This window comes from Dasypus novemcinctus, chromosome 9, assembly GCF_030445035.2.
Source record: "Dasypus novemcinctus isolate mDasNov1 chromosome 9, mDasNov1.1.hap2, whole genome shotgun sequence".
In the NCBI taxonomy this organism is placed as follows: Eukaryota; Metazoa; Chordata; class Mammalia; order Cingulata; family Dasypodidae; genus Dasypus; species Dasypus novemcinctus.
The window spans coordinates 113,169,110-113,454,486 of NC_080681.1; the positions used below are offsets into that span (position 1 = coordinate 113,169,110).

Genomic DNA, 285,377 nt, shown 5'->3' on the forward strand with positions numbered 1-285,377 from the left:
AGGCACTGGGAACCAAACCCAGGACCTCCCATGTGGGAGGGAGGTGCCCAATAGCTTGAGCCACCTCCACTCCCTGCTTGTTGTGTCTCTCATTGTGTCATCTCGTTACATCATCTCACTGCAACATCTTGTTGCATTAGCTCATCATGCCAACCCTTCACATCAGCTCACTGTCTTGCTGTCTTCTTTAGGAGGCACTGGGAACCAAACCTGGGGCCTCCCATATGGGAGGCAGACACCCAACTGCTTGAGACATATCTGCTCCCCTGGAGCCAGGATTTAAACTCAGGGTCTATCTGATTTCCAGATCCAATGTTAAGCAAGTTTTCCCAAAATTGAGTAATGAAGCGAGAGTTTTTCTTTCTTCATCATCCATATCAGCAAGGGTATACCTGCAAAATACAAAATTTGAGGATGAAGTCATGACATCACAGTCATTATTACTGAATTAGAAAAATGGGGAATAATCAGGCAGACCCAGCTCCTTGCAAATCAATGAGTGAAAAGGCCAGTGAAAAGGCAAAGTAAAATGGAGATTGACAACAGATAACAGAAATTGAAATACAAGCGTACAATAAAATATAGGGAGCTCTTATCTGATTTGTTAGAAATCACAATATCCAAGAAAACGTGTGTCTACCCTAGAATCTAGGAATGTGTTTTTTTTTAAATACCAATATATCCAGATCACTAAGCTCAATTTGAATTTACTTGGCAAGGAAAACAATGTATATTTCAGAAACTTCTCTGGAGACATATAAATTGCCCAATATTTGTAGGGATTTGAGAATGTTAAATTCCCCTGCACATTATTACATAGATGATATCATAATTAGAGGAACAGACAGAGAGCATACAATAACTTGGATGATCATAAAATTATAAAGGGAATGTATTAGTCTGCCAAATGGGTTCCAATGCAAAGTGCCAGAAATCTACTGATTTTTATAAAGGGTATTTATTTGGGGTAAAAGTTCACAGATACAAGGCAGTAAAGAGTACAACTCAAGGTTGCTTTCTCACCAAAGTCATTTGCCACATGTTAAAGCAAGATGGTTGCTGATCTCTGCCTGCTCTCTTTCCTGGGCTTCGTTTTCCTCTTGAGGCTCCGTGGGTCCAGCTGCTTCCCCATTATAGGTGTAGGCTGGCGTAGGGCTTGTCTCTCAGAGTTCCTTTCTCTCAGGTCATAGGGCTTGTGTCTTTCCAGGCTTTCTATATCAACTATCAGGTGAATGGTTCATTTCTTTCCAGGGCCCCAGGATAAAAAAATGACAGTACTTTCTCCCGTCTTGTGTGTCTCCTTAAGTGAGTGTCCATTTTTTTCTAAAGATTTATTTATTTATTTATTCACCTCACCCCACCCCTTGTTTTTGCACTCGCTGTCTGCTCTTTGTGTCCATTCGCTGTGGGTTCTTCTGTGTCTGCTTGTCTTTTCTTTAGGTGGCACTGGAGACTAATCCTGGGGCCTTCTGGAGTGAGAGAAGAGGTGCTCAGTCTCTTGCATCACCTCAGCTCCCTGGACTGCCGTGCCTCTTATTGTCTTTCCTCTGTGTCTCTATTTGTTGCGTCATCTTGCTGCACCAGCTCTCTGCTCGGGCCAGCTTGTCGCATGGCCAGCTTGCCTTCACCAGGAGGCCCTGGGAATCGAACCCTGGACCTCCAATATAGTAGATGGGAGCCCAATCACTTGAGCCACTTCTGCTCCCCTGAGTGTCCATTTTATCAGTCCACCTAGGGGTGGGGTCTCAACCTGAGTCACATCCTACTGACATCGTCAGATCAAAGCCCTAATCTTAACATGCAATTTAATCAAGGACATCTCAGCTGAATCAAATATAATCAAAGGGTATCACACACCAGGAATAAAAGATTGGTTTACAGACATAATCTTTCTCTTTTTGAGATTCATAAATAACCTCAAACTGCCACAGGGAAGAACCTCACTGAAAATTTTAGGTGATCAGAGGGATTATAATACCAGAACCAATAAAGAAAAAAATAAAGTACATAGCCTAAAATTAAATAAAATAGATATTCTCAAAATTGATAGGATATTTGGCTATGGGAGAAAAATATATTCCAAGTAAATATTCTTTTTTTCACCTCATTCTTTTTTTAATTTAATTTAATTTTTTAATTATCTTTTTTTTTAAAGTTAATAGAGCACACAAAATGTTACATTAAAAAACATAAGAGGGAAGCAGATGTGGCACAACTGATAGAGCATCCGCTTACCATACAGGAGCTCCAGGGTTCGATACCCAGGGCCTCCTGGCCCATTTGGTGAGCTGACCCATGAACAGTGCTGCCACATGTAGTGAGTGCTTTGCCACACTGGGGTCTCCCCTGCATAGGGGTTCCCCAAGTGCAAGGAGTGCGCCCTGCAAGGAGAGCTGCCCTGCGCAAAAAGTGCAGCATGCCCAGGAGTGGCGCCACACACATGGAGAGCTGACGCAGCAAGATAATGCAACAAAAAGAGACACAGATTCCTGGTGTCGCCTAACAAGAATGCAAACAGACACAGAAGAACGCACAGTGAATAGACACAGAGAGCAGACAATGGGGCAGGGAAGGGGAAAGAAATAAATAAAAATAAATCTTTAAAATAATAAAATAAAAATAAAAAGCATAAAAGGTTCCCACATACCTCACTCCCCACCCCCCACCCCCATCAATTTTTAATTGTATTTTTTTTTGAAGATACATAGATCACAAAAAATGTTACATTAAAAATATATGGAATGGGACCTCACATATATATTTTTAATGTAATATTATTACAAATTCAATAAAAAATAAAAAAATTAAAAAAAAAAATATATGAGGTTCCTGTATACCCCCACCCCCCTCAATATTCTCTTATAATATATCAAATTGCTAGAAAAAAATAGATTTTACATGTGGATCGGAAAACAGAGATCCTTAGATGAACTAAAAAGAGTAGTAACATATTATTACACTGAGCACCTATTCTAAAGGAAACAGACTAATTGGAGAGTTCAGTGACTTATGGACATCCCAATTAGTCACTCTGAGTTAGACTTCAAAGATGAAGCACAACGCCATTTTAGCCTCCTGTACAAGGAAATTTTCTGATACAGAAAGCTAGCCCAATAGAAAAAGAGCACCAGCTACATTTCTTGCATTACAAGGTTCAAAGAGACTGTTGGTAGGCCAAAAATAAGGGCCAAGTTACCCCTGCTAGCATGAGCTAGGATAAAGGGAGGGGCACATAGTATTATATACCTAAAATGCAAATGGTATAAAATGGAAAGAACAAAGCTGGGTCCCACAAGTACATTAAGGCTGTAGAGAAGGTAGTATCTCAGATTTTGCTAGGCTTGCCCCGTAAGTGGAGAGCGCGGGGAATACTTTGACCATCATCCCTGGAGATAGTAGTTTCTTCCTGGTCTGAGTTGACACTGAGGCATGGTTCATTGATGGGAGTACCTCAGTCTTACCATAAAGGACCAAGTAGAAAGCAGCAACCCTAAATCAAATTACAGAGTTAGGTTTGATTTAGCAACCCTAAATCAAACCTAACTCTGCCAGGTGGAGGACAGGCCAGTCAACCTAATATGATAAGTTAAAATCAGTACAATTGTCAGTAAGTCATTACTTATTGAAAGGACATTCTGAAGTTATCTTGAATTCTCATCCACTTGGCAGTAGCCAGGGGCTTGCCAATTTAATCTTTGAAGTGGAAACAAATACTTGGTTAATAAACAGAGAGCCAGTATGGAGAAAACCAATATGGAAGATGTGGCAGTTTCATAGTATTTATGAATTCCAAAAAGAAATGTTGATTATGTTTATAAACTGGTCTGTTTCTCTGAGCATGATACCCTTTGATTGTGTTAAATTCAAAGGCTTTACATTTACTTGATTACATCAAGATTAGGGCTTTGATTTGACAATATCATTAGGGCATGCAGGGATGAGTCCTCGCCCTCTTAATGGGCTATATAAACGGATGCTAAATCAAGAACACAGAAGTAGAAACACAGAGAAAGAGAAATGAGTCATTTGTCTTGTGAAGAGAACAGAGAAGCTGACCCCAAAAGGAAACAAGACCTGGGAAGAGAGATGAACCTTATGCCAGCCTACAGCTGAGACAGGAAGGATCTGGACCCATGGAGCTTTAAGAGGAAGAGGAGATCCTTTTGTGGTTCATAAGCATGATGAACGGGTGTTCATGCGCTTGTGTGAGGTGTGCCTCCCTCAAACCTTTTTACAACGTCAGCACATTACCCATCTGACATGAAGAAAGAAAGAAAAAAGAGGAAGAGGAAAGCTGAACCCTCACAGATGTCGTCTGCCATCTTGTTTCAACACGTGGCAACAGATTTTGGTAAGGAAGTAACCTGGAGTTGGACTCTTTAGATTCTTGTAACTGTAAGCTTTTACCCCAAATAAATACCCTTTATAAAAACCAGCAGATTCCTGGTACTTTGCATCAGCACCGCTTTGGCTGACTAATACACAAGAATGTAAATAAAAATTTTAAATCTCATGTATCAGGAAGACATGTCCCAGTACACAGAAAGGTAAAACCAAGAAGTAAAATATAATGAGGAAGTAGATACATTAACTAGAAGCATAACATTAAAAATGATTAGTTGCCAGAAATACTAGCTAGATGGGTTCCCCAAGCAAATGGACGTTTGGGCACAAACTCATCTCTCAAGGGAGAAAGGTATTCCTAAAAAATCACAATAATGAAAGCAGGCATCTTTGCCTTGTTCCTGGTTTTAGGGGGAACATTTTCAGTCTTTCACCATTGAGTATGATGTTTGCTGTGGGTTTTTCATACTCACATATTATTATGTTGAGAAATCCTCCCTCTACTCCTAGTTTTCTGAATGATTTTATCATGATGTTGGATTTTGTCAAACGTCTTTTTGGCATCAATTGAGATGATCATGAGGTTTTTTTCCCCTTCATTCTTTTGTTGTGGAATTAGAGAGAAGTTCAATTATTTGAGTATAGAGAGGCCAGGACTCAGGAATGATTTTGAGAAGGAAAAATGGTTTATTGACGGCCGGCCGGACTCGGGAGCTTTCTGTTTGAATCCCGAGCCCTGAACAAGATTTTCAAATGTCTTTTATACCACGAGGAAAGGCCAAATGGTCGCTTTGTTTCAGTTCTCAATAGGCTTCAATTAGCATATATATCTTCCACATCTTAGGTAAGCTTTTAGCATGGACTCCAGACATTCTAGATAAGCTTTTAGCATATTTACTTTTTGCATTTCCCCTAAATACTTAAAAAGTTTATAGCCCTTGCATTGTTAAACTGTTTCCTGGGACTGGAGCCTGTAGCCATTGTCCCTAAGGGCAGGACTGCAGCCTCTTACCGTTCCACACCCACAGCCTTCAAGTTATCTCTGAAGAGACAAAGAGCCTTCCACCCATAGCCCACATCACTTTAATATGGCATATTACAATGATTGATTTTCTTATGTTGAACCATGCTTATATTCCTAGAATAAATCTCATTTTGTCGTGGTGTATAATCCTTTCAATACACTTGGATTTGGTTTGCCAGTATTTTGTTGAGGATTTTTTTGCATCTATTTTTGTAAGGAATATTGGTCTGTAATTTTCTTTTCTTGTACTTTCTTTATCTGGCTTTGATATCAGCATAATGCTGGCATCATAGGATGAGTTAGGAAATATTTCCTCTTCTATTTTTTGGAAGAGTTTGAGAAGGATTAGTGTCAATTTTTCTTTAACTGCTTGGTAGAATCCACCAGTAAAGCCATGTGGTCCTAGATTTTTGTTGGTTGGATGTTTTTTTATTACTGATTCAATCTCTTAACTTGTTAAAGGTCTGCTGAGATCCTCTGTTTCTTCTTGAGTCAGTTTAGGTAATTTTTATGTTTCCATGAATTTTTCATTTCATCCAGGTTATCTAATTTGTTGGCACACAATTGTTCATAGCATTCCTGTTTTAGTTGGCTAAGGGCTGCCAATGCAAAATACCAGAAATGGGTTGCTGTGTTAGTCAGCCAAAGGGGTGCTGATGCAAAGTATCAGAAATTGGTTGGTTTTTATAAAGGATATTTATTTGGTGTAGGAACTTATAGATACGAGACCCTCACCAAAGTCTATTTTCACATGTTGGAGCAAGATGACTGTAGACATCTGCAAGGGTTCAGGCTTCCTGGGTTTCTCCCTTCCAGGGTCTTGCTTTTCTCTGGGTTCAGGGTTCCTGTCTTCCTGGGGCTTGCTTCTCTTTCCTCTGTGACCTTTCTTCCTGAGGCTCCAGCTTAAGGCTTCAGCATCAAACTCCAACATCAAAACTCCGACATCAAAAACCCTCAACTTGGGAAGTGGATTTAGCTCGATTGATAAGAGTGTTTGCCTACCACATAAGATGTCCAGGGTTCCAACCCAGGGCCTCCTGACCTGTGTGGTGAGCTGGCCCAAGCACAGTGCTGATGTGTGCAAGAAGTGCTGTGCCATGCAGGGATGTCCTGGCATAGGGAACCCCCACGCACAAGGAGTGGGAGAGCTGCCCCATGCGAAAAAAGTGCAACCTGCCCAGGAGTGGCACTGCTCACACAGAGAGCTGATGCAGCAAGATGAAGCAACAAAAAGAGACACAGATTCCCTGTGCCACTGATGAGAATGCAAGCGGACAAAGAAGAACACACAGTGAAAGGACAGAGAGCAGACAATGGGGGAGGAGGGTAGGGGAGATAAATAAATAAAAAATAAATCTTTAAAAAAAAACCCTCAACTCTGTCCTTTGCCATACCTTTTATCTGTGAGTCCCCATGACCAAAGGGTGGGGACTCAATTCCCTACCGGCACAAGAGGTTTATATAATTATTTAATCAAGTAAACCTATGAATCCAATATAATCTAATATGCCCAGAGGAGATCAGTTTACAAACATAATCCAATATTTCTTTTTGGAATTCATCAATAATATCAAACTGTTATACTCTGCCCTCTGAATTCCAAGAAGACATTACAATATTCAAAAAAAAAAGAGACTTAAATCAGTTACAATGCAAGTACTAAATCATATCACAATCTATTTAAAGAAATACAGTTGGTCTTGGGGCAAAGTCCATCTGCTATAGACCTCTGAAATTACAAAACAATTTATCTGCTTCCAATACACAAATTGATAGAAAAAGGATAAACATTTTCATTACAATAGGAGAAATTGGGAGGGAAACACTAGCAGAGTTTCTCTGCAGTTCAGTAGACCTGCAGGGCATCCTCTATTCAATTTCAAAGTCTTAGAGTCATTCTTAAGATGATGGTTTATTCTCCTTGGTGCGGTGTGGGAACCCACCCTTTCCACAGGCCTGCCCAATGGCCATTTTCTTGGTTCCACCCTCATCAAGCATCTGCGAGTTGACCAAATTCCAGACCTTTCTCTCCAGGAGTGTTGGGGTGAATGCCACACCTTACCCAATCTCTGAGTTAGAGTCTTAACCCCCTAGTACAGTCATGTGAAGATAACATCCCCCTAACCTTTGGCATACAGGCTCACCGTCTCAGAGCAATGGGTTGACCACCTAGCTTTCCCTAACCTTTGGGGAACAGACCCACCCTTCTCAGACCTGTGGGGTACTGAACTTAACCACCCTAATCCTTGAGGAATGTGCTCCACCCTCTCTGTACCCTGGGGCAGCAAAATTCACTCAGAACATCGGACAGGACCATCCACCCCCTTTAACTGCTGGGGCAAACTCACCCTCTCTGAACACATGGGAGGGGTTCCTCTCTTGGCCCAAGGTGATGTCCTAATTGCAGATCTCAGCTTCCATGGTTTTCCTCTTGAAGTCATTTCCCCTTTAATCTTTCCTTTCCATGTTCCTTTTATTCCAGGCTGACAGTGGCTTTGTTTATACAGCTCTCTCAAAAAGTCTGTTTGTTTAGCATTCAGGAAGCAGGGGTCCAAGCCATCAGACAGTAAGACTTTCCATGAGTCTTTCTGACATAACTGCATCTTCAACCCTGATTTACAAGTTCCAAGTTTAGTTAAGTCCTTAAATGGGGCACTTTCATCTCGGAGCTTGATTTCCAGAGGCCTGGAATTTCCAGAACCAGTTTCTGTTTTCTTTGTGCCCCAGAGTTCAGTCCTCAGCATCTCTCTCTCATCTAGCATTTTGCCATAAGCTGCAAGCAGAAACCAAGCCACATTCTCTGGGTTTACTTTGGAAATTTCTTCAGCTAAATGCCCAGGCTCGCCATTTTCAAATTCTGCCTTCCATAAAACACCAGAAGTTAATCTTGCTAAGTTCTCTGCAACTCTAAAACAGATTGCCTTTCCTCCAGTTTCCAATAATAGTTTTATCATTTACTTCTGAGGCATCATAAAAAGTCTCTTCAGCATCCATCTCACAATTATTTGCTTCTAAGGTCTTATAACAAATAACTTAGGCTCAATATTGCTACCAACAGTCTCTGCAAAGCAATTTAGGCCTTTTCCATCAAGCATCTCACAATTTCTCCAAAAAGTACCCCTTACCCATTTATAAAACCCTTCAAGCATTTTGGTGACTGCAAAAGCACTTCCCTACTCCTTGGTACCAAATTCTGTATTAGTCAGCAAAAGGGGTGGTGATGCAAAATACCAGAAATTAGTTGGTTTTTATAAACGGTATTTATTTGGGGCAGCAGCTTACAGATACCAGGCCATAAAGCATAAGTTACTTCCCTCACCAAAGTCTATTTTCACATGTTGGAGCAAGATGGCTGTAGACATCTGCAAGGGTTCAGGCTTCCTGGGTTCCTCCCTTCCAGGGTCCTGTTTTTCTCTGGGTTCAGGGTTCCTGTCTTCCTGGGGCTTGCTTCTCTTTCCTCTGTGAGCTTTCTTCCCAGTGCTCCAGCTTAATGCTTCAGCATCAAACTCCAACATCAAAACTCCAACATCAAATACCCTCAACTCTGTCCTTTGCCATGCCTTTTCTCTGTGAGTCCTCATCCACCAAAGGGTGGGGACTCAACGCCCTACTGGCACAAGAGGTTACATAATTACTTAATCAAGTAAACCTATGAATCCAATATAATCTAATATTCCCAGAGGAGATCAGTTTACAAACATAATCCAATATTTCTTTTTAGAATTCATCAATAATATCAAACTGTTACAGTTGGCTTTTACAATAGGAATTTATTGGGACAGAAGCTTCCAGTACCAAGGCTGTGAAAATGTCCAAATCAGGACATCCTCAAGAGATGCTGTCTCACCATATTGCAGCTGTGGGCGATCAGATATATGGCTGCATCATCTAAACATGCTTTCTCTTGGAGCTTAGCTGTAAGCAGTCAAGCATATGGCTCATCTCTCCCCTCTCCTGGTTGCTTCCGCTTCAGTTGCTCCACTGCTTCCAGCCTCTGACCTCTCTCTGAGCCTCTGGTGTTTCTGTCTTCCTGCACTTGCAGGTGATCCTGGAATCCTCACATGGCAGGATAAAATGGCAGGTCTCTTTTTCTGTGTGTCTCTGCACACTTTTCCTGTTTATATAGGACTCTGATCAAAGGGTCCCACACCCATAGCAATGAATTAGCTCCAAGAACATGGTCTTTTCTAGGGTTCAGAAAAGGCTTTAAACTGTCACAATTCCTTATAATCTTTTTTTTTTTTTTCCTAAAAGTTTGATTTTAATTATTTGTGTCCTCTCATTTTTTCTTTGTCAGTTTGGCTAAAGGTTTGTTGATTTTATTGATCTTTTCAAAGAACCAACTTTAGGGAGCAGCTGTAGCTCAGTGATTGAGCTTCTGCTTCCCATGTATGTGTTCCAGGGTCAATCCATGGTACCTCCTCAAAAACAAAACAAAATAAAAAACAACACTTCAGGTTTCATTGATTCTCTTTATTGTTTTTCTAGTCTCTATATCATTTATCTCTGCTCTATTGTTTACTAATTCCTTCCTTTTGCCCCCTTTCAGTTTAGTTTGATCTTCTTTAGGTTATTGATTTTTTTAATCTTTCTTCTTTTTAATGTAAGCATTTATAGCTATTAATTTCCCTCTCAGCATTGCCTTTGCTGCATCCCCAAAATTTTGGTATTCTGTATTTTCATTTTCCTCCAGATATTTTCTAATTTCCCTTATGATTTCTTTTTTGACCCATTGGTTATTTAAGTGTGTGCTATTTAATTTCCACATATTTATTATTAATTTCTAGTTTCATACCACTTTGAGCAGACAAGATATTATATGGTTTCAATCTTTTCAAAAAATTTTTGAAAGATTTTAAAAAATTTATCTCACCCCCACCCCCCGTTGTCTGCTCTGTGTCCATTCACTGTGTGTTCTTCTATGACTGCTTCTATCCTTATCAGTGGCACTAGGAATCTGTGTTTCTTTTTATTGCGTCATCTTGTGTCAGCTCTCCGTGTGTGCTGCACCATTCTTGGGCAGGCTGCACTTTCTTTCGCACTGGGCGGCTCTCCTTACAGGGTGCACTCCTTGTGCGTGGGGCTCCCCCACGCAGGGGACACCCCTGCGTGGCACGGCACTCCTTGCGCGCATCAGCACTGCTCACAGGCCTGCTCCACACGGGTCAAGGAAGCCCAGGGTTTGAACCACAGACCTCCCATGTGGTAGGCGGACGCCCTATCCATTGGGCCAAGTCTGCTTCCCCATCTTTTTAAATTTGAGTTTGGCTTTCTGACCTAACATTTGGTCTATCCTGGAGATAATTCATATGCACTTGAGAAGAATGTGTATTCTGCTATTGTTGAGTAGAGCATTCTTAATTGCCCATTAGTTATAACTGGTTTATAGTGTTGTTCAAGTCCTCTATTTCCTCATTGCTCTTCCACCTAGATGGTCTAAACTGATGAGCGCATCAGCACTACTCAGCTATTAATCTTATTGAGGGGAAGCAGACTTGGCCCGGTGGTTAGGGCATCCGTCTACCACATGGGAGGTCCGTGGTTCAAACCCTGGGTCTCCTTAAACCGTGTGGAGCTGGCCCATGCGCAGTGCTGATGTGTGAAAGGAGTGCCGTGCCACTCAGGGGTGTCCCCCGCGTAGGGGAGCCCCACGCACAAGGAGTGCGCCCTGTAAGGAGAGCCACCCAGCGTGAAAGAAACCGCAGCCTGCCCAGGAATGGCGCCACACACACGGAGAGCTGACACAACAAGATGATGCAACAAAAAGAAACACAGATTCACGTGCCTCTGACAACAACACTGACAACAACAGAAGCGGACTAAGAAAGAACATGCAGCAAATAGACACAGAACAGACAACTGGGGCGGGGGGGAAGGGGAGAGAAATAAATAAATCAATCTTTTAAAAAGTCTTATTGAGGATCACATAGGTGACAAATTCTCTTTTCTGCTTTTAAAATTCTCTCTGCCTTTGGATTGTGACAATTTCACTATAATGTTTCTTGGTGGAGATCTCTTTGAGTTTACCTTGTTTGGAGTGTGTTGAACTTCTTGGATGTTTATATTCATATTATTTATCAGATTTGGGAACTTTTCAACTAGTATTTATTCAAATACCTTTTTTTGCCCCCTGTTCTTTCTCTCATCTTTTTGGGACTCCTATGACACATATGTTGGTATGCTTGGTGGTGTCCCACAGCTCTCTCAGGCTTTGTTCATTTTCCTTCATTCCCTTTTCCTTCTGCTTCTCACATTGGATAATTTCAATTGTCTTCTCTCCAAGATTGTTTATTCTTCATTCTGCCTGCTGAAATCTGCTGCTGAAACCCTTATTGGGTTTTTTCATTCTTTTTTTTTTTTAAAGATTTATTTATTTATTTAAATCCCCCCTCCCCCGGTTGTCTGTTCTCTGTGTCTGTTTGCTGTATCTAGTTTCTTTGTCGGCTTCTGTTGTCCTCAGCGGCACGGGAAGTGCGGGCGGCGCCATTCCTGGGCAGGCTACACTTTCCTTCGCGCTGGGTGGCTCTCCTTACGGGCGCACTCCTTGCGCGTGGGGCTCCCTATGCGGGGGACACCCACGCGTGGCACGGCACTCCTTGTGCGCATCAGCACTGCACATGGGCCAGCTCCACACGGGTCAAAGAGGCCCGAGGTTTGAACCGTGGACCTCCCATGTGGTAGACGGACGCCCTAACCACTGGGCCAAGTCCGTTTCCCTTGGGTTTTTTCATTTCAATTATTGTACTTTCCAGCTTGAGAATATCTGTTTGATTCCTTTCTATAATTTCTATCTCTTTATTTTGTTCAATGTTTTATTTCCTTTAGCTCACTGAACATATTTGTCGGCTGATTTTAAGTCTTTGACTAAGAAGTCCAATGTTTGAGCTTCCCAAGGGATGGTTTTGTCAAATATATTTTTCCTGAGAATGGGCCATATTTTCCTATTTCTTTGTATATTTTGTACTTTCTTATTGGTAACTGGACATTCTAAATATTAAGTTGTTGAAACTCTGGAAATCTGATTCTTCCTCTCCTCTGGAATTGCTGGTTGTTTTCTTATTGAGGGCTGAAGTTGGCAGTTTGTGACTTCTCCAAACTATTTTTGCTTCCAAATTGGGAAAGGAAGGAAAGGGAAAAAAATCAGCACTCTCTTTAGGACTTCTCTGCCATTCTGCTTGTGGGGTTGAAACAATGGCTGCTCTCCTCGTGGTTAAAAGGAGAAATCAAAAGCAATACGATCACACACACCCAGTTTTTTGGAGGATCTTGTCCTTATTGTCTACCCTGCCACCAGCAAGTGATGCCAAGATCAGGGGCTACTGTACACACCATTGCTTGCCATGTAGTTGGAGATAGTAGCCACTATACAGAAGGTGAAATATACTAATATTTACTGCAATTTACCGACCTCTTCATTCAGCTCTTCCCTAGATGCTGCAAGCACTCCACTGGTCTCCTGAGTTCCCAAATGGTTGATTCTAACAGTTCCTGCCAGTTCAATAGCTGTTTAGGTGAAAGGACTGATTTCTGGAGCTTCCTACTATACCATCTTCCCACAATCTTCCCGTCCTTCCAAATTCCTGTAGGTTTTTTCCCCCCACTTTTTAAATTAAAGTTAATAGGTCACAAAGAAAGCTACATTAAAAAACATAAGACGTTCCCATATAACCCACTCCCCACCCCATCATTTTTGTAAACTGTATTTTTTGAAGAGATATACATCACAAAAAAAATGTTATACTAAAAAACATAAGAGGTTCCCATATACCCCCCACCCCTCACCTCACTCCTCCCACACCAACGACCTCCCCCATCATTGTGGCACACTCATCACACTCGGTGAACACATTCTGGAACACTGCTGCACCACATGGATAATAGTTTACCTTGTAGTTCACACTCTCCTCCAGTACATTCAGTGGGTTATAGCAGGATATATAAAGTCCAGGATCTGACCCTCTAATATCATTTACGACAACTCAGAGTACCAAAAATGCCCCCACATCATATCTCTTCTTCCCTCTCCCTACCTTCAGCAACTACTGTGGCCATTTTCTCCACCTCAATGCTACAATTTCTTCTATTACTAGTCACAATAATTTTGTAGTAGAAATCATTAGGTCTACTCTAATCTATATTTTATTCCTCCATTCTGTGGACCCTGGGATGGTGATGTCCACTCCACCTCTACATCAAGAGGTGGCTTAAATTCCACATGGATGATGGATGCAGTTCTCCTGCTTGCAGTTGTAGGCACTCTTGATTTCCTAGTGTGGTGGTTGACTATCTACACTTCCCTATTAGCTGACCTGGGTAAGTCCAATGAAAGAGAGAGTAGGAGTTGCAACTCTGCTGGGGCTCAGGGCCCAGCTGGCACACAGGCAGTCCAGAGATTCAAGTCCCCTGAATAGACACCATCCTTAGCACCAACCACAAGTTCAGTAAAAGTGACAGAAGAGGAATGTGTAGAAAGGTCACATCTGAGTCCAGCTCCATCACACTCAGGAGCACAAATTCCAGAGTAGAGCCCTCTGACATGGCACAGATTTCCAAATTCATTTGCCATGACTATATACCCTGTGGATCTCTGTAGCCTTCAGGAGAACTAATACCTAGAGTTGTATCTACCTTGGCTTTTTCTGGGGTTCTGCTGAGGTGTGCGTAAGCGTGACCCCTCTGATGACCTCCCAACTCTTTTTGAAGACTCTTAGCCATATAAACTCATTTGTCTTTGCCATTTCCCACTTTTATTTAAGGTCAAAAAGCAGTTTTTAACATACGATCCTACATGTAGACTGAGATATTCTGCTCGTCTGAGTTGACCCTTTTATTCAAGGTCTCTTTCTAGTTGCATCACCAATTAGTGATTGGTAGTAATCCATCGGCGCCAGGGAGGCTCATCCCTGGGAGTCATGTCCCATGCTGGGGGGAAGGTAATGCATTTACATGCTGAGTTTGGTTTAGTGAGTGGCCACAATTGAGCAACATGGAGGCTCTCAGGAGGTAACTCTTAGGCACCCTGCAGCTCTAGGCCTCGTTGAAATTTCAAGCACACAGGCTCATAAACATAGTCATCAATATCAAGGGACCATCATTGGACCATCCTTCTTTGCCCTTGCATTTGGGGGATTGTTGTTCCACTGGGGAATGCAAGAGAACTCCCCAGGATGGGAACTCAGCACTCCCTCAGCTGTCTTGTGTAACTCTCCCACTACAACAATAGAAAGGATAAGATGAGGGCATAGGAATACTATTGGGTGGGGCTTTGCAGACCTGAGTGGGGCTAGGGTTGGGAGGATGGGTCAGATGGTCCATGGAACTGGGGGGAGGGTTGGGAAGGAGCAGATGAACACAGGAGATCATCAGATATGTGGTACAAACTATAATGTTGAGATAACTCTTTAGAAAATACATTAAGGGTTGCTGGTTTAAGGTGTTTGATGGGGGCATCTGGTATAGGGTGCACCTGGGGCAGGTTTCTAGGGAGTATGTGAGTGTTCATCTTGTCATAGCATGTTATATCAGTGGGCGGAGACCCATACAATGAGTGGGAAGGTGGTGTACCCCCATCCTGGGGAGGCCTGATGTTCTCAGACAGAAAGAGGATGTCTCGAGAGCATGGCGGAGGACAGACTAGTGTGTCAAGCCCTTAGCATTGTTGCAATTACCTATGAATCTTGTTCTTTAAGCAGTGAAGCTTGGTTGTCACCCGTGGGCCCCAAGGGGAGGGGGAGAGAGGAACAGAAGAGGGGATACCTGGGGGGCAATGGAAGTGTTCTGCAAGATCATGCAGTGATGGATACAGACCATGTTAAATTTCACCAAAAATTTATATGTGTGTAATCTAAAATGCAAACCGTAATGTAAGCCACAATGAACCATGGTTAGTAGCTATGTTTCAATATCTGTACATCATTTGCAGCAAATGTAACATCCACATGTAAAAAGATCATTGCTGGGGAAAGGGGAAAAGGGTTTGAGGTTGGGTATACGGGAATCCCTTATATTCTTTGTGACTTTACTGTGACCTAAAACTTTTTCGAAGACGTAATAAAAAATTTTTTTAAAAAAGCATGTAGACACTGAGGAAGAAATGGAGGAGAATGCCTTGCCACTTACATACAGGGCAACACCTATTACAGCGATGAAAGGCAAAATGTCAAAAAAAAAGTTTTATGCTATTTTTCATTTTTAATACCCCAATTTATTTTTTACTTTTATTTTTTTGAAATTATTACATATTCTATTTCTAACCTTTAAACCTATCATTGCTATTTCATTTTCCTACTAATTAAATTCGACAATATATTAGGCTTAATTTTTGAAGAAGTTTTGGATCACACAGGGATTCAACTATGGCAGGGGAAGAGCACTGGTGTCATTGATGGGGGATGCATGGATGGGAAGGAGTTCTCCAGGGCATGCAGATAGGGTATAGAGATATTTTATTTATTTTTAAAAGATACTTAGATTACATAAAATGTTGCAAGTCTTTTATTAGAGGTTTCTTTGCCTTGAGGCAGCTATGCAAAATGCAAATCTCCATTATATCACTTACCAGCTTTAAACCTTTCAATGAGTCCCTTGAATAAAGACAAGGTCTTGGCTTGTCTCTAAGCTTTTAACTGCTCCAATAAGTCATCTCTTGGAGTTGTCCCCACATACCAAAAGTGTGCCTTTGTCTGGAATGGCGTCTTTTATCCCGGCTAAGTTGTAATTAATTTTTAAGGGTGGGCTTAGGGTTTACCCTTCTGGGACGCCTTTTCCCCAGTTCTCTGTACCTACCCCCAAGGTCAAGAAGGAGGCCTTTGTATTTTTACCATATCCCCCAACCCCGCAAGGGGTTAATGCTTGTTTAAGGTCAGGGATCCAGTTCAAGGTTCCGCAGCAGGTTATCAGCCGAGTCAGAAATTCATGCGAAGACCCGCCTTCTTCCCCGCCCCGCCCCGTCATCGCCCCGTCCTCGCCCCATAGGGCACATACTGCAATTTAAGGCCCTCAAAATTCTCACCCTTTATAATTTGCAGAACATTCTGATATGGCTATTTATGTCCATAAGCAGGAGTTGCAGAAAGGCAATATTGTTTAGTCCGGCTAGAATGGAACCTTAGGAAATGGCTACGAAATCATTATATACAGTCAACCTTCGTGGGGAGAGCTAGCTAGCTTCAAAACTGAACCGGTGCACCAGAAAAATTCGGCCGCTGCCCCCGTACCGGTAAGACCACAAATCCCAGCATGCCCAGAAAGTAGCGAGGTGCAGGACGCAGTGTATGCTGGGATATGTAGTCCCGTACTAGTCCAAGAAAAGCCCAGAACATCCCGTGACGTCAAGAGAGCGCAGGAAAAGAGTCAGAACCGGTCCAGATTCAAGTTAAATCTTTCTCTAGGAAGCCGACACAAGTTTCTCTGGTGATCCGGTGTCAACTCAAAACAGGCCCCACCCCGCAGTCCGGGCGGACCTATGGCGCGCGTCAAGTAGCCTCTCGCGTGAATCGGAGAGCAAGAGTAGGAAGCCTTCAGCCCTCAAGGCGCAAGCTAGCTAGAGAGAGTAGTGGCACGCAGGACGCTCCCCGGGGCAAAGGCTGAGAAGCTTCTTCTGCAGCACCGCTGGTGAGGACGTGGCAAAGTTGCTTTGGACCGCAGCTTCGCCTTCCCCCAGCGGCGCGGGAGGCGCAAAGGCTCCTGGGAGCACGCATGCGCCCACCGCTGCGGGGAGTACTCCTCCAACGTCCGCGGGCGCGGGAGGTGTCGGCTGTCGACAGCGGCGCTTTGCGGCTGGTCGTACGGTAGGGCGCGGGCGGGCGCGGCGGCAGTGGCGCGCACAGGTGATTGACTGGCCGCCCGGTTGGCTGGCTGAGGAAGCGCCTGGTCCTCATCGCTGGCAGGTGGCAGAGCCCATTTGGGCAGTTGGGGCGGTGGAGGCAGAGGCGGCGACGGCGGCCGGGCTCGGGAGGTGCTCCGCGGACCAAGGCCATGGCCCCGCGGCTGCAGCTGGAGAAGGCGGCCTGGCGCTGGGCAGAGACGGTGCGGCCCGAGGAGGTGTCGCAGGAGCACATCGAGACCGCCTACCGCATCTGGCTGGAGCCCTGCATCCGCGGCGTGTGCAGGTGAGGCTCGTGCACCGGGCCTCGCGGCCGCTTCAGCCGGGCCTTGGAAAGCCCGGCCGGGGCAGGGTGGGAGGAAGGAAGACCGAGGCCCCCTGCGTGCACCGAGCGGCGCGGAGAGGGGCGAGATGGAGGTTTACTCTTTTCCGCGGTCTGGGCGGTCTCGGAAGCGCAGCCTTCCCGGGCTGTCTGCGCGGAGGTGATGCTGCTGAACCCTTTAGAAAGAGTTCTGGGTTCTCATCTGGAAGATGGCGGTGGAGATGGTTGAAGGCAGGAGCCGAGAGTTTAGCAAACATTGGTGGTTGTCATGTCTTCGCCAGGGCTTGGCTTTTTCGTTTGTAAAAAGGGAACTTTTTCGAAGTGAGCTTCATCTCAGTATAACTTGCATTAGTGTTGACACCGAAGGCCCGATCAACTTAGTATTATTTTTGGAGAGGGCAGCTTTAGAAAGGTATGATTAACTTACGTCATCACTACACTTCATCCCTAGGTGACCTCGCCTCACTCATTAGTATTTCAGTTTTTGTTTTCTCTTTTTTTTCATTCTGATTCTACTCCACTTGCTGCGTAAGTACTATCCTTCCTGTCTGGTTAGACTTTGACCCTTACCTTTCCTTAAACCCCTCTTTTAGATTTTATCCTTGGGCCTTGAGCCTGTTTCTTCCTTTCCCACCTTTTCACGCGGTAACTATAGTTTTTGTTCCGGAATGTTGTTGAATTGGCTTGGCCAAATTGGGCATGCTCAGTAGCTTTTCAGCAGGCACTTGGTAAATGCTTTCTGGAGTTTTTACTTCCCGCAGGATGTGTATGGGTTGGGGGAGAGGGGTGGGCGGGGAAGTGGATCCAGATGAAATGGAAGGCATGGTCTCTGGCTTTGAGCTTAAAATTAAAGTCCAGTTTTGGAGCTGAACAAGTTGGGGAGCTTCCATAAAGTAATCGAATAATTCCAAGCTCTGGATGTCTGAGTCACAGAACGGCAAATTTGACACAGTTAAGTACTGGAATGACAGAAGGCCGTGTATAAGAGTTTACCAAGGGGAGCCAGTGTAGCACAGTGGTTGAGGGCCTGCTTCCTGTATACCAGGTCCCGAGTTCAATCTCCGGTAAATCCAGGAGAAGAAAAAAAGAAACTGACGACGTCAAAGACAGTAAATAAATAAATAAGCAAAAGAAATTAAATAATAAAAATTTAAAAAAGAGTTTACTGAGCCTCAGTAACTATCTTAGCACGGGTAGGTTTCAGGATAACTGAAAATTTTAAATTGTTAAAAGTTCTTATTTTAACGGAAGTAGAGACTAGAAATTGGCCGAGATTACTGTAAGAAGAGCGTCATAGAAAAGATAAGTTTCAAGTTGCATTTGCAAGATTTATATCTTTATTGAGATGTAATTCACACACCATAGATTACCCATTTAAGTGTATAATTGTTTTTTAGTATATTGAAGTGGTTGTGCAACCATTACCACAATCTAATTTTTGAACATTGTCATTTCTTCTAAAAGAAACTCTTTGCCCGTTAATTAGTAGTCTCCTACCCTGTCAGCCTGCTCCTCAGCCCTAAATAACACTAATCTACTTTTTGTTTCTAAATTTACCTGATTTGGATTTCATGTAAATGGAATCATACAGTTTGTGGACTTTCGTGAGTGGCTTCTTTCATTGAGTATAATATTTTCAAGGTTCATGTGGTACCATTTATCAGTACTTCATTCCTTTTTTGTGGCCAAGTAAAAGTCCATCGCTTGGATCTATCACATTTTATATGTCCATTACTCAGTTGATGGACATTTGGGTTGTTTCCCCATTTTGGCTATTAAGAAAAATGCTGCCGTGAAAATTCGTGCGCAAATTTTTGTGTGGATGCCTGTTTTCTCATATCCCTTGTCTATATACCTGGAACATTTTGAGGAACTGTGAAACAGTTTTCCAAAGTGGCTGCACCATTTTACATATTCAGAAGCAGTGTATCAAGGTTCCATTTTTCAACATCTTCAAATTTGTTACGTCTGTCTTTTTGATGCAGCCATAGTGGTGTGAACTGGCATCTCATTGTGGTTTTGATTTGCATTTTCTTGCTGAATAATGATGAGCATCTTTTCACTTGCATTTAAAAAATTTTTTTTTGAGAAATGTCTATTCATATCTTTTGCCCATTTTAAAATTGGGTTGTCTTTTTTTTTTGAGTTTTAAGAATTCTTTATATTTTTGGATACTAATGCCTTAACAGATATATGATTTGCAAGTATTTTCACCCATTTTACAGATTGTTCGTCTTCTTGAAGGAATTGTTTGCAACACATTTTAATTTTTATTTAGTATAATTTATCTACTTTTTCTTTTGTTTCATGTACTTTTGGTTATTGTAAGAAACTAAGATTCAAGCAGTTTTATTTAAATATCAAAAAAGTTTTTTTCCTACTCATTTTTACTCTTTTTTTTTTTTTTAGGAGGTATGGGTATTGAACCTGGAACCTCTTACATGCGAAGCAGGCACTCAACCACTGACCTACACCTGCTCCCTTTTTCTTCTTTTTAAACATCTCTTCTGACTCCTTTGCAAGGAGAGATTAGAATACTAATAGTATTGTCGGTCTTATTTTATACTTACCACAACAATTTGTTAAGAGATACCAGAGAAGGAATTAGTTTTTTAGCCATATTCAAAGACTAGGTGAGTCAGGACTTTTATTTACATTTCTGAAGCTGGTTAGGACAATTACTGGATGATGAAAGCAATCATACTACACTCTAATGTGTGCTACACCCCATATCCACACAATTCTGAAAATATTGTGTCTTAATTCTTAAGACCGGACTTGTTCGCTGACAATGAGGATGGTAGTCAAGTAAGATTTTTGAAGTAAAATGTAGAAGGAATGTATGCATTTTGATCTGTATTGCTAAATTGCCCTTCAGAATGATGGTTACACTTTACACTCATTGTGTAAGAATGTCTTATTCCCTCATACCCACACCAATACAATGTGTTAATCGTATTTTTTTTTTCCTCTCCCTTCCACCCCCCCCAACCCCGGTTGTCTGTTGTCTGTTCTCTGTGTCTATTTGCTGCGACTTCTTTGTCCGCTTCTGTTGTCTTCAGCGGCACTGGAGTCTATGTCTCTTTTTGTTACGTCATCTTGCTGTGTCAGCTCTCCGTGTGTGCGGCGCCATTCCTGGGCAGGCTGCACTTTCTTTCGCGCTGGGCGGCTCTCCTTAGGGGGCGCACTCCTTGCACGTGGGGCTCCCTTATGCGGGGGACACCCCTGTGTGGCACGGCACTCCTTGCGTGCATCAGCACTGCGCATGGGCCAGCTGCACACGGGTCAAGGAGGCCCGGGGTTTGAACCGCGGACCTCCCATGTGGTAGACAGACGCCCTAACCGCTGGGCCAAGTCCGCTGCCTAATCATATTTTTTGATCTTATAGGTGGAAAATGGTATCAGGTGTTTAATTTGTTTCTTTTTGTGTGAGTTAAAATTTCAAAGGCTGTACCTATTCTTATGGAGTACAATGTCTATTGAATTTTCAAAGGCTGTACTTAAACTTATAGAGTACAATGTCTATTTTATTCTAAGGGAAATAGTACTTATCAAATTAAAACATTACAGAAATGCATTCTAGAAAGCCATGTCATGCCAATTTATAACACTAGTGACGTCTCATAGCTCTGGTCCAAAATCCTTATTAGGACTTTGAGGCCATTTATGCTTCTTTTGTTGAGCTTTTTCTCACTGGCGATGTTCCATTGCCACCTTCCTTCTCTCAGTTAGTTTAAATTTTCTCTCGCCTTAGGCCTTAACACTTTTCCTGACCCTCAGACCAGATCATTTCACCCTTTTTTTTTTAAAGTAGGTTTACAGAAAAATGCATAAAATATGGAGTTCCTGTATACCAGTATATCACCTTGCATTAGTGTGGTAGATTTGTTACAATTCATGAAGGAACATGTTTATAGCCCACCGCTTACAATAGGATTCACTTTTTATGTTGTATAGTCCTACTTTTTAAAAATTTATTTTTTTAAGATTTATTTTTTATTTATTTCTCTCCCCTCCCCTTTCCTTCCCCCCCCCAGTTGTCAGCTCTCTGTGTCCATTCACTGTGTGTTCTTCTGTGACCACTTCTATCCTTACCAGCGGCACTGGGAATCTGTGTTCCTTTTTGTTGTGTCATCTTGCTGTGTCAGTTCTTCGTGTGTGCGGCACCATTCTTGGGCAGGCTGCACTTTCTTTCGTGCTGGGTGGCTCTCCTTACAGGGCGCACTCCTTGTGTGTGGGGTGTCCCTACGCGGGGACACCCCTGCGTGTCACAGCACTCCTTGCACGCATCAGCACTGTGCCTGGGCCAGCTCCACACGGGTCAAGGAGGACTGGGGTTTGAACCGCGGACCTCCCATATGGTAGACGGATGCTCTAACCACTGGGCCAAGTCCGCTTCCCCCTAATGGTTCTTACTTAGTTTAAAAAAATTACATACGGAAAAGTATACAACTCATAAGAATAACACTTGATGAATTATCACATGTATCTTTCACCAATATCAAAACATGACTAGCACTTCACCACACCCCTACCCCATATTCTGCTTCCTGCTACCCACAGATTATTTTGTCTGTTTGAACTTCATATACAGTTAAACATTATGTTTCCATTTGTGTGTAGCTTCTTTTGCTCAGCATTGGTGAGATGTTGTAGGTAGCAGCAGTATGTTTGTTTGTTTTTAGTGCTGTATAGTATTCCATTGTGTGACTGTGTACTTTTATCTTTTCTTCTAGTGATGGTCATTTGGATGGTCCCAGTATGTGACTATTATGTATAAGGTTGTTAATGAACATTCATAACAATACACACATATACATACTTAAAAAAATAAGTTTTATTGATATATGTTAATAAAGCATGCAGTTCATCCATGTATAATTACATAGTTGTGCATTCATCAATTCAGTCATTGTTAGAGCATTTTCATAATTTCAATAATAATAATAAATAACAAAATTCTCCATCTTTCAATCTTTCTATGCTTATACCCTGCTATACATAGCTCCTATTACTGGCCTTTCTTCCTTCCTTTCCTTTCCTTTCCCTTCCTTTCCTTTCCTTTCCCTTCCTTTCCTTTCCCTTCCTTTCCTTTCCTTTCCCTTCCTTTCCTTTCCTTTCCTTCCCCTTCCCCTTCCCCTTCCCCTTCCCCTTCCCCTTCCCCTTCCCCTTCCCCTTCCCCTTCCTTCCTTCCATCCTTCCTTCCTTCCTTCCTCCCTCCCTCTCTTTCCACCTACCATATGACCTGTCCAAAGTGTATATAATTAGTGGCTTTGTTGTGCATTCATCACCACAAAAAATTTTAGAACAATTTTATTACTCCAAAAAGAAAAACTCCTTAGATGCGTACATACATAAGCAGTCACCTCTCAATCCCTTTGTCCTTTCCTAGCCTTACATAACCGACTAATCTAAATTCATCTTTATATGTTGATTTTGTATTTACATTTTATATAAATGGAATTATTCATTATGTGGTACTTTGTGTCTGGTTTCTTTCACTTAGCATAATTATTTTTTTTCTCTGATATTAACATCTGGTAGTATTAACATATTAGTTCAGTTTCAAAGAGAAATGGTCTTAAATATGTAATTTTACACATATATCACTTTTTTTTTTAAGATTTATTTTATTTATTTATCCGCCCCTCCCTGTTAATCCTGTTGTCTGTTCTCTGTGTCCACTCTCTGCGTGTTCTTCTGTGTCTGCTTGTATTCTCATTAGCTGGCTCTGGAACTGATCCTGGGACCTTCCTGAGTGGGAGAGAAGCAATTACTCTCTTGCACCACCTCAGCTCCCCTGTTCTGTTATGTCTTCTTATTTTCTCTCCTCTGTGTCTCCTGTTGCGTCATCTTGCTGTGCCAGCTCTCAGTGCAGGGCAGTTTTTCCCACACGAGGTGGCATTCCCGTGCAGGGCGGCTCTCCTGTGCCACATTTCCACATGGACCAGCATGGACTACATGGACAAGCTGTGTGGGCCAGCTTGCCCACTCCAGGAGGCCCTGGGCATCGAACCCTGGACCTCCTATATGGTAGATGGGAGCCCAACTGGGTGAGCCACATCCATTTCTGTTTCCCTCACATGTGGTTTCATTCTGCTATACAGTCCCTTGTTACCTTTTTTAGCTTTCCTTTTAGTAATATATATGGTCTTAGTTTCTTTTCAACCACTGCCATACCCATATAATAGTAGTACTAGTTACAAACATTATGTTGTGCTTTCACATTTCTATTAATTTCCCAGGATTAACACATATCCTTTTTACTAATTCTGCACAAATTAACCGTCAGCTTTCCATTCTCTATTTTCTGGTGACCCATATTCAAGTTATTAACTTCATGAGATTACACAGTATATTTACTTGATAGTAGTACAATCATACAGTATTTGTCCTTTTGTGTCTGGCTTGTTTTACTCAACATAATGTTCTCCAGGTTCATCCATGTTGTCATATCCTTCACAACTATTTCTTCTCTCTCTTTTTTTTTTTAAGATTTATTTACTTCTCTCTCCCCTTCCCCCCCATCCCAGTTGTCTGTTCTCTGTGTCCATTTTGTTGCCTGTTCTTGTCTGCTTCTGTTGTTTTCAGCGACATGGGAATCTTTCTCTTTGTTGTTGCATCATCTTGTTTAGTCAGCTGTCTGTGTGTGCAGTGCCATTCTTGGGCAGGCTGCACTTTCTTTCGCGCTGGGCAGCTCTCCTTATGGGGCGCATTCCTTGCGCATGGGGCTCCCCTATGCGGTGGACACCCCTGTGTGGCAGGGCACTCTTTGTGTGCATCAGCACTGTGCGTGGGCCAGCTCCACACGGGTCAAGGAGGCCCCGGGTTTGAACCGCGGACCTCCCATGTGGTAGACGACGCCCTATCCACTGGGCCAAGTCCGCTTCCCTTATTTCTTCTCATAACTGCGTAATATTCCATTGTGTGTGTTTTTTTTTTTAAGATTTTAAAAAATTTATTTCTCTCCCCTTCTGCCCCAACCCCCCCGTTGTCTGTTCTCTGTGTCCATTTGCTGCATGTTCTGCTTTGTCCACTTCTGTTGTCAGCGGCACGGGAATATGTGTTTCTTTTTGTTGTATTGTCTTGCTGTGTCAGCTCTCCGTGTGTGCGGTGCCATTCCTGGGCAGGCTGCACTTTCTTTCGCGCTGGGCGGCTCTCCTTAGGGTGTGCACTCCTTGCACGTGGGGCTCCCCTATGCGGGGGACACCCCTGTGTGGCACGGCACTCCTTGCACGCATCAGCGCTGCACGCAGGCCAGCTCCACACAGGTCAAGGAGGCCCGGGGTTTGAACCACGGACCTCCCATGTGGTAGACGGACGCCCTATCCATTGGGCCAAGTCGGCTTCCCTCCATGTGTGTTTATACCACAGTTTATCTTTTCATTGTTTGATGGGCATCTTGATTGTTCCCATATTTTGGCAATCGTGAATAATGCAACTATGAACATTGGTGTGCAGATGTCTGCTCTCAGTACTTCTCGGTATATACCTAGTAATGGTTTTGCTGGATCATGTGGCAAATCTATAGTAAGCTTCTTTAGGACTCCCAAACAGTCCTTCTCAGCAGCTGTACTATTCGTATTCCCACCAACAATGAATAAATGTTTCTATCTGTCCACATCCTGTCCAACACGTGTAGTTCTCTTTTTATTTTATTTTTTTGCACTTATATTGACTTTTTTTAAATTTAACACTTTTAAAAATTAAAGTTAATAGATCACAAGGAATGTTACATTAAAAAACATCAGAGGTTCCCATATAACCCACTCTCCATAGTTCTCTTTTATTAGTGGCCATTCTAATGGTCGTGAAGTGATACCTCATTGTAGTTTTGATTTGCATTTCCTTAATCACTAGGGATGTTGAACATTTTTTCATGTGTGTTTTTTTGCCATTTGTATTTCTTCTTTGGAGAAATGTCTATTCAAGTCTTTTGCCGATTTTTTAATTGGGTTCTTTGTCTTTTTATTGTTGAGTTGTAACATCTCTTTATAGATTCTGGATAATAACCCTTATCTGACATGTGATTTCTAACTATTTTCACTCATTGAATCAGCTGCCTTTCACCCTTTTGACAAAGTCCGTTAAGATGCAAAAGTGTTTAATTTTGAGGAGGTTTGATTTTTCTTTTTTTTCTTTTATTGCGCATACTTTGAGTGTAAGGTCCAAGAAATCACCACCTACCACAAGGTCTTTAAGATGTTTCCCTACATTTTCTTGTAGTAGTTTTATGGTCCTTGCTTTTATATTTAGGTCTTTAATCCATTTTGAGTTGTTTCTTGTATAGGGAATGAGGGAGGTGGCCTTTTTCATTCTTTTTGTTAAAGATATTCAGTTCTCCCTGCATGCATTGTTGAAGAGACTATTTTGTCCTGTTAACGTGGACTTGGTAGGTTTGTTAAAAACCAGTTGGGGGAAGCGGACTTAGCTCAACGGATAGAACATCTGCCTACCACATGGGAGTTACGTGTTTCAAACCCAGGGCCTCCTTGACCTGTGTGGAGCTGGCCCATGTGCAGTACTGATGCGCACAGTGAATGCTGTGCCATGCAGGGGTGTCCCCCGCGTAGGGGAGCCCCACGTGCAAGGAATACACCCCGTAAGTAGAGCTGTCCAGTGCGAAAGAAAGGTCAGCCTGCCCAGGAGTGGCAGCCGCACACACGGAGAGATGATGCCACAAGATGATGCAACAAAAAGTGACACAGATTCCCGGTGCCACTGACAAGAATAGAAGCGGACACAGAAGAACAGACATTGAATGGACACACAGAAGAGACAACTGGGGTTGGGGAGGGGGGAAGGGGAGAGAAATAAAACAAAACAAAAAAAAACAACCAGTTGCCGTAGAAGCTTGGCATTTATTTCTGGACTCTCAATTCTGTTCCGCTGATCAACGTGTCTGTCTTTATTCTAATACCATGCTGTTTTGACTACTTTAGCTTTGTAATATGTTTCAAGGTCAGACAGTGAAATTCCTCCTGTAGTGCTCTTCCTTTAAAATGCTTTTGGCTATTTGGGTGTACTTTTCCTTCCAAAAGAATTTGGTAATTGCCTTTTCTATTCTGTAAAGCCAGACTTTTGGAATTTTGACTGGTATTGCATTGAATCTATGAATCAGTTTGGGTAGGATTGACGTCTTCACAATAGTCTTCCAATCCATGAACATGGAATGTCTTCCCATTTGTTTAGGTCTTTGATTTCTTTTATCAGTGTACTTTTTTCGTTAAATTGATTCCTAGGTATTTGAGATTTTTTTTTTTCCTGTCTGGTTGTGTATTTTTGTTGTGTTGCTTTGCTTTTCAGTGGGGGGCGTGCACCCCTCTGCACTGTGCAGGTCTTGGACGCTTTTTTTTTTCTTTGTTTGCCAGGAGGTCCTGGGAATTAAACCCCGGTCCTCCATATGATAAATGGGAGCTCAATTGCTTGAGTCTCAGCCACTTCCCAGGTATTTTGAGTCTTTTTGTTGCTATCGTAAGTGGAATTTCCCTGATTTCCTCCTCAGGTTGTTCAATACTAGTGTACAGAAACATTACTGATAGTTGTTTTGATCTTGTATCCTGTCACTTTTCTGAACTGTTAAATATTTCAAGTAGCTTTGTTGTAGACATTTCCAAATTTTCTAAATTTTGGATTATTTCATCTGTGAATAGAGTTGTACTTCCTTTCTTCCTATTTGGATGCCTTTTTTTTTTTTTTAAAGATTTATTTATTTATTTAATTCCCCCCCCCTCCCCTGGTTGTCTGTTCTTGGTGTCTATTTGTTGCGTCTTGTTTCTTTGTCTGCTTTTGTTTCTTTGTCCGCTTTTGTTTCTTTGTCCGCTTCTGTTGTCGTCAGCGGCACAGGAAGTGTGGGCGGCGCCATTCCTGGGCAGGCTGCACTTTCTTTTCACGCTGGGCGGCTTTCCTCATGGGCGCACTCCTTGCGCGTGGGGCCTCCCCCACGCGGGGGACACCCTTGCGTGGCACGACACTCCTTGCGCACATCAGCACTGTGCATGGCCAGCTCCACACGGGTCAAGGAGGCCCGGGGTTTGAACCGCGGACCTCCCATATGGTAGACGGACGCCCTAACCGCTGGGCCAAAGTCCGTTTCCCTGTATGCCTTTTATTATTATTGTTATTATTGTCTAATTGCTCAAGGTAGAACTTCCAGCACAATGTTGAATAACAATAGTGACAGTGGGTATCTTTGTCTTGTTCCCAATCTTAGAGGGAAAACTTTCAACCCTTCCTCACTGATACGATTTTGGTTGTGGGTTTTTCATGTCCTTATATTGAGGAATTTCCATCTATTCCTATCTTTCAAAGTGTTTTTTTTTTTTTTCAAGAAAGGATGCTGGATTTCATTGAATGCCTTTTCTGCCTCAATTGAGATGATCATGTGGTTTTATTCCTTCAGTTTGTTAATGTGTGGTGTATTATGTTAATTGATTATTTTATGTTGAACCACCCTTTCATACTAGGAAATCCCACTTGGTCATGGTATATAAGTCTTTTGATATTCTTTTGGATTCTCTTTGCAAGTATTTTGTTGAGAATTTTTGCATCCATGTTCATTAAAGAGATTGGTCTGTAATTTTCTTGTAGTGTCTTTGTCTGGATTTGGTATTAAGATGATGTTGGCTTTATAAAACATGTTGGGCAATTTTCCCTCCAATTTTTTAGAAGAGTTTAAATAGGATTGGTATTAATGCTTCTCATAATGCTTAGTAGAATTCACCTGTGAAGCCATCTGGTCCTGGCTTTTTATTTTGGGGAGATTTTTGATAACTAATTCAATCTCTTTAAATGTGATTGGTTTGTTAAGTTCTTATTTTTCTTGTAGTGTCAATGTAGGTTGTTTGTACATTTCTAGGAATTTGTCCAATTCATCTAAGTTGTCTAGTTTGTTGATACAGTTTCTCATAATACCCTCTTATGACCCTTTTTATTTCTGTGAGGTCAATCGTAACTTCCCCCCTTTCTTTTTTTAAAGAGTTACCAGGGATTAAATCCTGGACCTTGGACATGGTTAGCAGACACCCAACCACTTGAACTATATCTGCTCTCCCCTTTTCATTTCTGGTTTTAATGTTTGCACCTTCTCTTTCTCTCTCTTTTTTTTTTTGTTAGTATAGCTAATGATTTGTCAATTTTATTGATTGTCTCAAAGAACCAGGTTTTGATTTTGTTGATTTTTCTCTTTTCTTATTTTGTTCTCAATTTCATTTATTTCTACTCTAGTCTTTGTTATTTCTTTCCTTCTGCTTGCTTTGGTTTGGGAATGGTTTGCTGTTCTTTTTCTAGTTTCTCCAGTTCAGTTAGATAGTTGATTTTAACTCTTCTTTTTTAATATAGGTGTTTAGGACTGTGAATTTCCTTCCCAGCATTGCCTTTGCTGTATCCCATAAGTTTCGATAAGCTGTGTTCTCGTTTTCATTTGTCTCTATGTATTTACTAATTTCACTTAGAGTTTCTTCTTTGACCTACTGGTATTTTAGGAGTGTGTTTTTCAGCCTCCACAAGTGCAATTTTACCTCTTTCCCATATATTATTGATTTATAGTTTCATTCCAATATGATATGAGGTGGTGCTTTGTATAGTTTCAGTCTTTTTGTATTTATTGTGACCTACCTTTTGACCAAATGTGGTCTATCCTGGAGAAAGAGCCACGAGCACATAAGAATATATAATCCATTGAGTTTGGGTACAACGTTCTGTATATGTCTGTTAGGTCTATCTCTTCTATTCTGTTATTCACGTTCTGTTTCCTTGTTGATTTTCTGTCTAGTTCTATCTAATGATGTGAGTGGTGTGTTGAAATCTCCAACGATTATTGATGTCTATTTCTTGTCTCTTCTGTTACTTTTACTGTACCTGTTACTTTTACTGTACCTGTAGTTGGTGCTGGGGTTGGTGTATGCTCAGGAGACTTGAATCTCTGGACTGTCTATATACCAACTGGGCCCTGAGCCTCAGTAGAATTGCCACACCTACTCTCTGGTTCATTGGACTTACCCTGGTCAGCTAACATGGAGATGAGGATGGTCAACCACCACACCAGGGAACCAAGGGAATCTACAGCTGCAAGCAGGAGAATCCCATCCATTATCCGTGTAGGCTCTAAGCCCCCTCTGGATTTAGAGGTGGAGTGGACATCACCATCTCAGGGTCCTCAGGATGGAGGAATAAAATATGGATTAAAGTGGACTTACTGGTATTTTACTACTGAAATAATTGTGACTCTAGCAATGGAAGAAACTGTATCATTGATGTAGAGACAGTGGCCGTGGGAGTTGCTGAAGGCAGGGAGAGGGAAAAAGAGGTGTGATATTGGGGTATTTTGGGCACTTGGAGTTGTCATGAATGGTATTGCATTGACAGATGCAGGACATTATATATCCTGTCATAACCCACTGAATGGACTGGGGGAGAGTGTAAAGTACAACATAGACTATAATCTGTGCTATGTAGCAGTGCTCCAAAATGTACTCATCAAATGCAATGAATATACCACACTAAAAAAAAGAAAAAAGAAAAGAAAAGATGTCTATTTCTCCCTTCAGTTTTGCCAGAGTTTGCCTCGTGTAATTTGGGACACACTGGCTAGGTACATAAGATATTTATGACTGTTATTTCTTCCTGGTGGAGTGTCCCTTTTATTAATATATAATAGCCTTCTGTATTTCTTACAACTTTTTTGCATTTAAAGTCTGTTTTGTCTGATCAGTATAGCTACCCCTGCTCTCTTTTGCTTACTGTTTGCATGGAGTATCATTTTCCAACCTTTCTCTTTCAGTTTGTATCCATGGGTCTAAGGTGAGTCTCTTGTAAGCAGCATATGAATGGCTCCTGTTTTTTAATCCATTCTGTCAGACTATACTTTTGACTGGGGAATTTAATCCATTCACATTTAGTAATATTACTGTAAATGCATTATTTACCTCCATCATTTTATTCTTTAGTTTTCATTCTTTTTTTTAAAAAAAGATTTATTTATTTATTTACTCCCCCCCCCCCCCCCCCCCCCGGTTGTCTGTTCTCTGTGTATTTGCTGCGTCTTGTTTCTTTGTCCGCTTCTGTTGTCGTCAGCGGCATGGGAAGTGTGGGCGGTGCCATTCCTGGGCAGGCTGTACTTTCTTATGCGCTGGGCAGCTCTCCTTACGGGGCACACTCCTTGCGCGTGGGGCTCCCCTACGTGGGGGACACTCCTGCGTGACACGGCACTCCTTGCGTGCATCAGCACTGTGCATGGGCCAGCTCCACACGGGTCAAGGAGGCCCAGGGTTTGAACCGCGGATCTCCCATGTGGGAGACAGACGCCCTAACCACTGGGCCAAGTCTGTTTCCCTATTTCTTATTTTTATCTGTCTTTTTACTCTTCTGGTTATCCTTTCTGCTATTTTTTTTTAATATACTTAAATTTTTTTAAAAAAAGATACTTAGATTACGTAATGTTGCATAAGAATTGTAGGTGATTCCCATATGCCCCACTCACTACCTCTCCCACACTTTCCCACATTAACAACATCCTTCATTAGTGTGGTATATTTGTTACGATTGATGAATTAATATTGGAGCATTGCCACTGTGTATTATAGTTTACATTCTACTTAATCTCTCCTGCACAGTTTTGTAAATTATAACAAGATATATAATGGCCTGTATCTGTTATTGAAGTATCATTCAGGACAATTCCAGTGTTCAGAAAATGCACCTATATTACACCTCTTTTCCCCTCTGTCTCCTCTCCCTGTTGGCCACTGCCTCCACATCAATGATAAAAGTTCTTTAATCAGGAAGTGGACTTGGCCCAATGGATAGGGTGTCTGCCTACCACATGGGCACTTCAAATCCTGGGCCTCCTTGACCCGTATGGAGCTGGCCCATGTGCAGTGCTGATGCGCACAAAGAGTGCCATGCCACGCAAGGTTGTCCCCTGCGTAGGGGAGCCCCATGCGCAAGGAGTGCGCCCCTTAAGGAGAGCTGCCCAGTGCAAAAGAAAGTGCATCCTGCCCAAGAATGGTGCCATACACACGGAGAGCTGACACAACAAGATGACACAACAAAAAGAAGCACAGATTCCTGGTGACTCTGATAAGGATAGAAGCGGTCACAGAAGAACACACAACAAATGGACACAGAGAGCAGACAACTGGGGTGGGGGGTGGAAGGGGAGAGAAATAAATAAGAAATCTTTTAAAAAAAAGTTCTTTCATTACTGGAATAACAGTAGTCTGTAGTAGAATAGCAGTAAGTCTGCTCCAGTGCACCGTTCATTCCCCCATCCTGAGGATTCTGGGATAGTGATGCCCACTCTGCCTCTAATTGAGACGGTGCTTAGATTCCTTGCAGCAGGTGGATGGGACTATCTTGCTTGCAGTTGTAGATTCTCTGTTCCTTGGGCTGATTGTTATGCACCATCATTTCCTTGTTCATTGTCCTGGGTGAGTCCAAGGAACTGGAGAGTAGGTATTGCAACTCTGTTGATATTCAGGTCTCACCTGGCACATGGAAAGCCCAAAGATTTAAGTCTCTTGGACATAAACCTGTCCACTCTAGTACTAACTATAGGTTCAAGTCTTTCTGCTAGTCTTGTTTTCTATATTCTCCTCCCAGTCTCTCTCTCCTGTCTTTTACATTCAGGTTGTAAACTTCCCTTTAATATTTCCAAAAAGGTTGATTATTTTTTACAAACTCTCTCAGTTTCTGTTTGTGAATATTTTAAACTCACCTTCATATCTGAAGAAAAATTTTGCTGGATAAAGAATTCTTGGCTGGCATTTTTTCTCTTTCAGTATTCTTTATTTTTTTTTTTTTAAAGATTTATTTTTATTTATTTAATTCCCCTCCCCTCCCCCGGTTGTCTGTTTTCTGTGTCTTTTTGCTGCGTCTTGTTTCTTTGTCCGCTTCTGTTGTCCTCAGCGGCACGGGAAGTGTGGGTGGCGCCATTCCTTGGCAGGCTGCTCCCTCCTTCACGCTGGGCGGCTCTCCTTATGGGTGCACTCCTTGCGCGGGGGGTGTGGCGCGGCACTCCTTGCACGCATCAGCACTGCGCATGGGCCAGCTCCACACGGGTCAAGGAGGCCCGGGGCTTGAACCGCGGGCCTCCCATGTGGTAGACGGACGCCCTAACCACTGGGCCAAAGTCCGTTTCCCTCTCTTTCAGTATTCTAATTGAATCATACCATTGCTTTTCACCTCCATGGTTTCTGATGAAAAATCTACACTAAGTCTTACTGGGTGTCCCTTGTATGTGAAGGTTTGCTTCTCCTTTGCTGCTCTCAGAATTTTCTATTTTATTTTTAGGCATTTGAAATTCTGAGTAGTATGTGTCTTGAAGTAGGTCTATTCACATTTATTCTGATTGGGATATACTGTACTTCTTGGACATGTAAATTCATTTCTTTCATGAAAGTTAGGAAATTTTCAACCATTATTTCCTCAAATGCTCTTTCTGCCCCTTTTCCCTTCTCTTCTCCTTCTGGAACTCCCATGACACATATAAGTTGTGTTTTGTGTTGTTATTCAGCCTCTTGAACCCCTGTTGAATTTTTTCCATTCTCTCTCTCTGGTCTTTTCTCTCAACAATTCCAGATGTTTTGTCTTCTGTATCACTTATTCTTTCTTCTATCATTTTGAGTCTACTGTTGTATGTCTCTAATGTATTTTATTATTTATTCATTTATTAATTATTATTTTTAATGGAGGTACCAGGGAATGAACCCAGGACTTCATACGTGGGAAGCAGGCACTCAACCACTGAGCTACATCCACTCCCCAGTGAAAGTTGTTTTTTTTGTTTTTTCAGATTTATTTAGTTCTCCCCGTGTTCCACCCATTGTCTCTTCTCTGTGTCCATTTGCTGTGTGTTCTTCTATTTCTGCTTGTATTCTCATTAGGCAGCTCTGGGAATCAATCCTGGGACCTTCTGGAGTGGGAGAGAGGTGATTGCTCTCTAGTGCCATCTCAGCCCCCTGTTCTGCTATGTCTTCTTATTTTCTCTCCTCTGTGTCTCTTACTGTGTCATCTTGCTACACCAGCTCTCAGCGTTGGCTGGCACTCTTGTGCAGGGCAGCTTTCCTGTGCTTGGTGACGTTCCCACACAAGGAGGGCACTCCTGTGTGGGGCAGCATTCCAGTGTAGGCCCTGGACCTCCTATATGGTAGACGGGAGTCCATTTGGTTGAGCCATATCCATTTCCTGATTTTTTCATTTTTTTGTTTTTAGGAGGTACCAGGGATTGAACCTGGAACCTCGTACATTGGCAGCAGGTGCTCAACCACTTGACCTACATCTCCCCATATACATACTTTTGATAAGCAGGGAATTACTAGGTTGTAAGTGTTTAGTTATCTTTAGTACATAATATCAGTTTTCCAAAATGATTTTACCACACTGTATTCTCAACAGTATATGAAAGTGTTCCAGTTGCTCTACTTCCTTATTGACACTTGATATAGCCTTTCTTTTTAATTTTAGCCATTTTGATAGATATTTAATGTCCTGTGATTTTAATTTTAATTTTTCCAATGACCAATGAAGTTAACCTGTTTTTACATTTGACTATTGCATCGCATCTTGTGAAGTTCTCATTCAAGTCTCTTGAATAATTTTTGAGGTATTTTTTTTGGTGATTTGTAGTTCTGTATATATTCTGGATGTAAACACTTGGTTCGAATATATATATTGCAAATATCGTCTACTCAGGCTTGCCTTTTCACTCTCTTAATAGTATCTTTTGATGAATAGAACTTCTAATTTCTATCAATATTTAAAAGAAATTTTAATACTTCTTTCTTATATTTAATAATATTTTCCCTTATGGTTGGTGCTTTTTGTTTGTGTCCCATTTAAGAAAATGTTTCCTTCCCCATGGTCCTAAGAGATATTCTCCTATATAATATTCTACAAGGTACATTGTTTTATTTTTCATAAGTAGACCACAGTCCACCTGGAATTGCTTCCTTTTTTATTTTTGTCATTTGGGAAGTTAGGACATGGAAGAATTAAAACCATAGAGACAGTTTGTGGCGAAACCTGAGGGTTATCTGGATTCTGTGAATTTAGCAAAGTAGAAGAGCATTGAATGCTGCTAATGGTAAACTTGTCTGATCATAGAAAAAGTAAGTGAAAGGAAGGACATAAGTAAGAAACAGGCCAAATGATGAGACTTTTTTATATTTGCAAATTCTCAACACTTCTTTCACTTGCATTCTGAGGAAATGATCTATCATCATTAAGAAAAAGTCTCATATTTGGGACACTCTTACAAATGATGATATAGAAGATTAGCCTTATTTGATCTAAAAATTTTTTGTGTTTTCTGCATAATATTTTAAAAATATTCCTTTAATTTTTTTTTTTTTTAAGATTTATTTTGTTTATTCCCACCTCATTGTTTGCAGTTGCTGTCTGCTCTCTGTGTCCATTTGCTGTAAGTTTCCGTGTCTGCTCGTCTTCTCTTTAGACGATACCGGAAGTGAAACTGGGACCTCACCTGTGGGAGAGAGGTGCTCAGTCGCATGAGCCATCTCTGTTCCCTGGTTTGCTATGTCCCTCATTATGTTTCCTCTTTGTGTCTCTTTGTTGTGTCATCTTGTTGTGTCAGTTCGCTGCCCCTGTCTGTTGCGCCTGCTCATTTTCTCCAGGAGGCATCGGTAACCATACCTGGGACCTCCCATGTGGTAGGTGAAAGCCCAATTGCTTGAGCCACATCCACTTCCTGAAGCCACATCCACTTCCCCCTTTAACTCTTTTGAGTAAAGCTAGTTGAAAAATAGTTCCAGGCTGGCACAGTATGTTTTTCTTGTGGTTTTATTTATCTAATATATTCATCAGTGTGCATGCTAATTGGAGAAGCATGGATAGGTTAAAATGAACTATAGACACATGATGTTTCTTTTTTTGTTTGTTTGTTTGTTTTAGCAATCCTACTCTCATATTTATATTTTTTAAGCAAAGTTGTGGGTTTACAAAACAATCATTCATAAAATACAGCATTTTCATACACCACCCTATTATTAACACTTGGCATCGGTATAGTGTATTTTTTTAAAATGTAATTTAATTTTTTAATTTTTTTTTTAAAGTTAATAGATCACATAAAACATTACATTAAAAAAGATGAGTTTCCCGTATACTCCAACCCCAGCCCCCCACCCCATCATTTTTTTATTGTATTTTTTTGAAGATATCAAAAAAATAAAAAATGTTACATTAAAAAATATAAGAGGAAAAAAAAAAAGAAAAAAAAAAAAAGAAAAAAAAAATATAAGAGGTTCCCATATACCCCACACCCCGCTACACACACTCCTCCCACATCAACAACCTCTTTCATCATTGTGGCTCATTCACTGCATTTGGTTAATACATTTTGGAGCACTGCTGCATCACGTGAATAATAGTTGACATTGTAGTTTATACTCTTCCCCAGTCCATTCAGTGGATTATGGCAGGGTATATAATGTCCAGCATCTGTCCCTACAGTATCATATAGGCCAACTCCAAGTCCTGAAAATGCCCTCACATCACATCTCTTCTTCCCTTTTCCTGCCCTCAACAGCTACTGTGGCCACTTTCTCCACATCGGTGCTACACTTTCTTCCATTATTAGTCCAATAGTTCTATAGTAGAATATCAGTAAGTCCACTCTAATCCATATTTTATTCCTCCATCCTGTGGACCCTGGGTTGGTGATGTCCACTCCATCTCTATATCGAGAGGGGGCTTAGATCCCACATGGATGATGGATACAATTCTCTTGCTTGCAGTTGTAGGCACTCTCAGTTCCCTGGTGTGGTGGCTGACCATCTTCACCTCCTTGTTAGCTGACCTGAGTAAGTCCAATGAACTGAGAGTAGGAGTTACAACTCTGCTAAGGCTCAGGGTCCAGTTGGCACATGGACAGTCCAGAGAGTCCAGTTTCCTGAGTATACACCAAACCCAGTGCCAACCACAGGTTCAGTAAAAATGACAGAAGAGACGTGTAGAAAGGTCACATCTGAGTCCAACTCTATCACACCCAGGACCACAAATTCCTGAGTAGGGCCCACTGCAAGGCACTGAACTCCAGAGCCATCTGACATGACCATAGAACCTGTGTGTCTCCATAGTCCTCAAAAGCACCAGTACCTGGGGTTGTATCTACTTTGGCTGTCTCTGGGATCCTGCTGAGTCATGCGTAAGCACATTCCCTCTGATGACCTCCCGACTCTTTTTTGAAGACTCTTAGCCATATAAACTCATTTGTCTTTGCCATTTCCCACTTTTATTCAAGGTCAAAAATCAGTTTTTAACACATGATCCTACATGTAGACTGAGATATTCTGCTGGTCTGAGTTGACCCTTTTATTCAAGGTCTCTTTCTAAATAACCAAATAGTGATTGATAGTAATTCCTCAGTACCAGGGAGGCTCATCCCCAGGAGTCATGTCCCATGCTGGAGGGAAGGTAATGCATTTACTGAGTTTGGCATAGAGAGTGGCCACATTTGAGCAACATGAAGGCTCTCAGGAGGTAACTTTTAGGCACCCTGCAGCTCTAGGCCTATTCATTTTTCAGGCACATAGGCTCATAAACATAGTCATCAGTATCAAGGGCTCATCATTGGACCATCCTTCTTCGTTGGTCTTTCCTGTTGCACTTGGGAGGTTGTTGCTGTTCCATTGGGGAATGTGACTTTGCTCCCCTGGGTAGGAACTAAGCACTCACTCAGTTGTCATCTGTAACTGTAACTACTATGAAAATGACCAATATATCTGAACATTTTAATGTACCCTATATACACGCCCTGGAGAACTCCCTCCCAACCACTGTTCCTCCCCTGCCGAGGTTCAACCTCTCTGTGGTCCAAAACCTCTTAAAAAATGAGGCCTAATATATTACCAAATTCAGTCAATAGGAGAATGAAATAGTAGTGATAGATTTAAAGATTAGAAATAGAATACATACTAATTTAGAAAAACTCAAAGTAAAAATAAATTGGGGTATTAAAAAATGAAAAATATTATAAAACTTTGTTTTTGATCTTTTGCCTTTACATGAGGTTTCTTTGGAGCCAGAGCGAACTGGTGACTTAATGAAAAGTCAGAAACTGCCACCCAGAGAACACAGATTATAATAATTCCTTTTGACTTCTCTGTATGTACACGAAAACAGAATGTTACGTATATATTTTGTATAGTTTTAAAAAACTTTTAACTCGTAATTTTTTTTAGCTTTTGTATAATATTTTTCTTTTTCTTTTTGTAACTAATATTAAGACTTTTGGGAAGCAGATGTGACTTAAGTGATTGGGCTCCCTTCTGCCATTTGAGAGGTCCAGGGTTTGATTCCCGGTGAAGGCAAGTTGGCCCATGTGGAGAGCTGGCCCATGCGGAGTGCTGAGCTGTACAGGAATGCTGGCCTATGCAGGGGTCCTGGCCCAAGTGGCGAGCTGGTGCAGCAAGATGCAACAAAAGGAGACACAGAGGAGAGACAATAAGAAATGCAGCAGACCAGGGAGCTGAGGGGATGCAAGAGATTGCGCACCTCTCTCCCACTCTGGAAGGTCCCAGGATCGGTTCCCAGTGTCGCCTAAAGAGAAGACAGGCAGACAGAAGAATGCACAGCAAATGGACACAGAGAGCCAACAATGGGGCAGGGGGTAAATAAATAAATAAAACTTAAAAAAAAAAAAGGACACTTTCCCAAGGACATTAAGTCCCTTACAAAAGTAATTTCTAGGGAGTGGATGTAGCTCAAGTGGTTGAGCGCCTGCTTCACACACACAAGGTCCTAGGTTCAATCCCCGGTACTTCCTTTAAAAAAAATTAATTTTTTATCATTGTATAATCCATTTTACCGATCCCATAGTATGGAACCAGTTTTGTTGTTGTTGGGTATTTGTCTTCCCGCCTGTCTCCCTCCCTTTCCTTCTTCTCTTTTGTTACGTTCACTCTTGCTCTTTTTAAAAAATTATTATTGCTATAACCTTGTTAAGCTCTTTTAGTTGTTAGGAGCATTCTTGTAAATAAATATTATCTGCTTCTCTAATTTTTTCAGAAAAACGTTAGGGAAGTGGCACAAATATTTTTAGGAGTTTTAGGACACTGCTATTGCAAGATTTGCACCCATCAGCAAAGCACAGTATATGAACATTCTGTCTTTGCCATCATTGAATATTAATTTTTAAAAATCTTTTGTCAGTGCCCTGGATGAATAATGATATCTTTTGATTACCAGTGAAGTTTGAAGTTAGTTTTTCAAATCTATATCAGTGTTTTCCAAATTGTGTAAAACATAGTAAATATTTAAAATTATCTTCCTTGGAGAACTAAGAAGTCTCTAACTGAGGAAAAAAATTGTTTTTTTAAGTTTTAGTGGTTAAAGATGCCTATTCAGAAAGACTCTTTTAAACTTGCCAGTTAGCACCCGTCCCACCCATCATTTTTCCTTTAATTCCAGTTTGAGAGGTATCCTTTTAGAGAGCAGATTTATAGTACTACCAGATAAACTCACTTCTTTCCTCTTTTTTACTTTGTTAGTTCCCCTTTCCCTAATAGAAGACTGAATTTCAGACCAACTGATTTAACATACTAATTATAAGAGTATTAGGTATACTGATAATTTTTATAAGCAGCAGTTTTTGAATTCCAATTTAGTGGTGCCTAACTTAAGGTTTGGTAAAATGAAGTGCTAAAGGTATTTCACTCTTGCAGGTGGCAGAATCTCAAAGATGATTGGATTTATAAGCTTAAAATTTTTTTTTTCTCTTTGAATAGCCAATAGACTATTTAAAGGATTGCCAGCACTTTAGGAAGACTTCCATCCCTGATTTTTTTTCTTTTTTTAATTAATTTATTAAAGTATATCACTCATAAATAATAGGTGTATAATAATAGTTGTGAACTTGCAAAACATATATAACATCATATAGGGCTCTCATAACTCACTCTACCACCAATAACTTGCATTGTTGTTAAACCTTTTTAACTAATGATTAAAGAGCATTATCAAAATATTACTACTAACCGAAGTATTTTCCCCTGTTATTATTATCTTTATATCATTTATATATGAACATACATAAACAATTAAGTGTATAGTAAAAGCTTTTAACTTACAGAGCAAACATGCGTAACATCATTTAGGGGTCCCATACATCAACCTTCCACCAACACCTTGTATTGTCATGAGATCTTTGTTACAAATTATGAAAGAATATTGTCAAAATCTTACTACTAATCATATTCCTTATCTTACATTTTGTGTGTTTTTCCCCAAACCCACCCTATCTTATTTTTGAAATATATTTTTTAAGACAGAAGTTGTAAACTTACAAAACAATCATGCATATTTTTATTTTATTTAATGCTGATGGAATTTTTGTCAGGATTGCTTTGAATCTGCATATCAATTTGAGTAGAATTGGCATCTTAACGATATTTAGTCTTCTAATCCATGAATATGGAATATTCTTCCAGTTATTTAGGCCTTGTTTGATTTTTTCTAACAATGAGTTGCAGTTTTCTGAATACAAGTACTTTACATCGTTGGTTAAGTTTATTCCTGACTATTTGAGTTTTATCTGTCATATTTTATTTTCACCACTCTTTCAACACTTTTAGTTACTTTTATTGATATAATCTTCATTTCTAGACTCTGTTCCAGGCCTCTCTCCTGTCTTTTCTTTTCAGGCTCTACCATACCCTTTAGTATTTTCTGAAAATCTGGTCTCTTGCTTAGAAATTCTCTCAGTTTCTGTTTATCTGTGAATATTCTAATGTCACCCTCATTTTTGAAAGACAGTCTTGCTGATATAAGATTCTTGGCTAGAAGTTTTTCTCTTGTAGTATCTTAAATGTATCAGACCCCTGCCTTCTTGCCTCCATGGTTTCCGGTGAGAAATCCAGCACTTAATCTTATTGGGTATCCCTTATATGTTATGCATTGATTTTCTCTTGCTGCTCTCAGAATTCTCTCTTTATCTTTGGCATTTGACATTCTGAATAGTATGTGTTGCAGAATTGGTCTATTTGAATTTATTTGGATGGGAGTACATCATGCTTCTTGGACATGGATATCTATGTCCCTCAATAGGGTTGGGAAATTTCCTACCATTAGTTCTTCAAATATTCCTTCTGTCCCTTTTCCCTTCTCTTCTCCTCCTGGGACACCCATGACACATATGTTTGCACATCTTTTGTTATCATTTAGTTCCCTCAGACCTTGTTCAATTTTTTCCACTTTTTTTCTCCATCTCTTTTTTGTATGTTTGCTTTCAGAGGCCATTTCTTTACGCTTACTGATCCTTCTGCCTCAAGCTGCTATTTTATGGTTCTAGTGTATTTTTAATTTCATTTATTGCACCTTTCCTCCCCATAATATCTGCTATTTTTCTATGTATGCTTTCAAATTTTTCTTTGTGCTCATCCAGTGTCGTCTTTTTTTTTTTTAAAGAATTATTTATTTATTTCTCTCCCGTTCCCCGCCCCCCACCCCAGTTGTCTGTTCTCTGTGTCTATTTTACTGCGTTTTTGTCCACTTTATAGTTGTCAGCGGCACAGCAATCTGTGTTTACTTTTGTTGCGTCATCTTGTTGTGTCAGCTCTCCATGTGTGCGACGCCATTCCTGGGCAGGCTCTACTTTCTTTTGCGCAGGGCGGCTGTCCTTACGGGGTGCACACCTTGCGCGTGGGGCTCCCCTACACGGGGATACCCCTGCGTGGCACGACACTCCTTGTGCACATCAGCACTGTGCATGGGCCAGCTCCACACGGGTCAAGGAAGCCCGGGGTTTGAACCGCGGACCTCCCATGTGGTAGGCGGACGCCCTAACCACTGGGCCAAGTTCGCCGTCTCCAGTGTCTTTTAAATATCCTTAATCTCATTAGCCATCTCATTGCATTTATAAGGAGATTTGTGTGAACATCTATGATTAGTTGTCTCAACTCCTTTATGACATCTGGAGGCTTTCCTTGTTCCTTTAACTGGGCCATAGTGGTGTGGATTGTAATTTTTTGCTGGTGTCTTGCCATCTGGATTACTATATGTATTTATTCTGGGTGCAGTTTCTCTCTGTAGGGTTTCTTGCCTTTGTCTTCCTTACTGGTTGTGTAGTAGGAGCCAAGGATGTAGTTGGTGCTTAAGCTGTGGAGGCTCTAGCTGTCCTCATTTCCCCAGGGACTAATAAAGCTTCTCCCAACTTTCTGCTTTGCCAGGGTTAGGGACAGATCCACAGCTGTATGAAATAATCAAAGTCATGCAGGCCTAGACTGTAGTTGCCCAGAGAAACTGATGAAGCATCAAGCCCCTTTCTCCCCTGCCTGGGGCGGGGATGGAGCTGCAGGCGTGGGCAGCAGTTTGTGCTGTGAGGGTCCAAAATGACCACAGTTGCCCCGGTAGACTTAAAACTATTCAGTCTACCCGCTGAATGTACCTGCAGTTACCTGGAGAGGATGGCACAGGGCCCACCAGCTTCTTTCCTGCTAGAGGTAGGGTTGGGGCTTATGCTGGATTTGCAGTATGATCTGAATGGAAAAAATCTGGTCCTTACCAGGCTGATTTTCAGTCAGCCTTGCTTACCCTTATGCCAGGGGCAGAGTTAAAATGGTGGCCAGTGGCGTCTTTCTGAATTGGACAGGTTCATACTTTACCTGTTCTTAGGATAATACTTTAGTCAGCCGAATTTACTAAAGGTAAAAGTTGGTGCCCAACTGCCTCTTCCTCCCCTGTTTTTGGGAAATGGACTTCCAATTTCAGCTATGGAATATTTCCTGAGGTGGTTTATGTCTCCAGTGGAGAATGGATACCCGCCTCTGGATATGGAATGCTCAATTTAGGGGCAATCTCCTCCTTCCATTCTTTCAAAGATGTTGCACAATGTTCTTCTGGTGTCCTGGAGCACCCAAACAGGTGTCTTAGATAGTTCTGGGTGATTGTTAACTGCCTTGTAGCATTAGTTGACACTAGGATCTCCTTACTCTGCCGCTGTCTTGCTGATTGTTGGGAAATTTTTGATGGTGGATTCAATCTCTTTAACTGTGTGTGATTGTTTTGTTAAGTTCTTGTATTTCTTGGAGCATCAGTATAAGTTGTTTGTGCTTTTCCAGGAATTTGTTCATTTCATCTAGGTTGTCTGTTTTGTTGGCATACAATTTCTTATAATATCCTCTTGTGATCCTTTTTATTTCTGTGGGGTCAGTCGTGACCTCCCCATTTCATTTCTGATTGTATTTATTTGCATCTTTTCTCTTTTTTTTTTTCATTCTTAGTTAGGGGTTTGTCAATTTACTGGTCATCTCAAAGAACCAGGTTTTGGTTTTGTTGATTTTCTCTATTGTTATTTTGTTCTCATTTTCATTTATTTCTGCTCTAATCTTTATTATTTCTTTCTGCTTACTTTGGAATCAGTTTGCTTTTCTTTTTCTAGTTTCTCTAGTTCAGTTAAATCTTTGAGTTTAACTCTTCCTTTTTTAATATAGGCATTTAGGGCTATAAATTTCCCTCTCTAGACTACCTTCACTGTATTCCATAAGTTTTGATAAGTTGTGTTCTTATTTTCATTTGTCTCAATATATTTACTGATTTACTTGCAATTTTTTCTTTGACCCAATGATTAGTTAGGAGTGTGTTGTTTAGCACCCACACATTTGAGAATTTACCTCTTTCCTATCTATTATTGATTTCCAGTTTCATTCCATTATGATCTGAGAAGGTGCTTTGTATAATTTCAATAGTTTTATATTTATTGAGAGCTGCATTTGTGACCTAACATGTAGTCTATCCTAGAGAAAGATTTATGGGCACTTGAGAGAATGTATAATCTGCTGAATTTGGATGCAACCTTCTGTATATGTCTGTTAGGTCTGACTCGTTTATCATATTGTTCATGTTCTCTGTTTCCTTGTTGATCTTCTAACGTTATTATCTAATGATGTGAATGATGTGTTGAAGTCGCCAATGATTATTGTACAGATGTCTTTTTCTCCCTTCAGTTTTGTCAGAGTTTGCCTCATGTAATTTGGGGCACACTGGTTAGGTACATACATATTTATGACTGTTATTTCTTCCTGGTGGGTTGTCCCTTTTATTAATATATAATGCCTTCTGTATCTCTCATAATTTTCTTGCATTTAAAGTCTGTTTTGTCTGATATTAGTATAGCTACCCCTGCTCTCTTTTGTTTATTATTTGCATGGAGTATCTTTTTCCAGCCTATCATTTTCATCTGGTTTGTATCCTTGGGTATATCCCTGGGTGATTTGTTTGTAAGCAGCATATGGATGGCTCCTCTTTTTTTTATCCATTCTTTCAACCTGTATCTTTTGATTGTGGAGTTTTATTCTTTCACATTCAATGATATTACTGTAAATGCATAATTTACTTCCACCATTTTATTGTTTGGTTTTCATGTGTCATATCACATTTTCGTGTCTTTTTACTCTTTTGGTTATCCTTTCTGCTCTTTTTTTTTATACACTTTTCCAAGCCTCTCTTTCCTACCTTTTTCTTTCAGGCTATAAGACTTCCTTTATTTTTTTTTGCAAAGGTGGATTTTTTTTTCCACAAACTTTCTTAGTTCCTGTTTGTGCATATTTTATACTCACCTTCATATTTGAAGGACAATTTTGCTGGATAAAGAATTCTCAGCTGACAGTTTTTCTCTTTCAGTATCGTAATTGTATCATATCACTCTCTTCTCTCCTCCATGGTTTCTGATGAGAAATCCATGCTAAGTTTTACTGGATGACCCTTGTACACAATAGTTTGCGTTTCCCTTGCTGCTCTAAGAATTTTTTCTTTATCTTTGATGTTTTACATTCTTAGCAGTATGTATCTTGAAGTAGGTCTATTTGGGTTTATTCCAATTGGGATATGCAGTGCTTCTTGGATATTTAAGTTTATTTCTTACATGAGAGTTGGGAAATTTTCAGCTATTATATTCTCAGATACTCTTTCTGCCCCCTTTCCCTTTCTTTCTCTTTCTGGAACTCCAGTGACACATGTGTTGTGTTTTGTGTTGTCATTCAGCTCCCTGAGCCCTTGCTCAATATTTTCCATTCTTTTCTCTCTCCAGTTTTTTTAAAATTTTTTTAAGGATTGTGGATATTTTTATTTATATTTTGCTTACCTATTTTTGTCTAATCTCTCTCCAGTTTTAGCTGTTCTGTCTTCGGTATCACTTGTTCTTCTGTCATTTCGAGCCTGTCGCATGCCTCTAATTTTTCTTTTTCTTTTTCTTTTTTTAATGTACCAGTGCTGGGGATTGAACCTGGGAGCTCATATGGGGGAAGCTGGTGCTCAACCACTGAGCCTCATGGGTTCTCCTGAGTTGGTTTTTTCGCCTGTTTGCTTGTTGTTTCTTTTTGTTTTTAGGAGGCACTAGGAACCAAAGCCTGAACCTCCCATGTGGGAAGCAGGTGCTCAACTGCTTGAGCCACATCTGCTTCCCTCTAATTTTTTTTTTTAAGATTTATTTTTTATTTCTCTCCCCTCCCCCACCCCCTTGTCTGTTCTTTGTTTCCATTTGCTGTGTTCTTCTGTGTCTGCTTGTATTCTTGTCAGTGGCACCAGGAACCCGTGTCTCTTTTTATTGCATCATCTTGCTGGGTCAGGTCTCTTTGTGTGTGCGGCCACTTCTGGGCAGGCTGCACTTTTTTCACATGGGGTGGCTCTCCTTACAGGGCGCACTCCTTGCACATGGGGCTCCCCTATGCGGGGGACACCCCCGCGTGGCACGACACTCCTTGTGCGCATCAGCACTGTGCGTGGGCCACCTCACCACATGGGTCAGGAGGCCCTGGGTTTGAACCCTGGACCTACCATTTGGTAGGTGGCCACTGTATCAGTTGAGCCAAATCCGCTTCCCTAATTTGTTTTTCATCTTAACTATTGTGTTTTTCATTCCCAGAACTCTATTACTTTTCAATTCAGGACTTCAAATTCTTTTTTTTTTTTTCTCTTTTTGCTCACTTTTTTTGTTTGTTTGTTTAGATTTATTTATTTTTTTATTTCTCTCCCCTTCCCCCCCATTGTCTGCTTTCTGTGTCCATTTGCTGGGTGTTCTTCTGCGTCCGCTTGCATTATCTGGCGGCATTGGGAAACTGTGTCTCTTTTTTGTTGTGTCATCTTGCTGTGTCAGCTCTATGTGTGTGTGACGCCACTTCTGGGTGGGCTGCACTTTTTTCATGCAGGGAGGCTCTCCTTGTGGGGTGCACACCTTGTGTGTGGGGTACCCCCTACGCGGGGGTGCCCCTGTGTGACATGACACTCCTTGTGCACAGCAGCACTGCGTGTGGGCCAGCTTACACACAGATCAGAAGGCCCTGGGGATCGAACTCTGGACCCTCCATATGGTAGACAGATGCTCTATCAGTTGAGCCACGTTCACTTCCCACTCAGTGTCTTCTTGATGTCATTTATCTCTTTAACCATATTTACTTTCAACTCATTAATTTGATTTTGGAAATTTTATGTGCATCTTGTTAATTTGTCTCAAATCCTGCATCTCTTCTGGGGCTTTGATAATTCTTTTTCTTGGGCCATATCTTCTGTTTTCTTAGTATGGCTCATAATTTTTTGCTTATCTCAGGGCATCTGATTAGGATGGTAGTTTATTCTGGTGCTCAATTCCTCTCATGTTCATAGGGATTTAGTGGCAGGAGGCTGTTTCTTACTGCTGTTCTTTGATTCTTCATTCAGCCCAGGTCTTTAGGATTGTCCCTGTTAGTTCCTGAAATCTGGACTCTGGTTGCAGACACACTTCCTAGGGCCTTGAGGAGGGAGGCTATAAAGTCCGAAAAAAACCTCCCTTATTTACTTTTAATTTTCTCATGTGCACTTCCTTCATCTACCAGAACATGGCTTTATTTGGCAGCCCTCTCAGTTCAGTGCCTGGTTGGAGTGTGTTTACTGCAACAGGACCAAATCAAGGTGATACAGGTTCCTTCCTGGAGGCGATCAGCCTTGTAATTTAAGCTTTCTCCAAGGCAGTTCTTCAGCCTTGCCTGGCAGCCTCCCCTTTTCTGGGTCGGAAATACTTCCACTCCCTTCTGTATCTTCAATAGTCAGTCCAGGTTAATAGAGGGAGATTGAGAAGATGGGAATCGGGTTTCTTTAGTCCTGGAATTTTCAGTCCTGAACTGGCTCCCAAGGCAAACAATGGTACAGCTCCACCCAGCCCGGAAGGGCTTGTGGGTCACAGCCCCCTGAAGTTGTTAGTCAGAGGCTGAGTCTGCCCCGGGCTGTGTCCTCTCTCTGCCCTTTCCTGGGAAGCTGTGTCCTCAGCAATCAGTCCCAGTTAGTAGTTAGTAGAGAGGGATGTCAAGAGGGCCTGATCTTGGGAAGCAGATGTGGCTTAGCTGATGCAGCGTCCGTCTACCATATGAAGGGTCCAGGGTTCGATCCCCAGGGCCTCCTGACCCTTGTGGTGAGCTGGCCCACGTGCAGTGCTGCCATGCACAAGGAGTGCCATGCCACGCAAGGGCACCCCCACATAGAGGTGACCCACACACAAGGAGTACGCCCCACAAGGAGAGCCTCCCCGTGTGAAAAAAGCACAGCCCGCCCAGGAGTGGCGTTGCACACACAGAGAGCTGACGCAGCAAGATGACAACAAAAAAGAGACGCAGTTTCCAGTGCCACCAGGTAATGTAAGAGGACACAGAAGAACACACAGCACGTGGACACAGAGAGCAGACAACGTGGGGGAAGGGGAGAGAAATAAATTAAAAAAATAAATCTTACAAAAAAAAAAAAAGGAGGGTCAGATCTCTCTAGTCCAGATCTCCCCAGTCCGGAGCTGGCACCAAAGACAAACAATGACATGCCACTCCCCCTCTCCCACCCAGACCTGGAAGGTCTCATGGGACACAGCTGACAAAATTTTTGAGTCAAAAGCTGAGTCAGGATTAGGCAGTGTCCCCCTCTTTTCTCTTTCCTGGGGCAGTGTATCCATGGAGCACCCTTTGTCTTTACCTGGCCCAGAGGCTTGAGAATTCAGAATTATCTTAGTGTGGGAAAGGGTATCAGCAGTAGCTGCTGTTGGTTTTTTCCTAGGCCATTTTAGCCTGTCTTCTAGCCATTTTTCTGGAAGAGAAGAGAGTTCTATGTCTTTCTAGTCCGCCATCTTCTGGGAAGTTGTCCTTGTTTTTCAGTCTGCCGAACTCTCTTTAGCTTTTGTTTATCTGGAATGTCTTAAAACTCTTCCTCAGTTTTGAAGGTTTTGGCAAGATGAAGAATTCTTGGTTGGCAGATTTTTGCATTCAGCACTTTGTCGTCTCACTGCTGTCTTGCTTCCATGGATTTTTATATGATACATTGGCACCTAATTTTATTGAGTCTCCCTTATGCATGATACATTACTTCTCTCGTGCAGCTTTCAGAATTCTATCCTTGACATCTGACAGTGATTATAATATGTCATGGTATGGGTCTATTTAGGTTTTTGTTTTGAGTTTGATATGTGACTTGGATATGTATATTCATGTTTTTTATTAAATTAGGAAAATTTTCAGCCATTAATTCTTGCAGTTTTCACTCTACCCCTTTCTCTTTCTTCTCCTTTTGGGACTCCCACAAGTGTCTATTGGTATGCTTTGTGATATCCCACAAGTTCTTAAGACTCTTAACTTCTTTTCTTCATTCTTTCTTCTTTTCACTCCTCAGACTGTATCTTCAGGTTCTCTGATTCGTTGTTCTGCCAGCTCCAATCTACTATTGAACTCCTCTCAGGTATATTTCTGTTACTGTGCTCTTCAGCTCTGTTTGGCTCCTTTTAATAATTTCTATATCTATTTATACTCTGTTTGCGTTCTTCTGTTGTTTTCCTGATTTCCTTTAGTTCTTTGACCATGTTTTCCTTTAGCTATGTGAACATATTTAGGACCTTTTTAAAATATCTTTGTTTGATATGCCCAGGTCTAGTTATCCTCACTGATGGTTTGTAGTGCTTTAGTCTTCTTCTTTGCCTGGGCTGTTTCCTGTTTCTTTGTATGTTTTGTAGTCTTTTGTTGAAACCTGGTCATTTTGATATTTTAGTATTATCACTGGACTTCAGACTTTGGGGTGTCTGTTCCTTAATCTTGTATCCATCCTTGATTGTCAGGAACTAACTTAAGAAAAAAAAGCCAAAGAAAAAGAAAGGAAAAAAGAAAACATCTTTTCTTCTTTGCAGATTGACCTGTGAGTATTCTCCTTCAGTGCATATCCATACAGTGAGTTTGGAGAATAGCTCCAGGCTAAAGCTAGAGGCCTCCCTGATCCTTTCTTCACGTGTGGGTGGCCCTAAGAATTCCCCTATTTACACAGATACAGATGCCCCCTCTTCCCTAGGAAACAATTTCCTCACAGTCCTGAACACTGTACTGTATGTCCTATAGTCAGGAATCCCTTGTCCCATGTAGCATGACTTGACTGTTCTTTCACCTGGTTCTTAGGAGAGTTCGATGAACTGCCTTCTACGTATAGACAGAGCAGGTGCTCGGATGGTGAGTCCTTCAGGCCATATCCAGAGAGACTGAGCCAGACATGCATGCTCCCAATATTTGCACAAGGGTTACTTGACTCCCTCTGTAATCAGGACCAGGGATCCGCACTGCGAACCCAGTCTGGCTCTGTGCTGAGTCAGTGAGTGGTGGGGGAAGGGCTCAGCCAGGCTACCATGTGATCCTCCATCTTTTAAGAAGCTTTTTTCTTGTTTGGTGCCTGTCCTATTACTACAGTCCTTTAACTCTTTCCTGAAGTTACAAAAAAGATGTTTCTGCCAGTTCTTGCTGGTTTTTCAAAGCTTCTATGGAGCCATGCAGCATCTCACTTTACTATCTCGATGGGGGTGGCGGCTTGTTATACCTTTTTGCCCAAGATTTCTCTGTATGGCAGAGGAATCCTAGGAGAATGGGGCCATAAGTGCTAAGTGACCTGTTGTGGTTGTTTCGTTTTCCTTTTTGCTTGTAATGTGCATGTCTCATCTCTAGGACCTTGATAGAGTAATGATAATGAGGAAAACTTAACTCTAAATTATTCAGCGGAAAGAACCTAGAGTTTAGATTTTCTTGTTCTTTTGTTTTCATTGTTTCAGGAAACTATATGTTTTAATAATTAAACACATTTTCTTTTTCAATAAAAATTTAGAAAGTAATTTTATTTGATAAATAGATGATACATTCATATCATGTAAATATGAAAATGATTTTTTAAAGGTATACCTTGAGAAGTCTCATCCTCATACCTGTCCATGTCATCCCATTTTTTCACATCCTCCGTAAGAAACAGGTGTTGTTATTTCTATTTATTTTAGTGTTTCTTTATGAAAATATAAACAAACACAAATATATTTTCTTAACCTCCCCCCTTACAAATATAGCATACTATATGCTACTCTTTTTTGTACCTGGAGACATTTGCGTATCAGTACCTAAGAGCTGCTTTTTAAAATAACAACGAGAACCAAAAAATCCCACAGTCAAAGCTTTAATCAATTGAGGTAAAATTACATACAATGAAATGTCCAGTTCATTAAGTTTTGGTGCACAGTTACTCCTATGTAACCATTACAATAGTCAAGATGAAGAACAGGGAAACGGACTTTGGCCCAGTGGTTAGGGCGTCCGTCTACCATATGGGAGGTCCGCGGTTCAAACCCCGGGCCTCCTTGACCCGTGTGGAGCTGGCCATGCGCAGCGCTGATGCGCACAAGGAGTGCCGTGCCACGCAAGGGTGTCCCCAGCGTGGGGGAGCCCCACGCGCAAGGAGTACGCCCGTGAGGAAAGCCGCCCAGCGGGAAAAGAACGAGCAGCCTGCCCAGGAATGGCGCCGCCCACACTTCCCGTGCCGCTGACGACAACAGAAGCGGACAAAGAAACAAGACGCAGCAAATAGACACCAAGAACAGACAACCAGGGGAGGGGGGGAAATTAAATAAATAAATAAATCTTAAAAAAAAAAAAAAGGTGAAGAACATATCCCTTAGAAAGTTCCTTCATACTCCTTCCAGTTGGTCCCTGTCCACCTATAGGCAACCACTATTCTCATTTCTTTCCACATAAATTATTTTTGCTTGTTCTTCAATTTCATATAAATGGACTCTGGACTCTTAGAGATGTTTCTTTTTGTGTCTAGATTCTTTGTTTAATATGTATTTCAGATTTATCCAAATTATATCAGATTTCATATCAAATTATGATATATGACTAAAAGATCATATGATTTGTTCTCCTGTTGATGGATGTTTACATTGCTTACAGCTTTTAACTATTGTCAGTAAACACTGCTCTAAGCCTCCACATGTAAGCATTTTTTGGATATTTGCATTTATTTCCCTTGGATCCTCCTTATGTCCAGCTACATTGTATACTGTTGTGTGACTTTTCCATAGTTTACTTAACCAGTCCTCTATAAGTGGACATTTGGCTTGTTTTCAGTCTTTTGCTCTTACTGTATTTCAACAAATAACTTTCATTTTAAGTTGTTTTGCTTGTATACAGGTATATTTGTAGTATAGACTCACTGTAAGGTTGCTGGATCCAAAGATAAATGCACTAGTAATTTTTTGTCAGTTTATTTATATATATATATTTATTTATTTCTGTTATCTTTTTTAAAAAGATACATAGATCACACAAAATGTTACATTAAAAAATATAAGAGGTTCCCATATACCCCACCCTCCCACCCCCACTTGTCCCACATCGATAACCTCTTTCATCAGTGTGGCACATTCATTGCATTTGATGAGTACATTTTAGAGCACTGCTACATAGCAGGGATTATAGTTTACATTGTAGTTTACACTCTATCCCAGTCCATTCCGTGGGTTATGGCAGGATATATAATGTCCTGCATCTCTCCTTGCAGTATCATTCAGGACAAATCCAAGTCCCGAAAATGCCTTCTTCTTCCCTCTCCCTGCCCTCAGTAACTCCTGTGACCACTGTCTCCACACCAATGATACAGTTTCTTCCATTGCTAGAGTCACAATAATTATACCGTAGAATACCAGTAAGTCCACGCTAATCCAGATTTTATTCCTCCATCCTGAGGACCCTGTGATGGCAATGTCCACTCCACCTCTAAATTGAGAGGGGACTTAGATCCCACATGGCTGATGGGTGGGATTCTCTTGCTTGCATTTGTGGACTCTCTTGGTTGCTGGTGTTGCATGTAGAAAAAGACCTTGAATAAAAGGGGGAAATGGTAAAGACAAATGAGTTTATATGGCAAGAGACTTCAGAATAAGTTGGAAGGTCATCAGAGGGGTCGTCCTTAGACACATCTCAGCAGGATCTCAGAGGCAGACAAAGTAGATGCAGTCCCAGGTAGTGATACTCCTGAGGGCTACAGAGACTCCCAGGTCCTACAATCACGGCAGATGGCTCTGGAGTTCAGTGCCTTGCAGTGGGCCCTACTTTGGAATTTGTGCTCCTGAGTGTGATGGAGTTGGTCAGATGTGACCCCTCTACACGTGCCTCTTCTGTCACTTTTATTGAACCTGTGGTTGATGCTGGGATTGCTGTATGCTCAGGAGACTTGAATCTCTGGACTGTCCTTGTGCCAGCTGGGCCCTGAGCCTTAGCAGAGTTGCAATACCTACTATCTGGTTCACTAAATCCTTACCTAGGTTAGCTAACAGGGAGGTGAGGATGGTCAATACATATGTTTTTAATAGAGAAGTTGTGAGCTTATGAAACAATCATGTATAATGTGCAAAATTGCCATACAACACCCCTCCACCAACACCTTGCATTATTGTGGAACATTTATTACATTTTATGAAAGAACATCATCAATGTATTATTAACTAACTGTGGTCTATGACTTGAATTTAGTATATTTTTTCCATACACCCCTGTAACTGTTTGATATAGTTATGAATTCTAAAAGTATAGATATTGGATTATGTTTGTAAACTGGTCTGTGTCTGGGCATGATTAAATTATATTAGGGCTTTGATTGGGCCACGTCAGTAGGGCGGGTGGGGACTCACAGATACAAGACATGGCAAAGGACAGAGTTGGAGGGGTTTTTTTTTGTTTATTGTTTTTTTTTTTTTTTTTAAGATTTATTTATTTTATTTCTCTCCCCTTCCCCTGCACCCCTGCCCCAGTTGTCTGTTCTCTGTTTCTATTTGCTGCGGCTTCTTTATCCATTTGTTGTCAGTGGCATAGGAATCTGTGTTTCTTTTTGTTGCATCATCTTTGTTGATGTCAGCTCTCCGTGTGTGCTGTGCCATTCCTGGGCAGGCTGCACTTTCTTTTGCGCTGGGCGGCTCTCTTTACGGGGCGCACTCCTTGCGTGTGGGGCTCCCCTACGCGGGGGTCACCTCTGCGTGCCACAGCACTCCTTGCGTGCATCAGCACTGCACATGGGCCAGCTGCACACAGGTCAAGGAGGCCCGGGATTTGAACGGCCGACCTCCCATGTGGTAGACGGACGCCTTAACCACTGGGCCAAGTCCGCTTCCCTGCTTATTGTTTTTAATCCTCCCCCTTTGCGGTTTTTTTTGCTTGTTGTCTGCTTTCTGTGTCTATTCAGTGTGCGTTCTTCTGTGTCTGTATTTATTTATTTTATTTTTATTTATCTGCTCCCCCCACCCCTGCAGCTTGCTTGCTGTCTGCTCTCTCTGTCCATTGGATGCGCGTTCTTCTACGTTTTTGCTTGTTTCCCTTTTTGTTGCGTCACCTTGCTGAGTTGGCTTTCTGTAGTGCTTGCGAGCCCGTGACACTCCACGGCACCCGTGATAGTGGAAGGAGCAGGGACCTTCAGGGGTCTGGAATGGGGTGTTCTTTGGCAGGCTTTGAAACTACTTGGGCATTATATTCTGTCCTACTTAGACAACTTACTACAATTAACAATTTTAATAGTTAATTTGCTTTTGAGAATTTTTCTTTTTAATCTGCCCTGTGAAATTGAAAATCTTGCATGAAAATGTAAATTTTTAATACTACCGATGTTTTATGGCAGCTTGACTCAGGCAGATGAAAGAGTTGAAAAGATGGCCTATATAATACAAAGACTTTTTTTTGCTGCAAGACGGGTTACTCAATATATTTTCCAACATTAGAGCTCTTCTCAAAGAAAAAGCAACTATAAGGCCAGTAAACCTGCCTCAGGCTGATAATTGCTTATTATGAAAGATGCTTAGCCAAGATCCTTATGCCTTGCCTGTTGTGTTACGTGCATGCTTCCTTTCAAATCTATTTGGTCAGGATTCAGCATTTCAAATTAAATCAGGGTCTTGGGCAAACATTTTATGAATTTCTAGATGTGCATATTCTCTAAGCATTTGTTACTAGTGAGTCCCATCCTTTTAAAAAAATGAATAAATCTTCAGGAGACACTGGGAGTTGAACCTGGAATCTCCTATGCGGTAGGCAGGAGCTCAGTTGTTGAGCCACATCTGCTTCTCTGCCACTGGCTTTTTTTAAAAGATTTTTATTTATTTCTCTCCCCTTCCTCCCCCCCCCCCCAGTTGTTTGCTCTGTGTCCATTTGCTGTGTGTTCTTCTATGTTTGCTTATATATTTTTTTCTTTTTTTTAAAAAGATTTATTTATTTATTTAATCCCCCCCTCCCCTGGTTGTCTGTTCTTTGTGTCTATTTGCTGCGTCTTGTTTCTTTGTCCGCTTCTGTTGTCGTCAGCGGCACGGGAAGTGTGGGTGGCGCCATTCCTGGGCAGGCTGCACTTTTCTTTTGCGCTGGGCGGCTCTCCTTACGGGGCGCACTCCTTGGGCGTGGGGCTCCCCTACACGGGGAACACCCCTGCGTGGCGCGGCACTCCTTGCGCACATCAGTGCTGCACATGGGCCAGCTCCACATGGGTCAAGGAGGCCCGGGGTTTGAACCGCAGACCTCCCATGTGGTAGATGGACGCCCTAACCACTGGGCCAAGTCCGTTTCCCTGCTTATATTCTTGTTAGTGGCACCTGAAATCTGTCTTTCTTTGTTGCGTCATCTTGCTGCGTCAGCTCTCCGTACGTGCAGCGCCACTCCTGGACAGGCTGCACTTTTTTCGCACAGGGCGGCTCTCCTTATGGGGCGCACTCCTTGCGCGTGGGGCTCCCCTACGTGGGGGACACCCCTGTGTAGCACGACACTCCTTGCGTGCATCAGCACTGCACATGGGCCAGCTCCACACGGGTCAAGGAGGCCTGGGGTTTGAACTGCGGACCTCCCATGTGGTAGGCAGACATTCTACCCGTTGAGTCAAATCCACTTCCCCCATTGGCTTTTTGATTGTCATCCGAAGTGTGAACAGAGGTCCCTGGAAACCTAGGTTTGCGTAGGGTTGGTGCTGACCAGGTCTTTGTCACAGTTGCTTCCCATGACAGTGTTCTAGGTGATAGAACCCTGGTTCACTAATACCTATTCAGCAGCTATTGTCTCCAGCCTCTCACATTAGCTTTTGAAAGTCTCTTCAGAGTTCTATGTTAAATAAACTTTTTGTATTTTTAGCCAAAGACTGTGTATTGCTTTTTGGAGCCAGCATTGGAACAAGTTGAGAATGTCCATGGTTTATTTTTGTGGGGAGGATGGGAGGAGTGGAGACAAGGATGGTCTACCTTTTGTTCATTTTCTCTCTTATTTTGCTGTCAGGAACAGGAGACTTAAATCTGAACGGTTCCTCTGGAGCTGTTTTCTGAGGGAATGATGTATGTGTTTTATCCATAGGAGTATCTGTCTCCCCCAGGCAAATCATGTGAAAAAGTGTTAGCACCCTTCCTTGTTCAAGGTAAGAAAGTGAACAAATGAGACTTGCATTACACTTTTGAAAGGCAGATTTGAAAAAAATTAACAAAATAAGTAGGTAGCATTTGGTACATTTTTACTCTAGCTATTGATACAATCTTTTTCTGTTTCCCAAACACTTTGTAGTGCTATTGCTGCTAGCCGTAATTTTCTTTTAAAAGAATCTTCCTAGTAAATCTTTGCCACTATTTCATGCAAATATTTTAGGTCACTTCCCCCAGCCTCTGAATCAGTTTTTGTTTGTTTGTTTTTAGGAGGTACTGGGGATTGAACCTAGGACTGCGAATATGGGAAGCAGGCCCTCAACCACTTGAGCTATATCCGCTCCCTTATTTGTTTCATATATCCTCTCTTGGTAAAAGAGAAAGACTATTTTTTGTAAAAAAATTTTTTTACTGTCAGCATGGTAACTCCTTTGGTGGTCCTTTTCCCTTTAGAGATGAGGTATAGGCATAAAAAATAAAACAGAAACAAAAAGAAACTCCTTTTTAGATCCTTTCTCCACAAACTGGATTAATACTAATTTTATTTATTAAGTGCTTCAGTTATTAATATTCTTCAACCTACCTTTGGCAATGGCTGTTCTTAAATTGGCCAAATTTGTTTTCCTTTTTAAAATCCAGGAAGACAGTATGTTTACACAGAACATTTAAATCAATTAATTCCTTATTTTTGGAATATGTACTACAAGTCCATAGTTGAAAGTCTGAAAGAAAGGTATAAAAGGTGATGGGAGAGTACTAGAACCCTTTTTTTTACCCCTGACCTGTAACTGCCAAGTACAGAGGTAAATTCCACAGGAGTGGTTGTTCGTAGTTGGAGCATATCTTTTGTTGTTCCTAGTTAGAGTATATCTTTCTAGTGCTATTTTATACATCTGTAAACCTTTTTTTTTTTTTAAAGATATATTTTTTATTTATTTCTCTCCCCTCCCCCCTTCCCCTTATCTGCATTCTGTGTCCATTCACTGTGTGTGTTCTTCTGTGTCCGCTTGGATTCTTTTTTTTTTTTTTAAAGATTTATTTATTTATTTAATTTCCCCCCCTCCCCTGGTTGTCTGTTCTTGGTGTCTATTTGCTGTGTCTTGTTTCTTTGTCCGCTTCTGTTGTCGTCAGCGGCACGGGAAGTGTGGGCGGCGCCATTCCTGGGCAGGCTGCTCTTTCTTTTCACGCTGGGCGGCTTTCCTCACGGGCGCACTCTGCGCGTGGGGCTCCCCCACATGGGGGACACCCTTGCGTGGCACGGCACTCCTTGCGCGCATCAGCACTGCGCATGGCCAGCTCCACACGGGTCAAGGAGGCCCAGGGTTTGAACCGTGGACCTCCCATATGGTAGACGGACGCCCTAACCACTGGGCCAAAGTCCGTTTCCCTGTAAACCTTTTTATTACCCCAATTTTAAAACAAAATTGTCATGTGGTACACACTTTTTTTTAGGCAAGTTGTAGGTTTCCAGAAAAATCATGCAGAAAATACAGAGTTCCCATATATCCCCCTATTTTTTAAAATTTTCTTTTATCCCCCTAGTATTAACACCTTGAATTAGTGTGGTACATTTATTACAGTCTATGAAAGACCATTTATTGTAATTGTACTGGTACACACTCTTTTGAATCTTGCTTTTTTTGGCTAATGATATTGTTACATACCATAACATTTTTTAAAAAGCTCATTTTTTAAAGTGACTGCAGTGGTTTCCATTATTTGGTTGTATTACAATTATATTCCATCAATCCTTTATTGATGAACACTTATGATATTTTCAGTCTTTCATTGCTGTTAATAAAGCAGTAGTAGGTTATCGTTAGAAATATGCAGAACATATTGTCCTATTAATACCCCTTTTAGCAGGGATTCTTTTTTTTTTTTTTCCCTTTCAGTTGTTTATTTTTGCAACCCAGCTACATATATTAAAATTAACCCTGAATTCTGGGAAATCAATCCCAAAGAAATAAAAACATCATATTACAAGAATGTTTATTGTAGCATTGTTCACAGTGGCAAACTATTGAATACCCATCAAAGGAGGGATAATTGGATAAATTTTAGTACAATCACACCGTGAAATATCCTGCCCCAATTACCAAGAGCCCTGACACATGACTCAGATGCCATCCCAAGAGATAACGGTTGTGTAACAAAAGCAACATGTACAATATGAACCTGTTTTCATAGACAAGAAAACCCTCCTGTGTTTACATTATATGGTCATGCATGTCCATAAATGATTAAATGAACATGGATAAAAATATGGAAGGATACATAATGAGTTGTTAAGATAGGGTATGGGAATAAGGGGAGGAGGTGAATGGGGAAAACAGCAAATAAAAGGGGGGGTGGGGAAGAAAAAAGAAAATAGTGTTAATTCTTGGTGTATGTATGATAATGTTTATTCAGATAAAATTACATATACACACATATATCCATATAGAAATAAATCTTCTAAAATTTCAGTAATATATGAAAAACATAACAGATGCCATTTTAGCCATTTTTAAGTAAACAATTCAGTGGTATTACATTTGCCATGCTGTGCTACCCTCAACACCATTTAGTACCTAAACTTTTTATTTTTTTTCCTCATTTTTTGGTTTATCCTTTTTACCTAAACTTTTTTTAAAAAGATTTATTTCTTTCTCTCCCCTTCCTCCCCCCCCCCCCCCAGTTGAGTTGTCTGCTCTCTGTGTCCATTTGCTGTGTGTTCTTCTGTGTCTGCTTGTATTCTTGTCAGCGGCACCCGGAATCTGTGTCTCGTTTTGTTGTGTCATCTTGCTGTGTGTGGTGCCATTCCTGGGCACGCTGCACTTTTTTCGCACTGGGCGGCTTTCCTTACAGGGCGCGCTCCTTACGCATGGGGCTCTCCTTCACGGGGGACACCCCTGCATGGCACGGCACTCCTTGCACACATCAGCGCGTGGGCCAGCTCATTACACAGGTCAGGAGGCCCTGGGTTTGAACCTTGGACCTCCCATGTGGTAGGCAGATGCCCTATCCGTTGGGCCAGATCTGCTTCCCTACTTAAACTTTTTATCAACCCAAAACAGAAAGTGTGTACCCACAGAAAGTAAGTACTAACTCCCCATTTCCCCTCTCCAAGCCTCTGATAAACTCTAATCTACTTTGTCTCTATCAATTTGCTTATTCTATGTATTTCATATTATGCTTATTTCACTTAGCACAATGTTTTCAAGGCTCATCTACTTTGTAGCAGTATCAGACCTTCATTCCCCTTCATGGCTGAACAGTTTTCTGCTGTATGGACACACCACGCCTGCCTATTCATTCATCTGATAATGTGCACTTGGGTTGTTTCCATCCCTTGGCTATTGTGGATAATGCTGCTATGAATACTGGTGTACAAGTACCTGTTTGAGTTGCTCCCGGAATTGCAGGGTCATATAGTAGTTCTATGTCCAACTTGTTGAGGACTGCCAAACCATGTTACATCCCCATCAGCAATGTGTGAGGGCTCAAATTTCTCCACATCCTCGAAGACACTTACTATTTTTCATGTTTTAATTATAGCCATTCTAGTGGGTGTGAGGAGAGATCTCATAGTGGTTTTTAAATTTGCATTTCCCTAACAGCTAATAATGTTGAACATCTTTTCATATATAAAAGGGGTTCTTAACCTTTTTTGTTCCATGGACACCTTTGCCATTCAGGTGAAAACCATGGATCCCTTACTAAGTCCACACTATACTCAGTATTATTAAATAAATGTATCACAGTCATACCTTCAGCAACACGTCCCCACAAGAATAATGTTTTTTTGAATTTCAGTGCAAGTTCACAGACTCCTTGTTAAGAATCCCTGCTTTATAGCAAAAGAAAATCCATACTTATATGCTGCATTTGGTTATAGTGTTTTTGTTGTTTTTTCCCCCACCAAATAACTTATATTAGAATTCTTTTCTTATTACAAATCAGTTTCATTGATACATGTTAATAAAGCATACAGTCCACCCAAAGTGTGCAATCAGTGGTATTTGGTATAATCACATAGTTGTGTATTCATCACTGCAATCATTATTAGAGCATTTTCATTATTCCAATAATAAAAATAAAAAACAAAGGAAAAAAAAACATCATCACACTCAGTCTCTCTATGCTTCCTGTTATACATAACTGTTATTGTTTCTGTCTCTCTAGTTTATTTATATTCATATTTTATAAAAACAATCTTATATATGCAATATTACCCATATTTGTATTTCATGTGACGTTTCACTATGTTATTCAGTCCCATGTTAAATTTTTTAGCTTTCCTTCTAGCAGTGTACATGTCCTTAGACTTTTCCTTTCAGTCACTGTCATACCCATAAAATAGCTCTGCTGGTTACAAACACTATGATGTGCTTTTACCATTTCAATTCATTTCCAAAGATTTACAACGTTTTTTTTTACCAGTTCTGCACAGATTAATCCTAGGCATTCCATTCTCTAACTTCATTCTATTTTCTGGTGACCTATATTCTAATTTTTAACTCCATGAGTTTACACAATGTATTTAATTTAGTTCATAATGGCACAGTCATACAGTATTTGTCCTTTTGTATCTGGTTTGTGTCACTCAACAGTGTCCTCCAGGTTCATCTATGTTATATGCTTCATGTTTTCATTTCTTCTTATAGCTACATAATATTCCATTGTGTGTATATATACCACAATTTGTCTATTCATCTGTTGATGGAAAACCTAGGTTGTTTCTATCTTTTAGCAATCATGTATAATGCCACTATGAACATCGGTTTGCAGATGTCTGTTTGTGGCGCTGCTCTCAGGTTTTTTTATAAATAGATTTTAAAAAAGTTTTAAAAGATACATAGATCATACAAAATGTTATATTAAAAAATATAAGAGGATCACATATACCCCCACTTCCCCCCACCACTCCTTCCATATCACCAAACTCTTTCATCAGTGTGGCACATTCATTGCATTTGATGAGTACATTTTGGAGCACTGGTGCACAGCATGGATTATAGTTTATGTTGTAGTTTACACTTTCTCTCATCCATTCAGTGGCTGTTGTGAATAATGCTGCTGTGAACATTGGTGTACAAATATCCGTTTGAGTTCCTGCTCTCAGTTATTTTGGGTATATACTAGAAGTAGAATTTCTAGGTCATATGGTAATTCTATGTTTAACTTTTTTTGAGGAACAGCCAAATTGTTCTTCTGTGGCTGCACCATTTTATATTCCCACTAGCAATGTACAAGAGTTCTAATTTTCTCCACATCCTTGACAACACTTATTTGCCTTTTTTTAAAATTTTATAATAGCCGTCTTGGTGGATGTGAAATGGTATCTCATTGTGATTTGCCTTTCCATAACAGCTAATGATGTAGACCATCTTTTCATGTCCTTATTGGCCATTTGTAAACTTTCTTTGGAAAAATATCTATTTAAGACCTTTTCCCATTTTCTAATTGGGTTGTTTGTTTAGGTTGTTGAGTTGTAAGAGATCTTTATATATTCTGAATATTAAAATCCTTACCAGTTATACGATTTCCAAATATTTTCTCCAGTTCTATATGTTGTTTTTTCACTTTCTAGATAATGTCCTTTGTACAAATGGTTTTAATTTTGATGGAATCTAGTTTATCTGCTTTTTCTTTTGCTCATACTTCGGTGTAAAATCTAAGAATCCATTGCCCAATACAAGGTTCTGAATGTATTTCCTTGTATTCTTCTAAGAGTTTTTAAATTTTAGCTCTTACATTTAGGAGCTCTTACATATCTCATATACCTCTTATATGAGGTCGACCTCATATATTTAGATCGTTAAAACATTTTGAATTAGATTTTGTAGATAGTGAGAGGCAGGGATCCAACTTCATTCTTTTGCATGTGAATTTCCAGGTATCCTAGCATCGTTTGTTGAAGAGACTGTTCTTTCCTCATTTAATGGACTTGGCACCCTTGTTGAAAATCACCTGGCTGTAGATATGAGAGTTTATTTCTGAACTCTCATATCTGTTCCATTGGTCTATATGTTTATCCTTATGCCAGTATCACAGTGTTTTATTTAGTCACATTGTAGTACATTTTAAAATCAGGCATTGTGAGTACTCCAACTTTGTTCTTTTGCAGTATTATTTTGGCTATTTGGGGCTCCTTATAATTGCATGTATTTTGATGTTTGGCTTTTCTATTTCCGCAAAAAAGGCTGCTGGGATTTCAATGAATTCGTAGATTGCTTTAGGTACTATTGACATCTTAACAATATTCAGTCTTCCTGGCCATGACCATGAGTGGTCTTTCTGTTTATTTAGGTCATCTTTTTTTCTTTTCTTTTTTTAAAGATTTATTTATTTATTTAATCCCCCCCCCCCCGGTTGTCTGTTCTTGGTGTCTATTTGCTGCGTCTTGTTTCTTTGTCCGCTTCTGTTGTCATCAGCGGCACAGGAAGTGTGGGCGGCGCCATTCCTGGGCAGGCTGCTTTTTCTTTTCACGCTGGGCGGCTTTCATCATGGGCGCACTCCTTGTGCGTGGGGCTCCCCCACGCGGGGGACACCCTTGCGTGGCACGGCACTCCTTGCGCGCATCAGCACTGCGCATGGCCAGCTCCACACGGGTCAAGGAGGCCCGGGGTTTGAACCGCGGACCTCCCATATGGTAGACGGACGCCCTAACCACTGGGCCAAAGTCCGTTTCCCTATTTAGGTCATCTTTAATTTCTTACAGCAATGTTTGTAGTTTCAGTGTATAAGTCTTATATTTCCTTGGTTAAATTTATTCCTAGGTATGTTATTCTTTTAGATGGTGTTGGAAATGAAATTGTTTCCCTAATTTTCTTTTCAGCTTATTTATCGCTGGTGTATAGAACCACCACTAGTTTTCGCTTACTCATTTTGTCCCCTGCAACTTTGCTGAATTCATTTATTAGTTCTAGTAACTTTCTTATGGGTTCTTTGGAATTTTCTATATATAGGATCATGTTGTTTGCAAATAAGGAAAATTTAGCTTCTTCCTTCCCAGTCTGGATGTCTTTTATTTCTTGTTTAATTTTTCTGGCTAGATCTTCTGGAACAATGTTGAATAGTAGTGGTGAAAGTGGGCATCTTTGTCTCGTTCTTGATATTAGGGGGAAAGCTTTCAGGTTCTCCCTGTTGAGTTTGTTTGCTGTGGATTTTTCATAAATGCCCTTTATTAAAAATTTTTGCCACAATTGTTGTATTCCTCCCTCCCTCCTTCTTGCTCTAGCTGTCTCTCACTCTCACTCTAGCTCTAGCTCTAACTCTTGTTCCCATCCATCCATCCGTCTATCACCTATCTTTCTTCCTAACTCTTTTCATCTGTCTTTCCATCATCTATCTGTCTTACTTGTCTGTTTTCTAAACATTTGAGAGTAGGTTAAATATCATGATCCTTGAACACATAATGCATCATGTGCATTTCCTAAGAACAAAGATATTCACTTATGTAACCACCATAAGTACATTTATCAAGTTCAAAAACTTTAACATTGACAGAAAACTTATAGTCTATATTCCGGTGTTTTCATATGTCTCAATAATGTCCCTATGAGCCATTTTCCTCCATTATTAGATCTGTTCCAGGATCATGTATTACATTTAATGGCCATTGTCTCTTGAGTTGTTTTTTAAAAATGTGAAACATACACATCATAAACTTTCCCATCTCAACTACTCCTAAGGCATTCCACTCAGTGGAATTAACCACATTGACAATATTGTGGTACCCTCACCACCATCCATTACCCTCACTTTCTCATCACCCCCAAAAGAAACCTTATACCCATTATGCATTAACTCATCATTCTCTTTCCCTCCTACCTCTAGTAACCTGTACTATACTTTCTTTTTCTATATATTTACATATTCTAGCGATTTCATATAAGTGGAATCATATAATATCTGTCACTTTGTGTCTTACTTACTTCACTTGCCATGATGTCTTCAAGGTTCATCATGTTATCACATTTATCAGAACTTCATTCTTCTTTACAGCTGAATAGTATTCTATTGTATGTACATAACACATTTTGTTTATTCATCTGCTGATGAAAATTTGGGTTGCTTTCACCTTTTGGCTATTGTGAATAACGTTGTTATGAACAATGGTGTATAAATATCTGTCCTAGTCCCTGTTTTTGGTTCTTCTGGATATGTTTTTGAGGAACTGCCAAACTATTTTCCACAGCAGCTGCACCAGCTATATGTGAGGGTTCCTCTTTCTCCCCTCACCAGCTCTTGTATTTTCCTTTTTAAAAAAATAGTAGACACTCTAGTGCATGTGATGTGATAACTTATTGTGGTTTTGACTTGCATTTCCCTAATGGCTAATGATATTGAGCATCTTTTTATGTGCTTATTAGGCATTTACATATCTGCTGTGGAGAAATGTCTTCAAATCCTTTGCCCATTTTTAAATTGGGTTATTTGTCTTTTTATTGAGTTGTAAGAGTTCTTAATACATTCTGGAAACTAGTCCCTTATCAGATATATGATCTGCAAATATTTTCACCCATTTTAGATTGTCTTTTTACTTTCTTGATAACATCCTTAAGATGCACAAAAAATTTTAATTTTGATTAAATCCAGTTTTTCTACTTTTGTTACTCATACTTTCTGCTATTCTTTGTCCTTCTCACATGTTTTCTTCATTCTTTGAGTATATTCTTACATTTTGGGGCCAAGATGTTTCAGGCTTATCTCATATTGTCCCTGCATCAGCCCTAGAGTCAGCCATTTCTCCAAGGAACCCTGGATTCTAATAGTGGAGAATATTTAGAAATGAAGATCTGGGTGCTGGATGTGCTCATGCTAATGCTTTTAGGCTCTCAGCTGACAAAAATCTAGCTTAATATTGCCAGAATTGCAAATAAAAATGTTGAAGCATGTTATTTATCTGAAATTTAGATACCTACACTCCTGCCAATCCTCATCTACCTATCTTTATATATTAAAACCTATAAGTACCTGCAATTCCTAATCAGTACTGTAGGGTTTATTTTATTTTTCCTCATTTCCTTATTTATAATTTTCTAAAACCTGATTCTATTTATCCTCAGTGTATTTACTAATTTGTTCAATTGTAGAATATAGAGAAAGCAGTCTCAGAATTGCTAACCATGCCTGTGTGGAAAAGAATCCTAGTAGAGCTCAATATTTGTTCCTTAAAAGAGCTTGCTAACAACTGCTTTAGTTACTTGGGTTAGTTCCCTGGTCCCCTTCTGTTTGGATATCTTATTCAGTTGGAATATCTTGTTATTTCTGTTTGTAATGTGTTGTGGAGTGCTCCCATCCATGTTGATTTTATTTATTTGTGTTTGTGAATGTGTGTGTGTGTGTGGGGGTGATTAACATGACTCCTCAAATTAGCAATAAGCAGATAGATGTTTTTAGAAAAATGTCACTCCCTCTTTTTTACCCTATTTCCACTTATGCACTGTGGGTAATTAATTTCATTAATCCCTGGTATATTAGTCAGCCAAAGGGATACTGATGCAAAATACCAGAAATTGGTTGGTTTTTATAAAGGGTATTAATTTGGGGTAGGAGCTTACAGATAACATGCCATAAAGCATAAGTTATTTCTCTCACCAAAGTCTGTTTTCACGTGGTGGAGCAAGATGGCTGCCAAGAGCTGTGAGGGTTCAGGCTTCCTGGGTTCCTCCCTTCCGGGGTCTTGCTTCTCTTTCCTCTGTGAACTTACTTCCTGGGGTTCCAGCTGAAGGCTTCAACATCAAACTCCAACATCAAAACTCCTCACATCAAAAGTTCCAACTCTGTTCTTTGCCATGCCTTTTTTTTTTTTTTCCCCAGATTGGTGTCATTTATTTGTTAAATTATTAAATGTTTCTTTCAGGTTTTGAACTTGGGAACATTTCTTGATAGCCATGGTATCATTTTTTTGTTGTTGTTATGGCATCTGTTTTATTTATTTTGTATTTTTTTGCATTTTTAAAATTAAAGTTAATAGATCACAAAGAATGTTGTATTAAAAAACATAAGAGGTTCCCATATAACCCACTCACCACCCCCCCATCATTTTTATAAATTGTATTCTTTTGAAAAATATACATCTCAAAAAATGTTAACATTAAAAAACATGAGGTTCCCTTATACTCCCCACTTCTCCACCCCACTCCCCCCACACCAGCAAGCTCTCCCATCATTGTGGCACACTCATTGCATTTGGTGAACACATTTTGGAGCACTGCTGCACCACATAGATAATAGTTTACCCTGTAGGTCACTCTCTCCCCCAGTACTTTCAGTGGGTTATGGCAGGGTATATAAAGTCCACCAGGGAAGCGGATGTGGCTCAACTGATACAGCATCCACCTACCATATAGGAGGTCCAGGGTTCAAACCCAGGGCCTCCTGGCCCGTGTGGTTAGCTTGCCCACGTGCAAGGAGTGCGCCCCTCAAGGAGAGCCACCCCACACAAAAAGTGCAGCCTGCCCAGGAGTGGCGCCGCACACACGGAGAGCTGATACAGCAAGATGTTGCAGCAAAAAGAGACACAGATTACCAGAGCCACCGAGAATGCAAGCGGACACAGAAGTACACACAGCAAATGGACACAAGAGAGCAGGCAACGGGGGGTGGGGGTGTGGAGAAATAAATTAAATAAATCTTTAAAAATAAATAAATAAATAAAATCTACCATCTGACCCTGCATTATTATTTAGGAGAACTCAAAGTCCCAAAAATGCCCCCACATCACATTTCTTCTTCCCTCTCCCTACCCTCAGCAACTACTGTGCCCACTTTCTCCACCTCAGTGCTACAATTTCTTCTCTTACTAGTCACAATAGTTTTATAGTAGAATATCAATAAGTCCTCTCTAATCCATATTTTATTCCTCCATTCTGTGGACCCTGGGATGGTGATGTTCACTCCACCTCTATATCAAGAGGGGCCTTAAATTCCACGTGGATGATGGAGGTAATTCCTCTGCTTGCAGTTGTAGGCACTCTTGATTCCCTAGTATGGTGGCTGACCATCTTCACCTCCCTGTTAACTGACTTGGGTAAGTCCAACGAACCAGAGAGTCAGAGTTGCAACTCTGCTGAGGCTCAGGGCCCAGCTGGCACATGGCCAGTCCAGAGATTCAAGTCCCCTGAGTATAAACCATCCCTAGTGCCAACCACAGTTCAGTGAAAGTGCCTTCGCCATGCCTTTTGTCGTGAGTCCCCACCCACCAAGGGGTAGGGACTCAACGCCCTAATGACGTGGCCCAATCAAAGCCCTAATAATAACTCAATCATGCCCTGTAATAGACCAGATTACAAACATAAATTCAATATCTATTTTTGGAATTCATAACTATATCAAACTGCTACATCTGGTTTATTCTTTCTGAGTTTCTTTTTGCTCAAATGAGCAAATACATGTATATTTTCTTATTTCCTTATCCTTGCACAAAAAATAGCATGTCATAGATATTCCTTTGCATGTTGCTTTTTGTACTTAATATATGCTGGAAATTACTCTATCAGTTCATAGAGATCTTAATCCTTTTTTTTTTAAGTTAGAGAAGTTGTAGGTTTACCAAAAAATCATGCAGGAAATATATAGAGTTCCTATTTACCCCCAACCCCTCCTACAGTTTTCCCTATTAACACTTTGCATTAGTGTGATATGTGTTACCATTGATGAAACCGTGTTATTATAGTTATGCTATTAACTATAGTCCATAGTTTACAATAGTATTCACTGTATTGTATAGTCCTATGGTTTTTAAAATTTTTGTTTTAGTAATGTATATACAAACTAAAATTTCCCGTTTGAAATTACACTCAAATATATAATTCAGTGGTATTAATTATATTCACAATGTTATTCACCAGCACCACCTTTCTTTTTGTTTTATTTGTTTCATAGTTGTGTTGTGCTCTTATTATGTGGATGTGCCATATACTCTATGGGTATTAGGTTTGTTTCCAGCATTTTGCAATTACAAACAATGCTGCAATGAATAACCTAGTGTATATGTGGTTTTGTATTGTTGGACATGTATCTCTGGGGCAAATTCTTTGAAATGAGGTTGCTAGGTCAAGAGGTAACTGCATATATAGTTTTGTTAGATGTTGCCTAATTCCCTTCCATATAAGACCAATCAGTTTGCATTCCTATAAGCAGTTTCAGACTGCCTGTTTCCCCACAGCTTCACAAACTGAGTGTATTGTTATACTTTCTTAGTTTTGCTAATGTTATACATGAAGGGTGCTATCTCAGTTTTGTTTTAGTTTGCATGTCTCTTATCATGGAACTACAGTATTTTAAAATTTCATAATAATCCTTTTTTTCATTCATAGACGAAACTGCAAAGGAAATCCGAATTGTTTGGTTGGGATTGGCGAGCATATTTGGTTAGGTGAAATAGATGAAAATAGTTTTCATAACATCGATGATCCCAACTGTGAGAGGAGAAAAAAGGTAAGCTGTAAGTTTCTAAGTGAGTGCTATATGGTATTGCTTAGGGGTTTTTTGGTTTGTTTGTTTTTGCCTATGATCAGAAATCATCACTGGTTTCAGGTAACCAACTTTAAGATAAGCAGTGGAACTTAACACTCTAAACCGTTTAAATTGAAACAGTCCTTAATGGTATTCTTTAAAACAGGTAGCCATGTAATTCAGTAAGCCTTTAATAGGTTTAGGTTTAAATACTGATTCTATGTTTGCTCTAACATTACATGTTTTGTTTTGAACTCTTCTAGAGTCTCTTGAAAGGAGATGGTATTTCAAAGAAACTAGCTTCTGTAAAGATCTATTACTTTGCTTTCTTGGGTTTATATTTTATATATTATAATGTGCATGCAACAGTTAGTTTTACTTTTTAAAAAAACCCATTACTATTTCTTACATTAAAACTTGGCATTCATAAAATAGCCAGCTATGTTGCTGTATATGTATAATGTCTCTTAACAGGAGTAACTCTCTGTAGGTTCAGAAATTCTTATATCTTTGGAAAAATTTCAAACTTTTCCCCAGGTCTCTCAAATCTGTAGGATGAGGAGGAACTTTTCTGAAATTTTACTTCATTATTCTACTGAATACTAGTGGATTAGGAATATAGCAAATGAAAAATCTATATATACATGTTCAAAACTGACTATAGAGTTCACTGTTCTAATTTTAGATTTAATGGCTGGAGAAGAAGCCACATTAGAGCTGAACAGTGGTGCTGTCCTGAGTCTCTTTTGCCTCTGTGCTCAATCTGAAGTGGGGCTGTCATGAAAATTATATCCTAACCCTGGCTGAAAGAGGCTAAGGTGTTTGTACCATGTTGGTTGGGATAGCTTTAAAAAATTTTTAATCTGAAAATTAAAAAATGGTGGTTCTTATTTTTGTTTAAAGGGAAATTGATTTTATTGCAAATTTTGTAATTCTGTAGAACTCATTTGTGGGCCTGACTAACCTTGGAGCCACTTGTTATGTTAACACGTTTCTTCAAGTATGGTTTCTCAACTTGGAGCTTCGGCAGGCGTTATACTTATGTCCAAGTACCTGTGGTGACCACATGATGGGAGATGATATCCAAGAAGAGAAAGGTTAGTGGGGATGGTGGAGCGAGGGCTTTTCTGAGTATATTGCCAGCCAAATCACTTCTGAATCAAGCAAATAGGAGGCTACTGAGTATTCACTATGTGCCAAACATGGTGCTAGGTTCTTTACAAATATTGTTGTGATTCAAGTATACTTATTATTTATGCACCAAAATGTTATTCAAATGAGGAAAGCACATTTGAATATTCTTTATGTAGTTTACAGCTATATTTTTCTTATTCAGTAAACTGTGATTGTAATTATAGTCCATTAATTTTTAGCACAGTTTTGCTGAAGTATAGATTTATTCAGAAGGCAGCAAAATAACAAGCAAAACCTAAATTCCTATTGTATAAAATTAGGTACCGTAGACGCCTTTGGGAGCTGTAGCTTTAATGTATATCCAAGCAATTTTTTTTTTTTCATGTTTCTAAACAAGCAGACTTTTATATTTCATCAAAGTCTTTCACCATTATTCTTTGACCAGGGCACATGCTTCTGATGTTAATCTTAATAGGCACAGTGCAGTGTAGTGAAAAGGGGTTTATGTTAGAAATTATGGTATGTGAGTCCTAGTCCTAGCTGAGCCACTCCCTTATTTTACAGATAGGAAAACCAGCAGAGTATGTTATTTAAGATCTTATTATAGAGGAAGCGGATGTGGCTCAAGTGAATGAGCTCCCGCCTACCACACGGGAGGTCCCGGTTTTGGTTCCTGGTGCCTCCTGGTGAAGCTGAGCAAGACAGCAAGCTGGCATGATGGGCAGGTGCGGCAAGTTGACACAACATGATGGCACAATAGACACACAAAGAAGAAAGACAGTGAGAGACACAACAAAGCAGGGAGCTGAGGTGGTGCAAGTGATTGAGCCCCTCTCTCCCACGGAGGTTCCCGGCTCCATTCCCGGTGTCTCCTAAAGAGAAGACAAGCAGACACAGAGAGCACGCAGACAGCAAGCACAAACAATGAGGGGGATGGGGAATAAGTAAATAAAATAAATCTTAAAAAAAAATATATATATATATATATATATCATACAGTATTCCAAACTATAAACTGAGCATAGGAGTAGATTAAAAACTTACTCCAATACCTTTAAACAACCTGCCTTTGTACCCCAGGAATTAAGATTTTATCTTTATTTTACAAATGAAATATTGCCTTGCTGAAAGTCACAATTGATAGTAAGAAGCTATACTATTCGGTCCAATAAGGAGACAGGCCCTACACAGTAATTCCAACAGAGATAATTTAATATAGAGAATTATTAACTGGAAAAGAGTAATGGGAAATAAGTTAGTAAGAGTTAAAGAGGACTCTAAAAATCAGGAAAAGCAGAGAGAGGGAGCAGCTACTACCCCTAGGGCTGAGAGTGAGCACCTAAGAAAGGACTCCTCACTCCTACTGCTAAGGCCTGAGATCCAGGCCTCTCTGGGGAGAATACTTCCATAGCTCTCTGGATGCCTGAGAAGGCGCTGAAGTGCCTCACTGGTGGGACTTCCTGGAAACTGTCCACAGTGGGGCGATGTGGGGAGGTGTGTACTTCACTGGAGGCTCTGCAGTAGAAAGCTGCCAGAGGAAGGGCTGGGGAAAGCTCTGGGTCCCTGTTTGCTCCAGAAAGCTGGAGCGCTGAATCCTGAAGGATGGCAAGGGAAGCACAATTGAACCTGCAAGAGTAAACGCCTCCTTCTTCCATTGTCCCTCCAGTGCCCTCTGCTGTCTCGGGCCAGCTGACTAAGAAATATTTACAGAGCTCGTCTTTTATTATCACAGTGCAGGCAAAGAGGGGTGGATTTGGAGCTGAGAGATAGTAACTCGCACAGAAGATAAGACTGTAAATCAGGACTTTTAAAGCTCTTGAGATTCATGCTTCCTTTTTGCATACCTCTCCCTGTTCATTAAAACTTGTAGCTCTAAAATTCTAGGACTTTTTATTTTTTTATTTTTACTTTATTTTTTTTTTAATATACTAGGGCCAGGGATTGAACCCAGGACCTTGTATGTGGAAAACTAGTGCTCAATCACTGAGCTACATCAGCTCCCCCAAGTGGAATTTGTTTGTTTGTGTTTTAGGATGTGTCAGGGATTGAACCTAGGACCTCATACGCGGGAAGTACTGCTCAATCACTTGAGCTACATCCACTCCCCTAGGATTTTTAATAGTATATCATTATATTTTTAAGTGTGAATTGCTGTGAATAGATTCCTGTCATTTACTCTATTTTGGGGGACTATGCATTAAAGAGATTAAAGTATTTGGCAATCTTGTGCTCATGGTAAATATAGTACGATATGGTTTTTATCTCTGGGATGGGTGTTTCAGTGTGATAATACCCTCTAGAAAATGTGCCCGTGATTGCCATTGTTTCTGTGATGAATGCACATCCTCTTGCCTTTAAGGGATGTAGCTGTAGACAGCTATGACAGCCTTGTTACTCCAGAAGACATGTGATAGCTAATTTATTCCTTTCAAAATTTAAGACTAATAAAATACAATATAGTTTGGATGTAAAGCTGTTTATGTTCTCATATGAAGAGATAGTGGCATTTTGCAACTTTTTAAAAACAACCTATTTCCCTCTTTTAATAGATTATGAGCCTCAGACAATTTGTGAGCACCTCCAGTACTTGTTTGCCTTGTTGCAAAACAGTAATAGGCGATACATTGACCCATCAGGATTTGTCAAAGCCCTGGGCTTAGACACAGGGCAACAACAGGTAAGAGGCTGCTTTTTTAAAATATTAAAACATACCCAAGTATTCTTTATAATATTTATAAAGGGAAATGAAGCAAAATGGTTTTTAAAACTTTTCTTACTATTCTGAATTGGAGCATTTATTTTCTGTCTAGTATATACATTATACTTGGTTCGGTTTCTGAAAATTCATATGTGGGCACACACTGGTTCAACATAGCTTTAGTCTTTATCCTCAAATGCTAAGATTGGTGCTATAAGTAGTTATGGATTAATTAATTATTTACTGTTTGTAGTAGAAGTTGAAAAGCAAGGTATGATTTTTCTTCTTATTAATCCATGCTTTTTTTGGTAGGATGCCCAAGAATTTTCAAAGCTCTTTATGTCTCTGTTGGAAGATACTTTGTCTAAACAAAAGAATCCAGATGTGCGGAACATTGTTCAACAGCAGTTCTGTGGGGAATATGCTTATGTAACAGTGTAAGTATATTTCAGCTTTTCCATGGTACATTTTATTCCAAGACAACTGCTCATATGTTATCTAATTTTTATTTCAGTTAGACTTTTAGTGACTTATCATGGGACCTGAAATATTTATAGTCGTATGTTTCCAAGGGAACATGTAAACAACTGACTCAATAATTGCAGTTGAACCCTTGTAGGTGTTGGGAACTGTGTCTGGTTGAGCACTTGCCATTTTCTTTGTGACTGTGTGATGTGAGCTGAAAGAGTAAAATTGCCAGCTAGGATCTTTATACAATACTAAGAATAAATGAAAAATACCTTTTAAAATTGGGGAATGTTATTTCCTAATCATAAACTACATAGGGGGAGCAGATGTAGCTCAAGTGGTTGTTGCCTGCTTCCCATGTACAAGGTCCCAGGTTCTATCCCTGGAACCTCCTGAAAAAGCAAAACAAACAAAAAAACTAGCTCTCTTCGGGGAGCAGATACAGCTCAGGGGTTGAGTACCTGCTTCTCATGTACGAGGTCCTGGGTTCAATCTCTAGTACCTCCTAAAAAATAGAAAATATATATAGCCTTACCAATCACTGTGTTTTTATTTATTTATTTATTTTAAAATATACTTAGTATAAATAATTTCTGTGAAAAAGAACTAGTTAAGGTCATAAATACATATTTATATATTTCCATGTTTCTGGGATATAATACAGTAGCACTTTATTGCTTTTCCCTCTGTGATCTTAATTTTATCACTTTATTTTATTATAGTTGCAATCAATGTGGCAGAGAGTCTAAGCTTTTATCAAAGTTTTATGAACTGGAGTTAAATATCCAAGGCCACAAACAGTTAACAGATTGTATCTCGGAATTTTTGAAGGTATTCAAATTTTGGTGTATCTGTTATTTCTGCTCATTAACAGTTAAATATTATTCTGAATGGTATTTTGATTTTATGGATAGATTCATTACTATAGCCTTTTCTACTTAAGAAATGTCTTTTTGTAATGATCTAGAAACTTTATGAATTACAAGGTATGGAACACAAGTTGTGTGTTAAAATAATTTTGTAGTATTTAAAATAATTTTATATGTAAAGTTATGTATGTATGAACATACCTACATTACTGTATCATTAGAGTAGTGGAGTATTTAAGGAAATCCTAAGCTCTGTTATCATAACACTAATTTACCTTTTTGTTTAATAAGAACTAGGTATTTTGTATATCAGTATAGTCATTCTTCAACCGCTCCACTCCATATATTTCTACTTTCTGTACGTTGAGATTTATAGTAACTTGGAAGTGGGTCCTTTTATTGTGAGAAGAAAAGCTGCTAAAAGGAAGCCAAGCATCAGCTGACACATAATATAACATAAGATATTAACTTATTTTAGAGCTTCCTTTCTTAAATTCTTAAAATTCTTTTTGTACTTTCCCTACTCCTCCAGCACATCCACGAGCATGCCCAAAGTAATCATTTATTGAATTCATTCAACTAGATATTTATCTCATGCTTATTAAGTGTCAGGCACTATTTCAGCTGTTGGAGAGAACAATTGTAAATGAAAATGTTTTAAAGGTTTAAGCTACATGAAGTTTATAGTGTAATGTTGTGAGGGTCAGGGAGGACAGTAAAATAAATATAAATATGTACTATGTCAAATATAAGTACTGTAGAGAAAAATAAAGCAGGGATGGGATCTGTTGTAGGGATGAGGATACTCTTGGTTGCAATTTGAAATAAAATAACTGAGGGACTCAGCCATTCAAAAATCAGGGAGAAGAGTGTTCTGGGCAGATGAAATAGAAAGTACAAAGCCTGAGAATGTGCCCAGTGGTTTGAGGAAAATAGCAAGGAGGTCAGTATGGCTGTAGTGAATAAGCCAGGGGAGAATGGTAGAAGACAATGTCCTAGAGGTAACCAAGAGCCATATCACATAGGGTCTTCTCAACCAGTGGTAGGACTTTGCCTTTTATTCTGAGTAGTGAGATGACATGCCATTGGAGGGTTGTTCATTGTTCCCCATAGATAAGATAATGAAAGGCTTATTAACTGAAACTCCTGCTTTGGGGATGAAAGCATTACAGTGGTATGATTTTTTTTTTTACAGGGTAACACTGGGTTCTGTCTTGAGAATAGGCCTTAGGTGGGACAAGAACAGATAGAGGGAAGCCAGCTTGATTTGATGCTGGTTTGGACAAAGGGTTAGCTGAAGATGTGATAAGTAGTTTATGGATTCTAGATTTAGTGTCAAAGTAGAGTAAATTCCTGACAGAATGTGGTGTGCGAGAGAAAGGGGAGCCAAGGATGACTGAGGTTTTGACCTGAGCAACTGGAAGGATAGAGTTGCCAAAACTGAGATGGGTAGGACCATGGATGGCATTACCAAGTTTTGGAAAGAAGTTTGGCTTTTGGTTTTGGTCATGTTACATTTGAGAGATTAGTTCAGGGAAGAAGATGGGACTGGGTGAAATCACTGAGGAGAGAGTTGAGGACCAAGGATTGAGCCCTAGGTCATTCAGACTTTAAGAGCTCAGAGAGAGGTGCAGCAGGCAAAGGATGCTGAGGAGAAATGGCCAGTGAGTTAAGAGGACAACAGGACAGTGTGGTATCTTGGCAATCAAGTGAAGAAAGTGACGGTACCAAAATTGTATTATTTACAATCGTCTGTATCAAAAGGCTGTTAAAGAATTATAAAGGGAAGTTTTTAAAAAGAATGAAACCACCATCAGCTTTAACATTTGATTTTCCTGCACTCCTGTTTTAGTTTTTTCTTATGCATATAGGTCATTAATTTGAACCAAGTATATATATAATTTTGTATTCTGATGCCCATGTGTAATTTCCACCCATTTTCCAATGTTTTTAAATTGATATTGCATCAACATACATATGCTATATCTTTTTAAAAACTACTTCCTTAAAATTTCCAGAAGTGGACTTGAAACAAGTATTTTTAAGATCATACATTTTGAGAAGAGGCATATCAGTTTTACATATCATTGTATACAAACCAATAATGTCACTGTTAAGTAGTGCCTGTTAATCCTGTGCATCCTTCATTATTTATAACAGCTTGATCTTAAACAGTTTGAATGGAACCTAGTAATTAAATTTTACTTCAGAGGTTTTTAGTACTTATTTTAAATCTTTCCATCTTCTAGTTTTTCAAATTTACTAACATATCTTATTCCTGATCAGGAAGAAAAATTAGAAGGAGACAATAGATATTTTTGTGAAAACTGTCAAAGCAAACAGAATGCAACAAGGAAGATTCGACTACTTAGCCTACCTTGCACTCTGAACCTGCAGCTAATGCGTTTTGTCTTTGACAGGTAATATGTGCAAGCAGTAGTGTTCGTTGTTTACGGTGGACTAGGATGTACAGGTTTCACCATAGATAAGATAATAAAAGGCTTATAGATGGAAACTCTAGATGAAAGTTCTAAGTGGAGTCTATCATTTTGAGATGCCAGTATTTCATGATTTTATTGGAGAATTCTTAAACAAGCCAGCCATAGATAATTGAGATCTAGAAAAGCAAGGAATTCTTTATTTTTCATTTTAAGAACTTACTGAAAACAGCAAAGGAAAATTAACTATTTAGGGAGGAACTGAATTACCTTCAAACATTCTGTATTAGTGTATATATTAAGTAGATTTTCTACTCATTACAATGTGTCCCACCCCATCCCCATGGGAATAGATCTCTCATTTTATAAAGTCAAGGCAGTGCTTATACATGTGCATATTTCCTTCTATGCTTTTCTTTTGTGATTAAATTAAAACTTTTCTGGTAATAAGTTATATTTGGAGTCAGCACTTTTAATTCATGCCCTTTAATTTTTATTTGCCCAGTTATAAAACTATTTTACAGTTACTTCTAATCTTATGGGTTTTTGAGCAAGATTGCCAAATGAATCTACCTAGCTACTGTTCAGATTATTAAAATAATTGCTAGAGTTTATACATTGTTTTGAGATTGTTTTAAATATAAATAAAATCATTTCTCCTCTTGGTTAGGCAAACTGGACATAAGAAGAAGCTGAATACCTACATTGGCTTCTCAGAAATTTTGGATATGGAGCCTTATGTGGAACATAAAGGTAATTATTTTACTGAGCAGTAGTGGTTATATGCTCAGTGACTGTAACTTGTGATCTCTTTGTGATGAATACAAAGATATTGAAATATAGTTACCAAAATACTAAAACGAATGATGTACTTATTTTACTTTTGATATTGGGTAAGGCCTTTTTTGGGAAAAACCACATACATAATACATAGGCTGTGATTTATTAGTTTTGTTTATTTAAAATAGAATAGGAACTTAAAATACTTTTGAAGAAATCTATGTGCAGAATCATTCTAGATTTTTAATGTTTTCTCCCCCATCTTTTTCAGTTGCCTTGCCCACAACTACTTTGAAAGCAATTTTTCTTAATGACTTGCCTCCAACTTTTTCTAAAATAGTTCTCTTCTTTTTAATAGAAACAATAGCTTTTTAGTTATGCATTCATAGCTCCTTGGTTTATGTAAGTTTTTTAATATTTAATTTTGGTAACATTTTGTAGAATATGCACAGGTGGTTTTTGGAAGGCTGTGGCTAAGCTGGTTTTCACAGAAGGGCGCAGTATACTGGGGAGTATCAGCTCTGAGTACCCAGAATGCAGTAGGTATCCATCAGTATATTTTGCAGAGGGAATATGGTGAATTGAATAAGAGAATATCTCCTACATTACTTTTATAAAACTAAGTTGTTGTTTAATCTTAGGTGACATGATTTCTGCCAGTTGCATAAAGATAGCACTAATGTTACAAGTCAGTCAGGCTCAGGATATAAACTCTTATTCAAAGTTTCTTTTACTTTCCCCTTTCTCCCTCCCTAGGTGGGAACTATGTGTATGAACTCAGCGCAGTCCTCATACACAGAGGAGTGAGTGCTTATTCTGGCCACTACATCGCTCATGTGAAAGATCCACAATCTGGTGAATGGTATAAATTTAATGACGAAGATATAGAAAAGATGGAGGGGAAGAAGTTACAACTGGGGATTGAGGAAGATCTAGGTAAAACCTTTAAGTTGTGAGTGCCTTTTAAAATATAACTTTTTTTAAACTGGAAATATTTGTGATAAATCATTATGGCCCAAAATTGTAATAAACTGTCAAGGATATTTGCATTTCTTAAGTACCCATAAAATCTTTGGGCATTTTATGTTAAAAATGCCTGATTTTTTCTAATACTGATTTTGCTCCAGAGATGGTTTCCATAATGTCATAATCAGTAAAGTTTGAAGGGAAATTTTCAGTTTTCAGTTACCAGGTTAATTGGGGAGGTGGGGAGTAGGAGAGGTATGGGGCTAAAAAATGATGAATAGTGCATTTAATATAATAGGATTTGTAGTCCTTTTCTCTGGGTAGGAAGTTTAGTTGGAGGTAATAATTATAGCAGTGGGGCTTTGCTCTGAGGTATTTTCTGCTCCTCCCTATTAAATATCTAATCTCATCCCTGGATTGTGAAGCAAGTGAGCTGCTTGCTGTTTTGTAGCAATGAGGTCTGCCATAGAAAGTTCTTCTACTAGTTTGTAGTTCTTATTACTTTGGTAAATAGGCCAAAATTTCTATTTATTCCCCCAAAGAGACAAATCTTCCAGTAGGATCTATCTTAGTTGAGTTTTTCAGCGCTTTCTTTTCACATGTCATTTTGGGATAAGGTTGGTACTGTGGGAACTAAATAGAAGAAAAGGAATGGGAGTAGGTATGTGTCTTCTACGCTGTTCTTTCTTAATGGATTAGAGTCACTTTTCTAAGGTTGACTTTCAAAGTATTTGAATATACTCTATATATCTTCGGGGAATGGTTGTAGCTCAGGTTGAGCACCTCATACCCATATATGAGGTCCTGAGTATAGAAAATACCCAGTATATATCTGTGTAGGTATTCATGTGGTTTAGGGGATTTTCAACTTTTAAATCACATTTATATGTCTTTAGACTTTCAGCAGTATTGCTGCCATTTTACCTAAGTAATACTCAAGTTCTTAACATTTGCTTTCAGATTTTTGTTATTGTGGTAGTCTTAGTAAAGCAAAATTGAAATTAGTTTTAAATTATAAATAATTTTATCTTGGTTTTATTTAACTTTTTTTTACTGCAGCTTATTTACTCTAGCTTAATCTTAGAGAATTGTAGGATTAAAAGCATTGTTACAGCAGTCCTTTTGCTCTTCTACAATTGGGTAGTTCTTAGTTTTAAAACAGTTCAGGAGAAAGAGACCTCACATCTATCAGTATTTCAGTCCATTGTTTTAATACCTCTCATTTTTTTTTTTTAAAGATTTATTTTTATTTATTTAATTCCCCTCCCCTCCCCCGGTTGTCTGTTCTCTGTGTCTTTTTGCTGCGTCTTGTTTCTTTGTCCGCTTCTGTTATTGTCAGCGGCAGGAGAAGTGTGGGCGGAGCCATTCCTCAGCAGGCTCCTCGGCAGGCTGCTTCCTCCTTCGCGCTGGGTGGCTCTCCCTATGGGTGCACTCCTTGCGTGTGGGGCTCCCCCACGCGGGGGACACCCCCGCGCGGCACGGCACTCCCTGCACACATCAGCACTGCGCATGGGCCAGCCCCACATGGGTCAAGGAGGCCCAGGGCCCGAACCGCGGACCTCCCATGTGAATACCTCTCATTGTTAACTTCTGTTGCAGCTTTTATCTGTTTTCTTTTTACCGAAAATGGAAAATACTTATTCATTAAATTCCATTTGTCTTCCATTACTGTATTCTTTTGCAGACTTTTATAAATCATTTATAGTCTAGTCTTTATAGAGTAATGAACATCTTAAATCTTAGTAATTTTCAGTTAGAAATGACTAACCTCCTCTTCCCTATACATGCCCCTGGTTTATTATTATCATTTTTATATCATTTATATATGAATATACATAAACACTACATGTGTAGTCAAAGTTTTGAACTTAAAAAGCAAACATGCATAATATCATACAGGAGTCCCAGACATCAACCCACCACCCACACCTTGCATTATTGTGAGATGTTTGTTACAAATTTATGAAAGAATATCATCAAAATCTTAGTACTAACTATAGTCCATAGCTTACATTTGGTGAATTTTTTCCCCAACCCACCCCTTTTTTTTTAAAAAAGATTTATTTTATTTATTTCTCTCCCCTTCCCCCCTGCTGTCTGCTCTCTTTGTCCATTTGCTGTGTGTTCTGCGTCCATTTGCTTTATCAGGAGGCACTGGAAATCTGTATCTCTTTTTGTTGCATCATCTTGCTCCGTCAGCTCTCCATGTGTGCGGCACCACTCCTAGGCGGACTGTGCTTTCTTCACGCAGGGCACCTCTCCTTGCAGGGTGCACTCATTGCACGTGGGGCACCCCTACACGGGAGCACCCTGCGTGGCATGGCACTCTGCACGTGGCAGCACTGCACATGGGCCAACTTACCACACAGGTCAGGAGGCCCTGGGGATCGAATCCTGGACCCTCCATATGGTAGGTGGACGCTCTGTCAATTGAGCTATGTCCATTTCCCCTATTTTTTTAAAATATACTTTTATTACAGAACTCGTGAACTTACAAAACAATCATGCTCACATACAGCACCCGTCCATTAACACACCATACTGTAGTGGAATATTTGTTACGGATTATGAGATAGTATCCTCAGACTGCTACCACTAGCCATGGTCCGTAGTGTACATCTGACACACTTTTTCCACACTCCCCCATTATCAACACTACATCTTTGGCATAGATGCATGAATATTACAGTATTGCTGTTAACCACAGGCCATAGGTCACTCCAGTTGTATTTTTCCCATGCTTCTCCACATTCCTACCACCCTGCAATAGTGATGTATATCTGCTCTCGCTCACAAAAGGCACTCTTATATCTGTACCATCAACCACAATTCTCATCCACTTCTGGGTTTGCCATGTTATTCAGTCCCTAGATTATTCTCTTGCTTTTTTTCAATTGACATTTAAATCTCTAGGCTACCCTTTCAGCCACATTCCCATTTATAAACCACCGTTACTCACTATAATGTTTTACCATCAACTCTATATATTTCCACACTTTCACAGTAAAGTTAATTAAAACTTCTAATACACTAAGCATCAGTAGTCCTTCTCAGTCTTCCTCTTATCTCCTTTAAGAATCTACCACCATTTAAAAAAAAAAAAAAGGCCCGCGGTTCAGGCCCCAGGCCTCCTTGACCCGTGTGGAGCTGGCTCATGCGCAGTGCTGATGCGTGCAAGGAGTGCCATGCCACGCAGGGGTGTCCCTCGCCTAGGGGAGCCCCACGTGCAAGGAGTGCGCCCATGGGGAGAGCCGCCCAGCGCGAAGGAGGGAGCAACCTGCCGAGGAATGGCGCCGCCCACACTTCCCGTGCTGCTGACGACAACAGAAGCAGACAAAGAAACAAGACGCAGCAAAAAGACACAGAAAACAGACAACCGGGGGAGGGGAGGGGAATTAAATAAATAAAAAATAAATCTTTAAAAAAAAAAAAAAAGAATCTACCACCTACCACCAGGTCTTGAAGATGTTTTACTTCTTCTAGAAATGTTATGATTCTTGCTTTCATATTTAGGTTTTTGATCAATTTTGAGTTAATTTTTGTATAAGGTATGAGATAGGGGTCCTTGTTTCTTTTGGCTATGGATATCCCATTCTCCCAGCACCATTTGTTGAATAATGGACTATTCTGCCCGAGCTGGGTGGGTTTGACAGGCTTGTCAAAAATCATTTGACTATAGATGTGATGATCTGTTACTGAACCATAAGTTCAGTTCCATTGGTCTATGTGTCTGTGTTTATGCCAGTACAATGTGGTTTTTACCACTATAACTAGGTAATATGATTTAAAAGTCTGGATGTGAAAATCATCCAATTTTGTCTTTCCTTTTTAAGATGTTTCTGGCTATTTGGGACCCCCTATCCTTCCATATAATTTTTATTTATTTATTTCTCCCCCCCCACCCCCAGTTGTCTGCTCTCTGTGTCCATTCGCTTTGTGTTCTTCTGTGACCACTTCTATCCATAAGCAGCACTGGGAATCTTTGTTTCTTTTTGTTGCATCATCTTGTTGTGTCATTCTTGGGCAGGCTGCACTTTCTTTCGCGCTGGGCGGCTCTCCTTCCGGGGTGCATTCCTTGTGTGTGGGGCTCCCCTACGCAGGGGACACCCCTGCGTGGCATGGCACTCCTTGCGCACATCAGCACTGCACGTGGGCCAGCTCCACACGAGTCAAGGAGGCCTGGGGTTTGAACCGTGGACCTCCCATGTGGTAGGTGGACGCCCTATCCATTGGGTCAAGCCCGCTTTCCTTTCCATATAAATTTGATAATTTTATTTTCCATTTATTTAAAAAATGCTGATGGAATTTTTATTGGGATTTTATTGACTGTGTTCTATCAGTTTGGATATAATTGATATCTTAGCGATATTTAGTCTTTTAATCCATGAGCTTGGAATGTTCTTACAATTATTAGGTCTTTTTTTTTTTCTTTTAACAATGCGTTGTAGTTTTCTGAATGCAAGTGCTTTACATCCTTGGTTAGGTTTATTCCTAAATATTTGATTCTTTTAGTTGTTATTGTAAATGGAAATTTTTTCCTGACTTCCTCCTCAGATTGTGTATTACTAGATTGTGTATTAATAGTGTCTTTTAAAGTCTGTTTCATCTGATAATAGGTATAGATACTCCATCTGTTTTTTTTTTTTTGTTTGTTTGTTTGTTTTTGATTACTGCATGCGGGGAATCTTTTTCCAGCCTTTCAATTTAAATCTATTGGTATCCTTGGGTTTAAGAAGAGTCTCTTTTAGACAGCATATAGATGGCTTATATTTTCTTAACCATTCCATCAGTCTTTGTCTTTTGATTGGGGCTTTTAATCCATTAACATTCAGTGTTATTACTGTAACACCCATTTTGACTTTTGGGTTTTATATGTCATGTTTTATTTTTACTACTCTTTTAAGACTCTTAGTTACTTTTATTGATATAATCTGCATTTCTAGCCTCTCTTCTAGGCCTCTCTCTCCTGTCTTGTCTTTTCAGGCTCTAGCACACCCTGTAGTATTTCCTACAAGGCTGGTCTCTGTTATAAACTCTCAGTTTCTGTCTGTCTATGAATATTCTGAACTTGCCCTCATTTTTGAAAAACAGTTTTGCTGGATATAAGATTCTTGGCTGGAAGTTTTTCTCTTGCAGTATCTTAAATATATCATACCACTATCTTCTTGCTTCCATGGTTTCTGATGAGAAATCAGCACTTGAGAAATCTTATTGGGTATCCCATATATATTATGCATTGCTTTTCTCTTGCTGCTCTCAGAATTTTCTCTTTGTCTTTCACATTTGACATTCTGATTAGTATGTGTCTCAGAGTCTATCTATTCAGATTTATTCGGATGGGAGTATGTTGTGCTTCTTGGACCAGGAATCTCTATGTCCTTCAATAGGGTTGGGAAATTTTCTACTGTCATTTATTCAGATATTCCTTCTGCCCCCTTTCCCTTCTCTTCTCCTCCTGGGACACCCAGGACACGTAAGTTTGCACGTCTCTTGCTGTTGTTTAGTTCCCTGAGACCTTGTTCAATTTTTTCCATTCTTTTCTTCATCTATTCTTTTGTATGTTTGCTTTCAGAGGACATGTCTTTCGAGCTCACCAGTTCCTTCTTCTGCATCCTCAAGTATGCTATTATTTAGTTCCAGTGTGTTTTTAATTTCATTTATTATGTCTTGCATTCCTGTAAGATCTGCAATTTTCTGTGAATGCTTTCAAATTCTTCTTTTGCTCATCCAGTGTCTTCTAAATATCCTTAATCTCTTTAGCCATTTCATTGAATTTATTAAGCAGATTTATGTGAACATCTATGATCAGTTGTCCCAACTCCTTTATGTCATCTGGAGGCTTATCTTGTTTCTTTAACTGGGCCATATCTTCCTGTTTCTTGGTGTGGAGTGTAATTTTTTGTTGGTGTCTGGGCATCTGGCTTACTAGATGTATTTATTCTGGGTGCAGTTTTTCTCTCTTAGTTTAGGGCTTTCTTGCCCTTTCTCCCTTGCTGGTTGTGTAGTAGGAGCCAAAGATGTAGTTAGTGCTGTAAGCTGTGGAGGCTCAAGCTGCCCACATTGCCCCAGGGACTGATGAAGCGTCTCCCACCTTTCTCCTTTGTCAGGAGTAGGGATGGAGCCACAGCTGTGTATAGTAATCCAAGTCATGCAATGCCCCTGATGTTTTAATTCCCTGTGACAATGATTGCCAGACTTTCTTGCTCATATATTCTTTATGAGAATATTGAGCAGCTTTGTATCCTCTTGCTATATTATAAATACTGAAACTGAAGCAGCAACATCACTCTTTTAAAAGTGTCCTAGTGAAACTAAATAGCATAAGGAAATTAAATACCCACCATTATACTGTTAAAAGATACATGAATAGCTCTTCTTTTATAGTAGAACATTTTTCATACTTCCCTTTTCTCCTATACTAGTATTTCCATTATACTTAACCTACAGAATTTTATTCTAATGGCAATTCTAAATTTTCTGTGACCGTAAAACTCTAGTTTTTTAAGTTCTTCTACATTGAATGTTTTTTTATTATGACTATTACTACACGATTGATCAAGCCAATACAATAAATACATAATAAATTTTACTAACTTGAACACAGTAACATTTTACTGTAAATATTTATCTTTTAATGAGACACATTAGACTTTTTTTTAAGATTTTCTTTTTAAATTTATTTCCCCTTCCCTCCCCGCCCTCCCCCCCCAGTTGTCTGCTCTCTGTGTGCATTCCCTGTGTGTTCTTCTGTGTCTGCTTGCATTCTTGTCAGTGGCACTGGAAATCTGTGTCTCTTTTTGTTGCTTCATCTTGCTGCATCAGCTCTCCATGTGTGCGGCACCACTCCTCGGCAGGCTGTGTTTTTTTCACGCAGGGCGGCTCTCCATGTGGGGCACACTCCTTGCGCGTGAGGCTCCCCTACATGGGAACACCCCTATGTGGCATGGCACTCCTTGCACGCATCAGCACTGGGTGTGGGCCAGCTCACCATATGGGCAAGGAGGCCCTGGGTTTGAACCCTGGACCTTGCATGTGGTAGCGGATGCTCTATCCATTGAGCCAAATCTGCTTCCCAGCCTTTTCTTAATAAAGGTATAAGCACTGAGGAAACTTGTTCCCATATGTAGATGGGAAAGATTGAATTATTCTAGCCATGTCATTCAGTTCTTCCTTCTTAGTTAATGCTAAAATACATTGTGATCTATAAGAAGAGCATTATGTCTGATGATCTATCAGTTTTAGTTTGATTTTAATTTTTGAAAACAAGGGATTGAAATGATCTGACTTGCAATCAGGTCCTCTACCTTGATACAAATATTTTTAATTGTTATTTTTACACAGTGGCGTGTGCACCATTATCAAATGAATGAGAGGTTATGTTTTTCTTTTAAAGTGGCAGACAAGTGATTGTGAAAGGGAGGTTGAAAATCATTGTGAAACCTCAACGTTAAGGCAGATCAATTTTAGAAAAGTATGTAGTGAATTGAGAATCTGGTAATGGATTTTCTCAGAATTATCCATGACTTCAGACTCCTGGGAAAGTTACCTGGGATACGTAAACCCAATTTGAAGATCATTTGTCTTCTAAAACACTTAATAACATTTTCCTCTTGCTACTGAATTCATAGAGATTAGTGGCTAATCATTTTTGCTCATTAGCATTCTATTCCATTTTTATGAACATGTGTTTATATTTCTTTGGTCAAGTAAATTACCTCAAAATTAATTCTGTAATTTAAAACTAACTTTAAAATTAACTCAAGGTACTTTCTTTTTTCCGTTTTTTTCTCATGAAAAGAAGTACTTTTCCTCTTTTAAAAATAGAATGTGAGTGGTAAGGGTAACAGTAAACTTGTTTAAATATTAAAAATCTAAAGAGCCTGTTAAATATACTTGTATGGCTTTTTCCTGTTTTACTTTCATGTTCAAGTATGTATTTTAGAAATTGTTTTCTCTGGGTCCCCTCCTTCCCCTCCCTTATGAGAAAGAATGAACAAACTGTAGGCATGATAGTTAATCAATCTTTTGATTTCTCTACCTCAGCAGAACCTTCTAAGTCCCAGACACGTAAACCCAAGTGTGGCAAAGGAACTCACTGCTCTCGAAATGCGTACATGTTGGTTTATAGACTGCAAACTCAAGAAAAGCCCAACACAACTGTTCAAGTGCCAGGTAGGCAGTTTTCTGAAATTATATAAGGCAAATGTTTTACATCACCATGCTCAGAGGTCAACAGCAAGCAACAGATTGCTTTATAGATTATATATGTTGAGTCCATATGGTAATTGTTGGTGAAGGTGCATATTAATCATAAATTTGTTTTAAAGTAGCAAGTTTTTAAAATAAAGTAGCTATTGACGGAACTATTGCACTGCCCCTCCTTCCCCCAAGAAAAGCAGAAGCGTTTAAAAGAAGATACTCCCCAAAGTTGTCAAGGCATGTATTTGAAAAACAAGGTGATTTTTTTTTGGTTATTCAGTTTGCAGAGACTTGTGAATTTTAGCTAGTTATATACTGTTCCATGCCCTGTGGCATCATTTGTTTTGAAGTGGTGTTTCTGAGCCATTTGATGATTCTGGGTGGCTGATGATGTCCTGGAGAACCAGGTTGGGGGAATCACCTAGTATTATTCCAGTGGTTGTCTTCAGTTTTACTTCTACCTTCAGATTGAAGGGCTCTAGCATATGGGGGAGGCCACAATGAGAAGTTGCCACAAATTTCTTGTTCATTATTTGGTAGTTTAGAAATCACCATGGTTTTGTGTCTTTGAAAACCAGAATAAAGTTGTTTCTTATCTTTCTGATTTGAATAGCCTTTCTTCAAGAGCTGGTAGATCGGGACAATTCCAAATTTGAGGAGTGGTGTATTGAAATGGCTGAGATGCGTAAGCAAAGTGTGGATAAAGGAAAAGCAAAACACGAAGAGGTTAAGGAGCTGTACCAAAGGTTACCTGCTGGAGCTGGTCTGTAAGATATTCTGGGACAGCACTGTTGCCATTAAGTGCCTTGTTTTTTTTGTGTTCGCAACTGTGTATGAACAACTTTTTCTTACCTTTTTTCTATTAAAGTCTCCTTATGCACTGCAAAATTACTATGTAAACCATTGATAATGTGTAGCATTTCATATAGTTTTCATTTTCATGTACTTTTAAAAATGGGAAGCTGTTAATAAATTACAAGGTGTAGGTCAGCTCTCTGCATACACATCTCTTGTAGATATTTTTATTGTGTGAGAGATTAAAATCTGATTTGGTTAATATGAAAGCAAAGTGCCTATTCTCCTTCCTTGCATATGTTGTGCCCTAACCATATTAGCAGGCATTCCTTCAATGCAGACTATTTTTTATGATGCCATTAGATTAATTTGAAACTGAATAGAGATTATTATGCTAGAGTAAAAAAGCTTTCTGCTGATCCCTAATTTCTTAAGAATTATCCAACCTAATCCAGCTCATCTCTTCACTGTGTTTACTCAGGTTAATTTAGTACCTCAAAAAAAGAAATCTTAAAAATCTTTTAAGCTGATAGTGCCATTTGTAAAAATTCTTGTTCTTAGTCATTTCATAGACATGAATTTACCCAAGCCCAACTTCTACTTAAAGAGAGGCAATAGAGTCCTAACTTTAGAAAATAAATACTCAAGCATAATTATAATTGTGTTTTGTTTTTTTGATATCTTAATTTTTCTATTACTAATATAACTAACAAAAGATGAATATAAATACTATATCTGTAAGAATAGCTTTTAGAAGAATTGGGCTGACCTTAATTTTACTAGAAATGATTTGAAAATGAACCCATGATTCAAATTTTCTATAGGCCTTTGTTCAAAGGAGATGGGACCTAGAAATCAATTTTCTGAACTTTATTCAGTTTCTTGTACAAATAAACTAGAGAAATGAATTTACTGTGTCTAAAAGAAAATGCAGTTTTAGACCACTCTAAAACTACATGGTCCAAAGATGTTATATGTCAGGTTAACATTGCCCTTCTTTTGGCTCTTTTTACTCAGTCTAAAAGAGTCTGTGCTTATTCTTTAAGAATATGCCTGTATGTCATCTATACTCACGCTAATTTTCTGTATACAGTAAACTTACATAATGGGAAGTCCATGCTGTCCTAAAATTTTGTAAGGTCTTAAAGTTAAAGTCGGTGTTTTATGCTGCCTGTCTTTTGTTATGCATTTTCTAAATCTTCCCTGTTTAAAAAGGCTCACTTATCCTAAAATCTCAGCTTCACTGGTAACATGACCCTGTTGGCCCTTTTTATTTAAATTGAAATATGCTTAAATTGTCTCTAGATAAAGCATTTCAAATATTTTTGATGCAGTGATTGTTTTAGACTTGATCACTTTCTAAAAGAAAATTTCCTGTGTTCTAAATTTAGTCATTGTTTTAAAACTAGAACTAACTTTGAACCAAAATGTACATTTTTCCTTTGGCAGATATCTTAATTTCTTACATGGTTCATCAAATGCTGAGATTTTTATACGGTCTATTACCAGCTGAATAGTTAGATGGAATTCTCCTTTTTGGTAGTTGATTTTCTGTGTCTTTAGAAGACAATACTCAGGTAGTTTACTGAATTACAATTCATAGGGAGTATCTTTGAGAGCCTGTCAGGAGCCTTTCTCTAATGCAGAAACAGCTCTTTGTATGCTATAGTATAAAAAATTTTGCCACAAACAGAATCTGCCTTAACCACAACCTCTTGGCAGAGGTTGATGATGCTACTCTTTTATAGTGATAGAGATCAAAAATGGAAAGATAAAAGGACCTCTGTGACCACAGTCATTCTTATTTCTGTGGATTCCCGTAGCACACTAACACAAAATCTGGAAAATTCTGGTAGAATTTATAAGTATGGTGTGAGATCTGAATGATGGACCCAGTCTCTGCTCAGCTCCTTCTTATTTTAAAATCATATGTGATTTTTCTAATATTTGTAGTTTACATTGAATTCATAGTAGACTATTCAAAACCAGAATAGTAAACTGTACTTGAACATTTTCTGTGGGCTTCTAGTAGGGATTGAAAAGTTTTGTCTTGAACTAATGGTCCTTGAGTCACATTGCTCTGTGGCTCAGGGTTACACTCACTCTGGGCTTTGGAATTCCAGCAGACACCCCCTGGCCAGGAGCGCTTTGAGCTCTTTTAGTTTTCCTAGATTCCTTTCCTTGTAAGGGTCAGGATTCTAATAGCTTATTCTTTCAGTTAGTAATAGCAGGTATTGTCCTCTAGTCAGCCCTTCCCGGCTGCTTGGGAGACGAGAACACCTAGCAAATTATTTTTGAATATTGATCTGTACTAAAACTTGTCTTTCCTCCTTTGAGAGCCTTCAGATTATTAAACTTTTAATCTGTATGACTATACTTGTGAAAAGATTAGGTTTGCTAAGACTTTAATTTTATTCTCTTGGATAGAACGCATTATCTTTGTGTTCTTAAGATAACCTACTCTATTCCTGGCAGATTAAACTGGATAAATGATGCAAAATCAGGAGATATTTTGAATATATTTAACCATACTGTTATATGTTATAAAATGCCACAGTGTGTTACCTGTACTACATCTTAAGGTCTCCTCTTTTATATATTGTGTGAACGTGTAATTAACTTTTCTATATCTCTTTTCTTCCAAAAAGCTCAAAATGCTTCACATATCTTATCTTTTACACTCAACAACATCCCTGTGAGGTAGGTAGAAGGCAGGTATTATTACCTTCATTTTACAAATAAAAGACCTGAAAACATAGAGAGTTTAAGTGACTTGCTCAAGTTCAGTTTTTTCTTGGTAGCAGAACTTGGATTAGACCTTGGTCTCAACTTTTAATGGAGCTGACTAAAAAGAAAGTTCTCTCAGTTGATGTATAATTTTAGTATACATAAGGGATCTGACAATTCCAATTTTTTTTTGTACAAATTAAAATATTTTACACTAAAATGAAAATGAGAGTTAGTTTTCTAGTCCTGTTAACTCTGTAAAATTGGTCAAAATGGGCTTTGAGTTGAAGTGTCTATCCCTCAGATCTCATCAGAAGTAGTGCGTAATACAAATCTATAAATTCAACCTCTGTATGTTTTCTTCTATGTTTTATGCTGGGACTCACTGGAAATCTTTGTAAGTAATCAAAGCTGGCCCTTTATCTTTAATTTTGGCTTTCAGGGAACTCTGGGATTCCCTTTCTCCAAATTAAAGCTCATTTGGAGGTGTTTCGTTCTGTCTTTTAAGTTTTGTGACTTCAAAATGTGTAATAATTTAGTTTTAGTGTACTTCAATCTGGAATTTGTTTAAATAGTTTTATGTTCTTGAAATAAATACATAATTTAAAGAATAGATCATGGCATGGATTTGAGTAGGGGTCAGATACTTTTTCTTAATTCCCATCAGTTTCTTTGATGAAGAAAAGCACAGCTGTTGAATTGGCTTGTGAAATGCAGTAATAGCTAATGAGGATAATTTCTAACTTAAAATGAGAAGCCAGAATGCATTCTAGTTTTCAGATGTATACCACTTATTTATGAAAATAATTCCTGTGAACCTAATTTATAAAATAGGAGATGAGGTGATGTGATTTGTGACCCAGTATGGAGCATGAATTGTAGTCAGCAAACATGGGTGTCCTGATCAAAGCTCTGCTGTGCTGTCAAGCAAGACACTTCTCTCTATGGATACCTCTTTTGTAGAATGTGGTTAATAATACCAGCCAATCTCATAGGGCACTGTGCAGACTTGCCGTAATCATGTACAGCTCCTCAAACTCAGAAGAGTAATAGTTAAGCGGAACTTTGTATTCATCAGTCATCTTCCCAGCACAATGATTCTTTCAACTTTGGACAGGGTTTGCCTTGTCTTTTGAGGGGAATAAATATATCAGTCAAAAAGCTGTAAAAATACATAGGCTTTCTCTGTTGCTTTCTTCCTCAGAGCCCTATGAATTTGTCTCTCTGGAGTGGCTACAGAAGTGGTTGGATGAATCAACACCTACCAAGCCTATTGATAATCATGCATGCCTGTGCTCCCATGATAAGCTTCATCCGGATAAAATATCAATTATGAAGAGAATATCTGAATATGCGGCTGACATTTTCTACAGTAGATATGGAGGGGGTCCAAGATTAACTGGTAATTCAAATAAGGATGTCTTCTTTGCTTAAAAAGAATCATGCATGAACTCCTCCTCATAAGGTCTTTAATGAGCAGAGCTTTATGATGATTTGACCCAAACTGTCTTAGACCAAGTGTTCCTTAGACTTGGCACAAAAGATTTGCTAACTAAAGCTAAATTTAAGCAACATTTTATATAAAGTATAATGTTGGAAAAGAAATTGATGCTGATCACTGAGGGTTCTCTTCCTCCCCTCAGTAAAGGAGGCAAAATAGGATAGTTTTGAGAGAACAGTGTAGTGGTATCTTGTTACTTTATTCAAAACTTTTCAACATAAGAATTTCTGACTTCTCCGACTTAGAGTGAGGATTGCAACTTGAACCCTTATCTCATTGTTTACAAGTCTTGTGCCATGCCATGGTAACTTCTGACAATGTGACATTTATAGATTTTTCTAGCTTATGAGTAGAAGATGCTTGATTCTACTTGAATGTGTTTATATATATCCATGTAGTATCCATAGTCTAATTCTGTATACTTCTTTTCCTTAAAACATTTTTCTTTTTTTTTTTTAATATTTATTTATTATTATTATTTTTTAATTACATTAAAAAATATATGAGGAAAACATTTTTCTTTTTAATGAGCAATTGGCAAAACAGGTCCCACTCTGATCTATAGATGAGGCTAAACAAAATTACATTATCATCAATACCCTCTCCCCACACACACACCTTTTTTTCTGAATTTGTGCCTCTGGTTTAAAATTCTTCTGTTTTGTGAATTGCTGAAAACATTTTACTAATAGGAAATCTTTGTGTGAATAAACTATATTTCTTTTCATTCTCTCTTGCCTCTAGTGAAAGCCCTGTGTAAGGAATGTGTGGTAGAACGTTGTCGTGTATTGCGTCTGAAGAATCAACTAAATGAAGATTACAAAGCTGTTAATAATCTACTAAAAGCAACAGTAAAGGGGTATGTTACACAGTGCATATTGCTTATGAATAACAAAATTTTTCAAGAGGTAATAAGCAAGCAGCTTATTATTTACAAAATACAGGAAACTGGGATTTTTAGAAGCAAGAGAGTGATAAAGTGAACTGCAGAGCCAGATCAAAGTCAGTTTTGTAATGATTATCATTGTGGTAGATATGAATCTGTGGCCTGCCTAGAGGATGTTAGCCTGTGCTCTGCCATGGAATTATAGAACGCTTATGGTGGAGAAACAGTCTGGCGGTTCTGGGGGTGTCCCTCTTAATGAGGCCTTAAGTAAGTGTGTTAACAATGGTACCCAATGGGGCATTTTGGTCAGAAACATCCAGGGTGCTTGGAGTTTATTGAGCCCCACTCCATAGAATACTTGTACATTTAGGAGCCTTTCAGGTAGCTAACGAATAGCATTTTATTATATCTAGGTTTAATTTAAATTAAGAGAACATTTACCTTCCAGTTTCCCAAACTCAAGCAGCCTACACAGTGCCCTAAATGTGTGTTTGTGTGTATATGTGTCTACTTAAAGGCACAGCTGTCTGTTTTGTGAACAGTAGTCAAGTGAAAGAAAGTGGGCAATTGATTGGTTTGATCAGTGTGAATGTAAATAAGGGCTAGGAGAAGCAGGATAAAACTGAAGTTAGAAACAGAATATTAAATGCCTGCAATTCAAGTAAAAAACCTTTGTTAGAGAGGAGTGAAAATGGCCAAAATGAGGTTGTGGGTTAAAATAGAATTGTATGCACAATAGCTGATTTTGACTGTTTGTAACTCATTTGCAAGGAAATAAGGCAGGGATGACATTAGGAAACCTTATTTATATAACTTAACGTTCTTCCTGTTCTACAGTAATGACGGATTTTGGGTGGGGAAATCCTCCCTGCGGAGTTGGCGCCAACTAGCTCTTGAACAGCTAGATGATCAAGATGGTGATGCAGACCAAAGCAATGGAAAAATGAATGGCAACACCTTGAATAAAGGTAACATTTTAAAGACAATTAAAAAAAAAAGTCTCAGAACAAATAAAAGATTTTTAAACTGTTAAAATAAGGAAGGACACAGCAATTCATATGTGAAATTCTCCTGTCTAACCTAGCATGCTTTGGACTCAGGTTCTCTCTAGTTAAACACATGCAAAGTTAATTTTAATAGCACTCCAAGCTAAAATTTTAAAGAAATCTTTATATTAAGTAGTTCATTAACTTAATTTCTTTATCTCCAAATGTTATAAACTTACATACACATACATATTTATTATTTTTTAAATTCTTAACCTTTAACTGAAAGGTATCTGTATTTATTTTCTGCATTCAAGCATAATTTTATGTGTTTATGATGTGGATCTTTGAGAAAATAAAACACTAAAGCCACCCTGAATTTTAAGCTGATACAGTTGTGATGTTTAGCATTTTGAAAATTTAAAGAACCTTTTCCCTTGTGGCTGACATATTTTGTTGTGCTGCGTAATCCACAAACTTAAATTAGTTTTCATTTTATTGCCTTGTCATTTAAAAACCATACCTTAAATTAAGTGGTCTTTTGTGATCCAGTGTTTCATTTGCTGCTCTTCCTAGCTTCCTTATATATCAGCAATTATTTATTGTAAGCAAAACTGGATGCTGTGATAGAAGGTGCCTGGATATCAGCCTAGCTTAGAAATATTTTTCTTGTTGTTTTTAGAGTAATATGGTTCTCTTTTCTCTCCTCCCCATTCAGAATTTTAAATGCTTGAAACAATAGAGAAGTATACAAAGTAGAACTTGAAAGCTCTCCTACCAGATAAGATCACTATAAATGGTGACTTTTATAATGGGAGTCTATAGGCACCGTTGTGCTTCTGTCAAAATATAGTTTTTAATTTACTGGCTGCATTTCCTTGTGTTGATTTATTATAATTTATTTAACCAATTCTGTTTTAATTTTTTACAGTTACTATATAAGCACAGATGCGACAAAACACTTGTGTGTCCTTATTCCTATATCTTTGCATAATTTTCAGGATATTTCTGAAAGATAAATTCTTAGAATATACTGGGTCAGATAATTATGCCCGTCTGTAATAGCCACATTCTGTACATACTGATATATATTGGTAAATTTCCTCCAGAAAGTATTATTAGGGTGCTCATTTATGCATGCTTTTGTCAACATAAAGAATCACATCAATCATCCTGAGTCTGATAGATGAAAATTGACTTAGCAGTGTTGAGGTACATTATTCAAAATTACCATTGAGGTTGGTCACCTTCACATACTTGAAAAATTTTGTATTTGTGGGTGGGGGAGAGAGGGTAGGCAGAGTTATCTGGTCATGTGCTTTCTTTCTGTGTTTCTCTTCTTGAGTTTTTTTTTTTAATTAGTAAATATTCTTTATATAAAATGTATTAAAAATGTCTTATGTTGTGTACATGGTTAACCTGGAAAATTCATTAGACTGTTCTAATTTCCTGATACTTAAGACTTCAAAAATGTGATCATTTTCTTGGTATACATATGTGCAAATTGACAGTAACAATGCCAACATGTAGGAAAAGCAGATCTTGGAAGACATATGTCAACAGGAAAAGCACCATTGTTATATATGTTTGATATTAAAGGTTAAGTCCTTATTTAAAGCCGCTAAAAGAGTAGGTAGGTGAAATGATATGACATGACATAGCTTATTAACTGGGCTTATGACAGAATTCAGAGCACCTGACTAGAATTAATAGAAGGATATGTAAGTTATTTTTTGGATTGAAAAAAGGCACATTTTCTTGCATAACCAGAATCTTTAAAAAGTAAAACTGTCATTGAATTTTTTTTTCCCTTTTAAGAAACTGTGGGAATCACTTGGGTCTAATTTTCAGAATGTTGTTCAAGTTTTCTTTGTTCAAAATTGTGCAGAGTAGTATCTCTGCTAATCTGAACTTAATATACCACAGCCAGAGCAGTATTGTCTGTATTTCTTTTAATCAGACGAATCAAAGGAAGAAAGAAAAGAAGAAGAGGAGGAATTAAATTTTAATGAAGACATTCTGTGTCCTCATGGTAAGCAGAAACATAAATCTTATGTTGTTAGTCTGACTTTAGCATGTCACAAATACTTTGTTAAACATTTTGAACTTTCACTTGGGGGCTAGGCCTTAATGGGACAGCCATGGTGGACTAAAATTCGATACAAAATCAAATTGAGAAGAAACTCATCACTTGTTATATTGAGGAGCATTCTAGGTTTGAAGGGAAGAATTTTAATTATTCCCCATGACTGATGTGTCTTTATCCAATTTGAACATTTTGGGAATAGGGTTTGTATATTTCTTGGTATTATTAGGGCTACTTATGGTTTAGTTTCTTGGGCACTTATTGAATACTTTATTATGTACTAGGTACCCTTAATAAATTTCAAATCCATATTTAATTCTAACTGATTTATGTGTTTCTTACTTTGTCTCAGTGAGTGCTCACTTCTAATAGGTAACTTTTGCAAAGTTATCATATCAGGGACTCATTATATGAGATATGATTTTTTATTCTAATAACATTCTGAGTCAGGCCAATATCTACTTCTCATGGTTTTCTAACTGTGCGAAGCCCTCCCTTCCTTTTTCAGTCTCTTGTGAGAAAAATTGGACCCAGAGAGGCTGGGATGCCAAAGGCTACTGCTATTAACCCACATCTGTATATGTCTTGTCATGTACTAATGTATTGCTAATGCTTACAATTCTTATTGGTTCTAATAAACACCTAATTTTAGTTCTCATTTCATTGGTTTCTTATGAACCAATAGATGATGTCTCATATCTACCATGCCCAATAGCACGTTTATATCCAGGGGCCTTCATGGCACTGGTGGTAATAGTCGTCACTTGAGTAGTACTTGTATTCTGATCTTTTTGGTTATTTTCTCACTGTACCTTAGTCCTTTATGTTAGTGGTGTTCTCATTTTACAGACCACACAACTAAAAGGGGGTCTCTTTGGATCCCAAGCCCATCCCTTCTTCCCTTTGCACCGTCCCGCTGCCCAGTTTGTGTCCCCTTACACAAGTGAGCACAATGTGAAAGAAGACATGACCTCTTGAGTAGTGGCCAGCATGTGTAAGTTAATAGAGAAAAGGTAGAATGAGTAGCCAAAGGTAGGTTAATTTCTCTAATGATGCTTTCATCAACTCTTTTATTTTACCTTCAGAACATAGATGTGCACATATAAGTGCCTCCATTTTGAGGATTGAGAATCCACAGCAAGGTTGAAACAGTGCCAGGACTCAGATTGTCATCTTATTCCTTAACTCACTGATGCTTGCTCTGCCTGCCCACCTCTTGTCTTATCTTGTCATTTCAGTGTTGACAGGTTTGATGGCAAAGTATGGCAGAGCAGAAAGTGATTTCAAAATTCAGACAGTACTCTTCAGTCAAACAGAAATCATACACAAGAGCTATTTATTAGACTTTTAGTTTGATCTGCAACTTGGTGGCATTTTGATGGTGTCCTTTGAATTCTAGTATTTAAAAAGTGGTAGTTCTTTATTTTTGTTTTTTTGTACACCCTGTCAGTCTACCATGCTATCAGTGTCAGACTTTCCAGATGCAGAATTTCTGACCTTACTTAGAAACCCATCTCACTCATGAAGTTTAATATTAAAATCTGTTTCTGATTTTAGTGTTGTAGTGGTAATATAGTGTATAAAAATACTAGTAATACACTGTTAGTGCTATAGTACTAATAGTGGTAATGATAATGACAGGAGGCATTTGTTGAATACTTAACCATCTACCTGTAGTTGTCTTAAGTGTACAGGTATTGACTTACTTCATCAGTACAACAGTGCTGTGAGAGTAGGATTATTGTCACCTCCATTTTACTAATAAGTAAATAAATGGAGGCACAAGGAGGTGAAAGTCATTTGCCCAAGGTTGTCTGTCATATTTAATTGATAGTTTTGCCTGATATTTCTGTTAGAAATAACTTTTCTTCCAAAACTTGAAGGATTTACTCCAGCTTTCAGTATACTATTCAGAAATCCAGAGGCATCTTATGTAGATAATTGTTTTTTCTTTTTCTGGAAGGTTGTAGGAATTTTGTCTTCAGTGTTGTGAAATTTCACAGTGATCTGCCTTGGCGTAGACCAGGGGTTCTTAACGTTTTTTGTTCCATGGACTAGGTGAAAACCACAGACCCCTTACTAAGTCTACACTATACTGTGTTTTTATTACATCACACCCACACCAACAGGTCCCCACAAGAATAAATTTTTTTTGAGTTTCAATTCAAGCTCATGGACCCCTTGTTAAAAACCTCTGGTGTAGACCCTATTTCATTTCTTGTGCTAGGCACTCTGTGAAAGGTGTGTGCGTGTTGGTGGGACTCGTTGACCATGAGCTTCACTATCAGGTTGCTCTGATTGCACTGGGGAATTCCCAATGTCAGTATCTTTGCTCTTTGGCTGTTCAGATTTTTCCATATGCGTCTTCCAGTTTCCTGTCTGGAAAATGCAGATCTGGCTGTTAAGATTCTGGGGTTATAGAGAGAAGAGGGCTTGGGAGTCTCTGCATTCAGTGTAGAAATACTTATCCTCATCTCAGCTTGTTACCTCTCTGTTTCTATTTTGGTGTCACCAAGAACAGAGGCTTTATTTTTTTATTGTCATCAGAAAATAAATCTTTAGTTGTTTGTGGATAGACAGTGCTTATCTGTAAGGTGTAGAAGAGGGGACTGAGAATTTATGTCTTAAATAGATTTATACACACTTGCATACATGTATATGTTTATTAGAGCAGTTACAGGTTTGTAGAAAAATGGTGCAGAAAAGTACACAGTTCCATGTGTCATCATTCTCCTGCCCGCCCCCCCCGACTTAAAAAAAAAGATTTATCTATCCATCTATCCCCTCCTTGTGGTTTGCTTGCTGTCTGCTCTCTGCGTCCATTCACTGCACGTTCCTCTGTGTCTGCTTGTCTCCCTTTGTTGTGTCATCTTGCCTGCAGCTCTCCGTGGGCTCAGGCACCCTCAAAAGGAGGCCCTAGGATGCGAACCCAGGGCCTCCCGTATGGTAGACAGGAGCCCAGTTGATTAAGCCACAGCTACTTCCCCTCCCTCCCCCCGAATTTTAATGCATTCTGTTTTTTTAACCCCACCTCCATGGACACTGCAAGTTTTATGTGCCACCAGTTCTTGGATATACTAGTAATTATGGTTACTTCTTGACTTTTGCCAGCTTGCAATTTGTTTTTCTTGTATCTCATCCATCTGCTTTCAGACCTAAAATTCTGTTGCTCTTGTTCCTGCACTGTTTTTTCTTTTTTTTTTTTTAAGATTTATTTTATTTATTTCTCTCCCCTTCCCCTTTCCCCCTGTCTGCTCTCTGTGTCAATTTGCTGTGTTCTTCTATGTCCACTTGCATTCTTGTCAGGCGGCACCTGGAGTCTTTGTCTCTCTGTTGCATCATTTTGCTGCATCAGCTCTCCATGTTTGCGGCACCACCCCTGGGCGGGCTGCACTTTTCACGCTGGGTGGCTCTCCTTGTGGGGCACCCCTACACAGGGGTTCCCTCTGCATGGCATGGCACTGCTTGTGCGATAGCGCTGTGTGTGGGCCAGCTCAGCACACGGGCCAGGAGGCCCTCAGTATTGAACCCTGGACCTCCTATATCATAGGTGGATGCTCTATCAGTTGAGTCACATCCACTTCCCTGCACTGTTCTTTTTAACCATCCTTAGGACCTTATGTCTTAAATAAATCCCTTTAATGAGGTTTAATGTTTTTTGGGAAGGCACTGAAAGTAAATGTAGGTGTAAAACACCATTTTTATCTGGAAATTTTTGTTTTGAATTTTCATATTTTTGTAACAAAACTGCTATATGTTTTAGGTATATTTGTTACATCACAGATAAAATGCGAATTCATCACTGGGCTATGCTACATTAGAGGATTTCCTATTACAACAGATATCACAGAGTTCAGCATTTATTTACAGATAATATATAGCCACTAAATTTCCTTATCCAGTTCATTTTATATTCCTTAAGTATACTTATACTTGTTTATCATACCTAGTCTGCTTAGTGGGACAGTTTATTTTACAAGTTCTTTAACTATTTGGGGGTCCAAATTATTATAGTTTGAAAAAGGTTTGGGGAGTATTTATCCAGAATCTAAACTCATTGTTAACTAGGTTTCTCTTTTCCCAGACGAATCTTTGGGTATTAGATTATCCAATTATCTTTGGTGAAGTAAATCTCCCATGACATATCTTATATTAGGAGCTGTTACTCACCGGGTAAATTTAGTTAATTGGCTTCCTCTTTTCAAATTTAAAAAACAATGTTATTTGTTGCAGTGTCAAGTCTTTTCTGAAAATTCATGTGTCAACAAGGTGAAACTTAATTATCGTGAGATCCATAGACAATATGCAAATATATTAAATGATGGTAGTTATTAAAATGATATGGAACTATATTTAGAAACATGGCTAATAAGTAGGATAAAAACTTTGTATTTATTATCAATTAGACTGATTTTCTATCAGTATTAAAATACTTTTCTGATTTCAGAAATAAATTAGGGTTGTTCTTTTCCAGTTATATGAATAATACACACCCAACATAAACTCCAGTCAATAAAATAAAAGAATCCCCTACATCAGAACAAAAGTTACATCTAGTCTCTATGGAGTCCTGCAAATTTCCATATTAAAATATGCATGCATTTGCATGCATTTTTTTTTAAGATTTATTCATTTTATTTCTCTCCCTTTCCTCCTCCCCCTCCCCCCCGCAGTTGTCTGTTCTCTGTGTCTGTTTGCTGCGTGTTCTTCTTTGTCCACTTCTGTTGTTGTCAGCGGCACAGGAATCTGTGTCTCATTTTGTTGGGTCGTCTTGTTGTGTCAGCTCTCCGTGTGTGTGGCACCATTCCTGGGCAGGCTGCACTTTCTTTTGTGCTGGGCGGCTCTCCTTACGGGGCACACTCCTTGTGCGTGGGGCTCCCCTACGTGGGGGATACCCCTGCATGGCACGGCACTCCTTGCGTGCATCAGCACTGTACATGGGCCAGCTCCACACGGGTCAAGGAGGCCTGGGGTTTGAACCACGGACCTCCCATGTGGTAGATGGACGCCCTAACCACTGGGCCAAGTCCGCTTCCCCATATGTTTGTATTAATCTCACTTCTCTTTTTCTGAACCAGATGGAGGCATACTACATACACATAGTCAAGGAGAAATCTTTTTTTTTTTTAAGGAAACTGCTTTAAAATTAGAATTGCCTTGGAATTCTTTCTAAATCAGGTCATGGAGAGCTGCCTTAATCTTTTTTGTGACTGCATTGTATTTCACCTCAAGGATGTACAAAATTAGGATTAGATCATCCAATTAACCTTTATTTTTAAATAAATTCCCTAATTATATCTGGGAATAGATATGTTAGAGTAAGTTTTTATAGCCCCACTGGAAATTTAAGTTAACAGCCTACTCAGAAAGTAGAATTTTACATTGTGACTTAGTTTCTCTGGCAATATTTATTAATACAAAATAATCTTTTGGGCATTCAAAAGTCAAAAGAGGCTGAAGGCTAGAAAGTAAGAAGGTGATTTTGCTGTATTAGAAATTGTAGGTTTTGAATAAGACCTGGTTTTGTATTGCAGCTTTGTTATTCATGAGCTGAGATGGCCCTGGGCATGTTATTTTTAATTGCTTTGATTTTTGGTTTATTTACCATATAAAACACCAAAAGCAAGGAATGATGACACTGTATTTAGAAAGCACCTGGCTTTCTTACTTTCAATAAATACGTAGATACCTTGCCAGGAACAAATGTATAGCCTTGGAAACTTAAGTTGGTTTTTTAGGTAATAACCCATATATAGGTGAGTATGTTCACTGATTGATAAATTAGGAGTGGATGAAGCAATAGAAGGTAGAACCACAAATGGAGCAAGGGGTTGTGTGGAGAGAAAGGCCCTCCAAACCTAGATGCAGATTTGTAAACAGAGTAAACTGAGGCAGGACTGCTGGGATTGCATGTTCTGATGATCTGAGTGTTATGGTAATCTGAGAAGACAGAAGGGTGTGTTGACTAGTATCCTTCATGTTCCCTTCTGGGATTTTTGAAGAGACAAAGGGATTGGAGTGGTGGCAGTAGTAATAGTAAACAAATTGGGACTTGGCTGGGGAGGGTTTTCACATAGAACACTTGATTGCTTTATTACTTAACTTTGAATTGATAACTTAATAGAATGATCCTATGAGGGTCGGACACAGACTTAAAAATACCATTTCAATTCGGAATGATTTCAGGAAAGACACACAATCAAATGGGTGAAAATAAAGTATCCAGGAAATTGTGACATTGGGACATGGGAGAAGATGAAATCCTATTAGACTATAGCCCTTACTAGGCATAGGATTGAGGATCCCTGAAGCCCTTTTTACTGGTTCCTTCACTGACAGGGAGAAAGACAGAAAAGGCATGGTTATAGATTCTTATCATTGGTTTTATCTCCTGGTTTCTCAACCACACGCCTAGATTAAGGGCACAAAATTTTGTTTAGTGGTTAGCTCTTTTAGAATCATGAAATGAAAAATTTTGAGATTTTTGGAAGTAAGGAAAAAGATAGAGATATAAAACTTAAGAAAAGAAAGAAGAGTACCTATTGACTTTAACTTTCTTAAGAAACAAAATAGAAATTTGGGCTGTATACAGACTTCTTAGCTTTTATTAGTCCAAATATAATTTTTTCTTTTTTAAACTCAGGTGAGTTATGCATATCTGAAAATGAAAGAAGGCTTGTTTCTAAGGAGGCTTGGAGCAAGCTGCAACTGTACTTTCCAAAGGCTCCTGAGTTTCCAAGTTACAAAGAATGCTGTTCACAGTGCAAGGTACTGAATGCTCTGCTGACGTGTGGAAATTGCATGCTGCCTCCCTGGTTTGACTTCCCAGGAGTATTAACATTGTGCTTTTAATGGAGGTGTGGGGAGGAGGCGAGTCATGTACTGTCAGCAGGAGACAGTTGATTTGCTTCATTCTCTTTCAGATTTTAGAAAGAGAAGGGGAAGAAAATGAAGCCTTACATAAGATGATTGCAAATGAGCAAAAGACTTCTCTCCCGAATTTGTTCCAGGACAAAAACAGACCATGTCTCAGTAACTGGCCAGAGGTATAATGGTTCCCTCAAAGGAAAGAATCCTTCTTACCTTTTTAAGGCCCTTGCCAAATTACTGATGAGCTGTTTTCAGAACAATCCAGAGCTCTTCTTACACTCATTTATTTAGTTATCTAATCAGGGGGATTTGCTCCCCCTTGCTATTTCTTAGTAAAGAGCTATATTTTTGCTTTATTTATAAAACTCGAGAAAGGAAAACCACAGCATGTGAAAAGCATTTACCATAAGGAATTTAGGTCAAGAATGCAGTAAATTAATGGATACTTTTATGTGATTTTTATGTTCTAGGACACTGATGTCCTCTACATTGTATCACAGTTCTTCGTAGAAGAATGGCGAAAGTTTGTTAGGTAGAAACCAAAAATTTCTCTTTCCTTTTTTGTTGTTGTTGGCTCTAATTTTTTTTTTTTTTAATTCATGGATTCTCTTAGTGGTATCCTTCATGGTTACTTTTACTAGCATACACTGAAAACTGTCTTTTCTTTTAAGTTAGATTAATTATCCTAAGAAACACATTTAATTACTAATATTCTTTTAAATACATCTCTAATTTTAAAATAATAAATTAAAAATACTCTTTTTAGTTGTATTGTAGTAAGGTATATTTATCTTCCTTGTTTTATTTGAATAGAAAGCCTACAAGATGTAGTCCTGTGTCATCGGTTGGAAACAGCGCTCTTCTCTGTCCCCATGGGGGACTCATGTTTACATTTGCTTCCATGACCAAAGAAGATTCTAAACTGTGAGTTTCTTTTCTTCATATAATTTTCTGTTTCAAATGATTAATGAAGTGTGTTCAGGAAACTTCTCATCTGACCTAAACAGTCTATTTTAAGAATCCAGTCCTTTGCTGAATTGTGATATTTTTTTCTTCCTTTTTTATGTTGTACTGGAGCGAGCACTTGTCTTTTAAAAAAAGAAAGACTGCCCGAAGGTATCTTGCTCTTTGTGCTTCTTCCTTCTCCCTCCAGGAAACACAACTCTGCTTTCTCTTTCCCACTGGTATCTCCAGACCTCTTTATTAGCATCACAATCAATATGGTTTTTAGCATGGTGCCAGAGCAAAACCACTGAGCTAATCATCTGGAATGCTAGGATCTTAAAAATCAAAATTTTCTTCCACTCCTCAAGTGCTTCCAGAAGGACTCATTTATGACATTCACCCCAATGTTAACATTTTATCTTAAAATTTCCCATTCCCTACCCCCATCCCACCCTTGGTAAAACCTGTATTCTAGTCTCTGACTCTACGAATTTGTATATTCTAATTATTTTGTGTAAGTGAGATACATAATACTTGTCCTTTGTGTCTGGCTTATTTCACTCAACATGATGCCTTCCAGGTTTATCCATATTGTTGCATATATCAAAACTATTCCTTTTTATAGCTAAATAATGTTTATACACACAAACCACACTTTGTTTATTCATCCTTTTTTTAAAAAAAGATTTATTTCTCTCCCCTCCCCCCTACCCCCCAAGTTGTCTGCTCTCTGTGTCCATTCGCTGTGTGTTCTTCCGTGACCACTGCTATCCTTATGAGCGGCACTGGGAGTCGTGTTCTTTTTGTTGTGTCATCTTGTGTCAGCTCTCTGTGTGCACGGCACCATTCCTGGGCAGGCTGCACTTTCTTTTGCTCTGGGCCGCTCTCCTTACGGGGCACACTCCTTGCACGTGGGGCTTCCCTAAGTAGGGGACACTCCTACGCAGGGGATACCCCTGCGTGTCAGCGCACTGCGCATGGGCCAGCTCCACATGGGTCAAGAAGGCCCGGGGTTTGAACTGTGGACCTCCCATGTGGTAGGCGGACACCCTATCCATTGGGCCAAGTCTGCTTCCCTATTTATTCATCTTTGATGGACGCTTGAGTTGCTTCCATCTTTTGGCAGTTGTGAAAAATGCTGCTGTGTACATCATTGTGCAAATATCTGTTTGAGTTCCCCCTTTCAATTCTTTGAGTGTATACCTAGAATTGCTAGGTCATGGTAATTCTATATTTAACTTCCTGAGAAACCTTCAAACTGTTTTGGCTGGACCATTTTGTATTGCCATCAGCATTGTTGATTTCTGTTTCTTTTAATAGCCATCCAAGTGGGGATGAAATGGTATCTCATTGTGGTTTTATTTGCATTTCCCTGATGACTAATGATGTTGAGCAAAGGTCCTGGAGATGTTTACCTATCCTACCTTCTAGGAGCATTAGAGTTTTGTTACTTACATTTAGATCTTTGAGACATTTAGAGTAAATTTTTGAATATGGTATGTGGTAGGCATCCACCTTCATTCTTTTGCATATAGAAATCCAGTTTTCCCAGCACTGTTTGTTGAAGAAACTATTCTTTCCTTATTGAGTAAACTTAGTACCTTTGTCAAAAATCAATTGCAGGGAAGCAAATGTGGCTCCAATAATTGGGTTCCCATCTACCCTATAAGAGAGAGGTCCAGGGTTTGATTCCTGGTGCCTCCTGGTGAAGGCAGACTGGCCCACATGGCAAGCTGGCCCGAGCGCTGAGCTGGCCTGCATGAAGTGCTTGGCCCATGCAGAGTGCTGACCCATGTGGCGTACTGGCCTGTGCAGGAGTGCTGCCTTGCACAGAGTGCTGGCCTATATGGAGAGCTGGCACAGCAAGTTAATGCAACAAAAAAAAACAAGAGGAGAGACAGTAAGAGACACAGCAGACCAGGGAGCTGAGGTGGCACAAGAGATTGAGTGCCTCTCTCCATTCTAGAAGGTCCCAGGATCGGTTCCCGGTGCTGCCTTAAGAGAAGACAAGCAGACACAGAAGAACACACAGCAAATGGACACAGAAAGCAGACAGTGAGTGTAAAAACAATGAGAGAGGGGAGAAATAAATAAATAAATCTTTTTTAAAAAATCCGTTTCAGGGAGCAGATATAGCTCCATGATTGAGTGCCTGCTTCCCACATATGAGGTCCTGGGTGCAATACCTGGTAACTCTTAAAAAAAAATCAGTTGGCACAGAAATGAGGGTTTCCGAACTCTTAATTCAATTCCATTGGTCTATAAGAATGTCCTTGTGACCTGTACCATCTGTTTTGCTTGCTATAGCTTTGTTAATAACTTTTAGGAAATAAGAACAGTTTTATTGAGATATATTTACATACTTTACAGTCCATTCAATGTGTACACTTAATGGCTTTCAATATAATCAGAGTTGTGCATTCATTACCACAATCCAGTTTAGAACATTTTCATTATTCCAAAAAGAAAAACTCCAAACCCCTTAGCAGTCACCTCTCCATCTATCTGTTGCCAGTCCTACATAACCACTAATCTAAATCTGACTCTATAAATGTTATTTGTTTCATATAAATGGAATCATACATTATTAGTGTTTTGTGTCTTGTTTCTTTCACTTAGCTTAATTTTTTTTATTGTAATTTTTTTTTAGTTAGAAAAGGTGCTGGTTTTCAGAAAAATCATTATTGAAAATACAGTTTTCTCATATACCTCCCTATTGTTGACACTTTGCATTAGGTGTTACCTTTGTTATACTTGATGAAAGACTATTAAAGTATTACTGTTAACTACAGTCTATAGTTTACATTAGATGTATTTTTCCCAATACCACCCTATTTTTTTAAACACCATATATTAGTTTGTAATAACTTTTTTTTAAGTTGGAAAGTGTGAGTCCTCCAACTTTGTTCTTCTTTTTCAAGATAGTTTTGGCTATTTGGGTCCCTTACCCTTCCATATAAATTTGAGGATTGCCTTTTTCATTTCTGTAAAGAATGCTGTTGAAATTTTGATTGGGACTGCACTGAATCTGTACGTATGCTTTGTGTAGAATTGACATCTCAAGAATATTTAGTTTTCCAAACCATGAACATGGAATGTCCTTCCGTTTACTTAGGCCTTTATTTCTTTAAGCAGTGTTTTGCAGTTTTTGTGTACAAGTCCTTTGCATCCCTGGTTAAATTTACTCCTAGATATTTGATTATTTTAATTGGTATAGTAAATAGAACAGATTGTGCATTACTAGTGTCAAGGAACACTACTGGTTTTTTAATGTTGATCTTTGTACCCCACCACTTTGCTAAATTCATTTCTTAGCTCTAGGATCTTTGTTGCGGATTTGTCAAGATTTTTTTTGTGTATATAGGATCATTTGTTTGTTCTGCAAATAAGGAATATTTTACTTTTACTTTTCCAATATTGGATGCCTTTTTTTTTCTTTCCTAATTGCTCTGGCTAGAACTTCTAGTAAAATGTTTACAACAGTGGTGACAGTGGGCATCCTTGTCTTGTTCCCAGTCTTGGGGAGGGAAAAGTTTGACTTACACCATGAGTAAAATTAGCTGCGGGTTTTTCATATATGCCCTTCTTTGACCCATTGGTTGTTTAAGAGTGTGCTGTATCATTTCCACACATTTGTCAATTTTCATTTCTCCCTCTTATTAATTTCTAGTTTCATTCACTGTGATAGAAGATATATTGTATGATACTAATATTTTAAATTTACTGAGACTTTTTTTGTGACTTAACATATGATCTATCCAGGAGAATGATCCATTTGCACTAGAGAATAATGCATATTCTGCTGCTGTTGGGCGAGGTGTTGTATATATGTCTGTAGGTCCAGCTGGTTTATAATGTTGTTCAAGTCTTCTGTTTCCATATTGCTTTTCTAAATGTTCTATCCATTATTGAATGTGGTATTTGAAGTCTCCTACTATCAGTGTAAAACTGTCTTTTTCTCCCTTCAATTTCTGTCAATATTTGCACCATATATTTTGGGATCCTGATGTTAGGGTATCTGTTTTTATAATTGTTTTGTCTTCTATTTGAATTGACTTCTTTATCAGGATATGATGTCATTCTTTGTCTCCTATAAGATTTTTACTTAAAGTCTGTTTTTTTCTGATATTAGAGAACTCCTCTAGCTTGCTTTTGATTTTTATATGCATGGAATATTTTTTTCCATCCTTGTACTTTCAACCTTCTTGTGTTTTTGAGTGTAAGGTGGGTCTCTTGTAAACAGCATATAGTTGGGTCCTTTTCTATCCATTCTTTCAGTCTCTGCCTTTTGACTAGAGAATTAAATCCATTTACATTTAAACTCACTACTGGGAGCAGATGTAGCTCAAGTGGTTGAACTCCTGCTTCCAATGTACGAGGTCCTGGGTTCAATCTCTGGTACCTCCTAAAAAGAATAAAAATAAAAATAAAGTCACTACTGATAATGCACCACTTTGCTATTTGGTCTTTTTAAGTCTTACACAATTTTTTTCCCCCAGTTATTCTGTTAATGCCTGCTTCCATATTTATAGGATTGTTTTTTTTTTAGTATACCATTTTGAGTTCCTTCTCATTTCCTTCTGTATCTGTCATATATTTTCTTGGTGGTTGCCATGAGGTTTAAATTTGTCATCCTAAATCTATAATAATTGCATTTGATTTGATACCAACTTAACTTAAATAACATACACAAGCACTATTCCTACTCCCCTCCGTTCCCCTACTTTTTTGTTGTGCTTGTTACAGATTGTTTATACAATGTATGTTAAAAACCAAAGAGTTACTACTACTTACCCATTTGCATTTTATTACCTGTATGAAGTAAAAAGAGGAGTCACATACCCAAAAATACAATACAGTAATACTGGCATTTATAAATACCCATATGGTTACCTTTACCAGAGGTCTTTATATTTATGTTGCTTCGATCTACTGTTTAACATCCTTTCCTTTCAGTCTGAAAAAAAACAACTCACTTTAGCATTGCTTGTAGGGCAGTTCTAGTTGTATTGAATTTGCTCAGCTTTTGACTAACTGGAAATGCCTTAATCACCCCCTCGGTTTTGAATAATAGTCTCACGAGACATAAAGTTCTTGGCTGGCATTTTTTTTCCCCTTTATTGGAGAAGTTTTGGATTTACAGAACAATCATGCATAAAATACAGGGTTCCCATATATCACCCCACCACCAACACCTAGCATTAATGTGGAACATTTGTTAAAATTGATGATAGCACATTTTTATAATGGTACTATTAATTAAATTCCATGGTTTAACTTAGGAGTCACGGTGTAGTGTGGTTTCATGGGTTTTAAATATTTTTAAAAAAATTCTGTTATTGGGAAACGGACTTGGCCCAGTGGTTAGGGCGTCCGTCTACCACATGGGAGGTCCGCGGTTCAAACCCCGGGCCTCCTTGACCCGTGTGGAGCTGGCCCATGCGCAGTGCCGATATGCGCGAGGAGTGCCGTGCCACACGGGTGCCCCCCGCGTAGGGGAGCCCCACGAGCAAGGAGTGCACCCGTAAGGAGAGCCGCCCAGCGCGAAAGAAAGTGCAGCCTGCCCAGGAATGGCGCCGCCCATACTTCCCGTGCTGCTGACGACAACAGAAGCAGACAAAGAAACGATGCAGCAAAAAGACACAGAGAACAGACAACCAGGGGAGGGGAGGGAAATTAAATAAATAAATAAATCTTTAAAAAAAAATTCTGTTATTATATAATCTAACATTTCCTCTTTTAATCATATTCAGATATATATATTTCAATGCTGTTAATTGGTATTCACAATATTGTGCTGCAATCATGATCACCATCCATTACCAAAACATTTCCATCGTTACAAATAGGAACCCTGCAAATTTTAAGCCTTAACTTCCCATTCCTTATGCCTACTACATCTCCTGGTAACCTCTATATTCTAGATTCTGACTTCATGAGTTTGCTTATTCTATTTGTTTCGAATCAGTGATATCATACAGTGTATCTTTTTGTGTCTGTTTTGTTTTACTCAACATGATGCCTTTAGGGTTCATCCATGTTGTAGCATGTATCAAGACTTCATTTTTACAGCTGAATAATATTCCATTGTATGTATATACTGCATTTTATTTATCCATTCATTGGTTGATGGATACTTGGGATTGCATCCATCTTTTGACAATCATGAATGATGCTGCTATGAACATTGGCATGTAAATTTCAGTTCTTTTGGGTATATAAATAGTATTGGGATTGCCAGATCATATGGTAGTTGTGTAGTTAGCTTTCTGTAATTAGCTTACTAAGCATCCACTAAACTGTCTTCCACAGAGGCTGCACCTTTTTACATTGCCACCAGCAAAGCATGAGTGTTCCTATTTCTCCACATCCTTGCCAACACTTGTTATTTTCTTTCTTTTTTTTCAATAGGAGCTATTCTACTCAGAATTAAATGTTATCTCATTGTGGTTTTAATTTGTATTTCCCCGATGGCTAATGAGGTTGAGCATCTTTTCATGTGCTTTCTGGCCATTTGTATATCTTATTTTGAGAGGTGTCTGTTCAAGTCTTTCGTACGTTTTCTGATTGGGTTTTTTGGTTGTTGTTGTTAAGCTGAATGATTTCTTTTATATACCAGATATTAATCCTTTATCAGATATGTGGTTTCCAAATATTTTCCCCCATTGTGTAGCTTGTCTTTTTACTTTCATGATAAAGTCCTTTGAGGAACAAAGGTTTTGTGTTTTGTGGTTTTTTTTGGATGAGGTTCCATATATCTATTTTTTTCTTTTGTTGTTTGTGCTTTGGGTATAAAGTCTAAGAAACTATTGCCTGACATAAGGTCCAGAAGCTACTTCCTTATGTTTTTTCTAGGAGTTTGGTAGTTCTACCTTTTATACTTAGGTCTTTGATCCATTTTGGGTTGATTTTTGTATATGGTGTGAGGTATGGGTCCTCCTTCATTTTGCAAATGGAGATCCAGTTTACTTAGCACCATTTGTTGAAGAGACTCTTCTTTCCCAGTTGAGTAATATATATAGTCTTTGCCACCTTGTCAAAAATCATAAATTTGAGGGTTGGTTTCTGAGCTCTCACTTCTATTTCATTGATCTGTATGTCTGTTCTTGTGCCAGTACCGTGCTGTTTTTCTTACTATGGCTTTATCTTAAGTTTCAAGAGAAAGTATGAGTGTGCCAACTCCATTCATCTTTTTCAAGATGGTTTTAGCCATTCGGGCCTGCTTACCCTTCCATATACATTTGATGACCAGCTCTTCCATTTCTGCAAAAAAGATTGCTGGAATTTTTATTGGGATTGCATTGAATCTATAAATTGCTTTGGGTAATATTAACATCTTAACAATATTTAGTCTTCCAATCCAGGAACATGGAATTTCCTTCCAATTATTTAGGTCTTCTTTAATTTCTTTTAGCAATATTTTGTAGTTTGCTGTGTACAAGTCTATTATATCCTTGATTAGAATTATTCCTAGATATTTTACTCTTTTAGTTGATATTGTGAACAGAGTTTGTTTCTTGATTTCTTCTTCTGATTGTTTATTGCTTGTGTATAGAAACACTACTGATTTTTGAGTGTTGATCTTATAACCCGCCACTTTGCTGAATTCATTTATTGGCTCTAAGAGCTTTGTTTGAATTTCTCAGGGTTTTCCATATATAGAGGATCATTTGTTCTGTAAATAGGGAAAATTTTACTTCTTCCTTTCCAATTTGTTTGGATGCCTTTTTATTTTTCCTTGCCTTGATTGCTCTGGTAAGAACTTCCAGTACCAGTACCATGTTGAAAATGACAGTGTGCATTCTTGTCTTTTTTGTCATCTTAAAGGGAACGCTTTCAGTCTTTCATGATTAGGTAGGATGTTAGTTGTAGGCTTTTCAGAGTGCCCTTTATCATGTTAAGGAAGTTTCCTTTTGTTCCTAGTTATTTAAGTGTTTTTATCAAGAAAGCATTTTGTCAGATGCCTTTTTCCCCCATTTTTAAAAAGATACATAGATCACACAAAATGTTACATTAAAAAATATAGGAGGGTCCCATGTGCCCCACTCCCCACAACCCCCTCTTTTCCCACATCAACAACTTCTTTCATTAGTGTGGTACATTCATTACATTTGATGAATACATTTCAGAGCATTGCTACACAGCACGAATTATAGTTTCCACTCTCTCCCAGTCCATTCAGTGGATTATGGCAGGATATATAATGTCCTGCAGTATCATTCAGGACTACTACAAGTCCTGGAAATTCTCCCATATCACACCTCCTTTTCCCTCTCCCTACTCTCAGCAACTCCCCTGGCCATTGTCTCCACATTAATGATATAATTTCTTCCATTGCTAGAGTCACAATTATTTCTATAACTGAATACCAGTAAGTTCACTCCAATCCATATTTAATTGCTCCATCCTGAGGACCCTGGGATAGCGATACCCACTCCACCTCTCAGTTGAGAGGGGTCTTCAATCCCACATGGCTCGTGGATGGGACTCTCGTGCCTTCAGCTATAGACTCTTTCGGTTCCTTGGTGTGGTGGTTGTCCATCCTCACATCCCTGTGCTGACCTGGGTAAGTCCAACAAACTGAAGAGTAGGTGCTGCAACACCACTGAGGCTCAGGGCCTAGCTGGCACAAGGACAGTCCAGAGATTCAAGTCTCCTGACCATACACCAACCCTAGTGCCAACCACAGGTTCAATAAAAGTGATAGAAGAGGCATGTGTAGAGAAGTTACATCTGAGTCCAACTCCATCACACTCAGGATTACAAATTCCAAAGTAGGGCCCACTGGCAAGGCACCAAACTCCGGAGCCATTTGCCATGACAGTAGGACCTGAATGTCTCTGTAGCCCTCAGGAGCACCACTACCTGGGGTTGTATCTACTTTGGCTGTCTCTCAGATCCTCCTGAGATGTACAAAATCACGATCTCTCTGATGACCTCCCAACTCATTTTGAAGTCTCTTAATATAAACTCATTTGTCTTTACCATTTCCCCTTTTTATTCAAGTCTCTTTTCTAGTTGCATCACCAACTGGTGCTTGGTAGTAATACCTTGGCACCAGCGAGGCTCATCCCCAGGAGTCAGGTCTCGTGCTGGGGTTTATTTGCTGAGTTTGGCTCAGAGAATGGCCACATTTGAGCAACATGGAGACTCTCAGGAGGTAACTCTTAGGCACCCCGCAACACTAGGCTAAGTTGGAATTTCAAGCATGACAGACTCATAAGCATAGTCATCAGTATCAAGAGTTAGTCATTAGAACATCTTTCTTTACTGGTCATTGCATCAGATGCTTTTTATGTGTTGATTGAGATGATCATGAGATGAGTTTTTTCCTCATTCTGTTATTGTGGTATATTACATTAATTGACTTCTCTTATGTTGAAGCACCTTTGCATACAAACAATAAACCCTACTTGATCATGTTGTGTAATTCTTTTAATATGCTTTTGGATTTGGTTTGCTAGTATTTTGTTGAGGATTTTTGCATCTATACTCATAAAATATATTAGTCTGTAGTTTCCTTTCGTATGGTATCTTTATCCAGCTTTTGTATGAGGGTGATGTTGGCCTTGTAGAATGAGTTAGAGTGTTCCCTCCTCTTCAGTCCTCTTCAGTTGTTTTGGAAGAGGTTGAACAGAATTGGAGCTAGTTTTTCTTTGAATGTTTGGTGGAATTCCCCTGTGAAACCATCTGGTCCTGGGCTTTTGTTTCTTGGGAGGTTTTTGACTACCGATTCAATCTTTTAACTAGTAATTGGTTTGTTGAAATCTAGTTCTTCTTGAGCCAATGTAGGTAGTTTGTGTATTTCTAAGAATATGTTCATTTCCTCTAGGTTATCTATTAATAATTCATTGGTGTACTGGTGTACATAGTATCCACTTACAGTCCTTTTAATTTCAGCAGGGTTGGTAATAATGCCCCTTTTCAGTTCTGATTTTGTTATTTGTATTCTCTCTCTTTTTTCTTTGTCCATCTGTCTAAAGGGTTATCAATTTTGTTGATCTTTTTAGATAACCGTTGGATTTTTAAAAAATTTATGGTTTTTTGTTTTCTATTTTATTTTTCTCTGCTCTAATCTTTGTTATTTCTTTCCTTTTACTTGCTTTGGGTTTAGTTTGCTCTTTTTCTGTGTCTTCTAATTTGAGGTTAGGTCTCATTCTTTTTCTTTTTACCTTTTTTAAAATACAGTTTTATGGATACATATTAATAAAGCGTAAATCCATCCAAAGTGTACAAACAGTGTTATTTGGTATAATCATATATTTATGCATTCATCACCCCAGTCATTCCCAGAGCACTTTCATTATTTTAATAATAATAATAATAATTAAAAAACAGCCAAACAAAATTCATCACCTCTCAGTCTCTATGCCTCCCATGTGGGAAGCAGGCAGTCACCTCCTTGAGCCGTATCTTCTCCCCTTTCCTTGTCTTTTACATTTGATAGTGTAATCAGTATATGACAGGATATATTTATCTTTATGTTTATCCTGCTTAGTGTTTTCTGTGCTTCTTGGATGTGCATATTCATGTCTCTTGCTAAGTTTTGGAATGTTCTTTGTCATTATTTTCTTTGACTTTTCCTTCTGTCCCTTTCTTTTTTTCTTCACCTGTGACTCCCATAACATATACATTCCTGCACTTGATGGTGTCCTATACCTGTCTTAAGTTATTTTTGCTTTTAATAATTCTTTTTCCTTTCTGCTCCTCAGCCTGCCTCATTTCAAGTGTCTTATCTCAAGTTCAGCTGTTCTCAAGCCAGCTTCTGCTAGCTCTATTCTGCTCTTGAAACCCTCCTGGGCGCTTTTTCCCTTTCAGTTATTATGGTCTTCAATTCCAGTAGTTCTGTGTGATTCCTTTTTAATATGTCTGTCTTCTTTACTTAGAAGCTCATAATATTCATTATTTGTTTTCCTGAATCCTTTTGTTGTTTCTCTATACTTTCCTTCATCTCCTTGAGCATTTTTAAAATAACTTTTTTATAAAGGTTTTGTATGGTATGTCCACATTCTTTTCTTCATTGGTGTTTTCTGGATTTTTAATCCTCTTTCTTTGGATGGGCCTTTTATTGTTTCTTGGTCTTGTACTCTTCTGTTGCACTGTACATTTCAGTATTTTGAAGTGTTAACTCTGAGAGGTCTGTTTCCTGGTTTTGAAACCAGCTGGTAATAAAACAGAATTCCTATTAGGAATTCTGCCCAGGGCAAATACACTGTGCGTGTTTTCCCTGTCTTAATGGGCCCCTGTCTTGGCATGGATTTTGCTGTTAGTTGTTTTGGAGTTTTCCTGTTTACAGGCATTTGGTTGACCCCTCTGTTTCCCATGGGATAGACTTCCCTCTCCTGGTTTTCTAAAGTTGGCAATCCTTCGTCCCAGACTGTGCACCTCTGTAGTTTTTTTCTTTTCTTGTTTCACTCTCCCTTTGCCTGGAGGGCAAATTCTGGGAGGAGGGTCACCTTGGGGAGGACTTTCCCATTTCAGTCTTTCCCAGTCAAAACAGGGCCAGGAACCCACGAAGGGAGTATAAACCAGCTCCAGAGTGCCCTGTGGGAGGAAGTTAGGAAGGGTGCCAAAAACCTCTCTGACAGCTCCCCAAAGCTGAGATTTCCTGGTCTGCTTAGCAAATGCAGCCCTTCAGCTTACTTTACCCTGCAGCCCTGAGGACGCCCTACGTCTTTAAACCTCCGCTGCTTTTGCCCATGTCTGGAGAGGTTTGAAGCAGTGGTGCCCTCACAGTCAGGACCCAGGGATCTGAATTCACTAATCAAAAGCCATGATCACTGTTCGGCTGTGTACAACCCCTGCTCTTGGTGGAAAGGATTTTTAGTTCCCTTTCTGTCATATCCTGAGACAGAGTGGGGGATGTGCACTGTTAGGCACCTTGTGGAGAGAGCAGTTCATAGTTCTTTACTGTAATATATCAGCCTCTTTCTTCCTCTCTTCCCTGAGTGCTGTATAGTGTTCTAGCCTCTGGAGTTTCAAAACAGTTGTTTCAGACAGTTCTTGCCCATTTAATATTTGTTTTAGTGGAGCTCCCTACTCTGCTGTCTTCCTCTGAAGTCTCAGGTAATTTTTTTTTCTTCAGTACTTTAAATATGTCATCCCACTCCTTTCTTGCCCCATGGTTTCTGGTGAGAAGTTGGCACTTAATCTTATTGGGACTCCCTTGTACAGTACACATTGCTTTTCTCTTGCTGCTTCCAGAATTTTCCCCTTGTCCTTGGCATTTGACAGTTTGATTACATTGTGTTTGGGTGTGATTCACTTTGAGTCTATTCCATTTTGGACTTGTTAGACTTCTTGAATGTATATATTCATGTCTTCTGTTAAATTTGGGATGTTTTCTGCCATCATTTCTTTGAATATTCCTTCTGCTTCTCCTTCTGGGACTCCCATAATGCCTCTATTGACATATTGGACAGTGTCCCACCAGTCTCTTAGGCTCTGTTCTCTCTTTTTCTCATGTATTTTTTTATTAGAGAAGTTGTGAGCTTACAAAGCAGTCATGCACAACATGCAGAATTCCCATACATCACCTCTCCACCAACACCTTGCATTGTTGTGGAACACCTACCACAGACCATGAAAGAATATCTTCCATGGGAAACGGACTTTGGCCCTGTGGTTAGGGTGTCCGTCTACCACATGGGAGGTCCGCGGTTCAAACCCCGGGCCTCCTTGACCCGTGTGGAGCTGGCCCATGCGCAGCGCTGATGCGCGCAAGGAGTGCCGTGCCACGCAAGGGTGTCCCCCGCGTGGGGGAGCCCCACGCGCAAGGAGTGCGCCCGTGAGGAAAGCCGCCCAGCGTGAAAAAGAAAGAGCAGCCTGCCCAGGAATGGCGCCGCCCACACTTCCCGTGCCGCTGACGACAACAGAAGCGGACAAAGAAACAAGACGCAGCAAATAGACACCAAGAACAGACAACCAGGGGAGGGGGGGAAATTAAATAAATAAATTTAAAAAAATCTTAAAAAAAAAAAGAAAGAATATCTTCCAAATATTACTAATAGGGAATGGATGTAGCTCCAACAGTTGAGTGCCTTCCTCCCACATCAGAGGTCCTGGGTTTGGTTCATGGTGCCTCCTGAAAAAAACAAAAACAACAAGCAAAACTAACCAAAAAAAAAAAAAAAACCAAAAAACAACAACTCAGGGAAGCCGATTTGGCCCATTGGTTGAGCATTGGCTTCCCACATATGAAGTCCTGAGTTGAATCCCTGGCCCCTCATACCTCCAAGAAAAAAGAATTGCTCATAGATATGGTCCGTAGCTTACATTTCTTAAGTTTTTTCCATTCTCCTCCCTGTTAGTATTCCATTCTTCTCCCAATATTAGTATTGTACATTTGCTATAGTTCATGAGAAAATGCTCTCATATTTGTACTATTAACTACAGTTTATCATCTACCACATAGTTCACTATGTTATACAGGCCCATGCTTTATCCAGTCCATCTAAAGTATATACTGAGTGGCTCTCAGTTTCATCACAGAGTTGTACATTCATCACCTCAGTAAATTTTTGAATGTCTTAGTCCAGAAGAAAAAATGTATTCAGTCCCTAGATTATCCTCTAGCATCTTTCTGCTGACATTTATGTCCTTAAACTACCCCTTTCAACCAGATTCCCACTTATAAACCAGCTGTGTTAGTTATACTCACTATAATGTGTTATCCATTAACTCTATCCACACCTTTATAGTCAGGCTGATTAAAAATTCTACATGCATTAAGCGTCAGTACTCCTTCCCAGCCCTCATCCTGTCTCCTAGCAATCTATACTCTGTGTTATAATTCCATGTGTTTATTCTTCATATTTAGTACACATTAGCAAGACCATAAAATGTTTGTCCTTGTTTTTGGCTTATTTCACTCAGTATAATGTCCTCAGGTTTCATCCATGTTTTCATATGTGTCCCAATTTCATTTCTTCTTACAACAGCATAATATTCCATCATTTGTAAATACCATATTTTGTTTATCCATTTGTCAATTAATGAACATTTGGTTGTTTCCACCTTTTGGCAATTGTGAATATTGCTACTATGACTATCGGCATGCAAATGTTCGCATCCCTGTTTTCAGTTCTTCTGGATATATTCCTAGTAGAGGGACTGCTGTATCATATGACAGTTCTGTATTTAATTTGCTGAAGAATCCACCAAACTGTCTTCCACAAAGCCTGCATCATTCTGCATTCCTACCAACAGTGAGGGAGTGTTCCTAGTTCTCCATATCCTCTCCAGCACTTGTAGTTTTTTTTTTTTAATTAATGTCCATTCTATGAGGTTTGAAATGATATATCTCAATGTAGTTTTGACTTGCAGTTCCCTAATCACTAATGCCAGTGAATATTTTTTCATGTGCCTTTCTGTCATTTGTATTTTCTCTTTGGAAAAATGTCTAAGTCTTTTGCCCGTTTTTTTTAAAAAGATTTATATTTATTTCTCTCCCCCCAGTTGTCTGTTCTCTGTGTCCATTCGCTGTGTGCTCTTCTGTGTCTGCTTGTATTCTTGTCACAGACACCGGGAATCTGTGTCTCTCTTTGTTGCGTCATCTTGCTGCATCAGCTCTCCGTGTGTGCGGTGCCACTCCTGGGCAGGCTGGACTTCCTTTCACGCTGGGCGGCTCCCTTATGGGGCACACTCCTCTTGCGCATAGGGCTCCCCTACGCGAGGGACACCCCCGCATGGCAGGGCACTCTTTGTGTGCATCAGCACTGCGCATAGACCAGCTCACCATACGGGTCAGGAGGCCCTGGGTTTGAACCCTGGACCTCCCATGTGGTAGGCAGACACTCTATCCATTCAGCCAAGTCCATTTCCCTCTTTTACCCATTTTTAAATTGAATTGCTTGCTCTTTTATTGTTGAGTTGTATGATCTCTTTATATAGTATGGAAATCAAATTTTATCAGATATGTGGTTTCCAAATATCTTCTCCCATTAAGTGGGCTGCCTTTTTACCTTCTTGACAAAGTTCTTTAGGTACAGAAGTATTTAAGTTTGATGTGGTCCTATTTATCCATTTTATCTTTCGTTCCTTATGCTTTGGGTATAAGGTTTAAGAACCCATCACCCACCACCAGGTCTTGAAGATGTTTCCCTACATTTTCTTCTAGGAATTTTATGGTTCTATCTTTTATATTTAAGTCTTTGATCCATTTTGAGTTAATTTTTATATAAGGTGTAAGATAAGCGTCCTCTTCCTTTCATCTGTGGATATTCAGGTCTCCCAGTTCTATTTGTCGAATAGACTGTTCTGACCCAGCTAGGTGGTTGACAGCCTTGCCCAAAATCACTTGACCATGGATTTGAGGGTGTTTTTCTGAACCATCAATGCCATTGGTTTATGTGTCTATCTTTATGCCAGTGCCATGGTTTTTTTGTTTTTTTTTTTTTACCAGTGTAACTAGGTAATATGATTAAATTCTGAAAGTGAGAATACTCCAACTTCATTCCCTTTTTAAGATGTTTCTGGCTATTTGGGCCCCTTACCCTTTCAAATAAATTTAATAATTGGCTTTTCCATTTCTTTACAAAGACTTTTGAAATTTTTATTGGGATTGCATTGAATCTGTATATCAATTTGGATAGAATTGATATTTTAAAAATAGTCTTCCAGTCCATGAACACAGCATGTTCTTCCATTTATTTAGGTCTTCTTTGATTTCTTTTAGCTATGCATTGTGGTTTTCTGAATACAAATGCTCTACATCCTTGCTTAAGTTTATTCCTAAATATTTGATTCTTTTTGTTGCTATTGTAAATGGATTTTTTTTCCTGACTTCCTCCTCAGATTGCTCATTACTAGAGTATATAGAAACACTACCAATAATTGCATATTAATCTCGTATCCTGGGAAGCGGATGTGGCTCAGGTGATTGGGCTCCCACCTACTGCATGGGAAGTCCCTGGTTCAGATCCTGGTGCCTCCTAAAGAAGACAGCAAGCTAGTGGAACGGCAGGTGCAGCACACTGGCACAACAAGACACACAAGAAGAAAGAACATAATGAGAGTCACAACAAAAAGCAGGGAGCAGAGATTCCCAGTGCCTCCTAAAGAAGACAGCAAGCTGACACAACAGGCAGGAGTGGCGAGCTGACACAACAAGAGACACAGGGAGGAAAAACGTAATGAGAGACCCAACAAAGCAGGGAGCGGAGGTAGCTCAAGTGATTTAGGCACCTTCCTCCCACATCAGAGGTCCCAGGTTTGTCTCCTGGTGCCTCCTAAAGAGACAAGGAAGTCAAACAGGCACCACGAAGGCAAACAGCAAGAGAGTGTGGAGAAATAAATAAAATTTAAATTAAAAAAAAAAATCTTGTATCCTGCCACTCTGCTGAACTTGTATATTAGCTCTAGTAGCTTTGTTGTAGATTTTGGGGACTTCTAAGTGTAGGATTCTATCATCTGTGAATAGCAAGTTTTACTTCTTCCTTCCCAATTTGGACACCTTTTATTTCCTTTCCTTGCTTGATTGCTTCTGCTAGGACTTCTAGCATTATACTGAACAACATTAGTGAAAGTAGGCATTGTTGTCTTGTTCCTGATCTCAATAGGAAAACTTTGTTTTTCACCATTGGAAACAATGTTAGCTGTGGGTTTTTCATATTTGTCCTTTATCATGCTGAGAAAATTTCCTTCAGTTTCTATCTTTTGGAGCTTTTGTGAAGAAAGGATGCTTGATTTTTTCAAATGCCTTTTCTGCATCATTTGGGATGCGCATCTGGTTTTTCTTTCATTTATTTATTTATTTATTTATTTTTCATTTTTAAAAATTATTACATTAAAAAAATAAGAGGTCCTCTTTGATTTATTAATGCAGTGTATAACACCAATTGATTTTCTTTTGTTGAACCACTTTGCATGCCTGGGATAAAACTCACTTGATCATGATGAATAGTTTTTTTAATACATTGTTGGATTCGATTTGTGGGTATTTTGTTGAGGATTTTTGCATCTATATTCATTAGAGAAATGGGTCTGTAATTTTATTTTTTCATAATATCTTTATCTGGCTTTAGTAGTAAGGTGATGTCGGCTTTATAGAGTGAGTTTGATAGCATCCCTTCCTATTCATTTTTTTGGGAAAAGTTTGAGTAATATTGTACTAAATTTTCTTTGAGTGCTTGGTACAATTCACCTTTGAAGCCATCTAGTCTAGGGCTTTTCATTTTGGGGAGCTGTTTTGTTTTGTTTTGTTTTGCTTTTTGAGGGGAGGGAGGTGGAGATTGAACCTGGACCTCGTCTGTGGAAAGCTGACACTCAACTGCTGTGCCACATCAGCACCCCTGAGTTGTTGTTTTTATTTGTTTGCTTGTTTGTTTTTGTTCTTTTAGGAGGACTATGAACTGAACCCAGGACCTTCCATGTGGGAGGCAGGTGCTCAAACTGCCTGAGACACATCTGCCCCCACGGGGAGGTTTTTGATGATTGTTTCAATCACTTTACCCGCGTTTGATTTCTTGAGGTCTTCTATTTCTTCTAGAGTCATTGTAGACTTGGAGTTTCTCCATTTCATCTATGTTGTTTAGTTTGTTGGCATACAGTTGTTCACAGTAACCTCTTATGATCTCTTTTATTTCTGTGGAGCCAGTACTAATGTCCCTATTTTCATTTCTGATTTTATTTATTTGTATCTTTTTTTTTTTTTTTTTTGGTCTAGCTAAGGGTTTGCCGATTTCATTGATCTTCTCGAAGAAGTAACTTTTGGTTTTGTTAATTCCCTTGTGTTTTTTGTTGTTGTTGTTGTTGTTTTTTAATTTATGTCTGCTCAGATCTTTGTTATTTCATTCCTTCTGCTTGCTTTAAAAATAGTTAGCTGGTCTTTTTCCAGTTCCTCCAGCTGTGTCATTAGGTCTTTGATTTTTAGCTTTCTTTTTTAACGTAAGCCCTCTCCAAACTGCCTTCACTGTATCCCATAGGTTTGATATGTTGTGTTCTTGTTTTCATTCATCTCAAGATATTTACTGATTTCCCTTGCAATTTCTTCTTTGACCCACAAATTGAGTGTATTGTTTAATTTCCATGTTCTTAATTTCCAGGTTCACTCCATTATGATTAGAGAAAGTGCTTTGTATAATTAAAAAATATAGAACTCTTCACAAATTTGCATGTCGTACTTGCGCAGAGGCCATACTAGTTTTCTTTTTATCATTCCAGTTTTAGTATATGTGCTGCCGAAGCAAACATGGCTCTGTTCGTTTTTGTCATTCTTTTTTCTTTCTGTTACTCAGACTAAATCATTGGAATTGTCTTATCTTTGAATTCAGTGATTCTTTTGCCATCTTTAATCTGCTGTTGAAACCCTTTAGTTAGGGAATTTTTATTTTAGTTATTGTGGTCAACTCCACAATTCCTGTGTGGTTTCATTTGAAAATTTTTGTCTTTATTGAGATTCTCAAATTGTTCATTCATTGTTCTCCTGATATTCTTTAGTTCTTTCTCTGTGTTTTTCCTTTATCTGAGCATATTGAAAATCAATTTTAAAGCCTTATTCTGGTATTTCCAAACTCTGGTTTTCTCATTGAGGTTTGTCTTGTAGTCTTTTGCTGTATACTATACATTTTAATATTTTAATGTTACCTCTAGAATTTAGTTCCTGAATTATCTGTTTCTTAAGTTTGTGATGAGGCTTATTAGTAAGGACATCTCATAAAACTAGAGGGAAAGAGGAGCACTAGGCTGTAGGCTGTACTGGGTACTTTTGATGGCAGAGATTGTCTTGAGTGCAAGGAACTAACAAAAACAAAGAAACAAATGCAAAAAAACACCTTTTACAATCTTTGCCTATTTGTTTGTGTTCTTTGGAATTTAGCCCTCCTATAACAGGGCCAAAGTTCAGGGTCTTTCTGTCTTATCTTTTCTGATCCTGGCTTTTGTGCTCCTGGCTTGGACATTTACAGGAATCCAAATGCCCCCTCTATTCCCTATAAAATAGCCTTTCAACGCCACACATGTGTTCTAATGTATGTTTTAAGGCTGGTAATCCTTTGCCTCAGTCTGCTTCAATTTGATTGTTTCTTACGCTGTTTTAGCGGTCCATAAGCCGCTTCTGCCCCCAGGGCAGGTTCTAAGGAGGCGAGCTGGAGACAGTGTCCTGGTTCACTTCATCAAGCTTGCAGGTAGCCCATATGCACATAGGCAATTATCTGCAGCTTCTGGAACAGGGCCTGGGAACTACCGCAGGTGAGCAGGGCAGGTCCACAGCCAGGAGCTGCTGCTTCCAGTTTTACGTTGCATTTTCTTGATTTGGCATGCACAGGTTACTGTTACCCTTCAGCTGTTTTTTGTTTGTTGTTTTTTTGGGGGGGGGGAGGTTGTTTGAGGAAGGTGACTCTGCCAATTTTTGCTGTTCTTTTTCCCTCCAAAAATCCTGTGGAAGAACAGAACCCAGAGTGTCTCAAGCCACTGTCTTCATTGACCAGAAATCACCATTTTATCTTTTAAAATAATTTTTAAATAACTATATTAAAGAAGATAGACCATTTCTGACACTGCCAATAAACCATGAAAAGAAAATTGAAGCACAAAAGTAAAAATTCCCTTGAAACTAAGCTACAGTTAGGGGGTTTATTTCCATATTAATACTTTAACATCACTTAAGGGAGCTCAGAGGTAAGAAATGTATCATCTTCTAGGTTCTCCTCCTGACCTTTTTTTCTCCTCCTTCTTTTGTTGTCAATGTTGTTGCAGTAAATTCCAAGCATCCAGAATTAGAATAGATGTCTGCCCCCATCCACCCTAACAATTGAGATAATTCAGTATAATTGCGAAAGCTCCCCCAGTGTTGGTCCTCCTTCCTTTCTTCCCTTTCTCTCTCCTTCAAAACTTTCTCTCTTGAAGTAGTCACTCACTGTTTTGAATTTCAGGGTTATCAGTCCTAGGAAGTTTTTTTGTTTTTTTGTTTTTTTTAATAATATATATCATGATGCTTGGCATGCCTGAGACTTTAATATAAATAGCACCATACTGTATTTATCCACACTAATTATTTTACTTAACTTATGTGTTTGAGATTTAGCCTTTTGATATATGTAACTCCTGTCCATTTAGTTTCACTGTAGTTGTAGCATCCCAGCATATGAGAAAATGATTTCTTGTTGACAGTGTGTTTTTCCGCTCTAGTTCCTTTGTATTAAACATTGATGATTTAGGTATTGGAGACTAAAGGATGATGTTGATATTTGTTCTCTTATTTTCCATGTGTCTTAAGGCATGTTGTGTTTTTTTGCACAGTATAGCTCTTATATGGCCTAGTGAGTGGCAAATGATACAAAAGCTGTTTGTTGTGGATCATGTAATTAAAATCACGAAAACTGAAGTGGGAGATGCAAACCCTTCAGAAACACAGTATACTTCTGAACCTAGTAAGTTTTCATATTATTCTCGGTTTCTATATGATTAAAAGTTACCCTTTCAGGGGGAAAATAAGGATACGTGAATAATGTATTCTCTGTTTAAAATTTAAAGATCATGTGATTGTCCAAACTAATATTTCCCAGACAGGAACTGTCCAATAATCATCTCACTATTTGTATGTTTATTAGTTGGCGGTTCTTTGATGGTAATTCCTCAACCACTTGTATCTTACTTCTTTTAGAACTCTGTCCAGAATGCAGAGAAGGCTTACTGTGTCAGCAGCAGAGGGATCTGCGTGAATACACTCAAGCCACCATCTATGTACATAAAGTTGTGGATAATAAGAAGGTACTGGATATCCCCCTTGTGGCCATGACTAGTAACAGTGATGCTTGCTTTTTGACTTGCTGTTGAATTTTCACTGAGGACCACATTTTTGTTTCCTCAGAGCTATTTGGCATCAGAATTGAAATTGAGAAATAATTGAAAATGGATAGTTTAGGTGATTGTATGTAGATTTAGTCAGTTATTATTTGGTAAGCAAATATTTATTGAATGTCATCTTGGTGCCAGGAATAGGAGCTTAGGAAGAAGACAGGCAAGATTTCTGCTCTCAATAATACGTACACCTAGTAAGGAAGACCAAGAAACAACCATTAAAATAATAGGGCAATTTCATACAGGAATGAGTATTTTGTAAGTTAAGGAGAGCAGTCGAGTGGTTGAGCTCCCACCTCCCACATGGGAAATCCCAGGTTCAGTTCCTGGTGCCTCCTGAAAAAAGCAAAAACAAACAGCAAGCAGGAAAACCAACTCAGGGAAGCCAGTGGCTCAGTGGTTGAGCCCCTACTTCCCATATACAAGGTCCCCGGTTCAATTCCTGGCCCTCAGTACCTCAAAAAGAAATGTTTTTTGAAAGAAGTTAAGCAGGGGGAGAGATTGATGGAGGTGTGGCAATAAATAGGGAGTAGACAGGACAGGCTTCTTGAAGGAATAGTTGTTTTATCTGAGCATTCACTGCCTGGGATCCAGCCTTGGGAAGAGCTGGGAGAGAGTGTTCTGGGCAAAGGAAACCAGGACCACAGGGATAAGGCTAATGTGCTCAATCGGGAATGAAAATCAGTGTCTCTAGAGCAGCTCTCTTCATGAAAGTTTCCTCAGTACTGGAAATGTTTTGTGTCTGTGCTCTGGACTGGTAGCCACTGGTGGCTATGGAGTGCTTGAAATGTGGCTAGAGTGACTGAGGAACTGCGTTTTTTATTTTAACTCATTTAAATAGTTTCATGTGACTAGTGGCTCACATAGCACTGGTCACCAGTGAAGTTTATTCCAAGGAAAGAAAGTGATATAGTGTGAAGGGCCAAATTCTGTCACGTTTTGTACAGGAACTGAGATTTTATTCTAAGTGTAGATGAGAAGCCTCTGGAGCTTTTCAAGGAAGATCATGATGTAATCTGATTTATGCTTTAAGAAAGACCACACTGGCCATTGTGTTTAGAATTGGTAGGACATGACAAGAACAAGGAAGGCTAGTTTCAGGGTTCTTGGAGATGATGTGCAAGGAAGGTACAGTAGGCAGATTGGGATACGTTTTGGAAGTAGGGACTTTAGAACTTGGTATAGACTGGATTTGGCACATTTTTACTGTATTCAGCATGGCCCTCCAGTAGATCCTGACTCAGATTTCTGGACATCTTATTGGTGTGAGATTATTAGGGATTTTGGAATTAAAGATAAAATAGAATACATTTGTTTGATCAGAGTTACTAAAACACATTGCTTTATTTATTTATTTATTTAACACATTGTTTTAGAAGGGGGACTTCCAACTTAATACTCGTGATCTAGGGTTCTGTTTTACTAATTGAACTAAGGCCTTCATTTCCTAATTTACAGAGAAAGTGAATTTAATAGTTATAAATGCCTCAATTTCCCCCCTACAATTTAAAACTTTTGTACTTTTAAGTACATGTAATAATGGTATAGATAAATAGTATCCAATTTATTGCAGTTTCATTATTTATTTTTAATTTAATAACATTATTTCTTAGTGTTCTGCAAAAGAGCACTTCTTCCATCCTTCATTTTCTCAATTCTTATAGAACATTATAACTCCTGCCATTCTGTACCTAAACATGTTTGTGTACCTGAAAAGGCTTGACCAAGTACTAGGAAAGGGGTAGAAATCGTTCAGACTCTGGCAAAATAACACCAGTTTAAAAGCCCAATAACTACTCTGCAGAGACCTCTTAAATTTATGGGGAACACTTTAAATACAAGGACAAGTCATAGGATAAAAAATATGCTGAAAGGGCTGCCTTGAAAATGAAGGATGCTTGATCCTGATCCACTGTCCCGCCTCTTATCCCACTGGTGATAAAGGTTTTCTTCCTCCTGATAAAGGTTGCCAGTCAACTCTCTCTGCATGCTCCATAGCATGACTTCCTCAGGTCTGACCTACTTCTCTCTTTTTCTGTCCTGGCCCTGTTAGGTGATGAAGGATTCTGCTCCAGAGCTGAATGTGAGTAGTTCTGAAACAGAGGAGGACAAAGAAGAAGCTAAGCCAGACGGAGAAAAAGATCCAGATTTTAATCAAGTACGTGCTGAAGCTTCCTTGTTAATACATCTGCTCTTTTCAGAGAGCAGCCACTCCATGACCCTGACCATCTCCCTGTACCCTCTGGGGGATATTGGTTCTCAGCTCCCTTCCTTTTTTTTTGTTTTTTCCTTTCTCTTTCCTCAGTTTTGGTGGCACACTACGGCTGTTCTAATTTCTTGTGAAAAGCTGTGGACCAGATTATTCCAGAATTAGTATATTTCTTACTAGTAAATAAGAAAGGCTAAAACATAAAATACTGATTCAATTTTTACCTGGGAAAAAAAAAGACTAAAATGAGATCCATATCTTGATTTGCTGCTTAATTACAGAATATAAAAAAATAATTTGCTCAGGTTCCCTCTTCATAGGCAAAGTAAATAATAAACTTGATGGAGGGCGCATATACAAGAAATTTTCAGGTTTCTAATTAATGTATTAGCGTTAGCCTTTCATTTTCCATTTCGTAACTAATTTAAAATTCTTCTATTAAAATGTGTTCTGTTGTAACTTTCTACACCTCCTATTTTGTTGCTTGATATTCTACATGTTGATAGTGATGGTAGAGAAAATTGTATTTATAAAAACAAATAATGTATAAAGTGTGTTTGGTTGGTATGTGTTATAGGTAAGTTTCAGTTTCTTAAAAAGATCACCGTGTAACAAGACATTCTGTAGATACCTTAAATTCATGGAATTTCTACTCTTTAATTCCCATTTAGTTTGATTAAATATTTGTGTTCTTTCTTTCCTGGTAAAATACAATATAGTCAAATTATAGTTAGCATTCTCCCTGAGGGAATAAAAGTGTTAGATTGGCCATCTACTAAATCTGTTATAGAGCAGAATTATCTGGGCCTGTTGGCCTGTTTGTACAGACTGATGCTATTGTCTCATTTTCAGCATCGATTAAGAGAGTCTGAAAAACTTTTGACTTGAATCTTGAGCTCCCTGAGGTAAATGTTACACAGGTTTCCACCATTGTAAAGGATTATGTCAGGATGGTAGAGACTTCATTTGTTTTCCATGTCTTGTTGGATCCCATGAAACGTTAACTTCACACCACCCAGGAAAGAAAACACCAGGCAATTTTATGTACCACTCTGCCAACAGTGATAGGCGACTCTTGTTAAAACTATCCTGGTAGATTTGTATTTTAGCCAGTCAGCATGGTAGGATCCCTTTACTTCAGTGCTAACCGTGTCTATCCATTCTATAGGACTGTCACTGATGCAGTTTTCAGCTTTAACGGGATATTTTCCTATTATAATAATGACCTTACTAAAGCCTATGTGCCTGTGTATGTCTTGTGTTCCTTAGGATCGTTTTTGAGATTACTGAATCAAATACCATGACTCTTGAGAGGAGTGTGCAGACCACACATTGCCCTCTACCTTTTAACTTGTTGTCAACTTATTTTCCATTTCCCCGTCTCCTTATACAAGCCATCTTTCAAGCCACAGATCTACAAACTAGTGTGTTTACTTTTAAAATTGATATATTAAAGCATACACATACACCACGGAAGAGAAAGAGAGTATATCCTGATTCATGATTATTCTCTTGCATTTATCTGCTTCACATGTTTTGATTATTACAGCTTTATAGTATTTTTTTTTTAAGATTTATTTATCCCGCCCCCCCCCCCCCCCCCCCCGCCATTGACTGTTCTCTGTGTCCATTTGCTGTATGTTCTTCTGTGTCTCCTTTCCTTCTCATCAGGCGGCACCGGGGATCTGTGTCTCTTTTTGTTGCATCATCCTGCTATGTCAGCTCTCCGTGTATGTGGCACCCCTCCTGGGCGGGCTGCAGTTTCATGCAGGGCGACTCTCCTTGTGCAGGGGCCACTCCTTGCATGGGGGGGCACCCTTATGCAGGGGCATCCCTGCATGGACCAGCACTCTCTGCACGCAGCAGCACTGCACATGGGCCAGCTCACCACATGAGCCAGGAGGCTCTGGGTATCGAACCCTTGGACCTCCTATATGGTAGGCGGACGCTCCATCTGTTGAGCCACATCTGCTTCCATATAGCATGTTTTAATAATTGATTTGGGGATCTTATCTTTTTTCCAAATCTCACTCTTGTCATCAATTTATTTTCTATTCTTCTGATGAACTTCGTAAATTAGTTTGATAAGCATAAATGTATGTTCTTATTTGTCATTAGTTTCTGTTGTTTCAGGCTTTCATTTTAAGCCTAAGAGTTACTTAGAAAACTTTACATTTTCAAGTGATTTAGATTTTGGGAGTCTAACTTATTTTGAATGTTTACTTGTATTCATTGTGGCCATAACCACATCAATTTTTAAAAAGTAGATATGGAATTAGTCTCCTCAGTTCTGGATGATAACAGCGTTCACATTTGTAAATATGATAGTGTGTGTTGGGAAACACTGCTTTTTATGCTGTAATTATTTTTTATACTTTGTAATTTTCTTCTGTCTTCCTTTCTCCTTATTTGGATATTATAATACTATAGAATGTTTTTAATGTTTTGGACCGACAAAAGCTCTCAAACCCAATCTTCCTTGAGAAAGAGTAGATGGCCTCTGAAAAATGTCAAGCTGTTTCAGTTAAGGCGTCCTCTTAACTTTTCTTTGTAATACATTACAGTATCTCAGTACACAGATGGCTTCTGCAATTGCGGTTTTAAATCCTCATAATAAAAAAATGATGCATTTCTGTTTGTCCTTAATGGAGATGAACACTGCCCCCTCCCAATTCTCTAAGCTAGATCAACCGAGTTCCTTTGACTTTTTCTAAAATTTAGGTTAATGATGTACCCAGTATTGGGTATCACTTAGGTAATTGAAAACCTTCTAAAACCATTGGGCTGGTTTTTGTCAGTTAAGTTGGATTTAAATTCTATGGATTTTTTCAGAAAAGACAATTCTGGGAAAAGCTTTTAGACCTATTTAAAATCAGTCTTTGAAAAATGTATCTTGCTTGATGCTCAGGGCTTTGTTTTTAGATTCTTTTTTGTATTTCTAGAGTAAAATTACATGTTGTTATGGATATGTTTCCTTATATTTCTAATTTTGGAATTCAGGTTCAATTTGTTTTCTTTCTGTAGCTGATATTGAGAAAAATGTTTCATCAACTCTGATAGTTTTGAACCTCTATATATGTACAATTAACTTTTTCTTAAGTATCTTCTTTTTTTTTTTTTTTTAAGATTTATTTTATTTCTCTCCTCTTCCCCGCCCCCCCCCCCAGTTGTTCGTTCTCTGTGTCCATTTGCCGCGTGTTCTCCTTTTTGTCCACTTCTGTTGTTGTCAGTGGCATGGGAATCTGTGTTTTTTTTTTGTTGCGTCATCTTGTTGTGTCAGCTTTCCGTGTGTGCGGCACCATTCTTGGGCAGGCTGCACTTTCTTTCACGCTGGGCGGCTCTCCTTACGGGGTGCACTCCTTGCACGTGGGGCTCCTCTACACGAGGGGCACCCCTGTGTGGCAGGGCACTCCTTGTGCGCATCAGCACTGCGCATGGGCCAGCTCCAAACGGGTCAAGGAGGCCTGGGATTTGAACCGCGGATCTCCCATGTGGTAGACAGACGCCCTAACCACTGGACCAAGTCCACTTCCCTTAAGTATCTTCTAATTTCCTTTGTATCTATTTAGACTCAGAGCTAGAGCTGAACCTAACCTTGTGCAGGGCCTAGCCAGTGGGGTTATCACTCTGCCAAATGTTCGTTTGTATTTGCATCCTGATCCTTTTCTGCTTTGTAAACCTTTGGTGCTCCATTGGTAGTGAATATGTGGCATCTGTGTCCATAATGACACCCAAACTGTTCTGCTTATGCACAACTGACAGTAACCAGAGCCACAGCCTCAGGGTTACCTCATCCTGATTTAATTAAATCAGAGAATATTCTTTTCAAAATCCTACTTCTTTAAAAATTAAAAAAAATTATAAAAAATCCTATGTCTTCCTTTCCCTAGCCTGGTTAGCAGAAGAATCTTGACTCTGCTAACTTCTTATTGAGGCATTAATAGGGGTATTCTAGCAGGCCTTTTGCCTCCTATCAATTATTTTTTTAAAAATGTGAAACATCAGTACAACTATGTACATATGTCCTCATGTAGATGCTTGTACTTTTTTGGTGAACCATTTTTAGGTAAAAGTAAGGACAGTACCCTAATACTGTGCTCACAGAATAAGAAAATAGGCAAAAATAATTCCCTAACATCATTGTTTATACCTGTATTGAAATGTCTCTAGCTATCCCGAATATACCTTAAATGTTTTGTCTTAAACCAGTGTGAAATCACGGTATACATTATTTTACATCACTTTTGACTGTTATCATCTAAAACAGTTATTCTACCTTCCCAGCCCCTCTTTTCCCTCCTTGACATTGACTTAGAGACTAGTCCAATTTCTTATAGATTGTCCCACATCCTGAGTTTGGCTTATTGTCTCCTGTTATTGATTTTAACATGTTTCTCTATCCCCTGTATTTTCTGTAAAAGGATACTTTGCAAGAATAATTCTTAGGCAAAGCTGTATATTTCATCATCATGGCAAAGAGGCCCAATGTCCTTTTCCTGTTTTTAGTTAAACTGGGTTTGATGTTTTGTTTAAGGTACTAGCTAGCTTTCATTTTAAAGTTGTCAGAAGTTTTTATTTGGCTTTCATGTCATTCTCAAAAAGAGAAGAAAATATTGAAAACAAACAAATGAATTAGAATTCAGGTTATTTATGAATTAAATTTCGTAATCTTGAAGTTTTCCAGTTTATCACGTGTGCTTTTTTATTTAACCTCAAATTTATCATTTTTCTTTTAAATATCTGTTTGTTGTTGTTGTTGTTATTATTATTATTATTATTCCTGGAGCTTACATGTAGTTAGAGATACATATTGCTCATCCTTTTCATTTTTCCACTTTGTGTGAGCCTGATAAGGGATGCTGTCAAGTTTCTATTCGTTGTTTACAATGAATTTCAAGTGACTAAAGGACCCATAAGTAAACTGCTTTTGCTTACATGATGATTTCACTGCTCTTTGTTTTGAATATTTATTTATAGAGCAATGGAGGAACAAAGCGGCAAAAGATATCCCATCAAAATTATATAGCCTATCAAAAGCAAGTTATTCGACGGAGTATGCGACATAGGAAAGTTCGTGGTGAGAAAGCACTTCTCGTTTCTGCTAATCAAACATTAAAAGAATTGAAAATTCAGGTGAGGAAAATCACATTTGTTTAAATGCACCCTGGATTTAGGAGGGCTTTCCTGTTTTCATGACAAAGTTTTTAGAATAGTTAGGAATCTTTCTATGAAGATGAACACGCATTTTGGATCCTGAAAATTTAAGCAAGCTCTAAGTAACTTTCCAATAATGAGAAACACTGAGAACCATTTAATTTGCCACACATTAAGGTTGTTCCAAGATAATTTTTCTCCCACTTTATTGTGCTGTGTGTGTTTTTCTTTCACCACTCAAAAGGTCTTTGCGCCTATTATCAGGATCTGCTTTGAGATTTAAGGGGAGATAAAGGGTAGCCTCTTGATTGGTTTTTCACTTGGATGAGACAGTTCTTTTTATCATCATATTTTGGGTGGCAGATAAAGTCTATTTGATAGAATTTATAAATTATCTTTACCTTTCTTTATACAGAGGTGTCTTCCAAATTTGTTGTAAAGGTTCATTTTAGATCATGCCCTCTCTATACCCCTCCCCAAAAGCACTAATTGCTTTGTAAATAAACTTGGTAAATGTAATGGAGGTATGTGAAAATGCTTCATGATACTGTTATTTCTTGGTATCAGTACTAAAATACTATAAATGAGCACTCCAACGTTACTTCTCAAAACCCACACAAAAGGAGGTGATACGTTCAAGATACCCATGAAAAAATCTGGCCCCTAATCTGTTTATCAATGGTATATATCCAAAAAGTTGATCAGATTTCCCTCTTTGCTACTTTTTGCTACTTTTATGTGGCATAGTTTACTGGTTATGCATTTTTCTTGTTGCTGATATTTATCATTGCAATTAAGGCAAAAGTACAGGCTTCCTTTGAGAATGTTATATGTTCCAAATTATCCTGAGAACAATATTTCTCTTGGTTGAACCCACAACTCTGAAAATAAACTTGCTGTCACAATATCTTTACTCTGTTATTGTACCTCTTTTATCTGAGAAAGCATGTTTCTGTCACCGACTTTCTGCCTGTCGGTGGTAAACCTCGAACATTCAAAACCTTCAAATTACAAATAGAGCCCCTGTGGATGAAGACATTTTAAAAAGCTGCTGCTTTTGTTAGAGACTCTTTTGAAGAATAGATCAGAAGTCAGCAGAAATAGCCTCTCCATCTAGTTGCATGTTACCTGCATGAGTGAGCTTCTAGAAGGCAGCATCTGTTCAGACGAAACCCCCTAGATGTGCTCTTCTTGGATGGTTCCTTTGCAGGATCCTTCCTCTTATCTGCCATTCTTGCTTCAAGGACCACTGTGATCCAAACAGAATCAAAAGAAGGGCAATGAAATCTCATTCTCTTCTCAGTGCTCAGTGGTAGTACCTTTTAAAGCTTCAGCTAAACCTGACCCTTTTGTCCAGCGGCCTTGGTAACAGTGGAGTTTGTGGTGGGTATCTGTGTAATCCTTATTTGTTGGTGGGTGGCCTTTAAAAAGCATGAAAATACATTTTTAAAAAAATGTTTGATGAATCCTTTTTCTCTAGGAGATAATAGTATCATTTTCAAATTAATAGGATGTCAACCTTTGCAAAACTCTGTAAATATTCTGATTCTAGACATACACATATAGAGTTGCTTGAAGCCTTAAGGAACTTGCTTTGCTTAATTATTAATTCATTGACCTATGATGTCATAAAGTAAATGAATACAATTTATTCATCTCTTTTCTCAGAAGATACTCAGTGTTTAATTGTATTATTTCATTTTCCCAAAAATAGATCTTGAGTGGGTGGTATTCCTCGCCTTAGAGAGGAGAAATTTTGGCACAGAGGTTAAATGGTTGGCATCTGAGACCATTGCTCCTGTATTTCCTTATTTCAGCCCCAGCCGCCACAATGAGCAGCAGAGAGCTTACCTTCAGGAACAGGGTTTTCATTGTGTCTGTTACGCTTCGAGATCAGGAATGCCACACCTCTTCATTAAACACTTATATGATATTAATTTTACTCAGACATTTTTCCTAGCATTTAACGAATTATTGTACTATGGGCCTCCATGCTTTTGATTGGCCTATTCCCTCATTCTGAAACGTCATCTTCTCACTAGCAAGCACTTGTTTGTCTTCCATAGCACATCTGCAAACCTGTCTTGGCCTCCAGTTATGGAACTGAGTGCCTCTTCCTCTTTGCTCTCAGTAGATCCTGCATGTACCTGCTGCCACCATCTTCAGTACTTTATTTTGCCCCTATTCCTGTGAACCCTCTAGGGTGGGATTACTCACTTTCATATTTCCATCACTTAGCACAGTACTAGACATATAGTCACTTTTTAATAAATGCTCCATTAGGTGTTGAATGAACTTAAATGCTCTTGTCTCTGTGCTCAAAAAAGAAAGCATGAGCATTGGCCCCTCATTGATGGTACTCATGTCTTAAGATATTTGCTGTTTGTCCAGTCCCATAGGACAGCGCCAAAGCGCTTAGCCTGTAGGGAAATGAACAACAGTCCTACTCAAGCAGCTGTGGCTTTGCCCATATTAATTTAGCATCAAACATTAATACCTGCAATTCTGCTTTCTTCTTTACGGGTCCTGTTTGCTAACCTGGGGCTGGTAGCCTCTGCTTGATGCCTGTGTGCTGAGCTACGGCTTTGGCTTTCCTGTCAGTACTTCTTGCTTGACAGAAATCGGCTTATTGTCTCACAGGCAGATCACTGATGATGTCAGTGCACTTTGCATTGTTGGCCACAGATCCCTGTTTAATCAATCCCTGCTTGTTTCTCTGGAGCTGATGTCCATTTGAGAAGTCCAGATAAGATTCAGGCACGTGGTTAGGGAGGAGGCCAGTGTTGTTATCCTTGTTCTTGTTTATGTATTTGCTATTAAAGTTATTTTTCTGGTGACTTTCTCCCCAGCTAGAAGAGTCTAGGCCCTGTTGTATATACCCACAGTTGGTTGGTTTAGGGCTGCTTTCCTAGGCTCCTTTTGTCTTTCCAGATCCAAAGAGTAGAATACTGAAAAGGTAGGCTGACTCTTGATGTAATATAAGATACATGTGATAGAATGCATTCAATGAGTATGTAACTAAGTTATGAAGCATAATAAAATGAATACCCCCCCCAAAAAAAGAGGAAAGAAAAAAATTACTCCTGAACTTGCCCTCCAAGTTAAGAATTAGAACAATATTGGGGAGCAGATATAGCTCAAGCAGTTGAGCACTTGCTTCCCACATGGGAGGTCCCAGGTTCAGTTCCTGGTGCCTTCTAAAGAAAAACAACAAGCAAAAACAAACAAACAAAAAAACCAACTCTGGGTAGCCGGTATGGCTCAGTGGTTGAGTATCACCTTCCTGCATACAAGGTCCCAGGTTCAACCCCTGGCCCCAGTACCTCAAAAAAAAAAAAAAGTTCATATTTTGGTTCCTAGAGCAACACTCAGATTAAGAATATGTGACAGTCCAAGGGCTGGATTTTGTGGAAGGGCTGCTTGCTAAAAGACTTGGATTGTTTATGAAAGGATGTGGGACCTGGGAATGGTGGGAGTGACAGTGATGACCTTGCCTAAGCCAACCCAAAGTAACTGTCACCCCAGCTCCACCTTTGCTTGTTTGATTTCCCCACACCCGCACCCTTGGGGAGGTGGCAAGGTTCAGAACAAAAGAATCTGCATGCAGTTGTTTCTTAATTCTCTACCAGACCTCCTAAAATGTTCCCAGATATATTGGGATTATAGTCTCAGTAGGAATGTAACGAGTGGGTTGACTGCAAACAGTAGTGTCTTTTGTTCTCTGAAGCCTTTTTTGTTTTGTTTTGTTTTGCTTTCAAGCATCTATGTATAATTTATTCAAATAGAATAGAGATCTCAGTATTTTACTTTATACAAACTTTGTTTCTTTTATATTGGCACAGATCATGCATGCATTTTCAGTTGCTCCTTTTGATCAGAATTTGTCAATTGATGGAAAAATTTTAAGTGATGACTGTGCCACCCTTGGCACCCTTGGTGTCATTCCTGAATCTGTCATTTTATTAAAGGTAAGTAATAACTCCTTAATTGAGAAACCCTAGATGGATTTAAATGATACACACCCATGTGTAAACTATGTGAAATGGTTATTTAAGGATGCCTTCGGTATCCTCCTCCTCAGGGTATAGTATTAAAAGGAGCTTTTGCCAGGCCTCTGGATTAACCAGCGCTGGCTGAGACACATGAGACTTGGAGGAGTTCACACCATCATTGGGTCTAGTTTTTGTGTGTCACGGTAGGCTCCAGTGACACCACGACATCAAAAACTGCCAGTATCTTTTGAAGGTGAAGGTGAAGATTTTTCCCAAGCCCTCTGGGGTCACTTAGCTCAGTAGCTAGGCTCTCACCACCATTATTCTCCTCATTGTCACCGTCTTTCCTATTCCCTATTGTGGCAGGGTGATGGTAAACATCCCTCTCACCTACTGCTGAGCCCCACACCTGATTTCTCTTGTTTGATGTTCTACAATAAGGGGCCATAGTTTTCTTGGATCCACATCTATTTTGCATTCCCTTCAGACTGGAAAGGAGGGTAGAGGTGTCAGGTTGACCCCTCTGAGCCCTGAGGATTGATCGTCAGCCCTGGGAGCACCCACGTTGGGCATCCTGCTGGACCAGCTGGCTAACTCAGACTCAGGCCACAAAGTTTCTGTGGTGTCCTGAAAAACACGGGCATGCACGTGTATGTGTCTGTTTTGGACTACCTGGAGATCCTATTGTTAAAACCATACTTGATACCCGTGTCTTACAATTTACTTAGAAATGCTTTAAGAAAAAAAAAGATGATGGTTACATACATGATAAGGATGAATAGGTAACTCATAACTTATTTACACTTTTACATGTAGAGCTATTTTTAACAAAAAATATGAAAATCCCTACTATCTTCACTGGCTAGTTCCTTATGGCCTCATCAGCCTTTTCCCTAACTTCTGGATTAGCAGACTTACTTACCATTACTAGTAAAGCATCCTCTCTTCATCTTGGCTCAAAAGTACCAACCAATCAAGTTAGGAAACAAAAGTAAAGGTGAGTTTCTGTCAAAACAGTCAAAATGCTTTAGGTTGGCTTAATGGGATTCTTGTCCAGGATATGGAAATTGACCCTAGGTAGACTGGTTTTAGTAGAAGGAGAAGATGTTTGGGAAAGTAGGGGCTTCTGAAGTTGGAAAGAAAAAGAATCATTGAACCATGCTCATTAGCCCCATTTACCTTCCCTAAAGGCCTAATTTAGTTACTTCCCTTTGCCTCTTTTGTTCCTTGGTTGCCAGAAGGATCCCCACTGTGCCAAACCTCACTGCATCATGTGGTAGAATAATTTTTCAGGTTTTTGAACTGTGGCATCTGTGCTTTTCATACCCTAGAGCCTGATTCTGGTATAATAAAGTTTGGCCCTGAAACTGATGAAGTGGATCCTGATTTACTCCTACACACATAGACACACCTGCCCTGCCCCCTGTTAACTTTTTTACTTTTCCTAGAGCTATAGTTTCTGTGGAATGATTTTGAAAACCTATTGAATTACTGAATCTTAATGGCCCTGTCTAAAATCCCAGAAATGGTTTGTATCTTAAAGAGTTTGTACTTTAGATGTGCAACCAGAGGCTGGGTTGGCCATTGGCCTCTTGGCCCTTGCAGGTAATCTTGTCATAAGCTATGACTCAGTGCTGCTGCCTTCTGCCCTGGGAAGGAAATGGATAGGTATTTTGTTCTTGAAGGTGAGGAGGAACAAAAATGTATTTTTAACATAACTGATTTTCAGAGAGCCAATCTAACTTATTATTTTTACCTGACTTTCCCTGCCACTACTAGCATCTTAATTCACATTAATTAAACTAGTTTTTAGTAACCTTAAGGTATCTCTATATTTCCGTATCTGAAAATGTATTCAGGAGCAGGAAAATGTGCCACACACAGCATGTAGCTGTCGGGTGATGATTCTAGACCTGTAGTTGGCAGGGCATCCATGTTAAACTTGGACAACTCTGGCTGTGGCTTGACCTGGTTTCTCTACTGGCCAGTGTTAATATTTGTTTCTTGTAGCAAATGGCAGTAGTTGAGTCCTGAGCCAGACTTCAGCATGATGACGATCTGGAATGCTCTTCCTTCTGGCTCCCAGTCCCTTGTGGTTTTGAATTGTCTTCATTTGTTTTCTAGGCTGATGAACCAATTGCAGATTATGCTGCAATGGATGATGTCATGCAAGGTAAAGATGAATTTGTTTTAGGAATCTGTTAAATAACTGCTAGAAGAAAGTGGAATTATAGATATTGAAGCTTTTGTCTACAGTGCTTTACCTTCAACCTTGAAAAAAAAGCTTCTACCTGTTGTTGTGGTAGCTTCTTATATTAGCAGTCTTAAAAGATCAGAGAAAGAAAAGGAAAGGTATCTATGTAACATTTTAGAAAATGGAAAGCAGAGAGAAGAGTAGTTATTATTTAGCTCACCTAAGAAAACTAAAATAGATGTAAACCTACAGATGGAAGAGGTCAACAAGAAGCAAAGCTAGTTCAAATGGCAGAGCCCCAGACAGGCAGAGGAATTGTAGGTACTAGGAACCCCATAAGGTGGGAGTGAGGTGTGAGCCTAAAAGCTGGAGGTATGGTTGGTTGAGAAGCAATTAAACAACTCCCTACCTGATAGATCCTCACATCCCTTCCTGTATCACCACCTCCTCCCCACCTGGACTTCAGATGGGCAACTAGAGTCTGCTAGTCATTAGCCTCTTTTCTTTTCCCCTCTCCCTCTTCGAAAAAATTAAACTAGAAAGATGGGAATCAGGCCTATTACATACCAAATATGGAGAGCACCCCCATATCGTTGCTAGAGTGCTGGCAGCAGCCTCGTACCTCCCAGACAGGACAGTAGAAACTGGCCAATTCAAGATGATAATTTACAGATTTTAAAAAGCTGATTCATCTCCCAGACACCTTATGAAGAAGCCCACTGAACAGAGTTTTCAGGCATTTTTTTAAACACCTCACACTTAAATCTGTAGAAATGGGCAAAGATCACCAGACAGTTGAGGAATAAGATCATGGAACTTATAGATGTATATCAACAAACTGGGGGAAAAAAAAAAAGACAAACCTAGTGCAGGAATCATAAGGAAACAAAAAAATTACGTATAAATAGTATCATAGAAAGAAAGAAAGCAAACAATAGCTAGGGCTTATATTAAAGGAACTTAGAAAAGAATTCATGGAAATAAAAGATGATTGCACCAAGGGCGTATAAGAGAAAAACGAATGGTGAGAGTACCCTAAAAGTGTCTAGAAATGTGGAGGGAAAACCAGTCACATTCATAGGATGAGGAGTCAGGAAGATAAGATAATGGAATATTGCCCAAAGAATTCTGAGGAAACCTGAGCTCCAGTCTAGAGTTCTGTGGGTAGACAGGTGCTATTTCTCCTTTCACACTCAAATGCTAGTTGTAAGGCCTCCAAAAATTTCTTATGCCCTGCTCACCAAAATATTACACGAGGGTGTTCACTCTCCTCAAACAACAGAAGAGAAGTGAGCACTGGAACCAGAAAACAGGGGATACAACATAAGAAAAGTTGCCCAAGAAGATTGGAATGGGAAATCCCGGAACTGAAGTTCTGCAGTAGCCAGCGAAGACATCAGATCAAGGTTGGAGCAAAGGGTTTCAGGCTGCAGGAAGGATCGTCCACGGGAAAGTGGAATTGATAGATGACTATCTCGAGGAGGTTTACAGGTCTTAGGAGTTTAGAGTTGAATTGAAGTTGTACAGGGAAACGAAACACAAATAATGGAGCAGTTACTAAGTCCGGAAAGACAAAATAAGTCATACCAGACAAGAAATACAACCAAGGCACACCAAGGGGTTCAGCATGAACAATATTAATGGAGTCAGAAAAGCATAGACACTAGAGCTTGTTTACCAACAAAATGTTACTGTATCAGGAGGTGGTATAAGAGCTAAATTTTTACCTTTCATTGAGTTATTAGAGATTATCTAAGAAAATCATAAAAGCAATATAAGCCTACAATTTAAAAATTGAGATTAAATATCAGAAGAAACAGCAACGAGTCAAAAGTGAGAGCATGGGAAGGGGAATGGCTGGCGAAGGCTGCCGTAGGGTGACCCGCTCCAGAGACGTCCTTCATCTTGTTTTCTCCAGGCCTCCCCTGGAATTGGGCCAAGTGTTGGCCTAGTGACAAACCTTGTTCTACCAGTATTTGACTTTTTAAATGATGCGCACATATTGCTTTGTTAAAAATAAAAACTAAGGTAAAAGCAGAGAAAGATTGTCATCAGAGTAATATCATCTATAACTTTAAAAGTAATCATTATAGGTGAGTAAGGTAATTAAAAGTTATTTTAAAACTTTTTGTCTTTAGGCATTGAAGTGATCTTATTACTGTCTGTCACGACAATCTTTTCAATTTGGATTTTTTTTTTCAGTGTGTATGCCAGAAGAAGGGTTTAAAGGTAAGTTATATTTGTCGTGTGTTGTTCATGAATGTCAGAGCCATACTGTAATTTTCTATTAAAGTGAAGGCTATAATTTTATTTTAAAATTTAATTCAATCTAAGCTTCATGACTGAAATTAATTTTAGTTAAATGCATTTTTTTGCAAGCTTCATTATCTTTTTCAGCACTCAGGCCTCAGATAGGGCTTGTGCATTAGAAGTATCTACTGCCAGATGTCCAGTCTGCTTTCTCATTCTCATTTCATGGGAGGTGGTTGGGAAATGAGCTAAATGGCATTTCAAGGCTTAAATTTAACCTTTTTTCAGTCCCTCCTATCAGTCCCATCTTAGAGCAAGACAGTTTTTGTGACCTGATAAGAATTAGAAAAATTTGGCGAATTATATCAGGTTCAGTGAAACAGCTTACTGAATCTGTTTAGCACTAGGGCATTTCTTGGATTATTACTTTAGGCAGAGGTATACCTTGTACCACATCTTAACCACTATAGTTAGGAACACCAGTGATACCCATTAATTAACCCATCAAATAAAGAGCTTTGACACCTACAGATTTAACGTTACAATTTTTTATTCTTTGTGGGCCACTCCAGAGGTCCCTGGCAAGTTGTGATTTTGCCAAGGCGTGAGTTTGAATCAAATAACAGAGATCTTTGTTAAAGTGAACAAGTGAGCAAAGCTACAGACCTCAGATCTTCCTTTCGATGCCATTTTGTTGTTACCGCTACAAAAAACATCCCTGATGTGGTTAAAGAAAAGCGAAAAAGCAAAGCAAAGCAAAGCAAAACAAAACAAAAAATTACTTATGAAAAATGGCCAACAGATGAAAGCATCAATAAAATCTGATTAACTCGTGAAGATATGCAAAGGAAGACGCACATGGCTTTCAACAGAAGTGTGATTTAGCTGAAAGCCTGAAGTTTGCTGAATTTTCCCCCCACGTTCTTCATCATCAAGGGTCTGCTGTGTTCATTTATTAAACTGGATATTCCTTGTTGATGATGTGTTCTTGGCAAATGGAATACATTAACCTCTTGATTTTTAGTTCACGACTGTGTCTCCTCCTGTGTTTCTTTTCCCAGGTACTGGTCTACTTGGACATTAATCTTTTGAACATTTGCTGACTGCTCAGAAATGACCATAGGGGAAGAGGAGTTTGACATGTTAGGGCATTAAAGAAAAGGTGGATTTAAGAATGAAACCATTACATGACTCTTCCAAAGGCAGAAATCCATTCAAAAGTGACTGTCCCAAATGCCTTATGTCAAATAAAACAGATTGCACTGAAGGACATCAGACTTGAAGGAAATGTTTCAAATTTTATATTTAAGGAGGGAGGGGTGATGGGAGGGAAGGGGGCAAGTAAAGATTGAACAACTTTAGTAGCAGTAACAGTAAATCATGTTTACATACAAGATTTATAGTCATGGGAGGGAATAAAGTTCTGTTATATTTCCTTGCTCAAGTTTCATACCAGATGCATTGGTCCATAAAGGATTTTGTATCACAGTAGATGGAACAACATTCTGCTCTGATCTAAAAGTATTTCTTTAGACACATAAATCTGCTTACCAAGACATAAATCTGCTTACCAATACCTGTCTTTCATTCATATTCTACTTTCAATAAAGCATGAAAGTGAAGAACTTGTAATCATTGTGGAAAAGTGTCTTCTGGTTAGACTCCTCTCCGTGTCAGCTGAAGCGCACCCGCCTTACATGCTGCCTTGTTGGCCTGTCTCTAGTACAGGGAAAAGGAGGCAGCACCTGTGTATACCCCTATAGAGTGAGCAGGGGATTATGTCTCATTTTTCACTTCAAAGGCTTTTGGCTTGCTTGGTGCAATTCAGAAAGGATGGAGAATGTTTGCTAGATATGATAGCATCTTGTTCCAGTTTTGCCATTATTCACAAGTGGGAAATCAAATCTACTATGCATGTTTGGAAAATCTGACCACCGTAGCAGAAGATTAAATCGGACGGAGTATTTGGATAACAAAGGTTTTTCTTAAAAATTGTTCCTCCCATCATCTGAGTCCACTCTTCTCTTGGATCTTCTCTTGTTTGAAACCATTCTTCCGAAAAGCCCAGAGAGGATCTACTGTTTAGTTCGCTTTGTTTAAAAAGGGGGAGAAATGTGGGTGGGGTGTGCTAATCTAACTCAGGATTATTGTCATTAGCAACAGATAACTGAAGTAATATTCTTAGAATATTGAAGGAGTTTTAAATGGAACTTAAGACTGGGTTTTTTTTGTTTTGCTTTTTTCTACTGAGTGCGTATGTATATGTTTGTGACAGAGATGCTGACACAGGCATTTCTCTTGTTAACACTTTTCTTGGCTTTGGGTTTGTGCTAGGGTTACAAAACCCCTCTCCTCTTCCAGAAAATTTAAACTCATAACGGAGGCAGGGTGGGGGCCAGATTCAATGAAGACCAGTAACCTTGGCAGCATCCCTTTTGAATAGCTCTTTCTATTAGAACAATTATGGCTATTTGGTAAAATTTAACTTTTTGTTTGTGTTCTCTCCTGTTTGTAGCGTATTCAGTCTCTGCCCTCTGAGGAGGCTGCGGGAATGGTTAATTAGCGTGTGTGGAAAGTGAGGGATGCACAAAGGAGTCCTGAAAACCATCCTGGGAGGTTTAGCAGAGGAACCAGCAGTTCTGGCCCTGAGGCTGACACAAGAGAAGGGCTCAAAATTGAGATTATGGGTAGCTAATCCTGATTTCTTTTTAGATTTCAAACTCTTACTTAGCTCCAGAGAAATGAAGCTGTCACATAAAAGTAGTAACACACAAAGCAACTTACTCTCTCCCAAAATAAAGACTTGTGGAAAAGTTCACTTGGTGCTTTCCTCTACAAATAAGCTTATTGGCTAGAGAAAGATCCTTCTGGGGATTGTCATACACGTGTCAGTAACCCCCAGAAATGTGATGTTTTTCCCATTTTGCTATTGATAACAGTTTTTAAATTTGTTACTTGGGTCTTTTTTCCATATGCAGTGTTCTAGGAAAAGAAGTCTTTTTTAAGTCTTTCAGGCTGATTCCCAGTCTTAGTACCTGATCATTTATTTTTAACTGGGCAGAGTTAGCCCAGGGTGGGAGCCGGCCCCAGGTGAGCAGGAGATGTTCAAGGTGTCCTCAGAACCTGAGCAGTTTTCTTCCTGCCTGGACTGTGGCTCCTTGACAACTTAACCTTGTTCTCCTAGCACTGCTCAAAAACGATGCCTGTGGCCCAGCAGCACCAGCAGCACTTGGAAGTTTTATTAGAAATGCAGAAGCTCAGGCCCTAGAACAACTGAATCGGAATCTGCACCCATAGTAGGCAGAGTTACAATGAAATGGATGTGTGTGTTTAATGCATTGCCACCCTTACCACTTTGTACGGGGAAAATTGAGACAAGTTCTAATCCAAAGACTGATTCTTGTTTTGTCTGTATTTACAAATAGATGGGGTCCAATTTCTTCTGGGCTATGACCACATTAAAGTGCAGAGACTCTTCCCATTGGGTTTTTAATATAGTGCTTGTGTACTTTTTTGTATCAGATCAGTCTCCCATAGAAGGTATTAGAAATAGTGAAGTTTTCATCCCTTATATTTCCGATCATTCCATAATCCCAAATAATGTGTACAATAATATATGCTGGTGTAAATTGTTGCCAGTGCCTGAAATATAGGTTGCCATTTGATATCTTCATTCACTGAAGTAGTATCTTTCCGTGTATTAATGAACTTTGTTGTTTAGAATTACTGTTACCTTTTTGCTGAATTAAAAAGAATTACTGTTTCCTTTTTCTGCGGAATCATAATCCAGAGTGAGTTTTTTTTTTGTTTGTTTGTTTTTTAATGTGCAGTGGGCTGGTCTATATGATCACAGACGTGTTGATCAGACCCTGGTTAATATTTGAAGATAATGCTGGTATTGAATAACCTGTTTTAAATACCCAAGGGATGATTCATCTCTGTCTAAACAAACTGACGAAGTGAAATGAACATTAAAGCCTGTCTTTCCTGTTATACCAGGTCATGGAGGAGTAGCACGTCCTTTCTCCCTGACATTTTAATGTTCGTCTTGTTCAGTGTTACAGGGAACTGTGAGCAGAGTTCTGTGAGCAGAGTTCAGTCAGATGAGAAGCTAGCATTTTCATTTTAAGAAAATTCTCACCCCTGTGCCATGTCCCCACTTCCTCCCCTCCCTTGCAAGGAGCTGGGTTTAGAATGGCTGCTTTTCTGATTCTGAAGGCTAACTGTTTATCAGCACCCCCAGACATTGTATAGGCAGCAGTATGAGCAGGGATTTGTTTATCAGTGTTATTGGAATCCTGTGTTCATTAAGATACAAATTATAAACAGTTTTAAAATGGTAATGCTTTGTTTCACAAATATTTCATTCAGCCATGTGCCAAAGTCCTATAGAAGGTGCCAGGAAAACAGTCTAGTGTGGCAAAACAGAAACGTCTCTACCCCATACATTTTCTCTTCATTGTTTTTTCTAGTCTGGCTTTTGGGTTAATCGGGCTAAATGGTCTAAGTTGTTCAGATAGCAGGGCACGTTAAGAAGTTGAGTCATATGCATTCAAGATAAATTTCAGCACTTACCTAGTAACTAAGTTAGCCTTACTTTGCCTTAGTTTCCTCGTGTAAACACAGGCCAGTATTGCTGCCTTGTTTGCCCTGGCACACTGAGGCTCAAGTGATAATAAGTAAATTCTGTTGGGGTAAATGCTTTGCAATTGGAAAATCTCTAGCCTTACTGAGGAATTGCTATGGAGTCTTCTTTCTTGCAAGTCTTTTAAAAGAATGTCTCTGTCAATTTGGAATGGTAAGTGTGGTCCTAGCATCCTGATTGCTCTTTGGCTGTGGGAGTAGCCCCTTAGCATTCTCTCTGTAGTCTGTAAATTCCCTTTAGACTGGGCCTCTCTACCCTCTCCAGCTGCAGTACCTGGAAATCTAGGTAGGATAAGCAGCCAGGAAAAGAAATTTATAACTACACAGCCAAGCTATCTGGAGCTCCTTCTCTGAGAACTTTAGAACATACCTCTTGCTTGAAGCCCTTAAGACTAAATGATGACCAGACAGGTGCTTGATCATCCTGCTACATAAATTTTTCCTCTTGGCCCATAAGGAAAATGAAGCTAACGGCCATACAGTAAAGTAAGATTTCTTGATTCTGTTTTTATTTTCAGGGTCATGTTGAAAGGTATTTGAAACATGTTTAGAATGCATGTTGCAGATTTATGTCTTTGTGATGGACAGTTCATGCCCCAGAGGAGCAGCTTCCAGTGTTTTGATTGTCAATGCCAAGGACAGCAGGAACAGGTGCTGTGAGCAACAGAGACAAGGCTGTGTGGGTACCTGTTAGCACAAAAGCAATGCAGAAGGCTGTGGCTAGGATTTGGGGACTACTTTTGGGTTTGAGATTTTTGTGATTTTTTATTATTTGCCTTTTGAGACTTGATGAATAATGTTCAAGAGTACATGAAATAGGTATTCCTTGTAAGTCAGCCCCCCCAAACTGAAGAACTAGTTTTATCAAGTTAATACACCATACTGCTAACCTATCACATTCATCACCTTTTTTAATGCACACATTTCAAGTGCATTGGTGACCTTATTTTTGTGTTAACAGTTTAAGTTCCTTTTCTGAGCCTCACCAGATTTGAAAAAGGAGGAGGTTGCAGAACTTATCTCAAGGTTTGCCAGGGGTTTTGTGACTTCTAGATGACATTTGTCTGGCTTTAGAATTGGGGTCCACACGCACTCTTAACCTGGACCGAGCTTTTGCTATGTCCCACCCACCAGAGGCAAGGCCAGGGGTCTCTGTCCACAGAAGATACAGGTCCTACTGCCGAGTGGGTTCCTTCCCATGTTGGCTCTCAGACAATGTGCGTTCCACTTTCTCATTCAGAAGACTGTCAGAATCCCTCCTGAAGTTAGCCTCAGGAGCTTGACCAACGTAATTACTGTATTGATTTCATGCTCTGGTCCCTACCCCCAACATGATTTTAAAAGGGAGGGAAGGGACCCAGCTTTCAAGGTCTTGGCTTAGGCTGCATAGGCTGAGGCCTTTGAAATGAAATTGCTCTCAAAGAGAGGGAGGAGGCCAGCCTTATAACAGCAGCTGAAATAGCTACTGAATTCCAGATCTGTGTTAGTTTTGCCAGGCAAGCCAGGCCTGACCACCTCAGTGAGCCTCCAAGGAAGCCAAGAGACCCCAGCAACCACTGCTGGCACGTGAGCCTCTGCTACTTGTATCTCAATTTTCTTTACCCATTTTTCCGGGATGTTTTGTAATGAGGGAACACCGAACTGCCAGCAGCTCCTCTGATGATCCTGGATAAGTCTGTTTCCCTGTGCATCTCGGTGTTCTCTCTAAAAGGAAGTTGGATGTGTAGAAATTGTCAAATATGAAATAAGTTGAAGGAGACAGTGGGGGCTTGCCTCTTCAGCTCCACCCCTACCTTCTCCCTTGAGGAGGCTCCAGGGAATGCATGTGGAAAATCTCCAAACTGGACTGACTTTGAAGAGTTTCATCAATATGTGAGTTGCCTCTTTGGGTGGTTTATGTCTGGAGTTTTTGTAGCATCTCTTATCTGCAGCATATCACTGGCTCTCTGAATGAAAGGTTCCAAGCTGTGCTAGAATGCCTGGAATTCTGGAACTAGAATGCATTGGTTATTTTCTTACTGGGAGCCAGAGTTAAGGCTGGGCTACATTTTATGTCTGCACCTAAAAGCACTCCATCCCAGAGTGTGAATCAACCTAATTAGTACTAGACTGTTCATAGCTTGCCAGGGGCTAGGGACCTAGCCATTTTACCATTGTATCTCCGCATTGTGCTTCAGTGTATGTTTTTAGTAAAGAAAAGTGAATGAACACTTGAGGACCCACTAGAAGCTCTTCTGTGGCAGCAAGTCCTCTGGAAGAGAACGATGTCTTTGCTTTGACCAGGAATTTCCCACTTTTGTCTTCACAATGGGTTCTTCCTAGCTGTGCTCGTTGAAACTCATGATCCAAAGGCTCTGTAGCCCAGGGGTGGGGCCCCCAGGGTTGCACCCTCTCTTCCCTTTCTCCCTTCAGCATCAGTTTGGCTTCCTCCCACCCAGATAGTGAAACCTCAGGTCCTTCCCTGACTTGTGCTCTTGCACTGACTCCCAGTGGAATTAGTTTATTTTGGGAGCTGCCCCTGGAGCCCAGCCCCTCCTAGACCTTCATGTTCTGTGGACAGTATACCCTAGTGCACTATTCAGAGTTTACTATTGTGCCACCCACATTTTCATTCTCAGTCTCTAAAGATGTCCAGTTTTTTGAAGCCACATTCCATTTCTCAGCAGTTGGGAGGACAGGGTGATGGCTGGAGTGCAATGTATTAAATGTTTGAGAAGGGAAAGGCGCGTGCTCACAGGCAGTCCTGAGTGGTTTGGAAGCACAGGGGAAGCAAAGCTCCAGAAGCCTTGTCCAATTTTCCCTCAGAGTCCAGGTTCCATGCTGAGCTCCATACCCAGCCCCTGCTGGCATGTGTCGCCCCCTCCCTGGGGGCCCTGATAGCCTCAGAATGGTGCCCCTCAGGACACACTGGAGATTATAAATCTCTTGCATTGGGGGAGGTTTTCTGTAAATAGGAATATGCTGTAATTGAAAAGCTCCTTGATTATAAAGAACAGGCACAGAAGAGCCTTCGTTCTTCAGCCTACTCAGCAAGTCAAGCACATCCAGTCCTGCAGTGTCACAGGCTCTTGGGACCTTGGGACGAGGGGGCCTGCTGATCCAGACCCTGTTAGGATAATGGGTCACAGAAGAGGTAACAGTTGTAACTCCTGGCTTGGTACAGTTTCACCCCTGCTTCTCTGCTCAGGTGGGACATTTTATCTCCACTTGGCAGTCCAAAAGGGCATCACCAGCAGTGCCTTCCTGTGCTGGAGCTGGTGGTCTCTGTCTCACAGCATGAAGGGGGACAGGCCTCTTTCGGGAAAGGAGTTCAAAAGGCAGGAGGCAACACTGGGATTGTGGCAGGAGTTGAATTCAAGGAGCAATCTGGCCCCATGTACAAAAAGCCAGAGGATGGGTGGGGAAGTAGTGCTTAAAGAGAGCCCTGGAATTTGCACATTCCCTGAGATCTGTGCGGCCAGCCCACTGCATGCTACCCTCGAAGACCTTTAGGGAGTCTGCCAGCATTTCCCAAATAAGGTTTTATTTCGCCAAACACCTCCCAGGACCAGTGCTCTGCAGAACATTTGCTGGCAAATAACCTATCTGGAACAAACACTATACCACACAGCCCCTTTCACACCATCCCCAGAAGTGCCTTGGCCAAACTCATTCAAACTTCCTCTTAATACAGCTCTCAGCCAACACCATAGCATGTCCTGAGAAGGATCCAGGCCTGATGCCAGGCAGGAAATTAAGGGGCCTCCAGGGTGGGGGTGGGCCCGAAGTGAGCAGGTGATGTTTAGGGAGTTTGTCCTCAGTCTCAGCAGTTTTCTAACCCCTACCCTGGCGTTGGCTTTTAGCAACCTGCTTTCTCTTACCAGTGCCTCCCCAAACGGTGTACCAGCACCAACCTTCTTAAAAATGCAGCATCTTAGGCCCCGGTTTTCCTGAACCAGAATCCACCCACCACCCACAGGCTGTTCCTCTGCTCTCAGAAGCTTGAGAAATCCTGGACTAGGGCCCCTTTTCCAGCCATAGCCGGAGGGAGCTTGCAGGAGAGAGAACTTGACACAGAAGGGCTGGAAGGAACTGGTACCCAGTCCCTACTTCCCTGTGCCTTTTCACACTTGCGGGGGGGCGGGGGGGGGGGCAGGATGAGGGTGAGGTGTTTCCTGCTAATCCCCCTTGACTCTAATCTCATCTCCCTTGGTTGGGAGTCTTGGCCAGGAGACATGGCCCTTTTCCCCAGCTCCAATGTCTCAGGTCCTCCAGAGCTTATGTAAGTGTTGCTGAAGGCCGGGGGTTTTCCCCTTACTGAAAAGAAGGAAAAGCACACAGCAGTGTGCCCAGTGAATACATTGAGTAAATGAATCCGTGATTACCTCCTTTCTCCTCCCTAACTCCTGTCTGGGAAGTGGGCTCTTTGACCTTGGAGGCCCTGCTGGTTTGGCCAACTAGTTCTAAATGGTTGAGATGAAGGTTTGTCTCTACCTCCTCTATGGCCTCAGTTACCCCAGTCATCAGAACAATGATCCAGAGATCTCAAGGATCCTTCCTAACGTTAATGTGCTGTGGGGTGAGTCATGATCTCGAGGCCACCAACCATACCGCACAGCGCCGGCCTCGTAAACAGCACTTAATTTGCTTCATCTGGGCTTGCCCCTTGGAGGGGAGCTCAGTGGAAAAAAGAAGGGTGTGTGCCAACCGGGTTTCCCCTCATGGGGGGGAGGGGGCTGGAGCCTCCCGCCGCAGGCCATTAAGAGGGGGAGTCCAGTGGGCAGGCTCAAGTGTCGCCGCTGCTGCTCACTAGCGGTGAGACCCCAGGCACGTCTTCTCTGGGCCTCAGGCGCCAGACTAAGGTGGTCTCTGCGGCCCCTTCCTGCTCGGGTTTTCATCTCGTCCTAACCCACCCACCACCTGCTGCCTTATCTCCACTTCCCCACTAGAGCGGGCCCCATGGTCCCCGCCAAGGACGTGTGGGGGCGGCCCGAGCTGCCCAGCGCAGCGCGAATGTCAGAGCCGCGGCCGGGCTGGCGGGGGTCCCCGCGGGGCCACTGCGAAGACGCGCGCACCCAGCGCCCCGGTGCGGAAGCCTTGCGGCCCGGCACAGCCTACTCGCCCGGCTCAGCCCGTGCGCCTTTTCCCTCCTCCGCGTCCCTGAGAACAGACGGAGCCCGCGGGGGGCCTCGGGCGTGTCCTCCACCGCTCCCGTCACCCCCGCTTGTCCCCCTCCCCTAGGAGCCTGGGCTGTTGGCTAGACTTCTGGGTTTCCTCCCAGGCCCTGCCCCTGTTGAGCCGTGTAACCCTGGACCAGTCCTCGGCCCTTTTTGCTCCTCCGTTTCCCTACCTGTAAAGCGCGGGCACAGCGCGCCCGCCTTCCGGACCTGTCGTAAGAGGCGAAGGGGGCGCAGACGCGGCGACAGGGTGCGGGCCTCACTGCCGCTCCCGCGCGCGGCTCGCTCCGCAGCGAGATGGGGGGCGGCGCCCGGGATGGAGCGCTCGGCGGTCACGTGAGCCACCCCTCCCCGAACTGCGGCGGCGGCGAGCGCTGAGCCGCGTCCCAGCAGAGCTGCAGCGGCGGCCGCGGGCAGCGGAGTGCCGAGCCCAGGACGCCCCCCGCCCAGGCCCGCGGGTGAGTTCCCGCTCCCGGAGGGAAGGCCCCGGGAAGGGGAAAGGCACGGAGGGGCAGTCGGCATCCGAGAACCCGCGCGGGCGGCCGGACAGGGGTGAGGGCGAGCGGGCGGGGACCCGGGTACCGAGGGCCGGCGGGCAGGGGGCGCAGCCTGAGATGGGCAGCGGCTAGAGGCGGGGGCTCTGGGGGGGCCAGGGCTGAACCCTGCGCCCGGGGTTGGTCCAGGCCGCAGCCGTGGACGACGCTCGAGTCCCACCCCCCTGCGTGGGTGGGGGAGTCCCCTTTTCCGCTCACCCCCGAGGAGGAGCGCCTTGGAATTAGAGGGAGGACCGCGGGGAAGTGGGCGCGTTTCCTTGATCCTTCGGGAGAGGCCCGGGCCCTGGCACCCCCCAGAAGGAGGCGCTCGGGTCCTCGGAAGGAGGAAGTGGGGGTCCTCAGATCCTCATGACCCTGAGCGGAGCTGTGATGTCCTTGCATCCCCGGGGACAGGGCGCACCCCCCGCCGCGGAGCCAGGCACACGCGTCACGCAGCCGGGCGCCCCCTCGTTGCCTCCCTGGCTCGGCAGGATCTGAGGACTCGGTGGGAATTCGCAGCGCGGTCTGGGTCTTGCGCCCTGCGGGCGCTGTGGTGTCACCGCGGGGCGCCTGGCCTTGGGGAAGGCGCCTGCTGTACACACAAACACAGCAGCAGCTCAGGAGTGAGCGCCCCCCACTCGCAGCCACACCCCGACCAGTGCGTGACCCCGGAGTCCTGGTCGGGGCCAAGCCACAGGCTGGGGGTGGAATCAAGGAAGGCAGGGAGCCACCCTACACCCGCAGTCGCGTTGGCATCTGCCGCTGGGGCTTCATCCCCTCTTCCCCACGCAGGGCAGGCCCCTGGTGCCCAGCAGGACGTTTCTGAAGCGGAAGCGGGCGGGTGGGAAAGGCTGGGTCAGGTCGGAGGCAGGAGAGAAAGGCAGAGGGGTATCATTTCCTCCGGAAGGGAGGCTGGGTGCCAGCCCCCGCCTGCCAGGGCAGTGCTCCTCTGCCGAGGGCGTCTGGGGAAGGTGCTGGAGGACCGTCCCTGGTAGTTGGAGGGCCTGGGTAAGGGGTGGGGGTGCCGTCTGGGCTCGTGCTCAGGAGGCGCGAGCAGCTTGCCCATCCACGGCTCCCCTTCATGGTGGGCACTGAGTTCTCTATTCGACAGAGGAGGAAACTGAAGCTCAGAGAGGCTAAAGAAACTGCCCAAGGTCGGAGTCGCCTGATGCAGGGCTCTCTTTCCACAGCAGGGGTGGGGAGGAAGGGTCTTGGCAGGGAAGAGGGGTGCACGGTTGACCTGCTCCCCTTGGCTGCTTAGGGGCTGGGGGTGGTCTAGATGGAGCTGGGGAGGCTGGGTCAGAGGTGACGAGAGTCCCTCCACCTTTCCCCAGCCCTCCTGCTGCAGAGCCCTGTCCTCACTTTGCCACCCCATTCTCGGAGCCGTGATGGCACTCCCACCCCTGGACCTTCGCAGCTCCCTGCCAGTCCTTGGGCGAAGCTCTCTCCTCTTCTCTGCAGGATGTCTGCCTGGCAGGGGTCTCAGACCACCCTCTAGCCCCTAGGAGACGACAAGGGCTCTTGGAGTGCAGTGGGTCCCCTGTACGGCTTGCAGGCCCCCAGCGGCGGCTCCCCAGGCCTTGGGGTTAGGAGACGCCCCGCGATCCTCCCGTCCGGCTCCACCTCTCCGCCCGGCTCTCCTGTTCCAGAGCCGAGAGGCCCTTTGAGGACTCCTGGGGCAGGTCTCTCTTCCACACCACCTGTCTATCTACGGGCCTTTGTCCTGGCTGTCACAGGTGCGAGCAGCCACCGTGCTGTGCAAACAACAAGCCCGTGTGCAGACCAACGCAGGTACAGACACGGTCAGCCGGGACCACGGGTATCCCGAGACCCGGACACGGGAACACACAGACACGCCTAGGCTCTGAGTGATGGAGCCATCAGACGCCAGGACGAGTGTGCCCAGGCTGGCGGCAGAGGCAGAAGGGCCTCCTCGGACGTCCCCGGTGGGCTCTCAGCCCCCGTTCTTTCTGTCACGGGGCACCCACCTGGCACACACGGGAGAGCTCGAGGAAGCCTAGCGCCCTGACAAATGAACCCAGCAGATAAACGCACGCACCCACCCACGCCCAGGCCACCTGGGTGCTCGCGCGTGGGCCTGACATCAGCTTCCTGTGTGGGGGACGTGGACTCCTCATCACCCCCGGGGGTGGCAGAGGCCCCTCTGATCACCGCCAGCCTCAGCTTCTTGTCTTTCTGCCTGCATGTGAGCCCAGCTCGGCTGTCCCTGTAAACACTGGTGTTTCTCCCTCAGTGGACCCTTCTCTCCTACCCCCACCCCAACCCCACCAGATCGCCAAGGGAACTCTCCCCTGGGCTGTCCTTCTGCCCCTGCAGAAGCCACCCCACAGCCCATCCCCAGACGGGACCTCCCTCAGCCCAGGCTTCCAGCAGGCCTGGAGCTCCCTCCCCTTTGTCACTTCTGCCGGAAGGCTTGGCCAAGTCCTGGTTCTGCTTTGCCCTCCCGGCGAGGCTGGGGCCAGCTGGTGTGAGGGGAGGGCTGGGCCTGGGCACCTTGGCTTGGTCCCCGAGAGGCTGGCACAGCGGGGAAGCAGCTGCTGAGAGGTGGCTTGAGTGCTGGGCGGGGCTGAGGGCCTCTAGGGCTGACATCCCGGGGGGGGGCAGTGAGTGGCTCAGGTGTTCACTCCAGGCTTGGCAGGGCGCTGGGCCCAAGCCTCTAGCTGGCCATGTGGCCCGGGCACAGCACTTGCCTACGCTGGGCCCGTGTCCAGCTCTGGAGACAGCTCGGCCTGGCTGGCGAGAGGAATGTCAGAGGTGTGAGGTGGCAGCGCCGTGCCAAGGAGAGGAAGCTTGGCACTGCTGGGTGGCATAGGGCAAGAGGGGCCCTGGCAGGGACTTCCCTCAGCTTGGAAAACTCTTTGGGTTGAGACTGGGTCAGGCAGGGGGAGGCAGTTCTGTCTCCACATCTGTTCCTGGGCCAGCCGTCCTGGGGGTGCACAGAGGTTCCCGTGTGGGTATTTCTGTCCCCCAAACCTGCCCTGTTTTTAAGGCTAAGGACTGGCACTTGCAGGCAACAACTCAGAGAGGAGGGGAGAAGAGGTAAGGGGTTCTGAGACACCCCAAAATAGGGGGGTCCCCCTGGAAGACAGGAAACAGAACATAAGATCCTCCTGCTGTGTGCTGGCCCCACTTGCTAAGCATTTATTGAGCACATAGTGTGTACCAGGTGACAGGCACTGAGGACACAGAGATGGGCTGGGAGCGGCAGTCTTCGTCCCTGCCACAGCCCTGTGTGGTCACATCTCAGATGAGCAGGCTGGCAAGGGTCAACCCCCTTCTGGAGGAAGCAGACTTGAGTTCAGATTCTGCCTTTGCCATTACCCAGCTGCACAACTTGGGGCAGGTGCCTCTTTCCTCTTCTGTAAAGTGGGGTCATAGTGCCCGTCTGCTGGGGTTGTTTCGAGGGTTAAAAAGGCGAACGTGGGCAAAACACCAGGGCAGAGCCTGCTCCTCACGGACATTTTTCTGGATCTAAAAGGATTTGGGCTATCAGCGTCAGGAATCCAGTCCAGTCTCTGCTTTTACTTGCTGGGTGACGTTGGGTGCGTCACTTTGCCTCTCTGTGCCTGCTTTCCCTCTCTCGGAGCAGGAGAGGGTGGCAAGCCTGCCTACCTGGGACTGGCGGTGCTGGTGAGAATCAGACATCACGGCCAGGCGGCTGCTCTGAAAACAGTGCTGCCCTGTGCGGTGAATGCGTGGAGGGAATACAAACACCGGACAAATTTGGAGGAAAGTCTTTTTAAAAAATTTCAAATGTTTTATGATGGCAAGAAAAGAATAAGCCTTCTCTCCAATGTTTGCAGGTAGTGGGACTTTCCCCCTAATTCACATTCCCAGGGCAGTGGGCACTGCCCTCGCCGCGTGAGGCGTCAGTGCCCAGGGCAGCGCAGTGGCCCTGAAGTGGCAGTGGTGGTGGCTGGAATTAGGAGGTGTGTGGCGGAAAGAGGGGTGAGGCATTTCTGGTGGCACGACTGGCTGCAGTGTGGGCACAGGTGGCCTCGGTGGAAGGTGTGTGCAGGGGTGAGTTGGAGTCTGCTTATTAAGGCCTTGAGCCCTCGGCTGGGGGGCTTGCATCCGCCTCATATCAGTGGGGGAACCATCAGCGGGACCGGCTGAGCCCTAGACCTTGAGTCCCTGACCAGGCCCCCTCGCCAGGATGCAGACCCTGGCACAGGTCTCTGCCCTGCCCCTCCTGTGTAATTTTTGCTCCATTGCCCGTGTTTCTCATACATGCAAAAGAGAGAGCTCCAGCATCTTCCATCCCAGGGCAGGTGAGAGGACAGAGGCACCGACCAGCCATCGGGGAACGAGGGGCCTGGAAGAGCAGAAGGAGCGGGCGCAGCCATCTGTGCTGACAGCCATGGGCCGGGCGACCCCCGGCAAGACACCCAGTCGCTCTGAGCCTCCGTTCCTGTCTGTAAAACGGGTGGGTGCTCTGTGTGCCTTTGCAGTGAGGCTCCAATGAGACAGATCACCTGGCAGCTGTGCTGTGTGAGCCTCAGGTGTGTCATTTCTCAGGGGAACTCACGCTCTTGCAACTACCTGTCCCACAGGCTCCCCTGAGAATCGGGGGCTGCTGGTCAGGGGGACAGCAGGTGAGGATCAGAGGCCTGAGCCACGAGGGCCACGTGCCTGCCACAGCCAGGCCGTTAGGGAGAGGCAGGGGCGCGGTGAGTGGGCCCAGCCCCTGCTCTGCCCCCGAGCACCCAGCTGAGAGGACGGCCTGTGGGGTGGGACGGAAGGGGCTGCTGGAGGGTGACCTGGAGAAAGTCTCTCTGCCTATGAGCCCAGAGGCCAAACCTCTGGAGTGGCCCCGAAATATCCTTAAAAATGGGAGGGTCCCTGACCTGCATGGGCTGTGGGGATGAGGCCTGGGCTGATAGTGGGCCCACCCTGCCGACTCTGCCCCCCAGAGGCGCGGAGAGGCCACGCGCGCCCCGGCAGCCCGCCGCAGGGCCCTGCCAGGGGAAGTGGGCACTGTCTTTGCCCATTCACTCACCTGCCCTCCACCTGAGATGGGAGAGCTTATCCGGGCACATAGGGGCTCCCTTAGCGTCCCTCCCCAGGGCTTCAGCCCCCCAGAGCCAGGGCTGGGCGGAGCCCTCCCCCGTCCTGGTCCCCAGGCCCCCGGCCCTCCCTGACTGGGGAGCTGGTGGCCGTGGGCCTCAGAGGCGCAGAGCGACTGGGACCCGCCCCCTGCCCCCACCCTACGCTCCTGGAGCCTGCTCTGTGCCAGGGTGGGAGCCGGACAGCTGGCTCAGGGTTCTGGAGCATTCTGGGGCAGGGGGAGAAGCAGAACCAGGGCTGAGTGATAGAACGCATTCCATCCTCAGAGCAACTCGGCGAAGCTAGGTTCTTGGGCCCCCTGGGGCCCAGAGAGGTTACAGAGCCCACTGAGGTCACACAGCGGGTACGGGGCGCGGGCTGAGCTGTGACTGGAGGGCTGCCTGGGCCCACTGGGAACCGCTTGGGTGCTCTGCATGCAGGATAACAGGGGTGGCCTGTGTCCTAGGGAACAGGGGCAACTTTGGGGTGACTCTGGGACTGTCCCCACCCCTGCAGGACCTCCTCTGGCCTGGCTGTCCCAGCTGGCCCTCCCTCCCGCGCTCCCTCGCTCTGACCTCTCTGTGGGGCTCAGCACCCTGGGCTGGGTCAAGGGAAGAGGATGATGCAGAAGATTGGGCAGAGCTGCGGCCCCCCAGCTCCTCTCTCCTGCCGGTCCCCTCTGTCTGCACAAAGTCCCAACCGGGAAACCCGAGAAATCCTCAGGCATCAGAGCTGGAGAGGAGCCCGTGGAGATCAGCTGGGCCAACCCCCTCGTTTTACAGATGATAATTATTATGATTATGGCTGATGGTAGCAATTCACAAAGGGCTCTCGCATCTGGGTTGCCTCTGATGCATGCCAGAGCCCTTGGGGCTGGCAGGACTCGTGGGGTTTTTTAATTCTCCTCCCCATTTTGCAGCCAAGGAAACTGAGGCTCAGAGAGGTAAAGCAATGGGCCTCAGCACACAGCTGGTCCTACCAGCCCAGCTGCCTGAGGCTCAGAGCGCAGCGAGGTGAGTCTGGTCTGCATCCTGCATGAGGGCGGGGCAGAGGAGCTGGAGAGCCTGGCTAAGGGAGTTGGTCCTGACAGGTCTGTGTGGGGACAGGGCCCCTTCTCCATGCTGGCAGTGACAGAGCTGTCCCCAGGAATGACTCCCCAGCTCCTTGCCAGTGGGGACCAGAATGGCCCCAGAATTTAGATCGAGAAGGGCCTTGGAGACCCCTGGGCCCACGGCGGTTAGCGACCTGCCCACAGTGACAGCATGAGCCAGTGGCAGAGCGGGGCTCGAGCCTGGTCTCCTGCACCAAGGACTGTTCCCACGTGTTGGTGCTTACTGTGTGCCAGGTGAGCGCTTGAGGCCAAATCCTCAGAGAGGAGTACTGTGACTGTCATAACCTCCCCTTTTCCAGATGCGGAGACCAAGGGTTCACGTGGTTATGAAAACAGCCCAAAGTCAAGGCCGAGAGGAGCAGTGCCCCAATTTGAAAACAGGTCCGTCTGACTCCAAACCCATGCCCACGCCAGCCCCTGCTTGTATTAAGATGGGAATAAAGTTTGTTTTCATCTTTCTTTTTGTTCAGAGACCACCTGGGACATCGTTTATTTATTCATTTATTCATTGGACATTTATGGAGTATCTGCTAAGCTGAGACCAGGGAGCTGGGCTGGGAGTCAGAAGGCAGGCAGGTAGAGGGTCTCTGGACCCTCCTGAACTCTTCCCCACCTCCCCTCCTTCTATCCCCAGCTCAGCCACAGGCTGCGCATCCTCAGCCTTCCTCTACCCCCGTGCTCGTCCTCGTGGGAACTGGAGGTGTGACTCAGCGGGGCTCGTGGGCTTTGTGTGCACCAAAGGACCTACTGACAACAGTAACTGGGACCCCCACCATGTAAGCCCGTCGTAGACACTGTGTTAAGTCCTCTGCGGGCATCATCTTGCTTAATGCTCACCCTCTCCTGTGAGCTCAGAGCTAGTATTAGCTCCGTTTTCCACGTACGGCAACCGAGGCTGAGACTCAGTTCTGTCCAGCTCTCACGCCGATACTTTTGCCTATTGGTGTACACCGCCCTGCTCTGTATCCAGGCTCTTTCTTTAGAATGCTAGTTCCTGGAAGGCAGGGCTCCAGCCAAGCAGCAAGTATTTATTAAGCACTGACTGTGTGCAGAGTCTTGCACAGAGCTTTGGGTGCCTGAAGATTGTGATGATGGAGAGACGGGGGGTCATCTTTGAGGGATGTGGGGTCCCCACCCTTCCACCCTTCTCAGCCCTGAGGATGGGGGAGGCGTTTGGACCTCTCAGCATCAGGGCAGGACAGCATTTGCTGTTCGAAGGGCTTTCTTCTTGGCAGGCGTGTGCCTGAGCAGGCGAAGCCCACAGAGCGCCTTTGCAGCCGCTTCCACCTCCTATAACCCTTGGGCAAGTTATTCAAGCCCTTGGGGCCTCAGTTTCCAGATCTATGAAATGGGATGAGGTCACCTAATTTACAGGACTGAACAGGAGTGCTTGGCCTCGGGCCTCGGGAGCTAGTAGCCGCTGTTATCCCTGAGCCGTGGGGCGTGCGTGTGGGGGCTGAGGTCCGGAGCCCGCGCCAGATGAGCCCCTCTGCTCTGCGGGAAAGCCTGTTCTGTTCCCCCCACCAGTTGTGTTTATAACACTTGCGTGATCTGCCTCACGGGGCTGTTGGGGAGCCCTAGGGGTCCAAGGGCGTGCAGGGGCTACCAGGTGATCTGCACACGGAGCCAGCGGGTCCCGGGGGAGAGAGGAGGCGGGAACGCGGTGGGCGAATGGCACGCAGGTGTGTGATTGTGGGCCGGGAGAGGCACGGCAGTTCGCCCCGGGAGAAGGGCAAGAGCTGGCTATGGGGGATGGCGAGCCAGCGTCGGGGAACCCGGGGGCGCTCACTCCGAGCGACCTCGTGATCCCCACCCTCCCCGGAGGAGACGCCTGGGGCGCTGTCCCTGGTCCTGGAGCCCGCCTGGCTTTCTACGTACAGTTCCGACGGTGGCCATTAGAGGGCGCCCCTGACCACGGCGGACTCAGCTCCGTCTTAGAACACGTTTTTCAAAAGCCTTCTTTCATTACCCTGCAATGAAATTTCTAGATAATACGCTTACTTACGTACCCAACTTCAAAAACTGATCAATATGCTTTCCCAAGAGAAATAAAAAGTCTACTTACATATATGTTTTGTCATGGCCACACACAGGACCTAATAAAATAACCATGTATTTGCCCCTATTTGTAAAAATATATGTTTAGATGTAAGAGCAGAAAATTCTGTCACTGCACCTGATTTCTAATTCAGAATGGCTTCAGCAGCTGCATCTCTAGAAAATTTGGTGTGTATTACAGCCCCACAAAAAAACTCAGGTTCTAGGATGTAGTAGCAGGCTTTTCACCTACATGAATCTCTGGGGAATTATTTGATGCATGACAAGTGTTCCTTGGTTGGGACGTTCCCAGATATAGCTTTCTTGGTCCTCACCTGCTAAATGACAGTGATGACCCCAGTATTTGCTGAGAACCAAAACCACCCCCAGTCAATTACCCTAATGGTCCTGAGGGGGCAGAGCCACCCCCTTTGAAAGCCACTATCAAGGTGGGGGTCTTGGCCAAGGAAAGAGGGGCTCGCAGAGTCCCAGACTGGCTGGCTGGCTGAGAAAGCAGGTGACCCCTTAAGAAACTACTGGGGCACCCGTTCCCCATCTTAACAGATGAGCTTGCAGAGGCCAAAAGTGGAAAGGGGCTTCTACTAGGAAAGAGCAAGTGGCCAGCAGAGCCAGGGGCCAGAACCCAGGTCTCCTGCCCCATAGGTGCCCTGTGTGGCGCTCTGGGCCTCAAGTGTTCTCCCTCCCAGCTCAGCCCAGCTGCCCCTGAAGATGGGCTCGGAAGATGGCCACATGCTTAGCAAGGGAGGTCGGAGTGGGAGGCTGGCTGGGTTCCAGACTGTAATGTATAAGCGGGACCTTGGCCTTCCTCCTTGCTGTCCTTGAGGCTGCAGCAATTGCACATCTCTCTTAACCTCCAAAGAGCCGTCCCCTCTCCTTTGTTTCTTCCTAATAGCTGGGTGCTCTGTGTGTATGCACATGTTTCTGTGTGTATATAAGGGGTGACCATGGGATCTGAGTAAAGGCAGTGGACCTGTGTGTGATTTGGGTGTGTGGCTCTGATGTCACTGATGTGTGTTCACGTGTATGTACAAACCCAGCCATAGTCAGTAGTGTGCATGCACTGGTTTGGGATCTGCAGGTGTGAGCTTGATTTGACCTTTGCACATGTGAGTTTGCTGTGTAGGGGCTGATGATCATATAAGCCGGGATGCTATGATCACTGTAAACATGGGTTTGATGTCCCTGTGCTAGTGCAGAGTACAAGGGCAAGTGCATGCGTGACCGGAAGTTTGTGTTCTGGTGTGCTCCACCAGAGATTATCACCAGTGCTTGAACAGTGTTAGGTACGCAGTAGGTACTCAATACATATTTGTGAATAATTGAAAGAAAGAAAAAAAGGAAGGAGTGCTCACAAGTGTGCTCATGTCTCCAGCAGGGTTTTGCTCCCAGCAACCCTCGAGGCAGGTGCTCCATATGGAAAGCAGAAAGACATCCTCTGGGGCGGGGGCCTGCGTGCGGGCATTTACTCTGGCCGTTCTGGCCAGGCTGGATTGTCCTGGCCCCCTATGGGGACATCTTGAGTGGGCAGAGGTCTCAGGAACCCATTGAGTGGGGTAGGGAGTCTCGAGCCAAGGCAGGGGACAGCTGGGTCACCAGCCTCACAGAGGACAGCTGCTTGGAGGGAATGCAAGCCAAACCGCAACTCTCCTCCCTTCCTTCTCAGGGCCTGGAGACCCCTTCTCCGAGAGCTCGGGGTTTGCAGCTCCTTGGGACTGGGTGGGTGTGGCTAGCCTAGAAAGGCCATGAGCTGAGGCTAATGATGCTTCCGAGTCTGTGAGCAGGAAGAATTCTTTTATGGCAATTGCTTATTTCCATTGCTTGGTTTCTAACCCAGCCAAGTGCGGGGAGGAAGGGTTTAAGAGATGAGCAATCAGAAGCCCAGGAAGGAAAACTGATTAGTGCAAAGCCACATGGGAGGCTGCTTGGCCCCAGGCAGATAGGCTGAGTGGGAATTCCTGGAGCGGAGGTTGGAGCCGGCCTGGCAAGAGCTGATCCCACCAGCCCCACCTAGAGCCCAGGCCTGAGATCTCTTCAGGGATCTGCCCCCATTAAGGGGGAGCTGGAGGCAGGTGGGTGGGACTCCCAGAGTTCAGCCTGGGGTGATCTTGGAAAAGGAACTCTGGAACCTTCCACCCCCGCACCCTTCCCTCCTCTTCCACATAGCCTGGCACCTGTTTGAACAACTGGGGTGAAAATCAAGGAGGCCCGGCAGGGGAGGCCTCCTGCCGCAGGGAGGACCTGGACCCTCGAGGGTAGCCAGGCTCTGGTTTCTAGACGAACGGCTGGCAAGAAGGGAAGAAGAGGGTCCTCCCCCACCCCAAAGGTGACAGCGACACCCCAGTGCCATTCAGGGAGCACCTGCCCTGTGCTGATGATTTGGGATTAGTGAGGTCTCCACCCCAGTGAGTTGGTGGGGGACAGCTGCCTGGGGACATTAAATCATGGGCTAGAGGTCGACCAGCACAGGAGCGCCGGAGGGGGGACCTGATGCAGAGCTACACCCCTAACCACTACACTCTCCTGCCTCTGGTGCCTGTGCGTGTGTGTGTGTCTGTCTGTCTGTCTGTCGCAGGGGTCGTTCTGCATCCCCACACACAGTTTGCCTCATTCTTTCCAACAGCTGTGTAGCACCACATGACGTAAACGGACCATATCTTACTGGGTTCCCTCTTGATGGCCTTTTAGTTTGTTTTGGAAATCTTGCTGCTAAGTCTTTGCTAACCCTACAGAAATGTCAATTTTATATAGTTAGCCTGATACAAATGACATTGCAGCAAATGCTTTACTTACTTGACAAACACATGCTCTGTGCCAAATACAGCTCTAAAAGCTTTATAAATATCAGCTTATTTAACGATTGTTTCAAGCAGATCCTATTATTATCATCAACCCCATTTTGTAAGTGAAGAAACAGGCACAGAAAGACTAAGTAACTTGCCTGGGCCACACAGCTGACAAGTGGGAGAGCTGGGATTTGAACCCTGGGAGGCTGTAAGAGGCTGAGGATGTAAGCGTGAGCCTCCCAGTCCCTTGTTCTTGACCATCCGTCCTCAGGTGCATGTGCTGCGATGAAGAGCCTGGACTCTTGGCAGTGGCCTTGCAGGTTAAGACGGTGACCTTAGATTCGGATGTTGCACGAGGGCTCAGGGGCCGCCCAGGCAGCCAGGAGTGTCCTGCTGCATCCCTGGCCGAGGGAACGTGACCCCCACTAGCCACCCCCACCCCAGCTCTTGCCAACAAAGCAGCTGCAGCTGGTCAGAGCCCAAGAGGCCGGAGCCCACACTGGGCTCTTTGTCTTTGGTGGGAACCCCGCGGCCCCACCGCCCCTCTCAAGGGCTCACTGTCCCAGCCCCAGTGGTGCCTCCCGGGGGCCAGTCCCGGCTGGGAAACTTGGCACATTAGAGACATCTTGGCCGCGCTGCCCAAGTGGGCACGCAGAGCCCACTCAAGATCATTCCCACCGAAAAGACGGGCAAGTGAGGCTGAGGATGGTGTCCAAGTGGGTGCAGGAGCCTGGATGGGGCCCAAGACCCCAGCCCTAGAACTGCAGCCCCCACTCCATGGCCCAGGTCCAGCCCCTGCCCTCACCACCCTCCCCCTGACTCTCGGGGAGCCCCTGCTGCGGCTAGGAAGGAAGGAAGGGCTTCCTCTCTCCCCGGGCCAACCTCAGTGCTCCCAGGCCCCACCCTCAGGGGCCCACCCTGCTGGGCGCTCCTGTGAGGGGTGGGCTTCCCACACTGCGCTGGGCTGACCCCTACAGCCCTGGCTCCAGAGCATCCTGCCAAGAGGGAGGGGCCTTGCACCGGGGGCCGAGAACCGGGGGGCTCGTGCTAGGAGGGAAGGAGCAGACTTGCCGCGCTGGGCTGCGGACCCCGGGAGGGACTCTGAGGGCTCCTCCACTTACCAGAGCGCGCAGCGAGGGGAGCTGCGCAGAGCCCCCCCGAGAGAGAAGTAAGTGCTGTGAGCAAAGGACTTGCTTGCTTTGTGCCTGAAACGGGGAGACCCTTCTCTAAATCACCCCACCCTGCCTGGAGATTTCGAGAAGGGGATGGGCGTCTCTGGTCTCCCCACCAGAGCAGTGGGTGCTCTCCACCACCACCACCCCGGCCTTGGAGAGAAGGGTGATTGGAGACTCCATCTGTTCATTTATTCATTCATTCTTTCCTAGCATAGAGTGCTCGGCTCTGACCCAGCACTCTTGTAGCTGGCATTTATTGGGCATTGACTGTATGCCAGGACCTGGCATGCATGAACTCATCCCATCGACTCAAGGCCTAGGGGGCAGGTGGGATTCGTCCCATTTCACAGATGAGAGAGTCGAGGTGAAGGAAGAGCAGGGCCTTGCCCACAGAGCAGCCCATTTTGACCCTGGCTTCCAAAAGCTCCCACCCTGGACCGCTGGGACTTCCAGAAGAGCGGGCTGTAGCCGGGTGCCCCTCTGCGGGGCGGTGGCGGTGGCGGGTCTGGCCGTCCCCGCCAGGCCCTCCCAGCCCCCGCTCGGAAAGTCCCGCGGGGCGCCCAGGGCGCGCGAACAAGCGGCCCTTTCTGTGCGCGGCGGCCGCGGTGCGCGGTTCCCCGGCAGCTGGACGGCGGCCCGCGGACGGCGACACCCCCGGGCTGGTGGCCGGGGGCGGGGCGGCCCGGGTTGCCAAGGTGACCCGGGCGCGGGGAAGGCGGCCCCGGCTCGGCGCGGGCCGCGGGGCGGCGGCGGCACCATGAGCGGCCGCAAGCGCAGCTTCACCTTCGGGGCGTACGGGGGGTAGGTGGCCCGGGGGCGCGCGGGGGCGCGGGGCGCTTCCGGGGTTGTGAGTCCGGGCTTGAGCGAGGGCAGGGGCGTTGTGCACGTGCGCAGGCCGCGTGGGAGGGCTGTGCGTGTTCCTGCGAGTGACCTTGGTCGTCTCAGGCGTCCGCGCGTGGGCTCCGCCTGGGTGTGCGGGGCCCGCGGCGGGACGGGAGCGCACGCGGCGTGCCTGTGCTGTGTGCGGTGCGTGGCAGTGCGTGTGCACGCGGTGGGTGTGGACAGAAGGCTGGCCCGGCCCGCGTGTGTGCGTGCGGTGTTTACCTGCGGGCGGGGGCACCTAAGTGTGTGCGGGAGCAGGAGGTGCGGACTCTCCCGGGCCCGCAGTGGGGCTGGCAGGAGGGCGCCCAGGAGCCTTTGCAGCCCCGGGCACGGGATGCCCCTGCCTCACGCCCTCCGGCTCTCGGTACCCCTCCTCGCAGTGGCGGCTGCTCCATCTGGGGGTCGCTCCTTCCCGATCTCAAGTGCCCACCTCAGAGGGGTGCGGGGTGGAATGGGGTCTCTGCCCAAGGCAGGGACGTGGCCAAGTGGGCGGAGGGCGCGCAGGCCGACTGGGCCCAGAGCCCCTTCTCGCGGGCCGCTGCGGCGCCTCGCCAGGCCCCCGCCTCCCGCCCCGGGGCGCCCCGGGTGGGAGGGCTCACGCGCGTGGGTGTGGCGGCGACTGGCCGAGAAGCCCTGGCGCAGAGCAGGCGCGCGCCGAGCTCTGGGGATTGTGCCCAAGGCGCCTCCCCTCTCCTGGACCCTGGGCCTCCGGAGGACCCTGGCCGAGGGGCAGCGTGGGCGGGAGGTGAGCGGCCACCCTCCCGATCTGGGGAGGCTGCGCAGCTGACACCTGGGCCGCCCAGGTGGGGGGTGGGGGCCTGGGTCTCTCTGGCCTCACCCCGCAGCCTGCAAAGTCGGCCTTCCATTAGGTGCCCCCTAGGAGCCCCCAGCCGTGCCTCCCCAGGAAACACCCCCTCACTGGCCGAGTCTGGTTTTCTGCACCCGCTTGGTGCCCCTGCAGCCTCTGGGCAGGAGGCGAGGGTGGTTTGTTGTCCCAACAGTTGCCTGAACCCCTCAACCCCAAACTAGGCGGGAGGGGGGCCTAGCCAGCCCTCCCCTACCCCCTCCCAGCCCCCACCCCCTCCCAGCCCTGCCCAACTCCAAGGTGCCCTCCAAGGGCAAAGGGGATGAGAATTGGGCAGGGGGCAGTGCCCTTACCCTCTCCTTGAGGCTGAACCTGAGGGATTTAGGGGAGACAAAGCCAAGTGCTGCCCCCCAAACTTTGGGGCCTTGAGATCTTCCTCTGAGTCTGTTTTGGGGGCCAGGGTGTGTGTGTTTCGTGGGAGTGGAGCTCTGTGCCCTGGGCAGACACCGAGGAGCCCAGGCAGCTGCTGGAGCCGGGCTGGGGCTGGGCGTCCCCTTGCCACGCCCTAAACGTTCAGAACACCCCTCAGGCCTGCCCGGGACTCCACACTGTCCCCGCCTGCGTCCCTGCTCTGGTCGCCGCTGTGCAGTCACGGTCCCAAGACCATCCCCTCTACGCCCCACCCCTTCTGACACCCCACAGCCTGGTCCTAAGACTGTGCTTCTCTGTCCCCATATCCCCAGTCGTGCCTTTTTTCCTTACTCCTTAACCCCCCACCTGCTTTCCCGTGTCTCACCTCCTGCACCGCCCCCTGGCAGTGCTGCCAGCTCTCACAGCTCCCCGGCTGGGGTGAGGGCCCCAGCAGCCTAAAGGAGAAGGTGGCAGGGCATCAGGCCTCCGCAGAAGGAGGGGCTCCTCCAGGCCCCTCTGGGAGAGCGGGGGCAGGGGGGCTGGCCTCATGTGCTGGGCAAGGAAGGGGGGGCCATGAGTGTGTGGGAAGGGGCTGCCCCCTCACCTGCTGTCCCTCTGGCTGTGTTTCAGGGTGGACAAGTCCTTCGCCCCTCGCCGGAGTGTGTGGTAAGTGCTGAGGGCTCTTGGGAGGGGCTGGGCTGGCTGACCCCTCCAACCCCCCAGCCATGCTCTCCCAGGCACGGGGTGGGCAAGACCCTCTTACTAGTTCTGCCCCGCACAGTCTTCCCTCAGTCCCTTCTAGAGCTCAGCCTGGGAGTCAGGCAAATCAGGTTCAATGCTCAGCTCTGTCGCTGCCTGTGTGACCTTGAGCAGTTCAGCTAACCTCTCTGGACCTGTTTTCTCATCTGTAAAATGGGGATTTAAAAACCTATTTGACAGAGTGTAAAAGTATAAAAGACCAAAACAAAACCAGGGCCTGGCACACTGCAGGTCCTCACTAAATGTGACTTTCCTTCCTTTTTCTCTTCTCCAGTCCTTCCCACCTCACGGGGGCATCTGGCTGGGCTGCAGGTGCCCTTAGCTTTTCCACAGACCCCCAGACCCTCCAGTCCCTCTTGGCCTACAGCCCTCGGAAGCCCCTCCTCCTGTCGGTTCCCTTCCTCGGAGGCTGCCCTCTGCCTGGGAGGAGCGGGGAGGAGGCAGCTGTGCCTGCAGCTTCCACCACACCGAGGCGGCAGCGGGCGGAGGTGCGGCCTCACCCCGGGATTCATGGCACCCCCGATGCCCCAGCATGTAGGCACCTCCTGGCTTCTGCACCAGCGTCACATGGGCCCTGGCTGGCACATCCTGCTGCCACTTCAGCTCCAGTGGGGAGCCCCCCAACAGCTCTGGCTCCTGCTTCCTGCCTCTGCTGGGGGCTTCCCGGGGTCCAGCAAGGAGCCCTGGCTGCTGGGTGCCCCCTATCTGGCACCAGAGCCCCAGCTGCCACCAGAGCCCTCTGGGGAAGCTGTGTCTGGGGCAGGAGGCACGCGGGGTGCCCAGGCTGAGCTCCAGGGCCTGCCTTTTGATTTTCTTTTGATGCTTTCTGGGCAATCTGGGGCCAGTTACTCTCCCTCTCTGGGTTTTTCTCCTGCTGCTGTGCCCAGTCGATCTGTGAACCTCTGCAGTAAGGTTTGCTATGCCCAGAGCAAGGATGGAGCAAGGGGGGTGTGGACAGAGGGAGGAGGGCACAGTCCTCGCCTTCAGGGAGTTCACCAATTAGGATGTAAAAACCCGCCGTGAGCGGGCGCTTTAGGTGCGTGGCTTGCCTCATCCACATAATCTTTCCCCCATCCCTGAGTTAGGGGCTGTTATCTGGAATTACAGATGAGAACAATGAGGCACAGAGCCCAGAGTCTCACTCACTCTGTTCCAGGGCATCCGGCCGCAGGGATCGCCTGAGCAAGGGATGCTCTCGAGGGAAGACTTGGAGACGGGGGTGACTCAGAAGGTGCCCCCTTGGGAGTCCTGGACAGAGTCAGGGACAAGGACTCAGGAGTGATAGTAACGACCAGCTGCATGGCTTTGGGCAAGTCCCTTCCCCTGTGTGACCTCGGGTGACACATCAGTCAAATAAGGAACCCCCCAGGACCTGGGCATTACCCACAACCCCTTGCGCTGGGTCCTCGGCGCTGGGGCTGCTGTCCGAGGTGCTAGCCCCTAGGCCCGCCGGGTCGGACCCTGAGAAGCCTGTGGCGGGCACAAAGGGTGTGTCCTTATTGCTGGTGGTGATCATCTTTACAATTTGTTGTGATTTCCTGGCATTCAGGGTGTGTGTCCACCTCTCTTTCCAGCCTGGGGCGCCCTTCTCCCCTGTGCCCTCCATTTCTGTTAGCAGGAACCTGACCCTGCCAGCCCCACCTCCATGCTTTGGCTCTCCTTGCTGTGTCCTCCCTTCCACTTCCACAAGACCTCCCCACACCTCCAGCCCACCTGTATCACCATTTTTTAGTGTTTTCCTTCCCGATTCCCACGTTCCGTCTCTCCTTGGAATGCCTCCCCTACTGATAATGCTAGTGAAGCGGGTATTTGCTATCATTCCTAGGGTAGTGGGAAGACTATGGAATTTGGAGTCCAACAAATGTGGATTTGAATTTGGGTCTGCCACTTGCCAGTTGTGTGACCTCAGGCAGGTCGCTTGCCCTCTCTGAGCCCCAGTCGATGCTCAAGAAGTATTTGTTGAGTATTTTGGCAAGTTGACTTCAGATGACTTGATGTGTCCACAGAACGCTGTGGCACAACGCAGGCTCTGAGCTCCTTGAAACCAGAGGTTGCTTGAGTACCTTTTTGCTTGGCTTAGTTCCACTTTTCACCGGGACTCCCTGGAAAGCTGTGCTGTACTTGTCTCAGCTTTGCCCCTACACAGTCTTGCACAGCTCCATGTACCCAGTAAATGCTTAATGAACATTTGTGAAATCAAGGTGAATGTGCCCAGAGAGTGGAATAAGTACAACTATGTCAGGTAAGGGGGCAGGGCTTCTTGGAGGAGGTGATTTCCCCCTACCACTTTTTAAAAAGAAGGAAGAGGTCGTTTGGCTCAGGGAGCAGTGAGACCTGGTAGAGGTCAGACATGGTTAGGGCTGGGTTCTGCTACTCCCTGCCCCCGTCAGCAAGTTGTCTGCGGTGGAGTGTTTCAGAGCAAGTGGGAAAATGCCAGGAGTGAGGCCCAGTGGGAAAATTGGGGCCAATGGGTCAGGGTGACTCTGTTCTGCAGCCCTAAGGCACCCCGAATCCTGGCGTGGGGGCTGGACCTTTCAGATGGATTCAAGTGAGGGAGTGCAGTGGGAGGGGTGGCTGGGTGGGCTTGAGTGGGTGCTGGGAAACACCCTGGGGAGAGGGAGAGTCCACTCTGCCTTTACAGCCGGGCACCTGCGGGAGGCAGGGCTCGGCAAGGGCTGTGGGCCGACTGTGTGCTGGCATTTTACAGCGGTGCCCACGCGGTGCGAAGGTAAAGTGGTGCCACCACTGTGGGAAGCAGCGTGGCAGCGCCTCGAAAAGTTAAGTGTAGTGTTACCATCTGCCCTGCAATCCCACTACTAGATGGACACCCCAAAGAATTGAAAGCAGGGACCTGGATAATCTGTACATTAACGTCCAGAGCAGCACTGTTCACAACAGCCGAAAGGTGGAAGCAACCCACATTTCATCTATCCACGGGCAGATGGAAGGGTACAGCCATACCATGGAATATTACTCAGCCGTGAAAAGGAATGAAGTTCTGATGCATGCTACAGTACGTGTCGAGTGAAATAAATCAGACACAAAGGGTCAGATACTGAATGATTCCACTTATATGAAATAACTAGAGTATGCAAAATTATGGAGACAGAAAGTAGGGTACAGGGTCCCGGCGGAGGCGGAGTGGGGAGTTAGTGTGTAATGGCTGCACGGTTTCTGTTTGGGGTGATGGAAAAGGCCTGGTAATGGACGGTGCTGAGGGTAGCCCCGTGCGAATGTGATTAGTCCCACCGCATGCTGTGCTTGGAGTGCTGAAAATGGTCACTGTTGTGCTATATGTAGGTTTCTACAATTTTTAAAAAAGAGCAGCTCAAGAGACAATGATAATTACACACACTCCATGATCTTAGCCTGGATCTAATAATGGAGGAGAAAAGGCCCCAAAGGACATTATTGGGATATATGGAAAAATTGGAGCATCGACTAAGCTTTACATCACCGTTGAAGTTCTTGAACTCGATAACTGTACTTAAAGTGGCTGCAAATTTAGATGGATACAAACTTAGGGTAGTATATTGGAGTTCCCCGTTTGGGTTTTCTGTTGTTTCTGCAATTGTAAGTTTGGAGTTATTTCAAAATAAAAAGTTTAAAAAAATTACAACGACTGTCCTGAAAGGGGCCTTAGTGTCCCCATTTGATGGAGGCCAAAACCAAGGCTGAGAGAGGTCAAGGCTCTAGCCCAAGACTACACAGCTGGCGAGGGCTGGTTTGGAATCCAGCTCTTCCTCCTGCTGAGGACAGGACTGTGGTCACAGATGGGGTAGCCACAGAAATGAGGGGACTCTTGGTTATGAGGTGAGGGCGGAGGGGGAGAGCGAGTATCCCCAGGTGCAGTGTGTCCTTCTGGGAGAGCCCATCTGGTCACAAAATTGTCTCCTCTGGATAGTGACGTGGGTGGAGCGTTTTCTGTGTCCCACACCCTGGGTCAAGCACGTCCTGTGATTACTTCCTTCCGTCCTCATGCCAGCCTTACAGAGCAGAGTCTCTTTTCCATCCATCCTCATCTGTAAGATGAGGAAACTGAGGTTCAGAGTGGGAACGTGGCCAGCCCACGTGAGCGGTGAGCCTGGCAGGCAGTGCGGCCATCTGGTGCCTGAGCCCCCGCCTTCAGCCTGCACTCCTGGCTGCCGCTGGTGTCCAATGGAGGATTGGGTGGGCAGCCCCTGTCCTCAGGTGGCTCCTTGGTGCTATCACTGAGCTGGGGGCCCTGGAGGCCCTGGGGGCCCAGTGCTGCCCCAGGAAGCACGAGGCTGGCTTCATTAGTGGCTCTGAAATGCCAAGCAGGCACGGCCCGCTGGGCCTCCTCATCTATTATGCATCTGCTGGACAGGCCCCCAGCAGGCAGCTGGCAGGGCACGGGACAGGGGAGCCAGCAGCTGCCTCCTGAGCCCACACCTGCCACCACACCTCTGGGCAGGGATGCCCTGGGGCGATGCCTGGCCAGCTCCTGCCTCGTCCCCCTGGCCCACTTTGGGGCGAGGGGGGTCCCACGGGAAATCTGGGCGTGGATGCTGGTCCCCAGCTCATTAGCAGGCCCATCCCAGCAGCCCCATCTGGGAGAAGCTGGGACCTCAGTCAAGCTGGGGCTCATTTGGGGCTAGAGTGGGCAGGGGCTGGCAGAGATAAACTCTTAGCCGGCGTGGGCTCCTGGCTGCACAGAACGCAGACGGTGGCGCTGCAGTCTCAGAGTTGTCATTCGTTGATTCAGCCACCAGTAACTGCTGAGCACCTGCTGCAGGCCCGGTATCATTCAAGGTCCTGAAAATTCAGCAGAAAACAGGCCCAGCCCTGTCCTTAGGGAGCCCGACTGGCCAGCACTTCACCTCTCGGAGCCTCAATTTTCTCACCTGGAAAACAGCAAATAGAGGAGACAGATTGTAAATAAATAGTAAAATAACAAACTGTGATGGTTGCTGTGCTTCTAAAGCCAGGTTCCATACTGACAAGAGCTGGTTTCACCCAGAGCTTATGTGTGCCAGGCTGGGTTCCAAAGCTCTTTCCATGCATTGATGAATTGAACCCTCACAACAACCCCATGAGGCAAGTACTGCTGTTATCCCTGGCTTAGGGCCGAGAAACTGAGGCACAGGGTGGTTTGACCACCACTCTCTGCTGCATGGCTGCTTGAAGGGGAAGGGTCATCAGGGAAGGCCTTTCTAAGGAGGTGGCATTTGAACTACATCCTGAAGGATGAGAAGAGCTGGGGGTGGAGGGAGCCTTCCAGCAGAGGGACGAGCAGGCGCAAAGGTCCTGGGGTTGGAATGAGCTTAGTGGGTCCCGGGAACGGCGAGGAGGCCAGTGTGGTTGGGGCGATGAGGGAGAGCTAGGTTGGCGGTGGGTGTGGAGAGGGGCCAGGGGGCCTGACGGAGCAGGGTCTGGTGGGCAGGGTATGAGTTTAGAGACAATGACAGTGCCTGACAGGCGAAACCATTGAGTCTCGGACTCCTGCCTTTGAAGAATCTCAGAATCAGAGAATCTTTAGATGGAAGAGACCTTTGAGGTACCTTCCCGCAGCCTCCACGCAACAAGGAACCCCTTCCTTTGGCTCATGACCCCTTTTGTGTCCGGGAAGGAGCCTCCGAGGCCCTTGAGGAAAATGCACTTTGTATTCAGTGACTTGATGGAGCACTCAAAGCCCAACCTCCCCCAGGTCCAGCCCACCAAGACCTCTTGAAGCTGCTTGACTAGCCCTTCCTTGCACACTGCCAGTGACAGGAGGCTCACTGCCTTTGAGGTAGCCCATTCCATTGCTGGGCAGCTCAGATGGGTATAGACAAGCTTTCCTTTCCTCAGAACCAGCCGTTTAAGCCTAGGTACCTCCTCGAAGGCCTCCCACCCCCAAAAGCAGCCCTGCAGTGGGATCGGGGCGGGGGTTGTGTCTCCCTAGGCCTGCCTTTTCCAGGCGCAGGGTCACTCACCCTGACCTCTCTCCCTCTCCTTCCCCATTCAGTGCTCGGCTGCAGGCCTCAGGAAGCAGGGACAGCCCTTCCAGGAGGCTTGGTCCCAAGACTACCACTGTCCCACCACGTGACCTTGGGCAGTGAGTCCCCAGCACTAGGCACTTGTCCCCACACTCACCGTCAGCACAATGAAGAGGCAGGAACGGTCCTCAAGGGTTCTTGCAGCTCTGAGGTCCCCGGTCTGGTTGGCTCGGCCTGCACCCTACCTCAGGCTCAGGTCCCCTGGTCTTGGGTGGTCCCTGGAGAGATTTGGGTTCTGCAGTTGAACAGACCTGAGTTCAAATACCAACTCCAGTTTTCACTTTGCTGTGTGGCCTTGTCCAAGGTGCTTTGCCTCTCTCAGCCTCAGATTGTTCATAACAGTGGAAATAGTATCTCTTGCCCAGAGTTCTTAGAGCAAAATGAGATCCAGGGTGTATTTCAGTAGCTGTCCTCCTCTCTCTGAGCATCTGCATTTTGAGAGAAAAGATTCATTAAATCAAAGACCCTCTCTAATGGTGGAATTATAGATACTGCTGTGGCTTGGTTGAGGACAGGTGGGTAAGGAGGGGACTGTTCTAATATTCCCCAACCCCAGAAAGGCTTCCCGAAGCTTAAGGCCTCCCCCAGGCAGTCATTTACTCACTCAGCATATTAATTCAATACATACTTAGTGCCAAGCTTGCTGGGCCCTGGGGACATGCAGTGACGGGCAGACCGGGTGGCGCGCGTGGGGTTCACAGTCTGGAGGGGAAAGCAAGGAAAGAGGTGGTTCTACAGGGGGTGATAAGTGCTAATCAGGGACATGTGGGGGTGCCTGAAAGCTTAGAGAAGAGAATCTTCCCCCATGCCTGCGAATCAGGGGAGGCTTGCTGGAGGAGGTGACTTGGAAGCTGAAACCCAAAGATCAAATAAGCCAGGTGGAATCAAGTCTTTTATATATGTTTGGGGCAGAGGGGCAGTGCTGAGAGAATGTTCCAGGAGGAGGAGAAGGCATGTTAGCAACGTGGAAGCAAAAGGCATATGGTGGCCCATGGGCACAGCACAGAGGGGGGCCTGGCAGGTAAGGGCGGGTGGGGCAGCCATGGGTCATGTTCCTGCAAGCCTCTACGGGACTTCCTGGAGGGTGAACCCCCCAAAATCTCATGGGCTAATGGCCTGCCAGGGCCCCCTATTCCCCACTTGGGGAGCCTGCTCTGAGCCGTTGAGGCAGCCGGGAGTGTTTACTGAGCCCCTGCGCTGTGCCTCTGTGTCCACTCTGGCACTTGGTCCCAGCCCGTGAATGCTGCCTCGGCCACCAGCTGGCTGGGCAACTGGGGCAAGCGAGGTACCGCCTCAGGGGCCCCCATTCCTGCTCATGCTGGCGGGCGGTGCCACGAGCTGCCAGGCCCTGCAGAGGGGCCAGATCGCTGGGCGTGTGGGCTCTGCCCCCTGGGTGCTCACCTGCGGGGAGGTGAGAGCTGCTGGCACGTGGGCATCCCCCCGGGGTGGACACTGGTCCCGAGAACACTGGCTTTGGGGTCAGACAGGCCTGGCGCTGAGGCCTGGCCGGCGCCCTTGGGCCTCAGTCGCTTCCTGCGTGCAGTGGGGCTATGAGGGGGCCCCGTCTCAGGGGTGTGGAAGGCCCCCTGAGTGCAGGGGTGCTTTTAGAGGGCCCGCCCAGCAGCCAGCACGGCTCTTCCAGACCCCGAGGGAAGGTCGGAGAAAACACTGGGGCCCCCGGGGACCTGGTGAGGCCGCTCGCCCCCCCGAGGCTCCTTCCCTCCCTGTGAAGTGGGCAGCTCAGCCGCAGTATGCGCTGCTGTGCGGAGACGTCCCTACCTCTGACCTGGTCTATTTGCTGCGTGACCTTGGGCCTTGAGCCTTGTCTCGGGGCCTCCGTTTCTGTGCCTGCAAAGAGGGACAGCGGTAGTCGCCTCACAGCATTCTTGCAAGGCTTCTGGCGGCCGTTCGTGCATTCACCAAATACTTAACGTGTCCCTACCACATGCCAGAGGCTAGTCTGGACCTGGACATACAGCAGCAAGACGAGGGCCGGGGTCCCTGACCTCCTGAGCCTGTCCCCAGTGCAGGGGACCGACCCCGAACAAGCTGGCAGGCAGATAGGGTCGCTTTGTAATGACAGAGTGGGTGGGAAGGGGCCTGCCTTCTCAAGGGTAGCAGGGAGAAGCTGGCCCCGGGGGAGGGTCATGTAGCGGGCAGAGCGTGTGAAAAGGTCCTGAGGCTGGAATTAGCTTGGAGGGATCGAGGTCCAGAGGGAGGCCCCGGAGGCTGGAGGGAGTGAGGAAGGCGGAGGGAGGGGGAGGCCGGCAGAGGTGTGATCAAGGTGTCAGCCTAGTCAGGTGCTGGGACTCTTTCCTCTGCCCCAAATCTGGAATATTCTATATCATCTCCTGGCTGCAAGTGGAGGTGGCTGAGAAGGTAGGAATTTGGAAGCCTATCTTCTTTTTTTTTTTAAGATTTATTTTATTTATTTATTCCTACTCCCCACTCCCACGCCTGTTGTTTGCACTTCCTGTGTTTGTTTGTTGTCTGCTCATCTTCCTTTTTAGGAGGCACTGGGAACTGAACCCAAGACCTCCCATGTGGGAGAGAGGTGCCTAGTTGTTTGAGCTGCCTCTGTTTCCTGCTTTAATGGGTCTCTCATTATGTTTTCCTCCTTGTGTCTCTTGTTGCATCAACTTGTTGCGTCAGCTCACTGTACCAGCCCATTGCATCAGCTTATTGTCTTGCTCATCTTCTTTCGGAGGCACTGGGAACCAAACCTGGACCTTCCATGTGGTAGGCAGGAGCTCAATCGCTTGAGCCACATCTGCTTCCCCCTATCTTCTTGTAGGCCAAGAACTTCAGGTCCAGGAGGAAGTGTGGACAGGCATTGTGGGCAGGCATGTGGGACGAGGGAGGCCAGACACGCAGGAGGAGGCTTGGCTTGGGCCCCTGGGGAGATGGAATGTGTGGGCAGAAGGCCAGGCCTCTGAGCTGTAGGAGCAGGCACCTATTGCCCACTGCAAGGCACCACCCTGAGGTGGCTCGAGATTTGGCACAGAGGCTTGGGATATGGATAAGGAGTTGGCATGGGGTAGGGGAGACTCACCCCAGCCAGCCTGGGCCCCGGCCCCAGAGTGCCTCAGCCCTTCCATGGAGCTGGAGGTTCTTTGAGTGACCCCTAAAACACGCACATGCACACACACGTGTACCTCCCTCCTCAGACTCGTGGACTTGACCCTTGTATAGACAGCTCTGTCAGGAGCATATGGCTATACAGACACCTTCATTCGTGCAGCAAATCATAACTGGCGTGGACTGTGTGCCAGGTGCCGAAACAGAGCCCGTCCTGACCCGAGCAAGGTCCATTTCCAGTGGGAGAGACAGATGGTAATCTCATAATCACACCACAAAATGTGCCAACCAAACTGAGAAATCTACAAAGGCCCTGGGCAGGCTGCTGGGAAAGCTTACCAGGGTGGGGTGGCCTGACCCAGTCTGGGGAGGGGGCTCTGGAAAGACCCAACAGGAGTTTACCCGGTGAGCTGTGAAGGGGAGGACCGTGGAAAGTGTCACAGGCAGAGGCCAGGAGCAAGGGGGAGGAGCCCAAGATGCAGCTGAGAAACTGGGTGGGGAGGGGGCACGCAGCCAGGCAGGGCCTTGGGGGCCACGCGAGCAGCGGCATCGCCTCTGAGAGCGGCGAGGCCCTCGGGGCTCTTAGGCAGGCGGGTGGCGTGATCAGACACCAGCACGCGCGCACACAATCCCACGCACGCCCTCGACACGCGTGCTGCCTCCCGCGTACATTTCATGATCCTGCCAGGCCTCCCGTTTACATTCTCTCCCACAGAGTCACCCACGCCCACTTGCATCCCCCAGACAGAGCTGCGGAAAATCCTATCCCGGCCCCCAGCGGAAGTGCCGGACGGCCCCCCGTGGCCTGCTGGTCTCCTGGGGCGGGGCCCAGGGGCAGGGGCTGTCTGCCCAGCGCCTCCCGGCCAGGCTCGACCTCGCTCCCTCCACGGTGCCAGGTGCACACCCTCTGAGATCAGCCCTCCCCCGTCCCCGGAAGGCGGCTTCTAGCCTAGGAAGTGCTATCGCAGGCATTATCTCCCTGAATTCTCCTAGCAACCCTGCAGGCAGGAGCTGTCAACACCACTGTACAGCTGAGGAAACTGAGGCTCACAGAGGTGAGCAGCTAGTGCTTGGCCCGGTCAGAATTTGAACTCGGGTCCGCCCGACGGCAGGTCTGTGTTCTCCCTCACTGACCCAGCCCAATTCGGGCACAGGCAGGGGTGCTGGTCGCCTCCCCAGGCTCTCACTGAGATGCTGACATGTGACCTTCAATGCCAAATTCTTCCCGAAACAGGTTGATCAACACGGGACATTATTTAGAGCCCAGGAAAGAGCCTGGGCTAGCGCGTGCCCACCTGTCTAGTCGCTCTGTGGCCTGGGGGGGTAGCGCCAGGGGTGGCCTGGGCACCTGCCAGCAGGGGCAGCTCAGGGCACGGAACCGGACAGGGAGCAGAGCCTGCCTTTGCATTTGCAAACGAGGTGGAGAGGCCTGTCCCTGCACAGGCTGACCCCAGCTGGCCCGACTGCCAGGACGTGACCTGGTGTGGTCCCAAGGCACAGCCCTGGGCCTAGCGGCCTGGGTGGCTTCTGTCCTGCCTTCACTCTTCCCTGAGCCTCAGAGCAGGTTGCCTAAGACCTAATAAGGTAGGGGAAAGAGGGTGGGCTTTGCAGACAGTGAGAGCTTGCTCTAGAGATAGCTCCGTCCCCTCCTGGCTGGGAGCCCCCGGCCACGGTGTCGAGCCCCCTCAGTGTCAGCTCTCCCCCCCGGGAATAAGGGGTGGATAATCCCTCTAAAACGGCAGAGAATGCTGGTTCATCGTAGATGCTCAGTTTTTAAATATCTTATATGTCTTTAAATCTTTAACTTTTTTCGTGATCACAAAAATAACAAATGTTCATTGTAAATATCCAAACATAAGCAGAAATATCTGCCATAGAAGGTAGAAGTTTCCAGTGGTCCTGCTTCCCGGAGATAACCCATGTGAACTTTTATACGTAAATTTTATTTTGTACAAATGAAATTTTTGTTGGGCAACTTGCTTTTTTCACTTAACAATGTGCTTCAAACATACCTCCCATCAGGACCAGAGAGCGCCTTTGTCCTCACTGTGTAATATTCCATGGTTTGCAAGCACTTTGTATCTAGCCAGCCTCCTTTTAATGGACTTTGGGGTGGCTTCCAGGTTTTGTTTGGACTTTTTTTTTTTCATACTTATTAGATTATTTTATGGAAATCAGTATTTACATATATTTATAAATTATGCAAAAGAGAAAAAGTAACCCCCAAATCCCCTTCTCAGAAATGACTACTTTTAACATATTGGCATATAACTTTCCAGGGTTTTGCTCTGTGCATTATATATACTTTTAAAAGCAGTTCTGCCTCATGCAGTACTAGGGTACGAAGGCTGGCTTCCTGTTTTTAGCTGTTGCAAACCCTGCCGTATAGCTTTGCGCATTTGTATACCTCCGGAGGATAATGCCAAAGAGTATGCGCATTTTAATCTTGGTAGGATTGGCCAAACAGAAGAGAAGCGGCGGCTGTCTCAGCGCCCCAGCAGGCCTGCGAGGACTGTTTTCTCAAAGCAGTGGAGTTCACCCGCGGCCTCTGCCCTCGGCCACAGGTTCCTAGCAGCGTCGAGAGTCGCAGAAGCCTCCAAGTGGCTGTACCTGGGAAGTCGGCTGGTCCAGCCTCCCTGCGGCCCCTATTTCCCACACCTCAGAACCCACCCACCCCCATGTCCTGCCCTTCTCGGCTCGGCGGGGAGCTCAGCACCTGCCACAGCTGGGCTGTTCTTCTGGCGGACAGCTCTGTGTGTTACACCGTGTTGAACTCTACCTTCTCACCTCTGGTTCCAGCCTCAGGAACCCACAGAGGAAGGCAGGCCAAGGGGAGACAGCAGGAATGATCCTGGTTAATGTTCCTCAAGCCCTTTACATGTATGAACTCAGCTAATCCTCACAAAATCCTCGGAGGCTGGCTGTTATCTCCATTATACAGATGAGGAAACTGGCTCAGAGAGGTTAAGTAACCTGCCCCAAATCACACAGCTGTCAAGTGGCAGAACCAGCATTCAACCTTAACTCTCTCCATGGGGCTTTTGCCTTGGTCTGGGTGGCTACCCACCAGGGAGTCACAGGGGCAGGGACTTCCGCTTGTGGCCTGGGCCCCTGGGGGGCGAGGCCTGGTGCAGAGGGGCAGGAGGGATGAGACAAGGCCTCAGTGTGTCTGGGCGGGGAGGCCAGAGGAGCCCCTGGAAGAGTTAGAGAACAGTCGGGCAGTGTCACTGAAGCTTTGTTTGGGGGGAGAGGGCGGCCTGGCTCTGATGCCAACCCCCAGCGCCATTGTCTGGCCCCGAGCAGGCGCCAGACCATGTGTCCTGAATAAATGACTCAGCGCAGGAATGAAGGGCACCCAGGCGAGTGGGTGAACGGCGGGGCAGTGAGCAGAGGAATGCGTGGCGTTCAGGGGAGGGCCCCTGGGCTGCAGCAGCCGGCAAGGACAATAGGTGAGGGGGGCAGGGGCAAGACAGACGTACACTGTGGGGCCGTGCGGGGGCACTGGGCCCCAGACGAGGGGCACGTGCGTGCTGGGAAGGTCGTTGGGCGTGGGCTCTGTGGGCCCAGAGGGTGGGGCACACGTGCCAGGCCCGGCGTGTTCTATGCCCCTGGGACGAGGAGGGCAGCTGGGATCGTGCCTCGTGGGTGGAACCGTGGGCCAGTCACACCTCTGCCCAGGCTCCAGTTTCTCCCCGTAAAATGAAGGCGGTTTGTAAACTATGAAGTGCCTGGTGGGGTAAGCAGATGTTTCTACCTGAGCAGGAAGAGGCCCTGGCTAGGCCATCTCAGTGTCATTCCCCCACCCCGGCTCCCACAGGGCGGGAGTCAGTCCCCCTGGACGTCCGCAGGGAGGTGGGGAGGACTGGGGCTAGGCCACCATAGGGCGAGGGTCCCCCGGGCAGGCAGCTGGCAGCCGGGGGGCCGTCCCCGGTGCTGCACCCTGGGTGGGGGCCGGTCTTGTGACCTCCTCTCGGGGCTGCCAGCTTGTTGTTTGCTCAGGAGGCCACTGCCTGGCCCAGCTCCGGGATCCGGGTGTCTCGGCACCCAGCCAGCGCGGAGCGGAGGCGGGGACCCCGTGTGCCACCTTCCTGCTCGGCCACCGCTGCCCAGCCTGGAGCCCGAGCCTTCCCCTGCTGGGGCCCCCGCCAGCTTGACCACCCCCTGGCTGGGCGACCTGGCCCAGCTGTACCCTCTCGAGCCTTGGCTTCCTTTTTTCTGAAATGGGGCGATAACGGCCGCTCTCGCCCGGGGTGGGTTGTTATTGTAAGGATTAAGTGACGTCACAGAGCTTGGCTCAACAGTTGTTCCCCTGCCCGTGTGCTCCCTCTCAAGCCCTGGCAGTGGCCAAAGGGCCCTGGGGAGAGGAGAGCCAGGAGCAGGCGCTCACCGTGGCCCGTCTGCCTGGGCCTCTGGCGGGCCCGGGGAGGCAGGACCCAGCCCTGGAAACCTGCTCGCCGCGCTGGCCCTGGCCACCGTCCTGGCGCCTTGGCAGGGACAGGGGCCAGCAAGGGGAGGGTAGTGCCGAGGGCTTGGGCTCCCAGACAATGGGCTTCTGTGGCCCCCCAGGGAGGGGGCAGTTCCGGGGTGGCCACTGGGCTCTGGTTTCAGGGAATTAGAGTCCCTGATCCCCAGTCTAGGAGGGCCAGGCCTGGCCGCCTCCCTCAGCCCCCTCAGGGGCTGGAGGTCCCCAGAGAAGCCTCCAAAGCTCCTCCTTAATGCGGACCCCTACCCCCTACCCGACGTGAATCGCCAGGTTGGTGGAATCCCCTGACCTCCTGGAGGCCTGGGGGAGGGGGACCCGGATCTGTCCCCCAACCCGACCTCTGGCGATGGGCGCTGGGCTGGCCGGATCCCCTCAGGCTCCTGGTCCCGGGCTAGCCCTGCACGGATCCTTCTCTTCCCTGCTTTCCGTGGTTCCCTGCGCCCCTCCTCTGCCCTCCCCACCAACCCATCCAGATGTGTGGGGAGTGGGTGGGAGCGCCTGGGCTGCGTTCCTCCAGGGCCCGTCCCCTGCCCAGCTCACCTGCTCCCGGTCATAGTCGTCCTGCCCTGGGGGTCGTATGTCACCTGCCCTTGCCCCCAGGGTCTCACCTGTGTAAGCAGCGTTCTAAAGCAGGAGTAGCTTGGCAGGCAGAAAGGACGGGAGCGGCAGGGGGCACAGGCTCAGCGGCCAAGGCAGGGGGCTGGGGTGGGCCGGGACCCGGTGGGGTGTGGAGGTAAGGCCGGGGAGGGGCCACACACACCCGGGACCGCCATTCTGGCGGCTCTCTCTGGAGGGCCGAAGCGACGGTCCTACCCACAGGACAGCTTGGGGCCAGGGTCTCCAGGAGAGGTGCCAGCTAGTAACAGCAGCCACTTCCGGGGGCTCACCTGTGCCTCGCAGCAGCCCCCCAGGCGGGCATGTTATGTCTCATTTTGCAGATGAGCGGAAGGCAGGACTCACCCACCCAGCCTCCAGCTGGTGAGCAGGGAGGAGGCAGCCTGGCCAGGCACCTGGCCGCCTGCCCTCGGTCTCCCTGTCTCCCACCGTACCTGGGTCTGACCCTACTGTTCTGCAGACCCTGGAGACCCCTGAGATGCCCCCTGCCCGGGTGTGGAACCCTGGACTGGTGAGGCCTGCGCTCCAGTCCCTGGTCTACTCCTGCCCTGCCGGGTGAGCGCCAGGTGGTGCTTTATCCTCTCGGAGCCTCAGTTTGCCCTTCTGGGAATTGGGGACCCGAGCCACTGCCTTATCTCCTGCTCCAGTTCCGGGGTGAGTCCCAGGAGAGCAGATAAAGGCTTTTGAAAAGTACAAAGAGCTGCACTCACGACGGCTGAGATTATGATTGTTACCTTGATAAGGCAGGAGGGGGAGGCGCAGGGACCGTTGCCAAGGAACCCAGGAGCTGTCAGCAGCGGCTCCCGCCCGTCCCACGCAGCTCCCGGGAGTGGGGCTGCCGGCCCATCCCCCAAGCCCCCACCTCAGCCTTCTCCCTGGGAGAGATGGGTGCCCCGAGAGGGCGGGAGCCGGGCCAGCTGGCTGGTGGCCACGCACCCGCAGGGGTGAAGGTGACCCTGGAATGCGCCTGGCCCAGACTCCAGGTTGGCTCCCGCTCCCGGTGTGACCTTGGGCAGGTCACTCCCCTCTGGCTGCCACCTTTTCATGTCAGCGGAGGCAGCGGGCAGGCGTCCAGGCAGGCCTGGAGCTGGGCCTGAGGACGAGCCCTGGGGTGGGGCCAGGGGCTGCCGCGGGGGGCGGCGGGGGCAGGGGCCCGGCGGCAGGACCGCAGCTGTGGCGCAGGTAGCCGGAGTTCACAGCTCAGTGCGGCCCGACTGTGACCTTGGGCTTGTCACTTAACCTCTCTGAGCCTCAGTTCCCTCATCTCAAAAGAAAAGGTTGATAAAAGTCCAAGTTCACATAGCTGTGGCCATCGAGCGAGACGCCGCCGGTGTAAGCCAAAAGCGCTGCGGAGAGCATGGCTAGGGTCACGCAGGCGGGGGAGAGCGCGAAGGGGTCCCTGTGTCCCGGCATGCCCCGAGCCAGAGCTTCCGGTACCTGAAAGGGCACGACTGTGACCGCACTGGGGGAGGTCTGAAGAGGCAGAGGGGCGAGGAGATGGGTGAGAGGTGGGCAAGAGGAGATCCTCGGAGAGGGTGCGGTCAGAGGAGGACACGGGTGGGAGGCAGGGAGAAGATGAGTCACTTCTTCAAAAGCGGGAGCACTAAGGGCACAGCATCCAGACCCAGATGGTTGGGGTTTTTCAAATCCTCACTCTTTCATTTTCTGTCTGTGTGACCTTGGACAAGTGGCTTAACCTCTCTGTGTTTAGCTCTCTCATCCGAAAAATGATGTCTAAATGAGTCGATACCAGGAAAGCAGTGAGAGCAGAGCCTGGACATAGCAAGTGCCGCGTCAGCAGTGGCCCAGTGGCTGCTGTGGCTATGATGTGCTAACTCCCCTTCGAGCCGGGCTGTATCCTTGAGTGGAGGGCCAGGCAGCTCTCTGTGGCTGGGTCTATTTTCTTGGCCTTCCTTGTTGTGAAGTTAAGATCTTGGGCTCTGGAGTTGACAAACCCGGGTACAAATACCTGCCCTGCCTCACTACCTGTGCGTGACCTTCTGCAAGCCACCACACCTTCCTGAGCCTCAGTTTCCTCATCTGTCAAATGGGTGGTTTCTGAGCACTCACTGTGAGGATTAAAGACAGTAGCCCAGGGCCCAGGGTGAGCCGTGGCTGCCTTACTCTCCTTCCACCCCTTCGGGGCTGGCAGTGAACGGGGCAGATGGGCCCGGAGCCTCTGATTCCGTCCTCTGCCCCCACCCTGAGCCCCTCTCCTCCCCTGCCCTTTAGGGCCTCAGCAAGGGCTTTTTAGGCGGAGTTGCCTGCGGGGAGGAGGCTGGGCACTGCCTGCGAGGGGCAGGACTCTGGCCAAGCAGGAACCGGATGGCTGAAGGCAGGGCTCAGGGCAGGGTCCCAGAAGCCTGGGAGCTCCGGCCTCCAGCTCTTATCTCCAGGGGCCTCTCTAGTCCTGTGCCCCCATGAGCAGCCCTGAGTGAGATGGGCAGCCAGGCACGTGGAAACTGGAGGGTTCTGGAAGGGGAGGGTGTTGGGAGCTGCTGCCTGGCTGCTCTGCCTGGGAGAGGGGAGAGGGCAGGCCGGGGAGCACCACCCCTCCAGCTCCGTCCTGTCCAGCCGCCTCCACTGCGCAGCCAGGGCCGTACCAAAGCGGCGGTCCCCGCCGCGCAGTGAGTGAATGACGCGGCTGTTTGTTGAGTGAGTGCCCACTAGCCGCCCAGGCTCTAGGATGGAATTTTTGGGGAACCAAAGGCTGAGGACTGTGACATTGACTCAAGGTTCCACAGCTGGTAATCACTTGGGAATTTCTCCCCCACACTGGGGCCACAGGCTTGAAAGGCCACTCGGTCCATGCCCGGCCCTCTGGATGGAGCTCTGCCCGGGGCAGAACCCCTTTTCAGATGCCGTCAGCCCCGGGTCGTGGGGCTGTGCCTGGGGCCTCGAGCAGGAGGTGGCTTGGTGCCTCTGGGCCAGCTCTCCTACCGGAGTAGCTGGGCCCAGGGGAGTCAGAGCTTCCTCGGGGTCTCCTTCCCAAGGCCAGGTCCCCGCGGGCCCTCCCTCTCCCCGGGGTGTGGCGGTACCAGCTCTGCCTGACTCAGGCCTGCCTTGGGCCGCTGAGGATCATCTGGTGGCCCCCAGTGACTCACCCTTGCAGGGCCAGCCGCCTTCACGGGGACGGGGCAGGGGTGCAGCTGCGTCAGGCTGGCCCTAGGCAGTGAGCAGAACTGGGGCCCGCTCGCCCAGCCCCGGGCCTGGGCACTTCCTCTCCCTGACCCCAGCGGTGGCCTCCTTGGCAGACTCTCCAGGGCGGCGGGCACTGACTTCGCCCTCGCCAGACCTGCTTCCTCTCCTCGGAGAGGGGCGTGGGTGTGAGCTGTGCCGCTGGCTGCGCGGCCCCGCGGGCATCTGGGTCCCACGTAGGGCAGGCAAGAGCCGCTGCCCGCAGGCCTGGAAGCAGGGGCTCGGCGCAGGCCTTGGCACATAGTAGGTGCCCAGGAAGTGTCATTATTCTTACTGTTTTTTTTTTTTTTTTTTTAAAGATTTATTTATTTATTTAATTCCCCCCCTCCCCTGGTTGTCTGTTCTTGGTGTCTATTTGCTGCGTCTTGTTTCTTTGTCCGCTTCTGTTGTCGTCAGCGGCACAGGAAGTGTGGGCGGCGCCATTCCTGGGCAGGCTGCACTTTCTTTCCCACTGGGCGGCTCTCCTTATGGGGCGCACTCCTTGCGTGTGGGGCTCCCCCACGCGGGGGACACCCTTGCGTGGCACGGCACTCCTTGCGCGCATCAGCGCTGCACATGGCCAGCTCCACACGGGTCAAGGAGGCCCGGGGCTTGAACCGCGGACCTCCCATGTGGTAGACGGACGCCCTAACCACTGGGCCAAAGTCCGTTTCCCTATTCTTACTGTTAATGCTAGCCGCAGCCCAGGTGGCCTCCCAGCCCAAGAGCTGCTGTCTCCCTGAAGGTTCAGGGAGGGGTGCTCAGAGACCAGGGCACCCAGCTCAGGCCAGAGCCCGGGGCTCGGCCCTCGACAGCAACCTCGCTGCTCCTGGCCTCAGTCTACCCTTCTTGAGAATAGACTGTGGACGCCCACTTGGCTGGAGTATGCACTAGGGAGCCCCATTGGAGAGCTTGGAGAGAGACCCCTTCTGACTCCTTGGGGAGGGAGGGCTCATTTGCAGCCCTGCTTGGAAAGCCCCCTCCCTTCCCTCCTTCTAGGGAACCCAGGAACCCCTCCTCCATGAACTATGTCCCCCCATACGCCCCCACCCCAGTTTTTAAGTGACTCTTTTCCCTAAAACCCCAAATCTCCTGGCTGGGAGCTCATCTTGACCTCCGGGTCTTTTTCTCTTCCAGGAGGAGTGATGGGCAGAGCCAGCGCTTCCCTCAGGCTCTAGACCTGCGGCCAGTGGACTTAGCTCCCTCCCACACTGCTTCCCTCCGCCCTAAGGTAAGCTCCCTCCGCCCCTGGCCTGGGGCTGGGCAGAGGTGAAATGCTCAGGTAGATGTTGCCTGGAGTTCAGCGCCCCCAGGGAACGCCTGTCCTGACCCTGGCACCCTCCAAGGTTGAGCCTGGGCCTGGAGAACTAGCTGGGGCGGGAGGAGGCCGAGGCCTGCTCTGAGCACAGCAGCTCTGTGGGTGCACTGGCCGGCTAGCTTTGCTTCTCCTCATTACCAACAGCACCGTCTGATGGGAGCACCCACTTCCCAGGGCTCTCGTGAAGATTAAATGAAAAAGTGCCAATAAAGCCTTGCCCCCATGCAGCCTGGCCTGGGGTCAGAGCCCTATAAATGAGGCTATTGTTATCATCAAAATCAAATGTTTGCCCAGTACCTGCTTTGTGCCAAACTTTGTGCCAGGCGCTGAGGAGCCAGAATCAATGTGACACAGTCCCTGACCTCAAGGTGCTATAGTCCAGTTAAGAGCTAAATAATTAAACACCTTCTGTGGAGTCCCCCCCGCCCCCACAGGAATAACTGTTGGCTTGTGTTGAGCATTTACAGTGTGCTAGGTGGGTACTTAATGCTTTACATGCGGTATCTCATCGCACCCTCCAATTGTAAGTGCTATGCAGCAGTCACTGTTAGCAGCCCAGTTTGCAGATGAGAAATTTGCAGCTCAGAAAGGTTGAGTTGCATGCCCAAAGTCATGCAGGTAGGAGGTGGTGGAGCCAGGACTGAGTGCTGGGTTTTGCCGCCTCTCGAATGTGGTGGGTAGGAAGCCCTCACTTTTGAAGTGCACTTTACAGTTTATAAAGCACGCCCACAGACATTAGCTCTGTTGGTCCTTTCTTCAAACCCTGGGTGATAAGCATTCTACAGATGAGGATACAGATGCTCAGAGAGGTGACATGGTTTTCTTAAGGTATATACAGCCGGGAAATAGCAGAGACAGGATCTGCTGAGCTCCTCCCCTGGAGCTCTGGCCTGGAGCAAAGGCTGGGCACTTCTCAGCCTGGAGGGCAGAGGGCCAAGGAATGGTGAGCATGCCAAGGGAGCACTACCACCGAGAGAGTCCCACACGGAGGTCCCTCTTCTGCTCTCCATGCCTGGGCAATAGGCCAAGATCGGGCCACGTGCATCCTTGGGACCTGGCAGGAAGGGAGAGAAGCGGTGGCTGGCTCTTGCTTGAGCAGCTGGGTTCACGAGCAAGGCTCCCAGGCCTTCTCCCCTTGAGCCTCCAGCAGGAGGCCTGGGTTTTCGCCAAGGGCTGTGTACCCTTCGACTGTGGCTTCCCTCCCTGGGCCTAGTCTTCCCATCGGGAAAACGAGGGTTGGAGCCGCCCCCCTCCCTGGGTCCTGCCTTCTCAGCCAGCTTGGGGCTGGCCTTCTCTGAATGGCGCTGAGCCCCCTCCCCTCAAGCCCTTGGCCTCTGCCCAGTCTGGCCAGCACCCTCCTTTGTGCCACCCCATCCCGAAAGCCCACCCCGACCCCAGAATCGAGACACTGTCTATGGATAATCTTCCTTTGACCGAGGAGGAAATTGGGGTCCAAGGAGATTGAGTGACTTGTCTGGGATCCCCCAGGCCTGTGACACATCTTTCTCTCCCTTCCTACCACCCCCAACTCTGTACACACTTATAATGTAGGTGGAACCACCGGTGGGCAAATCCCTGCCCCTCTGTGGGGTGGCCCTTCCTTCTCTGCCCACCTTGGCCCCTGGCAGTTGGGTGAGGACCACAAAAGTACTTTAGAAAGTAGAATTTAGGAAGCTAGGCTGTGACCAGCATCAATTCCCAGGGCTGGACAGACATTGCCTTCTCGCTGGAAGCCTCCTGCACACACAGACACTGAGCTAGCCAGGGCCCTCGCTCCTCTCCCCTCCCACCCCTTTTAGGTGTTACCCTACTCAAGGAGTCAGAAATCTGCACACATTTACGGACAATTACGGGACATTGTAGATCCCCCCAGGGCCCACCTGATGGAACGTGGGAGAGTGTGGGCTATGATGTGGACCATTGACTAGGGGTGCAGTGATGCTCAGAGATGTACTTACAGGTGCAATGGATGTGTCACGATGATGGGAGAGAGTGTTGCTGTGGGGGGAATGGGGGGTGGGGGCGGTGGGGTTGAATGGGACCTCATATTTTTTGAATGTAATTTTTAAAAATAAATAATTAAAAAAAAAAGAAATCTGCACACAGACACTGTCATAGACACAAGACACACAGACACTTGCACATGTATTCAGAGAGCTGCTCATGTAGGCACACGTGTATATACAGACACACACGAACAGACACCAATACCCACACCCAGGCTCTCCCACACACACAGGGACGAGGCGTCCATGCACACCCAGCCACACCCACAGCCTCAGGGGCACATCCACGTACGCTTACACGTACACTGCAGGCACACGCAGGCACCCCTCCACTCCCCCTGGCACAGAGACATCGCCTGCAATGCCAGCAGGTCTCGCCTCCCCCCGAGCAGTGTGGGAATGGATGTTTCTCTGCCTGCATTTCGACGGGTGCCCGGAAGTGCTGAGGCCTGGAAGTGGCTGCATAAATCAATATTTGCTGCTGTTAATTATTAAAACCAAAGCTACACTGTGTCTGGAACACACATCTCCGGAGTTCCCGCCGGCTCCCTGGGTCCAAACCTGACCCCAGGCAAGGCCTGGGAGGAAGGGAGCCATAGTAACTCCCTTCCAGAAGCCCTCAGCCCTGGGGTGGAGGGTGGTGGGAGGTGCGGGCAGCTCCTTTGGGAAGCTGGAGAGAGGTTTGGCCACTGAGCTGCTGGGCGGCCTTGTCCCTGCAGGGTCCAAAGCAGCTGGTGTTGACTTGGTCACAGCTCAGGGAGCAGTAGCTGCTTTTCCAGCATCTGCCTGGGGGAGGGGACAGCAAGGCCCTGTCCCTCTGGACAGTGACTACCGTAGGCCAGAGACACATTGGTCAATGGGAAGGGCCTGCAGAGGTCTTACATTTTACAAATGGGGAAACTGAGGCCCAGAGAGGGGGTAGGGACTCACACAAGGCCACTCATCGAGCTGTTGCAAGGCCAGAGCTAGGACTCACATGTTCTGACTTGGGCTTCGGAACCCTTTTCTCCGTACCTTGGCGCCTTGACAGCCCCTCCTCGGGCACTGTGGCCATATCCTCCAGGGCTGGGGTACCTGCCTCCTCGCATGAACCTGGGCAGGGGGCAGGGAGGAAACGAGCAGCCACTGTCGGGCATTAGGGGCTGCTGGAGGCGAGGAGGAGGGAGGGGGAAGACTCCGAAGAGCAGCTGCAGGCCTTTGCCTGGCTTCCTGGGTCTGTCTTTTCCGAGCTGTGTGAGTTTGAGCAAGATTTACTCCTTTTAGAACCAGTTTCCTCATCTGTAAAATGGGGTCTATCCTCCTGCCTCCTGGGCTCTCAGTGAGAGCAAAGCGCCCTGCGTTAAACGCTGTGTCTCCAAGGTAACCCCCTCCTCTTCCAGCCCGGCTTCACAGAACCCGCCCTTAAGGGGAGGGGGTACCCGGAATATGGGTGGATAGAGGAGACGAGCGGGAGACGCGTGCGCCTCAAAGTCCTCGAAGCCGACGTGCCCGAGCGCCCACGCGCCCAGCGCCCGGGCAGAAGCGCGCAGGCGCAGTGCCCGCGGGCGCGGGCTGGGGGCGGGCCGCGCCGGGGGCGGGGCGCCCGTGTCCCCGCCTCGGGGCGCCGCAGCCCCGCCCCGGCCCCGCGCCGCCCGTACCTGGCGCCCCGCCCCCTCCCGGCCCGGCCGCCCCGCCAGCCCCGCGCAGGCAGTGCTGCCGCCCGGAGCCGGGAAGTCGGAGCTCGGTGCGGCGGGGCCCGGGCCGGGGGGCGCGCGGGCCGGAGGCGGCCGGGCCAGGTGGAGCGCTGCCGGGGCGGGGGGCCGGGCCGGGCTCGGGATGGCGCAGCCGCGGCCCCCCGCGCCCGCCGGCCGTCCGCGGAGAGGCTCGCTGCCCGCTGGGGCGGGCTGGCAGGTGAGGGCCGGCGCGGGGACGGCCTGGTCCGGGGGGTCCCGGGGGCCGGGTCCGCGCGACTTGCTCGGAACCCCGCAGGCTCTGCGAGCCAGGGCGGGTGCGCGGGGCTGGCTCGGCGCAGTGGGTGTGTGAGCTCTGGGCTGACACGCGGCCAGGGCGGCTGCAGGGCACACCCTCCCCTGGGGTCCCGCGCCCTGGGCTCTTCCTATAGCTGTCCACGGAGCAGAGCCTATGATGACACGGTGCCTGTGGGCTGCAGGGCTACCCAACGTGTGTGTGCGTGTGCCTCTGCGCCACCCCGGGGACACTTTAAGTCCCTGTGCCCCTTTGGAGGGGTCTGAGGCTTACAGTGTAACGATGGGGCTTGACATGGTGCTGGTGTCCCATCCGGGCCACATCGCTCACAGCCTGCCATGTGTCGGGGCGTCTGCTGTGTCCACTGCCAGGTTAGGCTGTCACTGTGGGTGTTACTTCTTGTTGTGGGTGGCAGGACCATGTGTCACTGTTTACGTGACTTTGACTATCATTTCGTTGTTCCTGCCCGTGCTCAGTCACCCTGAGTGGGGCGCCTTGGGGGACCTTAACACACCCTGGTCCCTGTCTGCCTGGGACTGTGCAGGGCTGACGCAGCCGAGGCTGCGGATGTGGGTGTTGCCGTGTGTTGGGTTGACAGGCGAAGCCTACCTGGGCCACAGGTGTGTGCCTGTGGCTTCTGCTGTACCTGCCTGTGGAATCATCTCTTTCCTTAGCTGCATGGGGTGTGGCCAGAGGCAATCACAGGCCGGTGTCCCCTGTGGGCCCCTGTCATGGATTTTACAGGGTGTGTTTCTCCGCTGTGGATGGACTGCAGAGTGTGTGCTGCTGTGTGTGTGAGTGGGTTGTAAGCCTGGGTCCTTCATTCGTAGTGATTCTCCACACCTGCGGTGTTGGGTGCTTTTTTCCTTTTCTCAAAATGAGGGTATATGGGAGCTTTTATATTTTTTAATGTAACATTTTGTGTGATTTATGTATCTTAAAAAAAAAGATAATTGAAAAAAAGGAAAAAAAACACAAAAAAACTCTTGTTTAGTGTTCTCGGGTTGGGTCCGTTTCCCGGGTGTGTGACTGATGGTGGAGAGGGGCTTGTATATGTGAGCGGAGGGGTGCTGTTGTCTAATTGCCATGCATGTACCTGCCTGTATCTGGGGGTCCAAGTTGTTGTGTCTCTTACTTGGCAGTTGTGAGGGGTTTAGGGTGCTGGTGTAGCTTCAGGTGCACTTACTGGAGTACAGACTTGCACAGGTGTGTTTGCATTTGTACATGTGACTTATGGTACATGGACCTGTGTGTGTGTGTGTGTGTGTGTGTGAGTGTAGCTTTTAAGTCTTAATGTGCACACCTGTGTACATGTGTCCTATTGTGTACTTATGTGGTAGCACAGCTGTGAGTCTAAGAATTGGTGTACAACAGACCCCATAGATGTGTGTGTGTTGCTTTCTTGGTACACAAATGTATGCACGCGGCAGAGACTTGGTATTTGAAATTGGTGTGCGGGCCTCTGTGTGTGAGAGAGCAAGAGAGAGAATGAGTGTGTGCGAGGCGTGTTTCCTCATGCACAACCCCATAGCACGTGTGCGTGAGCTCTGCCAGTGTCCCCACTGGGCACCAGGAGCCCCGCAGCCCAGGCCTGGGAGAGCTGGGGGAGGGGCAGCACTCTGGAGCCTCGGGGGGCTCCCCAGGGCCAGCCCCCAGCCCCACCAGCCGGCAGGGATGCCGCCTTCCAGGAAGGCTCGTAGGGAGTTGGCGCTGGAGACGCTGATGCTGCCAAGCGCAGCTGGCAGACGCCGGATTAACCCTGCGTGTGCCCGGCCTGCCTCGGGCGAGGCTGGCTGATGCGGGAGAAGGTGTGTGTGGGCTCCCACACAGGGGTTTGGGCTGCTGGGCCTTCCCAGCATTCTCTTCCCAAATGAACCCCAGCCCACACTGCTGGAGGGCAGGGTTGGGGGGCATTGTCTACGGCCTGGGGGGTCCACCTGTCATTCTACAGGATTCTCTTGGTCCCCTGAAAGGGGTGAGGTCTCCGTGACTCCAGGCCATAGACCACTCTCTGGGTTCCCAGCTCTCCTGAGGGGTCTGTGCACCCAGCCATGGGGGAGATTTGTCTCTCCCCAGGGGACATGTCCCTTTAGCTGAGGCCGCTGCCTCCTCCTTGAGGGAAAGCCTGCCTGGGGTGGGTCCTGGGCTCTGGACTTGTCATGTGGCCGTTGGTCAGACTGTGGGTCAGCTGCACGGAGCCTCTCACACGATGCCCCCCGCCACCCCAGACAGATGCCATGTGGTTGGTCAGAGGCGGGGGTGGGGGAGGAGGGCTGGGATGGGTAGAGACTCTGGAGGGGCTGAGCAGGGTCAGCGGGGTCCCCAGGCCTGACCTCGCTCTCCCCCTCTCTGTTGCAGAACACCGATCTGTTTGAGATGATTGAAAAGATGCAGGTGAGGCTGGCCCTGTAGCCTCAGGGGGGCCACAGAGGTGGGCGACCCGGCTGGGACAGGGAGCCCGTGCAGCATCTCCAGCCCTGCCCCTTTCTGAGGACCGGCCAAGAGATGGTGGCAGCCTGGTGTCCAGAGTCCTCTGCCTGGGGACAGGGTGGAGGATCTGCCTGGCAGGGTCCAGCTCCCTGTCCGGCCCGGGTACCCAGGCCTAGCTGGTGCCTGCTGAGCCCCCACCCCTGTGTAGTCCCCAGCAGGATGGGGGCAGTCCCCCCCCATACACATATCATGGCCCAATGGCCCAGGAAGGTGGGAGTGTCATCTCTTGAACTTGGTCACCTGCCTGCCCTACCCCCCCCAAAAAAAGGCCCCACCTGTGGGATCCCAGGGAGAGTGGGAGGAGGGTCAGGTGCCAGACCCTGTCAGCAGAAGCAGTGCCGCAGCCGCGTCTGCCTGACCCCTGCCCACCCTCCTGGGCACGTGTGTCGGGAGGCGGGTGGCACGGGTGGGAGCCGGGGTGACCTGAAGCAGCCCTCGGAGCTCCAGGAGCCCTCGGAGCACCCTGCTGCTCTCCTGAGCTTCCCGTGTCTTTGCCTCTCAGCCTTTCCATCTCCTATTTATCTCTCCCCCCACAACACTTATCTGTGCAGATGCAATCTCCTCTCTCCTCACACGCAGGCATGCCCCTGCCCCCACTGCCAGCGGCACGTGCATTCCCGCACAGAGCCCCCGGCCTCCTCCCTGCCGCCGCTGCCTGGACCGGCCCAGGTCACCCGCAGGACAGGCAGGCCCACGGGGAGGCCTGGGGAGCGAGCGGCCCTGCAGCCTCCCCGCCCGGGGGTCACCCCGCGTCCCCAGCGCCTTTCCGACGCCTTTCCCCTTTCACACAGGAAGGGGCCTGAGCCCTCCGAGGGGGGCCGCCCTGGAGGCGGGCACGGGAGGGGTGTGACGGGGCGTCTCGCCTTCTCGTTGCAGGGAAGCCGGATGGATGAACAGCGATGCTCCTTCCCACCACCCCTCAAAGTAGGTCCGAGCCTGGGCTCCTGGGTGCCGGGGGCGGGGGCCAGCTGGGAGCCCCTCTCCTGTCTACTCCTCTCCACCCTGTCTTCCCTGTGAACTCACCCTGCCTCTCCAGGCCTCCCCCACAAAGTTGACCCCCTCCCCTCAAAGGCAGCCTGCAAATGTCTGTCCTTGGACCACTTAGGATCAGCAATTGCAGAGACTTGCACCCAGGACCTAGGAGGCCTTTGAACTCCACGTAGCTGCCGCCGGGGGGGGGGGGGGGGGAGGGCTGGCTGTCCCCTAGCTCCCTGTGAGGGCTCTGGGGACTGAAGAGACAGGGGAGGCTCTTGTTGACTCGGCATGTTCCGGGAGGAAGCTGCACAGCCCCTCCAGATAGGCCTGTGTTCCCCCAGGAACCCTGGAGGGCTGGTGGCTGGACTTGGGGCATGGGCCCAGGGCTGCAGAGGTCAAGGTTGAAGGAAGGTTCGAGGGCATAAACAGAGAGGGGTCCCCAGTCCAGCAGCATCAGCATCACCTGGGGCTCGTTGAAAATGCAGCTTCTCGGGCCCCACCTCCAGAAGGCAGTGCAGAAGGAAGAAGAAAGAGACCTAGAAGATGCCGGAACTCAGGGCCCTAAGCCTGCCTCAGCCCCTGCCCTGTGGGGTCACCCAAGGGTGCTGCTGCCCCATCAGTAAGATGGGAAGACGAAGACATGCCCTCAGCCCAGGGGCGCAGTGTACGGATGGAGTCACTCCAGAGACGGGAGACCCACAGGGCAGCCCCCGCCCCAGCTGGGCCTGTCCTGCTTGTGTTTTGCAGACGGAGGAGGACTACATCCCCTACCCGAGCGTCCACGAGGTAACGGGCTGGACCCCCGAGCCCACCCTCTCCCTGAGCCCTCGTGCAGGGAGTCTGGGCCCTGGGGTCCTCCTCCCGCTCAGGAGCTTGTCCACAGGCCTTGCTGTGGGGGCGGGGACTCAGGTTACAGGCGGAAGATTTCAGAGCCCAGCTCAGCCCTCCTCGGCTAAGGCCATGCGCCCAGTTCTGCCCTTGCAGGGTGGGACGTGGGGTGGGGTGCTGCCAGGTCTGTGCCTGCCGTGGGAGGAAAAGGGCAGGAGCAGGTGCCCTGGAAGGGGTGGGTGCAAGCCCTGGGCCCTCAGAGGCTCTGTCATCCCCTAGCACCACTTAGCCATGGCAGAAGTGGCTCCAGGTGTGTGTGGGAGGGACCTGGGGCCCAGAGTGGTGTGCGGCGTGGGGTGGCTCTCAGCCAGGTCTCCCTTCAGGTCCTGGGACGAGAGGGGCCCTTCCCCCTCATCCTGCTACCCCAGTTTGGGGGCTACTGGATTGAAGGCACCAACCACGAAATCACCAGCAACCCAGAGACAGAGTCGCTGCAGTCGCCCACAACCAAGGTGAAGCTCGAGTGCAACCCCACGGCTCGCATCTACAGGAAGCATTTTCTCGGCAAGGTGGGTGGTTGGCTGGTGTTGGGGGGCTGGGCTGGGGACAGGGTGGGTCACAGCCCAGCTCTGGAGGAGTCTTGAGTCTCAGGGAGCATGCATGGTGGAGCCATTCGTTCATTCACTCAACATTTATTGCAAAAGGCAATATTGTGGCATGGCAGTTAACAGCAGGGACTCTGCCAGGGTTGGCATCCTGGCTCTGTCACTTCTTATCTGGGACATTGGAAAGTCCCTTAACCTCTCTGTGCCATAGTTTCACCTGTGAAAGTAGAGATGGTAACGGTGCTCACTTCAGGAGGTTGCTCTGAGGCCCTAGGAGGCCTGTAAGGTGTTTAGAACAGTCCGACAAAAAGTAAGTGTCCAATTAACGTTAGCAAATAATGAGCACCAGCTATGTGCCCGGCCTTGTTCTATGCACCAGGTATATAGCTCCAAACAAGAGACCCAGGCCCTGCCCTTGGGCAGCAGGGATGAGGGATGGAGAGACACAGCGAAGCTGTGGTTTGACCTGGATTTACAACCCCTACCCTCCCCCAGCCGCCACCAGCCCCAGGGCAGGCCCCTGCCTGGTAACAAGTCATCAGGGTGTCATCTCCAGGTATCCAGGCGAAAGTGACTGGGCCAGGTTATGGCACAGAGTGGTAGAGGCAGGGCACATGCTAGGACCTGGGGTGCCAGCTCCTTGCAGGCACTGTCTCTAGGTCCATCCACAGACAGCGTGAAGTGTAGCTTGGGCTCGACTCTCATGACTTGATGCAATCTTGGCTCTTGATAGTGTGAACTTGGGCAAGTTACTAACCTCCCTGAGCCTGTTTCCTAATCTTTAGAAAATGAAGATAACAAAAGTTCATGTAAAGTATATAGAACCATGCTTGACACACAGTAAAGACTCAGTAAACGTTATCATTAAGTCTGCATAATTATCCTGATCAAGGTTGTTATCCTGCATTTATAGATGAGGAAACTGGGAAACAGACTTGGCCCAGTGGTTAGGGCGTCCGTCTACCACATGGGAGGTCCGCGGTTCAAACCCCCGGCCTCCTTGACCCGGGTGGAGCTGGCCCATGCGCGGTGCTGATGCGCGCAAGGAGTGCCCTGTCACGCAGGGGTGTCCCCCACGTAGGGGAGCCCCACGCGCAAGGAATGCACCCCGTAAGGAGAGCCGCCCAGCGTGAAACAAAGTTCAGCCTGCCCAGGAATGGTGCCGCACACACGGAGAGCTGACACAACAAGATGACGCAACAAAAAAGAGATACAAATTCCTGTGCTGCTGACAACAACAGAAGCAGACAAAAAACACACAGCAAATAGACACAGAGAACAGACAACTGGGGCGGGGGGAGGGGAGAGAAATAAATAAATCTTTAAAAAATATATATATAGATGAGGGAACTGAGGCTCAGAGAGGTGCAGTGACTGGACCAAGGTCACAGTTACTGAGCTAGGAATTGGACCCAGGTCTGCCGGCTGACCTTCCATTAAATGTGCTGTGTGAGGGGTGGGGGCGGGGCACCTCCTTGCAGGCTTCAGAAGCTGGGTGACCTCACTCTGGGCCCAAGGCATTGGCTTGACCCTCAGAGCCTTGGTGCTGATGGGGGGTCCAGTTTGACTGTGACTAAACCAGCAGGTCCAGGTTCAGGAGCCACTGCCTGGGACAACCAAGAGCAGGGAATGGGAACCCATTTCCTGTGGGTGGAGAGAGAGCCCTGCATCCCAGGCACTCACTCTCCAGAGGCTTTCAGCTGGGTCTGGGTGAGGGTGGGATCCAGAGATGTATGCCTAGTGCATAGCTGGCACTCAGAAAAGTTAGCTGAAGGATTGCCTAATGAGAGGATGGAGGAGGTGGGCCTTGGCACAGAAGGACTTGAAACGGACAGGTTGGGGGTTCAGACGCACCCATTTTCAGGGCAGGGCCTGGTCTGGGCCCCCCAGCACCTAGCACGTGGTAGATGCTTGATTGCATTGGCTTGGGTGATCAGGGAGGACTCCCTGGAAGCGGTGCAATGAGGAGAGGGGATCCCAGGGGCTCCTGCACACCCAGGGGCTAGACGGGAGACAGGGCCATTTCCCGACCCCAGGAGGAATGCATGAGGAAGCAGCCAGGTGCTGGAGCACGGCGCTGTTCTGACAGCGGGAGGAGGTCACACTGACTGTGCGTTGACTTCCTGGGACCCCGAGCCCACCCTCCACTGTGTGCCTTGGGGTCCCCTGGGCCAGCAGGGCAGGTTTGGGACAAACCCCCTCCCGTCATTGGTGGGGAAGGTCTTAGGTGCAGCCCTCCTTGCCATGCACCTGCTCCGTGGATGGGCCATGCATCCGGGGGTTCCCACCACCCCGAGCCCAGGCAGGGCTGGGGGGACTTCCTGCGCCATGTCCACTCAAATGTCCCTGAACTGGGGATTGCGCCTATCGCCTTTGCCCGCCTTTCTCCTCCTGCCCTCTGAGCACAGGGCTTCATGTTTAAACAGGACTCCCGGGATGATTCCTGGGGCGGGCGTGGCTCGAGAGCCAGCTCCACTCTCAGGGCTGGGGCTTGGCAGGGGGAGCCCAGGGCCAGGCTGGGGTGGTGTCCCCGGCACTCACGGCCCAGGGCTTTGGGGCTTCCCCACCTAGAGGTGCCAGCCCTGGGCTTCTCTCTGGGGGTGCCATTCCTGCTCTAGCCTCCCAACTGTGCCCGATGGGGAGTTTTTTTCTCCAACCCTGCGGCCTCTTCCCTATTCAGGCAGGAGGGTGGGAACCTGCCCGGTCAGCCGCCCTGTGTGTTTACAAGATGTTTCACTTCCTGTTTCTCACGGGCCCTGGCTTCAGGGGCCACGGACCTACCGGTTCGGCAGTCATCCTATCTTTATCGACTACCTCCTGGGTGCCCAGCCCTGAGAAGGGCGGGGCCGGGAGGACAGGTGTGCAGGTGTAAATGTGGTCCCTGACTTGGATGGCAACCCTGAGAGCCAGGGTTACTACACCCACCCACTCAACACCGGCTCTGGCCAGGCATCTGACCCGGCCACCATTTGATCGTCCAGGAAACTGAGGCACAGAAAAGCAAAGCAACCTTTTCAGTCTGCCCAGGTGGCAAGTGGCAAGGCTGGCGTTGAATGCAGGTCTCTCTGATGTGGAGCTGTGCTCTTCCCTGTGATGCCTGCGACTTGACGGATTCCCATTGGGAGTGGGTTGGCTCCTCTGACGGGGTTTACCAGAAGCCCCAGGTTCAGCCTCACTCTCGCCCCTTGACCCCACCTTGCCCCACAGGAGCATTTTAATTACTACTCACTGGACGCCGCCCTAGGCCACCTTGTCTTCTCACTCAAATATGATGTCATCGGGGACCAAGAGCATCTGCGGCTGCTGCTCAGGTGAGGGCGGCGAGACCCCAAGACGGCAGGGAGGGCCGCGGTCTTAGCCTCTGAGAGTCCATCTCGGTCTACCTAGAGAGGGCAGGGACTTGCCTAAGTTCCACAGGCCTGGTCCCCCCCATGGTCTGCTGCCCTGGTCTTATATTGTTGGAGAGACCCCCTGACCCCTCATCTCCCTTCCCACTGCCTGGCCCCCCACCATGCCGCTCCTTCCTCCCAGGACCAAGTGCCGGACATACCATGACGTCATCCCCATCTCCTGCCTCACCGAGTTCCCCAACGTGGTCCAGATGGCCAAGGTGAGGCCTCTGCCCCGAACTTCTCCTGGGGGGCCCACGTGCTGAGGCTCTTCAGGCACTCCAGGCGGGCACGCGGCTGGGTCACAGCTTTGCCTTCCTTCGCACCCCCCATCCCTGGCTGAAGTCCTCGTCCTGCGTGCAGCACCCTGCCTTTGCTGTCCCGCCCCTCACGGCTGCCCATTCTATCTGCCGGCCGCCGCGGGTTCTGGGCTCCGCGCCCTGTCTGCCTGCCTTGGGCGCTCCTTAGGGCATCCTCAGCTCTCTGCACCCCATTCTGAGCAACAGTGGGCCCCGCAGTCCTGCTTTTGTCCCAGCACGGCTCCCCGCTTCCTTTCTGCGGCTGTCCTTCTAAGACCTGGGCCACCAGGGGCCAGGAGTCCCCCGATCCCCCCTGCTCCAGCCTCAGACCACTCCCTCACCTCCTCCCGCAGCTCGTGTGCGAGGATGTAAACGTGGATCGGTTCTACCCTGTGCTCTACCCCAAGGTAGGGCTAGGGCTGGGCCCTGCGGGCTGACGGCAGGTGGGCAGCGGGGGGACTGAGCATTTAATGAGCTCCCATGATGGCAGGGTGGTTTTCCCGAATTCTCTCGTTCCTTCCTCACGATAACCCTGCCGTGCCCACCGTTTGCAGAAGAGGAACCAGAGGCCCAGAAAGGTTCTGTGCCTTATCCCAGGATGCACAGCAGCTATGGAGGGCCTGCATTTGAACCTAGGCTTACCTGCCTGGTGGTTGTGGTGCCAGGTCAACTGGCAGGGCTGCTGGGAATCCTCCCAGTTGCCACCTCTGCGCCACGGGGCCTTCAGGACTCCCCTGGGGAGGGCCTTGCCCCCTGACCCCAGAGGGCATCTGATAATACAGGCACCCTCATAAACGCTCCTCCTGGACAGCAGCTGCACTTCGACCTCTGGTGCTGAGTGCTAGGTTTGAGGTGCTGTGACAGCATAGGTCATGGGGCAGAGGCTTCTGTCTGTGGTGAGTCAGGAGGACTTCCTGGAAGAGGCAGGTTCTGAAGACATGCAAACCCTCGCGTGCTCTGACGAATTCTAAAGCAGAGCGGTGATTCCTGGGAGTGGAGGGAGAGGGTTGGTCCAGGAAGGTCCCCTGAAGGAAGAGTCCTTGGAAATCAGGTCCTGCCTCGTGGTTTCAGAAGAGGAAGCAGGCCCAAGGGAGGAGCGGAACTGCTCAAGGCCCCACAGCCAGGTGCTGGGGCTTGGCCTGTTCTCGAAGGATGAAATGGGTTTACAGAGAGGCCGAGGAATGAGCTGGGCATCAGAGTGAAGTGGAGGCCGGCTCAGTCAGGGCAGGAGCGGGGCCTGTGGGCAAAACGCAGGAGGAATGAGCTTAAGCTTCAGAATCCTACAGAGCTGGGTTCAAGTCTCAGCTCTGCCACTTGCAAGCTGGAGACCTGAGGCTAGTTAGTTAAGCTTTCTGACCACAGTTTCTTCCTGTGTAAAATGGACACAGCAGGAGCGTTTGCCTCACGGGCGTGTTCTGAGGATCAGACGAGGTGAGGCACGTGGAGGGCCTGGCACAGTGCTTGGCACGAGTAAGAGCTTAAGAAATGGCAACACAGAAAAGCAGTGTCCTCTCCCCCCTCGTCGTCTCCCCCCAGGCGTCCCGGCTCATCGTCACCTTTGACGAGCATGTTATCAGCAATAACTTCAAGTTTGGAGTCATTTATCAGAAGCTCGGGCAGGTGTGCTCCCCTCCTCGCCCCTGCTCCCCACCCCACCTCGCCTTGCATCTGGGACCTCAGACCTCTGCCAGGGGAGAGCACTGCAAGGGATTCAGGGTCCCAGGAGCCCAGGGCTGCCAGGGGGCCTCCTTCTCTGGGTGCAGATGGGGACGGGGGCAGGGCTGCTCGGGCGCTCCGGCCCGATGACCTTGGCCCCTTTGTGTGGTCCCCAGACTTCCGAGGAAGAGCTCTTCAGCACCAACGAGGAAAGCCCAGCTTTCGTGGAGTTCCTCGAATTTCTTGGTCAGAAGGTCAAACTGCAGGACTTCAAGGGGTGAGTTCATGGTGGGACGAGCACCCTCATGCCCTGCTCCGTCCTTGGCTCCACGGACGCCTGGCCGGAGCCGGAGACTGAGCCGTGGCCTGGGGGGCCTGGGGGCAGGTTCCGAGGAGGCCTGGACGTGACGCACGGGCAGACGGGGACCGAGTCTGTGTACTGCAACTTCCGCAACAAGGAGATCATGTTTCACGTGTCCACCAAGCTGCCCTACACAGAAGGAGACGCCCAGCAGGTAGCCTGTCCACCCACCCACCTGCCCTTCCGGCGCCATCATCCAGGCTCATTGCTGGGCTCTGGGCTGGAGATGGAAAGGACCCAGGGCCCATTAGCGGGTCTCGGGCTAGCTGCAGGGGGTGGAGACAGGCTCCTGGGATGCTGTGAAATGGCGATAATAATGGCACTGACCTCACAGGTGCGTGTCGCGGGACACACATAAGTAGCTTTAAACAGAGCTGGTCCCCAACCAGAGCTCAGCTGGTGGGAGCTGGTGGTTTTACAGGCGGGAAGGGCACTGTGGGGTCTCGTGGGGGCACTTGTACTTGGTGGAGGTGGGAATCTGGAAAAGCTCCCAAGATAAGGTGACTTTTAGGCTGCGGAGGAGTGGGGGGGGGGCGGTGTTCCACGTGGAGAGAACAGCTCACGCGAAGGCCTGGAGGTGAAGAAGTGCAGGCAGCCCAGGAGCTGAACTCACCCAGGAGCTGATCTCAGGACCTGGCCCCCTTAGCCTAGGCTTCCAGCAGGGCTGCCCACCCCCACCCCCCTCAGGGTAGTAAAGGGCCATGTGAGGAAAATGGGAGTCATTCTTCCTTATTACGTTTGGGGTACTTAGGAGACTGGCTGAGGGGCTGGGCTTGGGGACCAGGAGTCCTGGGTTCGAGCCCCTCAGGTCACTGTAGGAGCTCGGGCAAGTCCCTTCCCGCTTGGCCTGGGTTTCTTCTCCTGTCACGGGATTCCAGGAAAACTAGAATCATTTAAGACAAGTTTTTCACCATAGTTTTGGGGAAGCAGACCCTTAGGCAAACCTCTGCCTGACCCAAGTCCTCCCCCCCCGCCCCGTGGACCCCTCCTCTGGGCAGGGTGTGACAGGCCTGTGGCCCTGTGCTCAGTTGCAGCGGAAGCGGCACATCGGCAACGACATTGTGGCCGTGGTCTTCCAGGACGAGAACACGCCCTTCGTGCCCGACATGATCGCGTCCAACTTCCTGCACGCCTATGTGGTGGTGCAGGCCGAGGGCAGGGGCCCCGACGGCCCCCTCTACAAGGTGGGTGGCCCTGGAGCCCCCCAGGGTCAGGCCAGGCTCAGGGCCTCGCAGCAGTCCCAGCCACAGCTCTGCCCTCACTCTCGGAGCCTCAGTTTCCCCAACTGTGAACAGGGGATTTGTCTGCAGAATATGAACTCCCGTCCTACTTGGGGGGTGGAGGATTCCCATCACGCCCTCTCTGCTCCCCCAAAGTTCACCCCCTGGAAGGGGTCAGTTACCTTCCTCTGCCTTCCTCTTCCTCCTTCAGCCCTCCATGCCTGCACCACCCCACCCATGACTCCTGAGCCCCCTCCACGAAGTTCAGTGCAAAGGTTCGAGGAGCTGAAATCCTGGGGTTCATTCACTCAAGGGGCAGTCACTGAACCCCTCGAGGGGAAGGCCCAGGGTACACCACGGGGCGGGATAGGGAGGTGATTTAGGGGTCTTTGGCTGGCATGGGACAGGGGGGCCAGAAAGAGCAGGCCCCAGACCCTACACAGGGATGGCTGCCCTCCCTTCCAGGTCTCTGTCACCGCGAGGGACGACGTGCCCTTCTTTGGACCCCCCCTCCCGGACCCCGCTGTGTTCAGGAAGGTGAGGACAGCCCCCCTCCCAGACCCAGGCAGAGCACGGCCGGCCGGGCAGGCAGAGGGGCCACGCATCCCACCACCCGAGGGCCTGCACCCCGCCCTGCCCAGGCAGCTGGGCTCCCCAGCCTAACGGGGCAGCTGGCTTCTCTCTTCCCTTTTGGGAAACTCTGGGGTTTCTTTTTTTTTTAACAAAGTCACAGGACCAGTAAGTACATCGTTCCACCTTTTTCATAGCAGGCTCTGTGGCCTTTCCTCATCACAGTCTTCTCTCCAAGTTGTCTGGGGAGGGGGGCACACATCTCCCCACCTCAGAAGCCGCCCTGGGGGCCTAGACCCAGCCCCCTGCACAGCATGCCCGCTACCCCAGACTGAGGCAGCAGGAGACCCCCGCCCAGCCCCTTGCCTTTGGGAGGGTCTGTTCCCCTGAGGGGGTGGGCGGGCACGAAGGGCCCTCCTGGGTGCCTGGCCTGGGAAGCTGGACCCCAGGAGACATCCTGAAGGGGTGAAGGGGGGCGATCCCCCACCCTGGCCCCAGCAGGGGGTGGCTAAGAAGCTTCAGTCCCTTGTTTCTGACCTGACACCCCGGCTCCTTCCCCCACCATGGGGCCTCCCAGGGCCCCGAGTTCCAGGAATTTTTGCTGACAAAGCTGATCAATGCGGAATACGCCTGCTACAAGGCAGAGAAGTTTGCCAAGCTGGAGGTGAGGCTGCGGCTCCCCTGCTGACGCCCCCCCTTTCCAACCCAGGATTTCAGCTAGGGGGAAACCAGGGGGCCTTTCTAGGCACGTGTGAGGAGTGGGCCCGGGCCGGGGGATGAGTGGGGGGAGGCCTGCGGGGGCTGCTCGAGCTGCCATCCCTGCGGGAAGCCCACGCGGCGCTGCTCAGGCCGCGGGCCCCGGGGCTGACGGCCCCCCCTGGCCCCCAGGAGCGGACCCGGGCCGCCCTGCTGGAGACGCTCTACGAGGAGCTGCACGTGCACAGCCAGTCCATGATGGGCCTGGGCGGCGACGAGGACAAGCTGGAGAACGGCGGCGGCGGCGGCTTCTTCGAGTCTTTCAAGGTGAAGGGCGCGCCGTGTAGCCGGGCGGCTCGGGCCGGGGCGGGCGCAGGCGTGGGGGTGCCAAGGGAGGCGGGTTCGCGTCTGGGGGCGGAGAGGGTGAGGCCGTGACTCGGCCTCGGGGTGCGCGCCGGCTCGGGTGCGATGTGCGCGGTAGGGGGCGAGCGGGCCGCGGCGTCGGAGGCGGGGCTCCGGCTTGGGGCGGGGTTAATGGTTCGGGGGCGGTGCCTAGTCGCGGGGGCGGATCCTGCAGGGAGCTCTGCGGCAAGTTGGAGCCCTCTGGGTGGCGGGTGGCGGGTGGCGGGGGGTGCAGCTGGTGCCAAGGGTGGTGGCTGCCAGGTCAGCGGGTGGAGAAGAGAGGAGGAGGCTCCAGCACCGGCTCCCTGGCTTCAGATCCCCGCTCTGCCGCTTCCCAGCCTGGCCAACCTCTGAGTCTCAGTTTCTTCATCTGTTGAGTGGGGGTAATAGCAACTTAACCTTCTAGAACCGTTGTTACTATTTCTCGAGCAGTCAGACTAATCCACTGTATGTTAAAAAGCAAAACGCAAAACTCTGCCCTGCCTGCCTCAGCAACTCAGCCACTTCCCAAGTGGACCTGGCCACACCCGGGCTGCAGGTGGCCTCTTGGCCACCATCTCTTCCACGCAGCTGTAGGCCTCACCCAGTTGGGGCCACGAAGCTGCCCGTGTGCCTACGGGCTTGGCCCAGCTGACCAGCCCGCCCTGGGATTGAGGTGACTAGACCGTGTTCTGAGAAAGAGGCTTGCACGGGCCCTGCCTCTGCCCGCTGGAGACGGGGAGCCGTGCGGGGCTTGGGCGGGGGTGTCTTCTTTGAGGGAGGGCTCCATGGTCCCACATCTGTCCGGTGCCAGATGGCGAACCTGCATTAGGTCAAAAATTTCTCGGAGGCAGCGGTTAAGAGCCTGGGACCTGACATCTGGGTAAATGACATGATAATGGTCCCCCCCGTCACGGGGTCGGTGGATAGAGTAGATGAGAGAACAAACGCCAAGTGCGGGGCCCTGTATCAGTAAATGACTGAGAAAAAGGAAAGGCCGCAGGGAAGGAAAGCAAGCTCCGAGACTCTATAAAGAAGGAAGCTGGGATATCTAGAATTCTCTGTTCACTTTGGTCATGACTTCTGTCTTCTTCAGACTTTGCAACAGCCAAGTGAGGAGGAAACTGAGGCTCAGAGAGGCGAAATGGCTTGCCCAGTGTCATCCAGCTTGGTAGTCGCAGAGCCAAGGCCCAAACTACCCTTGGACATCACGTACCCACCTCTCGTGTAACAGATAGGGAACCCGAGGTCTCACGGGGGAATGGCTGCACAGCGTGGCAGTGGAGGGGGAGGGCGAGGTCCTGGTGCTGGCGCTGCCCAGGGCCCTCCCCGACGGGGAGCCCTTTCCTAAGCCCTTGCGGCCCCGCCTTGCCCCCGCAGCGGGTCATCCGGAGCCGCAGCCAGTCCATGGACGCCATGGGGCTGAGCAACAAGAGGCCCAACACCGTGTCCACCAGCCACAGCGGGGGCTTTGCGCCCAACAACCCCGACCTGGCCAAGGCGGCTGGAATAGTGAGTGCCCCTGCCCCTGTCCTCCCTCCCCCCGGGGCCCTTAGCTTTCCCCTGTGGAGGCTTGACCCCACACTGCTCTCTGTTGCCCTGCCGTCCACTTGCCCTACTGGCCTCTGAACTCAGTCTGGCTGCAACTTTCCATGGAGTCTGGTGCCCAGGCTGGGGCACTGGGTGCTGGGAGCCTGCAGCCCCCTCCCCAGCTCCCTGGCCCTCGCCCCCTCTGGGTCCTTCATTTGGGTATGGACTTTCTATGGGTGGGCTCTGGTGCAGCCTCTGTATCACATTCCTCATTGAGCACCTACTGTCTGGGAACTGTGCTGCCGTGTGAGTGCCTACTGCTAAGCCTTGGGTTTCTGGGAGCACCTACTCTGTGCCTGGCTCTGGGGTGCCTGGTGGGCATCTGTACCGGAGCACCTATTGTGTGTGTCAGGAACTGGGCTGCTATCTGGACATGTATTCTGTGAGCACCTACTGTGGGCCTGGTCCTCAGCTTCTGTGAGCACCTGTGTGTCAGGCCCTGGGCTGTTGTGTGGGCATCAACTATGTGAGCACCTACTGTGTGCCCAATAACTGGGCTACCGTGTGAGAACCTACTATGTGTTGGGAAATGGACTGCAGTATGAGCACATAATGTATGCAAAGCTCTGGATCTCAATGGATACCTACTGTGTGTCAGGAAATGAGCTGTTGTCTTGGCATCTACTCTCAACACCTACTATGTGCCTGGCCCTAGTCTGTGTGAGCTCCTACTGTGCCATGGCCTGTGTAGCTACGTGGCTACCTTTTGTGTATCAGGAACTGAGCCTCTGTGTGTGCATCTCCTAAGTGAGCACCTACTGTGTGATTGATTTCTCTGTGTCTGCCAGGCTCTGTGGGATCCTGCTAACACTCAGGGTTGTGCTGGGGTCACAGGCCTTCAATCCTGGGCCTATCTGCTTCCTGCCACCTAGTGGCCACCCCAGGCACTGCACCCACTGCTCTGCACCCTGCTTCCCATCCAACCACCAACCATCCATCCATCCATCCTTCATTCATTCATTGACTGTCTCCTGCATGCCAAGCCCTGTGCTCAGTGCTGTGAGGCTGTACCACATGGCAAGAGGGAGTGCCTCACTCCTGCCCCATGGCCTGGCCCACCCAGGGGAGTAAGGAGGGCCCTCTGCTGTCCAGCAGCGTCCCCAAGCCCACTATCATCGGAGCCGCAGGCCCAATTCCCCCCACCCTGGGATTTGCCATCCACTCCCTTCCTCCCCCACTGGAGCGGCCCAGCCTCCTGCGGGTGGCCGCAGAGGGGCCCTGGGGACAGGGCCAGGCCAGCGGCTCTCACCTTGGCAGTAACCAGACCCATTTCTGTTTTTGTTTTTGCACAACTCTCCCCTCTCTTCATCTTGCTTTCTCCTTCTTCTGTTCTCCTTTCTTCCCTTGCTTGTCCTTCCCTTTCTCTCTCCCCTCTTCTCTCCTCTCTGCCTTCTCGCACCCCTTTCTTCTCTCAACCTTTCCTCCCCTCCACTGCTCTCTCCCTCACTCCCCCTGTCTGTGTCTCATTCCCTGTGCCCATCTCTGTGTGCTCATGACTCACTCCATATTTCACTATCTTGCCCTCCTGTGTGTCTGTCCCTTTCTCACACCTGTCCCACTCCCACACCTGTCCCTGTCTCACACCTGTCCCACTCCCACACCTGTCCCTGTCTCACACCTGTCTCTTTCCCACACCTGTCCCTCTCCCACACCTGTCCCTATCTCACACCTGTCTCTTTCCCACACCTGTCCCTCTCCCACACCTGTCCCTGTCCCACACCTGTCCCTGTCTCACACCTGTCCCTCTCCCACACCTGTCTCTTTCCAACATCTGTCCCTGTCTCACACCTGTCCCTCTCCCACACCTGTCCCTCTCCCACACCTGTCCCTGTCTCATACCTGTCCCTCTCCTACACCTGTCCCTCTCCCACACCTGTCCCTCTGCCATACCTGTCCCTCTCCCACACCTGTCCCTCTCCCACACCTGTCCCTCTCCCACACCTGTCCCTCTCCCACACCTGTCTCTGTCTCTATAACTCTTCATCGCTCTCTTTCTGTTTGTTCTGCTGCATTTGCCTCCTCCCCTCCCCTGACTCTGCGGCTCCGCACCTCTTGCCTTTGCCTTCTGTCTTTCCCTCTTTCTCCCGGCTCACCTCTCCGTCTCCTCCCCCACCCCTGTCTCTCTCTCTCTGCCTCTCCCTCTCTCTCTGCCTCTCTCTGCCCTGTCTTCTGCTGCTTGCCAGTCATTGCTTATTCCTGGGAAAAGTGCGAGTAGATTCGGACGCCGGGGCAGTGCCATAGGCATAGGAACCGTGGAAGAGGTTGTCGCCCGCGGGGCCGCCCGCCCTGGAGGCTGCCTGCACGGCTGCTCGCTGCGCGCTCTGGACGGAGGCCATATTGGGGACGTTGCCCCGTCCCTTGGGGCAGGCTCGAGGGCACGCAGGATGGCGTGCCGGCAGCTCTGATGGCACCAGCACCTGTCCTGGGGCCTGGGACCTGTGCCGGCACCGGTGCCCCCCACCAGGGGCTTCTGGCCCTGTCCTGGCCCCGGGGACCCTGGCCCAGTATCTGCCGGGATCAGTACCAAGTCCCTCGGCCCAGCTGCACGTCCCCCAATATCGCCGGTTCTGCATGGAACGCCCCCACCCCCACCCCGCCCTGCCTCCTTCCCCACCATGGACTGGCCTGGAGGCTTCTGCCCCTCCTCCCTGGGGCCCCCCTTCCTGACTCCCCAGAGAAGCAGAGAGCATGCTTCTGATGCCTGGAGTACCCCACCCCAGTGTGTGTGGAAACTGGGAGGGGGCCGTATCTTGGGGTTGCTTGGCCAGGGTCTCCCCCAGCCAGTTTGGAGAATCCAAGGAAGGGCAGGGTTGGCACGGGGCAGGGGCTTGGGTTGCTTTGCCCTCGGTCTCACCACCCACCGAAGGCTGTCCCACAGGGTGCCTGGGGGGCTCTGGGAGGGGGCTGCCGTTCCGAGGCCTTGGCTTCCTGCCATTCCAGCCCCTGGAGTGGCTGCATTGGGTCCCTGCCCTTCTCCTGGACTAAGATCCCAGGCCTCGCCCTGCTGTGAGATGCCAGGAAAGGCCCTGGCCCTCACGGGGCCTCAGTTTCCCTATCTGTAAACCAGAAGGCTGTCCCTGGAGATGGACATTTTCTCTCGCCCTGTTTTTGCTTGTTGCCCCTGCTTCAGGGCCTGGGGCAGCAGGGTCCTGGGGTAGGCATGCGGGGGGCACTGGGGCATCCAGGGCAGGCAGGCACTGAGTTGGGGTCTCTCCCTGCAGTCACTGATTGTCCCGGGGAAGAGCCCCACGAGGAAGAAGTCAGGCCCATTTGGCTCACGCCGCAGCAGCGCCATCGGCATCGAGAACATACAGGAGGTGCAGGAGAAGAGGTAGGTGTCTCCCCAGGCCCTTCTGACCCCCACGCCGTGGCAAGTGGAGCAGGCAGTGGGGCGTGCCCCCTCCTTCTAGCCCCAAGCCCCCCAGCAGAGGCAGCTGCACACCCAAGTCCCTGCTGTGTGTCAGGTCCCAGGACCCGCGTGTCACCTAACGCCACGTGATATCACGTTCTGTGAAACCTTTCCCTCTGCTCAGCGGTTCTGCTGGCCCCCTGCTGGGTCCGTGCCCGGCAAGTAAGGAAACCTTAGGTGAGGAGCTGAAGGGGCTTGCCCAGGTCCTGCAGCAGAGAGGGACAGAGCTGAGATTTGAGCCTGGTAGGTCCAGGGCCAGTGCCCAGGCTCTTTCCATCGCCTCAGCATGTGCAAGAACCCAGTGTTGCTGTGCTGGTTTCAGAGCAGGCCGCAGGGATGGGGTGGGAGGTGTGAGAGCCTGGGTGTGGGCAGGGGACGGGCAGCAAACCCGTGTTAGCAGCAGGGTAGTCCCTGGAAAGCAGAGGAGAGTTTGTGTGTGTGAATCCCATCTCCACCATAAATGGGATTCAGTGTGTGACCTCGGCCAAGACGCTTGCCTCTCTGAGCTTTACTGTCCCTATCTAGAAAACAGGGATAAGAACAGAACCAACAGCACGGAGCTGCTGCGCGCATTCTCTGCAAATGTACATGAGGCTCTTGGCAGGGTGGCGGGTGCACTGAGAGTGCTCTAGAATGGAGCTGCCACTTCCTCAACATCACCAGAGCTTGGAATTCTTTGATCTGGGTTCAAATCTTGACTTTGCCATGTGCTAGCTGTGCATTCCTGGGCAAATTCCTCTCCATCTCTGAGCCCCCGTTTCCTTGTCCGTAATGGGACGCCCTGAGGTGGGGAGGTGTTACGAGGTGTCCCGTCAAAGGAGGGGCTCCGTTAGTGCCCCCTGCTTTGGCCAGCCCGGTCAGAGAACCTGGCAGGACTGCTGTGGGGTTAGCGCAGGGCCGGGCCTTCTCGGGTACGAGGCAGGAGGTGTCAGTGACCTCCACTCATGGCTGGGCCTCATTCTACCTGCTGCCAGGCCCGCTGCTGAGTCCCCTTGCTGCCCCGTCTGCCCCGCAGGGAGAGCCCCCCCGCCGGCCAGAAGACCCCAGACAGCGGGCACGTCTCACAGGAGCCGAAGTCGGAGAACTCATCCACCCAGAGCTCCCCGGAGATGCCCACGACCAAGAACAGGTTGGAGCTGGTGGCTCGCCCAGCCGGGGGCGTGGGCGCGGAGAACTCGTGCCCAGCCTGGGCTCGGGGCCCTGCGGGGCTGCGGCGGGAACGCTGGCACCCTGCACCAGCTTGTTGGGGGCCTGGGTGCCACTTGCATCCTTCAACCCACTCCCACCGAGCCTTTTGTGCCAGGGCAAGCTCCGGAATGCGGCAGGGAGCTGGGCGTCCTCGGTCCCCGCATCACAAAGCCGACACAGCATCCATGTCCCCAAACGAGCTCTTTCCAGCTAGTGATGAGAGGAAAGGAACGGAGCTGGGGGAGGCCCTGGAGGATACCAGCGTGTTTAGACGGGTTGGCGGGTGCTCAGGGAAGAGCTCTGCAAGCTGGGACTGGGTGTGAGTGAGGAGGGGTCAGCCACGTGGGGAGGGGCCAGCGGGAGGAGGGTCTGGGTTAAAGGCCCGGAAGCACCTCCTTCCCGAGGCGGGAAAGAGCTTGGCTGCTGGAGGGCTGGAAAGAAAGGTGGGCTGTTGGGACCCACTGTGGGTGCGGGGTGGCCTTGAGCAGGGCGAGGCTAGAGCACAGCCCCGGAGGCTGCGTGAGAACTTTGCACTTTATCCTAAGTGTGACCAGGAGCCTTTGGAAGATTTTAATCGAGGGAGGGATGCTCTAAAAAGCGGAGGGTGGCCACTGCATAGAGAAGGGGCTGGTACAGGTGTCCAGGTGACAGTGATGGCGGCGGGGGCCAGGCGGCTGCGGGGAAGGACGAGCGGGCGGTTGGGGCTGTATTTTGGAGGTAGAGCTGACCGGCCCAGGTGCGAGGGAGGGCCCCGGAAGCCCCGGCGGGCGCCACGGCCAGCCCTGCGGGAGCTGCCTTTTTTGGGACTCGCGTGAGCAGAAGAGTCAGGTAGACGGGTGGTGGGCAGCGGAGGGCCACAGGGAGCCAGACGAGCAGGACCCAGAGCGGATGGTCGTTGCCACCCTGGAGGGGGAATCTGCAAGGGCTTCCTGGAGGAGGGGGCCCCTGGCTGAGTTTTGGGAGGTGAATTTTGGGGATTTGAGGGAAAGAGTGGGGTTCCAGGTAGGAGACACGAGGGTCCCGAGCATGAAACAATGGTGAGGGAGTTGAGGGAGTGGATTCTGAGCCCACGCCCCGTTCTCCCGCCTCCGGCTGCATCTGCATCCTCACCCTCGGTGGGCCTGGTGCCACCTTACCTGTAAACGGGGCCTGATAATCACAGCAGTGTGTAACAATCATAGGGATGCAAACAGCACCAGGCACAGCCGCAACGCGTCCTCGGTGACAGGACTGTTGTTAACAGTGGTTCCTGTTGAACACAAGGGCAAGGGGATTGGATTTATCTGGGGGACGTGGGGAGCTATGAGAGGCGTGTGAGCAGGGGAGGGACCAGGCCAGAGCCATGCATTGGAAAAGATGGTGGCAGCGGGGAGGCTGCCGTGGGAGGCCAGGGAAACCAAGGAGCAGTGCTGGGGGCCTAAGAGGCGCTCGGCTGGCCCCGAGGGCAGGGAGCGGGACTGGGCCCCAGCGGTGCCCAGGGCAGGCGCTGGCTGATGGCGCTCATCTGTGGCAGGGTGGAGACAGCGGCGCAGAGGGCAGAGGTGCTGAAGGACTTCTCCCGCTCCTCGTCCAGCGCCAGCAGCTTCGCCAGCGTGGTGGAGGAGACAGAGGGCGTGGATGGGGACGACACAGGCCTGGTGAGAGCCTGGTGGGGACAGGGGGAGGCAGCTCCCCAGTGGCCTGGGTGGGGGCTTCCTAAGGGTCCCCGGAGATGCTCTGGTAGAAGCATGAACCCAGGTGTGACAGCCCAAAGGAGCGAGGCAGACTAACCCTCCCCAGCTCTGAAGCTTTCTATGGCTCCCCAGTGCCCCCCGAAGCACAGGCCTCCCCCTGCTTTTGCACATGCCATTTCCTCGCTCGGAAACACTCCTCCTGCTCCTCCTTCCGTCTGGCCTGGTTGGTTTCTCCTCTTCCCAGTCCAGCCTCGCATCACCTCCTCCTGGGAGCCTTCTTTGATTTGCCCTGGGCTCTCTCACCTGGGCTTTGCCCTTTGCACCCTCTCCTGTCCTTCAACAGACCTTTCTAGGGCATCTGTGCCTTGGGAGGCACTGTTCCAGGTGCTGCAGGTACAGCAGGGAGCAGGGCTTAGCTGCTGGAGGTGAAACGGCCTCCCGGCTGCCTGCCTCCCCGCCCAGCTCCCAGGGCCGTGCCTGGCTCTCACGGGGCCTGGCCCAGGGGGCACCCGTGAATGTCCACTGAAGGAGGGAACGGGAGTGGGGGTGTGGGCCTGCCTCACCTGCCCTCTTGGGGGCTCCCCAGGGCAGACATTGCTGGGCCCCAGCCTTGGTGCGCGAGGGAGAGGGGGGCTCGGGCAGGGGGTGGGAGCCAAGCCAGTCCTTGGATGGGGCCAACCGCTGTCCTTCCCTCCCTCCTGCTCCCCTCCCTCCCCAGGAGAGTGTCTCATCCTCGGGGACGCCCCACAAGCGGGACTCCTTCATCTACAGCACCTGGCTGGAGGACAGTGTCAGCACGACGAGTGGGGGCAGCTCGCCAGGTACCAGCCAGGGGGACGGGCTGGGCACCGAGGGGGGGTCCGGCTCTCGTGCTCCGGGTGTCCTGCCCCCGACAGTAAGGCCGTGAGCCCACCCGGGTCGTTGGGGAGATTGGAAGGCTGGTGGCTGCTGGGGGGGGGTGTCTTAGGGGATTACGGGGGGGAGGGTAGCTGAGGGGGGTCCCTGAGGGAGGGACTTGGTGGCTTTGGGGAGCACCGGTGCCGACCGCCCTTCCATGCCCCGTCTCCCTGGTGCCTCCCCGTGGCCAGTGAGGTGGCTCCCTCCTGCCCCCCTTCCCAGGCCCCTCGCAGTCACTCCACCCAGACGCCGGCAGGCTGGGGGACCCTGCGTGTCCTGAGATCAAGATCCAGCTGGAGGCATCTGAGCAGCACTCGCCCCAGCTGGTAGGTGCAGCCCCGGGCCCAGCCAGGGCAGGGCTGACAGCGAGGGGTGGCCTTGTGAGCAAGGCCCGCCTGGGAGGGCACCGAGGGGACCCCGAGCAGGGCGGGGCCTGGGAGGGCCCCCTGGGCCCGGAGGGGCTGGGCTGGTCCTGCCTGGGTGCCGCTGGTGACCTCGGCTTGCCTGTCCTCTGCCCGTGTGTCCACTCGCCCTGCCTCTCGCCTTGCCGTCCGCCCTGTGCAGGGCTGAGAGCCGGCCCAGCCCCTCGAAGATGCAACGAGCAGGTCAGGTCAGACCCGGCCCCTGGGCTCTCACTTGGGGGGAAGGGCAGGGAGTGGATAGGGATGGGCTGGCCCCCTGCTCCTCTCCCCTCTGGGGGAAGAGCTGTGCGTCTGGGCTGGTTCCTGTCACTCAGTTGCTGGGGGACTTGGGCAGGTCCGGGCCCCTCTCTGGGCCTCAGTCTCCTTATCTGTGCAATGGGGCTAATAAACGCTGCCTCTCCTCGGCCCGTGAGTTGCGGGAAGGAGCCGACGGGAGCCTGGAAGAGAGTGGGGACTGTGGGGGGCTGGAGTCTGGGGGCCCCAGGAGCCTGGAAAGGCTCTCCCTGCTTCACGGTGTCTCCCATCTCCCTGCCCTGCAGACGAGGCGGCAGAAGCACAAGGTGGAGATGCTGTGTCGAGCCAGGCACACGGGGCCCCTGGCCCGAAGGCCACCCCAGCCCTAGGCCGGCCCCCTGCCTCCCCGACCCCACCTTGGCCCACAGGCTGGGCTGCCTCTGCAGGGCGGAGCCACCCAGACCTGGGAGCGGGACGCTGCTGGCATCATCCCCAGCCCCCAGGCCGGGGTCTGGCCTGGGGCAGGGCGTGGACAGCTGAAGAGGGCTCTAGGCCTGGCTTGCTTGGCCCTGGGCCCTCTGTCACCCTGGGTGTCCCTCTGGACTCAAGGGAATCAAGATGGGAGGGGCCTATTGCCAGATCTCAGTGTGCACAGAGTCTACCATGGAGGCAGCAGGGTGTGAAGGGGTGTGGGGAGAGCACTGGGCTGGGAGTCCTGAGTCCTGGGTCCTTATTTGGGTTCTACTGTGTGACTCTGGGCACGTCCCTCTCCCTCTCTGGGCACCTCTGCTACAGAAGGACAAGATTATTTCAGAGGTCCCTGAAGACTGTGATTCCATGCACCTGCCCCAGAAGGGGGATTGCCCTCCCAGATGCTTCCCATCACTCTACCCTACTTCTTAGCATCCCTGGGGCCCCAGGTGGGTTAGGGCGCAGGAAGCTGGCTGTGCCCATTGGCCCTCCTAGACCCTCAAGCTCTACCACAGACCTCCCGGTGCCCTGCCCACTGCCTACACGTGAAGGGACCCCCTTGCGGGGAAGGGGGCCTAACTGGCTCTTCAGCCAGCCCCCAGCTTACCCCCTGCCATCCCATGCTCCTGGCTCCTCCAGGCCAAGGGCTCTCAGCTGGCGTCGCAGCCTCACCTCTGCCCCACTCCACCAGGGAGGGGGTGGCCAGGCACGGCCACCGTGAGTCCACATCCTTGTGTGTGTCTGTCCACACTTTTTAGGCACCACACCAAAGGCCAACCTTCCGGCTCCAACACCCGTTTTGGAAACCACCCGCGGCCGTGTGTATGTTAGTAACAAGTGTACAAAATAAATTCTATTTATCGCTATTGTATCCTGAGTTGGGCCTGGCGGTGTTCGGACTCCACCCAAGCCGACTCCAGGTGTAGACGCTTCGTGGTGCCAGAGTGAGCTGGGGCAGGGGGCAGGTCTGTCTCCACCAGAGCTGCTGTGTCTGGGGACACGCCCAAGGCCAGGCCAAGCCACCGACATCAGCCGTGGCTTCCTCCCCACGGTGCCGTGGGAGGGAGTCAGGCAATTTGACAGCTTAGTTCACTTCTCTGAACCTCAGGTCCCACAGCTGTAAAATGAGAATGACAGTAGCTCTCACAAGAGTTTGTGAGGAGGATTCAGTGAGCTAGCGCCTATCAGACACCTAGCACCTGGCAGGTTACTCTTACCCAGCGCATCCCTCCCGCCACGTGCTCAGTGAATCCCTGGAAGTCCCCCTCTGTGCCACCAGGGGGCACCAGGGGCTCGCTTACAGGGACCGGTGCCGCAGCCAGCATTTGTGGGCGTGGCAGGTGATACGCCTGGGGCCAGAGTGGAGCGGGACTGGGGGGGTGTGTGGGGGCCTGGGGGGGGGAGGAGTCTGTCAAGGGCCTGCCTGGAGGCACTCACAGTGTGGCAGGGGAGATGGGCACTTCAGTAAAAGGTGGTGACTGGCGTGGGGGAGCTGTGTGCGCGGGGCAGCCGGCGGCGGGGAGCTGTGTGCACACCCGGCAGCCGGCGGGGGAGGCGCGCCCCAGCTGCCGGAGCATTGCTGACGCCTGCTTCTCGGTGTTTTCCTTAAATTTTATTTTTAAATAAATTCTGACTTACAGGACAGTTGCAAAAATAATTCAAAACCCACCCAGAGTACTCCAGCGTGCCTCCCCCACACCCAGAGCCACCGATTTTTAACTTTTCTCCACATTTGCTGAATGGTTCTATCTGGCCATCTGTGTACCTGTTTCCTAAGCGTTTGAGAGAAGCAGTATACACCGTGCCCCTTGAACGCACAGTGCTTTTCCTAAGTACATTTCCTAAGAACAAGGATGTTCACTTGTGTAACTGCCTTAAGTACATTTCCCCAGGTCAAGAACCTCAACCATGATGGAACGCGGACCGTCTGTATTCTGGTTTTTTCCTCCGTCCCGGTAACATCCTGTGGGGCCTTTTCTCCTGTTATTGCGTCCAGTCCAGGATCACGTATTGCACTGAGTTGTCATTGTCTCTCTAGCTCCTTTTTTTTTCTTTTTAATTTGGAAACATCATGGCACCTGTTTTTGAAGGGCCAAAAGCAGGGCCATAGCGGAAGGTCTGGGGGACAGAGTCCTGGGAGGAGGGCACTGCGGGGGCAAAGGTATGGCGGGGAGGGCGGCCCCAAGCTCCTGGAGTTGGGAGGGGAGTGGCAGAGGGGACGGAAGACAGGGCAGAGAAGAGGCCAAAGGTCACATGCTTTGGCTGCCAGATGCAGGGGCTAGGGCTGAGGGCAGTGGGGAGCCACGGAGGATATGAAGCAGGGAGTGCCATAGAGAGAGGAGCTGTGGTCGCTGGTGGAGACTGGCAGGGTGGGCTTCAGCAGAGGGAGGGGGAGCAGAGGGGGCTCCTGTTGGACAGATGGTGGCCAGGTGGACAAAGGGCAGGCCCAGGAGATCTGGGGGGAGGGGAAGCAACTGCACAAAAGGGCTGATGAGGTGTGGGAGGGAAGGGGAAGGAGCAGGCTCCCAAGGATCCACTCTGGGTGATGGATGAATTAGGGGGAGGGTCTTCTCTGAAGTAGGACCACCGGGGCTGGGTCGGGAGGCATTGGGCTTGGGGCAGGCACAGGATTGCCCCCCAGGGGACCAGCCATGCCTTGGCCTTCTCCCGTGATGCCCCCCCCCCCCACCGGACAGGGGTTCTTAACCAGGGGTCCGTGAGCTTGAATTGAAATTCAAAAAAATGTCATTCTTGTGTGGACATGTTGGTGCAGGTGTGATGTATTTATTAAATAATACACAGTATAGCGTGGACTTAGTAAGGGGTCTGTGGTTTTCACCTGATTGGCGAAGGGGCCAGTGGAAGAGAAAAGGTTAAGACCCCTGCCCCAGGATGATGCTGAGTGTCCCCTGGAAGCTGTCGGGGATGCCCCGCTTCTGGGCCCTCAGATGCCTCGGGCCACCGAGGGGCTGCGACTCACCCACACCCTAACCCCACCCGCTGGTCTGGGGTCCCAGCCCATCTCTCACCCCCTCTCCTCCCATCCCCACCTCCAAAGAGCCCTGCAGCCACAGTTCAGCTCCAAGGTCAAGAGCTTGGCTTTGGGGTCCGCTCTGCTCTCTCTTCTGCCTCCTAGCTTTGACCTGGGGCCCAGGATTTCGGCTGTCTGGGCCTCAGTTTCCTCGCCTGGACTGCGGGGTGCTGATACACCTGACCTCACTGGCACCCCAATGTGAGGATTCAGTGAGGTGTTAGACCTGAAGTTCTCGGTGCAGCCCTCGTTCATGAGGGGCTCAGAAAAGAGTGATGCGGAGGGTGAGCCATTGCTAAGCACCCAGCAGCCAACCTGGGGGGGTCATCCCCAGCAACTGGCCCCCAGGCTGGCACAGAGCCCCGGATGGGAGGCTTCGGGAAGAGCCCCTGAGCCTCAGCTCCCAGGTTCCCGGGGGCGAGGATCCCTTCTGAAAAGGTCCCGGTGCCATCCCCCAGCCCCCCACTTTACACCTCACCCTTACACCCAGGACTGTCCCGTAGCTGAGGATGGAGCCTCGGGGTCTGTGGTGGCAGAAGCATGATGGGCAGCTTGGCAAGCAGAACCCGCCTTCGTCCCCTCGCCCTGCCCAGGTTGTGCCCGACCTGTCTGCGGGCAGGGAAGGCCTCTGGGCTGGGTTTCAGCCCAGACCCCCGCCCCACCCCGCCCCACCCTTTCCAGCGCCAAGTGGGGCCCGGGAGGCCGAGGCCGAATCTGGCCTCCGGGATCAAAGCGTCCGGAGCTGTTTCTCTTGTGCCTGCGCCAGCTCTGGTCGCCCTGGGTTCTGAGCCGGGCAGGGCGAACCAGGGCACGCCAACCAACGCCGGAATTAGCTCCTGGGCAGGGGGCTCCAGGCTCCGGGAAGGGGTGGACTCTGCATAGAAATAGCTCTGGCAGTGGAAACGGCAGCCAGAGGTTTCTCCAGACACGGAGAGAGGAGGCCTCCCGGGGAGAGACCTGGGTGCTTGGCACCCAGGGGGTCACAGCTCCCCACCCCCCATCTCCTCTGGGCCCCCTGTCTCTCTGGGCCTCAGTTTCCTCACCTGTAAAATGGGGACAAAGACCCCACCTGCTGCACTCACCACCTACTGCATTGCGAGGCTGTCCTGGCCTCTAAGTTACGTTGCGTGGTGCCGGGCTCAGATGCCATGCGCAGGGCGAGGGCCCCGTGGCCCCATACCTGGAGTGCCCGTGGACAGCCATGGCTAACCCAGGGGCAACTCTGCCAGTGAGGTGGTGGCCAGCCCAGGCCTGCCTGGTGCCCGGGGCTGGGACCTGGACATTCTCTTCTACTCAGGCCACAGGGGGTGCTCGGCCAGGGACCCTGGAATGTGGCGGTCCCTCCCTCCCTGCACCCGCCCCACCAAGGGGACAGCTCGGGACGGAGCCTCCTGAAATAGCCAGATCTGGTTAGCAGGGCTAATTTTAAAAGCCGCTCTGGCTGTCCCATAGGACCTTCTGGGAAGCCATGAATGTCCCTGTGTTCGCCCCTGGGGGGCAGGGTGAGGCAAGAGCCGCGGGGGGCCAGGGATGGGCTCCCTACGCACTCTCACCCCTGCCAGTGCAGGAGGCCCCCGACACTCCCCCCCACCCCCGGCCCAAGGCCCCAGACCCAGCACGGGGTTCTGGAGCCCAGCCTCCCCTCTGCCAGGTCCACTCTGGGCAGGTGCCGGTGGGCAGGTGGGACTGCAGCCCTCCCCCAACCCCTCTCCCCAGCAGGCCTGGGTAGAGGCCCTCAGCCCTCTCCTGTCCCCATCAGCTTGGTCTCTGAGGCTCTGGCCCCTCTGTCCCCGACACGCTAGGTCCTGGGCTGCAGCTGGGGCTCTGTTCCTGTCTCCTGGGACCCACCGTGCGGGGCTGCACACAGCGCTCCTGACATCCGCAGGCCAGGCCTCGCCTGCCCGGGGTGGGGTGGGCCGGCCTGGGCGCCAGGGCTGCAGGTGGAGTCGGAGCGGGAGGGCAGCCCCTCTGGAGGCCGACAGGAGCTGCATTGGGTCGGCAGGGGCCGAGTCCAGGCACGACCTAGTCCATCGGGGCAGGCCAGGCGCCTGCGGGAGGAGAGCACGCCGGGGACAGCGTCGTCAGATGTGAAACTGGAAACACAGGGTGCCCAGTGCAACTGAATTTCACGTAAACTGCAAATGTTTCTGTAATGTAGGTACAGCTCGTGCAATATTTTGAGCATACTTTCCTTAAAAAACATTCGTTGTTTATTGTTTGTTTATCTGAAATTCACATTTAACTGGGCATTCTGTATTTTATCTGGCAACCCTCTATGGGGGTTCTGCGAGTGAGGGGAGAGGCTTCTAAGGAGCAGATTTTAGGGCCCACAGGACCCCCAGTCTAATGGGGGTAGCACTGCTGTGTCCTGGGCAAACCCCAGTCTGGTAAGGGAGGCCCAGCTCCTGCCTCAGGGAGCTCTGTTTTCCGGGCGTGGGGGCAGTTCTCTGGAACATGGCGGAGGGGGACTTGTGACATGGACACATTCACCAGGCTTTGCCTGGGTGGAACCACAGACGTGAGGATGGAGGCCAGGGTCTGGGTGTGTGTCCTCTGCTGAGCCGCAGCACCTAACACGTGGCCTGGCGCGCAGTAGGTGTTCCTAAACCCTTGCTGAACCACTGAAGAACCTGCCAGTGCCTCCCCACCCAGGGGCGCCTGGCCGGCAAGGGCCTCTAGCACTCTGCCTCGAGAGCTCCTTGGAGCCTCAGGGCTACGCTGGGCCCCCGATCCTCGGGGTCCCCAGGGTGAGCTGCAGGGTGGGGTGAGGAGCAGAGGGCGAGGACAGAGGAGCCAGCTCCTTTCCTGTCCTATCTCCCCCGCCCCTGGACCCAGGGCATGGGTGCAGGAGGTGGGTGGGGATGGGACTAAGGTTGAGCGCAGGCTCGGTGCTCCTTAGGAAAGCATCTGGACCAGCCCGTGGGGTGCTGGGAACTGGAAAGTTGGGAATCTTTGTTTTGGGGAGGTGAGATTTGGGTCTTTCCCCGCAGCCCATTTGTCTCAGGGGTCTCCCTAGAAGGGGAACTAGGGAGAGGTCTATGGCCCTCCCACACCTTCCCAGGGGCAGAGTCATCCATCCTTCCATCCTCCCTCCCTCCCTCCCTCATTCCCTCCCTTCCTTTTAATCATCCATCCACCCACCCATCCTCCATCCTCCCTCCCTCCCTCCCACTCTCCCTCCCTTCCACCCTTCCCTCCTTCCATTCTTCCAACCATCCATCTTTCCGTCCATCCAGCCATCCATCCCACTGTGAACTCACTCACTCCGTCCACCATTCACACCACCCAGCCGTGGGCTGAAAGATCTCAGCAGCGAGTCCTGTCCCAACAGGAGTGCATCTTTTCCAATCCCAGCACTGCCACTCGCTCCCGAGTGCCTGTGGGCAAGTCATTGACCGTTTAGAACCTCATCCCAAGAATGGGGACCCTGGTAGGGTCACTGTGAGGGTGTGCGAGGTGATGTCTGCCTCATCTAAAAGGGGGAGCCATTATCACTAGTTTAGGGTCCCTGGGGGCCGGGCAGTGGCTGGCGGCAAGGCCTGGCCCCATGGCCAGTGGCACACTGAGGCCATTCCAGGCAGGCCTCACTTCCTCTTGGGGCGTCAGCCATCTCAGCCCCCACCCCTCCTTTTCAAGGAATGCTGACTCTTTCAAGGAGCCTCTGACTTCTAATTGCAGCCATAAATCCTTCAGAGAAAAGCACGAGGACGAGGCCGCTCCAAGTGCTGTCAGGAGGCCGGGCTTGGGCCTGGCTCCCCTTCACCCTGCAGTGAACTGAAACCTGTGCCTTCTTGCTCTGGGCCTCAGTTTCCCCAGTTGTACTGCAAGGGGGGGTGGGGCTGGACATCTGGCAATGCCCTGGACGGGAAGGGGCCTCTCTGTGTGTCATCCTGCTAGTAACAGTTTAGCTCTGACCCTGTAATCACATCTGCCTGGGGAAGGACTAACATAGCGTTGCTTTAAATTGGGCTCTAATTGTGGCTTTTCATGGAGTCAGCTGCTCCCCCATCCCCCAGCTGGTCTCAATCAGTGAGGCTGTCCCCGCCTGCCCTGCTAAGCCAGGACGCCCCTCACCCCACCCCGCGTGGTTCTGATCCCCATGTGCCATGTCCTGTGTTGGCCACCTTCCTTCCAGAAGACTCCATATCATCTCACCACAGCTTTGGGAGGGAGGGGCTAGTGTGTCCAAGTGTTAGAGGGAAACTGTGATACAGAGAGATAAAGTCACTTGTCCAAGGTCACTCAGCTAGGATGTGGCAGAGCCTGGATTTGAACCCAGGTCTCTCTGATTCTGGGCTTTCTTCTCATCCTGAGGCTGAGGGGAAGCAATCCAGCTCTGGTCCAGTCAAAACCTCCTTCCTTGGGGGCTCTCAGGGGGTGCCTAGGATCACCTGAGCCTCCCATTCACTTCCTTCTCCATCCACATGGCCACGGCCGTTCTGTCCACCTCCCCCTGCCCCTGCCACTGATTGCCAAGACCCTCCTCCCCTCCACTTTCTGCTCTGCAGCCCACCTTCTTCCAGCTCAGAGCTGTCGCCTGCTTGCCGGCACCCCCTCTCAGTCCCCCATAAGTGGAGGGTGAGGCCTGGAGAGGGGGTGCTGGCGGACGAGGCCAGAGGCAGCTGCCCCTCCTCGGGCCAGTGGGGCCTGCGGTTTCCCTGTTTGTTCTGGAGCTTCTAGCCGCTTCCCCAAGGAGACAGCTAGTGGTTCCCAGGCTGCAGGCCCTCGGGCGGAGCCAGACCACGGCTGGCCGGACTGGGAGCACTGCCCACCAGACCCGCCAGGCTCCGCCAGGCCCTGGCGCTGGGTGGTCTGGGCAAGGGCCAGGGGGAGCCTTGATCCTGGCCACGGGGCAGCAGGAGCCGCAACCAGGGCCAGGCTCGAGGCCACCTTGCCAGGAACCTCCAGGGGTCCTGAAGACTGGGGATGAGCCCAGAGAAGGGCAGGGGTGGGCTTTGGGCACACGTTCCCCATGTAGGAGCCCAGAAAGGAAGTTCCCCTGGGGTCCAGGCCCATCTGAGTGCCCCAGGAATGTCCCTGTTGGATGGGCTCGATCCGACCATTGTATTGGCTCAGACAGGGGTTCCCCCTTAGAGGCTGGAAGAAAAATCAAGGTCGGCCAGCAGGAGCGCTAGATCACAGCCCTGCCCTTCTCCGGACCTCAGTTTCTCCATCTGTTCAATGGGCAAGGGCCAGGACTCCAGCCTGTGGTTGGGGGCAGGCAGACCAGGCTGAAGGATCTCAGTTGTTTCCAAATTCACTCTCAAGGACTTCTTGCCCCACCCCAGAGCCTCCCGACCCCTACCCTGCTCCTCCAGCTTCTAAAGGTGGCCACCTGCCAGAGTGAACAGAGCTCCTCTGGGTCTTAGAGACTGTCAGACCCCAGTTCAAATCCTGCCCCCTGGCTTTCTGAGGAGTTGGGTAAGTCTCTTCTCCCTACCCCAGAGATTAAAATCCCGTCCTGACCCTCCTCTTTGTATCTCTAGCCTCGACTCGCTCCTGAACTCCAGACTCTTTTTGTCCCCAACGACGTACCAGCGTCTCCACTCGATGTCCAAGGGGCATCTCCAACCTAACATGATCCAAACCCAACCCCCTATTTTCTCCCCAAGCCTGCGCCCCCATGTCCGCAAACGGCACCTCCATCCGCCCAGGTGCTCAGGCCGTGCACGCGAGGGGCGTCCCTGGTTCTGCTATTTCCTCCACTCCCCACATTCCATGCATCACCAAACCCACTGGCTTTAACTCCAAAACATATCTGGGCGCCGACTCCTTCCTGCCCCCCTCCACCACAGTAGCCTGGTCCAAGCCGCCATCACCTCCAACCAGGACAACAGTGAAGGCTTCCAAACTGTTTTCCGGCATCTGCTCCTGGCATTTCCAGGCTTTTCTCTGTACGGGACCCAAAGTGATCTTTCCAAAGCCCCGACCGATGGCGTGGCTCCCTGCTTCCAACCTTCCGATGGTTTCCCTTCATCCGGAAGAAAACGCAGGCCCGCGGCCCTACCATGCCCCACGTGGGGCAGTTCCTGCCCATGCCTCCCGCCTCATCCCTCCTGCTGTCGCCCCTTCCTCTGCGCTGCAGCCAGATAACTTTGTGTCCCAGACAAATTCATTCCTGCCCGCCTCAGGGTCTTTGCACTTGCTTTGTTCTCTGCTCGGAACAGTCTCTCCTCCACATCTTTACAAGGCCCCCTTCTTGCCAATTGGGTCTGAACTCAGATGTCACCTCCTCGGACAGGTCTTCCCTGACCACCGGCCCGAGACCCAGCCCTACGCTGACGGAGACTGCGCGGTGGTGAAAATCCTCCACCCTGGAGCCACGCTGTCCGCTTCGACGTTAGTGAGTTTCTCTCTGCTTCTGCTCCTTCATCTGCGAAATGGGGATAATAGTCCCCGTGCTCCAAGGCCAGCTGGGAGGATGAATGAGCTCATGTGCATTTTGATGCCCTGGCACACTGGGGACAAGATTAAAATGTCTGCTATTGTGACTGCAATTAGCATGTACATCACCTCCAGAGTTCCAAACCTTAGTTCCAACGCTCAGGAGGAAGAAGTTGCCACGGCCGGTCTCCCCCGGGCCCGGCCAGCAGACCCAGCCCGCTGCCCCCCGTGGTTGGACACAGACAGCTGAGGGGCCTGGCACCGTGACCAAGGCGGCGTCACCACCGGGCCCAGAGGAAGCCGCGCAGGAACCCGCGAGCCCAAATCCTCTTCTGAGAACTTAATCCCCGGTCCCCCCAGATCGGTCGGTTGAGCTAGATCTCGGTGGGAGGTCCTCGGTTTAGCCACCAGGGCTAATTATAAACGCTGCTCTCTCAGGGCTCCACCACCCCTACTGGGGGGCTGCTGGGGGGCCGAGGGAGCCCACAGTTCCGTGGCTGATGGGGCCCGGGTTGTTTTCCTTGGAGAGATTAGCACCCCAGAGGTGGTGGGGAGAGCGTGGCTCAGAATCCAGCTGTCACTTGCAGGCCATGGGACCCGGAACAGGTCACGTGCCTGGCTAAACCTCAGTTTTCCTATCCAGAAGCTGGAGATGGTGCCGCCCACATGACAGGACAGTGAGGCGGGTTCCCCGAGGCAAAGCCTGAGAATGTGCCCCCCAGGCAGCAACTGTACTGCCGTCTCGGGCGCTTAGTAGGGTGTCGAGCACATAGTAGGTATCATACTCCCTCCTGCCCTCAATCTCAGAGCAGTCCGTTTGCTGACAATCTAACCATTCATGTGCTGGCTCAGCTTTCTTCTCGACAAACTGGAGACGGGACTCTCAGGCACACATTTGGGGCTTGTTCCCTGCTCCCCAGCTTTCCTGCCTGGCCCATTGCAGGGGCCCCCTCGTTGGTCCCCCAGTTCTTGCAGCTGTCCTTGGAAATGGCTACCAACATGAGCTTTCAAAAGTAAAGCTCGCTCTCTGACTCCAGAACCGCCTGTGGCTCCCCAGGCCTTCCGGTCTCCTCCCAGCTTCTTGGAATGACCTTCAAGACCCCTCTTGTTGTCTTCTTCAAGCTCATCTCTCCCCACAATATTTCCTTCTGCATTTCTCCGTATATCCTTGTGCCCTGTCCTAAGTTTCCCTCCTCGTCTTGAGCATCAGCTCACTCATGACCATCCCCTCCTCTGTGCCCACCCCATGTGTCTCTGGCTGGGCTAAGTGCCCCTCCCTGTCCCCACAGCTGCTTGCTTCCCCACTGCAACTAGGTTTGACTCTGGTGGTCTCTGCTACAGAATGTGAGTTCCTTGAGGGCAGAGCCTCAGGCTTGTACCCTGTCCTGCCTCCCAAACGTGACACAGGGAGTGGCACACAGTAAGGCAAGGGGTCACAGCTCTGTCTCCACCACAAGCAGACAGGTAGCAAAAATGTCTGAAGGAGCTTCATGTAAGACTATAAGGAATGCTGGGGATTGTGGCGAAGGAGAGCCTGTTCTCAGCTCAAACAGCCCACTGACCTGCAGAAATGTGGGGGCCTCCACCTCCAGTCGTATCTTCCAGTTTTTCAAAAATGCCAGAAATCCAGATCTTAGCAGAAAATTTTAAAAACCCTGTTCACAGTGCTCCGTATTGTCTGGAGGAGTGTGTGAGTCGGAGGGCTTCCTGAACACAAGGGAAACGCGCCCCTCTGATCACCTAAGCTTCCCCTGCCCCTTCCTTACTACAGAGCAGAGGTTCTCAACCAGTGGGGGGACAGTAGTTTTGTCCCCAAGGGAACATTTGGAGGCATTTTTGGTTGTCACAACTGTGAGGGGGCAGGGAGCTGCTGCTAAATATCCTACAATGTACGGGACGGCATCCCACTCCAGAGAATTATCCAGTCCAAAATGTCAAAAGCGCCAAGCTTGAGAGCCCTGCTGTAGAGTTGGTGGTGGGGGAGCAGCTGCCCAAGCAAAGACTACATTTCCCAGGAGCCTTTGCAGCTAAGTGGGCTCACATGACTAGTTCTCCTCAACAGAATATGAATAGAGGCTAAGGACCCAGCGATTAAACCTCTCCCTGGCTGCTTCCCCTCCTTTCACCCCTCATTGATATGCTGGCCAGACAGAAGGAACCTCCAGAGCTTGCTGGGGGAGGGCACCGCAGGGCAGGCAGAGGCTGCGCCCCACGTCTCCTGCCAGTGCGCCACCATTGCACTGCTGTTTGCGATAGAAACAACCTTCTGTTGTGTTACGTTTCGGTTACCTTAGTCAACGGAGGATTCGTCAGCTCACCCTTGTCCCTCCTCCCTGACAAGGTGTGCTTAGGGGTACATGGTCCATCCTCAGCACCCAGCACCACAGCCTCAGCCAGGGGTGCTCGGGCATGGAGCAGGGACCCCCTCCACCCTGGCTTGGATTAGGAGTCAGAGCCCAGGACCCAGGACCATTACAGTAGAGAGTGCTGTGTGACCTGGGGGCAGGGGTGGGAGCGTGAGCAGGGAGCCCTGCCTAGGGAAGGGGGCGTGGGTTAGCCTGTCCGGAGCGGTGGGTGCTAGTTCCTGGAGGACACATGGCCCCGTGGCCTGGGGTCAGACAGGAAGAACTCCTCGTCCCTAAGGGGCCCCAAACGCTCATTCCGTGCTAGACGCTGCGTGGTGGCCTGCCTGTTCAGACGAGAGGCAGAGGTTAAATAACTTGCCCAGCGGCTCATAGCACCAAGAACGCCATGGAGCATAGGTGAGCCCCGTCTCCCCGACTCACAGCTCATGCTTTTAACCCATCAGTGTATCCCAGTGTCGCAGATGCTGCTGGTGCCCGGTTTGTGTCCCTTGAGCTTGTGTAGCTCTAGCGTGTGCCTGGGAGGCCAATGGAAGCGCCGGGGTGTCGATGTCCCTAAGAGCAGTGCTTAGCCAGTGAGGCAGGAGCGCTGGAGACCAACTACCCCAGCCCCCTCAGGTGGGATTAACTCTGAGGTGCATCATCTACACTGGATCCCAGAATTCCGTGGGGGGTTGGAGCCCCAGTTGCCCACAGCGGTAACCTGCTCAATAACACGTCCTTTCTCAGTTTCCTTTCCTTCCACCACTTGAGCGCTTTGGGATCTGCTCATAAACCACTTGCCCTGAAATCGTTGCCTCTGCGTCTGCTTCTGGGGAAATCCAACCCAAGACGCAAAGTAAGGTTTGCACACCCCTAAGGCGTGGAAGTAGGTTCAGGTGGTACTGAAGAGCTTTTCAAAGTTGGCTGCTGCATCTGTAGATGAAAACTTCAGGAACACACATCACACACCACACACACACACTGTGCCTCCGCCTTGGGGAGTGGGTGCAGCTCAGTGATTGAGCGCCTGCTTCCCATGTACAGCCGGGGTTCAATCCCTGGTACCTCCTAAAAAAGAAAAAAAAACCAGACCCCTTCAACGGTGGCTGCTCCCCCACCAGTGGGCCAGGGCAGAGGCGGCGGCCACCTCGGCCTCCACTGAGTGGCACCCCACCCCTTCTCGTGACTGGGCAGGCTTGCTCTCCCTGTCTTCATTAACTGGAGTTACAAGGAAGGGGTAGTAATTGGTCCATCTGTGCTCCCTGGAGGTTATTTAAATAAAACTTCAGGCCCGGGGTGGGGGTGGGGAAGTGGGCTGCTTAAAGACGTGAAGTGAAAGAAAAATATTAGGAGACGACAATACAGAGAGATGGCAAAAATTGAAGGTGGTATGAGAACATCAAGTGGAAAACACCGCAGAGTGCAGAGTCCAAGGTGAGGGGCTCTTTGTCCTGGCAAGAATGTCAGCATTCCACTATTGGCTTGGCCACGTCTCCCCTTTTGCTTGAACTGCTAGGAAGCCTCGGAGAGAAATACTCAGCTGCATTTTCATTCCTAAGGCTCTCCCACATCTGACATATGGTTTCTAATCCTCCTGGGTTCACACTGAACTGGTCTGTGGTATGAGTCAGTATTGCCTGCCTCGGGATCTGTTTGGCAGCAGGTTGGAAATGCGTTATAAATTAAGGAGTTTCGAGCATGAGCTCTGGAACCAGAGCCCTGGATTCAAATCCCAGCTCCACAATTTATATACCTGGAGCCACTTGGGCTGTCCCCTCACCGTTCACACCCTTATTTCCTCATCTATAAATATGGATGACAAGGACCTACTTCCTATGAGGAAGAAATGAACCGAACATGCCTAAAGCCTTGCACAGAGCTTGGCGTGTGGCAGAGGATTGTGTTAGCTGCTGCAATGGCCATCACAGGGACTTTCATTCCAACAAGGCAAGAGGCGCAAACAGGGGGACTCCACGGACCCCCAATGTCAGGTACACTCCTGACTCCAGGACCCATTCCTGACGGTCAGGAATGGAAAGACAACCACAATCCCAAGCCAGGCTGGGAGCTCTGGGAAGGCAAGGAGCATCCGTCTTGTTTGCCCTTAAACTCTTAAGACCTCTGCAGGGCTTGGGACCTATTCAGCATTTGTTGAATGAATGAACTGACGAGCAGCTAGGGGGGCCAGGTACGGGGTTCTGCTCGCGTGTGCCAGGAGGTCCTCGCAGCCCTCCCTGCCATGGATTTTGGGGCACAGAGGCACCCTTCTACCTCCTCCCAGCATCCCAGGAGCAGTTGTGTCCCACTTTACAGAGAAGGACTCTGAGTCACAGAGACACAAAGCAATCTGTCCAAAGTCACCCAGGCAACGAGGGGCGAAGTCCCCTGGCCAGGCGGAGACCCCTTCCCTTACGCACTTCCACCCCCACTCCGGGGCCCCATCCAGTTCTTCCCAGAGAAACGAGCTTATTTCAGTCTCTTCTTCCCTGACCACAAAGACTCAGCTGTCCTCAGAAATATTTGGAAAGTTTTATTTAAATGTTTTTTGTTCCCTTTTAGCCAACAGCAAAAAGAAAATTTTTGCCATACCAAACAGGAGAGTGGCTTAGGGAGGAGCTGGCAAACAGAGGCCCCGGCAGGCCTGCTCCTCCCCGGCCCGAGCCGCGCTGGGGCTGGGCGGCCGGTCCCAGGACTTGACTTCCTGGGAGCCCCAGCGGCCGTGAAACGAGCGCGCAGACCCCATCCTGAGGAGAGGGCTGGGGTATCCTCTGCAGGCAGCACTAGGCTTGGGCGCTAGGACACAAGTGTGGTGGGGCCTGGTGAGTTCCAAAAGGGCGGGAGGATCGGATCCAGAACGTTCTGTGGAGGCTCCACGGCCTCCAGGTGCAGGGAAGTACGCCTTTTAGAAAAATAAGATAGAGGCTTTGAGAATTTCTGCAGTCTGTGCTCTCTGCCTGCCCGAGAGAAACCTACCCTGTTGGCCAAAGGGGCAGCGGGGAAGGAGCAGAGGGAGGAGGCCAGGGACTAGCCTGGCCTCAGTGGAGGATCCCAGAGGGGAGCCAGGCGGGCGGCAGACTTTGGTTTCCTGGGTCCGCTCTCTGGCAGCAGCGGAGGCTGTGCAGGCCCCTGCCTCCCCGCCCCTCAGGTGTGGGCTGCCGGGCGGGTGGGCGGCGGTGGACGTCGGTCGCGGGCTCTTGGTGCCCCGGCCCTGGGCCCTCAGAACAGGACACGCAGGGGGAGCAGGGCCAGCGGGAGCAGCAGGGGGCCGGGGGCGGGGCCGCCCGCCGAGCTGGCCTCGGCACAGTGGGCGCGGTTGGCGCCGATGCAGGCCGCGTAGGCCATCACGTGTGGGATGTAGTTCTGCTCGTGGACGCCGTGCAGCAGGTGCGCCAGCGGGCCCTTGGCGAAGACCGCCACGTCCTCCCCGCCGTGGGTCTCGTAGCGCAGGGGCACGGCCGACTGGGCCTGGTAGTTGTTGTGAGCTGTGGGCCGGAAGAAACGTTTGGCCGGCGTGCGGGGGCCCGGCCTGGGCGAGCAGCTCCTTGCTGCCCTCCCAGGCTGGTCGAAGGCCCCGTTCTGGAGAAGAGGGAGTCGTGTTGCCCAAGGCCACGGGATTCGAGCCTGAGCCTGTTCTGACATAGAAGCCTGTGCCCTCGAGCCCCCGAAGAGAAAATTGACCTCATCCAGGCTGTTGCAGCAAAGAGGCAACTGAGGGAGTGGGGTTTGCACTTGACCACTGGCTGGACCTTTAGAGCCCCAGGAGCATTTGGGGGTATCAAGAACAATAAGAATATTTAACAACATGGAAGTGGATGGACAAGCTGGGGCGTTCATCTACTGGAGTATTAGACGGCCGGTGAAAACGGCAGCGTAACATGGCAGGCACCTGCACAGGCCACGCACTCCGCTAAACTCCCCACCCCGCTTACTCCGACCGGCCACCTGGGGAGAAGCCGAGACAGGTGGAGGTGCACGCCCAAAGTCACCCAGCAGCTGGGCTGCAGGACGGGATCTAAACGGACAGGCTCTGGCGCAAGGCCTGGCTGTCCCAAGGTCTCCGACCTTGGCCGCGAGCTCCGACCTCTACTCCCGAGCGGGTCCCAGAGGAGCGCCCCGTCCCCTCCCGGGCCCGGGCTCGGCAGCCTCACCGTAGTCCACCATGGAGACGTTCTCACGCTCGCCGTCCACCACCTTGTAGCCGGGCCCGTTGCCGTACAGGATGGAGGTGAAGGGCTTCTTGTCCGCGTCGCTGACCATGGGGGCCAGGCCTGCCCGGGGAGGGGGCGGTCCTGGGTCACGTGGGCGCTCCAGCTGTGCAGCCCCCAGCCCCCAGCTTGGGCCCGTCAGTGCCTTGGCAACCCCCAGGAGCCCCCTAGAAAGGCCCCAAGCCACTGCCGTGACCCCTTCCAAACACTTATTACTTCCGACCATCAGCAGTTCCCACTATGCCCACATCCACCTTCCCTCCTTCCCTCCGTCTGTCCATCAGCCTCCTTCCCATCTGGGCACCCATCTACCCTCCCCCCCCAATCTGTATGTCCATTCCATCCCTCAACCTTTTCTTTTCTACCTGGTTTTCACCAAGTCTTCACCAGGTGCCAGGCCCAGGGCTGGCTCTCCCCCAGGCCACTCCTGCTCCCAGATGGGCAGGCAGGAGACCCTGAGAGTGCCCACCTACCAAAAATAGAGTTGCCACGAGGGGTGTAGCCACCGAAGGTGAAGACGTGGGAGTGGTCGGCAGTGACCACGGTCAGCGTGTCGTCCAGAGAGGTCAGGGAGCCCGCCAGCCCTATTGCCTGGTCCATCTCCACCGCCTCGTGCAGCGCCAGCTTGGCTTTGCCCTCGTGGTGCCCGTGGTCAATCCTGCCTCCTAGAGACACCAATGCCAAGGGCTGGGTGGGGGAAGGGGTGAAGGTCTGCACCCCCAGGCCTCCCGACTGACCAGTCTTTGATAGGGAAGGGCAGTAACTGTCACCCAGAACCGAGTACGTGCCCTTATGCAGCCATTCAACCCGCACAGCGGCTGAGAGAGGGAGAGCGACTGGAATAAGTCAGGCAAAGCCAAGATCCTCTTTTCAGCAGCTCCACCAGACCGAAAAGTCTGTGCTCTTTCTGCCACCCCACGCTGCTCCCAGCACCATTTGCTTCTTTGCTGCTTGAGGCTTACGAGCTTCCTAGGGGTGGGATGGCTGGCAAGGACCAGCATGCCCGAGTACCTAGTATTAGCCAGGCCTGATCAACTGATATCCCCTCTTCGCAATGCTCCTGGGCAGAGATGGGCACCCTCAGCCCACTTTGCAGATGGAACAGCTGAGGTCTAGGGTGGGGAAGACAAGTGCCCAAGGTGGAGTTTGCTAGGGTCTGAATTCAGGTTTGACACACTCTAACAGAGCCCCCGTTTTCCTCTCCCCACCATGAGTACCCGTCTAAAGCAGGAGGGCGTCTCCGACCTAAAGGGTGGCCTGGGCAGGGCCAGCGGCGGCTCTGTGAGGCCGGCTGACCCTGCGCTCCGTCCCGCCTCTGCCGGGCAAGCGCAGGAGGCCTGGCCCCCCGGCCAGCCCAGCGGCTGAGCGCCGTGTGACCTGCTGCGGCTGCCTGGGTGGACACCCCCGGCCCTGCGTGCGGCTGAGCCATGCTCTCCTCCCACGGGCCGGGGCTTCAGCTGCTCTGGCCTGGCAGGGTGGGACCTTCCTTTGTTGTGGCTCTGCCAGCAGCTGGCCCAGCCCTGGCTCTGCTCACAAAGGCGAGCGCTCCCGGGGGAGCCCTGCTCACCACCGCGGTTCCTGGCTGGTTCCTCGGCGTCGGAGGCCTGCTCTGGGCCAGCCGGGACCTCCGGGCTTGAGTGGGAACCCTGGGGTTTTGGCGAGAAAGCAGCCAAGGCAGGCTGGCGGCCACCAGGCTCTGGAGGGCGGAGGGGCCTGTGTGTGTCCGTGCGGTGACAGTGTCTGCACTCACAGGTCCACGTGGGCCTGAGTGGGGGCGGGTTACGTGGGGGTCCCAGCGAGGCAGCACCAGGACCCACGGGGACAAGGGCTGTCAGGACTTCAGGAGATTCCGGACTCTGTCACTTCGTCACCTCCTACCTTCCACCAGCAAGAAGAAGCCCCTGGGGTTTTTCTTCAGGACCCTGAGAGCCACCTCCACCATCTCGGAGAGGGACGGGTCCGTCCCGTTGTTCCTGTTCAGCTCGTACTGCAGGTCCCCCGGCTCAAACAGACCTGAGGGGGACACGAGGGGGGCGTGGGCGGTGAGAGCCCCCGGGGACCCCCACAGGGCTGGGGTGCCGCAGGGAACAGAGGTCCCTGCACCCGCCTTGGGGGCAGGGTGTGGCAAGAAGGAAGGCCCCCGTGGGCCAGGCGCTCAGGAAACGCCGACCCCTGTGACGTCACTGCCACCACTCAGGGACATCCCGCGTCCATTTCCCAGGGTGGAGACCAAGGCTCAGGTGTCCAGTCACTCGCTGGCCGGTGGAAGGTCTGGGGTCAAGCCCATCGGCCTCTCCCCGGCCCGGAGCCCTCCGTGGCACCGGGCCCTCGGGCTGGCGACTACGTCCCGGGCCCGGTGGGGCAGCTAGTGTGCGTGCGTGGTGGCAACACACCACGTCTGGCGGCACGGTGGCCTGTGCGGTGTGTCAGTGGAGGGCTTGGGATCACGTTCCCTGCTGCTCACTGAGCTTGAAATACGGGGAGTGATCTACTCCGTGCCCGTGTCCCAGGTACCCCGTGGGGAGGCTCTCGTGCGCCCACCTGTGTAACCGATAGGAAACTGTGGAAATGGCCGTATGGGACTCCCCAGGCCGGGGCTTCCACCCCGCACGCTCGTGCCTCTCTGGGGGACATCAGTCGCCGTGTCGTAAGGACGCTCAAGCGCTCCCTGGAGGGATCCACGAGGCGAGGAGCCTAGGCGCCGAGGCCTCCTGCCCTCGGCCGGTTGCCGCCTGCTGGTCGCCTGAGGGAGCGGTCTCGGAAGGAGGCCCCTCGGCCCCAGCCAAGCTTGGGAGACCAGGTCAGAACCGCCCGGCCCAGCTGCCCCCAGATTTCTGACCCGAAGAAGCTGTCGGGTAATAATTGTTTACTCTTAGTTTTAAATTGCTAAGTTTGGGGAAATTTGTCCAACAGCAATAGATCATGTGCATAAGGCTGGAGCTCATTTAATCTTCAGGACAACCCCAGGCAGGTCCTGTCAGTACCCACCCTCGAGAGAAATCACTTGCCACAGGGCTCCCAGGTGGCAGAGCTGGGATTTGAACTCACCCTGGCACTAACCCTGTGAGCAGCCCTGCCACACGGGTGCATGCACAGCTCCACGGCCTGGGTGTGGGGTGGGGGCTGTGCCATGGGACCCCGGCAAGCCGAGAAGCAGAGGGCTGTGTGTGTGGGACCCGGCTCAGACCCACCCAGGACTGGGCGCTGAGCTCCTTGGGAAATGTTTACTGGCGACTTTGTCACTACCTGCCCAGTGGGGAAGAGGACCTGGACGTTGGCACGGTGGTGCCCGACCCAGCCTGCTTGCCCCGCAGCCTCAGGGCCTCAGTCCCCCAAGCTGGCTGCTGCCCTTGGACCCCTGGTTTGCTCCCCACGCCCTGGGCGGGGGGAGGGAGGGCAACCCCCAGTCAGGACCAGGCTGGCTTCTCCCCTTGGCTGCACAGGAGATCGGACTCCAGGGTGCCTGCACCACAGCCCAGGCCTGCTCACATTCCAGCCGCAGGCAGGTTCCAGCTGGCCCGGGCCGTCATGCTAACGGGCTGTGCAGCACGTGGCACTTGCCCTCTCCGGGCTTGTTTTCCCTTGTGCCCAGCGCGGCTCATCACCCTGCACAGCCAGCAGATTTCAGGCCTAATCCGTGAACCAGAACCCCCTTCCTCACCCCTCCCAGGTCCTGCCACCAGAGGGCAAAGGCTCCTAAGTGGGGGGCACACTGGCCTTGCCCCCAGCTGCTGGACTCACACAACCCTGGCCACAGGGCACCCGGTGGATCCCCCAGTCCACTCCCCTCCACTTACCCAAGAGGTAGTCCACTCTGCGGGGGTCGAGGGCCAGGAGCTGGGTGCGGTTCCACACGTAGTGGGAGTGCTAGGAGGAAGGCGCGCGTGAGCAGAGTGAGGACTTGGGGCGAGGGAGGCAGGCACTTGTCTGGTCCTCCCTGAGCTGCCCTCAAGAAAATCATAAATAGATAGGCAATTATAAAGCAGGAAAAGAAGAGTTCTCAGACCAAGGGCCTGAGAGAGCCCAGGGTGGCACCTGGGAGGGCTTCCTGGAGGAGGTGATATCCTAATGGGGACCTGGAGGACAGCCCCGGGTCAAGGAGGGTGTTCTAATGGGAAGAACCTGGGACAAAGGAAGAGGCAGGTGGGGGCCACCCACAGCCCTGCGTGTCTGCTGGGGAGATGGGCTGTGTGAGCGTGGAGGGCCTTGCCTGGGAGGGGAGCTAAAGGAAGTGCTCCTTCCCCAGGGCATAAAGACACAGGAAGGGGCTGGCCAGGCTCAGGAGTTCTGAAGCTGCCGAGAGTCAGCTGTGTGTCCTGAGGCGAGCCCCTTGCCGCCTCTGGGCCACGCCAGTGGAATTAGGGGTTTTCAAGCTTTTTCCTTGGAAGAGCCTCGGGGGCTGCCGTGGGGAGAGGGGAGGCTGAGAAGGCGGCGCTCTGCCCCTACCCCTGCTTCGGGAGGCGGGCAGCTCTCCTCCACATCTCATCTCCACACCAGCCCTATGAGGTAAGCAAGCACTTATACTCCCGTTTCACAGGGGAGGACACTGAGGCACAGAGACCACGGGCTACACAGCGGCAAAGGTGGACAGAATCTAGAACCTTCTCTTAGGGGACAATTTTCTGGAAACGCAAGGCCTGTCTGGGACCCTGCAGGGGCTCCCTGCTGGGTCCAGCCCCGGGGAGGGCCCTCTCTCCCTCGTGGCCTCCAGGCTGAGCGCAGGGAAAGCCCCTGGCCAGGCGAGAGGAGATTAAGCCCCATTTTGCTTGTAGAGACACGGGCTGAGGGGGCATCGCTGGCTGGGGCAGGACGGGGCGCTCGCTGGTCACCTGAGCCGACCCAGGAGGAACGGGGGCTCAAAGCAGCTCAGCCACCCTCTCCCCACAAGGGCCCCCTCCCCAGCCCCGCCCCCACGACACTTTTGGCCCAGCCCCTTCCCCGGAGGCCTCCCGGGGGGCCAGTCTTGGAACCCTCAGAAACCCAAACCCAGGACGACATCAAAGTGGCTGCCAGGCTGCTCCCCACTGTCTTCAGCCCTGACCACAGTCATTTCCAGACCCCAGCTGCCCCCAGGCCGGTAGCCACAGGCTTAAAGAGCCAGAGGCCTCCCGGAGGAGTCAGAGCCAGGAGCCGTTCCCACGCTCCAGCCGCCAGCCCAGCCCAGCCCTGGTGGAGGGCCGCCCACCTCCAGCCGATCACTTGCACCCCCGGCCAGCTGCGCCCTCCCACTCCCTGTCTTTGGGGTCCTCCGCCCAGCCCCGCCTCCCCAGCCATTGTTTCTCCATCTTCCTGCCTGGAGCCCTGCTCCAGCTTCCCAGCCCCTCCCTGGTGTCTTTCTGGGCTTCCCCAGCCAGCACACAGCGTTCCACTCTGGTTTTCTAACTATCTGACTCATCTTTTGTACTTCAAGCCCCACCAAGGGCCCCACGCACAGTAGGTGCTCTGGTTTCCCCTGGCCCCCCCTCCTGTGACCACCTAGGCCCATTTCGTGCCCTCCTTAGAAGCAGGGGATTGACCCATGACCTGCCGTGAGTCGCCCCTGTACCTGCTAGCCCATCTCCGTCCCACAGCATCCCTTTAAGGTAAGGATTATGACCCCCATTTTACAGACGGAAAAGCAGATCCAAGGAGGGGCCTTCCAGCCGCAGCCCACCCCCACCCCACGGCTCTCTGCAGCCCCCGGCCCCAGCCCACCCCACCCCACCCCACGGCTCTCTGCAGACCCCAGCCCCAGCCCACCCCACCCCACGGCTCTCTGCAGCCCCCAGCCCTAGCCCACCCCCACCCCACGGCTCTCTGCAGCCCCAGCCCCAGCCCGCCCCCACCCCACGGCTCTCTGCAGCCCCCAGCCCCAGCCCGCCCCCACCCCACGGCTCTCTGCAGCCCCCAGCCCCAGCCCGCCCCCACCCCACGGCTCTCTGCAGCCCCCCGGCCCCAGCCCACCCCCACCCCACGGGGCTCTGCAGCCCCCCGGCCGCAGCCCACCCCCAACCTATGGCTCTCTGCAGCCCCCAGCCCCTGGCCAGCTAGCTACCTTGTGTCTTGGTTTGAAGCTCTTCCAGGTGTCGATGAGGTTCAGGCCATCCAGCCTCGTGCCCCTGGCCTTCTCGTCCGTCTCGTACTCCACGTCCGTTCTGTTCTTGGGGAACATGTACTTCCGGCCACCGCCCATGATCACCTGAAGGAGAGGAGCCATCAGCACACCTGGGCTCCCTGCCCAGAGCCTCCGCCCGCAGAGCTGGGTGCCCGGCGCTCCTGACCCTCTGCTTCGACCCTCCACTGAGGCAGCAGGAGGAGAGCCCAACTTCTTTTTTGTCTGGAGGATGGAATCATGGGTCTATTGGGCCTGTTGTTTGGGACTTTGGGCGAAATACTGGAGGTAATGATAACTCACCTTAACTGGCTTTCCAGAAGCCTGACACATAACTCCCACTTTATAAGAGTAAGACCATTTACTGAGCGCTCGCTGTGTCTCATATTCAAGAAACATTATCCAACTTTATACCAAGCCTGCGAGGTGACATCTCATTTCCCAAAGAAATAAGCACAGATCACATGGCCAGTAAAAGGCAGGGTCAGAATTCGCACGCAAGGCCTCCCTGACTCTGGGGCCAGGCCTCTGCTGTATCTGCGGAGCCTCCTCTCCCTGCAGGGAGAGGCGGGAGACCTGCCTGCAAGGGCCCCAGCCGAGGCCCTGGGGCAGCCCAGCTGGAAGCCAGCCCACCGCAGCCCGCAGCCCGGCAAACAGTGGGGCTGGGACGCACTGCCTGCGTCTTTGCTGCCAGGCTAATTTTACCCAGCCCTGCTGGCATGTGCGGGCAGACGACGCGGGACTGTTTGTTTTCCTAGGGAGTCCATGTTTGAAGTCCGGACTATTTTTAAAGTGGGGGCCAAGAGCAAAACAGCCGCCGTCCACAGCGGCCACCACGCCGGTGTCCTCCTGTCACCGCGGGCTCCGGCCCAGGTGCTGGCCCTGGCCCTGCTCCGCCGTCCCCAGGCCTGGGCTTGTGTAGCTCCCTTCTCTACTGTCCGCTCCATTTCCCCCTCAGAACCCAGGGTGGGGGTGCAGCCAGGAGCCCGGGCCGAGGGTGGAGGTGAGGACGAGACCCCAGCACTGCCCGGTCACGGGGGCTGGAACATCGGGGAGCCGGACTCGGGTTTGAATCCTGGCTCTGCTCTTACTGACCCGGGCCTGTCCCTCGTCGTCCTGAGCTGTGGTGTCCTCACCTCTAAGCTGGAATAACACCCATCCCCAGCACGGGTTTAGCAGGGACGCGAATATCCCCCGTGGTCCCTGGCACCTACAGGGTGACCCGTGGAGGGGCCTCTTAGTGCCAGGAGTTGTGGAAAGACAAGTATCTTGGGAGGCAGCCCCTCATTCCCACCCCCGGCTGGGAGGGGAAGACGTAGAAGGGGCCCGGGCCGCCGGCCCCCTCGCCCCTCCCCTCTTCTTCCCACAGAACCCGACCCCTTGGCATTTCCCGAGTGGAAAACGAAGCCCCCAATCTTCTTGCCTGGAGCCTCGTCACTGCCAGCCCAGCAGGCACTTCACACGGGCTCACGAAACACCCAAATAACAGACTTGCTGTTTGGCTTTGGGGTTTGGGTTTGTGTCTTTTTTTTTTTAGCAAAAGATATTTATTTTCAGGGCGGACACCAGGATTTTTGTTTCATGTACAGTCTGGGGACTGAGGGGCTTTTGGGGTGGTGGGGTACGAGGAGGACACTGGCCTGAGGCAGGGAGGAGCAAGAAAGAGGAAAGGGAGAAGGGGGGAGTCGGCACACGTGCAGAGTGTGTCCCCAGAGTCCCTGTGGACCACCCCTGGCCCCAGCCGGGAACCCCTGCCTCCCTCTCTTGGGTTTTCTCTCAAGCTCCCATCCCCCATGTTAGGCTGCTCCTGCCAAATCTCTCTAAAGCAGCCCCATAATTACACTGTCTTGTACAACAAATGTTCTCACATCCATGACCTCATCTCGGCCTCCAACGCCCCAGGAGGAGCCAGGTGGGGCTCTCTGTTTTTGTTGCACAGGTGGGGAAACTGAGGCTCCGAGAGGGAAAGCCTTGCCCCGGTCACGCGGATGGGGTAGCTTTGATGGAGTGGCTTTGCCTCAGATGTCCACTCTCTACGAGGGGCCAAAAGACCTCTGTTCTGGAAGGGGCTGCTTGATTCCCCACCGGCCGCCTGTTGGCTCTCAGAAACAGGGTGGAGGGGGCAGCAGGGGTAAGAGGGCACGTTGGGGGTCCAGTGAATTTGCCTGGTCATCGGGAAAACCTGAGTGAGGGGTAGCGGGGACCTGGGGGCTTTGAGTCACTGAATCCCTTTTTCCAGAGCCCCTTTCCCCCTTCATCCCCCACCTCCGCAGGGCAACAAGAGTCTGAAAGCGGAACAAGTCTCTGTAAGAACAGAGGGTAGGGACCGGCCCCCTGCGGGCCTCTGGGCAGGGCCGTGGGCTCAGGCCTCCAAGCTGCCACTAGGGGTCGGCCCCGAGCTCCGCTCTCTGCAGGGATTATCGGGCGCAGCAACCACAACGGCGTAAGTTGTGCATTTTGCAGAGGGAGAGTCGAGGCTCAGAGAGGCGAGGCAACTGACCCACGGTCACAGAACTAGCCAGTGGCCAGGCCAGGGTTGGAACCCAGGAGGTTTCCCATGAGAGCACGCACTAGCCATTGTGCAGGCAGCGGGGAAGTACGCAGCACTCTGGCTTGTCCATGCAGGTGTGTGTGCGCAGGGCAGGGACTGTGCCACCCCCGCCCCCATGCTGGGGAGCGCAGCGCCAGCTCCGGGTTTATGGCATAATCCCCGGGCGCCGGGCTCTTGGGGTGTGGTGGTAGCCGCATCACCGTTACCCCCAGCCCCAGCCGCAAATCCCCTCCAGGGCCGGGAGCCCTCCCGGTGTGCGGGTGTGGGGGCCAGGCGCAGCTGCCCTCCCCGCCCACCAGAGGCCTGCACGCCCTGCGCTCACCTCGATGTCCCTGATGTTGTGCATGAGCTGGTAGGCGATGTCCTTGCAGCCCTGGCTCAGGGCCTCCGGGGGCATCTCGTTGTCCGAGTACCAGTCCCGGTCGGCGGAATGAGCGTAGGCGGCGCTGGGAGTGGCGTGGTTCACTCGCGTGGTCGTCACGATGCCCACGGATTTGCCTGGGGTGCGGGAGGCAGGGTAGGCCTCGGCTGGAGATGGGGTGCCACGCTGCCTCCCCCCGCCGGCTAACCACGCCTGCGCCTCGGTCTCCTATCTAGCAGGCGAGGAGGTGGCAGGTGACAGTCCACCTCACGGTGCCCCCTCCTCCCCTCCGTCAAGGACCCACTCCTCCAGGAAGCCCCCCAGGCTCCCCACCAAGGGCCTCGCGTGGGATGCAGTTCTGGCACCTGTGCCAGTCTGCCCCGATTCCAGGGAGGGAGAAGAGTAGATGTTTACTAAAGCCCGAGGGACTGGCCTGGGTCCTCTTGCTCCCTCTTCACACCCAACCCAGGAAGGGCTACATTCTCACGCCCATTTGCAGGTCAGATGAACAGACTCGGGGACTCGAGGTCTGGGGTCTCTCAGCTGGTAAAGCGCAGCTGGGACTAGAACCCCTGCCCCTCTAGCCTTCCCTCTCGTGCCAGGGATTCCATGAAGGCTGCAGTCTCCCCGCACGGAAGAGGCCCGGGGAGCATCTTCTACGCACTGCCCATTGCTCAGCTGGGAGCACCGAGGCTCGCGCAGCCCCGGCGCTGGCCCCACGCCCCGCTGCGCCGCTCACCAGCGTCCTTGGCCCAGCGCAGGATGGAGGTGACCTCGTTGCCCTGCGTGGTGTTGCACTGCGAGCGCTCGGTGGCGGCGCTCACCCCCACGGTGCCCTCGTTGGCCTTCACCCCGCACAGGTAGGCGGTGGCGGTGCCCGCGCTGTCGGGGACTTGCGCGTTGGTGTTGTAGGTCTGCAGGTGGGAAAGGCACGTCAGCGGGTGCTCACCCACCCCCGTGTACACGAGGAAGGCAGCGAGGCCCCTGTGGCCCTAGCGGAGCCTGCCACATGCCCCCAGGGCCCCAGGACCACCCGGCTGCCCGCTTCCTGCCCCCGCTCCCTGCGCCCCGGCAGCCCCCGCAGCGGGAAGGACCAGAACCCAGCTCTCCAGCTCGTGGAGGGGCCTGTCTGGCAGGAGTGGGGTCAGGCTGGGCCAGCCGGGGGCTCTTGCTGGGTTTGGGGCCGGCTGAGCCCACAAAGGGGAGAGGCAGGGGAGGCCCAGGGAAGGGAAAGGAGAAGGGCACTTGGAACAGGGAAAGGGGGGGAAGGAAAGGTGGGGAAGCAGGATGGAGAATGGGGAGATGGCCAAGGGGAGGGCGGGAAGGCATGAGGTCCGTCCCTCCCACCCGGCCCCACTGGGATTGTCTGTCTCTGCTCCCCTTTGCTCCCCCCCAGCCCATGAGCTGAACACGTTAGGTCCCTGCTAGTCCCCAGAAAGGAGTCTTAGGGTCGGACCCGAGTGTCTTGAGTACGTTACTGCATGCCCCTCTCCCCAATAACAATAGCTGCCCTTTCGTGTGTACTGAGTCAAACACTTTACATCAGTCATCTAATTAATGCGCTGCACTGCCTTGGGAGAGAATGAATGAAATCCAATTGCCCACAACACGGCTTAACCTGCGTGTAAGAAGCCAGACACGAGAGGCTACTGTACAATCCCATTTGCCTCAAGTGCAGAAGCAGGTGCAGCTGATCCAGGGTGTTACATCAGGACAGTGGCTGTTCTCTGTGGGCTGGGGGCTAGAGCTGGGGGGTGGCGAGGGTCCCCCTGGCTGCTGTCATTTTCTGTTGCTTGACCTGCATGCTGATTGTACCGGCATGCTCAATCCCTGAAAAGTCAGGCTGAACACCTTTCCTTATGTATGTTATATTTCGGTAAGAAGAGTTTTTAAATTAATGGGCTAAAACCCTTTTGACGCAGCCTGGGGTAGTAGCCACTGCCGTTCTCGTTTCACACGTAGAGCCCCTGAGACCCAGCAGCCGGATGGCCTCGCAGCAGGCTGGAGCCTGCATCGAGTAGACATGGGCCCCTGCCCTGTCCTCTGTGATGCCCAGTCGAGGGGTGGCAGGCTCGGGGCTCACCTTGGAAAGGGCCACGAAGGGGAACTTGTCCATCTCCAGCCGGCTCTCCTCCCCGGAGCTGTGGTGGAGCTGACCCTTGAGGATGCGGGCGGCCGTCACCGTGGAGACGCCCATCCCTGGGGCAAGGAGTGGGGGCCTCAGACTACGGGGCTTCCTGCCTCCCCAGCCAGCCCTCCCGGGCACCCAGACCACTCCAGTTTGGTGCTGAGGTAGGCTTGGGCAGTAAGCACCAAGAGGGGGCCCCTCTCTCCCCTTCCTCCTCAGACCCTGCCCCCATCCTCTTAAACACGCCCCCCGGGCCCCCAGGGTCCTCAGCTCCGCTCCCCTCACCTCGGCCTGGCTCCCTCAGGTCCAGCCTAGGGGCCCTGGCCCAGGCCCGCCCTCAGGTCCCCGGGCCTCACCATCTCCCAGGAACATGATGACATTCTTAGCCACTTTGGTATTGAGATTCTGAAGCTCCAGGGCATTTTTCAGGGTCTGCTGAGCTTGGTTTCGCCAGTAATTGGGGTCTTTCTCTTTCTCTGTACAGTGGGAATGGCAGAGTCATTTGGCAGAAGGTGGGGGCAGCTTCCCATTACCAAACTTTATAGACACCCCAACATCTCCCGGCTGAGGTTGTGTTGCCTGGTCTTGGAGGACGCAGCAGTGGTTGCCCATGTCAGACAATACACCCTGTGGTTGGCAAACATGCCAGTCAGATCCTCCAAACAAGCCTGTGGATCTTGGAGTCTTCTCCCCACATTACAGAAAGAAGCAGGCAGGGCTCAGAGACACCAAACGACTCACCCAAGGCCACACAGTATGGCAGACACTAGAAGAGCTGGGCTTCATGCCACAGCCTGAGCTCTTTGCTCCCACCCAGTAGAGGAAGGTTCTTTAAGGCAGCAAATGAATTGTGCTCACACAGTCAGAAGGGAATGTTTAACCTATTCAAGAGAACAAACTACTTCCAAATGCAGGAGTCCCCAGATATATCCAACCATTAATTATAAACTCCGCTTGGTTTAGTGATTAAAGCAGGTTCAAGGGGAACCCTACGTAACCATAGTGTTAGCAGCAGAGCTGGAGAGCAAGGCTTGCCTTTTGTTTACTGTATCAAATCTACAATAGCAGTTCAGGGTTTTACTACTGTGGATAAGTTAGCAAAGAGGCCATGCTTCATCTCTAATCCATCCATCACTCCTCACTGATAAAAAACAAAACAAAACAAAAACCTTCCATTTTGAAGGCACAGTATGGCTTTGAGGTAAAACAGGAAGGAGAAGGAAACATGTGTTTGTGTCCGGCAGTCAGTCCTCCAGTGGAAAAACCTCAGCTTTAGTGCCTGAGAGACCTCAGAAAATCCCAACTGCAGCACCCACCAGCTGGGAGGGCTGGGCAAGTCACTTTCCCGCCCGCAGGGGGGAACAGCCCTCCTTCCCTATGCAGGCTCGGCTCCGAGCAATGCTGGGGCCCCGCACACAGCTGCGCCCCTCCAGTCACCCCCAGCCTTGGAGCACGGGTGCCATTTCCCCCCCCCCCCACATGGCAAATCAAGAAGCTGAGTGTCCTGGGACGCAAGCCACGCAGGAAGGCAGCTCTTCCCCACCTCAAGCCTTGGACCCAGCCTCTGAAAGGGCGTCCTTCCCCTTTCCCTGCACAGCTGATGGGTGAAAAGGCTCCTCTTCTGCCTCCACCCCTCCCCTCCGGATCCCATACCGCAGCCCCATCCTCTTCTGCAAGCGTCCACTGAGGTCGCCAATGTCAGAGTTCCAGGTGAGAATCTGGTCCCCCTGGCCGTGTGCCTTTAGGCCAGTTCCTTCCCCTAGTGTTTCTGACCCAGGAAAATGGAGGAAAGGTAGCCCCCCACTGGTGGTTTAAAGAGTCAGAAGATTGAATGGGGTAAGGCCTGGGCCAGTAGTTTTGGTCTGAGATCCCACTGGCTCGGGGCTGGCTCGGATCTCCTTCCTGCCTTCTTCCATACACGCTGGTCATGCCAAGGAGCTCCCTCTGCCTCGAGTGCCAGTTGGGTAGCAAGAAACTCTACCCTTCCTGATTCCTCTGGCTCCGCCAGAAGCTTGGCAGCCTTGCCAGGGCTGGACTTGGCCTCTGCACACGCTCTGGCTCCAGTTTGCCTGGTTCACAGCTGTGCTTCCTCCTGCTGGACTGGGGCAGGGCCCGGGTCTTCTCCGCCGCGGACATCCCAGCGCTGGCCCCCGAGAGGGATTCAGTCGGTGTCAAACTGGCTTCACACCCACAGACTGGTTTAAGCAATGGTGGCTCATTTGGACAACTGTGTACCAAGGAAGCCACTGTTTTTGGAGAATATTCACTGACCCGGGAAATGCTCATGATTTAAAGCTAAGTGTCAGTGCACGTGACAGGATTCCCTTGATAAGACATTAAACACAGGCAACACTAGTCTATGGTGCAGGGCCAAGCCCAGTAACAGCCGTTGGTTGAGGGAAGGGTATTGGTTGGAAGGGCGGCAGGGAAGCCTCTGGTCTCCCATGACTGGAAATGTTCTGTCTCAATCTGGGTGGTGGTTACATGGGTGTACATATATGTGACATTCCATTACACTATGCATTTTACATGTATGTACTTTAAGTTATAGTGAATTAAAAAAAGAAAGAAAACACAACGTAATCACTACTGCCCATCAGAAAGGCTAAAAGGAAACAAAAAAAAAACTGAGTTGCTGGATTTTTCATTTTATCTTTTTCCCCTTTTCGACTTTCATCCATTTACTAATCTTTCACTCAAGTGAAGTTTAATATATGCTACAACCAGATGAACCTGGAAGACAGCATGTTGAGTGGTGAGGACAAATATTGTATAATCTCACTTACATGAAATATTAGAATAAGTAAATTCAGAGAGAGAGAAAGTAGAATGCAAGTGACCAGAGGCTAAGGGGTGGGGAAAACAGAGAGTTATTGTTTAATGGGTACTGTTCCTGTTTGGGGTGATGAAAAATTTTGGTAATGGATGGTAGTGATGGTAGCACATTATTATGAATGTAATTAACATCTCTGTAGACATGAAAGTAATTTAAAATGGAAAATTGAGCCATTTTTATATCATACACATGTTACTACAATAATTTTTTGAGTAACAGCTTGAAAGAAAGAAAGAAAACAAAGGGAGAAGGGAAAATCCCTAGGAGGTAGAATTCAGGAGGGAATTCAAAATGAGAGGGGTAAACAAAGATTGATGATTGGGATCTTTAGGTGTCCAACAAGATATGGGTCTAGGGTGGAAGCTGTTTTTGTTTTTTTGTTTTTTTTAGGAGGGATAGAACCCGGGACCGTGTCCATGGGAAGCAGGCACTCAACCACTTGAGCTATGTCTGCTCCCCTGGAAGCTGTTTTAATGTACACATTTGCCTTGGAGCTATGGAGGGGATGGAGACAGAAAGCCCTTCAAGACAAAAGTGAATTCTGAACCAGGGGTCCTTAACAAAGTGTCCGTGAGCTTGAATTGAAATTCCAAAAGACATTATTGTTGTAGGGACACGTTGGTGCAGGTGTGATGTACTTATTAAATAATTCACAGTATGGTGTGGACTTAGTAAGGGGGTCCGAGGTTTTCATCTGACTGGCAAAGCGGTCCGTGGGAAAAAAGGTGAAGAACCCTGCAACGTACACCAGGTCTAACTGGGGATCGGAATTTATTGTGTGAGAATCTCAAACTGAGAAATTAACATAAAAACATGTCTAGAATTAGTTGAACTCCAAGACCATGAAAGAATCAAGCAGTACCACTCTGCAGAAAAACTTGCACATGGGTCTCCAAAAGAAAAAGCAAAGAAACAAAAAAAACAAAACTCCTGATGAAGATGAATTTACAAGCAAGAACTACTTGCTACACATGGAGGGGAGAGTAAGCTGACAAAACAAACAGGAGATGAAGTATATCAAAACTTGTATAAATCCACAGAATTTGATTATATTTCAGATTATTAAAGAGATAAAGACAGAATAGAAATCCCAATGGAAGAATAGGATAATATAAAGGGAACGTGGCCTACTTAATTCTAGCATTCACAGTGGCAGAGCTGGGATCTCCTGTTCTAGAACACTTTTTCAGCTCTAAAATACTTTGGACGGTTCTGACCTTGAATATAGGACACTCTAGTCCCTTATCCCACCCCACCTGCCACAGGTCTTCCCATCCCCCCACCTGTGTCCCCTAATCCTACCTGGTGCTAAGGAGTTGGTAAGGCAGATGCCAATGGCGAGTACTAAGAATGGTGATATCATGGTGCACCCAAAGACCTGCTTCTTCTCTGGAGCCCAGAGATGTTATCGACGTGGTGGGAGGGGGTGGGCTGGCAGTGGTCAGCTGTTAACTGATGTTCCAATCCTAGAAATTAAAAGAAAGATATGTGGGCTGCAGCTCCAGAGTTCATGTTCATTCACTCATTCATTCCTTGGTTCATTCAACAAGTATTGTGAGAACTTATTCCAGGCCAGGCATGGGGCCAGGCACTGGGAGGTGGAAAGGCGACTAAGCCATAGTGGTCCTGCATCAGGGAGCTGCTCGAACAAGCAGCTGTGAAGTACAAGTGAGTTACATGCTACAATGTGGTCCGGTCAAGTCTCCCAAGAGAACTCCCCTTCCATTCAGAACCTTCCAAAGCCCCATTTTCCCAGGCAGTGCTTCTCGAATTTCAGTTCACCCAGAGGGCTTGTTAAAACAGATTCCTGGGGCCTAACCCCCAAAGATTCTGCGTTTCTAACAAACTCCCAGATGATGCTGAAGCTGCTCGTCTGTGGAAAGCACTGTTCTATTAACAGAATATCCGTCTTCAGCATTTTCCATCACTTGTGCACATCAGGGACTAAACAAAGAGCCCACTCTTTCTTACAGGGACACCGACATTTGGGCATAGATATTCTTTTCTAGAACTTGCCATTTATAGTTAGAGGTGTAAAAAAATTTCAGGAATGAGGTACTTGCATGGTAAGTGTGGCCATTTCCGGGTGGTGATGTTACAGATTTTTTTTTTCATGGTCCTTTTGAATTTCCCAAGTTTTCTTCAGCACTGAGATATTATCTTTATAACTTAAAACAAACAAACAAACAAAAAAAACAGGACTGGAAGGAACTACACCAAAAGTTAACTGTTTTTACACTTGGTAGGACTGTGACTGATTATTTCTTCTTTTTATTTTCCTGAATTTTCCAAATTTGCCTAAAATGAACATGTATTAATGGCATAAAAACGTTTGTAAATTGTGGCTATCCACTAGGATTACAAGGGACAACCCCATAGGCCGCTGATAGGCCGCTGAGAAATGTACTAATCCTGCTGCTATGTTACTAGAAGAAGATAAATTGTAACTGGTAATTTCACTGGCAGATAATGTTACTACTGTGAGGAAAACCAAGGTAAAAATGATTATTCCCTCTATTGCGCAGTGGCACGGCTTTCATTTCTTTTAATGGTGCATGCTGTAACAAGATAAGACACCACTCTACCACTGGAAAAAGGGATCTCGAGTCAACCTTTGAAACATTCATGCCCCACTCCCGTGCTCAGGGGCAAGGGACATCCAGCGCTCCCCTAGTGTGCAAACCAACTGCACAGCCCTGGGCTTTTGCACCCCCTTCCTCACCCACCTTTTCCTTAAAACGCAGCCTGGGAAGGAAATCCGCTATATCTGACAGCATATAACTCTGAGTGGTGGAATTTCAAATTACTTCTATTTTTTTATTCTGCTTTTCTTTCGTTTCCAAATGTTTCTATATAGTAAATCCCAAAATCAGGAAAAAAATGATAAAGTATTAGCTTGATGTAAATACTAATAATTTAGAGAACCTAAAATATTCTTTAAACTGAAGTCACCTATTTCAGGAAGCTCCCTTTGAGCTTTCTACTGCTTCTGTCATTGCATGTACTTCCTGGTTTTGAAGATATCTCTTTGTCTGTCCCAGCCCCATGCTGGGAGCATTGTAGAGCAGGGACTTTGCCGTGTTTGTCTTGGTACTCCTAGTGCTTAGACAGTAAATATTTGCATCCTTTGAAAGCCAGTGCTCTAAGGAGGGAGGTGGGGAAGGGAAGAAACACCCAAAAATCTCAATTTCCTTTGTGTGTACAGAAAAACCCAAGTGTTGCTGGAGATAAGGAGCCACTAGAATACTCATTCGCTGCTGGTGGGATGGAGATTGGTACAACCACTCTGGAAAACTGTTTGGCAGCATCTCCTAAAGCTGGATGCCATACATATGCTCTATGACCCATACCTCTCCAACCAAAATGCCCAGATGTTCAGCAAAAGACGTGTGCAACAAGGCTCATATCAGCCCTGTTCACAGTGGCCTTAGAACTATGTCCACTGGATAAATACACTGTGTGTATTCACAACATGGAAACCTACACAGTGATGCAAATGAACAATCTACAATTCCGTGGATGAATCTCACAAATGTTACGCTGAGCAAAGATAGCCAGATCCAATAGCACATGTATTGTGATTCCAATGACATAAAGTATAAAAATCAACTTAGGGAAGCTGAGGTGGGCCACCCCAATAGGTGCCTCCCCCCAACATGGGAGGTCCTGGGCTTGGTTCCCGGTGCCTCTAAAAAGACGAGCACACAATAAATGGACAGAGAGAGCAGACAGTGAGCACGAAGAACGATGGGGGATAAGAATAAATAAATATTTTTTTAAAAAAAACAAACCAACCTAGGATGGTAGAGGCCAGGATAAAGGCTACACTTGGCAGGTGTAGAAACGGAAGCAGATCTGTAAATGTTAACTTAATGGAGCCCCGTGGTCCAGGCCAGGGACCTGGCATTGAGAAGGCCCTGTCCTGGAGACCGTTGCCTTCTCCCATTGCCTCTGAGCAAGACAAGAGAGTGAGTGGGAACAGGGAAACCCTTCAGAAGCTAAAGCCTCCCCAGCTGGCTGTGCCTTTGGGACCCCACCCCCACTGAGCGTGCCCGGAGATTCCAAGTCCGCTCTCTGGCAGTCCTGGGTGATAGGCTCTATGGGGCCCAGTCTGGGGCTGCAGGGGCCGTGGTTGCAGGGGTCGTGGCTGCAGGGGTCGTGGCTGCCCACCACCCCCCGCCGAAGTGCCACCAGCTCAGAACGGAGCCCCCATTGTCACACACCCCCACCTCCCAGCCAGACCTCCTGTGCCAGGCTCCCGGCTACGTGCCCTGATTGTTTATGACAAGTGCGCAGAAACCCGGGCTGGGCTCTGGCCCAAGGAGAGCAGCCGCTTGTCAGGCAGGGGAGGGGACAGAGGGGCTGGGCTTTCTAGCCTGAGGACTGACTCAGCAGCCCAGGCCAAGGACAGGGGAGCCCCCAGGAGTTGGGCAAAAAGCCAGCCCTGGGCTGGGTCTCAAAAGATCCAGGACAAATGGCAGAATACCTAAAAATCACGACCCTTCACTGGGCACTCACGTGATACCTAGCCCCATGCTGCTGAACACGTGAGATCTCACTTCATCTTCTCAACAAACCCCGTGTCACAGTTTGGGAAACTGAGGGGCAGGGTGGGGGGTCTCAGCCCATGATTCAAACCCAGGGCTCACTCTCTCTGGGCTGCAGTTTCCCCAATGCAGGGAGGGAGGGAGATTACTGCCTGCCGTGTCTCCAGCTCCAGATAGAGCCCACAGGGGCCTCTGGGGCAGGAGATGAGGCAGGTGAGTGCGTAGGGCTGGGCGGCAGGTGAAGAAGCACAGCAGGCTCAGGGCCAGTGCCAGGAGGAGAGACTGAGGCCCACCGTGAGGGCCATGTCCAGAGCAGGGGCAGCAGGGCCACCTCGGGATCCCGAGGGCCCTGCGGAGTGGCCGCACACCTGTACCGACCCGGTCTCCAAGTTTGGCACAACTAGCCTCGGACACCGGCTCCTCTGAGGCCCGGGGTCAGTGGCTGTGCCCTGGTTTCCCCCCGAATCCAGCAGGGATTAGCCCAGGAGATGAGATGGGAGGAGAAGGGGCCGCCACGAAGCTCCCCTCCCCCACTCCAGTCCTTTCCCACCTGACACGTGTCCATTCATGCTGTTCATTCTTCATTCCCAAACAGTTACTGAGCACCTACTATGTGTCCACCTCTGTTCTAGGCACTAAGGAAACAGTGAGGAGCAGGACTTACATGGGCTCTGTCCTCTTGGAGACTACTGACCAACCAGTGCAAAGCACCTACTATGTGCCTGGCACCTTGTGGGCTAAAAACACAGACGGAAAGGAACCCCCGGCCAGGCCACAAAGGGTTTCATTTATCCCCCAAAGCAGAAGCTGATCCATCCCAATTACAGGCCCAGGAATCTGAGTGTGCACAGACTTCGTCAGAGGCGGGTACCCAGGTACACAGTAGGAGCTGTCCTTATTGAGCACCAACTGTGTGCCAGACCCCCTGAACTAGGTACTAACTGGTTGCCCCATTTTACAGATCAAAAGGGGCTCAGCGCTGTTGCTGCCTGCAATGGTGGAGCTGGAATTTGGACACAGGTCTGCGGCCCCCACAGCCCCCCACCCGGGACAGCAGCGGGGGTAAGTGGTGAGCAGTGTCCCTGGGCCGTCGCCCCGCTCTCAAGGAGCTGCAGCTGCAGAGAAGGGCTGAGTCACCCTGCGCTCTCCCCCTGTGGGCTTGAGGGAAGGGTGGGGGGCCGAGGGGCTCCTGCAGCACCGACTTGGGCTGCAGCTGCCCAAGGGGGACCCCTCCTGAAGGCAGCCCAGTACTGCTTCAGCTGGAGGCTGGGAGGAAGAGGCACACATGGGAGCCCTCTCTGGGCCAAGCCCGGGCTCTGGCAAGCCTCACTGGCGGCCCTTATTCATTGACTGATGGAAGTTATTTATGGCTGCCATGAAGCAACCCCTGGGAGAAGGGCTCAGGAGGAGATGTGCGGTGGCCAGAGCAGGCTGCCGGTCAAATTCAAGGAGGGACTTCCCCACTTCCCCAGAGGACAGTGGATGAGGCGCTGGGGACAGAGTGGGGCTGAGCTACCTCGAGCTGCTGAGAGCACCCATCGCAGCAGCAAACAGAGGCGGCCTTGTCGGAGAGGCTGAGCAGGCCCCGCCTTCGCCCTGCCTCCTGCCAACACACGTGGCCTTAGGGCTCTGACAACCCGCCAGCAGCACCCCCTCACCTCAACATCTCTGCACCCTGCCTTCCTAAGTCTAGAATGTCCCCCGCTGTCCACAAGATGAACTCCTCGTGCCACCCTCCCCCTTGGCCTCAGCTCCGCCAGGCTGCGCTGCACCCCCGCTCTGGCCCGGGCAGCAGTTACGGCTCCTCCCCCAGCTCTCAGAGCCCACAGGGCCTTGGTCATGTCATCTTAGAAAGCCACCGGTTGACGTCTCCTCACTGGTGTGAGCCCCTCAGGGTGGCAGGGATGGCGCCAGGCTGGTGGCGGCAGCCCAGTGGCAGGCGGGCGGCACGTGTCGGCAGGTGGGCGAAGGGATGGTGGGATCCGGGGTGGTGACTGGAGGGGGTCCCGGGGTTCGGGTGCTCTTCCTGCGTCCCACTGGCTGGGCAACTCAGGGTGAGCGCCCCACCCCCCCTTGGCAGGCCTGGCGCCTTGGCCCCTCCAAGCCTCTCCAGGGCTCAACCAGGAAAATTCCTTGGCGGGGAGCGAGTGGGATGAAAGCCAGATGGGTAGGAGGGTAGGGTTCAGGGCTCTGCGGACAGGAGGAGTGGAGTGTGCGAGGGGAAGGAAGCAAGGCCGGAGGTCGGGGTCCTTCACAGGCTTCGCACCCCGAGCCGGGCCTGGTCAAGAGCCCTGCGGGATGGCCAGTGGGTGCCAGGCCCTGGACGCGCCCTCACTTACTGCTCCCATCACCAGGCCCTGCAGGTGAGGACGCCGCGGCTCAGGGGATCTGCCACTTGCCCACGGCTGCGGTGGAGCTGTGAGCAGGAGCTCCGAGGGGCTGGGTTCCGGAGCCCCCAGGGCGGTCTTGATGCCACCAGCTGGCTCTGTGGCAGAGGCCCGAAGCTGGTCGAGTGGCGACTGGTGGGAGGAGATGGCGGCAGGGGGTGGGGGAGGGAGCGGCGGGCTGCGGGGCGGAGCAGGGTCAGGGACGGCGGCTTGGCGGGTACACGGGCTTCCACCGTCCCACGCAGTCGGTCCAGGCTGCCTGGCTCTGGGCCAGCCCTGGGAGCGGGGCGGCACGGCCTGTGCTGTGTGGCCCTGGGAAGGCAGGGCCAGGCCGCGCCTCCAGCCCCGGTGCTTCCTCTCTGCTTCGGGAGCCCATCTGGCGTCAGGAGACACTGCGTTCCCATCCCCGCTCTCACAACTGGGATCAAGAAAAGGCAGGCACAGAGAAGGTACCTGAGTTCCCAGGGTCACACAGAAGTCAAAGGGAGGGACAGGGCTCCCCGCTAACCGGCTAAGGATTGGGGTGGGGGGATTATTTCTGGCTGCACAAGGCAGTCTGTAAGTCATAGCCTGGCTGGAAACATCTTGGAATGCTAGATATAAATGATTCGTGCCAAATGAAACCATTTCAAACTGAGACTGTTCTAGAAAAATCCTTATTTCACACGTTTTGTTATTGTATTCTTAACAGAAATAATTACAGCAAACACTTCTAAAGCGCTTACTATGTGCCAAGCACTACTCTAAGTGCTTCACCCATATTATCACACTGGATTCCCATGAAACCTCCATCACTATGCAGGATGAAACTGAAGCACAGAGAAGTAACCTGCCCAAAGACGCACAGCCAGTGAGTGGCCAAGCCAGAACTCATCCTACTTGTACGTTGTGTCTTGTCTCCCAGGAGCAAGAGTAAACTGCTAACGCAGCAAGCAAGGCTGGAAGGGAACCACCATTTGCTCCATGTGTAACACGAACGCATTTTATGTTTAAGGTTGAAAGGATTACACGCAGCTGCTCTTTGACTCAGCCTTACCACACACTCTCCCGAAACATTCTTTCATTGTATCTGCATCACAGCCCTGAGCCAGGACTTACCCTCATCTCCACTTTACAGAAGAGAGGGCGACTCGTCCAAGGTAAGCCAAGTGGCCAAGAGTCACATCCGGGGCCGATGGAGTCCAAGTCTCTGCTCTTTGCACAGCCCCTGCCCTGCGTGCACGCCAGCGATTTCCAGCGCTGCCGTCCAAACCAGCCAGCTGCAGTGGGAAGGACCTGGCGCTTGCAGTGAGGGTCCCGGGCTCGAGACCTGGCTCCAGCCCTGGCCAGCTGAGCGACCGTGGACACAGCACTCTTCTCCTAAAACGCTCCCATCAGTTCATCCTCAAGTAGGACGCTGTGGACGCCTCTCCCTGACCCCGCCATCCTGGCAGCCTTCCCGGAGGAAACGCTACATCTATTCCCCAGATGGCCTCACAAGGGCCCCACAAGAAGGCTGAGGCGCTCTGGACTCAGGATGTTGAACGTGAACTTGTAGCCTGCTGGGCCGGGACCAAGCCAAGAAGAGTCCCTGGGTGGCTTGTGCAGGGGCCTCTCAACACCCCGCTTACATCAGGACAGGGAGTGCACAGATGCTCCTGGAGATAGCGCTCTCTGCAGCTGGGCTCATGATAACTGCCTTCTTCACATTCCCGAAAACTCTTCAGCCCGGCAAAGGCTGTCTGGCCCTACTGCGACCTGGAAGTAGCGGGGCAGGGGTGATGCCTGACTCACAGGCTAGAAACCAAAGTCCAGGGAGGTGAGGGACGGTCCAAGAGCACATGGCTCAACTGTGATCTTGGGCACATCAACTCACCTTTCTGTGCCTCAGTTAACTCCCATGTCAAATGGGGATAACCACAGTATGTGTCTATTCGTTATGCTATTGAAAGAGTGAGAACTGAATGAGACCATAAAGAATAAGTAAAGGTCCAGTTCAGGCTAGTCGACAGTAATAGTGATAGCAGCTCAGGTGCCAGGCACCATTCCAAAAGTTATGCACACATTACTTCCTTTAATCCTCCAACACATTGCTCTCATTGTACAGAGGCACAGAGAAGTTAAATAACTTGGCCCAGGTTGCCCAGCTGTTAGCAGGACAGAATGAAAAGGGAAGGGGAGACATTCCTAACTGAGCACTTACTATGTACTAGGAGCTTTCCACCCAGACTTCCAAGAATGCAGTGAGGTCAGAAGTGGACTTGGCCCAGTGGTTAGGGCGTCCGTCTACCACATGGGAGGTCCGCGGTTCAAGCCCGGGTCCTCCTTGACCCGTGTGGAGCTGGCCCATGCGCGGTGCTGATGCGCGCGAGGAGTGCCCTGCCATGCAGGGGTGTCCCCTGTGTAGGGGAGCCCCATGCGCAAGGAGTGCACCCCGTAAGGAGAACTGCCCGGCGCGAAAGAAAGTGCAGCCGCGCAGGAATGGCACTGCACACATGGAGAGCAGATGCAGCAAGATGACGCAACAAAAACAAACACAGATTCCCGAGCTGCTGACAACAGAAGCGGACAAAGAAGAACACCCAGCAAATAGACACAGAGAACAGACAACTGGGGTGGTGGGGGAGGGGAGAGAAATAAAAAATAAAAAATAAAAATAAATTTAAAAGAATAAATCTTAAAAAAAAATCATTAGTGAAAACCGAGGCTCAGAAAGGGGAAGTTCAGGGTCACACGCAACCGCACGGGAGAGCTGGGCTTCAGGCTAGGCCTGTCTGGCTCCACGTCCAGTGCTGCTTGTCTCCCCCCTCCCAGTCATATGCCAGGACAACCTCTGTCATCAATGGGCAGAACCTGATGCCCGGGTCACCGCAGGAACCAGCAGTCCCATGTCAGCACGGCTGCATGACCTCTCTCCACCCATTTGTGTGTGTGCACACATGAGTATTTAAGCGGAAAGACTCTCTCCACCTGGATGATGTGTGTGAGGGTATGAGGTGGTGAGCGGGGCACAGTGTGGAGCCCAGAGAGGAAGCAACACCTCAGGTGGTGGAATGGAGATGCAGAGGACCTAAGTTTCTCACTTGAGTGCCTGGACACAGCCTTGCCTGAAGCTAGTACACCTCTGAACATTTCACAAACCAATGAATTCCCTTTGTTGTTTGACTTGGATTTTTTTGTTAGCGATAAAGTAACAAAATGTTACAGAGTCTGGAGTGGATGTGGCTCAAGCAGTTGAGCACCCGCCTCCCACATGGGAGGTCCTGGGTTCGGTTCCAAGTGCCTCCTAAAGAGAAAACAAACAGCCAACAAGCAGACAATGAGAGAGAGAAAAGAAGAGGAGACAAAGAGCGCAAACAATAAGCAAAAACAACGAGTGAACAGACGAGGGACACATCACAGGGAGGGGGGGAAGTAAATAAAATTTTTAAAAAACATTACAGAGTCTGACCTGAGCTTTCTAGTTCAGCCAGCTTTCCTCAGCCCCTTCCACGGTAAGCATGCACATTGTAGCACACTCAGCCAGCTGTTTCTCCCAAGGGAAAAATATTGAGACCAAATTACAGGTAGGTCAACAAGTTCCCAGTACATGATGAAAGAAGAGTCCAACTTCATAATATTACAAGGGAGGTTTCCTTCTTGAAATTTGTCAACGTTTAGCGCTGTGGGAGGTGCCTGGGCGTGGTGTACCCACCAGCCTTACTCCAGGCAGGTCTTGGATCCTCAGCTCCAACCACCCCCTCCCTGGTCCTTGCGAGAGGCTGGGAGTAGAGACTCTACTTTCAGGCCCTCAGTCTAATAGAGATCAGTCCTAATTCACAGTCAGCTGAGCTACACAAAAGCCCTGGTGACTGGGGGCATGGGAAGGGCACTCCGATACCCATTTCACAGAGGAGGAAACAGACTTAAAGAGGTGAAGTGACCTGCCGAGGTCCCTCTGCTAAAGAGGGGGGGCAGAGGCAGGCTGTCCTTTCTCTGAGGAAGATTGTCCCACATAGGGGAAGTCAAAGTGGTTTAAAAAGCAAAATAAAATGGTAAATCCAAGTATCTGTCCCTCTGTTCCAATACTGCTGGTTCCACTGGTATCTCTGATCAGTTTGTAGGTTTTTGTTTTGTTTTGTTTTTTAAGGCACTGGGGCCGGGGATTGAACCCCGGACCTTGTATGTGGGAAGCCGGCACTCAACCGTGAGCCACCTCAGCTCCCCTGAATCCCTGAATTGGTTTTCTCATTTGTTTGCTTCTTGCTTATTTGTTTGTTTTGTTTTTAGGAAGCACTGGGAACCGAACCCGGGACAGGTTCTCAACCGCTCGAGCCACATCTGCTCCCCGGTTTGTCTTTTGAAGCCATTGTGTTCAGGCTGAGGGGGAGGCGCACTTTGCCCTCAAAACTAACAGTGAGGGAGGACCTGGCTCCTGGGTCCTCCCCCTCAAATCCCAGAACAAAACGTCACTAAACCTAGGAAATTATGAGGAACGCTGAGAATCCCCTGGGGAGATGAAAGGCGAGTTTAAACTGGTACGTGTGGTGGGAAGTTGCAGCCAGTGGAAGGGGGCAGAGCATGGTCTTTAGGGTGGTGGAGAACTTTTAGAAAAGAAAATCTTGCCCCTTTGCACATGCCCCAATACACACACACACACTCACTGTCCGGACAGTGGTCCTGTGCCCACAGCTGGAGACCAGCAGCTCAGGCAGATGACACAAGTGTCTGCTGGGTCAAACCAGGACAACACAGCAGACAAAAGCCTTAAGGAATCAAGGATGCCCACAGGCTCTAGTCATACCCCTTCCCCTCCAGACCCCAAAGCTGGTGGATTCTGATCTGGGCAGAAAGCCTCCCCCCTCACTGCTTCTGCCTTGGGTGCTGAAAGTGAAGCCTGAGCCTGTGGGTCAGTTACTTGGGTGGGTGGTTGGGGGGGGGGGGAACTGGGCCTGGGGTCTCCATGCTGACACTGTCCTCTCCTTGGGCTCACTGGAGCTGAGAGTCTAGGGGCAGGCTCAGACTCTTGACTCAGCGTGCAGCACCAAACAGGAAAGCTCAACCTCTGAGGAATATGAGCTCGCAGGCTAAAGGAACAGGGAACCCAAGGAGTACAGTGACTTCAAGAGAAAACTGACAAACTGTAAGAGATACCACTCGACTGAGCAGAATTAGAGCAGATGGACTGAGAATTTTAAATAAGCATTAGAAACATGCCAAAGTATTAGCTATATAAAACAGAATGAGAAAGTGTTAAAAATGAAAAGACCCAAGTGGAAATATTCAAAGTGGCAAACCAGTTGAAACAACAAACAAAACAGGCAAAAATTGTGGAAAGCAGCAGCCGAGGAATGAAATAGTGAGCTGGTATATCAGATAGAGAAACTCTTGCAGGAGGGCATGGGAAAGGATTGGGACACAGAAAATGAGAAAGAAAAAGCAAAAGAACATCAATACCAATCTTACTCCAATAATTTCAGATGGATCATAAACCTAATTTCAGAATCCAGAACCATAAAGTTCCTAGAAGAAAACACCAGAGGACATCTTGATGACTTGGGGTAGGCAATGAGTGAATGGACACAGAGAGCAGACAATGGAGGGAGGTGGGAGAAATAAATGATTCTTTAAAAAAAAAGATGGATGCGAAAGAGTTCATTAAACTGAACACTTAAGCCTTGTGTATTTTATTGTATGAAACTACATCTCAACAAAAAAGAGGGAGATGGAAGTATAAGTGCCAATATCTAGATAACAGGAGTCCCAGTAGAGAAATATAAATCAAGGGAGGAGCTATTTGAAGAAATAATGACAATAATAGTGGAGCTAATGAAGAATGGGGGAAGTGGATGTGGCTCCAGCAATTGGGCTCCCACCATGGGAGGTCTGTGGTTCGGTTCCTGGTGCCTCCTAAAGAAGACAGCGAGCTGGCACAACAAGCAGGCACAGCAAGCTGACACAACATGATGACACAAGAGACACAAGAAGAAAAAACAAGAGACAAAACAAAAGCAGGGAACAGAGGTTTTGGTGCCTCCTAAAAGAGGTTGAGCTGGCACAATGGGCAGGCATGGCGAGCTGATGTGACACAATGATGCAACAAGAGACACAAGAGGAAAAACATAATGAGAGACACAACAAAGCAAGGAATGGAGGTGGCTTAAGCGATTAGGCATCTCCCTCCCACATTAGAGGTCCCAGGTTCGGTTCCCAGTGCCTCCTAAAGAAACAAAGAAGATGAACAGGGGAGCTGATTTGGCTCAATGGATAGAGCATCTGCCTACCACATGGGAGATCCAGGGTTCAAATCCAGGGCCTCCTGACCCATGTGGTGAGCCCACGCGCAGGGCTGATGTGCACAAGAAATGCCATGCCACAAAGGGGTGTCCCCCAAGTAGGGGAGCCCCATGTGTAAGGAGTGTGCTCTGTAAGGAGAGCTGACCCATGTGAAAAAAGTGCAGCCTGCCCAGGAGTGGCACCGCACACACAGAGAGCTAACACAGCAAGACGATGCAACAGAAAGAGACACAGATTCCCAGTGCCACTGACAAGAATACAAGCAGACACAGAAGAACACACAGTGAATGGACACAGAGAGCAGACAATGGGGGGGGGGCAGGGAAGGGAAGAGAAATAAAAAATAAATCTTAAAAAACAAACAAAGATGAAGAGACACAGCAAGTGCAAACAATGAGGGGATGGGGAGAGAAATAAACAAAATAAATTAAAAAAAAAAAAAGATGGAAGACCTCTGAGTTTGAAAGGATCTAAGACTAAATAGGAGAGGTGTGTCAGTCTGACATAGTTCTGAATTCCAAAAATAGATACTGGATCATGTTTGTAAACTGGTCTGTACCTCAGTGTGATTAAATTATGATTAGGGCTTTGATTGGGCCATGTCAGTAGAGTGTTGAGTCCCCAGGAGTGGGGACTCACAGATAAAAGGCATGGCAAAGAACAGAGTTGGAGGGTTTTTGATGTTGGAATTTGATGTTGAAGTCTTAAGCTGGAGCCCCGGGAAGTAAGCACACAGAGGAAAGAGAAGCAAGCCCCAGGAAGAGAGAAACGCTGAGCCTAAAGAGAAGCAAGACCCAGGAAGAGAGGAATTGCCGGGAAGCTTGAACCCTGGCAGATGTCGGCAGCCATCTTGCTCCAACACATGAAAACAGACTTTGGTGAAGGAAGTAACTTATGCTTTATGGCCTGGTATCTGTAAGCTTCTACCCCAAATAAATACCCTTTATAAAAGTCAGCAGAGTTCTGGTACTTTGCTTTTGCACCACTTTGGCTGACTAAGACAGATTTTGGTACCAGGAGTGTGGTCGTGTTTTTGGAATTACCAAAATGCTGGAACAGTTTTATAAACGGGTAAGGGGTATTTTTTGGAGGAATTGTAAGATGCTTGATGGAAATAGCCTAGATCATTTTGAAGAGACTGTTGATAGCAATATGGATTCTAAAGAGACTTTTTATGATGCCTTAGAAGAAAATGATGAAACTATTGGAAACTGGAGGAAAGGCAATCCATGTTTTAAATTTGCTGGGAACTTAGCAAGATTGACTCCCGATGTTTTTGTTCTTTGTTTGTTTGTTTTGAGCATTTATTTTTTATTGTATTTTTTTGAAGATACATAGATGACAAAAAATGTCACATTAAAAAATATAAGAGGTTCCCACATACCCCACACCCCACCCCACCTACTCCTCCCACATCAACAACCTTTTTCATGATTGTTGCACATTCATTGCATTCGGTGAATATATTTGGACCACTGTTGCACCACATTAGGAATTATAAATTCCTGATGTTTTATGGAAGGAAGAATTTGAAAATGGTGAGCCTGGGTGTTTAGCTGAAGAACTTTCCAAAGTTAACCTGAAAAATGCAGCTTGTTTTCTCCTTGCAGCTTATCATAAAGTGCTAGACAAGAGAAATATGCTGAGGACTGAACTGTTAGGCACAAAGAAAACAGGAACTGATTCCGGAAATTCCAAGCCTCTTGAAATCAAGTCCCCAGAAGAAAGCACCCATTTGAGGACTTAACTAAACGTGGAACTTGTAAATCAGGATTGAAGATGCAGTTATCTCAGAAAGACTTGTGGAAAGTTTTACTGTCTGATCGCTTGGACTCCCGCTTTTTGTGTGCTAAGCCAACAAGGTTTGTGAGAGAGCAATATGAACAAAACCACTGTCAGCTTTGACTAAAAGGGACATGGAAAGGAGAGATTGAAGGAGAAACAGCTTTAGAAGGAAAATCATGGAAGTTGAGATCTGGAATTAAGACATCACCTTGGGCCAAGAGTGGAACCCCACCCATGTGTACAGAGAGAGTGAGTTTGCCCCAGCAGTTGAAGAGGGTAGATGTTCCCACCCAATGTTCTAGGAGCATTTTGCCACCCTAGGGTGCAGAGAGGGTAGAACACATTCCCCAAGGTTAAGGTCAGCACCCCACAGGTCTGAGAGGAGTGGACCTCTCCCCCATGGGGAGGCCAGGTGGTCAATTCTTTGCTCTGAGAGGGTTGAACCTGCATGCCAAAGTTTAGGGGGAATGTTGTCTTTACGTCACTATACTAGGGGGGTTTAAGATTCTAACCCAAAGATTGGGTAAAGTGTGGCAATCACCCCAACACTCTTCGAGGGTGAGGTCTGGAGCTCGGTCAAGTATCAACCCAGATGCTTGATGAGGGTGGAACCAAGAAAATGGCCGTTGGGCAAGCATGTGGAAAGAGTGGGTTCCCATAAGGCACCAAGGAAAAGAAACCATCATCTTAAAAATACTCTCACACTGAAATTGAATGGAGAATGCCCTGCAGGTTTACTGAACTGTGGAGGACCCATGACTCATGTTTCCCACCCAATTTCTCCTTATTGTAATGAAAATGTTTATCCTTTGCCTGTCCATTTGTGTATCGGAAGCAGATAAATTGTTTTGTAAGTTTCAGAGGTCTACAGCTGATAGGACTTTGCCCAAGACAAACTATTTGTTTAAGTTGATTGTGATATGATTTAGTACTTGCATTGTTAATGATTTAAGATTTTTTCAGGCGTTGGACTTGGCCCAGTGGTTAGGGCATCCGTCTACCACATGGGAGGTCCGCAGTTCAAACCCCGGGCCTCCTTGACCCATGTGGAGCTGGTCCATGCGCAGTGCTGATGTGCTCAAGGAGTGCCCTGCCACGAAGGGGTGTCCCCTGCATAGGGGAGCCCCACGCGCAAGGAGTGCGCCCCGTAAGGAGAGCCGCCCAGCGCGAAAGAAAGTGCAGCCTGCCCAGGAATGGCGCCGCACAAATGGAGAGCTGACACAGCAAGATAATGCAACAAAAAGAAACACAGATTCCCATGCCGCTGACAACAACATAAGCGGACAAAGAAGACCCAGCAAATAGACACAGAGAACAGACAACTAGGGTGGGGGTGGGAAGGGGAGAGAAATAAATAAATAAATCTTAAAAAAAAAAAAGATTTTTTCAAAATTGTAATGTCTTTTTGGAATTCAGAGGGTGGAGTGTAGCAGTTTAATATGGTTATGAATTCCAAAAATAGATATTAGATTATGTTTGTAATCTTGTCTGTACCTGGGCCTGATTAAGTTATGATTAGGGCTTTGTTTGGGCCACATCATTAGGGCATAGAACTCACGGATAAAAGGCAAAGGACTGAGTTGAGGGTTTTTGATGGAGTTTTGGTGTTGGAGTCTGATACTGAAGCCTTAAGCTGGAGCCCCAGGAAGCAAGCTCACTGAGGAAACAGAAGCAAGCCCCAGCAAGAGAGGAACCCTGAGCCCAGGAAGAAGAAAGCCCTGGGAAGAGGGGAACTCTGAACACAGAGAGAAACCTGAGGAAGGGAGGAACCCAGGAAGCCTGAACTCTTGCAGACATCAGCAGCCATCTTGTTCCAACACGTGAAAATAGAATTTGGTGAGGGCAGTAATTTATGCTTTATGGCCTGGTATCTGTAAGCTCCTACCCCAAATAAACACCCTTTATAAAAACTAACCAGGGAAGCAGATGTGGCTCAACTGATAGAGTGTCGCCTACCATATAGGAGGTCCAGGGTTCAAACCCGGGGCCTCCTGACCTGTGTGGTGAGCTGGCCCGTGCGCAGTGCTGCTGCACGCAAGGATTGCCCTGCCATTCAGGGATGGCCCCCGCATAGGGGAGCCCCATGCACAAGGAGTGCGCCCCACAAGGAGAGCCGCGCCCATGTGAAAAAAAGTGCAGCCCACCCAGGAGTGGTGCTGCACACATGGAGAGCTGATGCAGCAAGATGATGTAACAAAAAGAGACACAGATTCCAGGTGACGCCAAGAATGCAAGCAGACACAGAAGAACACACAGCGAATGGACACAAGAGAGCAGACAATGGTGGGGGGGTGGAGGGGAGAGAAAGAAATTTAAAAAATCTTTTTAAAAAAACCAACCAATCAATTTCTGGTATTTTGCATTAGCACCCCTTTGGCTGACTAATACAATTATGAAGAGTAGAAAACAAAGATTCAGTTGAAAAGATCAGAGATACAAGTTGGTCCTTTAAAAAGACCAATAAACCTCTGGCAAGAGTAATCAAGAAAAAGAGAGAAAGAGAAGGCATTATTATTATGGAAAAAGGGAATACAATCAGAAAACGGTATAAATAGTCTTTTGCGAATAAATTGGAAAGTGGAGACTAAATGGACACATTCCTAAAAATATTAACTTATCAAAACTGACTCAAGAAGAAATAAAGAAATTGAAATACTTAAAACCTTCCCACAACAGGCCCATCTAATTTCACAGAAGATTTCTACCAAAGTTCAAAAAACATACTATCTCAGTTTTATGCAGAAGAAAATATTACCATTTAATCCTGAGGCCATTGTAATTGCAATACTAAAACTAGAAAAGCACATGAGAAGTGGAAAGTGGAAGTCCCTCACTTGTAAAAGCCCACACAAAAATTCTAAACAAAATATTATCAAAGCAAAATTAAATAAGTGAATATGTTATGAACAAATTTTGTTTCTTAGGAGTGCAAGGATGGTTTAATTAGTAAATATATATGTAATTACCTTATCAGATTAAAGAAGAAAAACATGATAATCTCAAGAAGCTTTTTATATGTACTTAATACATTCAACACAAATTCATGTTTTGTTTAAAAAACAAAACCAAACCACCTTAGCTAGGAATAGAATAGGAATAGAGGAGAACTTCCTTAACCTGAAAAAAAGGGATTTATAAAAACCTATACCACAAATCATCCTAAATGGGAAAACAGAACATTCCCTCTAAAGTAAAAAACAAGGCAAAGATACCCAGTATCACTACTTTAACATTGTACTGGCTGTGTAGTGCAATAATATTAAAAAACATGTCTAAAATATAAAACCACCTATCATTATTTGTAGCTGATTGCCTACATAAAGTTAGAAACAGCTTAGTAAATTAGCTTGAGAAGATAAAAATGTAAAGAAGCCAATTGCTTTCCTAAAGGTTGGCAACAAACTGTAAAACTTAACAAAAAATAGGTATCCAGGCACAAAAAAAAATTGAGTTGGACCCTCTAACTCATACTAGATATAAAAATCAGCTGTGGAACAATCGAAGTCTTAAATGTCGCTTTAAAATATTTAGCAGAATCTATAGATGAATAGTTCTGACCATGGGATAGGACAGTCTATCTTAAACAAGATACAAAAAGCAGTTAAAAATGAACTACAGGTACATGTGACAGTATGAAACCCTAGCAATACAAGATTTAGTGAAAAAGCAAGTCTAACACTAACCCAAAAGCCCAGATTCAGGATAGTGGTTATGGAGGGGAAGGGAGGTAGGGGTGGGGGGAATGTAGGGCCCCAGAAGATGTAAATTACTGTCACTGTTCTAGTCCAGATGTTGACTATGGGTTCATGGGTATTTTTTACATTTACTTTTAATCATAAAAAGGCTAGTTATGGAGCAATGATGGATGTAAATGTTGAAATCTGGATCACAATTAATGCAATCCATTTAGAGACCTAAGGGTCCATAAAATAATTTGAATAAAAACAAAAATGTTCAGTAAACCGTCACGTTGTGCCCCACGCGTAGAAGCCCCTCCACACTTCCCATCTCACTGAGTCCTCCAGAGTCCTGTGAGCGAGAAACCATTTACTCCCCATTTTATGCATAACGTGAGGTTCAGTCACTTGGCCCCAGTCCATCCCAAGAACCCAGGTCCGAATGACTCGATCCCTCTAAGCTTCACCTTCCTCCTGTCCAGTGAGACAAGGTATGTCCCTTTCTTGGCAAACAGCAAGTGCCTACTAAATGCTCACCTTCCTCCTTAATCCTAAGTGGCCTTGGGGAGTCACTCTCCCTTTCCGGGCCTCAGATGCCTATCAGTGTCCACACTGGTCAAGTGATTTTAGGGGGACCTCCCTACAAACGGGAGGGTGCCCAGCCCCTGCTTCCTCCTGGCAAGCCCTGGCTCACTCTGCAAGACCAGGACACCCGAGGCCAGGGTCCTGCCCACCTGTCCTGGCACTTACCCCTCCACCACTCATCTCCCAACACGCAGACGTTACTGTGGCTCCGCCTTCTCGCCCCTCGGGGTTTGTGCATTCGCTGTCCCCTCGCTCCTGGAACACTCTTCCTCCGGGCCTTTGCTTGGCTCACTCCTTCCCACTCTCCACCCAAAGGCCACCTCCGCAGTCCTCCCCTGCCCACGCCAGTAGAGCAGCCCCTCGTTATTTCACAGCGCGGCTCTGCAGAGCTCCTGCGCAGCACTGCTGCACCGTCGGCAAGGAACGCAATTGCTTTATCGTTTGTCTTTTCCAGGACAACGGAGCGCCCAGAGGTCAAGGACTGTGTGCCCTTATTCCCGGCACCTAGGACAATGCCTGCCTCTAGAAAACGCTCAGTGACTATATTTGAAGAAAAAGGAAAAAAAGAATGAAGGCCTCCTCCTCCGCACACCCCTGTGACCAGGCCGCCCCCGGCTTGGACAGGGTCCCCTCTGCTCCTACAGCCCCGCCTTCCTCGTCCTGGCGCCCGGGGCTCTGTACCACCTTCTCGCGCCCTGGAAGCCCTTTGCAGGCGAGGACGGGCCAGAACTCCAGCACCCAGCCCCAGGCCCAGAAGGCAGCCGCGCTTAAAGAAATGTTTGCTGAACGAATAAATGAATGTCCTCCCGCACGCCTTCGGCCCCCTTCCTTGCCTTTGCTTCCTTCTTTCTCCACTCTGACAGATGCCAAGAAGCCAGCAACCTGGCTGAGATGACAAGAAAGGCCAACCCGGCAGGAATTTCCTGAGTAGGGACAGCTTTTTTCCCCACTGGAGCCATTCCAGGCAGTAGGAGGCCCAAGTCTGAAGACGAGGCCTGAGGCAAGTGCGGCCGGTGGCGGGACTCGTCAGGGACTTGGCCTGGCAAAGCCGCCGGGCCAGACGCCTTCCCCGCTTCCCCCCTGGCTGGTGGCAGCAAGGTCAGCAGACCTGCCTTAGACTCTCGACCCCAGAGGCCTCGCACTGCCGCGCTCCGCCTGGCCAGGGCCAGTGGGGATGCCCTCGATGATTCGAGTCACGTAGCCACCCAAAAGGAAAGGACCCGCTTCCTCCTGGGGGCAGGTGTGCCAGGCAGACCAGCCCAGACACGTGGGTGTCGCAGGAGGACGTTTCAGAGCCCAGTTCTTACACAGCCAGCGCCGGGATTCCCCACCCCAGGAAGGCTCTGGACGCCTGAGCTAGAAGCCCCGGAGGGTCACTCCTGAGGCCCTGGCCTGGCCCGAGGCTGGGGCCAATCCCTGCTGAGCTTCCTGAGCGCTCAGTGGCCTCGGCCAGACTCGCGGCTCCAGCCTCCTCCTGACCCAGGGCACAGAGGCACAGCGCGGCCCTGCCGCGTGCCCCACAGCACCCCTTCTTTTCCCCCAGGAATCACGCTGGCCTCGGCTCAGGGGCAGGAGCCTCAGGAGACACTCTCGGTAACTCCCCAAGTATCAGGGGTCGGCCCCTGCCGTTTGCCCAACTCCCACCTTTCGCCCCTCTCCAAGTCTGGTTCCGGAAGAACCACCAAGTTCAAGAAAAGTCGACACATCTGGCCTGTAGAGACGTAGCTACTCTTTATCAAGTGACTAAGGGCCCAGACTCTGGAGCCACGCTGCCTGGGCTCATATCCTGACTTAAGCACTCGTGACCTGTGTGACCGTGGGTGGGTCGCACCCCCTCTCTGCGCCTCTACTCATCACCTGTAAAAAGAGGGATTCGAGTTCCGGCTCTGAGGGCATGTTACGGGACCAGATGAGAAAGGGAACGAGAAACACTTGCTTGGCAGGACACACAGTGCTACAGAGTCAACAAATGACAACTATTACCAAGATTCCTCAACAAATGCAGGTCGTCTGGGGCCCTGAGCAGCCAGCGGCATTTACATCCTCATCAGAGCCAGAACCAGCTGCCCAGAGCTGACGGGGGAGGCAGAGGGGAAATCCCAGCTCTACCACCCACCAGCTCTGCCGCCCTGGGCAAGTTGCTTCACCTCTCTGAGCCTCCTTTCCGCTTCTGTGTGATAAGGACTGCCCCAGTGACTCCCTCAAGACCTGTTGCTGCCAGCTCTGGGCAGGGCTGGGAAGTAGGGAGCTGACACAGGCAGGGGCTCGCCCACAGAGGGGTGAGGTGACAAGTTCGTTTCCCTTCCTGGAAACCTCCCTCTGGACCCTCAGCACGTGGGGGAAGTCTCCCTCCACCCCAGCGAGTGCCCTCCCACGGGCCTGCCTCCCAACAGCCAGCCCTGCGCTGGGGTGCCAAGGAACAAACCAACGAGCAGGAACCTTCCAGGAGTCCTCGCAAAAGCGGGCGGCATAGCCAGACTCCCTAGCCGGCTCGCGGGGGTTCCCCGGCCGGGTCCACCGGTTCCTGAGCACTGACAGGGCAAGTGGTGCCGGCTGTGCCCGCTGCCTCATCCGGAGGGCGGGGGGGGAAACAGTCCCTACCTCGGAGGGTTGCTCCGAGGATTAGAGAGTTAACATTCCCAGCACACTTGCAGCAGCGCCCACTGACGACGCGCGTGAGCTGGCGTTTCGGTGACTAACGATGGCTGCGCTTCCTCTCGGCGGCTCTCCTGGCTTGCCCAGCGGCCGTGGGCCCCGCCTGCAGCTCCCACACAGGGTCTGCTTGGCACTGGCACTTCGACACCGATCGCGAGGTCTGCTATGCGCTCGACGCCATTCTAGGCACTTCCTATTCCTGGAGGGGTCCACAGTCAAGGGCAAAAAGGCCCCTGGACTCTCTGCTTTTGTGCCTGTTTGTTCTGAACTTAGGATCCCGCGCAGGGGATCGGTGTCAAGGGAAGAGGCTGGAGGGGACAGCGGTTCCCACATTCCGTCCAGGAGGATACACCACATCTGCCCTCAGAACCGGCTTCTTAGTGGGTGCTCAGCTCGTGGGTGGAAGCTACAAAGGGCAGGGGCCACATCTGTTTTGTTCCCCGCCCGGGTCATTCACCCAGAAGTATCTTGAGTGGGTAAATCAGGAACACCAGGGGGCAAATAGGTATTCCACTCACTGGCTGTGTGAGCTAGGGGATGTTTACTTAACCTCTCTGGGCCTTCCTGGTGAGGACCAATGAATAAACACGTGAAGCATTTAGAACAGGGCCCGGTTCACAATCTATTTAAAGCTTACATATTGATACATGTCTCCATTACTCCTCAGGATACGTCTTCGTGGAGTTGACAAATGAGGAAACTGAGGCACACAACTCTAACATCACTAGGGATGCTATTTATCCCTGACAAGTATTAAATGCCTGTGGTGTGCCAGGCAACATGGAACATTTAGACTGAGCGGATAACAGCTGTCACTATTATCATTAGGAAACTAAGGTTGTCTGGGCCTGAGGGTACACCTGTGAACTAAATGACAAAAAGAGCTGTCAGAGGTGTGACGCTGAGGGTTTCACTCCTTGACTAAATGTCTGTGCCAGAGAAACTGTGACCCAGGGAAACTGGTTTGTCCTCCTGCCAATCACGCTGTGGGCAAGTGTCAGCGGTGGAGAGATGGACGCACCAGCGGAGATCTGGGAAGGACGGTTGGGACAGCCTGGGGCAGCTCAGGTGTGAAACCCAGTGGGACACCTGCACAGGTTTCCCCAGGTAACCAAGCCAGGTTGGCAGGCTGTCCTCAACACAAAGTCACTCAGCATTTCCTGAGCGCAGGTGGCGTGCGAGACGCTGGATTTCACGAATGATTCAGGCGGGTTTCCCGCGCTCTGGGAACTTGTCATCGGAAGCCAGATTACATAAATTCCCCGGATTTCCCAGGAAGACGGAGACAGTCATGATGCCACTGGCAGCAATGGCAGGCGAGGGCCCTGGCAGGGGAGGGGGCAGCAGGTGCCGCGCAAAGCTGCGAGGGGCTGGGGACACACGCAAGGAAAGCCCTTCGGTCTCTCCCACCCCCACGGCACCCGAGTTTGAGGACAGGTTTTGCTGTTGTTTTGACCTTGGACAAGTTTGCCTTGCCTCCCGGAGTTACCTCAGCTTGCCCTTTTGCAGATTCATACTTTACCAAGTTGTTTTAAGGATTCAGTGAGTTCGTAAGTAAGCAAGGGCCTTCAAGTATGACAGTGGCTGGGAAACGGAGGCTGGGAGAGTTACATGGATAAACAATCTGTGGTGTATATACATGATGGAATATTATGCAACTGTAAGAAAAAAGGAAGTCATAAAGCATATGACAACATGGATGAACCCGGAGGACATTATGTTGCGTGAAGCAAGCCAGACACAAAGGACAAACACTGTATGATCGCACTACTGTGAACAAAGTATATTGTGTAACATATTGTATGATTCCATTTATATAAAACGGAAATATAAATCAAGTTATAAAGATGAAATTGTAAGGCTAGGGAAGGTATGCTAAGGGATATGGAGTTTTTCTCTTTGGAGTTATGAAATAGTTGTAAAATTTTTTTTAATTTTTAAAATTAAAAAATTTTTATCTTGTTCTAAAATTTTTTGTGATGATGAATGCACAACATTGTGATTATACCAAAAGCCATTGACTATACCCTTTAGCTAGATCATATGGTATGTGAATATATCTCAGTAAAACTGCTCAATAAACAAGTAACTTGCCCAGGGTCCATGGCTGATTCAAACAGGAACTGGAATTGGTCAACAGGAAGTAGAATTGATCCATCTGGGTTAGGGGTGGCAAGCCTGGCCCCATGTCATCTGAGTCAGCACTCTGGAGCTCCCACCCCCATCCTACCCCACCCCACTCCAGGCTCCCCTTGGCAACCTGTTCATAAAGACCCAGGAAACAGTAGGAATCAATCTCCAGCACGGGGTTTACCACTTACTTGCTGTGTGACCCCAGGCCCATTGCCCTCCCTCTCTGAGCTTCAATTTCCTAGTTTGCAAAAATGGAGGTGCCACTCACTGTGAAGCTCATGCTAAGGGTGAGTACGTGGGGAGCACTGTCCAGAGGCAAAGGAGTGCCACAGCCATTAACGATAACGGATAATGGTGCTGAGCAGGCCAGCTGTGAGCTGGTCGGGGGAGCCACGCTTTGGAGCTGGTCAGGTGCGAAGTCAAATCTCAGCCCCTCCACTTACCAGCTGGGGAACTTGGGCAAATTATTTTCACCTCTCAGCCATTTTCTTTACTTTAAAAATGAGTTTTTATAAGGATTAATGCATGAATGTAGATAAAGCATTTAGCAGAGTGGCTTGGTGCAGAATAGTCAGTAAATGCTAATAACTATATTATCACCCTTTTTATTACTATTGCTATTTTAGAGGGTGGGAGGGGAGAGCCTGGCTCTTTCCAGGATGCTGTGAATCCAGGCTCTTCCTTCTCACGCTCTCAGCCTGGTGGCCGCCGTTGAAGACTGATCACGGGTGGAGCCATGTACCCCGCAAAAGGTCCCACAGCACAGGGGAGCTCAAGGTTCCTCCTGTCTTCCCGGACAAAGGAAAGAAGACTGGGGAGCTCTGAACAGGGTGCCCCCCGAGCTGTCCCTTCCCTGCCCCATCCACACAGTGACTAAATCCAGTTTGGTTCTGGGGTGTCCTTTCATCTCGTGCGCCAACTCTACCTAGTTGACAACGGCTGCCTGAAGCACGGTACGTGGGGGAGGAACTGAAGGTGCGGAAGGAAAGCAAACGAACAGCGGCAGACTAAGGCCTGACGCAGGCATGGGGCATGGAGGGCAGCAGGCAGGCCAGCTACGTGCCACCTGAGCTGGAAAAGCTGTCGGGCCTTGCCTCACTTGTACAAGCTGTGGTAACAGGAAGCTGAGACTTCCCCAAGGTAGCAGGAAGCTGAGTCTTGCCCAGGTTAAGCACCTTGAAATGGCAGAGCTGGGATTCAAACCCAGGCCTCCCTGGGTTTCTTCCCACCAGGATTCTGTGCTTTGCTTCTTGCCTAGAAGAGGGGACGCGCAGGCGGCTGAACAGAGGCTGCTGCCTGAGTCCTCTTACCCCCAGGCACTTTGCAAACCCAGATGGTGGAAACTGTTTGTAGCAAGACCCTGAGGGGTGGTTTCCAAAAAAAAATTTGAAACCCCGTGCTAATCTGATTGGGCAGGAGACAAGATACCTAGATTGGGGTTTTACCTTCACTTTCTGGCTTTGTGACCTTGAGAAAGTTACTCAGTTTCTCTGGGCTTCAGTCTCTTCCCCTGTAAAATGGAGACAATACAAGTCAAATATGATAAGGTCATTTAAAGTGAAGAGCCCAGTTCCAGACAGAGTAAGCCCTTAAATGATAATTACAAAGATTAGATCAAGGGGGAAACTAAACAGGATTTCCACAAAAATACACAGGTGATTACACAGGAGAGGCCTACAGAGAGGATGTCTGTTGATCTTTGACATTTTGATAGGCTAAACTAAGCTAAAACATGAATTATGATATTAGATAACATCAAAGTAACCAGACTCTAGAGAGACAAGTTGTGTCATACCTGTCAAGAAAAAGGAAGTAGCCATAATAGATTAGCAATGGTGGGGGACAAAGGCACACAGTGTCCACCCCAGGGGGTGACTTTGTGCCTCATCTGTAAAGTGGGCGTAAGAAAAGCACCCCAGGGGAGCAGACATAGCTCCAGTGATTGAGCACTTGCTCCCATGTACAGAGGTCCCGGGTTCTATCCGCAGTACCTCCTAAAAACAGAATAAAATAAAAAGAATAGCACCGGCTTTGTGGGGATGCTCTAGGACTAAATGAGGAAATTCAGGTGTGATACCGAGTCCAGGAAGTGATCGCTGGCTCTTGGTTTACGGGGGAGGGGGAGAAATGAAGCGCGGGGGAGCATCTCACTTAACGGGGGAGCACCTCACTTAACGGGGGGGGGGGGAGGGAGCATCTCACTTAACAGGGGAGCACCTCACTTAACGGGGGGAGCACCTCACTTAACGAGGGGAGCACCTCACTTAACGGGGGAGCACCTCACTTAACAGGGCAGAGAAAACATCCACAGAAGTGCTGAGAGGGAGCAGGGGAGGGAGCAGCTCGGAATCAGCTGGGACACTTCTCCCAGGAACTGTGGCAGATGAGTAAGTTATTAACCTCTGCATTGACAGGCAGGTGGGAGACAACTCCTCAGAGGCTGAGCCTGCTACCGTTCGGTGAGGCCTGGAGGCCCAGAGGATCATAGAAAGGAGACCTGAGCTGCTCAGCCAGAGCTCTGGAAAGGTCCCTACCCTCTTGTTTTAGAGACAAAGTAAAAGGTGAATCTCAGGAGGCAAGAGATTTAACCCAAAAACTAAACAGCACATGGTAGATCCTTTTAAAGATTGTGTCGGTGTGTCTGTTTAAATGAAAGAAGAGCAATTTGCTTTGGCCACCTAAGATCAGACTGTTTGCTGAGCAGCCTGCAGCCTGCAGACCTGGGCGCACAAAGTTCACGCACGTAGGACAGGGCCGGTGTGACCTGGGTCAGGAGACCGAGCAGCCCAGGACGGCGGCGCCAGCGAGGACCGAGAAGCTTCTCTAGGACAAACCCTTGCTCCTCGCTGTACCCCTAGATTTTGTTCCCAGAAATAATTGCCCAGACTCTGGTTCCCGGGGCAGCGCGGGGTGACAGAGGCATCTCGGGATGGGTTTTGAACCCTAGGTGCTCTCCCTCTGCGAGGCGGTGGTTAACGTCTGAAAACGCCCAGCGCCCTGCTGGCGCTCCCAAATGCTCCTTCCCACTCGGCACATTTCTGAACCCTCCACAACCACGAGCACCAGAAGGGGGATCGAGGCACCCCGCTGTTCGTCTTGTAGCCCCACGGCAGCTTGTATGGGGAGACCATCTAAATTCTGCGTCTTGGTGTGATCCCCCAGGCGGCCCCGCAGAGCCCCCGCATTTAACCAGCCGCCTCTGCGGCCCCTCCCGCCGCCCTCCGGCCCAGGGCAGTGAGTGAGCTTTGGGAGGTGCCTCTGCCACCACCAGACCTTGGCTCCCGAGAGAGGGGCGGACAGAGCTGTGGGTTCAGTGGCGTTTCCCGTCTGCGAAGGGGGTTCACCCACGCCCGTGGAGCGTTAGGAGATGTGGCAGGTGGGAATGACGGGGAACAGGCCCCTGCGCCCCACAGGCTGAGGCACCTCCTCCCCCGCACCTCTAGTGCCCTTGGATTCCTCTTTCCGGTGACCAAAGCGAGGAAACACCCCCCTTCTGGCCAACATGTTCCGGAAACAGTGCCAGGCCAGAGAAGGGCAGGTGTCATGGGCCCCACATCCCTGCCCCCTAGGGCTGGCCCAGGCCTCATCCAATGAGATGTGAGCCCCTCCCACGTGGCCTCAGAGCATCTAGTCCGGAAACCGCAAGCTCAGAAGCCTGCAAGAGCCAGGCAGGTAGGAGCCAGCGGGGCAGAGGCTGAGTGTGCCCGACGGAGGGGGTGGGGGCTGGGGAAGAGGCGGGGACAGCTGCTAATCAGCTCCAGCGCCTGTGGCCGGGCACGGAGGCCCAGTGTGGCCACATCTGATCTTTCAAGAAGCCAGAACCTTGTGTTTTTATGTACAATGAAACCGCCTGGTTTAACAACAAAAGCAACTACATCGAAGTTCTTAAATCACTGCAGGAATCAATCTTGGGCTGGCAGTTTATGACTGAAGTGCTGTCACCTCGCACACGGTTAGCCCATGAATATTTAGGACCAGTTGAGTAAATGAGACCCATACCATCTCCCCACTCCTGCTGTAGTGAAGTCCCATCTCCCCACTCCTGCTCCACAAGCATCTTGGTTTACAGATGGGGCAACTTAGGGCCCAGAAAGGGGAAGAGACTTGCCCAAGGTCTCACAGGTGGTTTATCAACCGCCCAAGGACTTCACCTCCACTCCTGAGTTGAAGGTCTTTTTCCACTAACTCGTAACTGTCTGCCTCTTCCCTGGAACCATTGTTTCTCTTTTCAAAAAATATGTATATACGAAAGAAACACGCGCAAGTGATATACACCAGATTCAGGGGAGCTTACCTCCGGGAAGGTCATGGAGTTAGAGCCTGGAGACTGAATTCCTAGCACAGGTCCGCCCGAAGCAGGTGGGCGACCCTGGACAAGCCCCTTCCCCTCTCTGAGCCTCAGTCTCCAGCTCTGAAATTCTAGACATCTCTGAGGTCCCCTCTCTGGCCAGTCCTTCGTGGCCTCCGATGAATAGAAAATAGTTACAATAATAATAATGGAGAGGGCTGGCCCTACCAGCTGGGAAGGAACACTACAATTTTTAGTGAAACCTGACCCCTCCTTACTGGAATTCAGAAAGAACAGCAGCAAAGCTCGGGCAGTTTAACCACCATCCTACAGTTAACAAAAACACATCTGGTTTAACTTCACTTTCCTCATCTTCTCCCCTCACCCTCTTCCTCATCTCAAATTTTACCCCTTAATTTGAGAAGTCAAATTAAATGCAAACAATTGATTTCATGCCACAGTGAGGCTGCAAATTTAAGCATGGAAAACTTTAAGCATGGAGTTTTTCTGGGAGCAATTATGAAATGCTGGGGGTGGTATGGGGAGGCAGAAAACTCTGGAGACTGTTCGTGAATGTCTTTGGACATCGGGGTGGTTGCATGCCCGCATCTGCAAGAGGTATCGTTATTCCCCTTTCAGGGAGGCTCAGAGGCAAAGTGACTTGCCTCAGGTCACAGCAGACGGGTGGAACTCAAGATGCTGACCCCAAAACCCTGCTGTCGAGGTCTTTGGAACCTAAAGAGGGACTTCCCTTGGGTCCCTCTGGAGCAGCTGGTAGTTGTGAAGGAAACTGCAGAAACTGCCCCACAGGGAGTATTAACTTCTCAATAACAATCACCAGCCCTGGTCCAGCTGGAAACCCCTTCATGAGCTGATGAGCTGATGATCCCCTCCCTGCAACCCTGCAACGTCCATATAATTAACCAATTAACCCATGGCACAGAAGAGGAAACTGCAGCCCAGAGACGGAAGGTGACTTGTCCAGAGTCACACAGCCGTGCTGGATATGGGACCCCAGTCTACTGCCCCCAGCTGCCCTCTAAAAGTGAGGGCATCTCAAAAAAAAAAAAATAAAGAACCCAGCCCAGCTCCAGCCTGCTGCCACCGAGCTGGGAAGCTGAGTCAGCATGCCTGTGGCCCCTGGGAGAATTCGCAGCACTGGTTCCAGCCCAACTTGCTCGCTCTGCCCGCAGTGCCGCCTTCGAGTTCTGGGTTTTATATTAACAGCCCCAGTTGGACCCATTTCATGGTGAGGCCTCCGGGCTATGCTGCTGGATACTCTTGGAGGAAGAGGCCTGAGCCCTGGCCTTCCTTACCAAAGGAAGAGCACTGGACTTGGGATTCCGGACAGGTGGTCCCAGCTCCATCACCCCCAGCCAGCGTCCGGGTGTCCTTGGGCAAGTCCCTCCCCATCAAGTGTAAAGTGAAAATCAGACCCAGCTGGCAGGGCAGGGTGGAGGTGGCAGCCCCAGGACGGGGGCGCGGCAGGGCTCGAGTCTGGCTTTGTCCCATTTCTAAGCCAGGCTCCGGGTTCAGGTTGGGGACAACAGGAGATGGCATCTGAGTGTGGGCACAAGGGCACTGCCCCCTTGCTCAGCCCCTGAGAGAATGGGCAGGGCCTGAGCAAAGGTGGGTGATGGGTTTCTAGGGCTTAGTGGCAGTGACATAAATGTACACCAAGTCCTGGCACTGCATTTTCTGCTGAGATTAGAGCCGATCTTTTAAGCCCAGGCCCTGGCTACACACTCCGCATGCCTTAAACATATCTAGACCTCGCCACGATAATCACGGCTTACAGACAGGAGCCTGAGACACAGAGAGGAGGCAGGACTCATCCCAGCTCCCCCAGCTCTTAGGGAGGATCGATCTCACATGTTAACCTCCTTCCTTGTGAAGTGCTTGGTGGCAACTCTAAAATGTCAATTTTGATGGCCCATTGCAGAGCCGATTAAAGTTTGTTAGAAGAATGCCAGCTCCGTAAAACATTTTAAGCATTTGTCTGCTTAGTTTACTGCTGTATTCCCAGCACCTAGAACAGGACTTGACACAAACTGGAGGCTTAATAAATATTTGTTAAATGAAGATAACTTTTTTTCCTCACCTCAGATGAGTTTTAGTCCTCACACAAGTCCTGTGGGAGAGGCGCATTCCCCATTTGACAGGTGGGGCGACACACAGAGAAGAGCCACAGGTCAGGTGGGGAGAGGCTGCTGGGGGGAGGGGGGAGCTTTCCTGGAGGGGACTCAGAGGGGGGGAAGCACAGCAGGAAAGGGGGCGCAGAGGGAGAGGTGGGCAGGGGGAGGGAGTGGCGGGGCGGGCAGGGCAAGGTGGGGACACCCACAGGTGGGTCTGACTGAGGACTTGGAGGGCAGGTCTGGAGGGTGGGAGGGTCAGGAGGAACTGGCAAGCACATCAAGCATCAGTGCCGGGAAGCCACAAGGAAGCGCTGTGACAGAAAACCGAGGCGGCCAAGGTGGCAGGGTTTGGAGTCTGGGTTCAAATTCTGCCTCCACGACCGGCCTGCTTCTCCCCTCTTTCCAGGTGAGGCAGGGCACGTGAAGAGTTGGAGCGCGCCGCACGGGCCGTGAGCTGTCACTGTCTCCAGCAACGCCGTGGGGACGCCCCTCCGCCCCGGGAAGCTCGGCGCAGCTGAGGGGTCGCCACGGTCTTCCCAGAGCCCAAAGGCGGCTTCCGGCCTGAGAATCGCCCCCTCTTTTGATCTCCAGGATTCCCTCCCCCACACACACACACGCGGAGGCCTTTGTACCACGGACCCCTCCCCCCATTAAGTGCGGAGGAAGGACCCAGAGGGGGCCCGAAGGGGCGGCGGAGGGGGAAGGGGCTTTCCCCGGCTTCCCGCCCCACCCCCGCCACCATGCGGTTAACCCTTTCAAGCCTGGGGGTGCGGGAGCCCGCCCGGCACCCGACGTCACCGGGCACATTGCACACCCGGGGGGCGGGGGGGTCGCAGCGAAGCGGAGCCGTATGGCCCACCCGCACAGGGTCCCCTCGCCGCTCCTCCAGCCCCCACGGCTTCCCAGGCTGTGGTGCCCCCTCCTCAACCCACACCTGCACGTCGGATGTCCCCTCGTCGTCCTCCCCTGTGGCTCCCGGCTCCCGGGTCCGAGCGCCTCCTCCCCCCGCCTCCTCCCAGCTCGGGCTCAAAGTGCTGTCCCCCCACCCCCCAAGGCCAGCCCCCTCCCGGGCGGCTGGGGTGAAATCTGGACAGCTGCTTGTTGGGGACAGGGGAGGGCAGCAAGCCGGGGCTGAGGCGTGGCAGCCAGAATCACTCGCTGTCCAACCGAGGGGACACCGCGGGGGTGCTCTGCCTCCCCCGAGGGTGGGGATGGGGGAGCCCCAGGACGGCAGCGGAGGTGCCAAGCGCTGTCCCCTTAGCTCGCGGGCTCCCCGGACGCCACGTCCAGCCTGAGACTGAGACCCAGCCCTCCCGCCAGGCGCCTTGGATGAGCACGAGTCGGGCAGCGGGACAAGAGGTTGGGGTGCCCAGCGCGCTGCGGGGACTGGAGGCGCGGAGGCCCCTGCAATTTATATTCCACCCGGGGCGCCACCACGTACTCGAGGGCTGGGGGAGCCGGGCCCCGCGCCGAGTCCTTACCTGCTCCGAGGCTCTGTCCTGGCACAAGCGGCGTGGGTCGCGCGCAGGCACAGAGGGGGTGAGGTGGCGGGAGCGCGACGCTGCAGGGCCACCTCCCCCGCGGGTTTATGAAGGCGGCCCGGGGACCCAGCGCGGCCCCAACCGCCCTCGCCCCCGCCTCCGCCCCCGCCTCCTCCGCCCCCCAGCCCCCCCCCGCCTCCGCCCCCCAGCCCCCCCCCGCCTCCTCCGCCCCCCAGTCCCCCCGCCTCCGCCCCCGCCTCCCCTCCGCCGCCCCCCAGCCCCCAGCCCCCTCCGCCTCCCCGCGCCCGCTCCGCCCCGGGCCGGGAGCGCACGCCGGGGGCGGGTCCGGCCGCGCGCGCGGGGCGCCCCCTGCTGGGGTCGGGGCGCGCCGCTGGCGCCCTGCGTGGCTGCCCCCGGCGAGCGAGGCCGCACCTTCCAGCCCCCCGCCGGGCTTGGGACTTCACCGCTGTCCTCCGCCGGGACGTTCCTCTCCAGGGGATCAGGGCTCTGATTCCGGTCTCGACCTCGAGCAGAAGTGCGTTCTTTTCTCCGAATGTGTCTTTCAAGCCAATTTCTCAGACACCTGGGATTCAAAAAAAAAAAGTTTATTTGGTTGCCCAAGCAAAGGCCTCATGGCCCCAAACTACGTCCCCGATTCGCAGAAATGCCAGTGTTTCATAACGTCAGGATGCTAGTGAGTGATTGGGGTGGAGTTTACCCCGGGTGTTTAATTGATGAACTTTAAGGGCTGAACCAGGATGGGGGGGTGCGGGGTGGGGGCGACGAGTCACGGAGCTACAGCCCTCATCGAGATCTAGGCGGCTGGGGAGGGGGCGACGCCGACAACAAAGGTGGGCCGCGCGGTTCTCCCGGTGTCAGAGGAGGGTGGAGGGTCACCCCTCCAGCAGAAATGCCTGTGCGCAGAGGTCAGCGCCTCGGGAGGAACCGTGACAGCAGGCCGGCGGGCGCACGGGGCACACGCAGGGCAAGAGCCGCCTGGGATGCTCACCACGATGGCAGGTTTTCAGTCGGAAACGCCGCAAAGGGTGAAGTCAATCTACCAGTGTCTGTAACTTCAGGTGTCGTCCCTTGTGACTCATTTTAAAAGCATCTGTAGCAGTTGATGTTATATATGAATTCCAAAAAGAGAGATTACGCATGTAGACTGGACTGTTCCTCTGGGCGTGATCGCCTTTGATTGTGTTAGGTTCCGCTGCGATGTCTTTGATTAGATTATGTTAAGATTAGGGCTTGATTTGACCACGTGGGTAGGGCGTGACACAGTGTTGAGCCTCGCCCCTTGGTGGGCTGTATAAACCGCCACTCACTCAAGAAGAGACAAAGAAGACCACACAAGAGCTCCATGGACACGGCAGAGGAGAGAACCTTGATCCCAGGACCCCGGAGAGAGCTGAGCCCTCCACCAGACAGTTTACAGCTGACCTTGTGAGGAGAGCAGAGCAGCTGAGCCTGGAAGGAAACGAGCCCTATGCCAGCCTATTGCTGAGATCAGAAGAAGCTGCGACTGTGGACCAGGTTCAAAACCCCACTCTGGGTGACCTTGGGCAAGACACTTGACCCCTGTGGACTTCCTGTCCCAGACACCATTACCCCTGGCTTCCCTCAGCTAGGTGCTGGAGTCATTGAGACAATGAAACTCTGAAATTCTAGAAACATGAGGAAGAGGTAGGAGAAGGTGAGTCCGACAGGTTCCCACCGCTATTTCCCCGGGACCAGCCCCTAATGGAACACCACCCCTTTCCTCTGAGCACACCCTAAAACCAGACTGTTTGAATCCAAGAAGAGTTAAATGCCAAGAAGTCCCTTATCTCTGTTTGAATGCCTCCAGCAGCAGAGAACTCACCACCTGACCAGTGGAAGTTCTTCTTAGTGATGATCAGGAATACCTGGGATCGGTTGTTACTCTAACCCACAGTAGTCAGCCTCCCCTTTCTCGGAATCTAAGCCCCAGTCTGCCTCTTCCTGCAGCCACCTTTACCCAAAGGCCAGAACAGGGGAGAAGGTATCGGTGTCAACAGAACCAATCCCAACCCAGCGTTCTCCTTTCTCTCACCCACTCCATGCCGGGCTCCAGGCTAGGCATCTTGCACCTGTTATCTCCCAACAAGCCCATTTTAAGAGGAGAAAACTGAGTCCAAGAGAGAGCATGCACCTTGTCAGTAAGGTATGAGTCAGAACTGGGACTTGGTGCCAGAAGTCAAGAATGTCTTTGTATTTATTTTTATTTCTTTTTGCATGTTTGGCAATGGATACCGTTGCTCTATTTACAGGAGTGATATAAAGTTTCCCTTTTGAATTAAGTTTAAGTTTTTTAAAAGTGAATGAAAACTATTACATAAATACTATTTATGAATTTCATGTCTTAGGTGATATTGCAAAAATCATGGAGATGGTAAATGAATAAAGTTCAAGAAATACAACACTCCTTGATAAGAAATTGTGTGCAAAAGCCCTCAGCCCTGTACCTAAAATATGGGAAGAGCTAGGTAAAAAGGAGGCCTAAAATGGTGACATCGTTAGTGAGCCAGGGCGAGTCCCTGGCCATCGGAAGTCTGCCTGTCTCAGACTGAACAGAGGCCAGGACGCTGAGAAAACAAGGATTTGGGGCCACCCATCCCTCCGGGAAGCCCCAGCCCCTTCTCCTGACTTCTAATCTCCCCAAAACCATGTGAGATGGCCCTTCTGGGTGGGCCACATGGCCAGCATTGGGCCTCCAATATCTGGGTGATTTCTCCCTAGGTACCCCTCACTTTGGGAGTCCAGGGACTGGTTAACAGCAAGAGGGGACTGCTGCTTGGCCAATTCTGCCACCTTCCTCCCTCAAACCCCCTGCTCCCAAAAGGATAAGTCAGTTGACAAGGGGTGGACACCCAGCAGCCATTACCTTTTCTACTTCCTGGGTGCCGCCCCTCCTGGTGCTGTCACCGCAGCAGGAAGGAGGCCTGGACCAGGAACCAGGAGACTCAGGCCCCGCTCCCCGTTCTTCCCTGGCTTGCTGGGTGAACTGAGCAAGTCGCTGTCCCTTAGGTGCCCCATGACTAATTGCCTCTAAATCCAGCCTGGATTCCAGGACCACTCGACAGGTCAAAAGCACTTAATTGCATGAGGTTTCTCTCTGTGGGCAAGTACAGTGTCTCTGGGGCTCCACTTCCTTGGAAAAACAAGAGAACAGGACTGCTTGACCTCCAAGCTCCCCTGACTCTGAGAACTGATGCTCTCCTTTGATCTCCCAACAGATTGTAAGGTGGCTGGGGCGGGCATCTAGAATGCCCACCAGAGATGAGGAAACTGAGGGCCAGAGAGGTTAGTGACCCAAAGGGGTTGGAAGCCAGGGCTGCCAATTCCCGTTCCAGACCTTTTACTTCTCCTTCGTTACTCCATATTTATTAAACACATGCCTTGAATGAGACCTGACACTCATCAGGCAGTAGAAGCTGAGTTCAAGGTGAGGCCAGGATTTTCGATTCTCTCTGCACTGACCTGGGGAGCCCCCTGCGGTGAGAAAGTGCTGAGGTAGTGAGCACCAGTGTGCAAGGGGGATGTCGGGACCTCAGTGGTGAGGGATAGAGAGAGAAGAGAATGGAGCCAAAACTCTGAGAACTGTTTATTGGGGAGGGCAGGGGCAGCGAGGAGTCAGCTCTGGCCTGGGGGCTGGGGGAAAGACTGCCTGCAGTCTAGGCAGATGTTATAATATATTTAAAGGAAAGGGACTCTGGAAACCATTTGTCTGTTGTAAGCCTTGAACTTGTGGGCTTGAGGGATCACTTTACTTCAAGTCCTGGCTGAGCCAAAGGTTCAGCCATATGATCCTCAGTACCATCTCCAGTCCCATCTTCACCTCAAGAAAAAAAACAAACCCAAAGGCATCAGATGGGGAAGCAGATGTGGCTCAAATGATTGAGCTCCCACCTACCACATAGGAGGTCCTGGGTTCGGTTCCCACTGCCCCCTGGCGAAGACAAGCAAGACAGTGGGCTGGCATGAAAGGCTGGAATGGTGAGTGGATACAACAAGGTGATTGAACAAGGAGACACAAAGAGGAAAGACCATGAGAGATACAACAAAGAAGGGAACTGAGGTGGCTCAAGCAATTGAACGCCTCTCTCCCACATGGGAGGTTCCCAGGTTCATCTTCCTAAAGAGAAGATGAGTAGACACAGAGAGCACACAGTGAATGGACACAGCGCAAACAGCAAGCACAAATAATGAGGGGGAATGAATAAATTAAAATTTTAAATTAAAATTTTAAAAAGGTATCAGATGGAAAGGACCAAGAGAGCTGGGTGTATGATTAAACCAATGATAAACACCGACATCCTTGAGCCCGGACTGCACTGGAGGTCTTGTTCTAAGGGCTTTGTCTGCGTCACCCCTCACAACAGCCCTACAGAGTGGGCCCTTTTATTCCCACTTTACAGATGGGGAAACTGAGCATGCAGGAGCTGTCATTTGCTGGGCACTTCCTCTGTGCCCATGAGCCTGTTGTGCAGGTTTTGATAGGTGAGGTTTCATTCCCCCCTCCCCATAACATGAGGTCAGTATCCTGATTCTCATCCTTGTTTTTCAAGTGAGGAACTTGAAAACAAGCCCAGGAAGTTTTAATAACTTCATTCATTCAGCCAGTATTTATTGGATGCCTGCTATTCACCAGGCACCATCCTAGGAACTGACATTCTAGCAGGTGGAGCTAACGTTATAAATGAGATCTATGTGATAAATTAGAAGGTAAGGGTCTAGGCAAAGAGCTAGGGCAGATAAGGGTGACCGGGTGTGCGGGAGGGAGGCAGGTTGTGGTAATAAACTGGGTGTTCCGGGAGGGCCTGGTTGAGCAGGTGAGATGGGAGCCTGCTGGAGACCCCCAGGTAGTAAGGAAGAGCCCGGGTTTGAAGCCAGGTTGCAGGTCCAATGCTTGGCTCCTGAGCAGGGTGTGACGTGCCCTCCCAGGGCCAGATCCAACCCCAAGCCCTAACCCGCAGGCCTGCCCCCAACCCCAGTCCCAGGCTTAACCCCTTAATCCCAGCCAACCCAGTGCTAAGCCTGTCTCTGGGTAGCTCTCGCCCCAGCTCTTATCCTGTCTGTCTCACTCCCCTCCCTCACAGACAGGAGAAGCCCACCCGAGGTGGCCCTTCTCACAGCTCCATGCCCACCCAGGCCCCTCCAGTGTCAGCTCTGTTGTCAGTACCCTGGGACCCAGCCGGCCCCTGGCCCGGAGGCTGGCCTGGGACCCAGTTTCCCTTAAAGGAAGCCACCTTACAAAGGCCCGGGTGCCTACCCTGTGAGAAAACCCCATTGTCCAGGGAACAATGTCCCCATTCTGTCCTTTATTCTAACGGGGGTTGTGGGCAGATTCCCAGCCGGAGGGAGCCTCCTGCTTCCCAGTCTCACCCTGGAAAAGGCTGCAGGCCAAGAGGAAGGGTCAAGGCTTTCTGCTGGAGGCTGGATTCCAGAGGCAGGAGCTGATTCAGGCAGGCCCAGCCGCCCACCCCTGAGCAGTCACATGGAATTTTCCAGAATGGAGACAGGAAAGAAGCCATCCCTAATAAATAGAAGTGCTCAGCCGTACCCGGGATGGCTGAGAAAAGACCCCCTCTCCCCCCACCCACAGGGTTTTCATCATCTCCGGTAAAATTTTCCAGAAGATTCACCCACCCTCCTGCCTGTCCGTCAGCCTGTCTCTCCACCTACCTGTCTTCCATGGACACATGGACAGATCTAAAGTGGCCCCTGGAGGAAGCTCCCTCTGAGGGCCATATCACTTTAGCAGCCCACTTCCTGCTGGTGCAAGTTCAGGGGCCTAGGGACGCTTTAGGGCTTGGGCAACGGCAGGTGGATAGTGGCCAGAACGGGAATTTCTTTACAGTTTTCTGAAAGCCTTCGTAGGTGTCTGTGTGGACCAGGAAACCTAGCCTAACTCAAGCCAGATACCTTGCCATGTCTTTGAGTCCAGAGCATGACCGGGGAATTCCTGCCTCCTGACAATTGTCCTTGGACTCTGTGCACCCCACCACCACCCCCAACTCCTGGTTTAATGGACGGGCTTCACCTTGGCAGGGCTGGAGAGGCACCACTAATTGGCCTTTCGCCATAGCCTGCATCCCAGCAGGAGCATGAGTGAGGGCAAGAGTTAGGGCTCTCGTCAGACAAAGAATGCGTAGAACGATGGGTTGGGGAAGGGTCTTTAATTTTATCCCTTGCTAAGTCTCCCACCTCTAAATATAGCTTGCAGTAGGGAATTCAGCTATTTGGCTGGAATGTTCAACTCATGGTCAGCTAGGATTGCAGACCTCAGGTATTTGGTGGATTGAATTGTGCATGAGTTTGGACATGTCTTGGTTGGTGGGTATGAACCCATTGTAAATTAAATCTCTTCGAGATGTTATTTCAGTTAAAGTGTAGGCTTTAATCCAGTTTACTGGAGTGCTTTATGAGCAGAGTGAAAGTCCGATGAAGAACAAAGCCATGAATCTGAAAATCAACGTAACACAGAGGAGAAAGACGGCACAGTAAATCCTGTTGTTAAGCCAACCCATTGTACCGTATTTGTTTTAGCAGCCAGGAAACAAACTAAAACAGCAATAAAGCACTGTCTTAGGAAAGCCCCAGTTCTTTTTGTCCCTTCAAACAGGCCCGCTTCCAAGAAAGCATGTCTCTTTCCTGTAGGAATTTACTAATCACTATAAGAAATGCCTAACCATTGTATAAGTAGGAGGGTTACCTGTTTAGGATGCTCCGGGGGTATGGTCTGATGCAGGACGGACTCTGGGGGAATAGCTGAAGACTCATTTTGCCAAGGTGGGGTGTACCATTGGGAAGAGACCCAAGAAGTGAGAGTTGGGGTGGACCCACATCCTGGGGAGGACTAATGCCGTCAAAAAGAGAGAACTGTATCTCTCTCGAGAAAGGATGGCTCCCAGGGCATTAGGGCAGTTGAGAAAGTCAGGCCCTGAATACTGCTGCAAGTATCTCTGGACATGGCTTCTTGGGAAATGGAGATTGGCTGGCGTTGTGGGCCCCAAGGGGAGGGGAAAATGGATGTGGAATGGATGGAACCAAGGTAAATATGGGGGCAAGAGAGGAGTTTTTTTTTGTTTTTGTTTTTTTTTATTGACTTTGTAATAATATAACATTAAAAATATATAAGGAGAGGAGTTTTGTGAGAGTACACGAGGATGAATATAAAACATGTAATATTACACCAAAAACATATAGGGGACGACAGACAAATAATGTAAACCATAAGGCAAAACATAGGATAACTAAAAAATTTAGAAAACTGTACAACCTAAAGTATGGACCACATAGTAAGCACAGATGTCACCTTGTTTGAAAGCTATTGTCTCGGAATCTGTACATCAGTTTCAGGAAATATGATATGAATAAGTTAAAGGACTATCGCTGTGGAAGGGAAAAGGTTTTATGGTGGATCTGGGGAAGTACTGTTTATTGTATATGTGAATTTCGGTGATCTAAGACTCTTGTGAAGCTGACATTATGTTGGGATTCACTTTACAGGAAGTTTTGGATCACGGAGTGGTTTGGCAATGGCAGCGGAGGAATACTGATATAGGATGTTATTGACAGGATATATATGGTTGATGGGGAGTTATACAGGGCATATGCCCAGGGTATATAGTAATGTCTAGATATACTCATAGTGGAAACAATTAAAAACAGCGGCTGGGGGGGTGCTGGGCCCCTGGCCGGGGGGTCACTGTCGTGGACCCTGGGGGAGCAGCGGCAGTCCCCCAGGTGCAACAGCGGGAACCAGGAAGGAAGGAGGGCCCAACAGTGGGCTCCTGATACTAATGGCTATGCTTTTGAGCCTATACACCTGCAATAAGAACAAGGCCTAGAGTAGCACTGTGCCTGGGAGTTTCCTCCTGACAGCCTTCATGTTACTCAAATGTGGCCACTCTCACAGCCAAACTCAGCATGTAGATGCAGTGCATTCCCCCCAGCATGGGACATGACACCCGGGGATGAGCCTCCCTGGCACCAAGGGATCACTACCACATACCAGCTGAAGATGCAACTAGAAAATGACCTTGAAGTAAAGGTTCAATACGGATCAGCAGAATATCCCTGTCTACATATAATAACATGACTTCAAAATGCTGTTTGACCTAATGTAAGGGGGAAATGGAAAGGAGAAATGAGATTATAAGGCTATGAGTCTCTAAAAAAGAGTCTGGAGGTTGTCAGAAGGAATGCCCTTATGCACAACTGAGCAGAGTCTAAGAGACAGATAAGGTAGATACAACCCCAGCTATTGGTTCTTTTGAGGGATAAAGAGACCCACGGGTTCTATGGTCATGGCAGATGGGGTTCACTGCCATGGCAGATGGCCCTTCTTTGGAGTTGGTGTTTCTGTGTGATGGAATTGGACTCAGAGGGGATCTCTTTTCACAAGACTTGCATGCTACTTTATTGGAATTGTAGTTGGTGCCGGGGTTTAAGATATATTTAGGGGATTTGAATCTCTGGACTGATAATATGACACCCAGGCCCAGAGCCTCAACAGACTTCAGCTCCTACACTTTGATTTATTGGACTTACCCCACTCAGCTAGCATGGAGTTGAAAAAGGTCAACCACCACACCATGGAGCCTAGAGTGCCTACAACTGAAAGCAGGAGGAGTGCATCCAGTATCCATGTGGAATCTAAGCCCCCACTTGACATAGATGTGCAATGGACACAACCAATCCAATGTCCACAGAGAAAATGTGGAATGGGTGTGGGAAGGGTAGCCATGGTGGCTGCTGGGTTTGGGGAATGGGAGGAAGAGATGTGATGTGCAGGCGTTTTTGGGACGTGGAGTTGTCCTGGGTGGTGCTTCACGGACAATTACGGGACATTGTAGATCCCCCCAGGGCCCATTGGATGCAACGTGGGAGAGTGTGGGCTATGATGTGGACCATTGACTATGGGGTGCAGTGATGCTCAGAGATGTACTTACCAGGTGCAATGGATGTGTCACGATGATGGGAGAGAGTGTTGCTGTGGGGGGAGTGGGGGGTGGGGGCGGTGGGGTTGAATGGGACCTCATATTTTTTGAATGTAATTTTTAAAAATAAATAAATAATTAAAAACAAAAACAAAAACAGCGCATTAGTGAAATAAAAAAAAAAAAAGATTCAACCAGATACACTGTACTCAGCGCTTTTGCTACCAGCTATTTTAGAATTGCCATCTTCCCAATCAGGAACCAAGGTAGGTGCACCCGTCTGCTAACTCCTCAGCTTAGCAAGTCCTACATTGTAGGGTCTATTACTTGCAACATCCTACTTCTGTTGCAGTTTCTTTACCAGTTAGGAAGTGGTAAGCAATAGAAAATCCCACTTCTCAAACTGGTTTTGAAAATAAAGGGACTTTATTGTCTTACTAAATGGAAAAATCTAATTTTAGAGAGACTTTTCCTAGTGGCTCAGGGATGAAACCAGGACCTGTTTTCTCTCTTTTCCAATTTCTCCCTCTTCTCATTCTCAGATGACATATGGAAATCACCTTTAACATAGAAAAAAAGGTGTAAAATCTATTCCCAAACAAACAAAATTCTTGGAATTGAGTCTCAGAGACCCAGTTTCCACTATAGAATTCCTAACACAGTCAACATGATGATTGACTGAAGCCAATCAACGCCCACCTGGAAATGGTGTGGGGTCCAACCCTTACAACCTGTCAAAAGGAGAAGAGGGGAGTGGGTGCTGGGGAGGTAATTCACAAATAACCCCTATACGGTGATTTTGGGACTTGGGCAAGTACCTCACACTTCCTTGCATTTGTGGGGGGATTTTATACTTGACAAAGCACTTTTTTTCATTTTCAGGAGATACCAGAGATTGAACCCTGGACCTTGTACCTGGGAAGCAGGCGCTCAACCATTTGAGCTACATCCGCTCCCCTGCCAAAGCACTTTGAGGTAAATAATCCTAAGAATGTTTTATATGTGCAAAGTCCAACAAGCTTCAAAACATATAAGTCATCTATGTTCATGATAGAAAGTTTAAATGCCAAAAGGAGATGTAAATTTAAATATCCTATAATCATATCAAATGCATGTGCTTCATTTAATATCTGGGTATTTATCTTTCCAGACTATTTTTTAAAAATCTGCAAAAGAATAGGATCATAGGATAAATACTGAGCGCCACCTCCCTGCTTTTCCCCTGTGATACATCAACACGTTCCCAAGCCCGTTCGGATTAGCTCTTCGATGCATTATCTTATTCATTCCTCCTGGTAGGGGTTATTATGATCCCATTCTACAGATGATGACAGGGAGGCTTGGAGCCTGGGTCAAGGTCAGCAGCAAGTGATTTCCAGCCCGGGCCCCTCACCGTGGTGCCCATAGTCTCCATGGGCGGGTGAGAAGAGGATGTGCTGCTGCTCATTCAGCAGCAAGCGCTTCTGGACGGTGAGAGTGACCAGGCCCGGCCTCCCCAGGGCCACCCACTTCCCTGTCCACCTCTCCTAGGTGGTCGGTCCCAGAGGTCTCTGGGTACTCAGGAAGGCCAGTGGGTTTGACGTGTTTTTTTTAAACAGATCAATTTTGTTGATACATATTAATAAAGCATACAATTCATCCAAAGTGTACAACCAATGGCATTTGGTATAATCATGTAGTTGTGCATTTATCACTTCAATCATTATTTAGAGCGTTTTCATTATTTCAATAATTGTAATGATTAAAAAAGAAACAGACAAGCAAACAAGAAAATTCTTCACCTCTTTTAACCTGCTGTATATCACTGCTATTTCTGGTATTCATGAACAATTATTTATTAAGCAGTTTTACTGAGATATATTCACATACCATATGACCTATCTAAATGGTATAGTCAATGGCTATTAGTACAATCACAATGTTGTGCATTCATCATCACAAAAAATTTTAGAACTATTTTAGTACTCTAAAAAGAAAAGCTCCACACCCCTTAACATACCTTCCCTAATCCTTACATAACCACTAATAAAATTTCATCTTTATAAATTGATTTATATTTACATTTTATATAAATGGAATCATACAATATATGTTACACAATGTATTAAGTTCAGAGTAGCGCAATCATACAATATTTGTCCTTTTGTGTCTGGCTTGTGTCACTTAACATAACGTCCTCCAGTTCCATCCATGTTGTCATATAGTTTATGACTTCATTTTTTCTTACAGCTGCATAATATTCCATCATGTGAATACAACAGTTTGATTATCCATTCATCAGCTGATGGACACCTGGGTTGTTTCCAATTTATGGCAATCATTAATAATGCTGCTATAAACATCAGTGTGCAGATGTCTATTCAAGTCTCTCAGTTCTTCTGGGTATATACCCAGTGGTAATATTGCAGGGTCACATGGCAAATCTATATTCAAATTCTTTAGAAACTGCTGAACAGTACACAGTGGCTGTATCATTCTGCATTGCCGTCAACAGTGATTAAGTGTTCCTATATCTCCACATCCTCTCCAACATTTGTAGTTCTCTTTTTAATAGTGGCCATTCTGATAGCCACTATTGTAGTTTTGATATCTCATTGTAGTTTTGATTTGCATTTCCATAATCAGTAGTGATAATGAACATTTTTTCATGTTTTTTTTTCTTGTCATTTGTATTTCTTCTTTGGAAATGTCTATTCAAGTCTTTTGCCCATTTTTTAATAAGGTGATTTGTCTTTATTGTTGAGTTATAATATCTCTTTATGTATCATGGATATTACACCCTTATTGAATGTGTGATTTCCAAATATTTTCTCCTATTGAGTTGGCTGCTTTTAACAAAGTCCTGGGAGGTGCAAAAGTGTTTAATTTTGAGGAGGTCCCATTTATCTATTTTTTCTTTTGTTGCACATCCTTTGGGTGTAAGGTCCAAGAAACTACCACCTTACACAAAGTCTTTAAGAGGTTTCCCTAGGGAAATGGTTTGGCCCAACGGATAGGATGTCCGCCTACCACATGGTAGGTCCAGGGTTCAGACCCAGGGCCTCCTGAACTGTGTGGTGAGCTGGCCCACGTGCAGTGCTGATGCGCATTGGAGTGACATGCCACACAGCGGTGTCCCCCATGTAAGGGAGCCCCACGCGCAAGGAGAGTGCCTTGTAAGGAGAGCCGCCCAGGAATGGCATCGCACACACGGTGAGCTGACGCAGCAAGATGATGCAACAAAAGGAGACACAGATTCCCGGTGCCGCTGACAAGAATACAAGCGGACAAAGAAGAACACACAGTAAATGGACACAGAGCAGACAAGTGGGGGGAGAAGGGGAGAAAATTTTTAAAAAATAAATAAAGTAAATAAATCTTTTTTAAAAAAGAGGTTGCCCTAGATTGTCTTCTAGTAGTTTTTTTTTAATATTTATTTTTTATTTCTCTCCCTTTCCCCATCCCCACCCCTAGTTGTCGGCTCTCTTCATCCATTCACTGTGAGTTCTTCTGTGTCCGCTTGTATTCTTGTCAGCGGCACTGGGAATCTGTGTCTCTTTTTGGTGCATCATCTTGCTGCGTCAGCAATCCATGTGTGTGGCACCACTCCTGGGCAGGCTGCACTTTTTTCAAGTGGGGTGGCTCTCCTTACTGGGTGCACTCCTTGCGCATGGGGCTCACCTACATGGGAGACTTGGGACACCCCTGCGTGGTAGGGCACTCCTTGTGTGCATCAGCACTGTGCATGGGCCAGCTCACCACGTGGGTCAGGAGGCCCTGGATTTGAACCCTGGACTTCCCATGTGGTAGGCGGATGCTCTATCCATTGAGCCAAATCCGCTTCCCTTTTCTAGTAGTTTTATGGTCCTGGCTTTTATATTTAGGTCTTTGATCCATTTTGAGTTGATTCTTGTGTAGGGAGTGAGAGAGGGGTCCTCTTTCATTCTTTTGATTATGGATATCCAGTTCTCCCAGCACCATTGTTGAAGAGACTATTTTGTCCCATTTAGATGGACTTAGTAGGTTTAACAAAAACTAGTTGGCCATAGAGGTGAGGGTTTATTTTTGGACTCTCAATTCTATTCTACTGATCAATGTGTCTGTCTTTATGCCAGTACCATGCTGTTTTGACCACCGTAGCTTTGTAATGTTTCAAGATCAGGCAGTGAAATTCCTTCCAAGTTGCTCTTCTTTTTTAGAGTGCTTTTAGCTACTTGGGGGCACTTTCCTCTCCAAAAAATGAATTTGGTCATTGCCTTTTCTATTTCTGTAAAATAGACTGATGGAATTTTGATTTGGTATTGCTTTGAATCTATAAATCAGTTTGGGTAGGACTGACATCTTCAATATTTAGTCTTCCTATCCATGACCTTGGAATGTCTTTCCATTTGTTTAGGTCTTCATTGATTCCTTTTAGCTTCATTTTGTAGTTTTCTGCATATAGATCCAGTGCTTCTATGGTTAAATTGATTCCTAGGTATTTGAGTCTTTTTGTTGCTATTGTAAATGGAATTTTCTCCCTGATTTTCTCCTAAGATTGTTTCATACTAGTGTACAAAAACACTGCTGATTTTTCACATTGATCTTGTA

At 48.0% G+C, this 285,377-nt stretch overlaps 3 protein-coding genes and 2 non-coding genes across 46 annotated transcripts; 3 read left to right on the plus strand and 2 right to left on the minus strand.

The window, feature by feature from the left end:
• The first annotated feature begins 4,157 nt into the window (after positions 1 to 4,157).
• On the plus strand, positions 4,158 to 4,261 carry LOC111764922 (small nucleolar RNA U13). Its single transcript, XR_002797401.1, has one exon. It is a non-coding gene; the product is annotated as a small nucleolar RNA U13 (small nucleolar RNA).
• Positions 4,262 to 16,682: 12,421 nt separating this feature from the next.
• USP48 (ubiquitin specific peptidase 48) lies at positions 16,683 to 142,388 on the plus strand. 2 transcript variants are annotated; one of them, XM_058304170.2, is made up of 27 exons: positions 16,683 to 17,478; positions 67,519 to 67,639; positions 68,598 to 68,754; positions 71,341 to 71,468; positions 71,802 to 71,926; positions 72,680 to 72,788; positions 75,113 to 75,246; positions 75,935 to 76,017; positions 76,801 to 76,980; positions 85,054 to 85,182; positions 85,823 to 85,972; positions 89,936 to 90,133; positions 90,977 to 91,091; positions 91,956 to 92,086; positions 94,065 to 94,136; positions 100,834 to 100,958; positions 101,114 to 101,236; positions 101,531 to 101,592; positions 101,874 to 101,984; positions 122,244 to 122,374; positions 122,608 to 122,714; positions 124,858 to 124,962; positions 129,991 to 130,146; positions 134,010 to 134,135; positions 136,284 to 136,332; positions 138,556 to 138,582; positions 139,665 to 142,388. In XM_058304170.2, the coding sequence occupies exons 1-27, from the start codon at positions 17,345 to 17,347 to the stop codon at positions 139,685 to 139,687; spliced, it is 3,111 nt and encodes a 1,036-aa protein (XP_058160153.1). In that variant the 5' UTR covers positions 16,683 to 17,344; the 3' UTR covers positions 139,688 to 142,388. The 2 variants fall into 2 exon arrangements, with proteins under 2 accessions (XP_058160153.1, XP_058160154.1); XM_058304171.2 differs by having other exon boundaries at positions 17,119 to 17,478; positions 85,057 to 85,182.
• LOC111762959 (U6 spliceosomal RNA) lies at positions 120,091 to 120,195 on the minus strand. The gene has a single exon (XR_002795950.1). It is a non-coding gene; the product is annotated as a U6 spliceosomal RNA (small nuclear RNA).
• Positions 142,389 to 148,207: 5,819 nt separating the features above from the next.
• RAP1GAP (RAP1 GTPase activating protein) lies at positions 148,208 to 210,853 on the plus strand. 38 transcript variants are annotated; one of them, XM_071217673.1, is made up of 30 exons: positions 148,795 to 148,861; positions 150,271 to 151,142; positions 153,224 to 153,383; positions 155,414 to 155,495; positions 155,749 to 155,890; positions 163,859 to 163,894; positions 182,477 to 182,570; positions 188,987 to 189,022; positions 189,995 to 190,042; positions 190,841 to 190,879; positions 191,305 to 191,490; positions 194,734 to 194,837; positions 195,058 to 195,136; positions 195,568 to 195,621; positions 196,751 to 196,834; positions 197,047 to 197,147; positions 197,256 to 197,385; positions 198,260 to 198,415; positions 198,917 to 198,988; positions 199,599 to 199,685; positions 199,910 to 200,044; positions 201,479 to 201,610; positions 203,872 to 203,949; positions 204,910 to 205,019; positions 206,113 to 206,226; positions 207,799 to 207,922; positions 208,677 to 208,779; positions 209,078 to 209,181; positions 209,420 to 209,460; positions 209,817 to 210,853. In XM_071217673.1, coding segments are annotated over exons 2-29 (2,598 nt in total). In that variant the 5' UTR covers positions 148,795 to 148,861; positions 150,271 to 151,140; the 3' UTR covers positions 209,426 to 209,460; positions 209,817 to 210,853. The 38 variants fall into 38 exon arrangements, 33 of the variants coding, with proteins under 33 accessions (XP_071073795.1, XP_071073801.1, XP_071073797.1 ...); XR_011649732.1 differs by lacking the exon at positions 203,872 to 203,949 and having other exon boundaries at positions 150,271 to 150,727; positions 209,047 to 209,181; XM_071217697.1 differs by lacking the exons at positions 150,271 to 151,142; positions 153,224 to 153,383; positions 155,414 to 155,495; positions 155,749 to 155,890 and having other exon boundaries at positions 148,588 to 148,861.
• A 13,404-nt stretch (positions 210,854 to 224,257) lies between these two features.
• On the minus strand, positions 224,258 to 272,398 carry ALPL (alkaline phosphatase, biomineralization associated). Of its 4 annotated transcripts, none has more exons than XM_058304188.2 (13): positions 272,275 to 272,398; positions 265,384 to 265,448; positions 241,217 to 241,380; positions 237,435 to 237,554; positions 237,034 to 237,149; positions 235,690 to 235,864; positions 234,912 to 235,087; positions 231,982 to 232,125; positions 229,745 to 229,814; positions 227,826 to 227,960; positions 226,421 to 226,612; positions 225,891 to 226,010; positions 224,258 to 225,224 (listed from the first exon to the last, which is right to left on the minus strand). In XM_058304188.2, exons 3-13 carry the CDS (start codon positions 241,275 to 241,277, stop codon positions 224,959 to 224,961), a joined length of 1,575 nt encoding a protein of 524 aa, XP_058160171.1. In that variant the 5' UTR covers positions 241,278 to 241,380; positions 265,384 to 265,448; positions 272,275 to 272,398; the 3' UTR covers positions 224,258 to 224,958. The 4 variants fall into 4 exon arrangements, with proteins under 4 accessions (XP_058160171.1, XP_058160169.1, XP_058160170.1 ...); XM_058304186.2 differs by lacking the exon at positions 272,275 to 272,398 and adding an exon at positions 271,843 to 272,016; XM_058304187.1 differs by lacking the exon at positions 272,275 to 272,398 and adding an exon at positions 267,212 to 267,324.
• Positions 272,399 to 285,377: the final 12,979 nt, after the last annotated feature.

Bases quoted from the DNA above. Each gene is read 5' to 3' on its own strand.
- USP48 (XM_058304170.2), top strand. From the start codon at position 17,345: ATGGCCCCGCGGCTGCAGCTGGAGAAGGCGGCCTGGCGCTGGGCAGAG. The intron at 67,640-68,597 runs GTAAGCTGTAAG...GTAATTCTGTAG, and splicing joins ACTGTGAGAGGAGAAAAAAG to AACTCATTTGTGGGCCTGAC. The intron at 85,973-89,935 runs GTCTGTAAGATA...TTTCTTCCTCAG, and splicing joins AAGGTTACCTGCTGGAGCTG to AGCCCTATGAATTTGTCTCT.
- RAP1GAP (XM_071217673.1), top strand. The intron at 196,835-197,046 runs GTGTGCTCCCCT...TGTGGTCCCCAG, and splicing joins TTTATCAGAAGCTCGGGCAG to ACTTCCGAGGAAGAGCTCTT. The intron at 198,989-199,598 runs GTGAGGACAGCC...GGGGCCTCCCAG, and splicing joins ACCCCGCTGTGTTCAGGAAG to GGCCCCGAGTTCCAGGAATT.
- ALPL (XM_058304188.2), bottom strand. From the start codon at position 241,277: ATGATATCACCATTCTTAGTACTCGCCATTGGCATCTGCCTTACCAAC. The intron at 229,815-231,981 runs GTAGCTAGCTGG...CCTTCCTCCTAG, and splicing joins GCTTCAAACCAAGACACAAG to CACTCCCACTACGTGTGGAA. The intron at 226,613-227,825 runs GTAGGAGGTGAC...TGGTGTCTCTAG, and splicing joins CTTCTTCTTGCTGGTGGAAG to GAGGCAGGATTGACCACGGG.